The 288,358-nt window shown below is 39.9% G+C and overlaps 9 protein-coding genes, 1 long non-coding RNA gene and 1 other non-coding gene across 24 annotated transcripts; 5 read left to right on the top strand and 6 right to left on the bottom strand.

Moving 5' to 3' along the window:
- Positions 1 to 19,506: 19,506 nt before the first annotated feature.
- Positions 19,507 to 26,251, top strand: ostm1 (osteoclastogenesis associated transmembrane protein 1). The gene is made up of 6 exons (XM_004568800.3): positions 19,507 to 19,964; positions 20,236 to 20,350; positions 21,616 to 21,713; positions 21,796 to 21,906; positions 22,305 to 22,470; positions 25,225 to 26,251. The coding sequence occupies exons 1-6, from the start codon at positions 19,587 to 19,589 to the stop codon at positions 25,278 to 25,280; spliced, it is 924 nt and encodes a 307-aa protein (XP_004568857.1). The 5' UTR covers positions 19,507 to 19,586; the 3' UTR covers positions 25,281 to 26,251.
- A 5,808-nt stretch (positions 26,252 to 32,059) lies between these two features.
- drc1 (dynein regulatory complex subunit 1 homolog (Chlamydomonas)) lies at positions 32,060 to 39,500 on the top strand. Of its 2 annotated transcripts, XM_004568799.4 has the most exons (16): positions 32,060 to 32,225; positions 32,702 to 32,795; positions 34,603 to 34,715; positions 34,825 to 35,008; positions 35,115 to 35,252; positions 35,836 to 35,922; positions 36,024 to 36,146; positions 36,315 to 36,442; positions 36,521 to 36,655; positions 36,767 to 37,136; positions 37,721 to 37,810; positions 37,891 to 37,974; positions 38,077 to 38,198; positions 38,291 to 38,434; positions 38,511 to 38,608; positions 39,378 to 39,500. In XM_004568799.4, exons 1-16 carry the CDS (start codon positions 32,149 to 32,151, stop codon positions 39,395 to 39,397), a joined length of 2,007 nt encoding a protein of 668 aa, XP_004568856.1. In that variant the 5' UTR covers positions 32,060 to 32,148; the 3' UTR covers positions 39,398 to 39,500. The 2 variants fall into 2 exon arrangements, with proteins under 2 accessions (XP_004568856.1, XP_076730049.1); XM_076873934.1 differs by lacking the exons at positions 32,060 to 32,225; positions 32,702 to 32,795 and adding an exon at positions 33,341 to 33,378.
- A 3-nt stretch (positions 39,501 to 39,503) lies between these two features.
- otofa (otoferlin a) lies at positions 39,504 to 127,933 on the bottom strand. Of its 7 annotated transcripts, XM_023152086.2 has the most exons (48): positions 127,579 to 127,933; positions 122,720 to 122,778; positions 103,500 to 103,588; positions 94,263 to 94,362; positions 89,468 to 89,667; positions 72,625 to 72,695; positions 72,248 to 72,374; positions 70,619 to 70,673; positions 69,320 to 69,451; positions 67,919 to 67,981; positions 67,491 to 67,575; positions 67,168 to 67,327; positions 66,772 to 66,958; positions 65,094 to 65,280; positions 64,361 to 64,584; positions 63,685 to 63,793; positions 63,405 to 63,588; positions 63,078 to 63,198; positions 62,422 to 62,522; positions 60,328 to 60,418; positions 59,137 to 59,253; positions 58,875 to 59,027; positions 58,569 to 58,761; positions 58,000 to 58,124; positions 57,768 to 57,902; positions 57,050 to 57,211; positions 56,665 to 56,736; positions 56,283 to 56,402; positions 56,035 to 56,196; positions 55,751 to 55,913; positions 55,143 to 55,309; positions 54,913 to 54,942; positions 54,656 to 54,793; positions 54,466 to 54,541; positions 53,360 to 53,505; positions 53,132 to 53,266; positions 52,905 to 53,042; positions 52,677 to 52,804; positions 52,224 to 52,394; positions 51,233 to 51,393; positions 50,872 to 51,014; positions 50,702 to 50,790; positions 50,366 to 50,464; positions 47,631 to 47,872; positions 46,533 to 46,711; positions 46,009 to 46,109; positions 45,347 to 45,534; positions 43,760 to 43,847 (listed from the first exon to the last, which is right to left on the bottom strand). In XM_023152086.2, exons 1-47 carry the CDS (start codon positions 127,658 to 127,660, stop codon positions 45,354 to 45,356), a joined length of 6,153 nt encoding a protein of 2,050 aa, XP_023007854.1. In that variant the 5' UTR covers positions 127,661 to 127,933; the 3' UTR covers positions 43,760 to 43,847; positions 45,347 to 45,353. The 7 variants fall into 7 exon arrangements, with proteins under 7 accessions (XP_076730045.1, XP_076730046.1, XP_076730044.1 ...); XM_076873930.1 differs by lacking the exons at positions 43,760 to 43,847; positions 45,347 to 45,534 and adding an exon at positions 39,504 to 39,813 and having other exon boundaries at positions 57,771 to 57,902; XM_076873931.1 differs by lacking the exons at positions 43,760 to 43,847; positions 45,347 to 45,534 and adding an exon at positions 39,504 to 39,813 and having other exon boundaries at positions 53,360 to 53,475.
- A 3,749-nt stretch (positions 127,934 to 131,682) lies between these two features.
- Positions 131,683 to 176,756, top strand: fndc1 (fibronectin type III domain containing 1). Of its 5 annotated transcripts, none has more exons than XM_012923989.5 (22): positions 131,683 to 131,818; positions 138,467 to 138,661; positions 139,890 to 139,958; positions 149,992 to 150,237; positions 151,593 to 151,691; positions 151,881 to 151,998; positions 152,138 to 152,325; positions 152,914 to 153,021; positions 153,352 to 153,540; positions 154,260 to 156,923; positions 157,037 to 157,152; positions 159,875 to 159,986; positions 161,089 to 161,433; positions 162,161 to 162,235; positions 163,187 to 163,348; positions 167,008 to 167,244; positions 170,138 to 170,246; positions 173,427 to 173,506; positions 173,801 to 173,830; positions 174,327 to 174,488; positions 175,062 to 175,184; positions 176,499 to 176,756. In XM_012923989.5, the coding sequence occupies exons 1-22, from the start codon at positions 131,746 to 131,748 to the stop codon at positions 176,612 to 176,614; spliced, it is 5,616 nt and encodes a 1,871-aa protein (XP_012779443.3). In that variant the 5' UTR covers positions 131,683 to 131,745; the 3' UTR covers positions 176,615 to 176,756. The 5 variants fall into 5 exon arrangements, with proteins under 5 accessions (XP_012779443.3, XP_004568850.3, XP_012779444.3 ...); XM_004568793.6 differs by having other exon boundaries at positions 149,995 to 150,237; XM_004568794.6 differs by having other exon boundaries at positions 131,721 to 131,818; positions 138,470 to 138,661.
- A 6,850-nt stretch (positions 176,757 to 183,606) lies between these two features.
- Positions 183,607 to 184,482, bottom strand: LOC143412772 (uncharacterized). The gene is made up of 3 exons (XR_013093312.1): positions 184,361 to 184,482; positions 183,820 to 183,903; positions 183,607 to 183,735 (listed from the first exon to the last, which is right to left on the bottom strand). It is a non-coding gene; the product is annotated as an uncharacterized LOC143412772 (long non-coding RNA).
- Positions 184,483 to 203,855: 19,373 nt separating this feature from the next.
- sod2 (superoxide dismutase 2, mitochondrial) lies at positions 203,856 to 206,710 on the bottom strand. Its single transcript, XM_004568790.5, has 5 exons — positions 206,556 to 206,710; positions 205,709 to 205,914; positions 205,386 to 205,502; positions 204,587 to 204,766; positions 203,856 to 204,444 (listed from the first exon to the last, which is right to left on the bottom strand). Exons 1-5 carry the CDS (start codon positions 206,582 to 206,584, stop codon positions 204,299 to 204,301), a joined length of 678 nt encoding a protein of 225 aa, XP_004568847.1. The 5' UTR covers positions 206,585 to 206,710; the 3' UTR covers positions 203,856 to 204,298.
- Positions 206,711 to 207,781: 1,071 nt separating this feature from the next.
- On the top strand, positions 207,782 to 214,236 carry wtap (WT1 associated protein). Its single transcript, XM_004568791.3, has 8 exons — positions 207,782 to 207,979; positions 208,556 to 208,593; positions 208,721 to 208,776; positions 208,876 to 208,934; positions 209,088 to 209,215; positions 210,217 to 210,395; positions 212,720 to 212,874; positions 213,007 to 214,236. Exons 2-8 carry the CDS (start codon positions 208,564 to 208,566, stop codon positions 213,663 to 213,665), a joined length of 1,266 nt encoding a protein of 421 aa, XP_004568848.1. The 5' UTR covers positions 207,782 to 207,979; positions 208,556 to 208,563; the 3' UTR covers positions 213,666 to 214,236.
- A 536-nt stretch (positions 214,237 to 214,772) lies between these two features.
- Positions 214,773 to 218,872, top strand: acat2 (acetyl-CoA acetyltransferase 2). The gene is made up of 9 exons (XM_004568788.3): positions 214,773 to 214,932; positions 215,745 to 215,879; positions 216,022 to 216,203; positions 216,573 to 216,690; positions 216,783 to 216,926; positions 217,003 to 217,125; positions 217,229 to 217,383; positions 217,469 to 217,579; positions 217,964 to 218,872. The coding sequence occupies exons 1-9, from the start codon at positions 214,884 to 214,886 to the stop codon at positions 218,132 to 218,134; spliced, it is 1,188 nt and encodes a 395-aa protein (XP_004568845.1). The 5' UTR covers positions 214,773 to 214,883; the 3' UTR covers positions 218,135 to 218,872.
- Positions 218,873 to 218,941: 69 nt separating this feature from the next.
- Positions 218,942 to 224,750, bottom strand: tcp1 (t-complex 1). Its single transcript, XM_004568789.5, has 12 exons — positions 224,596 to 224,750; positions 224,030 to 224,115; positions 223,445 to 223,573; positions 223,019 to 223,116; positions 222,817 to 222,927; positions 222,523 to 222,704; positions 222,078 to 222,204; positions 221,586 to 221,761; positions 221,309 to 221,432; positions 219,913 to 220,105; positions 219,650 to 219,813; positions 218,942 to 219,339 (listed from the first exon to the last, which is right to left on the bottom strand). Exons 1-12 carry the CDS (start codon positions 224,666 to 224,668, stop codon positions 219,126 to 219,128), a joined length of 1,677 nt encoding a protein of 558 aa, XP_004568846.1. The 5' UTR covers positions 224,669 to 224,750; the 3' UTR covers positions 218,942 to 219,125.
- Positions 224,217 to 224,354, bottom strand: LOC111500362 (small nucleolar RNA SNORA29). Its single transcript, XR_002721064.1, has one exon. It is a non-coding gene; the product is annotated as a small nucleolar RNA SNORA29 (small nucleolar RNA).
- Positions 224,751 to 226,339: 1,589 nt separating the features above from the next.
- On the bottom strand, positions 226,340 to 286,888 carry LOC101464762 (pleckstrin homology domain-containing family G member 1). Of its 3 annotated transcripts, none has more exons than XM_014414603.3 (17): positions 286,658 to 286,888; positions 249,924 to 250,489; positions 245,512 to 245,612; positions 243,278 to 243,347; positions 238,295 to 238,341; positions 235,993 to 236,143; positions 235,192 to 235,323; positions 234,295 to 234,477; positions 234,097 to 234,192; positions 233,614 to 233,700; positions 232,793 to 232,826; positions 232,547 to 232,639; positions 232,351 to 232,412; positions 232,069 to 232,260; positions 231,798 to 231,917; positions 229,879 to 231,685; positions 226,340 to 229,210 (listed from the first exon to the last, which is right to left on the bottom strand). In XM_014414603.3, the coding sequence occupies exons 1-17, from the start codon at positions 286,830 to 286,832 to the stop codon at positions 228,231 to 228,233; spliced, it is 4,896 nt and encodes a 1,631-aa protein (XP_014270089.2). In that variant the 5' UTR covers positions 286,833 to 286,888; the 3' UTR covers positions 226,340 to 228,230. The 3 variants fall into 3 exon arrangements, with proteins under 3 accessions (XP_014270089.2, XP_014270091.2, XP_014270090.2); XM_014414605.4 differs by lacking the exon at positions 286,658 to 286,888 and adding an exon at positions 267,072 to 267,386; XM_014414604.3 differs by lacking the exon at positions 286,658 to 286,888 and adding an exon at positions 259,580 to 260,019.
- Positions 286,889 to 288,358: the final 1,470 nt, after the last annotated feature.

The raw sequence follows: 288,358 nt of genomic DNA on the forward strand, positions 1-288,358 counted from the left end.
TAAGAAAGCGTTCTAGACTAGTTGTGATGTCACAAAATCATGTTTATCTACAGTATCTAAACCTCTATTTTTCAGTGAATGAATTTGAAAACAGAAATCCTCAACATACAATCGAGGAAACAATCAATCTAACAAACATGCCAATTAGCAACACACATTTTCGAGTTGAGAGGGACTTTAACAGTTTGCTGCATCAGTGGCACTTTGCAAAAAATGATTTATATATATATATCTATCTATATCTATATCTATATACACACACACTTTCTCCCACTCTTAGTCCCTCACGGTGTCTAAATGACTTTGTTTAAGAGGCAGCAGCAGTGAAAGTACTGGTCGCGGTCGTCGCACAGATTAAGCAGAGACTAGTCTTCGTCTACTCCTTCCACAGCTGCCATTCACCTGGAGTCACTCTGATAGTCATTCTGCTGTTTGTCCAGCTCTGTTCAGCAGTCAGTCTTGCTTCGCAGCCCTGCTTCTCCTGATGTTATCCTGCAGACTCCACAGGTCAGGTTCAGTGATCACGGTCTGAGGTCACAGCTTCCACCCGTCAGTAACCCTCAGGGCAGCACAGGAGCTGTCATCATGAGCCTCACACTCACCTCATGGGTCTTAATACACATCCAGACACCCAGACGCTAGGAGGACTGATGACCCATTGATAGAATCGGGGCATGTGACTTTGTCTATGGTCAGACCAGGGTACAGTGCATGCATATGGGATGCAGCTCCTTGGAGAACTTCTTAAGTAAATTATATTAAGTAAAGTAAATTATATAAATTTTTGTACATCACAGAATTTTCAGTCCAAAATTTCATATTTATTATAAGCATGAAGGAGTATTTCATCACCCTCAAGCATAAAGTTTAGCTCATGTGTGCTAACAGGCGTATAACGTCACCTGTGACTGCAGTGGAAGCTGTCTTCAGTGTGTGGCTGCTCAAATTAAACTTGGCCAAAGTCCCAAATAATGCAGTCAGTATATGTTTAAGTAATCTCAATGAGCTAAAGCTCAGCCTTCAGACTGCTCTAAACGCGGTTTCAGATATTTTCTTTCTGCTCTTGACTCTCTATGATGTCAGTTAGGAGGGATCTCCTTAATATGGTAATCTCAGGGATGCAGCTCTTTTTATTTGGTCCACTTTGAATACTGAAAGTCAGAACATTACGAGCACCAATATAGCTCCCCCGTTTGAGCAGGTGGTCCAGATGTCATAAGCCTGGGTTTGAATCTGAGGCTGTTTAACATGTGTCTTCTCAGGGTCTATACTCCCATTCTCACCAATAATGACAGAACTGCAGTTATAAATGAATGAACTAGATCTTTAAGTATGTGTGGAGACATAATCTGCCTAAAGGAGGATTTAAATGATTAGAGGTATTTTCCACTGTGTACATTCATTAGTGCTTCTGCAACCCTTAGTATTAGTAGGGTTCTGTCCATGACAATAAAAGTTGATGATCTCATAAAGTTAACACAGCTTCACTTCACAGTTTTGGGGCTCTTTCCCCCATTTTTAATTTTTTTTTTAACCATGCAGTTAATACGAAATGTAAAATATTATAAATGTTTGACAAGATAGGATACTGTCATCTGTTTGCTTCAGCCTATATACGGAACGATCTTTCTAAAATGTTAAACAATCACAATACTGGGTGATAATTTGTTATATGATGACGATTTAGTTGTTTTGTCTCCAGAATGCCAGAATGCTGCCAAATTGCAGCCGCTGCTCAGGCTCTGCTCAAGTTATATTTTACAGTATCGAATTCAAGCCTAGAAAGAATGCAATAATGACCATTTCAGCTTTAAAGGACCAGAAGCAAAATTTCCCCTTATTTTGTAACGTTTAAATGCAGCAACTAAAGTTAAGTACTTGGGTCATGCCATCAAGAATGAACTCTGTCATGATGATGTGTAGTGCCAGTGTTGTAAACTGTATGCAAAGCAATTAGCCCTTAAATTCTACGTGAACAGGTTATGTTAAAAACACTCTTTTTAGAGCATGTTGTACCTCATACGCATATTTGTGGTGCACTTACGGTGTATTGAAAATGAAAATACTTCAGGTGGAATGCATTCATGCATTCAGCTCCTAACATGGACAAGTGCAAGCCAGATGTTTGTGACTAGTATTGTTCCTATCTCTCATGCGTTACTGAGAAATTTCATAGATAAATTTATGCGTTGATGAACTGATTCGAAATTGTGGTTATAATGGTTTCAGCTGTACCAAATTTATGTGACACAAGATATTTATCCTGCTTCTGGAAGCACTGGAACGGCTATTTATTAATTTTGCAATTACAGATGATTACATTTGTGTGTGTGTGTTGTTCTTGCATTCTCTTTCTTTACTTTTCTGTTCTTTTATATTCAAATGGACTGCATGGAGCCTTCATAACTGGAGGTTCTTTCAGTGTATGTTATGATTACAGTGTCATAACCAACATCCTCTTTGAGTTGAGCAAGCTTTACTACCTAGGCTAACCACTTGGATATCTGCAAAATCCATCATCACAAAGCTTGAAAGCTGTTCCTCATGAAAACATGTCATACTGGAGTTACAAGTTTTGTGTATTTAAGGCGTGAAAATCGTGATGCAAACTAGCTAACCTACACAGTTGATGACATAAAGGAAGAAACATTTTCAATATGTAGATGTTGTTTTACCTATTCTATTTGAGTAAGCAAGTATTTATTCACAAAGTGCTTTTTCACAAACATAAAGTCACTTAGTCGTTGTACAACAAAATAAATACAAACTAGGAAGAAACACAATAAAATATAGAAAATTAAAAACAGTTAATAGCATGTAAACAGAATAAAACCACAGATATTTAAGCAATAATAACAAAAGCGTCTCAAAAGAGGGCCTGACTAAACAGACAAGTTTTCAACTGCTTTTTGAAGGAGTCCATAGAAGTGGTAAATTGAAGACTAGACCCCCTTACAGTCCTCAATCTGCAAGCAGGAGTGCGTCTAACAAGAAGTTGAGATAAATGTGCAGCTGGTCGAATTAGTGCTCAACATGTAAGCAGGAGAATTTTAAAAAGAATTTAAAATCAACTGGGAGTCAATGAGAAGAAATCTCAGCACTCTGGAAAAACTCAATTTCCTCCTCACCTGCTTTGTATATTTGAGTATTAAAAACGTACCAATTTTTTCTATACAAACTCTCCCCTGTTTATCAGTGAAGTTTTGAACTGTAGCAAAACCCCCCAAAACAAAACATCCTACGTCTTAAAAAGAGGCTGGGTAACTTTTTCTAACAGTCACTCTCGCAGCTCTGTGGCTTTGTGATGTTTTATTACAATAGTTGTAATGATCTCCCATAAGCCACTGGTCAGCTGCACACCAGATAAGTGAGTGAGAGCACTTAGTGATTGCTTAAGAGTGAAACACAGTTGCTATTTATGTAATACTGGCAAAGTCTCACTTGAAAACAACGTATTAGGTGAAATATGTTGAAAGGTGCATTAAGAGTTGGCAGTAAGTACATTATATTATTGTTCATTACGATATATGTATACTTTTTAAAAATTATACCATAACATCACTATGACTGGGCTCATAGCTGCACCTGTATTTTCACACTGATATCTACTCATAATAAACAGAAAGTTTATTATGAATAAACAATCATCAGTGAAGTGTTGGGTGTGTTAGTAAGAGATTGTAAATTATTAGAAGTGCTTTCATATGTCTTTCTTTTTGGACTTTTTTTTTTTTTTTTTTTGCAGAATAAATGGTAGAAGTGATGAAAGCAGCTGTGGGACACGGGGGTCCTTTAGAAACACCCAAACAATGATGAGGGCAAAGAGGCACTTATTTTTTTCTCATATTCACTACATTTTCTCAATCACCCACCCCACCACCCAGCAGCTCAGTGCTTTCCCATCCTCAAATTCCCTCAAAGTTTCAGATGCTCACAATTCCACAATGCCCAGATGCTGTCCTTTGGCCCTTTACCCCCCCTCAACCCAGAGCTATCATTCATAACCTTTCTGTGGAGCTGAGAGTGAAAGAGGTGGGATAAGGGGGAAAAAAGAGGGGGAGCGGAGAGCAACATGGCAGCTTATTTAGAAGACTTCCTTTATTGGAACATGTGCAAGCAGTTCACTCACAAAGGACTTAAATAGGATATTTTCTGTTCCCTATAGTTGCTTTCCCCTTTTAAGTGCCGAGGCAAAAAAAGTAAGTTTACAACTCCCTCCTCAATGGGGGCTCTTCACTCTCAGGTTGCGGGGACCTGAGTGACCTAGGAAAGTTAATTAGGAGGCGAACAAAGAGCGGGCTGGAGCAGAATGCCTCGCCTCTCCTCCAGCCAAAGATGTCATCCATTAATTAGGAAAATCTTTAAGGTGGCCTTATTGAATTTACAGAAAGCCCTGTGGTTGGCGGGCAACAGTTTTTTGATCAAGCCCTGACTCAAACAATGCCTTTCTGGAGGTTAAAAAAGAAGAAGAAGGGAGGAGATTGGTGGTAGAAGAAGTGAGGAAGAAAAAGAAACGTATGGGTTTGCGGCGCAGTACAGTTTAATGGTGGGGAAGGGGGGGCGGCTGCTGATTGTGACAGCTCAGATTCACATGGGTATGGGGGACATAGTTTGGGAATGATGTCATGCAAAGGCAACCTGGGGGCTTGGGAAGTAAGAAGGAGGGGGTGCTGAGCTTGAGCCACAGGGGCCACTCAAAGTTAACATCTCTGCCTGCATCTGGGCCAAATCCTTTTCTTCTGGCCCAGGAGAGGCTTTCCTGCACGCCAGGCCCTCCACCACTCCTCCCACCGACTCGTTCACAAATCAGGACTTTTCTTTAAAGCTAACCCTTTGCTAACTGACTAGCTAACTGCCTATTCAACCTGAGCTCACTCTGAATAATATAGCTGGATAACATGGGACTACAGAGTAGCACCTGTACTTTTACAAAAGAGTAGTTTTAAGTATACACCTTTGTTACTCTGTCTCCATAATTTTCTGTATTTGAACCAGGGATGAAATTTAAAGCATCTGAGGCAGGCATCAAATTGTAAATACTTGGAATGTGACTTTTAAAAATATTTCGCAGCAGGACCATGCCTAAGGTTTAGAAATCATATTTATGGAGTGGTACCTGTGCCTTTGAAGAGACTAGTTCCTTTAGTTACAGTACAATCAAAACCAGAAGATTTGAAATATGTATATGAAATCAAAAAATATTGAATTTCTATACTTAAAATTAAACTAACACATGGCGAAAGCTACTTACTTAGGCTAACGTCTCTGGTATTACTGATCCACTCCTCATGAGTCACTTATTAACCAAATCCCCCAAACACAACCCATTCAGATAGAATGTCACAGTCTTTTCAAAATAAAAATCATCTAGAGTATGATGCATTGATTTGTATCAATATTTACCGTCTTGGTGTGAAAAATATATATATATAATACATATACTGTATATACACTCTCACATTCACGTGAATGAATAGTGGAATTGTAAAGCGCTCTGAGGGTCTTGAAAAGTGCTATATAAATGCAATCCATTATATCTATCTATCTCTACATATATATAGATAGATAGATATATTTTTTTTCTTTTACAAATGTTATGTGTATATATATATATATATATATATATATATATATATATATATATATAGAGAGAGAGAGAGAGAGAGAGAGAGAGAGAGAGAGAGAGAGAGAGAGAGAGATGTAAAGTCTGTCAATAAATTAATTTATTTATTTATTTTTTTCTGTACAAATGAATTGTTGACATTAGGTGTCTAATGGACTTGTTTTACACTTTTTTGACCACCAGTGGTAGCATAAAGCAACACTTCTTATTCTGCATATTGAAGAGAAGAGGGTTGAAATAATCAACATTTGTTAGCAGTGACTTCCCATAAAGTGTAGAAAACAAACAATAAATGAGCAGGAAAAAGTCCACCAAGCGCTATATAAATACAGGCCATTTTACCTTAGGAGTTTGATATGTAAGCATGTGCATTTGATGTACTTACAATGGAAATCCTAGTTTATTTATTTGATGTCTTTTCCTTTTAAATCAAAGTAAAGAGACTATCATGCATACATATAATCAGAATCTGAATAAATCAATTGGTTAAATGTGTGCCCATCTAAAAATATATATTTCAGGTTATAAGTAAAGAGATACTACTCACTTCCTTGACTGAAGACACTGTAATGAGTAACTCATCAATTCTCAGTGTTTGAAATAATTTCACCAAATGGGGGAGAGATAATCTTGGATTAGGTTCAAGGGGGTAACAAGCTCACCCACTGGCTTTCCCCTCTTAAGTGACTTAAAACCAGTAATAGATTTGGATCAAGGCATGTTAACATAAGCCAAACTGAACAGAGAACTTTTGTTTTTGTTTATTGACAATTTATTTTTCTTTAGCAAGAAAGATAATCCAATTGGTAATTCATCCCCAGAACGAGCTAAAAGGTAAGAAAATAAGCCACTACAAATGACAGTCACGCCGATGCTCATGCTATATACTGGCATGCTATCGTGTCCATGTGTCTCTTGGGACCCCCTCACCCCACCCCCTCCTGGGCGACTAATTTGAGGGGAGGGACGGTGTGTTTTGTTGCTTGTCAGAAACAATCACCCATGGCCCATTACATTAACAGCACTTTACGCTTTCATTGCTGTAACACATTGAGCGCTGAGAGGGGGGAAAGGCGGCCGTGAGGAGAAATCATACATCATGAACAACAGGGAGATAAAAAGTTGGCAAACATTTGCGGATGCAGTTCAAAGGATCTAGATTTCACTGTTTAGATGCCAACGTTGGAACTGGAGTAATCAGTTTAAAGTGAAGATCCTTTGTTTTGTTTTTTTGCCTCTAAAATGTACGATTAAAGTGAATAACAACTTTATTTAGTGCTCCCTGTGCCGCCCCCACCTCTCTCTTGTCCTCGCTCCCGGCCCACCCGTCCTCTCTCTGTTCTCTTTGGGCACTGGAGGTTGTCAGTCGGGGTTTATGTCCAGTTCACTGGAGCTGAAAGAAGTCAGTTTCGCATCTTGTTATGGAACAAGTCGTCCTGCCTCTCAGGAGTGATGAGAAGAGGGTCTGGGTGAGCAGGGTGAGCAGGGAGCGGGACCATCCCCTGGAGGCGACCAGCAGTGAGGAAGTCAATGCAGCTTTTGTGCCTCTGCTGTCGGCTGCGTGTTTGGTAATTATCCGCCTCTATGTGAAGACAGACTGGACTTTCCAGAAGAGATCCCAACCAGCCAGTCCACGGAAGAGTGCACAACACACCATCAACAAAGATGAACTTCTCACAGTGCCGCCAAGGTGCCAGATTGGGAGAGAATCAGCAAATATCAGCAAATACATGAAGCTCTCTCTTGTGTGACATGACGAGCAAAGCTCCGCTGTCTTGTTTGTCATTGTAGCATGTTTAGATCGTGACACTGGTAAAGCTGAGATAATGAAATGCCACCACTATTTGCCTTCTTTTTAACTTAACTGCACATCAAATGTGTTTTGCACAGAAACATCCACATTACTATTGTCTGTTGATAAAATCATTACTGATAAGCTATATCAGTCAAAATGTTATTGTTGTGGTTGGTAAATATTGAGTGACCTTTACTGTGTATGAAGTTGATAATGAGAATTTCTCATTTTAGGAATCAGGGGACTCCTTTTAAAGGGTCGGTATAGCATTTTGGGCCAATTCGACTAAAACCATTTCATTTTGTGAAATTGGTTTACCTCCAATGTTTAAACTAAACAATATAAGAAGAGAGGAGAAATTTGTCATCGATGGTGAAACTTAGAACTTACAGATAACTGGAAGATGTCATCCCGGTCTAACTAAACAATATGGGTTTTATGAAAAAAGTTTGGAAAACGATGGTTTAACTGTAATGCATAAAAATTCCTAAAACTAGCACAAAGATATAAAGTAAAACAATTGCTAAAATACAAGTAGCTCAAGCATAGACTTAAATATAATTCCTAATATAAAAGAATTTGTTACTCATGTCCATCCTTTAAAAAAAAGCATTGCAATTTATGCATATAACCTTATACAATATGTATATACTTTACACAGTCGCTTTTAGCTATTATTCTATTCTCACGTGTACTTTTGATACACACTGGATATACGAAGAAATTTATTACGTTATCCAGTCATAGGTTTTTCAACGTGTGTAGCTTGTGTGTGAGTCACTTACTGTAACAGAGCAGAGTTTTCTAAAAACCTCACAACTAACAGTTGACACCTTGCAATTACAAAACTTTCAAACCTCTACATTTAGCTCAAAATAAAGTTTGAAGATGGGTTGGGTTCATCAGAGCAGAGCTAAAAAATGAAGCCAATTGAAACCAATGAGGAAGTGACAAAAACTTTAGTTCTAGTGGCCACTTGAGGCTGTCTCCAAAAGCATGTTAATCTCTTCTAACTCCTATTCTTGAGTGCCAAACTTTACTGCATTAAAAAAGTACATTTATAGCCTGGAATGAAAAAAAAAAGATATTGGCCTCTGTGGATAGATTAGTATAGGCAATGTGAAAAGTGTGTGCTTCATTTCTACTGACTGAAATTCTATTTGTTTTTAGAAACAGACTGCAGCATGTGAGGTTGGGCAGTGGCGATCGTGGCTCAAGAGTTGGGAGTTCGCCTTGTAATCGGAAGGTTGCCGATTCGAGCCCCGGCTTGGACAGTCTCGGTCGTTGTGTCCTTGGGCAAGACACTTCACCCGTTGCCTACTGGTGGTGGTCAGAGGGCCCGGTGGCACCAGTGTCCGGCAGCCTCGCCTCTGTCAGTGCGCCCCAGGGTGCTACAATGTAGCTTGCCATCACCAGTGTATGAATGTGTGTGTGCGAATGGGTGGATGACTGGTTGTGTAAAGCGCTTTGGGGTCCTTAGGGACTAGAAAAGCGCTATACAAATTAGAGATGGCACGATACCACTTTTTTATGTCCAATACCGATACCGATATCATAAATTTGGATATCTGCCGATACCGATATGAATCCGATATAGTGTTTTTTAATCAACAAAACTGCTTTTTTAAATATCTTGCTGCATTTTGTATAAGTTCATACTCAAGTTTAAAACAACAACTACACTAAAGCTATTCTGTTATACCTGTATGCAAAAAAAATATTTCATAGTTCAGCAATACTGATCAATCTAATAAACTTAAACCTACACCATCCTCCCTATTCTGGTATTTTAAAGAGTACTTAGCATAAATATTAAGCAACCTAACTAATAGGGTTCCAACTCCCAGCAACAACAAAAATAAATAAATAAAAAATAGGGAACCACCCCTCACGCTCCACCTCATGATGCTTAATCGACGTAATCAACCTTAATTTGATGCAGTGTGAAAAAAAATGCACAGAAATCAATTATTTTTCAAGAAATATTAAATAGATTCAACATCTTTCTTCAACAAAATTGCAGACTGCACAGATGGTACCTTCCCAAAGGAAAAAGTACTATAGCTTACTAGGGTATATATATTAGACCTAATAGTCACTATGTACAGTAATTGACTTCTATTCATTTTACATCAAATTAAAACTTTGGGTGTCAGATAATTATTTATTAAAAGCTAGACATTTTAAATGAGAATAAGAAAGAAAAGTATGTCTTTGTGCCCCCTTTTCCCTGTTAATGCCCTATCGGCCCCCCTGGCTAAACTTTGCTAGATCCGCCCCTGCACAGTTACCAGCCGTCAGCTATGTAGAAAAAGATCCTGGAGTAGAAAGTGATATTAAATACATTCTAACAACAGATTATCAAGCTTAAACGTGCTGCTGTTGTTCATCCGCTGGTTTCCTCTTTCTGGTGCAAAGTGGGCCAAAAGCAAACTAGAGACACGGACTCACAACAGAAAAGCCGATCAGCTGATCGTTAAGCAGTTTCATGATTGAAGTAGCAGCAGGAGAGGCAGTCGCTCGTTAAGCTTAACACAGGAATGCTTTACAAACATTGAGAGATGGACTTACACACTTGCTTTACTTCTCTCGGGATAACTTTGTCGGAGATGAAATGCCGGGTTGCTAGCGAAGCTCCACATGCTATCCAGACCACCGACAGGTCCGCATGCCACCGCCGCTCTATCACGTGATGCATACTGCTCCGACGTGCTAACGTTCTGAGGTGAGTTACGGCATGTTGCAAGTTTTGTGAGGTGCTTTCGTGATATTTAATGGATCGGATTACATTTTTTATTTTTCTCCGATATCCGATCCAGTAATTTAGGTCAGTATCGGACCGATACCGATACGTAATATCGGATCGGTCCATCTCTAATACAAATACAGGCCATTTACCAGTGCTCTCTCTGATTTGGTGATGTGCAGCACAGAAGCTCCACAGGGCACGGTGCTTTCTTCAGTCCTGTTTCCCTCAGACTTTCAGTACAACTCTTGGTCACGCCACCTACAGAAATACTGCAACAATTCTGCAGTGGTTTGATGCATATTTGGAGTGGTCATCTGCATCTGAAGGTGAATAAGACCAGAGAGATGGCGACCGACTTCAGAAGCGGCAGGACAGCCGACCTGTGTCTATCCTGGGACAGGGCGATAATGTTGTGGAAGGGAAGTAGCTTGGATTCTTCACCAACAACAGCTTGAGCTGGAAAATCAACACAGAGGTTCTGTGCTGGAGGATAGGATACTGAACAAAAAGTTATCCATTATGAATAATCCTGACCATCCTCTGAACCGCTTACCAGACAGGCAGCGGCAGACCTTCTCACACTGACTCAGCTCCATTGGCACAAGGACTGATAAAGAACACTTTTCATACCATAAGCTGTCACCATCTATACAAGCATAAAATAATTTCACAAACATGGGATAAATAAAGTAGTTCTCATCCCTCATCGCATCATTAGCACTATGATTAACCAACCAAATGTGACTATGAGGCGTAAACATCAAAAATGATATATTTTACAGATGTTTTACTACTCTTTTATTGAACCTGTGCTCTCCTTCTTTCTAATTGAATGGTTTGGAACTTTCTGAAATTTATACCATTCAAGGTTTATGATACTTCTACACTGGCTTTGTTTTTCTGAACTGGAAGCTATCTCCATGTTTTGTTTGACTGTCTATTGTCTGTGCATTGCACCCTCACATTTTATGATTGCAGCATGCTAGCCAAGTTATCATCATTATAAAAAAACACTCCATCTCCACTTTTCGGTCTTTGTGATGGCATCAGCCACACATAGATAAAACAAGTAAATTTATTCACTTATTAGTTTGGTGTGCAGTTTCTTCATTAATATAATTCATTAACCATTTTAACGTAACACTGATATTATGAAGTGCGAGCATAAAACATTGTGTGGTTTTTCTAAAAATATTTTCTTTTATATTAATTATGTTTCTCTTTCTTTGAGTTACCGGGTTTGGGGTGGTGGGTGTTTACTGTCTGAGCAAAAGGTGACTGAGGAGGACTTCTGCCTGCTCAGCAGGACCAACCATGTGTTAATCAGAAACAGGGGTGTTTTAGATTTACTTATGTTATTCTGTGCTTAGTTAGTATTAGTGTTTGCTTTCGTTTCTCCCTACTGTGTCTAAATGGTTTGGCCAAACCACTATAAAAGCTAACCTCTTGTGTCTTTGTAATTGGGTTAGTTTGTGAGTTGTGTCCACTTTGTTGTTTTAAGTTTCTGGAAATTACTTTTTGTAGAGTTATATTTAGTTGATCTCTTTTGTGTGCCCGCTAATTATATTTTTGAATTTTGTCTTTTTGAACTTTTTTTTGAGGGTTAAAATAAAGAAAACCCATTTTGAAGATATTTTTTTCCTGTGTCCTCTATGACTTGGCTGCTTGGTCCCTCACAGTCTTGCTCTAAACCCACATTTATTCTCTGGGTTTTCTGTCCCACATCTCCCATTTGCTGTTACATTTATAACTGTGTTGTCAGTGTGTGTCTGCTTGCTGGAGAAGGTCTCTTAATCTATGTTTTATGTGTACACTTCTAATTTTTCTATTTATATATATATAATAATGTGTGTGTCTGTTAGGTATACATGTTATAGCAGGTTTGTCAGTAAACGCTATGTTTAAATGTGGTTTATAAATACATTTTACTCGATAAGAATGTGACAAAGTTATTTGCTTGCTCTAGTTTGATCTAACCACCTCTTCCCCCTGATTTATTTCTGTTTGCTCCTTTGAGATTGGAAACAGAATTGTATGCTGTCATTGCAGATATAACTTTTAAATCACTGATTTTCCTATGTAACATAAAAAAACAACAGCACTAAAGATTTCCTCGTATTTGCAGCTTTATTAAGGTCAACATACCTTATATCCTTTATTTTCTGCTGACCCTCTGAGAAGAGCCGTAATCAAATTTATCTAGAATTACTTACTTAATCTTCAAAGTCCATCAATGGAGTTGCCAAAATCTTCATTATTACATTGTTATTACAGCAGAGCAATGTAACAACATACCACTCAATAACTATAGCAACTTTTGTTTTTGTCCATCTTTTTTTTTGGTTCCTCCGTTTAGGTGTGGTCACATCCGCTCATCTTCCCTCATCTCTTCCTATTCCTAGCATCCTCTTCTGTCACACCAACCTCTCTGCATATCTTCCTTCACTACATCCATGAACCTCCTCTGTGTTCTTCCTCTTTTCCTCCTCTCTGGCAGCTCCATCTTCAAAATCCTTTGTCCAACATATCCACTACGCCTCCTGTGGCCTCCAAACCATCTGCACCCTCCTTTATCTCCAAAGCACTCCACCTGAGCTATCCCTCTGACATACTAATGTCTAATCTTGCCCATTCTGGTCACTCCCAATTAGCATCAGTGCCACAGTCTCCAGACCATACACCATAACATCTCAGTACCATCTTGTAAATCTTCCTTTTTACGCTTGCTGCTATCCTTCTATTCAAGAGTGAGTTTCCCAAATGGTGTGGATGAGTTGACGCTTTCCAACCGATCCTTCTGAGTAGTTCAATGACCTGGTAAGGAGCAGTGGTGAAAGCCAGGCTTAAATAGTGCGCTTGATTGTAGATGAGTGACAGGTGTGTCTGTCCGAGGTCTCCAAAGGCCACGCCCACGAATGAAAGCAACTGTTAATCAACTTTCATGCCCACAACACTCACACAGACACGGGTGAGAAAGATGGAGCAGGTAGGACAGCAACTTGGACGACCATGACATTGTTCTCTGTTAAACATAAAAACCTGGTCACATTTATTATTGTATCCCCATCATCATCATCGTCAGGTTTAGTGGTGCTAATAGATCTGCTTCTATTAGCCTAGATTTTTTGGGGGGTCAACAACACAAAAAGTCATTTAACAGAAAATATGAGATAATTGTGTACGATGCAAACTCAAGCACGTCTGCTTTTTTCCATTATAACTCCTTCATTTAAACTCGGCTCAGATCAGTCCCTTTCAAAGACACAGAATAAGCCTGCCTTGATCTGCATCAATTGTCATCCCGGGGCTCTGGGGCTCTTCGTCGACCAGTGCGCGGGCGAAGTCAGGGCTAATCCCTGGAAAAGGGGAAAATCACGGGAGAGGAGAAAAGCAACAAAAACCAAGTCAAGCGTGTAAAATGAAAGCGAAATCTCTATTATCACTCCCCGCAATTCCCAGCAAAGTGGTGAAAATCAGGGTTAGTTTGTGATTCGAGTCAGACGCGAAGGAAAGAATATAGGGGTCCCTGCGGGTTGGGAGACTCACACGACGAAAAGGGCAATATTCTGGAGAAAGGGGCAAGAAGAAAGCCCCTCTCCCATCCCGACATAACCATTAAATGCAGTCTGACTTTATGTTGTATAGAGAAGGGGGGACAAGAAAGGAGGCACAGTTCTCCGATGAAAGAATGAGGTTTTTGGCGGATTAGGGACGGCCCGAGGGATGAAGAATAACTTCTGCATAACTTTACAGCTATTTTCTCTCCCCACGCCAAGAGCCAAGTTTAAGGCTGAACTGGTTTGAGTTAACCCCTTTGAGATTGTCCAGTTTCCCAAGATCATATCACACTCAGCTAACAGGGCAGTAATCTGCACCAGCATTCAAATTAATTTTTTTGGCCTCTCAGCCTACAGCTGTCACTATGAAGTGACTGAGAAGCCTGTTTTCATTGTATTCCCCTTCTTGATTGTTTTATACGGCATTTGAAAACTTCCATGAAGTTAATAAAATGTAAGCTTATGCTAAACATTTCATACTAGTAACAGTTTCCCAGTAACAACACTTTTGATTTAAGGAAATGATTTTTGACAAAGTCTGAAGATGGAAACTGAGTTTTTATATACAAATCATGTCTAAATGCACACAAGCTGCATAGTTTAATACTTGAAGTTTACTCACTTAAACTGAGCTTTCTGTACTTTTTAAATACTTGATGGAACAGATCGGCACCAGCCAATAACTTCAGTTATTTTGTGTTCAGCCCGTGCATTATGGTTTCAGGTGTTTGCATGGCCAATTATAATATAAAGGCTTAGCAAACAATTAGGAAACGACATGACAAAGCATCAGTAATAGTTTTTGACCTCACTCAGGTTTGTCGTTCAAATGTAAATTAAATCTGCTGTTTGTCTCATGACACAAAATGTTAAAAATACATGAGTGCATTCAACACAGAATTAAGTCATGCTTAAGGTGGCACACAGTCTGAATAAAAAGCTCTTCTATCTACCCATCTTAAGGTTGTTGGACTTCTTTTTTTGAGTAAATGAGTTAGCATATTTTTAAAGTGAAGCTAATTTATTATATTTACTGAGTAGAGGGGCCCCAAGCACAAGGGATTATCTATCCAGCTGTACATAAAGGGGTTGAAATTTATTCCACTTGATCTGCCACAACAGCATGTCCCAGTAGTAACAGGGGTAAGTTAATGCATAATGACTACTGCTGAATACTTACTGGTAACTGTTCTTTAGCATTAATAGTTACAGTGGTGTGAAAGAGTATTTGCCCCCTTCCTGATTTCTTTTTTTTTGTATATTTGTCACACTTAAATGGTTTAGGTCATCAAATAAAGGTTAATATTCGACAAAGATAACACAAGTAAACAGAAAATGCAGTTTCTAAATGAAGGTGCTTATTATTAAGTGGAAAATAATTCAAACCTGCATGGCCCTGTGTGAAAAAGCGCATGGTCCCTTGTTATAACATAAATTCACTGTGGTGTATCACATCTTTGGAAAGCTGAGTTCAATTTCTCTGGCCACACCCAGGCCTGATTACTGCCACACTGTTCTCAGTCATAAAATCACTTAAATAGGGCCTGCCTGACAAAGTGGAGTAGACCAAAAGATCCTCAAAAACCAGATGTCATGCTGACATCCAAGGAAATTCAGGGAGAAATAAGAAACGGAGTAACTGTGATCTCGAAAAGGTTATAAAGCATTTTCTAAAGAGGTGGGATTCCAGCAAACCACAGTGAGAGTCATTATCCACAAATGAAAACATGCAACAGTGGTGAATCCTCCCAGGACTGGCCGGTTGACCAAAATTGCCCTAAGAGCACAGCGACGACTCATCCAAGAGATCGCAAAAAACCCAGAGAATAATATTCAAAGAACTGAAGGCTTCACTTGCCTCAGTTAAGGTCAGTGTTCATGCCTTCACTGCGCACGAGTGGCAGAGTTCCAAGATGAACACCACTGCTGAGCAAAATGAACATGAAGTCTCATCTCGGTTTTGCCAGAAAACATCTTGAACATCATGATCTCTAAGACTTTTCGGAAGATACTCTGTGGACTGACAAGACAAAAGTTGAACTTTTTGGAAGGTGTGTGTCCTGTTACATTTGGCGTAAAAGTAACACATCATTTCAGAAAAGGAACACTGTACCAACAGTAAATATGGTGGTGGTAGTGTGATGGTCTGGGGCTGTGTTATTGCCTCAGGACCTGGAAGACTTGGTGCGGTAAATTGAACCATGAATTCTGCAGTCTACTAAAGCATCCTGAAGAAGAATATCCAGCCATCTGCTTATGACTTCAAGTTGAAGCACACTCAGGTTCTGCAGCAGGACAATGATCCAAAACACACCAGCATGTCCACCTCTGAATGGCTTAAAATAAAATGAAGACTTTGGAGTCCTGACCTGAATCCAATGCAGATGCTGCGGCATGACCTTAAAAAGGGGTTTCATGATTGAAAACCCTCCAATGTGGCTGAATTATAACAATTCTGCAAAGATGAGTGGGCCAAAATTCCTCAGCATATGCTGTAAAAGATTCATTGCCAGTTATCGCAATTGCTTTATTGCAGTTGTTGCAGCTAAGGGTGGCCCAACCAGTTAGTATTTTTAAGGGGCAATTACCTTTGTCTCATATTTACATTTTTTTAATCAAATCTTTAAGTGTGACAAACATACAAAAAAAAGGAAAAAAAAGAAAGAAATCAGGAAGGTGGCAAATACTCTTTCACACCACTATATATGCATCTAGTTACAGCCCCCTTTAAAAATGTGTGGTGGGCTCTTCTCAAGTTGTTAAGACAATCAAGATTTTTTTCTTTCTTCAGTAATTTGACGTATCATATAGAAATATACAGATACTTGTACACAAAATAGCTCCGTGTCTTACTGGAAAAATAGAACCATCACAAAGCAGCATCACTGGAAATTTTAACGTATCTGTCATCAAATGACTAATGAAGCAGCCAGAACATTTTCACGTTAGGATGACACACACACACACACACACACACACACACACACACACACACACACACACACACACACACACACACACACACACACACACTGTCTGCTTCCTCTCTCATTCTCTCTGTCACTCTGTGCGTCTCCCTGACGATCTCCTCTTTTTCCTCCTTTCAGCATCACTTGCCATTACCTCTTTCAGTTGCACTTGTTCACAGTATAGAGCTCAGAGAGAAAAAAGCATACTATCTAGGATGTGTCCACTTAGAAAAAGGAATAAACACATTTTTCAAGTAAAGCAGAAATATTACCTGGATACTAACACTCAGTCTGTGGTTGTGACATGCAGGAAGCCTCATTTTAATGAAAGCAGAATGAACATTACTTACTCAGTTATTATATTTATATACATTATAAGGTTTTGATTAGATTAAATATATGTCTATGATTTGCCAATATATGGTTTTAACATTTCAAGGGTTTTTTTCCTTTCTTTTTTTGTCTTTTTGGTAAGCTCCTAATGTGCATGGGCCCCTGGTACCAAGAATGTCCATTGGATAGTCACATGTACTCTATATGTGTTTATACATAACATATATTGAAAGTCTATATATAGATATAAGATATGGGTTTATATCTCACTGTTTGGTCATAGCTTCTTGTTGACTATACTGCTCTCCAGCAAGGAGCTTCTTTAGACTGAGTCTTGCTATCCCTCCCGAGGGGCTCTCATCATTCTCATCGCCATCTAATTTATGGACCTAATTAGTAATTTTTGTCCACTCGGTTGCTCTATTACATGCTAATGAAGGCATTTCTTCCCCCATCTGACAGTAACGGTCATCTGAAACAGTGATGATATGCCTGTTTTACTTGGTAGGCCACTCTGTTGATTAGCATCCAAAGAAAAGACATCCAAGCTTGGAGACTAATGTGACTAATGTGACCAATGTGACAAGAACACCTATAGCTCATTCATTTTAGAGCGTTTTAGTGACCAACAACAATAAAGATATGATGAATATATACATTTTTTTAAGTTATTTGTGAGGAAAAAATGCTACAAGATGAGGTCTACAAATAAGCAGGATCAGAGTTTAAGTTGTAATCACTTCTTTCTGAGAGCTGCACTAGAAAATAATAAAGGAATGGGGAACATCTGAACAATTAGGTGAACTCCGGTCAGGAGAAGAAGAGTTAATGAGCTGCCGGTGCCATGTGCAGTTAGAGGAGCATCAGGGGCCAGAATCCATATTTATCAGCGGAGTTGTGCGCAGGCATTAGAATAGGCCGCTAATGCCGCTTGCATTCTCTCCCCCCTTATTTTCATTAGGCTCTGATGACTGCGGAATTGATGCGGCCTGCAAGTTATCAAGAGCCACTAATTTCACATTAACGACCATTGACTGCGCTTGCTTGATTCGAGGGGGTTTTTGACAATTATCACAATCAGGACTGGAGCCCAGATCGTTTACCTTGACTCCGTGATTATTTGCCTCGCGCCAAGCGCACATTGCAAAATTGTATGGTGTCAAAAACCCCGTAAATAATGAGGAGACCATGAGGATGGGCTATCTCTTTCCAGCAGGGACGCTCACTCACACCTCCCCATTACTCAAAGCGTCGAGAGCAACCCAGGTTAGAGTGCAGTGGAAATGCCAGCTCTTTTCATTTTGCGAAAAAAACAAAACAAAACTGTAATGGTGTCCATGATGTATGGGGAAGTTGACTTAAAGAATTCCAGTGTACAGTCATGGGATAAACCAGATCACTTTTCCAGTAAACCTTGCTTCTAAGTAAGTGGACCCACTTATTTCAAAGCGGGTCCCTTTAATTCTTAATCTATTTGTAGATTTACAAAAAAAGTTTATACTCAATAACAGATGTAAGAACTCTGTGATAGGCAATTTGCTAGACCCTTGAGCCTCATTGTACCAAAGCAAACACAGTATCTCACATTCCCACTAAACACAATTTAAAATATATGCTTACTTACTGCCCTGTAACTAATTTTATGAAAAAAAATTAATGCATAGATGATGTCAATAGGTTCATGGGCACTTTTCAGAAATGATAGGGAACAAGGTCAGGGAGTACAAGTAACATTTTTACAGTTTTCAAAAGCCTTTCAGAAAAGGTGTCTATTTTAACCATTGGAGGGCAAAATTACCCAGTACATATTTACAGAGGTACAATACAGTTCAGAAAAAAAAAATATATAGTGGATGAAAAAAATTTGGCTTTCTTTCATAAAAAAATGGCTTGAAAATGTCATGGAAGTCTTGTAAAATGCCTACTTTACCTTAAAGATGCAAATACGAGCATCTTATATGACGTAGAGGAGGGGCCCCATTGAGAAGTCATTTAGATTAAGCCCCTCCTATCTCCAGGGCCCCTGAAGACAGTCCTGTCCTACATTACAACTCATTATGTGCTGACTGCATGCAGTATGCACCTCTGAGGATACATCTTGTAATAAACTAACCATTTTCTTCTACAATGATTGTTGTTATTTTATACGCACTTAAAGTCTTTTTAATCAGGAATTTACTAATGAAACTAGTTCAGATATTACTTTTCCTTGCTTTAAGTTCGACTTGAAAACATTTGCATACACTTCTAGGGGTTTACTGAAAGCTTACCGCAAGCAGACAAGAAGTGAGCATGCGTGAAATGACAGCCTCGTGGAAGAATTGAGCTTTAAGAAGATATGTAACTTCAGTATTATATATAGGGTATAGGTCTAAAAAAACCCAGACTGCAGCATAGCATCAAACGGTATGTACAGTACTCTTGTGTGCTCTGAAGTACTGTACATCCCACAGACTGCGACGTGCTCTCGCGAGATTTCACAGTCACATGATTAACGAGGAAGTCATAGGATCTCCAGAGTGAAAGCCAGCCAGAGATAAATCAGCTGTGTTTTTCAGCCATGTTGCCGTATAATCTCTACTTGTTTTTTGTTTTCGTAGCGATAGATGTTCCCTCTCTCAAGTGTGGAGACGTGGTACATCTTAGCGCCTCAGAGTCAGCGGACAAACTGGAAGCAGTCCCGTCTTTAAGCACCGCTGCGGTCAGTTCTCCCGTGCCCGCCGTGGACACTGGTTTCTCGTTCAGTCTGCTGTCTTCCTTCCCAGAGGACCTGGAGGTCAGCGACTACTGCAGCGACCTGCTCCACATATTCGGTCAGCGGTATGTGGCCTATGTGAACTGCTTGGTGCCCGCTGCTCGACCCGTCAAAGTATGCCAGAGCTGTTACTCTACTTATGGCAGCGTCGTGGAAATCTACAAAAACATCTCGTCAGATCAGGTATGGGCTAAAGCCATTTTCTGTGTTTTTCTTTGCTATGGAAAAATGTCTCCAGTGTTTGTGTGAAGACAGGCCTCCTCACGCGCATCTGTCGTCAGACACCAGTCTTGTGATGTGATGAGTGTTTGCTGGTGACACATTTGAGGAAACAAGCTTAATCCTCGCAACATCTTTTGCTGACCTGTTGAGATGGAATGGAAACACACATGCAGTACCTGTGCAGGCAGAAGGTAACTCGTGAGGTCCTTTTCAAATGCCCCTGTCTCCTCAGATGGGTCCTGGGAATGTGACCTGCAGGGACAGCCTTCTGCGCAGTGATCGGCTGATGCTGGTTTACCAGCTGTACAGCAATCTGGAAAGTCTGTGGGAAGACTCCAACTGTGCCCGTAAGTCTTCTTCAGAAGTATAAAACACAGGATCTCTGCATTTCTGTGAACTTCTAACGCACACAGAGGATTACATCTGGCCTAAAAGTGTGTTTGCTTTGTGGATGCTTTAGTGAAAGTAAACAGCAGATATGTAGAGCTGAGAATCATGTGATTTTCTTTTTAGTTTTTAGAGCCATGTTTGGTTGTGACTACATGATATAATCAGATATAATCAGACAGTTATTTGGGTTGCTTACAAAATATAGTTGCGAGGCTACTTGTAGATCCTCTAAGTAGTCTCGTGTGACACACATTTTGTGTATTTCTGCTGACGTCAGTTTGTGATCTTGGTGATCACTTTTAGAGCTCTGCATGAATAAATGCCTGCTTACATTACACCCATTTATAACGTGCAGTGTTCTGACAAATACCAGTCTGAAAACTAAAGGAAACTGCACTAACATTACACTTGTGATCTGTGGACTCTTAAAGAAACTTTTCAAGAGCAGCTCAAGACTTATTTGTATAGACACACTAGTGGATATTATTGCTGTGTTTTAATAGTTGTATTTATTTGTTGAGTGTTGTTATGAAGCACTTTGTAATCCTTATCTAGAAAGATGCTAAATAAATACAACTTACTTACTTGCACGGTAGACTTTAACATTAATTTCTTCTACTGGCTCAATGCAAAGGCATGTTAGCTCATCCAAGGATCTGACCAATGAACATTCTCAGTGGAACTGGTAGTTATTTCCTCTATTAAAACTTCATGGAAAACGTATCATAAATTCTGCGTTATGACAACCTTAAGTATCTTCAAAAGACAATTCAACACCAAAGCACCAAAATATATTTAACTGAAAAAATTAAATCAGAAAGTCTTGCTTTGTGTTAAATTGTGCAGGCAACAATGAGTGGAGAAAAACAAGACACTCTACCTTTAGCTGAAGTCTGCACACAAAGTCTGCACACGAGTTCCTGTATTTGGTTTGGCACGGCACCTTAGCCATCAGCTATGAAGTGTTTCCTCTTTCCTTTTCTAAAAAGACACTTAAACAAACTTAAACAACTTCAGCAAAAACAAAAGAAAAGCAGCAAGTCTCTACAAACAAGATGTTGGATTAATATATTTATTTATTGTTTTGTCTGAATCGTGTTTTTCTGACATTTTGCGTCAGACGTTGACTGCAAACTAACAAAAACTTGGTTCCAAGTGGAGGAAAATAGCTGATGTTACTATAATGCATCTAATGTTTCTGTTTCTATTCCCTGATTTGCAGAATGTGTCACTGGAGACTTGGAGAGCCTGACCAATGACACACTGTACTTCATGTCTACTCTCAATCAAACTCTCACCTGCTTTGAGAAGTATCAACAGGTATTTAGTGAACTGGACGACGATGTCTGTCTGTCTCCACTGAGTTCATGTTCTGACGTTAGACTGTTGCACTTTTCTTTAGGGGAACCACACAGAGCTGTGCAAAAACTGCAAGAGCGCCTATGGGACACTGAATGTGCTGTACAGCCAAATGGAAAAAAACAGTACTCTGTGTATTGACATAGAGGATGCGGTATGTATGCTGGGAACGGAGATAAGCAGACCTTTTCAAAATGGGAAAAGAGAAAGCTGCACCCTCTAGAGGAATCTGTAGACATCAATAGAGTGTTAGCCCAAAAACTCTCACTTCACCTTTAGCTGGTGACAAAATGAAAGTGTTACCAAGAACTTTTTTGTGTCACTTCCCAAAAGTCTTACCAAACGATATGTTACATGTCAATGTTGAAGATTCATTTTCGACTTTGGACGCAGAGCCCTAAATTAGTTTTTGTTTCAGAAGCTTTCAACCTAATTTTTGGCAGATGAACGCGGATGAATGGCATACAGAACTGGAAACCTAAGAGGGTTGAATTCATAGTAATGTTGTTCTGTTGCTGTAGTCAGCTGAATATTGTTATTGCCCTGTTTCAGATGAATATGACCCGCAGACTGTGGAGTAAGAATTTCAATTGTTCCTTCCCCCGGGAAGAGAATGTGCCCGTCATCGCTGTGTCCAGCTTCATGCTCTTTCTGCCCATCATCTTCTACTTGAGCAGCTTCCTTCACTCTGAACAAAAGAAACGCAAGCTCATACACCGTGAGTAACCAGCTTAATTCGCCCATTGTCAAACACAGAGATTTTTTTAGGGAGGGCTTGGGGTCTTTGTAGAGGGGAAAGACTTCACTATCTCTGATACTGGGGGTTTGGCTCTAGATCATACACAATGTTTGAGGATTTCTTTTTTTTGTGTGGAAGGGAGGATTCTGGTAGCCTTGAAGTGTTTAAGGGAATTTCTCAAGACTCAAACATATTTAAGGCAGTGGCTGTGGGATGGATCTGTAGAAGAAGAATAACATAAAAACAAAGGGGTAAATTTAAAAGATGATGAGATGCAAGAATTATCCTGTGCTCAATAATAGCAGCTTGCTTAAGTTAGATTGATAAATAAGTAAAATTGCCTTTATCTTTTTTTATTATTTTAATTAAATAATCATACATATCGCAGATTCTTGATATGAAACAATTGGTTTTTATTCCAGACTCATGCGCAATAAAAACAAGAGAAACAGATAAAACACAATGAATAAAATAAAGATAAAGTAAAAGTAAAACCAAAAAAACTTTCCCACAGAGAAACCAGTCTCTTCACAGCAGATACTGGTAAGGTGGAAACATTAAGCCCCCACTGATCTCATTCTTAGAAGTACTGATATAGATTAGGTTTCATTTAATGCAGATTTAAATGAACAGACTCTTGCAGCTACAAAAACTTAATTTTATGCAACACCGCCTTGGTCTCTTAAGTAATAATCTCAGTCTCTCATTGCCTTATAAGCAACATGAAGTTTGTATAAACTTGCTTTCTTGTAGTTTGTCCACACGTCTGCACATAGAGCGAAGTTTGCAGAGTGTTTCACTCCTAAACCTGAAGAGTAGGATGCATTTAAATACATCATTAGTTATTACCTATAAATATTTTCGTCATCTGTCATTTGAGTTGTAATAAAAATTTAAATTCAATTTAAATTTATGAAATCTCACATTTTTGTCCTCCTTGGAGACTTTGTACCTCACATGTTCCACACCATGAGCTGCTTGAGACCACCACTAATAGGACTAAAGACCACACAATCATCTGCATACATAATAGAGTTCACTACTATAAATCATGCACCCAGTTTTACAGGCTTGCAACTTCTTCAAAAGCTCATCAGCATGAAGATTAAAATAAGTGGGGGAGGTGACAAAATTCCTCACTCTTGACTTTCCTAACTCCAAACGAGGTTTGTGTAGATCACAGGATCAGTAGTTGGTTCTCTAGCCGGTAACTGAAGATTGCCTGATCATCGGGTTGAATAGGAAAGTGTCGTTCCAGTCATCCTCAGATTGTTGGATCTACTCCACATTTTATAATACTGACTCATCTACATCACAATTGCCTCCTGTCATTAACGAACCTAAGCCACTAATCTTAAATCAAAGCATTTTTTGTGTTTAATACCGTTTCCTAATACTCAGAATTAAATCTCTGCAGTGTGAAATTATTTTAGTGCTTGGGTAACATTTTTGCAAATTATGTCCTTAACAGTTGACCTGTTAGACACTATATTACAATTTTTTTTTTAATCAGTGCTGTTTGTGTGCATGGCATTGTCTCTCAAACATAGCTCCTGCTCCATGACAAGTTTTGAACCTGAGATCTTTGGTGAACACTTGTATAAACAAACCTAATAGGGAAAAGTGAAAAAAGCTGACCATTTCTGGGATATACTGTGAACAAGATTCATCACAGTCAGGCTTTCTTTCTTTTAGCTTGCTTGACAAAATCTAAAACCACCAGGTAGAGATAACAGGTATAACAATGCTGGTTATAAACTTTCTCTGCTTCAGGCTTTATGCACACTCACAAAAAAGAAGCATTTCATGGATCACATGATTCTTTTTCCACCTACTTATATCAGAGGGTGGTAAAATGGTGATTAAAAATTTCTAAATGTAAAATATGAGTGAAATGTAACACCACTGCAAATAATATGAGGCTAATGCTACATAAAGTAGTGAATCTTAGGATTTATCACAACGAGCTGTAAAATAAACATTTTAATTCATGTTAGTTAGTTTGCTGTTCTTGTACTGCTGTTCTTTTTGAACTGAATACGCCTCCCTAATCGAATGCATGTAAAAATTGCTTTAGTTTGAGGGCATATAAACATGAAATTAATTGTATTCATTGATCAGATATTTTTGGTGTGTTTCCTGTGTTCTAGTAGCTGCAGTTTCAGTAGTGTAAACAGCAGATTAGAACCATGTGTCACAACATTTATAGATTAGTATTATTTTTTTTGTATCACCAAATTAATATGTGAACATTTGTGTTAAAATGCAACATACAGTTTGTGCTTTATTTGGTGGTTTTAGTGGTTTCAGTCAGGTCGGATTAAAAACCTGCACATATAAATATCACCATATTCCTCTTGCAGAGAATCTACCTTTGCACTTCAAACAGCAATAGTAACAAAAAGAATAATTTAAAACGTGATGCTTCCAGCTGATTTTAAACTGAAATTTGGAGCTAACCCGCTCCTGACCAGGATATAGGCTCAGCAAAAGTTACCATGGTGATTTAGCCAGTGTAAAAGAGCCAATTTACCTGACACAGAAAACTCTTATTTTAAGATCAACATAGCTCGCTCTCACTTCCTAGTACACCCCTGTCTACTTCTGTGACAATGACCGATGCACAAATATTGTAAGCGACTTCCATGAATAGCAGTTGCAGCACAGCTTAGAGCTGAAGTAGCCAGTGCTTCTGATTCTTTCTGCAAAGTAATGTCCGTTTTCTCTTCACAGCCAGGAGAGCCAAATCAAACACGAGTCTGATGAACATTCAGGACAAACTGAGCTGAAGAGGCTGCGCCTGCCTGGAATGGAGTATTGATTTTTGGGAGTAACTTTATCATCTCACTGCCTTGTGCCTGAAATTTGACCAAATCTGAAGAACTTAAGTGCAGCCTGCTCCACTGTTTTCAACAGGCTGTGATATCAAACAGTATTAAGAGGACTTGTTCAGATCTTTCAATTGCAATATTTTTTTTTATTGCACTAAAAGGACTTTGGAAAGGTGATAGCTTTTATATCTTTCCAGTTAATTTTGTTGGGATACCTGGAGAAAAATCCACAGTTACACCACATTTACATTCTGCTTTATTTTGTAAACTTTAACATTAGGGATTTCCATAAAACAGAAATAAGTAAATCATGTAAGTCTTTGAACTTGTAATCACGTGGTCGCTCGTGTTGCACAGTACGCTCTTAATCCACAGGCAGCACTGGCCTCTCCTTCCTTTTTAACTCGTTAACAATCTTCAGGTTGTTCACCGTATCCTGCTGTCACGGGAGTGAGTGGTTGAATGCAATACGAGTGTGTGCGCGTGTCTGTGTGTGCGCGCGCCTGCATGCGCTCTATTTATGGATTGAGAAATGGGTTTTCTGTCTCTAATGTATGTCCAGAAGAGAGATACAAAAAAGAAGCACTTGATGTCCATTACTGGTGATGTATCTGCTGTAAGAAGAAGAGGGGTGCACATCAGCGGGAGGGGGAGTAAATAAAGACATAACACACATAATGGAAGAGCACTCCACAGGACCACACTGTGATGTTACCTGTTTTCTAGTTGGTGTTTTTTTTTTTTGTTGTTTTTTTTTCGTGGTTGCATAAAGCTTTTAATGCACTTTGTTGTCATTTTTCCACTGATGTTTAACTTAATTTGTTAACGGGTTTCTGACTGCTCATGAAAGCGGGTTGATGAAGTTGCTGTGAAGTAATGTACACCTTAATTTTGAATGCAAGAGCTCAAATAAAGAAATTCCCATCACAGACACAGCACAGGTGGTTGTATAGCAATTTAACTACAAATCCTTAGGTATCAATGGCTGTTTAGTTTCATTTAAAGTTTTTTAATCAGGTATTTAAATGCATTTACAGTTTTCCATCATGTGTGCATTTCATTAACATTTTTTTTTTCTTCTCATTGACTACTTTTATTTTTGCTGCATGTGTACTTTCATTGGCACTGTGACACAAGTTACATTACGCCTAATGAGTACAATGTCATGCTGTTGTTAGAGCAGTTTCTTTACACAGCAGTGGCCCTTGTTCTCAGGTTACGTGGCCTTGTGTTTCTTGCAACGCAGCTTTTCCCTCCGTCATTAGCAGCTAATCTAAACGTGGGATAAGGATACTTGGCCGAATAATCGCAGCAACACATCCGTTAAACTCCTTTGGCTTTTTGGTATTATGGAGTGGAGCCACTGCTGGCTATCAGTGGCTCAAGAGCATTATGGAGATTCTGAGTCATGTGGTCCGGTTGCGGCCAGCGGAGCAGCTAAAAAGCACGGGGAGGGCGGTATGGGTTTTGTCATTCGTGCCCCGGAGTTTAAGAATGACAGCTTTGACTGCCGTTAAGCCTCGTAGCTTTTCGGAGGCGTACTGAGGCTGAAAGTCAAGAAATGGGCCGGAGGTTGCCACGTGAAGGAGAAGACCGATGGAAAAGCTGAACTTGTTGTGAAGTTTAGCTGAAAGATCTTGTGCTTACTACTGAAAGTGGAGAAATGCAAAACAATCTCCACTTAGAAGAAGTTAATAGCCAGCTGCAGTTTGGATGCAAATGCTGGAGAATGTGGAGAACGCCACCAGATACCTCCTAATATTTTTGGAGTGTTACTATCATAGATGTCTCCAAAGGAAGTGCATTAAACCATGGCCCTACATAACCTTTAACTGTAACTTTAATAATTCTGTTCTCCGTTACGTTAAAATATATGCAATATGTATGCACCAAGCACTATGATAAAAGTACATTTCACACCCAAAGCGAGGTTTAGAGGAGTAATACTAACCTATCCAGCAATTACATTTTTTACACTTTTAAATATTCAAATATGATAATATAAGTTTCACTTGTTCAAATGTCATCTTTATTAACATATTAATAGATTTAGATTTTTGAATTAAAAAAAAAAAAAACTATACATACGCATATAATTTTTTATAAATATTATACTTTAGAAAAAATATTTGGTATGCTCATGTTTAAATTTTGAATTTTTAAAACTTATTTACCAAATTGTCTTTGGTTCACAATAGTCATAAATCAATTCATAAAAAATAACTGATAATAATCAACACACATTTATAAAAATAAATACATAAAACTTACATAATCAACAACATATTAGTGTACTAAGCATAGTTTAAATGAAGTCTGCAGATAAGTGTACCTGTAAACTTTAGTGCTTAAGTAAATGTACTGAATTCCCACCACATCCCAATCCTACATTTTATCTTGGATTATAAAATTACTTGCAATCACTGTGTCACTGTAAATAAGGCTGACAAGCAAATGGCTTTCAACACTGGAAATGGAAAGTAAGTGTGCAACAATAATAAAGATCAATATAACTACAATGAATAAGTAATAACTACTTGCATTACTTCACATTTACACCTTGGCTCTGCATGCTGAATTGGATTAGGATCAAAGCAGATCTACCATGAGGCACTAGGTGTTATGAAGTGCCCTGCTCAGTGCCTGTATTTCGAGAAGGAGCCATACCAGGGTTTAAAAAAAAATCTACTGCCTTATTTTGCTGGCTCTGCATCTCAACAACATTGTGTTTTTTTTCAATGCATGAGTGTTAACAAGCTGAATTTCCTCATCTTTGGTGCCCCGCACTTCACCTTGAGAGACAGAAGTGGTTTAGGTTAGCAGTTTGCTTTGGAGTCTTTATTGTTACTTTGTAAAAGATGGAAGGTTTTTTTTTTTTTGTTTTTTTTTTTAGCTGCAAAAAGAACATTTTCATTTTGTGACGTGCGTCAGAATTTTATTTTTTATTTTTTTTATTTTCTAAACTCATTTACATTAAACTGCAACAATGGAAGCAACTCATTCACTCTCTTGTTGAGCTGACTGCAGTACAGAAAAAAAATCCAGAATTATTCTCAGAGTAATTATGGTCTAATGCCATGCAAAATTATTGTTCACCTAATCCACTCACAAAGGGCTTTGATTTTAAAAATGACTGTGAGAATAATTCTATTGTAAACGTGATGGTTTATGAGGAGGAAATTAAAATGATTTTGTGAAATGACTCATATTCTGATTTTGACTGCTTGGTCCAGTTCTTTTCTGGATTAAAGTCCAAAAAACGAACTGAGGTATGAAAAACTTACATTAATGCCAGCAGTGACTTTACACAGAAATAAACAATTGTGCATTATGAGAAGTTGTATGTTTTTATGGTTTATCTTTTTTTTTAATTAATTTTTATTTATTTATTTTTCCAACAGTCCTAAATGTAAACAGTCATTAGCATTGTTCAAGGAATATCTAATCAACCTGTAATCACTGTTATTTCAGAGTAAAACCATAGAGGTGTGATCTTATAGCTGTGTAATGGAAACCATGAATTTTTATTCTGAAATAGAGTTAAAATTTTTAAATAACTGTAACATTTTATAAATTTTGCTAATATCAACATGTTCACAATAATCTGATACCATAAAGTGACTGACTTTTTTTAATGGACTCTCATTATTACTGTATTTCTTTATCTTGCGTTTTTAGCTTGAATCGACAAGTGTTGATGCGTAAAAATTATGACATAAAGCTAAAAAAAAAGCCAAATTAGCTAAAGAGCAAGATAGTAAGTAGCATTTATTACACAAACTATAATACAATAAACATGTAACATGTTAAAAGAAATTGCACTTGTTTACCTGCAGTAGCCCCGTTACCTCCCTGCGTGCCTTCTTTTGTGTTTCCCACTGCTCTCCCGTCTTTTAATGTTCAAAGACTGAAATTGTGCAGTTAAAGAAGTAGAGACAAAAGATTTGTTGGGGGAAAATTACTGGGCACTTGTTTGCAGTGCATGCTGCACACATGGCAAAAACATACTTCCTTTTGCACAAGTTACCTTGAGACAAGGACAGTACATTTCATGTTTCAACAGTAAGGGGATGCTCTTCATGTTGTTTGTGAATCTGGCCTTCTGTTTTCATTCATTAAATCTCATTTTTGTCCAATTTTTTTGACTAGTTTGCTGTTCTTTGACAAGGTCATGGCCTTTCTGGAGCTAAGCATTGTTGTATTTCTTTTTTTTTTCTAATTTTTTTGCTGTATTCTACAATCATCCTCCTCTCTTTTGTATTCTGTCCCATGCTGCAGTACAGTGAATGTCTCCATCGTTATGGCAATATTAAGAAACTCTTAGTTAGGACTTAAAATGTTATGCAACCCCCACCACACCAACACTCTAAGCTGTCAGTTAGTTAACTGGCTGAAGGTCAGGCTTAGATTATGCCCCTGGGTAATGAATATGACGCTTTGTTGAACAAGAAGTAAACATATGCCCCTGGGGGTAGGAATTAACGGACACACACACACACACTCTCTCTCTCTCTCTTTTACCAAGCATATGTAGAGTGAATGGGGCTTATTATACACCTGCAAGTGGGGTCAAAGTCTGTCAATCCCTAGCTTATGGTATTATGATAGATTTTAGAATCACTCTCTAATGGCAGTCATTCAGTTTGTAATCTCAGCAGCTTGATGCAAAAGCACTCAACGTTCCAGCTAAGGGTCTGTTGAAAATAAGGCCTTCTCCTCATTCATTCCTCACTTCCCTCTTTCCCAAAGGTCTTATGACAAGTCAGCTGTTAGTGACATCACAGATGCAGGATCATATGTCAGAAACCTTTGCTGCCTGACTTATATCCCTTGCAACCATGGCCACTTGAGGCCAAAAGAGCGGCGAGAGGCCCCGGGGGGTGGAGGCAGGGGCACTCTTCAGAGCAAGAACATCTGACCCGTGTGTGAGTTTGTTTGTGTGGGCAACCAGACTGTGCGCATCTTGTCATCAGCTTGAGAAGACATCTATCATGTGCATGTGTGCATGTGTGTGTGAATTAAAAGTCCAGGTTCTGTGTATGTGAGTATCTGGGTTATGGTGATCGGGGGGCATGACAATTAGTGAGCATGGCCCTTGTGAAAAAATATTCAGAAATACTTGTTTGTGGAATTTCAAGTCAAGTTTTGATCACAAGGTAGTAGCTCCACCTAAAGTCAGCTTTGCAAATTACACTAAAGTTCATTATGTGATAATATTTAAATTCTTCTTCTTCTTTTTTTTTTAGAAAATAAATTAATCCTAAAAAAATTAAGACACCACTTAATACACACACAAAAACCTTGCTAGGTCTCATGTTGATTACAAATTTCACTTTTACAATTGTCTGCTCGTTGTGTCTCTAGCACTGTTCTGATGAGCATGTGCCACGACTGCACAGTTTTTTGACTGCCTGTAACGCTTCACTGGGGAAAATAATCTCATGTCATAATCCGTTTTATGAACCTACAATGAAACTTGGAAGATTATGATGTTACATTTCTTAGAAATGACCCTGTTAGGGAGAGATCATTGCTAATATCTGCACACTGTCCTATAGTATGGAAGTTCTCATCCCCAAAATGATCTGGACCAAGTGTGTATAACATAAGGCCAATCAAAGACTCCAATCTGGCCCACTGGAAAATGAAAAATGATGCAGATTGTGAAGTTCTTACTATAAGTTAAAATTTTGTTTTTACAGCTTTTCCTACTAAAGACTTTCCCTGTGGTCTTTCGTACTACACCATAGTAAATAAGTAATATATAAATATTTTAATGACAGAAATGCTCCTGTTTTTCCCTATCTGGTGTAGAATCTCTATTTTTTATAGAGGAAAAAGGGACATTTTCTTAGTTTCTAAATTAACAAAAAGTTAGTTCTGTTATTTCAGGACAGTCTGGGCAATGAGCTGTCTAAACCTTTTCTGTTTTTAAGTATGCCTGTTTCTTACATTTTAAGACCAAAATCATGCTGACAGATTTCCTCAATTTCTTTATCACATAGAAAAAGGGGAATGCACTTTATTTAAATTCTTTTTTCTTAATTGAACATATCTGAGGGATTCAATAATTAGTTAAACTACTTTACACTGACAGAAAGGCAAGTTTCGCTTGAGGTCAAAGTGAGCTGTTAAATGAGTTGACATTCCTGATCTAGGGCGGTTGAAACCCGATGATGCCGCTAGATGGCAGCACCGAGCCATGTAAAATTTAACAGCATCATAAAAGCTACTCCCCCGGTAGAGTCGCATTTTAAAAGCCCTAAACACAAGGAAAGGGAGTAAGAGAGCTTACTAAATAGAAGCAATCTCTAAACATGATCAGTCATTAGTAGCAGATAGCAGCACAGAATGAAAACAAGAACAAAGCCGGCAGACTGCGCTTTATTAACAAATGAAGGGATTATATTAGAGACACTTGAAACTGTTAACGTCATTATTAGTCTTTCAATGATGAAGGAAGGAATATTCTGATAGGAAATATAAGTGTAATAAGTTGTGAATAGAAAATGAAACAAGTTGTCACAGGCCTCTGTACAAACTAAGTGCAACCAATTATTCAGTAGCTTGTATAACAGTCCTCAGCAATGACACTTAAAAAGACACTGAAATAACGACTGTCGCTGTTTTATTTTTGAGTAAAACATATGCACGTTTCCTCTTTAAAAAAACAAACAAAAAATAGGACTTCAAATTAACGAGGGAACCTGAAAGCAGCTCCGTCGCCAAAGCAACGCTTACCAAACACTCTACAGGACTGCTGCGGACGACTTTAACTGTACAACGTTTAATGACTTTTTAGTAATTTTTACAACATCGTCAAACAATGGAAGAAGCTGGCAAAGTGCATGAAGAGGCGCCCGAACCTCCTGTGTTGTCCGACAATCAAGTGGATAAGAAGGGGTAACCTGCAGCTTACTGTGGCTAAACACTGCGATAGACGGGACAACGACAACTACCTTGAAAGCGCCGTTGCACGTTGTTTGTGTGTGTGTGTGTGTGTGTGTGTGTGTGTGTGTGTGTGTGTGTGTGTGTGTGTGTGTGTGTGTGTGTTTTAAATCTGACCGTTTAATAAATACGATGAACTCTGTCACTTTGCAGTTTGGCCCATTTTTGTTGATACTTTGCTCATTTGAGTTGAACGCTGCTCATGTAAAAAAAAAAAAAAGTGGAACAACGAATGTTTTAAAAGCTGTAAAAGCCTCACAGTTATATTTTATTACATCAGTTGAACACAGATATATAAAAAATAACCTCTAATAATCAAAAGACCACAGTTACATGTCGTAAATCTTTTCTTAGTGTCCCAGGTGATTAAGTAAAGCGTAAAGTTAACCTGATATCACTCTACAGATGGTAACTATATTGTATGTTTATAGGGCCTCCAGTTTTAAGGGAAAGAAAGACCCCACTGAGGAGGGGAATGAGGAGCTGAAGAGCAAAATGGAAGAAGAAAAGACGGACGTTAAAAAGGTGGTTTTTTCATGTTTCCCTGTCCCCTACCTCTGCAGGATTAGTGAAACAATTGAAATGTGTATGTCTGGACTTCTTTTGGGTTTGTGAAGAGATTTCAGATTTCACCTTCATCAGATTTCATCCACGAGATCTCTTTAGTTCCAAAAACCTGATGGAGAGTGACAGACAATTAAACCCTTTTCTGTTGTCCCCCTGGAGTGTAATCATGTGAGTTCTTAAGAGTCACATGATGAACCTAGGTGTGAACATGGTGTGAATCCTGTCACATGATGTCCAGTTCAATTCAATGAAATTCAAGATGTGAATCTTTTGTAAGACATTAGCTCATCCTGCTTTAAGATATTGATATTGCAGCCTTGAGAGACCTTCCCAGGCACTTTAACCTTCACTAACACCTCATCCTCTATAATGAGATCCATGCCTTGTTCACACCTTGGCTTGTGTGACTCTTAATGACTTGCATGATTGCAAGGTGGTTCGAGGACTCTCAGGACACCAACAGGAGGACAATGTCATTAGGGGTTAAATACCGGCAGCTTGACACCAGTTTTTAGAACTGAAGAGACTTCATGGATGAGAGGTGAGTTGTCACAAAACAAAAAAGTTGCCTTCATTTTAAGGCAGGGCAGCTTAGGATCAATTTACATTTCACTCCAAATAAGCTTTGCGAGGCAAAAGTACTAACAGGACTAGAAAGAGGAATCAAATTTCTCTCATATCAAGTTCTCTTCATTGGTTCCCTGAATTTAAATAATTCTTTCTTGTCAGTTTTGAATAGCGATATCTTACCCATCATATCTTAAAGACCCTATAGTACCATAATATATAACCTGTGGCTTCTAGAGCTTCTAAAACTAGAATCAGAGCCACAGCCTTCAACTATCAGGACACTGTACTGTGGATCTTGCTCACAGTTCGGATTCAGGACATAAACATCTGTTGATGAAACTAGGCTACGAAGAGAGGTGATGATCAGTCAGCAGCAGAGAAAGATCTCTACAGATCATGACAGTGTCGGTGGAAAAATATAGAGAAGGTCAGAAAGATCTTCAGTGTGTCTTCGTGGATCTAGAGAAAGCATCTGATGGGGTGCCAAGAGGGGAACTGTGCCACTGCATGAGGAAGTCAGGAGTGGCAGAGAAGTATGTGAGGGAGGTGGAAGACATGTACAGCGAGACAGTGGAGAGATGTGGAGTACGAGTGACACATGGGTTCAAAGCGGATCAGCTCTAAGCCCCATCTTATTAGCAGTGATGATGGACAGGTTGACTAATGAGGTTAGGCAGGAGCTTCTGTGAACCATGATGTTTGCAGACGATATTCTGATCTGTAGTGAGAGTAGGAAAAGGTGAAAGAGAGGAACGATGGAAGTATGCAGTGAAAACAAGAGGAGTGAAGGTCAGTAGAAACAAACCAGAATACAAGCGTCTGAATGAAAGGGACACCGGTGGAAAGGTGAAGAATAGAGATAGTGAAGGTATATGAGTTTAAATACCTGGGGTCATCCATCCAAAGGAACAAACATTATATCAGAGGGTTAGGTCATGATTTTGTGTTCTTGACTCTTATTGTGATTGCTATGTTGGAATGAAATAATTAAATCCATTAAAGCGAGTGGCCAAAGGAGAGGCAGCATTATAATATCCACTAAAATAGATCTTTATAACTGAAACTGAAAACAAAACTGAAGTTATTGCAAAAGATGAAGTCCAATCACTAAATGGACACTACCACAATCAGATGTAGCTTTCTTAAATTCTTATGAGATGTATTTATTTTGATTTGTCCCACTTTCACTGCTCAGAGGATAATGAGCCTGCAGAAACGTCTGACCACATTAGTGACCAACATTCAAACTGCAGCGGACGCCAAAGAGATGGAGCGAAGGTCAGGGATGGAGGACAACTGCAGAATTAGGTACGTCTTTTAAATTGTTCTCAGTGTTCAAATCACGCTTTCTCCCATGCAGAAAACCCAGTGCTAAAGTGGCTGATGTTAAATTATGATATTCTTTCCCATCAAACAGAGAGGAGCGACTGAAAGATGATGCTAAGGCCTGTCAGGAAAAGGTTGAGGAGATCAGAAAAGGGTGGTCGATAGTTAATCAAAAGGTGGTTCATTCAGAACTGCAGAGTGTCCTGGACAGCCAGCAGCAGCTGTGTGCTGCAGTGATAGAAGACAAGAAAAAACTCATAAGGGAGCTCCAATGGGTAAATTATACACAAATGAGTAAAAGCATGATTTCATGGAGTTTGCATTTGTACCTCAAAGCCATTGTTTATAACTTGGTTCCCTTTTCTGCACTGTGCTGAACAGGAGCGCCGGGTCAAAGAGGATGAGTATTTGAAGAACTTGAGAAGGCTCGATGAGGAGATCAAACTGATGCTCGACAGGATGCAGCAACAGTTTCAAAACCTGTCCAAGGCCTACAGAGAGGAGCTCACACAACTTCAGGTAGAACCAGATCTGAGTCACAAAGGAGCTTTAAATGATTTTTAGTGCATCTGAATCAGTGAGCTGATCACATCTTTGCCTTATTTCAGTTTGACTTTTTGTTTTTAACTCCGCTTAGTTACGGTTAGTTTCTATTGTGGGTTTGTGTGTTTCAGTTTAGATTTTACTTGTTTGAAAATGTTTAGTTTTTCTTTTAGTTGAGTTTTTATTAGTTTCAGTTTAGGAAAATCACTGCAGGTATTACGATAAAAACAAATCCAGTGTCTGCATAAATACATCAAGACATCACGTCTTGTGTCATGCACTTATGCATACTGCATATATCTACTACTTACTTTGCTTGTAAAAAGCGGTTATTTGAGGTACTGCTCCCTTCTTATCAGCTCAAAGCAGTCTGGCTGTTTTCCTGTAACTTCTATCATCAACGAGGCATTTTCACCCAGGGAACTACCACTCACCAATTATTTTCTCTATTTCAAAGCATTCTCTGTAAACCTTAGAGATGGTTGTGCAGCAATATCCCATTATATCTATGTTATCTAGATTCTTATTAATAATCTAATGATTGTCCTGTTTTTGGCAGGCAGTTTATCAGCAGGAAATTGAAGTCTTACTTGCTAAAGACAAGGCTAAGCTGAAAGAACATATGAAGGAACATTGGGACACAGAGGTTAGGATTATTTAAATTAATTCACATACACTTAACTTCTCATTGATGCTAATATGTTACATATATCAGCTCTGTATGTAATGAATGTAACCTATTTCTAGCTGGAGAGTCTGATGGAGAGGAGGAGGATGGTAGAGGAGTCTGAAAAGACAGTTCATGATGTTATGTTGGAGAATACCACCAAAATCAAACTCATGCAGCTGGAAGAAAATGCAAAGTCTCAGGTTTGTTTTACCCCAGTGCTTTATTACAATATGATGAAGCCTGGATGTTCTTTGGTGCTGAACATGCCATAGAGTGGTAGTGGTTGTGCTGCAAAAAATAAGATCAGTGTTTTACCACTCGATGTAAATGAACGCTCAGTCTTGAGATTGCTTTTCTTGCTTTTACAGGCTCGGCTGAGAGAACAACAACAGATGAAAGGCAAATCTGTAATTTTAAATTTTAAACAACTTGAACATGGCAACAAGAATGCAGCATATAATGCCAAGCTGGGAGAAATGAAGGGCAAAATATTAGGGTATTACAGTTTTTGCAGATAGAAATACACATAAATACACATACATGTCCAAGTTATGATGGTATCTTTTTGTTTCAGCTCTTCGAAAGAGGTGAAAAACTTAAAAACCAAGTATGCCAAACAAAAGGACAAGTTTATGAAGCAGAGACAGTATTTGTGTGAGGTCCAAAAACGTTCCCGCCAGCACTATGAACGCATACAGAAGGAAGTCAGGTAAGTAAGTGTTAATAATAATAATAATAATAATGATAATAATATTAAAAATAATAACCTAATTTTTTTTTTTTTTTCTGTTCAACTTCAACCCTTCCTTGCTTCATGTAGGTACACCACAGCCGCTGATGCCCGAAAGTTTGAGGAGATGTGGGTAATGATGGAGGAAGAGGTGACACAGCTAGCGGAGAAGGCTTTGGCCATTGACTCTCTGATCTGCAAGCACCTTGGTTTAGCCTGGGAATGTCCTTCAGCTGCCTTCATGGAGTCACCTGGTCCCCGCAGATCTCAGGAGCATGACACTAACCCCACCAGTCACCCCTTGCAAACCAGGCATCTTTCACACTGCAGCCAGAGGATGATGGATGCATCAGTCGGGCCCAGCCTGGAGAGGGACTCAGAGCACGGCACAGGGGTGGAGGAAGGGGAGCTATCCTCAGAGATGCTGATGAAAGCGATGGAGCTGCTTTGTGATGAAACGGTTAGAAACAAGTCCACAGGTTGTGTTTATGAATGATGACAGTATGGAGGCGGTTGTTGTAGAACGGGGCATGAATTGCACATGTTCCTTAGACATCCACAGATGTGCAGTATTTATATCATACTAGACACGTCAGTAACATGTCAGTAATTACATGAGAAATTTTTGTCAAGCTAAGCTTTTCTAATTAAGCTTTGGTACAGATTAAACAAGAACAAAGTTAAATGATGAGCTTTAGCAGGGCTGATACATTTTGGGATGTTATTTAATTTGGAAATTTGAGAATAAGCTCAGGAAGCTAGAGCAATAAAACCATTTAATAACATTTCATAACTACACAATACAAATTATGCCTTTTATTGCAGGGTAAAAAACAAAGTACAATTATATATGGAAAATATTCACATTTGACAAAGCAGATGACTTAAGTAGGGTGTTAGCAGTATATCTCAGTTTTTGCATAGTCAGTCAGGTATTATTATAGAGAAACACTACTTTTGTAAAACCAAAGAAAAAAACAGATAAAAAAATGCAAAATTGCAGTTACAAGAGCCTTTAAGATAAATATCTTCCTCCCAACTTAGGGATTCCTGGTGGAAGATAAACTGCGGAAGCTGCTGGCCCCCATGGAGAAAAATGAACAGACCACTGTGAAGCTGCATTCTCTCTTTGCTGTGAGTTCACATTTAGTGCTCCTTTTCATGTTTTTCATGTAGTTACTATTGAAAATCACACATGCTGTTTTCTCTTTTAGGTTCTGGGTCTTGAAGAAAAGGATTTAGCCAAGTTGGCTGAGTTTTTACTCATGTACAAACGTCAACAAGGAGAGCAGACTGTGGTGAGGAATCGAATGAGCAGTGGGCTTGTACTGAATATGGCCTTTGTGATTAGACAACTACTGTTCTTGTATCTTCTGTCAGTGTTTTTGTTCTGGCTGCAGGGTCATTTTGTTGAGGAGGCAGAGGCCATGGAGAACAGCGCCACAGCTGATTCAACCTCCAGACTCATCAACCCTAACAACATCTTGCCTGCTTTACGATGTTTCCTTGAGCAGCACAGGAAGTAAGACTACATATTGAATCATCAGTCCCGTGTCTCTTCCTCTGTGTGAGTGTTTTATACTAATTTTTTCCTGTTGCGCTTTGAAAACGGAGGTCTGTCCACGAGCGTTCCAGTTTAAGCCATCCAGCTAGAGATACCTCAGTGGAAGAAGCCTACTGGGATAGGCTTGGCAACATTATCACTGAGGACAAACTCAAGCTGTGGGATGCAGCAGAAAGGGAATTAAAGCAGTATGAGTGAGTAACACCTACACTGAAAGCAGGAATACCTCTGAATCAGATCAGTCATTTTTGTGTGTGTGTGTCTTTCCAGAGAGGTCCTGATGGATATCTCTGAGCTTGTCCCTGAAACTGAGCTCCTGAGGCAGCAGAACACTAAGCTGCGGATGCAGCTGCAACAGATACTCAGCAGTACGTGCACTTATGTTTAAGTTTACAGCACTGTAATCTAGTGCGAATAAGAATAATGATAAAACATAGGGCCTTTACCATCATAGCACAGGGTGTATCAAAAAGAATCACCAAATTTCAAAGTGCTTTAACTGTTCACCGGCATCGAGCGACACACGTACTGTTAGAAAGAGTGAGTTTGATGTGGTGACATTATTACAGCAATGACTCCAGATACTCGCAAAAGTGTGGGATGAGTTTGACAATCACATGGACGTATGCTGGGAGGACACATTGAGCAAACTGGAAGTTTTGTATGTAAAACTTTATATTCAGCCACGTATTTTAAAATTACTGTCTATTACTATTAAAATATAGGCTTTTGAAATCAGACAATTCTTTTTTGATACACCCTGTATATTAAAACAGGAAGCTTTGATCATTTATAATAATAATTAGTGGTTAATGCTACAAATGATTAACTATCCAGCTTTTTCAATGCAAACATTTTCAGATTTCAGATTTGACTGAATTTTAGAGTGTTTTTGACTGAATGAACAGGTCATTTAATCTGAATACCTCTTATACCTCTGGCCAATTCTGGGTATTATTATTATTATTGTTATTAATTTCAAGTACTTACTTCCAATACAATGAATAATTAAATGATAAAATAAGAAACATTTATCAAATTAAACTATAATCATAGCAATCAGTAAAACAAAAGGGCTTTAAAATCCCAACTGAGCAGAACATCATGGATCTAACATCTTCTCTGCCTCTCTGACAGGTACCCGGAGCTCTAATTAATGAATAATCACTGTGGAGTCCGAGAGCACTGGAAGCGCCTTTGTGTTCATTTAAAAAACAAACAAAAAAAAAAAAAACACCATTAAATGATAATGTAGTGTGAGATTTTTTATTTATTTATTTTTTACAAATGTAAAAGAAAAATAGTCTTACAGTGTAGTTAATCAAACACATACAGTGTGGTTCAGTGTAAACAACAGTACACAGAGGATGTGTGTGTGGTTCGTCTCTACCCAGCAATGTTAAACAGCTTGTGGCTGAGCGCTGAGGGCAGAGAGAAGAAGAGCAGAACCAGAAAGAGCAGACCCAGTACAGCAACCAGCAGCATCACACAGTGCAGCTTGTAGTGCCTCCAGGCCAGGATACACATCGTCCTCACTGGAGCCAGCAGCCACGACATGCTGGCATTGGGGCGACTGCAAAGACAGATTCATAAATCAAACAGCAGTCACTGAAATTCAAAAAAAGCATGTTAGATTGTTAGTAAGTTTAATTTTGATTTTGGAGCTAATTGAGAAAATTTGTCTGTAATTAGTTGAATTAACATCCAATAAAATCCAAATAAAATTAAAGCCCAATATCTTTTTGGCTCTGTTTTTGATGCTGCTGAAGGAAATTCTTCAGGCCAATGTGAACTAGTCACTAACTTGATTTGCCTTTTCTGCTGAGCAAGTTGTCTGCAGTAGTCTACAAGCCTTTAGCTCAGGGGTCCCCAATCCCAGTCCACGAGGGCCGGTGTCCCTGCAGGTTTTAGATGTGTCTTTGATCCATCACAGCTGATTTAAATAAATAAATTACCATCTCAACATGTCTTGAAGTTCTCCAGAGGCCTGGTAATGAACTAATCATTTGATTCAGGTGTGTGAGATCTAAAACCTGCAGGGACACCGACCCTCGCAGACTGGGATTGGGGACCAATGCTTTAGCTGCTCTCTTTAGGGGTTGTCATACTGGATCATCTGCCTTCATCTCACCTTATCACCTCGTGATAGGTATGGCACACCAACCCTGTGCATTGTCCATCCTGGTCTTTCCCAGTGAAAATCTTAATCACATCAGGTCTCACTGCCGTCTTGTAAAGCTTGTAAAACGATCTGTGTTCACTACCTCTGCTCCTTGCAGTTTCACTGTTACACCCATCTCTCTCGCTCACACACGTATTCTGTTTCACTTATACCGACTTTCATTCCTTTTTTCTCCAGAGAATACTTCTGTACCAAAAACATAAAAATACATTTTAGTGTACTGGTTGAGGGTTTTGTGTGCAACAAAATAATAATGTTAGTCAAGCATGTCAATCTATATAGCTATATATATATATGTCTATATCGCTGCAGGCCTTTAAGCCATTCTTATTTCCCAGTCTGGAACTTAGTAAAAACAAATGCGACACTCCTGTCTAAAATAAATAGTAAGTGGGACAGTTGGATGAAAACGTCTAAGTTAGTGTGTTAGATACCAGCTTAGTCATTCATTTTTTTCTCACTTTTAATATTCTATTAATTTATTTATTTTAACCCAAATCAGATCTTTAAATCTAAATGAATCCTTTAGTGAGGATTTAGTGCTCAGGGTTTTGGCTAAACAATGAAACTGAACTTAATGCTCATCACAGCACGACAGGATGTAAACATTAATGGCATCCTTGTCAGCTGTTTGAGAGCTGTAAACTTCTTTTTGTCCTTTGAGCCCCACAGGGGCAAGAATCATCAGCATACTTTTAAGGATAACTAGCACTATGGGTGTCACGGCTGGCGGAGGGAGCCGTGTGGTGTGGAGGAAAAGGAGGACCCAAAATGCAGCAAACTGATGATACGAGTGACGTTTTATTTACAGGGTGGTAGTGGCAAAAACAGGCAATGAAGCACGAGTAATTACAAACGGAAACCTAAACTGGGAGAAACTAAGTGACAAACCTGGGACCATACAAAGGGGTGCGGGGCAGAGAGACGCAGAGACAGGAACACCATAGAACGCAGATGAATGTAGATTAACGCAGTGATACATGGATGAACGCAGACGAGCCGACAACAAACACAGACCGACACCCACTAAATATACACACACAAGGTAATCAGGTAATCGCACACAGGAGGGAAGAACAGCTGATCTGAATACACATGATGACTGGAGGACACAAGCTGAACACAATGACAACAGACACAGACTTTCAGAACAAAACAGGAAATCTAGAACCCGAACCGGACACAAGGGGGGAGGACACAGAATAACTAGACAGAGGGAAATAATCACAAAACACAAAACGCTGGGTCAACGACCCAGGACCATGACAGTGGGGGTGTTATGTTATCAGTGTAATTCAGTCTATTTCAAATTGTCAAAACAAACAATGTATATGAATACACAAACCCATTGTAAAAACAGGCAAGTTTATTGCAAACAGTGAAACACAGTATCACAAGCAAAGGTTCCAACCACAGGCAAACTAAACGTAAAGGACACCACACACTTTTGTCTGGAGACAAAAACAGAGTTTTCAGAAGTAACCCCGACATATTTGACTAATATTCCCATAAAAATCATCTTTTACATTTTCGTTAACGTTAAAGACAACAGGGTTGGTGATTTGGTTTGCGTCGAGCTGGAAAGACAAGTCATGCTAACACACATGACCACTTTGGTCAGTTATCACAGTGATGCATGCATATTAACATATACTGTAGCCAACAGTGATCACCTTTACATGTCTGTAACTTTGGAGGATTATTAAACAGACCCTGGTCAAAATGATAATCACAAATTATTTATTTTAATTTTCTCTGGGATTTTTATGAGTGACGTTTATGAGTCAGAAGACGAGGCTGGAGAGCATTTACATAATTACACACACACATAAAACTCAGGACATCCAGAGGGAAGCTGCTGTGAACACCCATGCTTGCACAATAACACAATTATAAAAATGAGGGGGAGATTTGAATCATTTGCAAAATCAGTTTTTGTTTTTATTCTTAAGGAGAAATCTTTAAAACTGCAGATAAACTAAACACCACAAAATGCTCATTAATTAAACAATTAATAACTAAGTCATCTTGTTCTATGTCTCACTGAAATTTACTAGGAAAATAGAATTATTTTTGTTTCCTTATTATTATTACTATATAAGTGTGCAAAAACTGCAATACCAATAACAGTTAAAAAGGTAACACTTTAACCTCATTTAGTATTTATAAGCACTGAATCGAAATTTCATATACAGTTTATAACAAACTCTAATGAAAATATAACTTCTCGTGAGAGCAGTGACTAGAGAAAGCTGGGTTATAAACAGATAAAGAATTATTATATCATTACGTAATAAGTTATAGCTGTTGACAAGTACTCCACATCAATAATGACTTCAAAGGTCCTTAAATTTCAGAGATATTTCCATCTGCAGTAATTTATATTTACTCTGTTCTGAGACATGATGCAACACTCATTATGTCTCGGAACATAATGAGCAAACAGCATTAGAAGGAGGAACTGGAATGAATGTGGTTTGCAAAGCAGCTTGCCACATGGAGCAACTGTAGGCTGGCTAAAACATCCTAAATAGAATCTAATAGATAAATATAATCTGAGCCATTAGCTGTGGGCTAATTGATATCAGTTGATCTGTGGGGACTTTGAGGCCTGCCTGAACTAACACTATGTTCAATTTCTCCACATTATAACACCACACCACAAACCATTTATTCAATATAGTGCTTATAAATAAAATGGTGGCAGGGTTAAAGTGTTACCCAAAGTTTTGTCCATTCCCTCTTAAGCTAAAACAGTAACAAGAGCTCATATAGTATGACTTGAAAGTGCAATCGCCTGACCACTAACCCTGGAACATATAAAATAAACTGAAGGCTGAAACAAATACAGAACCACCCACTTTCATGTAGCATTGCTTCAGAGGATTTTCAGGTTCGATCGGGGGTTACTTTGTGCCATGTAATTTCTGTGTAATCGTTTAAAAGGATTGAGTCCAAATATTGTGCATTAGATTTGTTAGCTGTTTTGCAGAGTTGTTAGTTGGATCTTCATTACTTGGGAGCCAGGGGGGCAAGGAAGGGGCAGTGGGGCAGTCACTTTCGATGGTGTTCCCTTCTCCTTTCAGTGCTAAGAGGGGAAGGTGTGAGCTGATTATGAAGCTCAGATTGGATTAGAGAGGAGAAAACATAGCAGTCTTGTCTCCCATCAGTGTTGCTCCCTTTCACTTATCCATCCATCTATCCATGTAGCCACCCTTCCCCTCCCCATCCCCCTAGCAGTGACTTAGGCCCCCAGCAGCTTCTTGACAAGGTAGCCTGGCATGCTGTAGAGGAAGAGGCCCACCATGATGAGCAGCAGCAGGGCCAGCACTATCTTGATGATCAGCCACTTGTAGCGGTTGCACACCAGGTAGCGGATTGCTTTCAGCGGGCTCAGGAACCAGAGGAAGGTGGTGTCTGGGCGACTGGATGGTTCAGGTGGAGTTTTTAAGAGGATGAAAATAAAGAAATGGTGAGGAAAACATGGAAGTGGAAGGAGTGTTGAGTTAAAGGAGGGTGAGAAGGGGTGAGTAATGGTGGACAATGAAAGGGAGCAAATAAAGAGGAGTAGGACAGAAAGAGAAAGCTGGTGTTAGTAAGCCATGTTGCAATAATATGCATGCTCACGGTTCACATTTCTATCAGTATTATGTTTCACAGGAGCAAAAAAACACATCACAGAGTGGAAGCTTTCTATTATGCAGAATGAGTATGTTGACACATGTAAATGAGTGGATGATGATTGACCAACAGCTCAAAAGACTGACATTTCTGGCAAATGTTTGCAACAGATGCTTATTGCCCCCCACCGCTCCCCACCCTGGAAACCAGAATCCAGAAATATCCTGGATGTAGGCACTCATACAGCTTATAGTGCATTACAATTCACAGGTTTTTTCTCATAAAATGGGATGAGATTTTTTCATATTGTAGATGGCCGATGGACTCGTTTGCCTAGATACGATGTTGAAATGCCCACAAAGTATGCAAAAATACTTAGCACAACATTACTAAAAAATACAGGAACTCTTTTTATATTTTGTTGCTTGTAAGCAAACAACTACGGTTTAATATGCTTAAATACAGGTTTTATTAATATAATCAATGATATAATTTTCAGGTTTCAGGGTTTTGTCTTTTTCTTTCCTGTGTTTGGTATTTCCCTGTTTTTCTCCATTTTATTTTGATACTCTTGATACTTTTGAAACTCTGTCATTTCTTGTGACTTTCATTTAATTTTACTGCCTATGTCTTCTTTGAACTTCCTTCAGCTGTGATTTGTTACCCCTGATGTTTCAACTTCTCTTGATTACCTTATGTGTGTACTGTATATATAGCTCCATGTCTCCCTATGTCCTTTGTCTGTTTCTCATCATAGTGTAATCCTTGCATTTGTTGATGTTTCTTTGTAGTTTTGCCTCATGGGCTTTGCATTCTTGGAGCCACTATTCAACTACCATTAAACGTTTTGACTTCATTTTGTCATTTTTGGATTAAAAAATATATATATATATATATATATATATACATTTTAACCCTCACATCTTTAGAATTATGTAATTTTTAATTTGTCTATACATTTCCCTTCTCTACCAATCATCCCACTTGATAAGAACATGGATATTTCAACCACCTTGTTCACCTTAAGTCAAAGCATCCCTACATGTGTCCACACTAAACAGTTGGTCACAATATGGGTGGTAACAAGATTTATAATGACGCTTGGTGGCAAATGACACTGACTTGCACACAGGGCTAAGACAAGATACAATAAAGGACACAGACGACTAGTCTACTTCTAAGACAACAGAGAAGACTAAGAAACTGAGCTTGGCTGGAAAAAAAGGAGAGGAGCTAAAGTTAAGAGAGAAGAATCCAGGGGCAAAAAGAGAAGCAGACAAAGTGAAGAGGGGGCGGAGGCTACCAGCGCATCAGGCCCCCAGCATCTTCTTGACCAGGTAACCAGGGATTGAGTAGAGGAAGAGGCCCAGCATGAGCAGCAGCAGAATCAGCCCCAAGACCTTGAGGATCAGCCAGCGGTAGTTGTGCCAGATGAAGTAACGAATGGACTTCAGAGGGGTCAGAAACCACATAAGACTGGTGTCCGGGCGACTTTGCGGGAGAAGGAAGAGAAAGAGGGAGGGAAGGAATGCAGTTGAGGCAAATAGGGGGGAGGGTGGGGGGAGGGTAAGGAGAAGAATAACGCGCACATGAAAGGGGAGGGATGAGGGGAAAGACAGGGAGACAGTTGAAGAGATGATAGGAGGAGTAACGAGTGTGTAACAGTGGCCTTTTGACAGTGCAGAAAGCAATGCTAGAGGCTAACTGGAAAATGTTTTACATCTTTAAAAAAAATATCGATTTTAAGTGGCAGCACCTTATGATGTTTTAGAAACACTGCTTTTTGCACTGATAGAATGATTTTCCTAAAGACAAAGTTAAACACTTGCTCATGTCTGTCTTTTTCTGTTCCAGACAAGCGTTAAAATTTTTTAACTCTGAAACCAGTGTGTGTGTGTGTGTGTGTGTTTGCAAAACACAAGTTCTTGTATATATTTTTTTAAACATAACCCGTTAATATCTTACTTTGGTTTTTCCAGTGGATCTGGCTCATTTCGTCCCAGTCCTACAGGGCTTTTCTCTGCTTCCTCTGCTGTCACTAGGTGAAGCTCAGCTTCAACTTTCCCCTGTAATGACATTGAAAACAGAACTCAAAATAAAGAAGTCCTACCACATACAAAATGCTGACTATAAAATATCTGTTTTGGGGTAAAGAGGATATTCATGTAGTATAAGAATCTAAATGAAAAAACATTTTCTTTTCCTCTACTTTTTTAATCTGAAGGACTTTTAGAAGATATCATATATTGTGAACACAGGTGGATTAATGCACACACACACACACACACACACACACACACACACGGTTTGCTTTGAACTGAACTCACAATTTTATGTATGTTCACTTATCCCCCCCCCCCCCTTATACCGCTAATTCTACACCAAGCTTTACTACCTTGAAAATGTCTTTCTAAGTATTATAAGTATTATCATAAGAATCATAATAAACCAGTCATGATTTTGCTCATTTTCACTCTTGACTGTCTTACCGTGAGCTCCATTTCATCATTCTCATTACGGGCTACGAATGGCCACCATCCTTTAACCCTCTTTTGTTTAAAGATCGAAATGGTTGGCAGATCCTGCTCATTTCGAATCATGTCAAGAGTGCACTGCTTGGCTGTCTTTGCGCCCCGAGGAAAACGGTTTAGGTCCAGCTCGATTGCACCTGGGAATGGTGAAAGCAAAATAAGTCAATTTGGAATAGCCAGTACTCTTTTTTTATACACTGAGGATGTTAAGAAAAGGATGACTTAGCTGAAAACAAACAGCTACAAAGAAAGTCATCCATAAAATGCATTTATATCAAACTAACTGCTCCTTTGTTCCTCCTGTGCCTGCATGAGTTCTCTCTGGGTACCCTGGCTTTCTCTCCAAGTCCAGAGACATGCATGTTAGGTTCATTGGTGATTTTAAATTAATCGTAGGTGTCAGTGTGAGTGTGGACAGTTCTTTCTCTCTCTCTCTCTGTATCGGGCCTGTGATGGATTGTTGACCTGTCCTCCTCCTCTTGCCCTCTGACAACTGGGATATGCTCTCCAAGACACTGAACTGGATAAGCAGCTAAGAGTATGGCTGGCTGAAACTACAGCAGAACTACATGAGCATTTGTGAGATTGTAGTTACTGTCAGTGCTCCTTCTATTAGAAGTCTATTAGACGTAATTTAGTAACCCTGATAAAAGCAAATGCCTACCTGTAGTCTATCTGTACAAACATTTGTTATTCTAAAGAGCTCAGTGACTGCAAGTATGGTACTAGACTGGCATACCAACAGTGCAACAAGTCAGTTTGTGCAATTTCTTCCCTCCTGGATGTTCCACAGGCAACTGTAAGCAGTATTATTGCAAATTGGCAGCGGAGAGCTGAAGCACATAAAAGTTGCCAATGCTCTGCTGGCTCAAAGGCTACAGAGCTCCAAACCTCATCTGGCATTAACATCAGCACAAAAACTGTGTGCCAAGAGCTTCATGCCATGGGTATCCTTGGCTGAGTAGCTCCTGTAAGTTAAATGTGTAAGTGGCCCAGTACTTTTGTCCCTGTAGTCCATGTCAGATGAAAGGATTGCAAAAAAAAAATCATCCTCACCCAGGAAATCATCAGCAGAGAAGTGGTCTGCATCCCAGACCTGCAGCGTGAGACGAGGAGGGATTTTGTATTCGGTCTCATCCCAGGAAAACATGGACTCCTTCTTAGAGATGACAATCTTCTCCTCAGCCATGAGATAATCAAAAGGGAAGACGAAGCGCCAGTTAAAGTTCCCCTCACCGGTCAGTGAGTGATAGTGCACATCTGTGTCCTGTTTGTCCTCCTGCTGCCCTTTCAGCCATCTATGTAAATGGTCATAAGGGTGAGAGTTAGTCTGATCTCCAGGATCATGGTTTGGTGTCATAAGTAGATGTTTTTGGATTTGTCAGCCATGCACTTCTAAAGTCCAACATGTACAAATTTACGTGATGTCAATTTAGTGATTTAAACAAGAGCAAAGGGCCTGTTAAATGTATTATTTAGCTAACAAGAGAGATGATGCTAGAAGGTCAGAATCAATGCACATAATGCGGCTCCCCAAAAGCAAATCAGCTTCATACATGTGATAACTTTAAAATCATTATTGAGTAATCCATAAAAATCTGATTTGATGTTGGAGTTTCGCACTATTTAGAAAGCCATGCATCCATAAAACTTGCAGATTTATGAAATCTCCATGTTTTATGGACACAGAAAACTTGCAGATTTATGAAAAAAGCTTCATATTTAAAACTGCAAATTGCCAATGGAGGACTGATGCCTGGCATTGATGGTCAGCTGCAGCTGTTTCATTAACAGTTAAGTGAGGTTGACTTTAAGTCAGAAGGAGCAAGAGGGAAGGTGCACTCTCAGTTCTCAAAATACACCCCTCGAAAAAAGAAAAAGAAAATTCTAAAAGGAATAAAAAGGAAATAATAAATAAAAAAAGATCTGACAAAAGGTATTTGTCAGTTTAAAACAGGTAAATAATGAATATCACAAAGTGCTGATATGGTAATCGAGATGCATAAATTAGACTGAGATAAAGGCTCCAGGGAGAGGGCAAATTTTAAAGTGGTTACAAAGGGAAGAAAACACGCCAAATTCACGTGACCCAAAAAGTGATTCATTATTACTGTATCACAACACTGGATCCATCTGAAACAACCACAGTTCTCCAGTCTGTCCTGAAACGTTTGCTACTGAAATCTAGAGTGCAAACTGAAGGTTAACCTAATCCTTTACTGTTAGGGTTGTTTAAGAATGACACCCTGTTTGCTACAGTCCTGAGGGGACACATAAAGTGTAAAGAAAGAGGAGTCACTAAAACATAATAACATAAATGAAATGAAAAAAAAATCTAATCTAGGCTGCAAAAGACAATGTCACTTTTAAAGACAAGAGTTCGATCGTACAAGCATGCAGACAGTCACCAAGCAGTTTATCAGGAACACCTGTATACTTGTGTCTGTGCAGTACACTTCCATGCTGGAGTTTTTTTTCCATGACCGTAAATATCTTTTAAATTAATATTTGTAATTTACTGCAGGACCAAACCACACAGAGAAAACCTCAAATGCCTCGTTGTAAAAAAACAAAAGCAAAAAGACAACAACAGCAAAAAAAAAAAGGCCAGTCTTATTTGCCATATGCGTTGGTTGCATTAAATAAAAAATTGAACAAAACTATACTGTTATTATTATTATTATTATTATTTTTACCTGGAAACTAATATCAATTCTTTAGCATTTTGAAAAAAAGTTATTTCACCAGAGACCAATAACTGTACGTAGGGTAAAACAACTTTATTAGCAAGCCTTGACTTGTCAATAGGATGTGAGTCTTGTGAGTTGGCATTATAGGAATTGTTGCTCAGTGTTACCTTAACTGAAGGTTCATGAACAACATAAGTTAGTCCTAGTTATTCATGATTAAAGCATTTTGAATTTTGTACCACAGTTTTTTATGTCAACACATGACATATCTTTGCAGTCGGTCGAAATTGTCTAAAAGTAGTGGTTATACTGGTTCAATTCAATTCAATTTTATCTTCTTTATATAGCACCAAATCACAACAACATTTGCCTCAATGTGCCTTTGTAAGGTAAAGATCCTACAATAATACAGAAAAAACAGAGAAAACCCCAACAATCACATAACCCCCCCATTAGGAAGTGCTTTGGTGACAGTGGAGAGGAAAACCCCCTTTCAACAGTAAGAAACATCTGATTGAAGCAAGTTCAGGGAGGGGTCTGTTGGGATTGGCTGGGGGTGAGTGCATTGGCACATTAATTTGTTTGTATTATATGCTGTTACGTGTTGTTCATGTGGTTTGGTCCTTTCTGTGCAAGTTTTTCCATATGCATTTATTTTCGTGCTGACAGGGGTGTTTGAGACAAGCGAGGTTGCGTGCTATGCAGAGTTAGAGAAACAGGAGGGTCATAAAAAAAAAGGATTCAAGGGCTTCAGAAGGAGTAAATCAGGGTATTTTGTTGTTACGAGCCATGCAATGGATTCGTGTGTTTACCCCCTGACATAGATGTCAGACATCTTCTCTCCTGTCATGAATGCATCGTCCTCTAGAATTACGTCATCAGTGTTCCAAATTATAACACGAAGCTCAAAGCTAGACATCAGCAGAGTATTGACCAGAGAAAGAGAGAGAGGACGACAGACAGGAGACACGCCACGAACACGCACACAGAAAAATGGAAACAAAACAAAACAAAAAAAAGGTAATGGTTAACTGCAAAACAAATCACACACAGCTCACACCCACGGGATGAGGGTTGGCTGCCCCATCCCGCTGTACCTACCCCCTGACAAATATGTCACTGGACTTTTCCCCAGTGAAGTAATCATCGTCCTCCAGTATTACTTCGTCTGTATTCCAAATAATCACCCTGAGCTCATATCTGGTAAGCGAGGGGGAGGAAGGAACACACATAGTTGGACTTATATTTGACATTTTTAGAGCTAACTAGTCAAACCATAATTTAACCAGGGGATAAAACTACATTTTGTTCTTGAAAAAAAAAAAGCTTTCTGTTGAGAAGAGCAATGAATAAATATTTATATTCAGTTTATAGCTTTGTATTAACATAGAATATTTTCAAAGTGACAGTCATCTTATTGCTCCAGTCAGGATGTACCTCTTTGGTTTTCTTGGAGAAATGTCAATTGCAGGTCCAGGAGCAGGCATATCCATAGGGAACATGTCCACCCACATCTCAATGCGGCCCTTTGAGGAAATAAAAAAGAATCTGCTCTAATTTCCAATCAGATACATTTTGGGTGTCTTAGCAACGCAGTCCTTTCCTACCTGTTCAATACCGGGTTTGTCTGGGTTCAGCAAGGGTCGGGTCTCCACATGCTCAGGGACGAGCTTGCAGCCAACTCTTGGGATTTCCTCCCAGTGATTCAGCACCGTGAGGGCCAAATGCTCCTCAGTCTGCTTCTTTAGACCTAATAGAATAATAGTAAGCAACGAGGAAAGCAAGAAAAGCTTAAGTCGGAATAAATCGTATTTCACCTCACCTTAATCTTAATGTAAACAAATCTGAAAATGTGAAAATCTCTGTAAAACCAACTTAGTGTAAATGGATATGTAAGGAATATAAATGAGATATAGAAAAATGACAAAAGAAGATTAATCAGGATCACGAGGAAAAATATAACAATACCGTTTTCATCCTCAATCTCTGTCGGTGCTGTAAAGATTCGATTAGCCACCTTGACTTTGCCTCCTGGCCCATAATGAGGTCCATCGATCTTGCCATCCTTACAGAGTTTAGCCAGGATCTGGCTGGGCTTCATAGGGTCCCGCCAAGAATTATATCCATGGCTAACATCAAGAAATACCACAGAGAGAGCATGTAAGTCATTGAAAGGTTTTGCATATGTATTTTCCTGGTCCTTGGTTTTTGTAGGAAATATTATTGGCTGCAATATAGAGAAATTGCTTAGAAAAGATGGCTGATTCATGGTTATTACACAGAAACTTTTTTTCCCCAGATAATTATTATACCTCTGGGCATTTTGGTTGACTTTATTCTTACTATGAAATTACATAGAAACAGGTAGTATTATATTTTGGAGACCAGATTCATGGTTATTAAACTACAGCAAAGGTTTTCCAGGTAACAAGCGACAGCATCAAATTTTATAATTATGTTACCTTGGAGAATTTTAGGACATACAACAGAACTAATTTCACCATTATAATTTTGAAATGGTGTCCTAATATATGAAAACATCAACCTATATTACTTTACAAGGTTATCCTATTTTTTCACCATAATTTTATATTATATAACTGAATTTTTTCATTTGTTTCAACATTATTACCCCATAATTTTATTTACAGTCTAATATTACCCAGTTAAAAATATCAAGCAATAGCTCGATATTAACCATTAACCAACAAAGAGGCAGTGACTGTTGTTACCCCTCTATAATCATGTTCTTACTGAGCCATATTATAAGTGCTACTTAACTGCAAACCAAATGCAGTCAAACCAAGGAAACTTTTAATAATTCAGTTGTTTGTTTATACTATTATTAAGCTAAGAATTCCACATTTCAAAAAAGTACTTAAAACAAATGTTAAGTTTCATATTGTGGCAATACAACTTAAACAACAACTCAAGCAGGATAAAATAGATTTACACTCACACAGAGTAGCTGGAGGAAATGCCACAGGTGACTCTGAATTTACTGTAGAAACGGTTCTCCAAGTCAATCTTTGTCTCACCAATCAGGTCATCTGTGCCGACCAGATCCCAGTCATACACAGACACCGTCAGCATCGACTCCATGGGAAAGGTGGCCTCGATGTCAAATGATCTGAGGACAGGAAGTGGAGGGTAATGTGAATAGTTCAAAAGGTGCAATAGATCCTGACACATAAAGTTGGGTCACTGTCTAAACAATGGAATGGAAATAAATGCACAATACAAGGACATGAAAATAATTTACAGCCATTGTTTAGTTAAAAAAGTACAAGTAAAACTTTTTGAAAAATATATGCTCATCAAGAATTTGATGAGCAGCAACAACTTTTTTTTTTTTTGTTATTACACCTCCATCATTCAACGACAAAGTGATTCAAAATTTCTCTCGACTTACTTTCCAAATACTGGATTGAGCTGTTTGGAGATATAGTTCTCTTTGTCCTTGACCTCTGATTTGCCCAGTTTAATGACAACGTATGGGTCAGCTTTCCCATTTATATCAGCAGGATGGAGGTCTGTAGCCTGGAAAACAAAGAGAAGAGAGAAAAAGTATTCATTTTATTTTCATACACTTAGTTTTTATGACTGTGGCACAGATTTAGACATAAAGAAGGCCACCTACCCTGACCACATAGACACGAACGAGGACGTTGACAGGATCGTTGTGCGGGATGCTCTGGAACATCCCCATGTTGGGATCAAATCCTGCTTCTCTTGTGATCTCTTCAGATACAGGTAACTTATATATACACAAGGATCCCTGATTGATGAAAAAAAATGATATTTATATGTTGTATTTTCTGTTAGTGTAGTCTGACAAGTAACAGTTCTTAGACAGTGTTTTCCCACCTTGAATCTACCAACAATCCTGTCATCATCCAGAGCGTGTTCGTCGTCTTCCCCAGCCTTTCCTCTGTACAGGTTGAACGTGTGAAGCCAGTCTTCAAAGTTGCCATATTCACTCTCAAGCTCCTTGTTGTACACCTGAAATAAACCGGCAAACACAAAAACTTTAAGTGTGCAGGGACATTAACGTGTGCTGGCTAGCTTTTGTATGACTGTTAATGGCATATTCACCACTAGCTCATCCACTTTTGCTTTCACTGGTCGCCTCTCGGAGCCATCTGCAGCCTGACCCTTCCTCTTGTCCTTAGAGTTCTTCTTCTCTTTGCCCCTTTCCTTCGTCTTGGAGCCTTTCAGAAGAAGTTCATCGGGTTTGACATCTGATTGAAACCATGAATGGAGGTGAAGACAGACATACGGGATGAAGACATGAAGACATAGGTGGCCGGGTTGCATGCACCACTACACATTATATAACATGAAAGCTGATAGGTCTTTATCAGGGGACTAAATTTCCCAGTTTGTGGAGATTTTATTTATTATCCTTTGACATTCTCTGAAAAAAGAATGTTGATCGAGAAGAGTGACAGTCACATATTGACAAACTTTATTTTGAGAACAGATTACAACAAGAACTGCATTTTACTTGTACAAAGAATAGTAAAATTGTAACTGTGAACTTAAAAATGATCTTTCTTCATACGACTCGCCTAGCGCCTGATTTTTATTGCAGTTTCAGTAAATCATTTTATGCAATAAAAAGTATTTAATAATTTTATTTCTGATGATTAATAAAGCAGACCTTTCTCCTCCAGCTTTCATCTGTACTGCATAGCTGGGAGGTCATGCTAATGTGAAAAATGATTATGATGTTCAGCTCTGCACAAATGAATGATGGATTCATGGGACGAAAGAGAGGAAGAGCAACAAACACATATGATGCCTCTCATGCTACTACATAATAGTTCAAGGAACCGAAAACAGTCAGGGATATAGTAGGTCCATGTTTGCAAAACCACAGCCTAACATTCAATATTAGCGACATTGTGGTGATGTAAATGTTGACAACCCTGTGAAAATTAACACTTCATTACCAAAAGTGTAAATGAAATTAAAAAAAGATAAAGTGACGCTACCAGTTACAAAAGTGGACTGAAATTTGAATTCTGTGAGATAAACTACATGACGACATCTTCTTCTGTTTCATTTAGCATGGCCCTATTCCAAGGGAGATAAAAAAGGAAAGCATCAAAGCACCTTTTCCTAGCATTCAGACTCTTCGACTTCAGCCACAGCTGCATGCTGGCAGGCAGCATTGCTGATTTGATAGAGTTCAATACCTGCCGTTTCAGCTGCTATCTCGATGTCCTCTCTCTCCTCGGCCTCTGCCTGAGCTGCCTCCTGGGCTCTGAGGATCTGAAAAACCAACCGAGAAGTATTTGTCAGTCTAATAGGATTGTGCTTGTGAAAAAAAGTCCCGTAGGACACATGTAGAAGCAAACAGAATTGACTGTATTCAAAGGGACAAACCTCCTTTAGTGTCTCTATGGAAGCAAAATATTTAGACCACCAGTCCAGAACACTCTCATCTGGCTCATCCTCTTCCTCCATTCCTCCCTTCTTTTTCTTCTTTTTCTTCTTTTTGTCTTTGTCACTTTCTTCCACAATCTTAAAAGAAGGGCAGACATAAACTGACCCTCAGTAGATTGACTTCTTATTTATAATGACACACCAGCGGACTGTGGCACGTATTTTTATTGCTCAGTTTCTGCAAGAGGACTACTCACCATGTCAACTTTTACAACAGCATCAGACGTCTACAGTAGGGGGCGTCACATAAAACAACACAAGGATTAATACACACGGCGGATGGCGCAGGTATGACTGGCACATGTACAGAGGCAGGTAAAGAGGACTGAACATAAAGCAGGACTTCTACTACCACCAGCTACAAATACACCATATAAACATACAGTTTATAGAAATCCACTGTGCACAAGCTTAATGAAAAGCTTACTGCGTCTAACTTGACGACGGTGTCCATCTTTCGGACTGGAGGATCTCCATCCATGTTGACAACGATGTCACCTGCGGGGCGAGAGAAGGAGCGGGGGGAAAGGCTGGGTGAGGAGCGGGGCTGGGGTCCGCCATTGGTCAGGACCATGTAGCCATTCATTAGCTTAGCTGGTGTGCAGGCGAAAGTTAAAGGCAGCAGAGGGTGGAAGGAAAGGACATGCGAGAGAGGAGCGAGGAGAGAAGGGATAAAGGGAGGATGTGACAGGAAAAAGGTGGTCAGAGCAGAAAGCAAGTGAGGAAATCAGTAAAGTTATTACAGAACAGACTATATTAAGAGGATTTACAAACATTATCTCAAATGTTTGATCACATTCTTCAAGTCTTTTTTTTTAGAAAAAAGGAAACAAAAAACGGAGAAAAGACATTTCTGAAAGACTGCATTTCATGTGTTTCACTTAAAACCTTTATTACCAACTGCTACTGCAGATATTACACTGTTATTTAGTACTCAGTGTTGCACAGTGTTGACAAAAAGAGCTGGTGGCTCACACACTCATGTTACAGCTAATAGAGCCCTTATTAACTAATTCATCACATGATGGTCAGCACCTGCGGTCGCCCAGTTGTTGGAAGTCTTGTCTGGAGCGCTGTAAATGAAACGTCTCAGGCTGCTCACAGCATGTGACCCAACCAGGATGTAGCGGCCAAATGCTCGGCAGTCCACCACCCGAATATTGAGAGGGGGATGGAGAAGCTCATTTTCTGGAAGGTCCTATGATCAAAATCGAGAAAAAAAATTCTAGTCAAGAGTAATGTTTTCTTCAAGGATGTCGATTTAACATCTAAGCAACCATTTTCAATGGGTCTAAATATCAAATGATCGATGCACTTACCACTTCAAACCATTTGACCAGGGTGCTGAAATTGGGATTCTTCTTGTAGTTCTGGATGAGCGCAGATTGAATGCCTCTGCCTGCACACTCTATGTCCACACGGGGCCTATCCACCTGAGCTAAGTTGATTCTCTTCAGGTCCCTTAATCCCCAGAACAAAACCTGAGCCAGAGAACAACTGGGATGTGATAAGGAAGGGGGGTTTAAAAAGCTCAGAACACACAGCCAGAGTAGTAGTTCAAATTCACCTCTATGCGGTAGCGACTCAGTACTGGCCGGATGCCCAGCGGCACAGGGAGGATGGGTCCACGCTCTGAATCTGTCGGCCCCTCAAGGGGGGGGAGGTCAGCCCTGCCTCCTTGACCAATCTAATTAGGGGGAGAGAAGGGAACTAAACCAAGTTGGAAGCCTTCTGAGAGCACTTTATCAGCTTTACGACCCACAGCCCTCAAAGTTCTTCAGTTAACGCAGTTTTTCTCTTTAAAGAACAACTTTAAGAAGAAAGTTTAAAAAAGGGAATTATTAATGTCTTGTTGGCAGAGAAAAAAACACAATCTATTGTCCACATTGAAAACACTGTTGCCAGACAGTAAGATAAATCTGGCTGAAAAGAGAGAAGGAAAAGAAAACCTTTATCTGAGGAACAGCAAAATTATGGACAGCAATCAGAGCTCGCCTGATCTCCTCTGCATCAAAGGGTATCTGTAGGCAGCAGGAGAAGAAAGACATAGAAAATCGATATTTTAAAGAAAAAGAAGGGTGATTCAAAGGGGAAGTGGAGGGATAAGTTGGAAAAGAAACATAAAAGGAGAAAATGGGATTGGTTGTATTGGGAGGAGAGACGGGTAAATAGAAAAGGTTTGTCAGTGTCAAATACAAGAAATAGTGATAATGTAGAGAGTTTACAGGCCTATTTAAGAAAGGAAAAGTAGGAAAAGAATTAAAGAGTGAGACATAATTTTTTACACGGAGAGAGATATTTACGAGTGTATTCAGACATTGTTCCATGTGTTACCTGCAGCAGCTCAAAAGCGGCCAGAAGCTCCCCGGCAGTGCAGTTCCCCCTGTAAATCTGGAAGTACTCCAGCTGTGGCGGGAACCTCGGGGGTGCATAATGCTCATCACACATCTTGATGGTGGGCTTTGCAAAGGTCCGACCTATGAATTCTGCCTTACCCTGTACACCACAATGTGTAACAGCAGACGGCCAAGGCAATAAGGGGATACAGGGTTAGACATGGGTGTGGGAAGTGCAGTCTGTGTGGCACCAAATGGCTCAAGGTTCAAAGTAAAAATCTCAATCTTCTTATTAAACAAATATGTGTCTCAAATGATTATTACAGTACAATCTGAACAAATAAGAGAGGTCTAGGTCTTAGGATGCCACTGAAGTAGAAATGCACATTTTGCAAAGATTTTTTAAATCTAGTTGGAGAAAAAAGAGATCAAATTTTAAGAAAGTTATTTTAGAAAAATTAGAATACATTGACACATTACAGTAGCAATGCTCTGTCACTCTATTTAGCCAGCACAACATAATTGAGGTCAGAGTTTAGTTGAAGGACAGAGTGGAGTGAGACAAGGGTGGACAGACATTAAGAACATAAGGGATGGAGAAGCAAAGCACATTTAGAGCTTTATTAGCACACACTAACTCATTTAAAACATTTTAGCATGCAGTTTGAGTATGTAGCATCCTTCCATTCTCTCATTCTTGCAGAATAGTATCCTACCACAGTGTCCTGATCGTAGATTTCAACCACAATGATTGGAGGATCGTCTCTCAGCTCACTGGCCTCACCAAACAGCTCCACATCATCAAACACCAGCAGCTGATCCCAAGTAGGGCAAAGAGTCTCACTCAGAACCTGCAGCACACACACACACACACAAATACTAAGTTTAGTTATGCATAATCAGCATAAACACAAACACAGTCTCTGCATGTGCGGGCACTCATTTTACCTCAGTAACCTGGCTGTGTGTGGAAAAGAAGACCCGCGCAAAGGGGTCTGAAAGGCCACTGCTATCAGCAGCAAACAGACTGCGAGCCTGGTACATGTGTGCTCTCAGCTGGAACACCTGCTTCACTATTGGATGCACACAAAGACAAATATCACATCACATTAACTGACATGCAATCCCCTTTGTGAGCAATGTTAGACCGAGGTTAGAAAATTGAGCCACAAAGTAAAGGCGATCAATTGAAATCAATGTCTGTTTCTGACTGACTTTTTTGTTTGTGTGCGTTTTGCCTAGAATTGATTTTAGAGTTAAACGTTAACGGCAAATCAGGCGATATGAAATTAAGCAAATTATGGGGAGTGAAAATTTAAAAAAAGAGGACTTTACTATAATACAAAAGACAAAGTATTCAAAAGATAAAATATCCATGTTAGAGTTACAGGTACTTTCTATGATGGGAGTATTTCCTGCCTAATTATTTGGCACTAACAAAAATGATGAGTCCATATCTGCTTCTCAGATGTGTAAAAGTTCCAGAGTTTGTCATGTTTTGTGTGTATAGTGCTTACTGTCATAGACGAGGCCGACGGGGGGCATCGAGTGAAGACCAGGGCCAGTTTTAGTGGCTTTAATCTCTTCAAAACCATTTGGCAATCCACAGAGAAAATCTTTCCTCTGCTTGTTGAGGCCCAGCCATAGATATAACTCCAGCTTAGCCTGAACTGTCCAGCCTGCAGGACCAAAACCCTTCTTACCAGGAAGCTGCGGAGACAGATAAGAGAAACAAGAAACCAAGTAATCAAAAAAATGTAACTACGAAAAATGAAAACATGCTGGTTTTCTTAGTCACTTGTATAGCTTAGAGATTACTGCACCTTAAGGAATACAGCTTTGACTTTTCCACAGTCTTTGCCAGTTTCCTCATCCACTATGGAGTACAGGATGTCTTTGGAAGGTATTCGTGCATAAGCAATGCGCTTGTTGTTGTTCATCATCCAAATGAAAACATCTGGGATGCTGTGCTGAGGCTGGACAGTGAAGACAGAGGACCATTCTCATTATTTCTAGTTCCATACCCGATGATGTCTTAACACTTTAAATGTCCAAGGGTCACACAACGAGGGATTGCATCTCTACCTCATCAGCAAGGAAGCGAAGCTTCTGCAGGAAGTTCTGCACCAGCTTGAGTTTGTCTCTGACTGTGTTTTTCTTCACCTGAGTCCGAATCTGCTTAGCCTGTTGGCCCATGCTGTCCTGCAGGAGGAGAGATAATTAGTGGTAATGAGGCATACGGTGCTTTATTGGTGCAGTACAGTAAAGAGTTACAGCACCTTAGAGACATACATATGTGGAAGCAGCTACCAGTTTGGGCTATAGTTTAACTATAGTTTAGGGTGGATCAGGTGATGCTTATTATGCTGCTTTAAGTTCAGGCTAGTGGGGGACATCCCATGAGCACTTCTCCACTCCCCTCTTTTCACACCTGATGCATTTAAATGTCACGATTGCAACTTTTTTCTTCTCTCCCCCATAGTTTGTTTTATCATTTTTGCTATTCATGGTCTCTGTATGCGCTCATTTATCTATTCTCTTTTCTTTCCCCTTCACTCCCAAGCAAGTTGCAGCACATGGCTGCCCCTCATGGAGGTCTCTTCCTGTCAAAACAGAGTTCTTCCTTCCCACCATCGCCATTTCTTGCTAAAAGCCGTAGTCTAATTGTTGTTGGTTTTTTTTAAACTGTAGTATCTCTACTTCACACTATAAAGCACCTTGTGGGGAATATTGTTGTAAAATGGCACTATACAAATAAAACTGAACTGAGTTGAACATAAAGTGTATGAATTGCCATCAGTTTTTTTTCCACAAACAATTTAAGTTTGTATTCATCTTTGGTATTTTTAAAATATGATAAATAAAAGTAAATATATATATAAGTGCACAGTGTTCAGAAGCATCGGATATGAGAAACTATTTGCGCTACAACCCTCTCCTCTCCTTCCACCTCTAAACCACTGTTTACGGCTCTGTTTTCTTTCTGAACACTTTGCATTCTTGTTGCATTTCCTCTTGAAACTAATTAAAAGATGCGTCACAGCCAAATACGAACACTGAACCAGAGAGACTGTGATGGTGTTGGTAATGTTGCAAATGCACAAAGATGTGTTGCACTCAATTATCATGAGGCAGTGATAATGTATTTCAGAAATTAATTTACTTGTTTGGCCTTAATATCAAGTCCATAATGTTTACAAAGAGATTAGCAATTAATTAGCTACAACTTCAACTTCCCCTCTATCATTCGTGGCATCACAGAAACATGGATCATACCATTTCTCTCATGCAGGACTTGAGTCTCTCTCGATCGAGTTTGGTTCTGCCTGCTTGGTTCACATCCTTGTTAGCCAGACACACAAACCGACTGGAAACAAAAGAAAAAACACACACACACACACTTTACAGGCTTAACACTGTATATAAAATTATATTCTGCAGTATTCTGTGATTCTACAGTCGTTATATGTGCAAGTGGTGAGCTATTAAACTATTAATGTTTTATTAATCAGGGTCCATACGCCTTTTTCACGGTAAAATTGAAACACCTTTTAAGCACTTTCAAGGTCCCTTTTTAAGCTTTTCCAGCACATTTACTACCCCGCCCCCCAAAAAAGAATGCATGTTTCAATTCACATCACCTCAGTAAGATCATGTGAAAATTAAAACAAATCATAGGTGAACTTCAACACCTTTGTTCTCCTTTTGTTAAGACATAGAAAAACGCACCACACAAAAATACTGCAAATGGTCACCTTATGTGCATACATTTCACTTAAAAATTAAGATGTGAAATGTGAACAAGTCAACTTTTTAAAGATATTCATTTCCTGTTGAAAAAACAAAACAAAAAAGAAATGTCTTCTCATCAGATATTGATGCTTCTTTCCTGTATGACACAAAAAATAGGAGAGACATCTGTTTGATTATTTGTTTTTTAAGTTAATTCCCAATAAAACTAACTGTAAGATGTTTAACTACATTGCTGTCTGTATTATTGTTGAAGTCCTAAATGATCAGCTTTAAAGTGTTTGTGCTAATAACATCATGTACAGTCAGACAGGCATGGAGAACAGCACTGACTTTGAAAAGATCACATAGTTCAATTCAACATATAAGACTTTAAAAATGCAGAAGCATCTACTTAAAATCTATTTATTCAATCTGTCATCTATAATATTATTATGTACAATTCTAATGTATTTTGTTCATCTCCCTTAAATAAACAGGCAGCCTTAAAGTATGAAATATTCATATACACATAAATGTGTCTACTGTCTCAGTGGCTGATAGTGTCCCACAGGTCTCAGTGTGAGCTTGAAGCCATTTATAACGTTTAAGTAGTTTATGTGTAGGTGCTGATGATAAACACATTTTGAATGAAAGCCGGGGAACTTTGGTAGCACAGAAACAAGTTATTTTCTCATTTTGACAAACTGTATAAGCGCAATTTATCTAATCAGACAAAATTTAAAATACGAGTAGAAAAAAGTTATATTTTTGACTGTAAAAACCACAAACATGTTTAATGAATCATTTTCATAACTTGAAATGCAAATAGAAATTGTACATTTTTAAAAAATATCCACGAGTTTTGCAAACAACAAAGTTATAAGGTACTATTTACCTAAAAATGCAGCCAAGGCTCAGAGGTTTTTTATATAACCATTTAAAACTATTTACAGAACAATCAGGTGTTCTGCATCAAATAAGAAGGCGCACAAATTATTTATGCAACTCCAAAAAATAGTTTGGACTGGAAAATTATTTGCTAGGACTCACCTATTATGCGTCTGGAGAGCGCAAACTCCGCTATTGTCATTTTCCATCAAACACTCATTAAAACAGCAACCTCAGGTATGTTAGCGCACTCATCCCTGACTGTCAGGGGGAGGGGCGGGGTCACACATTGAAACAGACAGAGGTGCAAGGCAGCCCAGGCGGAGAAATTTTGCTTTTACATTTTGCGACTCGTTTTATTTCTCTGATACGAAAACTATTCAATCAGATAGTTATTTGTGGTGAATGAAATACAATTACGCTTTCAATCACTTTTAAGCAGCACATCTGAAATTCAAGCACTTCTCAAACCTTGAAAATACAATATTAAAATTCAAGCATTTTCAAGGATTTCAAGCACCCGTACGAACTCTGATTAATTCAAATAGTTTCGAAATCTACTGAAAGAACATAAAGAAAAAAACCAATGCTGGTTCCTTTTACCATGACATGTTTAATAACTATTTACTTTAAAGCTGAGTGATCATGAAGGTAGCAGAGGTAGCTTTTTGTCTTTCTTGCTGTTTGAATGCTAATTGTATGTAGCTTTGATATGCAACCATGAGAAATGATCATTATTATGCAGCTCACCTGCAGCCGACGCTGAGCTCCTCCAGCACTCCCCTGAGTCTACGCTCTGGAAATGCCTTCTCAGTCTTAATAATCTCCTGAACATCATTCAAACCCTCTTCCTGTCCAAACACAAACAGTTCCAAAACTTAGGACAAGTCAAATTGTTATTACTTATACATCTATAACAAATAATATCTTAAACCAGCGGACCACAACTGGTCACCCTAGGGTCACATCTGACTCAATCAACGGCTTCACAAAGTGTGAAAATTGCAGACAAAGAGAGCATTTTTTGGAAATTTTGCAAATTTGGAGATAGTTTTGTTCTATCTTATGTTCTATCTACAAATAAGGGTCGCAGGGGAGTCTAACCCTAAGACAGACAGACAATCATTTACCCTCACATTCACACCTACAGAAGTTTAGAAACACTAATTAACACGACCCCGTGGATGTCTTTGGCCTCTTTGGACTGTCTTTGGGAGGAAGAGAAGATCACACAGACACAGGGAGAACATACAAACTCCACACAGAAAGGTTCCAGACTGGATTCAAACCCGGGATCTTCTTGGTGTGAAGCGAAGGTGCTAACCACCACTAAACATCATAATAGTGTTTAGCTTGGCTGCTACAGATTATTAGAATGATTTTGTGCCATAAAGATGTACACTAACCAGTTTGTCTGCAATTTTATCCATCATATTGGAATTGTAAAGTCGTCTTCTCTGGTCCTGCCACCAGCTCTTGATGTAGATACATGGCTTCTTTTCAAAGTAGGGAAGATGGAAGTAGTTCCTGTAATGATTGAACAGGACTGTTAACTAACTTGTAATTATTACAGGCAATACTTGTTGGTTACATTTCATTATATTACTAAAAAGGATACAGTCTATAACAGTTTGCTACTGAGCAAGGCATACATTTTTTTGGCTAACTGAAACAAATCTAATAACAGCAAAATAATTAAATTGTTTTCTGATCTGTGACCTTTCACCCCTAACCTGTCAGTGATGACAGGCTTCATGGGAGGAGTTGAGGACACTGATACGAGGTCTCCATCCTCATCCGCCTCATCCTCACTGGAGTTCTGGATCAGCTCACTTTCCTCTTCTTCATTTTCTCCGTCTTTCTTTTTCTTCTTTGATGACGGTTTGCTCACGCCATCTATCTGGTTACCATAGTTACCTGTTAAATGATTTATCCAGGTAGTTACAGCAGCTATTGACTTTTCAGGTCAATATTAACACAACAAATCAGTACATTTTTCAATTTATTTTTTACCTATTGTGATTTCAAAACTGATCGGTTTGTCGCCAGTCTTCCTGTCGATCATGGTGGCCTCCAGGAAGGAACCAAAGACGAAGAACTCTTCTATTTTTCCTGTAGCACTCTGATGGGGGTAAAAAAGACAGTAAACATTTTACTAGAGCAAAGTGCATCCTATTCAGATAATCAGCTGCAATTTACAACAGACATAAAAACTGCATGTCTCCCTTCTGACTTGCTGAGGCACTTTGATTTTATGTTCCAATTTTCTGCCCTTTGCTTGTTATCCATTCATGTGGTTCTTATTAAAAAATATAAAAAAATATTAATCATTACTCTTAAAAAAACAGTATTATTTGCAGCTGTTCATCACTATGCTTTTTAGGTAGCTCTGCAAGGCCAGTCCAGTCCAATTTATCTCGCTAATGTAGTCCTGGAAGACTCAAGTTGATATTCTTATGCCATTAAACTTCAGTGTTAGTTATTAGCATCCTGTTCAGAACCCCAAACCAGAACATTTTCTCACGATGTTTGAAGTTGGGTTAAACGATTTTCTCAGCAGAGGGAAATATGAACAACACAGCTTAAAGCAACAAATCTAGTGCCTTTGTTTCCTCTGCTGAGCAGTTACGCGTGGCTTCATAAATACACCATAAAGCTACACAGCACCACCATCTCGGGTCTATCTCACCTCTGAGATGTTGGAAACAGACTCCACGTGAACCTCAGTGGAGCTGAAGATCTCAGGTGAAGTGGTGTCCAGGATCTCCACAGCTACAGAAAGCAGGAGACGGGCTCTGAAGGACACCCCTTCTCCGAGTCCGTCGTTCAGGTCCTGATGCTCATCCATTAAAGTGTACTGACGAGTGGAACCATACATATTGACCCAGGCTGGACCCATGGTAGGCAAGAAACCTGAACAAAGTAAAGGAAAAATATCTTTTATTATGGGCTCAAACAGAATGATGGTGCGGAAGCCCTAACTTTATTATCAATTAAGTATTGTCTTTTTAATTAAATCTGGGGGAAAAAAACAAAAACAAATTCAGTTTAGATCTGTTTGCTGGATTTTTGCATTCACAGGATGTTTTTTTTGTTTTGCTTTACTGTTGCAGCATTTGTGGTTTTTGCACTTGTGCCTTGGCTATGCAGTTCTGTGCAGTTCCTGTCTTGGGCTGCAACATGCTCTCCAGTCCACTGCACCTCCCCTTTGGTTCAGCATGTGCAGCAAGTTAATTTGAATGTCAGACAAGTCATTTCTTACAGACATTAGCAGAAGGTCAGGCACGTCATATGGCTCAATACACAATCTACCACACTAATTAGTACATTTAGTAAAATACAGATAGACACTAGCATGGCAGAATAATTAAAGTACTTGGCAGATAATCAATGTTGGTAAGAAAAACTACGTTTTGACCCACCTTTATCACCATCATTTGATATCTTGCGTAGGTCAATGAAATGGGTTCCTATGGCAACATCATTGACTTTATCTGAGTCCCTTATTTGGACCTTTATCCTTTTGCAGAGAGGCGGGAACAGCTCGGTGAAGATGATCTGCTCATTCCATATTGGTTCATAACTGCTTTTCTGGACTGAAGTCTTTCCCTGGAGAAAGGAAAAGGAATTATAAGGAATTATAACAGAATCACAGAGAAAAAAAACACCTTTGGTCAGTTATAGCATTATATAGTTATAGCTGTGCCAGTTTAATAATGTAGACTTTAAAGAAGACATTATAGAGTCGTCATTCTGCAACAGCAAATATTGTTAAATGTTTAAATGCTAAATAAAGTGCTCACATTTTTTTCATTTGATTAAATGTGACTTACTGAGGCATATAGCATTTATATATAGTATATAGTAGTTTGGTTTTCTCTTCAATTGGTTCCTTGAGATTTCTTAAGAGCATGTTCAATATAAACCACAGTGCACAAAATACAGTAGGTGTCTTTGCAGTTGGAATAAATGCTGTGGGTTTTAATCTCCGTGACTTACACTGAAATCGTTTTAGGGAGCCTTTTTGTCAGTGAATGATTGGCACTACAGAAGTAATGAATTCAGCAACTAATACCCAGTTGGCAATTTCCAAGTCTCAAAATTGAAGCAGAATGTCAGGTAGCTGGCAGTTTTGGAGCCAGCTACCTGACATTTTGTTTTAAATTTATGCATATGAAGCTCATACATGTGTAGTCCAAGGCAATTTTTTGAACCACTGCAAGTAAATGCTGACAACCTGCTTCAACCTGCTTCAGTAGCTCAAAAATATTTTGAAAATATCGCTTTACAGAAACTGCAAAATGTTTTTATTTTCATGCTAAAGCTAAATTGGAAAAATGTTATAATTAAAACATTATCACAGTTCAGTTTCTCACACCTTATAATTAATTGCATATCTCACAATTGCATATCTCACAAAGAGAAAACAATGTGTTCCAGTGATAGTGAGCAGATAATAATAATAATATCTTGTATGTTTGCCATTGTGAGGTTTTATAAATCATTTTAATTTTTTATGTTTTTGTCATCGTATGTTTTTTTTTTGCCATCAGCTTGCTAGGAACTGAAGATGAAAATTAGCCTGTCTGTTTAAATCTCCCATATTTACATAGTTTAATAGTTTAATTATTTATATAGCACATTTAATTACAACAGGAGCGTTGACCAAAGTGCTGTACAAGAATACAACATACATAATAAAACAACTTAGAGTATTAAAAGCAAACACCAAATATGAATTGGTGATGATGATAATATGATGATACATGATGATAATATGCATTGTCCCTTTTAAAATAAACATTGATTTGAACATAAACTCATTCATGCTCACTTTTAGGCCAAAATGTACTTACTTACGGCTTAAACTACTATGAACATGGTTTAAATCTGATTTATTTTATATTCTAGAGATTCAATGAACAATATTTCTACAAAAGGAGCTAATCTAAACCTCTGGGTACCACACGGTCCAGAAATATTAAAATTAACCACAAACTCTTCCTGGGTGCTTAACTAAACTATGGCTAAAGCGCCTACATAAATATAAATGCAGTAATTAATAATCTAACTACTTCAAGCCTTCAAGCCTCATATTACCTTCTGCCCAGCAAAGTGCACTTGAACATAGGGGTCCACCAAATCTCGGTTCTCTCCTATGAAGGCCTTTTTCACATTAGCCATGATGCTTGTGTTCATTTTAGGAAGTCCCTCTGCACGGAAGATCTTTACATAAAACCTCGCCCATTGCCTCTCTGCTGGGATGCCCTCTGGCAGCAGGAGATTTCTAGAGGACAGGGTAATAGCAAAACAACATCCAGAGGCAAGCCTGTGGAGTTACTGTCTGCATTTGAGATAATTTCATGTAACAAGCATATGAAATACTTGGGATTAATTCAGAACATGTGTTAGTAAATCTGAGATATTTAACAGATTTTCATGTATGCTGCAGATTTCGCTTGACGACAGTATTCCTAATCAGTGACAGCTTATTACCCCTCTATGTCATCTTCGTCAGTCTCATTGGCTTTGTGTGGAGTCTTGATGTTGTCACCCTTTCCGACCACAGCGATGTCACACTTTATATATCCTTTAGATCCTGCTGTGATGTCATCAGGATCAGACAGGATGGCCCATTTATGGTAGAACTGGTGTTCTGAGACAGATGTCAATCAGTTAGTCACTAACAGCATTTATCAGCTCATTTTCACTTTACAACATCAAAATTTTAAAAAATCATTTAGTAAATTGATATTTGAAAATGAAAAGTATTACATGAATGCAAATAAAAGCATGAAAGCAGAAAGCTTGGAGTTTACCAGGCTGAAAGTAAACAGTCCCAACATCCATTTTGAAGGTTCCTACCAAGGTCCCACTCCGTAAAAGGTTCTTGGAATGAATAACCTAATTAGACAAAAAGGTAAAAAATAATATTGTATATAAGGCAATAAGCTATGAGACTATAATAATCTATAAAAATCTATAAAGAAACTGATGTCTGTTAACGTGATTTCCTACTAAGGGGGCTGGGGGTGCATAGTTTTACATATTTTACACCTTATAAAGCATGAACAGTTTCAGCCTTGGCTTATACAACCTTCTGTCCAATGGGGCTATTACATTTTCTCTTGTGAACTAACAATGTAATATTTACAGCTCATATACCATAACCTGTAAGAAAGAGGGTATGGTAACAGTCTATTCAGACGCACTCAAGTGTGGACACATTGTGGTATAAATTACTTACTGAAAGCTTGATGATCTTGTCAAACATGACGTGAGGAGGGACGTGGAAATCAAAGACAAAATACTGCAGAGTAAAAAAAAGCTTTCTCATTAACACGCAGTTACTCATGCCCTCGTTTTTCTAGTAATGATTGTAGGAAAACACATCATTCTTTCAGATTTGGTCTTGGAGTAAAATGTGTCAGGCAGTTGTTTCTAGATAACTTTGAAGTCAAGAAAACATCAGTTCAGAAATTAACTAAGGAAGTGTGGGAAAGAGAGAAGATCCTCTCATTATCAGGCCACTTTGGTGGGAGATCTGCTGCTTTCTGCTGCTGTTTTATTTCAGGATGGATAATTAACTAGTAATCAGCACATACACACCAATGACTATTTGTGAGATTTATTTCTTGTTCTAGCATGTGTGATTTTACATCTGCAGTTAGTGTTTGTTTGCCCACACTAATGTGGGGCAGTTATTCTCTCCCTGTAAAGACAATTATGCTGTGCTGGACTGTAGCCCACTGACTCTGCTGCAGGCATGCATGGGTGGATTAAAATACAGTGGTTGCCTCTCCTAACAAAGCAACATAGGCTTACATCACCCACAGTTTGCAGTCTTTTTCATTCTTATTCTCTTGTCTCTCAAATCACCTGAACTAACTTCTTTAACAGAAAGTGAGTTCATTGCACTCAAATGGCCTCCACGTTCACCAGATCTCAATCTAACAGAGCAACGAGTGGTTTGACAGGAGATTTGTTTCATGGATATGCAACTAATTTTCCCTCTACAACCAGTTTAGGAATCTTACTGCAGAGAAATGTACCGCTACCTGAAATAGCACAGATGCAGAACAAGCTGGGACTGAAGCGGTTTTGACACAAAGACAGAACGCTTAAAGCACTATTGATCATGATTACTCTGCTTTACAGTTTGTCTCTTGATAGGGGATCCTCAGACAATCGATAACAGACTGTCACTTTCACCCCCTGCAGGGCACAACTAAGAGGCTGAGCTCTGCACAGTCCTTACCACCTTACAATTGCTACTAACACTCTCCAATTTAGCGCATTGTACACTAGTCAATAAATCATTGCAGCATTACACTATCAAAGAGAACACTACTCCTATCCTCTACTGTTCTTTGCATATTAATGAAGTTCAGGGTTGTAGCTGACTGATGACTTCATTTTGAGAAACAACTGTTCTCACTAGCTTTGCCTAGCTTTACCCACATGTCCAATTGTTGTTGTTTTTTTTGCATTGGAAAATTAGAATTGTTGCCTGAAAACCAAAACAGTGAACTGAAAGACACAAAAGTGGTCCACAGAGCTGATAGAAGTCAGACGATAAACATGCACAGATTTGTTACTTTAAGGACAAAGCTCGCAAATTACATTTTAAAAGCTTAAATTGTCTCACCTCGTTGTAGTATGGACAGTTGGTGGACTCCTTCATAGATGTGTACTTCTTGTCATCTCCAATCTCCACACACACCACAGGGTCCATGTTAAGGCCTATTAGCTGTCTGGCCTCGATCACCGTGATGCTGATCTGATGAGAGACAGATCAGCATCTGTTTCAGATCTGACTCTGAAACTTTAAACAAGCTGCTCTTCTTCCAATAGTGAGTCAAAAAACAGCAACGGTCTCATTATAAATAATTCAACCATTCAGTAATTATCATGAGAACAATTCATAAAAAAACAATCCAGACCCATCTTTCAGAAACTAATGATGAAAAGCTGTGAGGGCTTTTGTCAGAGCGCAGTAGTTTAGACTGTTTTTACTCAAACATTTCCCCAGGCTGAGGTAATGTAGTTGCTTATGGACAGACTAGATCCCAGCTGAAGGTTTCCACATTCAAGTATCCCTCTGGTTTAATTATTCTTTGCTTGATGAAGAGAAACCAAGCGAAACAAAAAAAAAAGGGAGAGACAGTCTGCTGCTCACGATTGCACGAGGATTACAAGCTGGTGTACAAAAGTATTCTGTTTTTTACATTTAAATAGGTCATGAAAATGGGCCATGTGCTATCATTGCGGCGTAGTTACACTGTTCTGTTTAGGTGTTTGTTGATGTAATGATGAATAAATTCAGAACTGTTAGTCCCAGTAGGCAAACAGTTGTGACGGTAAAGTACACAAATATACATATCAGTACATCTACAATATCAGTGGACATATTAATAGTGCACATGCAACTGGGCACAATCCCTGTGTATGACAGTAAACTATAATTTTTAAATTTTGCAACAAATGAGATACAACGTGTTATTTTGTCTACAGCCTTTTTAAAGATAGAAAGCAGCCAGCTAGGCTGGTCTGCTTTCACCTTTTGTGTTAAAAGCTAACTGCCTGCAGTGAGATGACCTGATATTAAAAGGAGGAAATGAGAGTGGACGTGTTAATTAGCTGCCTTGTAGCCCACAGTTGCTCCAAGGTCTTTTAAACTTTGAAGAAAAGTTAAGGTAGCTGTTAGGTAAGCCATCTCCTTCCTCTTTATATACGGGTAATTTAATGACCCCCAGATCCCATTTAGATCTGATGCACACAAATGTAGGAGTTGCTTTGAGTTTAACCAGCCTGAGAAAAAGAAAGTACGCTTAATCAAAAAAAGACAAAACAAAACAAACTTGAGGCCAAACATGCAGGAAATCAAGTCGATAGAGTTGGTTACAAAGACCGGCTTTCAACCCCACATCTACATGCAAAAACTCACCTGATAATCCACTGGTCGTCCGGAGCTTGGTTCCATTTTGATGTCTGGCTTTGACCTGAAGAAATCAACATAATCATGATTTTTCTTCAACAAACTGACAGTGAAAAAGCATGAAACAAATTTAATTTGAAGTTTGAATCTTAAACATAGTATGTTTGTGTATGTATATTTAAAACTGTGCAACTAACTTTAGCTTATTTAACTGCAAATTGCTCAGTCACAGCAAAAAAAGAAAAAAAGAAAAAAAAAGGAAAAACTGGTGGTTGCATTCAATTTTTTTGCATTCCACAACCAATTGCATACAGTTGTGGCAATTAAATGGCCACCGAGAAGTTGAGGAAAACAAAACCTTCAACTGTTTGGCGACACCTTCAAAGTGGTTGCCAAGGGGGGAGGCAACCTGTCTCCAAACAGTTGCAGTCACTTTCAGACATATGGCGTTGGGTTTGCAAACAATTGCCACCTAATTTATAAATACAGGCATATTGCCAACACTCTGCGTCATTGTGTGCTGATAAGTGCAACTTGTCTGTGATTCATCTCTTTGCAACAAGGGACTTGACTCAGCTAGTTGCTAATTGGCAGCCAACTGGTTGTAACATGGTTATATTCTTGCATAAGTAAGGTTCATGTTGCTATGCCATTTTGCAGTCACTGTCCTGCAGTACCAATATCACTTTTTGTGGAGAAATATCTGAATTTCTGTTTCATATTACTGAGGTTGTGGCTTGTAATTGGAATTTCTGTGCATGATTTTGACTGATTTATCACAGTTAATCACTGTATTATCACAAATAGATTTCATACAAGTGCTAACATGGCAGCATTTAATCACAAACTGATAGCAGACTAACTCTGTCTTATTCCTGTTTTTTGCCATCTTGATGCACTAAAGTTAACTTAAAAATGCCAGATGACTGTAGATCGATTTTTGTAGCAACAATTTCAAAGACAGCAAGGCTGCAATAATTTTGGTCGAACTGCAGTCTCCAACCACTGTTTTCTCTAGAGCAGGGGTGGGCAACTCCAGGCTGGTGTCCTGCAGATTTTGGATGTATCCTTGATCTAACACAGCTGATTTAAATGGTTAAATTACCTCCTCAACATGTCTTGAAGTTCTCCAGAGGGCTGGCAATGAGCTAATCATTTGATTCATGTGTGTTGTCCCAGGGTGGTATTTTTAAAGCCTTTAGGACACCGGCCCTTGAGGCCTGGAGTTCCCCACTCTTCCTTTGAGTGCCTGTACATTAGCGGTTTCAGACCTCCATATATTTTCTTTTCTAATCAGACTGCAAAACAGATTAACATTACATCAGCTGAAGACGTTTTGGTAGATCTAGGTAGCTCTCTCTGAAAATACAGACTGAACTTCTTCATTTTACACAAGCCTGCCTTCATAAAAGTTTAAATTCAAGCATTTTTAATAGCTTTTAGTAGTTTGTGGGTGTGCCTTTGAAAGAACAGATTCCAGCAGTTTCTGCTTGTTTCAGGATTCCACACTACATTACACCACACAGATAACCTAGTTTTATGAGATACTGTAACTTTCAGGTTGTGAAATCTGCCTCTAGGTCTGCTTGTATTTTAATGCTGTGCCTTGTGATGTGTGCATGCGTTACTGTATAAGACCTTTTATTGGAGACGTCTGTGGTGACAGCCGTGACAGAGGCCAAAGAGATGGTGTCTGGTTCCAGCATACCAGCAAGACGCATTGCTTTCTTGTCCAAGTCCTCCATGTCCAGGACGGCTGGCTCATCTGCAAGAATAATTGAAAAAAAAAACAAAAAAACAAAGCAAAAAAACCACACAATTACCAAATAAAACTTGATGGGTACTTTAGATCTCCATTATTTTCAATTACATACACCAATTTTAAGCCTATAGACAACTATCAAAGGTTTCTATTGTTAAATAATTATAAATAATAAGTAATTTCAGATCAGAAAATAATCTTCAGTTTCTAATTTCAGTAACTTAAACAGGTCTTGTTTTGTGGAGTGTTTTACCTTTCTTGTGGTCATCTCTAGAGCTCTTGATCTTTCCGAGCTTCATGGCTGAGAAAACTCCCTTCCCTGCTCTAGTGAAGGTGAACAAAACAATGAAAAAGAGAAGCGATAAGACGGAAGTGATATCATGGTAATGAAGTGTCTGATTCACTGCCGATCCATCCTGAACTTCAAACTTGTCACTTTGAGTTGTAACATAAGGAGAGTTGGGTTAACATTAAAACCTGAACTTAACTCCAGCAAAAACTCCACTGCTGGCTTGTGTGCACCCTCAAAATGCAATTCAACACCATAAAGTTGACCATACCTCACAGACATCTTTGAAACTGGCTGGACATTCAATTCCTGTTGCTCCCCCTGATCACCACCAAACAATTCTCCAGACCCTCAATCACAAAACAAGAGTATCGAGTGTCTCCACATCGATATTATCTGGATCACATATCACCGCAACAACAAAGAGCTTGTGATGTCATCAGCAGATCGACAAATGAGGGGCCTTAATAATTAAGAATGAGTGTGGCTGTCTAATTTGCTGCGGATATGGATACATGTCAGAAAATTAATGAATAGGAGGGTTTTCCTTTTGTTGCCTCAAGCAGTGAGAGCCGGGTGTATCAGAGTTCAACTTTTGCTTTGATCTTTACCTCGTAATTTTAAAACAGTTCAGCCTCATTTCATGGAATATGGAAAAGTTGAAGTTTAAGACATCTCATATGATAGGTTCATAACCCATGGTGGTTTAAAAGTCTATGAATTCCTGATAAAAGTCAGAATATACTAAGAAATACCCACTAAAAATGCAAAAAAGAGCCTCCAATTACAGTGAAAATGGCCATTTATGCTTAAGATTTTACTTTTAGGTTTCTCAATCTGCGTCATGTCCCTGAGGCAAAGTTTAACCATATTTTTCCTACTTGATAAGTTACTTTAAATTAAAAGTGCTGGATGGTAAATCGTGAACTGTATATGAATGATGAAAAAGTGCCAATTAATCAAGAAGCTAGACCCAGCTTCTCCAGCTCTCTTTCAGTGCTACAAGATTGCAAGCAGTCAGGTGTCGGCTGTGTGGCAGGCAGGTTTGTGGACCCAAATGCAGGACTCAGGAAACAGGTATAACTGAAAATATCAGCTTTAATGCTGCCATTCACAGAAATACTGGAAAACTGAAACATGCCTAAGGCTGAAAATGCTGGGAACCCAGAGGAAGCAAACACATAACCATGCAGGATGACAAGAAGCAGGATTGCACAGGAACTCAAGGAGTTAAATATAAACCAAACTATAACCATGGACAGAACTATGTGAGAATATGAAACTAGCAAATATAAAGAAACCAACCAGAAAAACATACATTAAAGGGAAAAAAAGAAAGAAAACAAATGATCTTTACAAACAAAAGAATAAAATTTTTCCAAGACCCACGGACCCTGACAAAAATTAAATATGTTTACGTTTTGGGCTGAATTTGAAGCCTCATCAGCTAAATGAAATACCACTTTAATAACGCAGTTAACATCGAACATTAGTTGCATTCACAGTTATTCTTCAAAAAAAAGAGTAGTCTAACCTATTTCTCTTATAGCCCTTATTCTCCTTATAGTCTGAGGACACATCACTGCAATGTAATAATGTGACAAAAGTATTTCTTATACATACCACATGAAAAACACTGATGCTACTCAGCTCCAAGGAGGTCAAATCAATCCACCTGAAGATTCTTTCTATTATAAACTATATTTCCATATACTATATCTGTCAGCTGCAGAAAAAACAGACCAGCCTGGCAAATGGTAGCTGGACAGATGAGAGGATGAGGGAAAGGGAGAGAGAGAGAGAGAGAGAGGTGGAGGGACATGTTCAGATGTACAAAGACAGGAGGTAGAGGAGAGAAAGGATGATGGGTTTTGTAGATATTTGTAGACGGGAAAATCCTTCTACAAATCAAACGAGAGTCTCCAGAGCTCATAACAAACTCTTATGAAATTAATGTGATATTGTAGCTTTTCAACTGCCTAATAACACAAATATCTGAACAGCCAATCACATGACAGCAAGTCAATGCATTTAGGTATGTAAGCATGGCCAAGATGGCCTGCTGAGGTTCAAACTGAGCAACATAATGGGGAAGAAAGGTGATTTAAGTGACTTTGAACATGGCATAATTGTTGGTGCCAGAAGGAGTAGCTGCTGATTTACTGGGGTTTTCAGAGAATAATAGAAAATATATAGTGAATGGCAGTGGGTAAAAATGCCTTGTTGATATCAGAGGTCAGAGAAGCATGGCCAGACTGCTTTAAGCTAAATGGAAGGCAACAGTAACTCAAATAACCACTCTTTACAACAGAGGTACACAGAAGAGCATTTCTGAAAGCACAACACTTTGAACTTTGAAGCAGATGGGCTGCAGGAGCAGACGCCCTCTCCGGGTGCCACTTCAGGCAGCTAATAACAGGAAACCGAGGCTAGAATTCACACGGGCTCATCAGAATGGGACAATATTAGATTGGAGAGACATTGCCTGCTCTGATGACTCTCAATTTCTGCTGCAATATTTGGATGGTAGTGTCAAAACTAGGCAAAAACAACATAAAAGCACAGATTGAGCCTGCCTTATATGAATGTTGCAAGAGGACACTGTGCACAGGTTAGATTATTAAACTAATGGCCAGTGCTGGCATTGATGATAAAGCTAAAGTCACTGTGATGTAATACGGGGAAGAGAGAATAGAAATGGACACTTCATACATTTGACGTCACACCCGTCACTCTTTTTCATTTCCTTTTATGAGTCAAAGAAAAAAGAAAAAAATCATCAGAGACAAGTATTTTCAGCAAGAGGCTCTAAGTTTAAAATAAGACCAACGGATGTTGTTTTTTCCACCTTTTTTTAATGAGTAGTCCTTTTTTATTGAATTAGTTATGAAATGTAACCTTCAAAGATTTAAGTAGGTGGCAGGGAAACTTTACAACCAAGTGTTTCCAATTACAGAAATAAAAATATGCAAATTCACTCGTAGCTTTGAAAGTAAAAAGTCACAACACATCAAACTTGAAAAGAAAACAGAGAGAAGGGGGGTCGAGAAGCTGAAGATTATGTTGCACGTCTCTCCTTGTTTCCTTTGATCTGCAAAAAACCTATTGCTCTAGTTACACTGCAGTCAAACCCAACACACAAGTAAACACCCAGAATGCGGAGCGATGTGTATTCAAGATTAGTAGATATAACGAGAACAAGCCCACTAATGCATGAAGAGCACAGCTTTTGCATACTTTAAAGGCAAAGGCGCATAAAGACATGTGTACATGCATGCTTAAACTGTGCTGTATATCTCAGGAGAGTGAGTAGAACTCGTTGATACATACACAACCATAAACCCTCTACTTAAATTGCAGTAAAGATCAATGAACAAACTGAAGTTATTCACTAACAGCTTGATTTAAACATTATCTGTAAGCAAAGCATTTCAAGCTATCTAACTTATACAATGTTTGTTCTGATAAAATGAATAACAGTTATATGGTTATATAAACTATTTGTCAGTCAGGATTTAGGTCACTGAATAGTATACCCTCAGCCATTAGTGAACAAATTACACTGGCTTGGTTTGGATGATTATGCTCTGGGCTTGTGCGTATTTTTCTCACTGAACTAATCTGCTCTCACATCAGTGTCCCCTGCTTGGTATTCATAAGTGACAAACAATGGTATTACTCTAAAACACAAGAATAATATACTGACTTTGATTATAGTCAGCTTTCTGTCTGCGTTTGTTTTTCAGAACTGCAACTTCAGAGCGCTCCCGAAAGATAGACTGTATAAAATGGACTTGTTTCTTGCTATGGCCGTCTGGCTTGGAGCCTTTCTGTGTGGAGTTTGCATGTTCTCCTCAGGCTTACCCTCGAGGTAATCCAGCTTCATATTTCAAAGACATGCATGTTGTTAGGTTAATTGGGGATCTAAATTTTTACTAGGCATAAAAGTAGCACGAGTGGCAATCTGTCACTATGTGTTAGCCCTGTTGTTAGTCTGGTGATCTGTCCAGGGTGTAGCGCATCCACGTCTATGACAGCTGCCACACGCTCAAGTGTCCCCTGTGACCCACAAATGGATAAGTGGAAGAAAATAAATGGTTGGATGGATGATCACAAAGTAAAACATTCACTAGAGCAGGACTGATAACGTTAGGCATGATTAGAGTTCTTACATTCTCTGTCAGATCCACTTCTTGTGCCTCTCTAGCATCTTATCCAAGTATAGTATTTTCTATGTAAAAAAAAACAAAAACAAGTTTGTGATGGTAAAATGCCAAACCTGAAGCTCAAGACAGGTGACACCAAGGTGGCTATTTCCACTTTCTTTAAATAGTCTTTCTACTAAGCGCTTCTAATATTACAAGCCAAAAAATTGTATGTTATGAGTTGGTACCACTCCTGTAATTAGGGATGGGTATCGAAACCTGGTTCTTGTTGAGAACCGGTTCCCACTGTTTCAATTCCTTGGAATTGTTTGCCATCCATCCATCCATCCATCTTCATCCGCTTATCCGAGGTCGGGTCGCGGGGGTAGCAGCCTAAGCAAAGAGGTCCAGACCTCCCTCTCCCCAGCCACCTCCTCCAGCTTGTCCGGGGGAATACCAAGGCGTTCCCAGCCCAGCCGAGAGATATAATCTCTCCAGCGTGTCCTGGGTCTGCCCCGGGGCCTCCTCCCGGTGGGACATGCCTGGAACACCTCGCCCAGGAGGCGCCCAGGGGGCATCCTTGCCAGATGCCCGAACCACCTCAGCTGGCTCCTTTCGATGTGGAGCAGCAGCTGCTCTACTCTAAGCCCCTCCCGGATGGCCGAACTTCTCACCCTATCTCTAAGGGAGAGGCCAGCCACCCTTCGGAGGAAGCTCATTTCCGCCGCTTGTATCCGCGATCTCGTTCTTTCGGTCACTACCCACAGCTCGTGGCCATAGGTGAGGGTAGGGACGTAGATCGACCGGTAAATTGTTTGCCATTTTTTGCAAATGACTCCCTTATCGATTCCAGTCGCCCCGAATGACGTCACCACGTTGCGGAGCGTTGCTTACCTGACAGGAAACATGGTGGCTCAAATGCTCAAAAATTTGATTATACTTTACGAGAACGGATGACAACAGGGCAACTTGCAATACTTCATTTAAGGGAGGAAACACTACGAATATGCAAAAGCTCACAAAACACGCGATGACCTTAAATGAATGTCATGTTTTTAATTCCGCTCCGGATTCGTGAATCTCAACCCAGCACGTCCTCTCCCGTTAATGCGGCAGGTATATAATCAACTAACAGTGCATATTATGTTAGCGCGATCTGCCTTATTACAAAACCTGCCATTACTGTGCATTTAGGTGACCATGATGAGAGAGACAGACAGAGTCTGGCTGGCTCAGATGCTGGCAGTTCTCGCTGTAGTCTACCGGTCGCGTCTCCTTTCAGGCCAGGATAGACGAATGTCACCGAGCAGTGACTAAGTTTGTGGTCAAAGGCTTGCACAGCAGATGCTCCGATTTTCGGTAAGTGAATGTGTTTAATTGTAGGCAGGGACATTACTGGATATTCTTGTGTAATTGTTACAGAATAATTTATGTTATACTTTGTTATTGCTACAGAAGAATATTTATGTTATTATTTTACATTTACAATTTTTTTTCCTGAGGACCCTGTGACACCCCATTGAAGAGCCGTAGGCTGGATCTCTTAAGAGCTCACTGTTGGGTTTGTAAGACCATGTTACTCCTAAATTTCTATCTTGTTCAAAGAGAAGATATAAAACAAAGTTCTAAGCTAATCGACCTTAGTGTTCTCCTTTTTTAAAAAGAATCGATAAGAGAATAGATAAAGAATCGAATCGTTAAACAGAATCGAAAATGGAATCGGAATCGTGAAAATCTTATCAATACCCATCCCTACCTGTAATGTTAGCTGGTGGAAAAGTGCAGGTGGTTAGGCGTTTGCAGAGAAGAGAAAAAAAGACAAAATAGTGCATGGTGGTTCTCTGGACAAAACCACAGCGAATGCCATTTCTGTCAGCTTAAAGCAGGAAACTGAGACTACACTTCACTACACTACACAAAAGTATTGCTTGATCTAATGAGTCTTATCTTCTGGTGTCACGTTCAGGATATTAGGGTGAAAATTTGTTGTAAACAACATGGAAGCATAGTGTATATAACAACATAGCTCTGTGAGTGTGTATTTATGAATCATTTAATACCGTTCAGTTAAATCATGAGTATTACATTTGTTAGATTTCTGAGTTTGCTGAGGTTAATCCAATATTCTCTCACAGTTTCCTCCAGACAGTAATAGCTGAACCGTTAGTTAGCATCTATCCATCTGTATGTTTTCTCATGTGTTTTAATTTCAGTTCAGATGAAAACAAATAAATAAAGTGAAGACTGAAAATATCCCAGGAGCAATTAATATTTAACTAACATATATACTGTCAGTTCTGCTCTGGGAGTTCTGCTGAAAGGGGCTCACAAAGATTCCCTCCATATATATCTCTTCTTTCTTTTTCACATGAATTGGATTGGATGCACATTGAGCCAGACAAAGATCAGCACTACCTGATAACACTGCAAGGGAATGAAACTGAGATAATAAGAACTCTATCCTGAAACCTTATTGAACAGTGCTCCCTTTTCGCTTTCACTCTCTAGTTCTCTACACTTGATTTCTTTCCTTGGCTATTAAGCACTGTTTTGTTTTTTAGCTTTCTAATTGATAACGTTTGTGTTCCTATCATCCCCATGATTTAGATAGATCTTGTCAAGTGCATTGTGTTCTCACTTCATTTGCTTAAATGATATTCTTTGCATGCATGATCTAGTAAATGTTTGCTTATAACTTCATCCCCATTAGAGTCACATAGTTAAATTCTCATGCAAGTTTAAAGCCTGCCTACACAACAAAGTCCTCTGAGTCTTGGTGGCCTATTTACAGCAAACAAAACTTAAAAAAAAAAAAAATCACAGGTCTATTATTTAACACGGCGTCTGCATCAGGAAGGAAGATGTTACCCATAACACAAACTGAAAACTCAAACAAAAAGAAGAAAATAAAAGTGCTGGGGAAACTGAAATTAAGGGCAGGGGTATTAGAATGTATAGTACACAATGGCATTTTTTGTAGGAACATTCATCATATTTAAAATTTTAATATTTTAATATCCACTCCAAAAATAGCATTTTATTTAATTATTTGTTCATATTTTTTATTGCACCAGCTGGGCTGGAAAAGAAAATCTCTGGATAGTAAAGTTTAATTCAGGCTGTGCTGAGGAGTTTACAATTGTGGTGGTCTGCCACATTGTTCTTTAGTTCTCTTCTTGTGTTTCTTAGTTTAATTTTCCTGGTCACTTCCTGTATCGGCTAGCTGAATGAGGAGAATTGTCCCTTTATCTCTTTGTCATTACGTGAGTTTTGCTGGACCACTGCTGGACAACCTCCCATAACACTGAATACACTTTGCGCCATCTTTCAGTTTGACTTAAGTTTGACTTTTGTCTGCCTTACCTGCTGATTCTAGAGTGGATTTTGGTTCTTTTTATGTCTAAAGTAATTTAAAAAATAATAATGGCAACCTTAGCTTCTTTATGGCGTACAACGTTACAACTCCTGTCTGGATTAAACACATGCAATAAAAAAAAACAACAACAAAAAACTGGGATGTCTTTATGTCATCATTGTAATCTGCTCCTTCATCAGGGCTTTGAACAAAAAAAGAAAACAAAAAGACAGCATCGGGAGACAAAAAAAGTTCAAATTTACACACCAGCGCTATCACAGAGGCTGAAGATAAGAGCCAGTGCAAAGCACAGCAAAACAAAACAGCAGAGATGAGAGCTGCAATCCCTCGAGAGGATATCAGTGCATGAAAAGAAACAAGTAATGCCAAAGATTTAAATTACAACGGCTGCAATTTAGGGACACACAAGTGAAAGGGTGAAGAGAAAAAAAACATAATTCAGTTAAAACATTGCATTAAAGTTACTCTTTGACTTGAAAATGCAATATTTGAACCCCAGACTGATACAGGAGAATATTACAAGATGTTTTCCTTAATATTTCTCATTTTTATGTGGTAACTTTCTTTGCAAGGTTCCTCAACTGATAAGTTACAGTTTACATTTAATTTGATAGATAAGACAAACCAGCCTCTGGATTTTTATATCGCTCGTCACCAGTGTTGGGACTAACGCGTTATTAAGTAACGCGTTACAGTAACTACGTTATTATTGTGGTAACGAGCACGGTAACTAGTTATTATGCCAAAATCAGGAACGCGTTACTCGTTACTGGGATTTAGATAGGGTCGTTACTCGTTACTTCGTGTGGTGGCATCGCGGAGTTTCCACAGATTCAGTAACATTAGCAAGTGGTGGAGGCAGCAGGTGGATGAAGGAAAAGGGACGCAGAAGGAAAAGAGACCCGAGGCGGCCGCCGGTCCAAGTGTGAACTGAACTTCAGGTAAGAAGTTATGACCTGCAGTCTCTCTGGGTCAGATATGAACCAAGTTTAGGTGGAGTTTATTTTCGTTATTCTGACTTTTTCCGTACTGCGTGCTAGCTAGCATGACGGAGTTTCTATACAGCTGGGTGGGTGCTATGAAGTTAATGATGTTGAACCTTATTTTGTTCATAAGTTATTAGAGTTGCCAACCGTCCCGCCTGGTATTCAGAGAAAATATTACGCGTTTCTTATTGAGGTGAAAAGGAACAGTTTGTCCCGTAATTCAGCTACAATGAAAAAGACACAAAGCTGGAGTTATTCTGTGTCTTTGCTGCACAGCTGCCTCTTCTTCTCTCATTCTCCCCCCTCCCTCTCCTGTTTCTACTTCAATCATGAAACTGATCAATGATCAGCTGATCGGCTCTCTTGTTTGTTTATCGCTCACTTTGCGCCGAAAGAGGAAACCAGCGGATGTCGCGCTAAACAACAGCAGCGCGTTTAAGCTTGATCAGCTGTTGTTAGAATTTATTTAATATTAATTTCTAGTATCAGCTGATGTTTGCTGGAGCCACAGCTGTAAAAAAAAAGCTGCTGGTCATGATATGGTTTGGTTATCTGGTGAGAGGGAAACATGAAGATGAAACCAGGAGATGTCCTTACTGGATCATCAGAGCTGAGCAGGTGATGGAGAAACAGGTTTACCTTTTAGGTGACATGAATGAGTTGAAGGGAAGTTATGAACTGTTTCTGAGAGACAAATAACCCCACAATCCTTTTTTAGGTAGCTGACAGCTGGTAACTGTGCAGGTGCGGATCTAGCAAAGTGTGGCCAAGGGGGCATGTAGGGCATTAACAGGGAATGGGGGGCACAAAGAAATACTTTTCTTTCTTATTCTCATTTAAAATGTCTAGCTTTTAAAAAATAATTATCTGAATCTTACAACAAACGATTGATAGATTGATGCATATATACCATCAAAACAGTGTACATCACTGTCACAACAGTGTTTGTTTTCATTCAAAGGCTTTATGATTTTTCCTATAATGGTGGGCCAGTTTCTAGTCAAAATGCCCGGGCCAATTTTCTTTCCCAGTCCAGCCCTGTATGCAGCTCATCTGCAGTCTGGTGTTACCTACATCTTCCTATTCAGAAGGCAGAATTTCTGAGTTCTGAGTACAATCGAAAGCACCACGACTGCAGTTTTTGTGTTGGATGTAAAAGGCGCACATGACTCTGTGACGTAGGCTAGAATCATGGCAGCAGTCAATGACGGTCCAGGCGTGGGATTTCTCTCGTGGAAATATGCACGTTATCATATCCTTTCTATTGGTAGGTGGCACAGTGCACTTGTGGCAAGTAAGCAAGCTAGAAGACTGGCAAAGTTATGGAAGCAACACATTAACAAGAGAATTCTGAGTAAAACCAAAGTTACTTTCCCTAGTAACTAGTTACTTTGAAAGTAACGAGTAACTTGAAGTAACTGAGTTACTTTTGAGAGAGGTAACTAGTAATGTAACTAAGTTACTATTTTAAAGTAACTTACCCAACACTGCTCGTCACTAATCTTTTAACAAAGTGGGACTTTGGCAACTTTATCTGTGATTGCAGTGTGGCGGCAGTGTTCTCATTCATTGATCTGAAGGTTTTTGCTGACAACAGTGTACAATCGCAAGTTTACAGTGTGTGTGTGCCAGAACAGTGCATCTGGCAGTATCTAACACCTAAAATAAGTCAGAAATGCCATGTTAGTTTGAGGTAAAAATACAGTAAAGTTGCTGTAACCAACACGTGTGTTTTAAATGGCTGGGATCACAAGAAAAATGTTTTACACTTTATTTTTAGCAGCACAGACCACATAATAATTAACAGAAATGACTGTGAGTCTAGAACATAAATCTCTAAATATACACTTTTCTGCTATCGCTCATTTTGAAATACATTGTCAGAATAAAGGGTTGTTTGTGAGGGCTGACTGTGAGGTAGAGGCAGAATAAATTGTTCAGGAGGCTGACAGTCCAGTCCTTTCTTCACATCTGTGATCTAATGTGTCATATATAGAGTGCAGCCAACTAAAGAAAAAAATCAAACTAGAAAGACTTTATAAATAAACAAAAGAATAATAACACCTCTAGCTGTTTAAAATCAACAGATTCTTTAACCCCCCTCCCCCCCCACCCCCTCATGCTACACTTTGCAAATTCCCTCCCAGGGACTTTACTAAAGAAGGAGGCCAAAAAGACCCAAACTCGTTTGTCAGTTTTAAAAACAATCTGGTATCAATAACACTAAGATTAAAGACACTGCAGCATGCTTAGAGGCCGCGGGCAACAATATATCAATAGCATTTTTATTCCTTTTATGCTGTCATCATCTTGGAGCTCAAATCTTATTTGATGCTGTATGAAACATTGTGTTTAAAGCAAGATTGTGAAATTGCACTTGTTGGGGAAATGCTTTTACAAAAACAACCACAGGGATTTCACTCTGTCTGCCTTGTTACTTGGTCAAAGACTGATATTATAAATGTACTTAAAAAAAAGTGCTAAATCATGAAGCGTCATTTTCCCCCTTGTAATAATTCCCTTGTTCATTCACTTTCCCATTTAAATTTCCATTTCATTAATAGAGGTAGTCGCTTCAAATGACTGAAAACAAAAGGGGCACTCTCTGTGTCCGTGTGTGCCTAATTGAAACAATAAAAGAAGTAAATAGCCCTGACAGTGTTGCATGCAGTTAGATTAGCTAAGTGCCTCAGTTCTCCAGGGATGTCCTGACTGATGCCAGCCATTTGTGTTGTGATGGAGCACAGCCACAGAGAAAATAACTTCATCTATTTGTAGGTGTTGCCTAAATTTATTTTGTGCTCTTATTAAATCATGCTCTTTGTTTCATAGCTTTTAGATTTTTTTTATAATTGACCAGGATACAACAGGAAGGTTATGTAAGTAAAACTTATCCTGAAATTGATAAAGATTAAGACCTATAAGTAGACTTAATAATTCACCTTGTTATTAATAGAGCATTCATCGATTATTGTGCAACACAAGAGCGGAAAGTGCAGTTGGGTATGCTGTACTAGTGTAACTACAATCAGGTGAGAATTAGGGAGATGGCAGTTAGTTATACATCTAATCACGACTTAGAAAAAGCCTGATCAATCAACAGGACCAATGCAAGCACTCCTTTTAGGTTCCTACACAAATAAAGAAGGCAGAATACGATGATTATATGCATACTGAAGACCAGATTTTTGTATTAGCAGACATGTCTGCTCTAATGAATGTTTCCTCAGGGAGTCAGTGATGTTGTGAGCAGACCTAAAGACACAGCGACCAGTGAGATAGGAGATCACACAACACTGGCACACAGTATGAGGATAGATCACAGCTGTGTGACAACACGGCTGTCTTTAAGGATGCTGCAATTTACACTGGTGAAAATAAACCAAGTAGACCAGATAATAATAATAAAACACAAGTAAATTAACGCTTGCTTGAACAAATTACCTTTTGCTGCAGTGGGAATGAAGACAGGAGGGTGATGTTGTGCAAATGGTGCATGCATATTCAAACTACCAGGATAAACACAATGAAAATTTACAGCTATTTGCTTCTGTGGGGCAATACCAATAAATCTATGAATTTCAACATTATTTCAACAGAAAGAAAACACTCTGTTAGCCCTATGCACTAGGGTTCTGGTCTTTTATTTCCAGGTTTTGATGTCTGTAGATGTAGATCTCATTTTATTTTAGTTTATTTTCTCATGGTATTTTTTGTGATCTGTGCCTCATGCACTGCGTTGAGGCAGCAGTGACACTGGTCACTTATTCCATAACTTTCACATGGATGCATTTCAAGGATTCCTACTCTCACATGCACTGGGTCAGTTTTACTTTTTTAATATTCAGACTTATAAGGCACATTTTAACCAAAATCACAATCTTTTCCTTACCTTAACTAAACAACATGTAGTACATATATTTATCTAAATACCACAACGTAGTTTCTGGCGCCCGAAGAAAAAGTATAAAACAAGTCAAAACAAAGCAGAGGGAAAAAAAAGTTATTCACAATCTCTTAATAAAGTTACTCCACTGATCAAGCCAACCAGCATGCAATTTGTAGTTCTTTTACTAATCACAAGGTGTTTGGTCAAGTTACAGATAACAAAGTAAACCTCATGTGTATTGTGGAGACAGCTGGAGAATCAAATCTATCCTAAAATCTGCTCTGCTCCTTACTCGTGCTCTAAACAACACATTTGCTTAAATGAAACTCAGAGAACTTGATTTACTTTTAGAAATAACAAAACCCCTAAAAAGCTGGCTTATTGTTGTGTTGCAGATAGCATGCAGTGCTTTATGGGTGCTGCCATAAATCACCCTGCAGGCCCAGAGACTTTGCAGAGAGATAGGAAGAGGTGGCAGCAGTACTGTACCAACTTAAGGGGACGAAGAGGAAGTCATATACCTTCACTATCCAATTTGTCATTTACAGAAGTGCTGGAAAGATGTAAAGATGAAATTCCATCCCCACTGAACACCAACCCCCGTGTACGAGGCACACATGACCTTTAGGCTACAGCTGATATAACAGAAATAGGCACCAGTGGGTTGAGCGCTGTGCAGGATCATGTTTGTTCTTCCACAATTAAGCTCAGAACAGGAAACTGAATTCCTGCTTTTTAAATGTAACTCACATTAGAATGTGCTGCATTTAAAGTCTCAATCTAGCAGCAGCTAATAAAAATCCTTTTAAGTTCGGAAATGCTAATAATTAATACCTGGGAAGGACAACTAACAATTACTGAGGTGTGTGAGATGTGAAATATTTGCCCTAAAATGGGTTAAAGTTACTATGGTCCACTCTCCACCATGACCTGGTCCACGCTAGTCCTCAACAGGAGTTGCAACCCCTGATTAAAAATGACAAACATAGAGCTATAAACTTAAAAACTTAAAAAAATAAAAATAAAAATCGAGGATCATTGTTAAAGCTTAACTGCTAATGACATTCTCCATCTCCTCCTCCTAATCCCCCTCCACTCTCCAGGAATGAGAGGCTCATTCCAGGTTATCATCTCCTGCACATCCACACTTCATTACCACAGTAAGGACAATTAACAGCGGCTTTGGAGCATCAGAATTCAAGACACAGTGAAATATCTTTGGGAATTTTAATTCTGAAAACATCTCAACCATAGAGAAACTTAGCAGCCGGTAACTCAGGAACTAATAGGATTGGATGAGAAGTGGCACGGCTATTAAAAATCCTCCTACAATCCTGCCACACTATTTTGCAGCAGTTTAGAGCTGAACTTTTTGTCTGGGCTTTCTCAGGAACTCATTCACCTTTTCTCCCCCCAAGACAAAATGCCTTTCGACACCTCGTTACAAGGTCTGACTTAGGGCTGCTCGATTATGGCAAAAATGATAATCACGATTATTTTCACTGAAATTGAGATCACGATTATTTGACGATATTTATTTAACCCTTTAAGACCTACTATAGAACCAAGTCCACCAGAGCTTATATTATTTTTATTTATTTTTTTTACATGCTGTAGTGCCATTTGTGGGAGCATTTCAAGTTGCTATACATCAATACAACTGTTATAGCCCATATTTTAATAATATGTATGCATTAAGTGCATAGTAATTACATAAATTGCAAAAAAGTGCAATAAACTACAAAAAAAATTGAAAATCGTTTTTGTTTTGTTTACATATATTTCTACTTGGAGAAATTTAAGAGGTTTATCCCTCAAAACTTTAAATACAATAAAGTTGCAAAAAATAGTTTACAACAACAGGAAATTTATTTTGAGTGTCTTCATAGTTTTATTTTGGAGATACAGCAATTTTTATATACTGCAGGAAAAACAAAAAACAATCCTATGATGCAAATTTGCAAAGAAAACAGCATGTGCATCATTTTACTGTGGGAAGTGTTACGAACAGCTGATAGGAACGGCAAAGCCTGTTTCTGGAATATTATGCTTTTGTTCCTGCAAGCGCTTTTTATGCAGTTTTTGCAAAGCTATATGTGGAACGAAACCGTGACTGAGGACAAGCTGATGGCATCAGATGTAAGTACAACTCCTCCGGTTTCATATGCAAAACAAATTATTGCGCTAGCTTACACGGTTCAGGTTCTACAGGGATTTAAAAATAGTTACGCAAAACGGAGCGTGCTGCTCTGACCGGCTTTAAAGGGTTAACAATGACTTTAAAAAAATAATATAAAATAGTGTGCAACACCACTGAAGTTTTTTTTTTTTTTTAACTCTTTTCAACCAACGGCAGTCACTCTCCAAATAACTTCTGCTTAGCTTTCTGAGCTTCCCTCGGGTCCTCTTAATCAGCGGTCTCCACCCTTTTTTGCGCCACGGACCGGTTTATGCCCAACAATATTTTCACGGACCGGCCTTTAAGGTGTCGCGGATAAATGAGGGAGGGGCTAATAATCGGCTCAGTCATTTTTAATGATCGTTGAAAGCCCAGATCGTAATCGTGATTAAAATTCGATTAATTGAGCAGCCCTAGTCTGACTGACAGCTTGTAGCAACCTCAGCAACGAAACAAGAAGGCCGGTTCACCTGAAGCGTGTGTAGCAAAAAAACAATTTGATCACAAATTTCTTCCCGCTTCTACTAAATTCTTTTACACTATTTTTCTACAGCAGTATTTTCATTTCTGTTTTCTGAGCAATATCCAAAGTCTTCCTTTCTTATGTAACACTCATGGGATGCTCTATAACTTCTATCTAACTCTTCTCATTGTCCTCAGGCTGGAAACCCTGTTTCCAAGGAATTTGATACTGTAACACAATGTAAACGTAGGTGTTCAGTATTAACAGACAAATACTTGAGCACAACAGCAAGCTACACACAAACTTTTTATACATGCCCATTCAATACACAGCACAAAGATGGGTTTAGGGGTTTGGCTGTGTTGATAGTTTCAGTGGAAATCAATACAACCCACAGATTATTTCACATGCTATTCAGCGAAAACGCAACAGTAGAACTGCAGAGGAAGAGGATGACAAAAGAGAAAAAGCCTTGGCAGAACATGCTCTTAGAGCTTTCTATGCTAAATATATCTGATGTTGTATGGCTTGCGTTTACTTGTCTATAGGAATTGATTATATTGTTAGGAATGACATTATTGATTCTGCTTATACAGTAGATGAGGATCTTTATATTTTTTCTTAAAACAGGCATACATACATTTTCAGTGTGTGTGTGTGTGTGTCAGGTAAGCAAACGGTTTTCAGAAAAAAGATGCCAGCATGGATTAAAAAAATGGAAACGTTTGTATACACATGGATCCTGTGACCCAACATAACTATTACTATTATACAACAGCAATATGTGGAGATTCAACTTCATGATACTCATACATTTTCCCATATAGTGGACGCTGCACTCTACTCTTGTGTAATCAATGAAATTAAACACTTCTTGCCTGGTGTCTTAAGATTACTTTTGTCTGTTATCAGACAGTGAAGAGGAAGACAGGAAATGGGGCATGACATATAACACCAGTAGAAGATGGTAATTTAACAAGAGATATTGCAGTTATGTAGGAGGAACTATAACAATTCAACTAAAACACTCAATAAAAGATACTTCTAGCTTCCATGTTGGCTTCTCGTTCATAACCTACTGCATTTTTACCGCATTACCGTTTATCCGACACTGCAAACTTCTTATAGAGCTACAAAGCTTTACTCTGTGCCAAATATGCAAAACAACTTCTAACGTCTTTCAGTCTGGAGTCTCTGGACAGCAATTAGGTCATTTATGTTAAAAAGAGCTGCCTAGCACTACTGAGAATCTAAAGAATCCAGCAACTGTTGTTCTTCACTGCTCTGGTATTAAATTGAGTAAATTTATGTCTTTTCTACACGGGACCAAAGGTTGTTCCTTTTGGCTTTACAGTTATGTAACTGTCCCGAGGGGTTAAGCTGCTAGTTCTGCCTCGAATACTTTGCTTATTTCATTGAAACTTTGCAAAAACAATAACAATAGTCAAGTCTACACCATAGACTGATGATCAACTGATCACTTATAACAGCTCGTTTGTGGAACAATAAAGTCTTTATTAAAAAACAGACTTCCTGTTTATTTCTCTCTGTAATCATAACAGATGTTGCATGAACTAGTCAGTAATTCTCACCCACGTGTGAGTCAGTAGTGCTGTTACTGGAACTGACTTCTTAAAAAGTGAATCATGTAATTAAAACAATATATCTTGTTTGGGAAGCCAACACATTAATCTTGAAAGGCAAATTAAGAGTAGTTGATTTGTAATGTGCTATGTTCTAATGTAGAGATGGTTTTATGTTTGACTTACTTTCTGAAGGTTGGTATGGATCCATGTAAAGATCGTCCAGGGGACGTCCCTGACCCGTGGCTTTGTCCTGACAGCAAGCTATCTGTTTCAAAGGAAAACGTCCCATCACGGTCGTCAGGAACATCCAAGAAGTCCCCGTCACTCCACACTCCAACCATGCCATCCATCGGCTGGTACCTGATCTCTATGGTAACATTGGTCTGGAAATGAAATAGTGAATGAATGAAAATGAGCTTACTTGAAACGGCGTTACGAAGCTTCAAAGTATTTGGATAAAATCATAGTAAATCTTTCAGAAGCAAAGACGTACAGCTTATCTTTAAATGACTTCAAGTACTTAATCTGGTCATTTAATTTGAAGCATTATCTAATATCTAAAATCTCTCTTCAGTTTTAATGGTTAGAAGTTAGGTCTGAAAAACACTTTTTTTTAACTTTTCCCCAAAATAAAGTTTAAAACATCTTTAAACAGTGTCCTCTCCAGAAACTTATACTTCTACTATAAACTCTACTGTTCTCCACAGATTGACATTTTTATAGTATCTTTTAAATGCGTCTTTGTTTCCTCTGATATGAGACTTCATTTGCTAAGGAAATCTCAGTCTTCTCTCAGCTGTTGTAGGGACTTAATTATGCCTTTGTCAAAATCAGATATAATCACTTGTGATACCTCTAACTGAGAAACAGTCAAAAGACATTTTGCCCTTGCTACATATATAATTTTTATTTGCTAGAATGGCAGTGTATCCAGCCATCAATATCATATCACTGTATGCTGTTAAAGCTTGAGAAACAGCAAGTTACCTGCAGATGCTGTAAAGTTATTTTAATCTAACATATTCTTCGGCACAGGAAGAATGCCTACAGCGTCAACTACCACATGAATTAAAAAACTTAAGCTGGGATTGTACAGTTTTCCAAGACCAACATGTTAGCTTAAGATGTGTGCTAAAGTGTCAGAAGACTGCATTTATGCCAACTTGAGAATGTCAATAAACGGAGTGAGTCCCTTTCAACTCCTGTATTTAAATCCACAACTCTGAAGCAGAAACTGTCTTTAAAACAAACAAACAAACAGATTTTGGACCCATTAGCAAATTTAACACACTCATTTATATATGTCATTATTAGTTGTGAGGCAGCTTTGACTGACAGGGTGCACCAACCACTGAGCCATGAGTGAGTCTTTATATGTTACAACCAACACACAAGTCAAACTGAGCTTGTAGTTCACTGAAATAAACAACAACAACAACAACAAAACAATAGACAACACAGTAATACATAGTCTTGGCATGTCTATATCAGTTTAATTGTGTAGAAAAAGCTCTTGATAGTAGAAACAAACTTGACAGGACAATAAATGATGTCTTCTGCTTGGTATTTGTTGGGGGAAGTCAGACTGACACTAACTGCTTGTTTAATCCAGGTCAGAAACATGGGTGACACTTTAGTGTGTCTTTAGTGCCTTCTTGGGAGTCTTGCTTGGACAAGTTTTAGCCTCCTGACAACGACCTGATCTTTTTTACAGAGCAGCCAATTTATTCCACTGACAAAGATGGATGAGGAAAAAAATGTACATGGGGCTCTCGGCTCCTTTCTCCTCCATTTCTCTCTGTGTCGCCAGCTCTTCCTTATATCCTCACAAGGCGATAGCTGTGGTCCGCGAGGAGTTCGATTTGTTTCTATGGCAACCACACCAGTGCAGGATTGTAAGTAAAAGTGTTGCTCTCAGGTTATGTCTGGCTTAGTTTTACCAGTTTTTTGGTACAGGGATGCACAGTGATACAATTCTCCTGTTTTCATGGGAAGCGACTTGCACATATGTCTGTGGATATGTGCATCAATGTGTGCAATGTGTGTAAACCCTGAAGCTCTCCCATGCTGCGTGTCATCATCTCAGAAGCATCACATCAGTGCTCCCGGTTCCAGGAACACCATTCTGCACACTGGGGTGGTTTGAAAGCTCATATGGTTGGCTTCTCTCTCACACACTCAATTGTGCTGCCCTCATTTCCATATACATATTCACTCTTACATTATGCATTCGCTGCTAAATCAGCCTCACTCTCAACCTCACCACTGAACTGCTCTCGGTTGAGCAGTTTTAAATAAAATTTCCAATCAATAGTAAATATCTGGATTCATGTTAAATGCAAATGTGCTGATGTTGCTACGACACGCTTGTATTTCCATCAGATCCTCGTTGATGTGAGGGTCCTTAATGCTTGTGCCTTTATAGGCCAAGTGATGACTGTTACATTGCTTATTGTCAGCAGTGCAGGTGGAATTCAAGATTGATTTCTCCATTTAATGGTCCCCTATTTGCTTGTGAATGCATTTTGGAAGCTAATACAATCCCTTTCAATTCTAATGCCGTATGGTAAGTTGTATAATTTACAAAACTAGAAGTTCGATTTAGGCTCAGTTTTAACCTCTGCTGTGTTCATCAGGTTCTTTCAACTACCTAACTAAAGGTAATGTAACCATGGAGTAAAGGCATGTTTTCATGACTCTGATATTCAATAAGTCTATTTTAGATTAGACTCATTTTGACACATTTTGGGCACTTTGGAGTCTCTGCTTGAATTTAAAATAAAGATATTTGAAAGTTCGCAGCAAATGTTGCTGATCTTTTCAGTGAGGCTAAACATGGAGCCTATCCTAGTTAGTTACTGCCTGTGTTACTTTCTGGTGACCAGAGATGGGCAGTAACGCGTTACTTGTAACGCATTACTGTAATCTGATTACTTTTTTCAAGTAACGAGTAAAGTAAGGGATTACTATTGCAAAAACGGTAATTAGATTACGCTACTTTCCCGTAGTAACTCTGCGTTACTGCGTTACTAAAACCGTGATTTTTTTGCAAGAATGTCTCATGACAGTGACGTAAGCGAGTGCGCCCTTAGTGACAACAGCTGTGTGCAGATCAACAATGGATCACATATCGATTGTGGGAGAGAGTATGAGCGTGCAGCGTTTAAAGCAGGGGTGTCAAACTCAAATACACAGTGGGCCAAAATTCAAAACTGGAACAAAGTTACGGGCTAACGTTAATATTTATTGAAAAAAGAAATCTTCCTCCAGATATAAGAATGAATCTTTTCTTATGGACTCAAATAAGTTTTGCTGAAAAACTGAATATGGAACAAGCAAAGCTTAATACTAAACTATATATATATATTAGCTGTATAATACCAGTAGGCCAGCTCTAATAGTAATTTGGTGTGGCTTTGCGGGCCAAATGTAATTAGGCTGCGGGCCAAATTTGGCCCGCGGGCCAGAGTTTGACACCTATGGTTTAAAGCGTGGAAGTACTGACCTTACTTTGAGTTTGATTCCATAAAAAGTGACAAAAACATTAGCGTCCATCGTGCGTGGGAAGAAAACTTCTTTTTACAGCGAAAAAAACCCCTAAACTTCCAAGCAAGCACCGAGTGCGCAACGACGTAATGGGAAACTCACAGAGAAAAGGATTCTTCCACTGACCGCTGCCGCACACCTGCACCAGGGTAAACCTCCGCCTACTCCACTCCTGCTTTGCAGGTGAAAATAGAGCAACAGGACCGCTAGTCTTTGACTTTATTTATTTTCTGCTGTGTTTTACTTGCATCTATTTGAAAGACTGAGTGTAAACACAAAAAATATTTTATTTTATGTGCTGGAATGTGCAGAAAATAGGTTTAAATGTTAAACTAATTTATTCAAGTCAGAGAATGTTGCATATAATTAAATTTTTTGCTTGATGCATAAAGTTAAAAGATTAAAACTGATAAAACAAGTTAAAAAAGGGACTTTTCCATTTGATTACATTTTGTATGATGGATTATGTAGAAAAAGTAGAATTGGGCTGAAAGATCTATCGCTTTATCACCTCTTCAGGTTGTAAATCGTGTTTTTAAAAAGTAACTAAGTAACTAAGTAATTAATTACTTTTGAAAATAAGTAATCAGTAAAGTAACGGGATTATTTTTGGGGGGAAGTATTCAGTAATTAGTTACTGATTACTTTTTTCAAGTAACTTGACCAACACTGCTGGTGACTAGGAAAAATCTAAACAATATGTAAACTCAACAGTGGCATGTGATCAGTTCATAAAGCAAAGACATCTATAACATCTTTGTGGGAATAATATTTACCTATTTTATGGCAAAATGCTATACTTTCAGCAACAAATTGCTAATTTTGCCATTTGTTGCTTGTTGGGTAACATGTTGTACGTTTATCCAAGCCCTTTTTTTTATTTTCTCAAAACTGTCCTTGTTACCACTGAAAAAGATGTCACTGGTTTAGTAGGATCATTAGAGAGCAAGCCGACTTCTATCCACAATTTTTTTCAATCCAAATTAAGAAAAAATAACCAGATTTTAATGTTTCCTGGTGATTGATGGACCTCTGTTCATCTTTACTTCTGAGATACTCTCCAAGATGCTTTTCTTATACTTAAACATGCCACTGACCTGTTGTCTAATTAGCTGCAAAATGTTCCTCGAGCTGAACTTACTTTTCCTTTTGTTGCCCTGTTACTCAATGTTTTGCTGCCGATCACTTCAAAACAGCTTTGATTTTTTTCTGTTATTTTCTTATTTTAAACATTTGATATGTTATCTGTGTTGTCTTGTCGATAAAATATGGGTTTATGAATGAATCCCAACATAAACTGAAATAAAGCTACAGAAGGCCCAACATTAAAGGTTTCAAATTAGATGGTGCAGTCACATGAAAATGCTGTCTAAATATTTTGATTGGCTCACATTGATTTATGTCTGTAGATTGTTCTAATGTGAGAGTTTACCTTTATTGACGTGTTGTTATCATCAGTGAGTGTGTCAGTCAGCTCTAGATGTCCCTCTTCAGCCACTTTCTGAAGCACCATACAGAAAGTCCCAATGAGTCTGTAGGAAAAGAGCAACAAAGAGCCATGCATTGTAAACAGAAATCAATAGAATCAATAATGGCATTGTGTCACTTGTCTTTTGTTCCTCCTCTGCTGCCCATCTGTTTATCTTTGTTTTACATGCTGCAATAGAGCGCTCGCATCACTGCATTTGGAAAAAAAAACACATGCAAACATACATGTCCTAGTTTAAACCTTTAAAGTTTGCACCCCCCCCCCCCCCCCTTTTTAAGGCTTTGCTTGTTTAAGCAATGCAATGACCAAGCCAAATTTATTGTGTACAACATAATTTCTTTCTTATAAAAGTGTGCTAAACTACCTCACCAGGAGTGTAGAGCTGTGAACTCCCATTATGAAAACAAAAATATGACAAAAGAAGCTGTGAATTGCTGAATGGAAAAAAAAAACCCCTACATATATATTTATAATATGTTAACATGTCTCTGTCTTTGTTATTAAAAAAACATTTCGCAGTTTAAAATTTGATTTGTCATCTTGTTCCATATTTCATTAAATACATGGGATTTTAATAATTAACAAATCCCTTAGCGGTTTCATTAAATTTTACACAACATCTCCTCTTTTTTTGGATGTACGCAGCAGTGAACTGAGCTGTTTTGGCCACTGCAGGTGTCTAATTTGATCCATATCACTTTGGCACTCTTTCTACTTCTGTTGGACATTTGCGGTGACAGACAGTGAAAAAGTACTTCACTACCTTTGTCACCAGCTCACTCTGCCATATGCTGCATCTCAAACGAAGTAATTAGTGCCCCAACCCCCCGGTTAGTTTGGAAGTGCATCTTGTGAAATGATTTTTGCTTCTGCTGTGATAACTAATTTTCCTAGCAGATAAGCAATAGGAATTAAGTTTTACTGCCTATTTTAAAATACTTAGACATTTTTCATGCTTAATATCAAACAGTTAACACAAAAATGTTCCACACTGGTCAAAACTACTCTGTAAATTAAACATCTATCCATCTACTATTTATTCTACCTACAAATTATGTCCAAACGAGCTACAGCTAAAAGATATTGCTGTAGCCATGATTGCATTAAATGTGGATTTTTACTATAAAGGCACTACAAAAAAAAGTGGAGGCTGCACATGCATCTTCAACCTAGCCACAAATCAGATTTACAGTCAGCACATTTTCAGAATAGGCAACAAAGTGAAAAAACAAAATGTGAAATATGGTCACATTTCCTCTTCTGTTCCTAAGTTATGGCATTTAATAATGTCCATGAAAGTGTGACATCACGGTGAAGTCTACCGTTGGTATTTTGGGCTTAAAATGTCATTTTATATTCTATCACGTCAGACATTGGTGTAGTAACTTGTGCTTTGAAGCTTAAATATTCATATTTGTGCAAACTGTGGAGAAACTACCTCGAGGCTTTCCTGAGATACTGTGTTCATAAAAATGGGATTGACAGACAGACTGATGATCCATCAACATAATGCTTTCAGGAGAGAATTTCATTTTATGTTATGGAACGTTTAGTAAACATACACCATACATTTTTTAATATAATGCGTTGCCTCCATCCAGAACCCCCTGAAGAATTACCAACATAATGGTACCTCCCTATTGCAAACTTTAGATCATAAGATGGATTTCTCCACTGCCCAAGGACACCTCATGAAATGTTACAGTGGGTAGAAACTCAGTACAGTGCCCATTCAGGTGGTCAATTAGAGCTGCTGAATAATTTAAAAAGTTTCCCTCATAAAAGTGTGTTGTTTGCAGAGCAGTCAGCCACACATGAAGAACGTGTGCTGAAGTCCACATTGAGCCCAACCATATGGCATTTCTGCCATATACAGTGGTGACAAACAATGTTTACAGCTACACAAACACGTACCTCGGATAACTCACGGACCGAAAATAAAGCTGCATCTTATATTTCTACTGCATATGTGACATACAGGGTGATAAATATTCAAAGAGAGCATCAAAAGGAAGGAAAGGCATACACACAAACAGCAGCCTGGATATGAGCCCGTAGGGAGATACAATATCATAAAACGAAAGCGTGGAAACAATAGTTAACCAGCTGCCATGCACACACTTGCAAATACACATGCACACACAGAGGAAATCTGTAGGGATCGCAGCCAACAATGTGATCTTCCCAACAGGACTACTGAACCTGACAAGTCAGAATAGAGTGAAGGACTGCAGTACGCACAAACACACACATGTACACAAGGACACCTCCAATTCAACATACCCCCCCCCCCCCCCACCCCACCCCTCCCCCCGAATGCTATCTCAATAAATGAATGAGCTGCAACAAAAGCAGCAATCTGTCTGCTATTATTTTTTCCCCCCTTTCCTTAGATTAATCTCTCGCTCTTTCTATACCTTCTGTTTTCACTTTGTCTTTCCTCTGGAGTCAGTGGTGATGAATTCAAACTACAGTAGAAAGTGAGGCTACATTTGTCAGCAGAGCTTCGAAACTTAATAATGAGGTAAATTTAGACTTCCAGAACTTGACTTCTCTTTGAATTGCAGGTTAAAAAAAAAACCCAAAAACAGTATGTGCTTCCCCCGAGGCGCTGGCAGGTTCTGCCTTTGTGAAAGTGAGTATCTGCCAGGCTCCCCAATGCATAACTCCATGCACAACTCTACAGGCCTGACATGACTAAAGAAAAACGTCTGTGTGGATATAGATGGCTTTGTGCAGAAAACTTTTTTTCTTTTGAAGATGAATAGAAACTTCTGAGACTCTGAGCAATATTACTAATAACCCACTGCACTGTTTCCTTTACCAGACAGGGGTGATCAGTATATCCAGTGCTACTTAAATGGTCTGTCATTTCCTTTCAACCCTTGTAGCACGTGTTGCAAGTGCTGAATAATTGAACTGAGCAAGGCCTATCATGTTCTGGCTCGCTTTTTTTTAGCACTTCAAAGGTGGCATTCATTATTGATTGAAGTCCTGCAAACAATTTACTTTCATCTGCTTCATGATTCAGCTCCCTTCCCTTTCAATTTGCATTAATTCTTCTTCTCTTTCTCAATTTAAGGTGTGACTATGGCAAAATGTCTGGCTCAGGTGTATTTGTGAAGAGGTGAGCTCAGCTTTGAAATGTAAAATATTTTTTCCAAGGCAGACAGAGGGTTCGCAAAGATGCTCTAATCCACTGCAGCGGCAGGTAGTGCAGCTGGAGGATAGTGTGAAATGGAAATGTTACAGCTGACAGGAGTGTGTGATTTGGCCCCCGTGATCTGCCAGAAAGTCTCTGCCAAGCACTCTGCTGCCACTAATACAAATATGAGCAGATTCACTGAATGCATCACTGAATTGCTCAAAGATGATCTATTGATTCATGGGGATGCAATCAATACACCCTGTCTCCTTTTCACACACGCAGATGAGCTTAATAGAATTTTTAACCGCAAATGATAGAAAAAGCTATTATGTCTTGCTTTATTGCCCATCAGCATGCCATGGCAATCTGAGTGTGGTCCTGCGGTTTAGCTCCTTTTACTGCTGTGATGCATATACATAAAGCACTCTTACAGCTTTGTAACAGACACATTCCATTGCAGGACAAAACAAAGAATTATATGTAAATGTGTTTGTTTTGACTGATTGTTTTATTTCAAACTATGCCAAAGGATAGAGAGGCGAAGTGGAAGAAAGAGAGAACATAAGGTTTGTAAAGATGCGTGTGGGGGTGCGGAGCATAGACAAAATCTGCCTATTATTGACACAATTTTCATTTTGCACTGAAACAAAAGCAAAAATGAAACCAGGTTTATCTGTTTAGCTGAAGACTCCTCAGTCACACAGGCTGATCAGCAACCCCTCGGTACAGTTGGCCACTAGGGAAATTGTATATTAGCCAACTGGTTTAAGAGTGGTTGCTGGAGATAACTGGCTATCACTGAGTGAAACTGGTCACAAGGAAAGTGTTGCACAAAATTCCTCCATCTGATTTTTTTGGTAGCTGGCAGATTGATACAATTGTGTGAAAAACAGCAGCTAGTCTACATTTAATTGCTAGCTAACTACCATGGAGCAAACTCAACAATGTGTGATGCAAACTGCAAATGGAGAATGTTTGTCTTCAAAATAAAAGTTGTCCCTTAATGCTGAAGTAGACGCCTTTCAAAATGCACAAGTTTTACTTTGAAGGTGAATTGCTTCTGTTTCCATTTTTCAGCTTTAGCATTCCATTTCACAGCAGCTGCCAGTAACTTCTTGCAACCACTCTCAATTGATCAGTGAATACTATTTTACATACCCTGAGGTACCCTTGAGCAAGGTACCGTCCCTACACACTGCTCCCCGGGCGCTGCACTGGTGGCTGCCCACTGCTTCACTGGGTGAATGGGTTAAATGCAGAAGAGTAATTTCCCTATGGGGACTAACACATACACATTATTATATATGTTGCTGGACAGGAAGGATCAATTGAAAGCACCTAAAAAATTACTTTTTTTGTCTTGCTTTTGGCTTTGTTTCCTCCTTGTTTGTCCTCCCCTATGTCCGTATACATAGTCCCTTTTCCTTTGTTTAGGTGTCTGTTATGTTCCTGAGCTTGGTCGCTTAGGTTATTCCTCGTGCATCTGGACCTTTTAGAATTCTGTTTATGAGTTCTCGCTTGCTTACTGTTAAGTCTGCCACAGACATCCTGCCTGTGGCTTCTATCTCAGTCTTACAATCTACGCGCTGAGACACCACCGACCTCAGGTTTAGAACACTGAATATGCTATCATATAACCTGTCACTGTTCAGTGCTCAATAACTCCCACACAGTATACCCCATGATGGGCCGAATATGAAAGCAAATCTCTCAGCCACATGAGAAAACAAATAAAACACAGTCTATATGTCACTACAGCAAAGAGGCCACTACACATCACTGCCCTTTCTTTGTGTTTTTGTAATGTGATCACATTTGTGGTGGCAGGGTGTATCACACTGGCCCTAAAGTGTGTTGGTACAAACAGTGATGAAGTAGATCAAATACCCTGGTAATTAAGTAGCCTGTGGACATGTGGAACAGGTGCAAGAACCACAAAAGCTGTGACTCACACTGAATTATTTACCTGTTTAAATGTGTGTCAGGTTATGCTTATGTACTCAGTTTTTACATTTAAGAACTGCCTACTTATGGCAAAGTATACATTTTGCTTGGACTCAACCATCTCCAAATGTGCTTGAGCTGTTATGAAAAAGTAAGTCGATGAAAAAGTTTCATTAAAATAGAACAGTGTTTTTTTCCCACCCAAGAGAAACTCTGGCTCACATCAATTCTGCTTTTAAATTGAATTTAATGTATGTTTTTTAAAATGGATCTAGCAGTTGCTTTGTGTACAACTGTAAAAATTGCCTTCATTGCTTAAGGATCAATGATGCAGAATTAATATCCATCTGAAGTTATGAAAAAGCTTTCCATAGTTGGAAAAAACATCTGAAAAAATTATAACTCTATATGCAGTGTTAAGAATGAGAATCTTGCTGTGTCAGAGCAATGGCATGCTTGCACCTATATGAATTTGTTATATTTCTTTTTTGTAAACAAGACTCTCTATATACACAGCCAATACATTATATATTCAATATATAATATGCAGTCAATATACAGTCGTGCCTTGTTAATTGCTTAGATTCCTAACAAGTTGCCTGTAGTTGGCAAACATTTGCTAACTACTTGCCAGGTGGTAGTAAAACCGTAAAAATTGCAATGCAAACCAGAACCAGGAAATGTTCACTTTCAGTGTAAAAAGCCATACCTTACCACTGCAATTGAGAGATTTCCTTTACTTTGAAGGCAAACTGTCACAGTTTATGTTTTTTTGTCACGCTTTTCTTTTTTCACTGTGGCTTGATGAGTAGCTGGGGAGTATTCGTAGGCAAGCCGAACCTTTGCCCACCAACAATGGGCAACCACAACAATCTGCTAGCAACCAAAGCAATCATGCGGTTTCTGCCAGCTGGTTAAGGAGTGCACATTTTTCCCCTATGATGGGTGATTGCTAGCTGGTTGAGAACCAGTATCTAGGCCTGTGTGACTAACAAAGATTAAAGTTAGATAGCAACAATTGGAATTGCATTCCGGCACCTTTAGTTAATGAGTAATTACATCTGATAGGCAGGTTATTGCATAATGTTGCTGAATGCGTGAATTTTTCATGCACTGCAACCTGGCATTCTTCCAGTGATGACATGGAGATAGTTGCTCATTAATACAAACATAATGGCATCCCACAGCCTGCTTACACCTTCAACGCATCCCTTTCTTCCCTGTGATGCATTTATGGTGCTGACCTAAAGTTATGTATGCTATACTTCAGCATTTAGCTATGAGGAGTGAGCATAAATTGAGTAGTGTTTTTTTTTAATTGCAAGATAATTTTAAATGAAACATTTTAAACAGTTCAACAAGCATCAGGAAACACACAAAATGTTTCTGTGTAGTTTATTACAAAATGTATCCATGAGCTAAATGTACAGTTGCTGAATTTCCTTAGGAGAGGGAAAAATGTTAATGTGTGACACTGATAGATGAAGCAGTATGTGACATTTTATAAACTGGAAGTTTAAATCTTACATTTAAAGTTGTCATGAATTTTGAATAAGTTATTAGACCTTTAAATAACGTGTTGCTAAATTATATTTTTGTGAAGCATTTTGCAAAAACAAATTTAAGTATGCTCATTTTGTGTTTTTCAAAGGTTGCATGAAAATATCAGTTTAGTATAGGCTACACTGATAGGTTTGCAGTGTTTAACTTAGTTGGCTAAATCAAAAAGTAGCAAAAGTAGCATCACAGGTCAGCTAATCTCTAAAGAGAGAAAATCTACTAGAGTTCACAAGCAAATTATCATCAAACTTATTTCTAAGTAATTTTTCCCCACTCTGCACTGCCACGCTTACAGCTTACAGCTCTTACAGCTCTTACAGCTCCCCAACCCAATAAATCATACTTTAATCCTGCTGACTAGGGCCTTATTCACCTGACTCCACATTCACAATAGTCACACATCCAGAATGGTGAAGTTATATCACATGGTCAGTAGTCATGTGTCTGCAAAACTATGCTACTTTGGTGCAGTGTTGCTTTTAGCAAAATGCTAATGTAGACATTGTTCTACTCACACTGGTGTTACTGCCCAGCCTAATACTGTTTTTCCTGTAAATTCTTAATCTGTTAGATTTTACATCTTTGCTAGGGAGCATATAATTACAGACCATTTTGAATAGGTGGCTTTGCGTAAGTAGCTAGCTTGATTAGCACGTTATGTATATCAGTTTTTCACTCTGAATTGGTAAGGCTAATTTTTGACAGAAAAATGACCAGAAAGATTAAAAAATATCAGCTGCTTCCCTATGGTGTCTTTTCGTACAACTAGCGTTAAAGGTGACTGAGAAGCCAAGGTGACTGCATTCTTAAGCTGTAGTGACTTGCTAATTGTAGGACAGTCACACTAAAGCAGGATTAGGCAAATAAAGTTCCCAAGGGGCCGCATACAGAAACAAACTGGGACTGTTGTGGATTTAATACTGAGGTGAACTGATATCAGCTTTTTGGTGCGGCCCTCCACAAACGTTTCAGATTCTCATGTTGCCATTTGGGAAAATTAACCGTCCACCCCTGCCCAAACCCTCCTAAACTCACTGACCCCTAATTGTCATGCATGCCTGTAAAAATGTATTTGTCTTTGTTTCAACTTCAGTCTTCCACACAATGGCATAAAGAAATCTTGCTGACAGTTCAAATCTGCCTTGATGTAGACTTGATCTAGCATGTGTCTGCACACCTGTCACCAGCATTTAGCTCTTTATTACACACATTTACATGCAGCTAAATTTGCACACTGCAGACATGATTAGGTTACATAGACTAACTATTGAGCTGGTGCTACACACATGTATTGATGCTTATGGGCACACACAGAAGGAAGTTAACATTACTGTGCTTTATTAACTCGGAGGGTGGTGCAATGTTTTCTCTAGTCTGAACCATATTAGACACATCAATCAGTCCATTGTGAGAAGTTGGGCAGCTGGTATAATTTGACTGGATTTGTTATGGACACAGTAGGTGGACTGGCTTCCTGGTACAACCAGTCCATCACTTTTTCAAGCAGGACACAAAAAGTGCACAGCGCCATCCAAATGAACCAAAATAAAGGAAAAATTAACAAGAAATTGAAGAAGTGAGGAGAAAAGGGATATTACTTAACTAGCCAATTTACACAAACAGCCTTGCACAAATGATTTCTACACCTTGTCTATGTGGGAAGCGTAATAGAAACATCACATTAGGAGAGCAGTAGTACATTCTGCTCCATTTCTGTTCATACAGGATGTATTCGGGTGACATGCATTTTGGCAGCTCTCAAAAGGCATCACACAGGTATGAGCATCAAGAGGTCGAATACATATCTGAAATGTAAGAAATACTAATGTGCAAGGAGTACAAGAGCAGTTACATGGCCTAGTTGGACGGCTGGATTGATGAAATAGGAATGTGTTCTTTCAGACATGCGAGAAATGGTGACAGAAAAATAAGGCTCTTCTCTGTAGACAAAGCATTATAAGTTATTAGTGTCATGCTGCACCCATGATTCAGGTCAGATGAACCTCACAGTAATATTTTTAGTTGGTTCTCACATGATTACACCTCGTGAGGTTGGGATGTGTCAGTAAAAACATATTAGCTATGACACAATTAAAAAAAAATGAAACATTTGTCTGACTTGTCTTTAAACCTACGGATATTGTAAAAGCAATGATACTCAACTTTCAGTTGTATCATCAGCTACAGGACCGGATGGGTTTTTTCTAAAATGATCTGACTGTTTGGAGTGTGTGAAATGATAAATATGCCTGTTACCAAGACTTTAATACTGTTTCATTACCTCTGCCCACTTTCTGGCGTGATGCTTACTCAGCCCTGGCTGCTGTTTGCAGTCTGTTGCATACAGGTGAGTCAATTTAGAGCAAACCCCTAGGGGAATTTAAGCGTTTCCTTCATTAGGTTAGCTACATGCATCATGTGTCAGTCTGGGGTGGTCACAGGTTGCAACAGAAAGGCAGGAAGGCAAACATAGACAATTTACTCTGAAGCGCTGTCTGGGGGGCTTGAATTAGTAAACAGCACCATACCTGTTGGAGAAGACCTTGCTGTAATTGTACACTTGGATCTCTAGCATTTCATTTCCATCCAGCTTGCTGGCAATGGGCCATCGAAATGTCTGAAAAAGAGAAAAAAAACATGGTCAGGTTGCAGCTAACATGCAGCATTGATTATTCGGATTATATGCAAATGCAATCAATTATATGCACGGAAAAAAGTGACAAGTTCTGTTATGTTCAGAGTGACACCATTAAATTGCTTGTTTTCTCCAAGCAGTAACCTCACAGATGGAGCCTTTGCATAAATGGCAAAAACAGTTCATCTAATTGCCACTTGAGGTTGCAAAAAAGTTCCTGCAGACTCAGATTTTAAAACTGGAGAGCATTAAAGATAAATGCATGTTAACAGCATGGCATAGGGTTTTGACCTCAAGAGATAATATGTGACATGCAGTCTAAAGTGCTTTGCGTTGCCTGTAAAACTAAACAAGTGCTATGTTAATGTCAGGCTATTCCACTTCATCATGGTGGCCACATTCTATCTTTTATATGCAGCCTATGATTTTGCACATTAGTTCAACTATACTATAACTATAACTTCCAATTTATCTGATTTGTGTACTTATTATTATTGTTATTTTTATATTGAAATGGCAATTATCAACACTTTTCCAAAATCAATTTTTCTCAACTGATTAATTTATCCACCATCTAACTGTTTACTAGATAAAATTCCTTTAAGTTCAAGGTAAAATACACAGTACTATCTATCTTCTCACTTAAGTATAGGCAAAAATAAAAAAGTCAACCAAAGTCCCGGACTATATTCAAGGCCCTATGTCAGCATGCGTCTGTTACTTTGCAGTATCCTTGATTTTCTTTTTCTAAAAATCACCAGCAGCTACAGAGACACTGTTCAGGAGGGATTTTTTTATTGATGTTTTATTCATCACGCTGAACATCTCCAGGTTATATTGCACCAACCAAGCTTACTGATAACTTTTGCATCAGTGAAAACAAGAAAAAGCAGGAGCTAAGCAAAAATCCAATGAAAATGTATTTATTATCCTCCTGTTTGTGAGTCTGAGGATAGCTTTGAGGGATAACTGTTAATTAGCATTTTAAAAGGAATTAGCTCTGAATAACAGTTTTACTATATTTCCAAAGACTGAAGTTCATTTGAAATCATTTTTCTTTACTCGATGACAAATAATCATCGAAACGATATCTCTCTTGAAGGTCCTGTTGAGTGAAAATTATATTGCTGTCTATATGGAGACTTAAATTGAATCATCTAAACAGATGAGTTGTTATCATTTTATATGAATCAGAAAAGAGAGTCTGATACATCTAGACAATATTTACTATCTAATGAGATTAAATTTTTCTTCTACACTCATCTAGGTGGCTGATTCTTTAAAATGTAGTTGTATTATTTTATAAATGAAAGCTTTAAAAACAACATATATTGTTGCGTTGCCTGTAAACGCAGGCAACGCGTGCGTTTACAGGGTAAAACATATTACTGCCAACAGATATCCAAAGCTTGTTTAAAGTGAGTTGGACTGCTATGATATGACTTGAGAGCATCAATCTTAATAAAATGCAGAGTCAAGACTGGCTGCAGACATCGGTAAAAGAATTTTGTCACAGGAATTTATTCAGTCCTGTAAAAAATCAAGTGCACCTTATGATTCAGTAGCTTGTAGAACCACTTTTAGCATTTGACTGTGGACAACTTTGGTAAACAGAGGAATTTATCGCCAAGTCAGCAACTGCAAGACGGCTGAGTAAGCAAAACAAGTGCAAAATCTTCATGAAAATTGACCACTGAAACAATGTCCTTTGGACAAATGAGAGTTTAGTCACATCTGTCCAAAACACATTTTTCCTGAAGTCTTCTGGTTTGTTTAGAAACTAAGCCGCGCTGCTATGTTCTTTTAAAAAATAGGCCATCTCCTGGCAACCTGTGCAAATTTCCAAACTTCTTCAATCTTTTTCTAATTATACTGTCATGAACTTTCACCTTTAACATTCTAATTGAGCCCTGTAGTGTCTGAGATATAGCTCTTGGGTTTTGCAGTGTCTCTGAGCTTTGCATGGACATTGGTGTAGATTTGTTGGAACATCCATACCTGGGAAGATTATAGCATTGTCTTAACACACACCTAAATGCTTCATTCCAACAAAATGCTAAAGCTTCTGCTTTTATACAGGCGAGCCCACCTGCTGGTTATCATTTATATAACAAAATCACAGTTTATTCTGAAAACATTCCACTGGTTTTTTATATGAAAATAAGCTTGAACAATCTTTCTTTCTCAAACCTCTAATCACAGCTGACTTCAGCAAAGTAATATATCCAAACTCTCTTCAGGTTTGTTGCTACCAGCTTTACATCGGAAGAGTGAATTACTTGGATTCATTAATCCCCACACTAAAGGGACTCGAGAATTATAAAACACTTAGCAGTTAGCCTTTTAAGGAAAGTATGATAGATGTGGTAAAAGCAATTAATTGGCTTTTACTGCTTCCATTAATAAAGTATGACATCCAATTGTGATGCATTACTCACTCCACCTGTGTTGATTAACTATGACAGGGCGAGACCAGAAGATAAAAGAAACAAATGTAAGTTATAAATTTAGCCCCATCATACATACAGGTGTTGATTCACATTCAGTAAATCACCTCTAAGCCTCTTGCTGTACAATATGACGGGAAAGAGTCTTCACAAGGGCACAGGGATAAATGTTGCACAGGTGATTTAAAAGTAATTCGCCCCTTGCTGATATGGGCCTCTGACTTAGGAGAACACTGCAGGCTGTCAGACAAGAGATCCATCAAGACCGTCCCATTAGCGAATCCCGTGGTTTCCACCTGCTACTGTTAGACCTTCAAGGATCTGTGGCCAGGCCTGTAAGTGTGCATTAACATCAGTCCATGCATACTCAACCTTCAGGATCTGCAGCCTGTGTTCCCAGGTTTCAGTCAGAAGAAGCTAGTACTGCCCCTTCTTTCCCACCACCCTCAAAGCCTGAAAACATCCTGAAGTGACAGTCGTTGTCTGAGGTAGTGGCTAATACAGCCGCGCCACATCTCATTTAATACCGAATCTCCTCCGGCATGTTTGAACAGCCGAGAGTGCGAAAAGGAGGCCCCAGCATGGTGTTAATGGTGCACAAATGACAGCGCACACAGCTAATGCCCTATACACACACACCACTGCATAACACACACACTTCAAGTCAAATGATACACACCACTGTGTGATTAGGAATTGTTTATACAACACCAGGGAGATTGGGCAGCCATATTAATTTCCCAAGAGTCAGAGAAGCACAAATTTTAATCAGTGAATGTAAACTCAATACAAACATGCGTGTTATATGTCTAAGTGCTTGTAAACATTTCCTGTTTTCCTACTATTTTTTTGACACGCACCACCTTTAAACATCTGTTTATAGCATTGTCATGTCTGTTATGTTGCTTTGGTATACTATTCAGAACAACTTATTGCTAAAATAACACAGACAGGAATCCACAACAAGAAAGCTTAAGCTGCTTATGCTGCCTGAGGCTTTTGTAGCCACCGTGACAGACAAAATGCTTACAGTGGTTTAAATACCTGCACAGGACAGATAAACAAAATGAGAGGTGGGAAAGTGGAAAAGCTTGGTGGGCTTCAGTTGTAAACAAGTGTCTGCAAACAGAGCAATTTCTGGTTATGCTATGCAAAATTAAACTCAAAATTAAGCCTTAAAGGAGCACCAGTTTTTCAATTTTCAATCTATGCTTTTTATTTAATGAAAAAACGTTGATATTATATACAAGACAAAGAAGATTCCCTTTTTGTGCTTCACCCTGCTAGGTAGATTGCATGCACTGCAATTTTCTTTACTTAGCTCTATTTATTTAAAATGTAAAAGAGGCATGAATAAATAATGTGATTATGTGACAATTGTGATTTAGCCAAATGTTTAATTTTACTTTTTCAGGCTCAGGGCAATAAAATATTAAAATTAAACATACTTAAAAGAAAACAACCTACTGAAGATTTGCAGGTATTAGACTCCCTGCTCATGTTCACCCCCAACAAAAGCTGCCGGTAAATTTGTTGTTACAAGGTTTCATGTTACTTATGGCAAATTTTGGTACCACTATCCCAGCGTCACAACAGAATTCAAGACTCATCAGACCAGGCAATGTTTTACTAATCTTCTATTGCCCAATATCTGTAGCCTTCCTGTCAGAACAAAGCAGTCTGGCCATTCTTCTCCGACCTCTGGCATCAACAAGGCATTTTCACCCAGAGAACTACCCCTCACTACATATTTTCTCTTTTTAAGACCTTTTTCTCTGAACTCTGGGGAGCTCAGACCAGCCCATTTGGCACCAACAACATGTCATAGTCAAAGTCACTTAAATCACCTTTGTCTGCTTGCCTAAATGCCCTGAGTTGCTGCTTTGTGATCAGCTAATAGATCAGCTGTACTCAATGAAGTGCATGGTGAGTGTACAAGACCACTCTGAAAAAGTGAAGACTTTCTGACCGAGAAAGAAGAGGCAACAAAGTTACAATAAAATGAACATCCTGGCAAAGATCCCACAGATGTTAACACATCTGGCCGTGGAAAAAACTGACACACAGTGGTGACAAAATCAAAACTTTAGTCAACAGAATAATGCACACTTTGTTTAGCAAAGCTTTCTTCTCTAAAAAACATTCCGTTTCCTTAGCTACAGTAGATGTTTCATGTTTTTAAAAAAGTTCTTGTTAATTATTAATGGTAAATGGTAACTGGCTTTTCATGAACCAGTAAAAAAGCTTCAGGGATCAGTTGATATGATCACAGTTGATTTTTACTCTTTGCTGAATCTTCAGCATAGGTACGTAACCGCAAATCCCCGTGAAACCCTACAACATAAACCTACTCTGTAACCTGATGTGCACCGGTGTAACACTAGTTATTCTGTGAGTTTCCTGCTATTTTTTCAATGCAGTTCTTGAATGAATCAGTGAGTATAACAGTCATAGCTTCGACATAAAGAATTAGCCTCAGTATAACAGATGTCAAATTCCTGAAGGGGAATTGCGAAGCATGTCAGAATGGATGCGAAGAGATGAGGGACAAATATATTTGCCTCTGGTCTCTCATCAAAGAGACGACCAGAAGAAAAAAAAGTGCCAGGATTTTATTTGTTTTGCCTGGCACTGCATGTAAATCACCAGGACATCAGCACAAGGTAATTAATGCTACACAGAAGAAGGCTGGCCTGCAGCGCCAGACACTTATATAGGTTACGTCATAGGCTCTACAACGATTCATCGCAACTCTGTCACACTGTCATGGCTTTAAGGAAATTTGAATAGAGTGTAGCCATCATTCATTTTATTCTTAACACTTATTTTCCTTCTCCGATGGGCTAAAAAGAGCCTTTTCACAGAATTTCCAGAAGACATTTGGACTTCTCAAAGTGGAAAAATAACACTCACATCTCTGTGAGCTACAATAATGTATTGGTATGCACAAAACACCACAACCCTTGGTTTGCCTTACTTTCAGGGAATGCAGCCATGATAGATACTATTATTTAACCCTTGTGTGGTGTTCATATTTTTGTTACTCAGCCAGTGTTCATGGGTCTGGTGGACCCGCTAGAGTTTTGGCTTTCCAAATTAACACTATCAAACAATTTTATGTTAAATTACTGAACAGATGTTTACTTCATCCCAATTACAAGCCATATGAACAGCAAACATGGTTAATTTTTTCTCTTTACCTTTGTTAGATCACATTTATGAATTAAAGTGCTTCTCGATTCTTTTTTTTTTATATAAAATGTTATAAAAAAATAAATCAGTTATAATCAAGTGGAGTGAGTGGAAAGACACAACACATTTACACGTGAAGCACTATGTTTCACAACTAAATGGGATCAGCTGCTCATCAATGGTGACATTAGGCCCAGGGTTGTAAAACAGGGGAGGTGGTGCACCCACTTATCCCACACTGTCCTGATGGCAGCTAGCTTGTCTCTCTGCCGTCGAGCTGGTCTGTCGTCTCGGTTATCAAAATGGATAATCCTGGAAATTTTGTGGAAGTTTTCCAGAGACATTGATGCACGGAAAGGTTCTTGCCGGTTTCTGCACCCCACAGGGATTCTTTGGATTCCCCTTTGGACCTGAAAACTCCTGCAAGGATAAGAACCCCAAAGTAGGCCTTTGGGGTTCTTAGATGAATTTGGTCAATCTCCTTCCACCTTCTAGATTACTGCAATCCAGAAAAAATTTCTGGATGGAATCTGGGATGAAAAGCTCAAATGAAGACTTGATGTCCTGCACATGAGTAACTGTCAGCCGTGTTGGCCCTGGCTTATCACAGTAACAGCTCTGCAGGGTGGCTCATTTCTTGGGCAAGAACACCATTCGATTTCACCAGTTATTGACATCCATATTTCTTCACTTGCTGTCTGGTGGGCTTGTTCTGGTCCTGGAGCTGGCTGCAGATGGGGTACTCGTCTTCGTTTTGTTACTAAATGGTGCTCAACTTCATCCTCTTCTTCAAAGTCACTGTCAGACTCTGAATTTTCAGAAATGTGAAATATTCTGAAACCTCTTTGTCAACATCATCATCCGAAGCCCCTCTCTCTTCCAAAATCAACTGGATGGCCCTCGCAGCAGATAATCTTTTGCCATCTTGATCAGTTGTGATAAAGAACCACACTGGCAAAGTCTTATTTATAGTATTATGCCCCTAATTTGCAGGTGGGACAGGGTATGAGAAAATAAAATTTGGATCCCTCAAGAAAGAGGGCAAAATGTGTGGGAATGTAAGAGCAGACGGTGTTGATAGTTGAATTTTCAACAATGCTGCAACTTTGTGCAGGAGGGGAAGAAAACACTATCAGCAGCACCAGAAAGGAGGAAGACAGAGTGTGGGAACACATGACCTACACTTTCAACACTTTTATTAGACCTGGGTCCAGTGGACCCGAACACCTTGTATGTAATGTAAATGCGTGGGGGGAGGTACAGTATGAGGTCATTGAAAATTAGTTCGGATTTATGTTCTTCACAGAAAATAAGCCAAAGCCAATGAATTTCAGGTTGAAAAAATAATTAATTGTTTCATTTTTCTTTTGAAAAAAACTGAAAACGGGTCTCACAGACCCGAACACCATACAAGGGTTAAACCTGTGCTAATATGTATTCTGTATTAATGTTTTGATGTCAATTAAGCCCCTGTACAGTCAGCCAGAATTAGCCAAAAAGTTATATTAGTAAAAAAGAACACTAACAATGTGTAGTCAGACAGTGTTATGGATTGTAAAGTTTTCCAGTTATACAAACTCGACCTTCAAGTGTCAGTAGTCACTGTGCTTCAAACACTGACTGATGTAACTGCTGCAATGCGCCTACTCTACCATTCAGGCTGGCTTGCTTTATCAAAATGCATCACTGATTATGTGAATCTAGGAATATGTGAGAGTAACTGGAGAAGCAACCGCTGCAATGATGCTTTTAAAAAGGCAAACGAACACTAATCTTATTTTAGATCTGCTCCATTCTTTTCTGAGCTTGCCTGAATACTACACTACTACTATTCCCAGACTCCCACGCCCAACCCCCTGCATTGTACAACGCCTAATTGCCAGAGTGAGGCCGCTCATTAAAAGTGACAGAACTGATGTCACTAACCACAAGCCTTGAGACCACAGCGCCCTATCAGAGCGGCTAAATGCGAAGCTGAGGAAAAGCCATTACTGCTGTGAACCCACGCTCTAGCATCATGGTGAACAAATGGATGACCTCAGTTTTCCCTCCACTCACCATCCTTTTATATCTCATGACTGTTGCCACAGACACAGAAAATGAAAACACCTCCATTATTAATTACGAACAAAATATTTTTTTAAAGACGTGCACTGCACTGACAGTAGGAAAATTCTTCTTACAGCTTGTAAAGTCAGGTCAAACTCGCAGGCTTCTTACAACCTTATGATGTTGTAGTCGTCAAAACTTTGATTCTTCAGGCTTTATCCTTAAAGGGTAAAGGAGATAAAGGGAGACTGCAAAAAGATTGCAGCTCCATTACCAGCAGGCTACATATGCACCAGCTGCATCCACATGCTATAGCATTGAAGTTTTTCTGATGTGCCAGTGTGAGTCCACCTCTGCATGAGTTCATCCCTCAATGCTAGAACTTCACTTCACCAACATACAGAAACTTAACAATAAATTTCACTGCTCAGCTTTTTCTATTATCATCTTTCTTTCTTTACTGTCCAGCGTGATTTTAATTCATTTTTATCAAATAAATGTGTTATCATTGTGGAACACATGGTTATCTTCACAACCATGCTGAGTAAAACTAAACCACCAACTGATGATTCTGATTAGTACACGACCCGGTCTAGCTCCTGAGCTACAGTCACCACAGTTGACTATAAATTAGAAAATTGGGCAGGTCATCTACTAAATGGAACATTTGTGGTTTGATCCCTGATACTGAACCACAAATTGTGCATGTTAAATAGGAAGAATTTAGTCAGAAAAAGCATAGAAAAGCGCTTGTATGAATGGTCCAATGGGTAAATGAGGCATATTGTATAAAAAGCTTTGACTGCTCCAGAGGAACAGAAAATCATTATATACAAATCAGTACATTTACCATTTAAATGTTAGCATATACTTAAAAATTAGTTTCTTATTATTAGGATTTTTTTTTTCAACAAGTAATGCAGCAGATTACTCTTTAATGGCAGTGATGAGAACAAAAAGACTTTCATTTGCTGTTTTTAATTATTTGCTGTAGGCATCTATTTGCAATCACTGTCTGGTTCGGTTTATTCACCAAATTAGAGCTCAAAGCTGCCTTAGAGGTTGCTTAGTTATGCTTAGGCTCAGAAACATTTTACTTTTCTGTAGAACATCTTTCTGCGGACTTCACCTGGAGCCATAACACTCCCTTCCCAGTTAAGAAGGTACATCAGCATCACTACTTTCTCAGGAGGCTGAGGCGTGTTGGACTTGGGGGCTTAGTTCTGAACCTATTTTTGCACCACCACACATCTATACAAGCAGATGCAAGAGGCTTGACATGAGGCTGCAGTGCAGAACCACCAGACTCAGGAACAGCCTCTGCTGTCAGATTGTTGAACTCTGGTGGTGCTCTGTAGTCTGCTGCTGCCAGATAAAGGTCAAAAACATGAGAAACATCTTGCATTTGCACTATCCACTGTACCTTAAATTTTCTTATTACCTCTGACAAAGAGCTTCTGTATTTGGTAGCATTTGTGTGGGTGCGTGGCATTCTGTCTGTAAACACAATAGCTCGAGAAGTTTTGAATGAACTCTGATAAAACTTTGTAGGAGTGTAGAGGTCATGGGGTCGTGTTAGCAATCCATTAAAATCTGGCTTGCACCCACCACAGGTCTTTAAGGTCAACTTAATGATTGACCTTAATATATAGGTCAAAAACTGAAAAAAGCCTAATTACGTAGACACTGTCTACGTAATTAGTAATTATGTTGTTAACATGTAAAAAGCACTTTATAAAGATTTAAAATATCATATTAGACTTGACCTCTGACCTCTCCTAAAGGTGAGTAGATTGATCTGATGGTCAAAGTGATAATAATGCTAGACAGAGCTATTTAAAAATGTTTTTACTGTGTTGTTTGTATTGACAAGATATTGGTATTTATTGAGTGATATACAGGAATTCTTAACATCACATGACTTTTAACCTCTGGTCTCGTCCTCAAGGTAAAATAAATTTACACAAGTGCTTAAAATTAAGCTGCCTTTGTTCGTTATAGCAACATGATTTTTACTGCACTACAAACTTCTTAAAGTAAAAAGAACAAAGAAATGATATATTTTTATAATTGAGAGTATATAAAATGAATGAAGGTGTACAAAATACGTAACTGCCCCATTAAAATTAAATGTTGCCCAGAGAGTGAGCTGCTTTGGCAGAGGTTTGAGCTTCTGGAGTGCTTCTTGTTTATTCTTCATATTTTCTTATTTATTCTAAATGACAGTGTGAATGAGCTCAAGCTGTCTGTTCCTAGTTTGTGTACATGTTGCTCTTTCATGTTCTCATTCTTGTTGCCTTTTAATTGCACCCAATTACAATTTTGCTTCGACTCGTGCAAATATATGTGTTGGAATGACAATAAAAATCATACTTCCAGCTGAAGTACACTGGTAGTCATTACTAATTGCACTGACTCCCACTACAAAAGGGCAGTTTGTGTCCACGCACATGAACATAATACACATTGTCTAATTTTTTGTTGCTTTGCCATGATACTGAGCTGGTAATGTGTGTGTTTGTGTGCGTATGTGTGTGTACAGATGAAACAGCATCTCTGATAAGCCGGTTCTGCTTAGAAACTCGATCTTGTTGAAATCACTGACAGCACTCTGCTTACATGCCCTCCTCATCACCACAAACCTGGGCTCAATTTACTTTTTCCAATTCAACTGTCCATCCCAGTTTTCACTTCCTCTTCAGCTCGTATGTCACTTTCTCTGCATGCTTCAGTGTTTCTACATTGATCTCAGTCTAATTTATAGCATGTGTCAAATACAATGCCATGGCTGAAGACATGGTGACATTAATTCAGTCAGAACAGTTCATTCAACCAGGATTTGTGCATATTTATCAGTGATTGTGGTAGGCTGAAAACATGCTGCAGGAATTCCTGTTAATGCTGTTTTCTGTCTTAAATATTACTGAGCTGACTGTCTTCATTAGTAACACTGAATTGAAAACTGTTACTGAAAATATTACTAGCCCTGCGAGAGACAAGTGGATTGCTCAGTCATGAATTCAAGCCTTCCTTTTCTCTTGAAATTGAATAGCTTTGAAGCCACCTAAGAGAATGTTATCTAGTTAATTCACTAAAGTCTTATTTTGTTGTCAAGCTGGACTCTGATAAAACTGCTCTCCGTTCTCTAGCTTCTGCTGCTGGAAACCAGATGGTGCAGAAATAATTGACCACATACTTGTCAAGTAAAGGGCTTCACAACACTTTAAAAATAGATGCTCTTGTGCTAAGAGATAGCACTCACGCCTCAAGTAAAAACTTTCTTTTCGCTGAAGTGCAGTTTTTTTGTTCTCCTTCTTTGCAACAACAGAAATCCTTCTCTGTGTTCATTCAGTGCACATTTATCCGATATTTATCTAGATATGTTATATAAAAAATGACAGGTCAGCATCTCAAATCTGAGAAAGAAATCATCTTCTTTGATAATTAACATAAATGTGTTGTGTTATTGCTACAGCGAAGCCATCATAACATACCATAGTATAGTAAATATAAACTGAATCACATGTTTCTGCTTTATGCATTTGCTTAACAAGGAAAAGATCCCTGATTGAGTTCTGGGTACATGAACCCCAGCGGAGATGTAAAAACTCTGCTAAATCAAATATGCAGAGCTACCCCCTATATGTCTGACTTGTGGAGGGTAGCTCTGCAAATCAAACTCCTTCTGCATAGGCTCCCTTGTGGATATAAGAGCAGCTTCTCTTCTAGGTATTCTCTAAGTAAGATACTGGGAGAAAGTTATCACTCAGACATATAGTGAGTGCAATATAAATCAGTTTTTTTACAAGGTTAACATTTTAGAAAGTACATGGCGGATGACCGCCATGAGTCTGGTCTGCTGGAGGTTTCTTCCTGTCTATTTTTTCCATCCCACTGTTGCCAAGTACTTGCTCATAGCGGATAAAGTGATTGTTGGGGTTTTCTCTGTATTACTGTAGGGTCTTGACCTTACAACATAAAGTTCCTTGAGGTAGGGCTGCTCACTTAATCGAATTTTAATCACGATTACGATCTGGGCTTTCAACGATCATTAAAAATGACTGAGCCGATTATTAGCCCCTCCCTCGTGCTTTACTCTCGCGCTGCTCCGTGTGGCAAATCGAGCGCACCTCTCTGCATTTCGAACACGCATCACAACAATTAAGAGGACCCGAGGGAAGCTCGGAAATCTCGGAAAGCTAAGCAGAAGTTATTTGGAGAGGAGAGTGACTGCCGTTGGTTGAAAAGAGAGGTAAAAAAAACTTCAGTGGTGTGGAAACATTATGGATTCGCGGAGTCAGACGTGGATCAAGTAGACATAGTGTGTAAACTTTGCTACGGTGTCATAGCTGCACCACAGAGCAACACTGCAAAGTTCACTAAACATAGATGTTTACATTTTTCATTTATTTTTTTATATTGCAAACATTTGCACACTATTTTATATTATTTTTTAAAGTCATTATTCAATACATTGTTATTGTTAACCCTTTAAATCCCTGTAGAACCGGAACCGCGTAAGCTAGCGCAATAATTTGTTTTGCATATGAAACCGGAGGAGTTGTACTTACATCTTATGCCATCAGCTTGTCCTCGGTCACGGTTTCCTTCCACATATAGCTTTGCAAAAATCTCCAAAATAAAACTATGAAGACACTCAAAATAAATTTCCTGTGGTGGGAAACTATTTTTTGCAACTTTTTTGTATTTAAAGTTTTGAGGGATAAGCCTCTTAAATTTCCCCAAGTAGAAATATATGTAACAAAAAACCAAAAACGATTTTAAATTTTTTTGTAGTTTATTGCACTTTTTTGCAATTAATGTAGTTACTATGGACTTAATGCATACATATTATTAAAATATGGGCTATAACAGTTGTATTGATGTATAGCAACTTGAAATGCTCCCACAAATGGCACTACAGCATGTAAAAAAATATATATATATAAGCTCTGGCGGACTTGGTTCTATGGTAGGTCTTAAAGGGTTAAATAAATATCGTCAAATAATCGAGATCTCAATTTCAGTGAAAATAATCGTGATTATCATTTTTGCCATAATCGAGCAGCCCTAGCTTGAGGCAACTTTTCTTGGTATTTGCTGCTATATGAATAAAATTGAACTGAATTTAATTGAATTTCTCAAGGCAAACCTTGCAAACAACCCATATTTGTTCATTAACTTCATTATTCAACATGCTAACTGAGACTAGAGTCGCGCTTGGGTTTCTTGCCAATTCTCTGACCATTGCTGGGTCTGAACTTGTTGTTAATTTGCTGAAACAACCACTCCTGGGAACATAGTGGCATTGTGTTGACACACAGCTGATGAACTCACATTTGTTGATTATCTGTTAATCAAGTGCATTTGATCAGCAGCATCTGAAAGCTACTAACCCTCCTAAATTCTGTGAAAACAGTAAAAGTATCCAAACTGTCCTATAAAAACTCTCTTTTTTACACAGCTGTTACTATACAGTTGTTATTAAAGAAAATTATGTTTCTGTGTTGACCTACACTTCTTTAAACCGGTAGTTTTATAATTCATTCATAGAAAACCAGTATGAATAAATAATGTAATGCATAAATCACACTCAAAACAAAATCTTGGGATTATCTTCTACACAATAATTTGCACCTATGCATTTTATTTCCTTTATTTTCATTGCTCAAATTTCCACTTTACCTTCCCTCCAGCTCTATACCAGCAAAGAAAATATTCTGCTAAGGTCATCATTTATTCAGTATACCGAGAGTTGGGAAAGCTCCTCCCTGGAGCAACGCTGAATCTTAAAACCCGGTGAAGTTTATTATCTATTTTTAGCATCAGCAGTATTCCAGCTTGTGTCTGCTCCTCTGGAAACTGCTTCTACTCAATACTGGTGGTCAAGTGTTCAAGTGAAGCAGCACTGAAATGTGATCTCCAGAGGTGGATCACAGTGAATCCTTCAACTTATGTTTTAAGAGTCTTTTATGCTCAGGTGACTTACAGTATATGAACGTAGTATAGCGTATATTAGTTTAAAAACCTCACCCTGACAGTGATACGTTCCACTCTCATATAACAAATAGGCCTTACTTGAATACTGGCTTCCCAAACATGATTATCTATGAGCAGTAGGAAGTAGCTTGGACGTAAACTCACTGAGGTCTCTTCCTGCTCACTTTGATGAACCACAATATGCCAGCAAATTCATAGGACTGGTCAGGCTGACCAGAATTTTAGCTGAGACTGAATACAGCTGCCATTTCAGCAAACTATGAATCATATTTGTCATGGTCCTGCGACCATGACTCAGTGACTTTATGTTTATGTTCTTTATTGTTATTACTTTCATTATTATTCATGGCTGTTTTGGGATGGTTTGTGTTTGGGATTTTAGACACTGGGTTCTGGGTTTGTGCTCCCTCTGTTGGTCCCTGGTGTTAGTGTTCCCCTGTCTCGTCAGGTTAATCAGGTCCAGCTGTTTCCCCCACCTGTGTGTGATTTCCCAGTGTCTCTTTGTACTTATAGTGTGTGATTTCCTCTGCTCCTCGTCGTGTCGTCTGTGTTCATACCTGGTGTAATCCCCTGCGTGCTCTCCCTGCTGTTCTCCCTTCATGCTCAGGTTTGCTATTTCTTTGTGTAGTTTCTCCCAGTTAGTTCATCCTTAGTTCTGTTTTACCATCCCCACTTTATATTGGATATTATCAATAAATCACCCTCACACCTGAATAAGTGCTGCGTTTTGAGTCCTCCTTCCGCTCTCCACACGGCCGCTGCCCCGGACCGTGACAATATTAACTGACAGGAAAGATGAGAATAGTGTGATTTTATTTATAAAAGCAAATGCTCACAAACTGAGGAGGCTAGTAGATAAATATATCAGAATTTAAGGAAGATGTTGGAGTTTGTTCACCTGCACTTCTGCTAATAACCAGCATGAACTCCTCTGACTGCAAGGAAAAGTCAGAATGCCTATAAAAGTGGATGGCCCGATTGGTTTATATCCTCAGTCACAAGTTTCACGTCTTCTTCAATAAACCATGATGTTCCCTTTGAAAACTATGGTGTGAACAGAACACTTTATAGCCTGGTTCCCATGTGGTTGACAAGTTGCCGCTGTCTGAGCTTGCAGTGTCCTCACATTCTCACTCTGACCTCCTCTAGCTTGTGATGTCTATAAAACATGTCGACAGCCAAACTGTCACGGCTGGCGGAGGGAGCCGTGTGGTGTGGAGGAAAAGGAGGACCCAAAATGCAGCAAACTGATGATACGAGTGACGTTTATTTTCAAAGGTGGCAGTGGCAAAAAACAGGCAACGAAGCATGAGTAATGACAAACCTAAACTGGGAGAAACTAAAGATCAAACCTGAAATCTTACAAAACGGAGAGCGGAGCAGAGAGACGCAGACCAATGACCAGGATACCAAGAAACACAGATGAATGCAGAGATACACGGAGGAACGCAGACGAGCCGACAACGAACACAGACCGACACCCACTAAATATACACACACAAGGTAATCAGGTAATCACACGCAGGAGGGAAGAACAGCTGAACCTAATACACATGAGGACCGGAGGAGACAAGCTGAACACAATAACAACAGACACAGACCTTCAGAACAGAACAGGAAATCCAGAACACGAGCCTTCAAAATAAAACAGGAACAGACTGATGTACAACACAACACGGGGACATGAACAGAGCACCAAGGACAGACACAGGTAGGGCTGACAATACACCAAACTTCAGGTTAACCCCTAAACTAATACAAATCAGAATAAACACAAAACGCTGGGTCAACGACCCAGGACCATGACACAAACTGCCAAACTCGAGGCTTCAACACAGTCATCCGCAAGAACGGCGTCAGCGGTTGCTGCCATTCTTTAAGTGTAGTTTGTAGAAAGTGTGAATAATATGGGGTCATTCTGGGATTTTATCAGTAAGGAAAATACAGAAAAAACACAGACAGTAAGTACAAATTCTGAAAAAACACTTAGAATCATAGGAAATTACTGGAAGCTGTTGCAAAATGAATCTTCTAATGCCCTTCTGTTATTTGTATGCTATCTATAGTGCATGGTTCAAATCTCTTGACATCTTGTTTGAAAACTTAAAATTGTTATATCTGCAGGGCCAAAACTGAACTCTGTGGCGATGTGCAGTGCATGCAGGACTCTCTGTTCTTTGCTCTGCTTGTGTCTAACTAGTCAGGGGGAAGCCCTGGTGTTCTGCAGCTAAAAGCCCCACCATATAATGAATAATGAATTCCCCATCCAGTCTATCCGAATACTAGTTCAAAGGCATCTATCGTTATGCATGGACCGGCATCAAGCCACACAGCTCTATGCTAATGGCCCTTAACTCCAGGGGCTGGGCAGAGCCTACTGAGCCATGCAAATGTTTTACTGCTAAGGTTGAAGAAGACAACGATGGGGATGTGATGAGGACCCAGGGGCTGGGGGAAAAATGTACGCCTGGCCACCAGCAGCACACAACACTGCAACATTTTCACACAGGCACACATTCACACAGGCTCGGAAACTACTGTAAGCGCAATTCATCCCATAGAAAGCTTGATCGTGTTATTGATGCTGAGTGACACTAACTACCTCCCCAGTACTCCGAGACTGAGATGTGAGAATTGGGAGAGGTTGTCATAAGAAATCACATTTCAGCCTCACCACTTAGTTGATACCAGTTATATGCAGAGTCAAAGATATTTTGGGATTCATTTGTCTGGTTTTCTTCTTTTTAATCTTACATCATGATACAAAAAACAATGCTGCCTCTGCAGGGACTGTACACATAAAGCGCGTGTCTGTGATTGTGTGTGTGTGAGTCTGTGTGTGTTTGTGGGTGTGCCTGTGTGACTAGGCTAAGTTTGTACAGTCATTTCAGCATTTTCCTGATTAGACTGAAAACAAAAGCCCCTGTTATCAGGGAAGGAAGCAGCACTCTGCTTGTGAGCCATCAAACGAAGAACATTTTTCTCTGTTAAAACCAGCAGCTTAAAATGAGAAAAAAACAGAAAGCCTGATGTAAAACCTCCTCTGGGAAGGTACTGTATATATTTGAGAGTGCTTTCCTGTTTGTTTTGCATTTTTCATTCCTTATCCCCTACCTCTGTTCTGTCTCTTTGGCTTCTGCTCTGTGTGGATTTCCTACTGCACTTCGCTCTTGATCCCTTGGCCTTCATTTCTTTCTTATTTCCCCTCTCTGCTCCTTTACACGAGTCTACATTTGAATTCATCATAATGCTGGTTTCACAGTGTGATGGAAGCTTGCAGAAATAGTATTGGGAATATTTCCCAGAATTTCAAAGCAACCAAAATCAGAGACTTACCAACCACCACCCGAGGGATGCAGGTAAATCCTTTGGGTTTTCAAAGAGACGCTCAGAGCAATGCAGCTGCTCAGAATAATGCAATTTACTAGATTTAAAGTAAAACAGTGAAACCTTCTTTTACAAATGAAAGAAACCTCTAAGTCGGAAAGAAGGGCTTTTTAAGGAACCACCTTTTTCCTAACTAAAGCAGTGGAGCATGAAATGCCCAGTTTAATTGCAACACTGTTCAACACTGCCTCGCCTCTCTAACCTTGATAGACCATAAGCGAACAGAAGAGGATGATTAAAAGCCACTTGGTGAGATGTCAGCCATGTGCAGGGAAGAGCCACTCACGAATGGTTGCTAATTTTTGAATCAGAACAGTAATGAGGTGTTAAAGCAAGATCCTTCAGCCTAGAGCTTAGCATTGGCATGCTGGGAGTTATCTAAGTGTCTGCATGAGCATTAAGAAATTACAACAGTGGGGTCTTGGTGGCCCATTTCTATATAAGCCTTACGGATACCGACTACAGAATGGAGGGAGCAGTTGTCAGCCACCGCCTGTGCATGAATGACATCAAGCTGTATGTCAAGAGTGAACGAGACATCGATTCACTGATCCACACCACCAGGATATTCAGTAATGGTCTTGGAATGTCATTCGGACTGGAGAAATGTTGTCGGATGATAACAAAAAGAGGGAATTTAGTCAGAACTGAGGGGATTGAACTACCAGAAGGCAACATTGCAGACATAGAGGACAGCTACAAGTACCTGGGGTTCCCACAGGCAAATGGGAACCATGAAGAGGTCGCTAGAAAAGCTGCAACCACCAAGTACCTGCAGAGCCCTCTAGTAGAGGACCCGAGCTTGAAGGACAGACCATAGTAGTGTATTTTGTGTGTTTGCTCAATAAATCGCTGCACCCTTTTGCCATTGTCCTAGCAAAATATAAACAAGCGAAGGGTGGCTCAAGACTTTTGCACAGTATTCAGTATTTACAGAGTGAATGAAATTTCCCCTCCAGCAGCTGAGTGGCTATTAATAAATATGCTTGAACTCTTTAACTGGATACTTTTGAATATGCAATTATTCAGCTTTTGGATGAAACTGATTCACTAAATGTTGGGCTTGATGTTCAACCATATGTGCAGCCACCTTTCCTGTGACTCTGCTATTCCTTCATATCTGTTTACTTCAACACACTCATGGTAGAGGATCACAAAGGAAATTCCTATTCAGGTCATGGACTGTATTGGGTATAGATACAGAAACACACAAAATATCCCCTACCTCTGTTCTGTCTCTTTGGATTTTTCTCTGTGTGGATTTCCTACTGCACTTCGCTCTTGATCCCTTGGCCTTCATTTCTTTCTTATAACTGTACTTTTTGATGTACATTTGTATTGCTAACAGTTTTCCTCTGAGGCATCTCCATTTACAGTATTCAACTGCATTCTTAAAGGAAGTGGTATTACTGAACAATAGATCCTCTATTTTTAGAGCAGTTTCTTACACTCTGTGCATGTACATTGCTTCACGTTGTATTCACCTTTTATTTGCACTCTGTATGCTGGTATAGAGTCAAGCACTTTGTCCATCTTTTCTCTACACCAGGATTTTCAAAGTACAAAAAAGGGCAAAATTTCTATCTATGTCACCCGACATTCATTTGGCATCTTTTGGGGGATAACGTTCTTACTCACGAACACAGCAGGCTTGTACACTTGTACTGAATACAGTGAGAATAACTCAGCTGAATCACTTAATTCAAGTAAAGGCTAGCATCCTTAAAGTGTGCCAGAATTTATTTGAATTAAATAAAGATTTTGTTAAACAGCTGTCAATGTTTTGGATAAAACTGTTTTTAAAGATATTAACATCAAATGACTAATAAACAACACAGAGCCTTATTCCTGTAAATGTAAAATCTTACAGTGATCATTTCAGTGATTACCAGCAATGTGTCTTTTTTCACCTTTTCCACCTCAATTCAATAACAGAACCTGCAGCCAGTGAAATCAGCCAATTCTGGATTCTTAATAATTGCTGATTGGTCACCATTGACACAGGTTATTGTATGACAAATCAAATAAAGATACTGACCTCATTAAAGTGTGCCACCTCCTCACAGTTCTCTGCTACACGACTGTAGAAGGACAGACCTGAAAAATAAGGAGGAATTTAGTCATTAAAACCTGGTTCAGTAACACCATTGTGCCTGCTGTCATCCCACTTTGAGTGGGTGGGCTCACTGCATGGGGGACGTACAAAGCACGAGAAAGAGCAGTCAGTTGGTGTTTACTTAGAGCTGCATTAATTATGAAACAATTTAGTTTTAAGACTTTATCCAAAGTAGCAAGCAGGTAAGTGATTATTGAAGCTCTGTGCACTGTGATGTGGTTTTTTTTTTTTTTTTTGTAGCCACAGGACTTGGCGTTGACCATAAACTCCCCTGTATACCAAAGTATTCTAGAGTGAAATGTTTTAAATATGTTTCCTGTGTTGGAGATGCAACAGGACAATGATCCAGCAGCAAATCTACAGCAGAATGGCTGAAAAAGAAAATAATCAAGATATAATCTAAACCTGGACCTTAGGAGACCTCTGCATAAACAAATCCAAACTGAAGCAGCATTGTAAAGAAAAGTGGGAAAACATTCCTTCTCAACAATGTAAAAGACTGATAGTCATACAGAAAAAAATAATTTCAAGTTATAATTGCTTAAGGTGGTTCTACAAGTGACTTAATTCAATAAGGGTGCACTTGGCCTTGTCCGATGCAGGTTAGCAACCTGAATCCATCAGTTCACTGAGACGTTTATTAAAGTGAAAATGGGGTGACATAAAATCAGCCTACTCATCTCATAAAGAGCTGCGAAAAGACAAATGATACTTTAAGTACCTGACAAATGTAAATATGAAACAGCTGTGTGGAGTCGCCAGAGGCAGAAAAGAAATGCAGACAATTAAATGACTACGGTGTGACTCACTGTGCGACACAGAGAGACTGCAGAAGAATGTAAAAAATATAAATTAAAATCATATTTTTCCATTATTAGAGCTAAAAGTATGTGTGTCAGCCAATGAAAGCTGTTGTCTACTCAAGAGTTTATATTGGGAAAGGAACCTTTCATTGAACAGTAACCTGACTCACTCATGCGTCCTGGTTGTTGTGCTCACCTGGTTGCTTTGTGATGCTTATGAATGGTCCTGCACCACAGTGTGCATTCTGCTTTGTTCTGATAGTTTGCTTTGTGCATCTGAGCCTTTATGAAGCTCTGTTGATGTCTATTTGTGTGCTTGTGGGCACATCAGCTGCAATACACAGGGAGACACACAAACGCATACAGACACCTACAATGTTAATTACAGTCCCTGTCAGTTTGGCTGTAATAATGAGGGTAAATGGAGTAAATACATTGTGCCAGGCTCAGATATTTTAGATATTATAAGTGCAGAAAGTATCTTTTCACACATTCAAAAGCACAAAACCTTCAGGTTTTAAAGATGTCATGCTTGACGTAAGCTTATCGTTATAATTTTACCAATGCACAAATATGACTCTAGTTTATAATCCCACTTCCAAGTGTTCCTGTCTCTCTTTGCCTTCACTCCTACACTCTCTTGAACCTTATAAATCCCCCAAACCTTTGAATTTTATTTCAGAAAATAAACACCACTTCAGTGTCAGAGAGGGAGAGAGACAATATTCCTCCTACATTATTGAAAAGAGCGGCACTGCTGTCATACCAGTGTTTTCATCCAACTAGATGTGGGCTTAGAAAAGCAGACCATGTGACACTTATGTAAGGTGCTCCACACCAAACTAAAACAACATTCTGCTAATCGGTGTGGCTTTTGGCCTTGATGAAACAGTCAAAGATAAAGAGTTAAAGACCTGAGGTGAAAGAAAGAAAAGGAACAGAGAGTCATTTTTTGTTATCTCAAGCAGATAGATGAAAATTAAAAGAGAGAAAGATGGAGAACACTGTGTAAGTCTGAAACCCACATGAATGAAGAGGGTGCAGAGGTGCATTTAAGGCTTTCTTAAGTTTTTGCAAGAATGTGGTTAAAGCAGAAAACTAGAGTGTTGAGTAGAAACATGGAAACATTTGTTTATTTTTATGTATTTTAATCTCTGCAGTTAATTTTACCTTATTTCCTGGTGCATTAGGGGGCAGTAAGTGGTATTACAAGCTGAATAGGTGCCCTAATTTAAAAAGTAAACATACCAAGTGTCTGTTTGCAGAATAAAGTGCTACACAGAGAAAAGGAATTTTAAAAATATCCGCAGGATACAAGAAATTGCCCCAAGCTCTGTTCCTGTCCTGTGAATCAGGAAGACTCTGAGTAATAAAAAGAACAAACAAACTGTCTAAGCAGCTGTGTTAAGTGCCTAGAGGTTAAAGAGAAGTTTGATAAGTGCCAACGTAGAGGAAGACAGCCTGGGTGAATGAACTGAAAATTAATATTGTAAAGCACAGAGATAAGGTTTCATTAATTCTTGCATAGAGTATGGCTCTGTCGCTGCAGGCTACTCAGAAGAGGAGCAACAACAGCCGAAGTGCAGCTCTCTGATAAAGCCAAGAGCTGCCGATCACACAACCAGAATTCATCAACGACTTGTCGGGAAATCAATTACATTTTGAAGACCCTCCTTTGAAGGGACTTGACTTGATTTATTGTTTCTGACAGCAAATAATAACAACCAGATAAAGTTAGATCAGAGATAGAACATCACGTCGCATTTAATCCATTTTTATTAGCTGTCTTTATTGCACTGGCTTGAAGCTTTTTTATTACACCTTTCCCCCCTTCCAGAGATATCATGTTGATTCAGCTTCGGGGTGGTTATAGGACTCTTCTGACTTACAAAAATTAAGCATCTGATGATAACAAAATACCTCAAAAATAGAGACATTAAAAGACCTTTGGTCAGTAATTGCTGATTTCTGTAAGCAGCAAAGGGTTGACAAAAATGCATCTGATATTTTACATATTCATACTTATACACTTATAGATGCTAGATAACAAGGCAGAAAGCTGGGGTACAAAGAAATGCCAGAATAATGACTGAATGAGTTTCTTACACCAGACACCCTAAAAAGAGAGATAAACTGAAGCTGTTCTGTAATTAAAAATGGCCCCAAACTCCTCCTGAACTTAGTGCAGGTCTGATACACAGCTACACAAAGCACCAAAGCACTTATTTCCCTGGCAGACCGCTTCCTCTCCAGACAGGAAACGTTTTAAACTCTAAGTGCTCAGGAAACTCCACTGACAGCCTAAACCAAAAACCCACGGCGCCGGAGGATATGTGGGGATACAAGGCTGATTAAGACACTGTGATTAACACACAAATTTGGGAAGTATTTAAAAGATTATTATTTAGCTCAAATAAATGAATAATTAAACTTAAATGCGCTGGAAGAATGGAGAAGAAATTGTGAGTCTGAGATAAAATGACAAGATTTAAAAATGGAAATGAAATTTCCCCTCCAGCAGCTGAGTGGCTATTAATAAATATGCTTGAACTCTTTTACTGGATAATTTTGAATATGCAATTATTCAGCTTTTGGATGAAACTGATTCACTAAATGTTGGGCTTGATGTTCAACCATACGTGCAGCCACCTTTCCTGTGACTCTGCTATTCCTTCATATCTGTTTACTTCAACAAACTCATGGTAGAGGATCACAAAGGAAATTCCTATTCAGGTCATGGACTGTATTGGGTATAGATACAGAAACACACAAAATTTTCTTGAAATTTTTAAAACATTATACATGAATGAAGTGGAGCTACTCTGCTGACAGATGGACTTTTGAGGAAAGAGCGGACGATCCAGTCACTGACTGTGAAGGCACGGTTCATAGAATATCCAGACCCTGGTGCAATCACTGCAGCACAGACCACTGCACTAGAAGTTATCCTTTTTTTCCCCCAACATACACACACACACACACACACACACACACACACACACACACACACACACACACACACACACACACACACACACCAAGAGGAAAGGAGGCAGCAGTGCACTTGTAACATCTTCTCCAATTGTGACGCTGCATTGATTTCAACAGGGACTGAGCACCTGTCAGTGGACTGATCACTGTCCAGGGTGCTGAAAAACACACCGCTCCTCCTTCCTGTCTCAGTTTCTTTCACATTATTTTGCTCACACACACAGCACACGGAAAGCAAACGATAAGAACGTGAAACACATGAATAAATCAACTAAACCCTTTTTTCCACAACTCACTTCGTCTTCTCATCTCCTCTGAGAGAGAGTGCAAGGTCGTGGCTACAATTCTGACTCTTAGATTTGAGTGAATTGGTTAGTACTCCAAAGATCTTACACAGAACATTCCCAAAGCTCCATCTTTAGCCACATCTTTAGCAATCGATGCCATCAGCTTAGTCTAAACTGGCCTCTTAAACACATTGTTCTAGTAAGTTGAAAGAAAGTAAATAAAATAACTGAAAATCAGTGATGGGAAATCGATGTTTCAGGGATGCCAAGATTGGTGTTTTTTCCTCTTTTATGATACACTTAAAAATAGAAGAGATAAAAGCTTTGAATTTACATTCACCATTCTTGGCAGAAATGGTATTAATTTTTGTAGTACTTTACATGATGTATATAACATATAAAGGAAAAAAGACAGAATTTAATTTATCAGGGTTTTTTTTTACCATATTAACGAACATAATGAAATAAAACGTAAGACTTGGATACTCGATCTCTCTTTGTGATATAGACCAGTTATTCTGTTTTGCCTGCAACTAAACTCTTTTTCTCGCTCTTCCAACTTTTTTATGCAGCGGCTGACTGGCTCTCATCACATTGTGTAACGAAACGCAAATCAGGGCACAGCACACAGCGCGATCAGGTTTCCAAACACACACGGCTTCAAAGAATAATTAAAAAATATATACATATATATCCTTACCCCTGAATGTAACTTTGGCGATCTTGTCACCTTTCCCTCGCAGGTGAGCGACCGTCTTCAGGTGAACCATTAAAGCCATCATTAGTCCAGTCTGGTGGGGGCGGGAGTAATTTTACTCCACACAGATAAAACTTGAATCGATTTGGTGCAATCTGCGTTTAATGATGTCTTGGTGAGCCTTTCTTTGCGGGCTGGTGGACCCAAAAATCGCTTTCTATCCGGGCAACATGAATACTTTACGTGCGTTTCTTTAAACGAAAGAAAGAAAACAAACAAAAAATCCAAAACCCAAAAATGAATTAATCACAGGCTCCAGTTAACATTTCCTCCTACTCCGTGGCTGCTGGGTCTATCGCACATCTCTGAGCTGGCTCTTGGTTTTACTCTGCTCGTTGCGCAGGAAGGGCGGGGGTGGGCTTCAACTACAGAGAGATGATGCTCTAATTGCGGGGGGACAAAACAAAACAAAAAAACACAGACCAGGCTTGGGATTCAGATGAAAATCCTACCGCTGTTTGAGAGACATTTTTAATAAAAACGCTTAGCCATGAATCTAGACCTACTGTACTTCATGCATTTTACTTTGAAATAAAAAGATGATCTTGTTACAATAAACTTTGCACGCTACAAACGGTTTGCTGCCACGCCCACATTATACTGCAACTCCCCGATCCCTTTAGTATAGCTGTGGGTCAACATGACGAACAGGTGAGGTGAACATTGTCCTTTTCTGACCTTTGGCCAACAGTTCCTGCTGAAGAGGCGTCAGGATAGCCGCAAACAACAGAAACATGTTGACTTACCTACCACCAGCTTCAAATCTACTCCAGTATGCACACTCACCTGCCACTTTATTAGGTGCTGCTCCTTTGACGTAAACGCGATAAAAGCATGGCTCTGTCCTGCCCTCTATCAGAGGTTCAGGTGATGGTGTAATGTCTCTGTGATATTTAGCTTTTTGGGCCATTGAGTACCGCAAGAGCATTGCTTAATCTCCACAGCCTACCTGAGTATTGCTGCTGACCATGTCCATCTCTTTATGGCCACAGTGTACCCACCATCTGATGGCTGCTTCCAGTACGACAATAGACCACATTACAAAGCTCAACTCACCTTAAACTTGTTTCTTGAGCATGACAGTGATTTCACTATACTTAAGTGACCTCCACAGTGACAAGATCTCAATCCAATAGCACGTTTTTGAGAGGTGGTAGATTGGGGCATGGAGCCGACAAATCTGTAACTGTGTGATGCTAGCATGCCAATATGGACCTAAATCTTAGAGGAATGTTTTTAGCAGCTTGTTGGATCTATGTCAGGAAGAATTACGGCAAAAAAGAGGGTCCAAGCCAGTACTAACAAGGTGTACCTAATAAAGTGGAATATGAGTATATATGTATTTGGTATGAGAAAAGATAAGGCGGTAGGTTTCTTTGGGCTCCTCTTTTTAGATTTGAAAACTAGTTATCATTCAGTAGTAATGGGTATCACTGTAAAGATACCAAGAGCGCAACTGTGTGAAAACCTTTGTTTTGATGCAGTGTTCAGATGTGTCTGCAAACAACTGCAGAGAAGCTCTACATCTGCTCGCTCATATAGTGTTCCTCACAGCATGAAACCAAAACTTCAGAGCTGTGAGTTTCTTCAGGAATGCCACTGTTTTCTGGTTGCAAAGGCAGCAGCAGGAGTTCCTGTCACAGCATTGTGATGCTTCAGGTCCTTAACATCCCAGGAGCAGTGCTCAGCACTCAATATTCTGTCAAATATTCTGCTAAGAATGGATTCCAAACAAATACACATATGCTGTGTTATAAACTGAGAAAACAGCATCATAGTCTAAACTGGTTTACACAGGGTATAAAAGATGACTACAACACCCAGTTTTAGGGAGTATCTATGAGCACCTTCAAAAAAAATGATGGAAAACACAGACAACAGCAGACTGAAATGAACAATCCCTGAATTTATCATCTTTGTACAAAGAAAAATAAAGATTCCAAAAGAAGACACACCAGCCAACATGCCATCCTTTATTCTGTAATAAAACACAAATCAATTGTGTTTTAAATAAAGTTAGATATGAAAGAATTCAGTTTAGAGCATAATGCAACAAACTTGACAAATGACAAAAATGATCAACAAAGTAAAGACACAATAATGACAGAACTGGGACACACACTATACTTTAACACCTACTGATATAACTACTAGACAGTGAGTCTCTGTGGATACAATAAATCTGGTGAGATGGCCCAGTATTGTATCATAAACAAACAAAAACTTGCCTCTTCACCGATTACGGGAGTTCCTGGCATAAACAGCCTCAGGCGTGTGTATAACAAGAGAGAACACATTTCTACCACAGTCTCTCTCTCTCTGGTGTGAATGAGTGACAGTCTGTAAGTATCTTTTGTTTAAATTATGTATTGCGGTTTGCACTGACTCATGTATGAGAGAGATAGAGAGATGAGTAATAAAGTAACTAATACTGAAAAAAAAACCAATTTAATCTGTGCAAATGATCCAAAGCCAGCAGCGCTGCAGACATCAAAGCTGCTTCTTGTTATTATTCAATTTTCAATCTTATTTTTTTTAATCTGAATTTTTGTGCCACTGCTTCCTATTATCAAAGTGTGGTTAAAAACCGCGCCCCTGGCTTAAACCCTTTAGTTCTCTTGTGTTTTCCTCGGGGGAGGGGGTCCAACCCCGTGTTAGAAAGGTTCTGGATGAATAACTTTGATGTAAAAGACATCAAAGTCATTCATAAATTAAGTCACATGCAAATGATTGACATTGTTTTCCAGTAGTGATATGAGCTTTAGCCAGCAGAGGGAACTGTTGGAAAACTGTTGGCTGGGCCCACACTGGTACAGATGGACATAGAGATGTTTTCATGACAATACCAATGGAGACACTCATTAAAATAACTGTCAGTTCAGTCAGTTTTACTACCATATTGTCGCAGGCCGTGCGGGACATTTGCTGTTATAACATTAAAGGTCGAGGGAATCTACAGCAGAACCCAGAAGATTTCTAAGAAATCAGAGAAGCTCTCTGATTAAAAAATGAGTAGAAAATCTTCCTGACTTCAGTGTGGTGGGCACATTGGAAAAGAAATAAACAATATATATTAATAGTTCAGTTATAGAGAAAAATGGATATAAATCAGTTTACTGTAACATGACATCACACCTTTTTTTTTTTTTTTTTTGAAAGGCAAACGGTTCAGATTATATCCAAAACAACAGTGGATAAAAGCCATAGTATTGCTAGGTCAGTGTTTACAATACTCAACAATTAGTTCCAGTTTTCTCCTCAATGCCTCCTTTTATTGACAACAACAGTCTGCTCCATCTAGTGGTTAAATTAATTCTTCGGAAAATTGATGTAATTATGAACTTTGTCTCCACTGATTAGATCATCATGTGATGGAATTTTACTTGGCCCACGATTCTGTTCTCTCACACCTGGTGCACGGATGGTGTCATGGAAAGGTTTAATCCTGGGGTGGATCAGGTGGGCTGGAAGAATAATACCGATAGTCGTATAGACGAAACTTGAGAATATCATAGAGGTTTAAAAGGTAGATATTGGCTTTATTTTTTTAATTTTATTTCTTTTAATAGATTACTGATCCGTAGGTCTGTTATAATCTAGTACTTCTCAAGTCCTCCCATTTGTTTCATCTTTATACCTGCTTCCAGCCTTAAAGCTTTGGATGCAATCATCCTGGTTACCTCCAGAGGGAGACATTTTCTCATTTTCTCTCTTTCATATTAGTATTTTATCCAGAAATTAATGATTAGCTTAACTTCATGGAATTTAGAAAAAAAATATCTAAGTCTCCATGTTTGTAATCAGCACTCTGGCCTCAGTCTGTATGTTTTGTTTTGTTTTTTTGTTAGTTAGTTAGTTAGTTAGTTAGTTTTCCTCTTCATAACATTTTATGATTTGAAAAGCAGCCTCGAAATACTTGTTTCAAATCACAAACGACTAATGAGGCATTAATAGTGTGTTTGTGTGCAGGTTTACCGATGTAAACGAGAGGCAGTTCACGGCGAAGTGCAGCATTCCCATCGGCAGATGGGAGGGAAGAGGGCTGATGTGTCCCAGCCCTCTGCATCCAGCTGGTGCGTCGCACCACAGCAGTAGTTCGCCACACTCACCATGGCTTTAGCCACAGGCAGGACGCTCGTGGCACTATTTCTTACGCTTTGTGGGCCAGGATGCAGCTGGGCAGGTAAATCGTTGATTTACTATTTCATAAGCAGGTGCAAGTAGAGCACTTACGTGTATCTGATTATCCAGGTACTGTTGCTTTCTTGTCCACTCGTGAAGAGAAAGTTGAACTTATCAAAGAGGTCACGTGCCTTGTGATTGGATATTTAAAATGCATTCAAAAGAAGCTGTCATATTAACAAGTTTAAACAAAAGGAATCCTAGAATGTGCAGGTATTTGCATGTGTGCACGTCAGTGTCCACGTTTCCATTTGCAGAAAACAAAGTAGATTAAGTGCATCATATTTAACTCACTGGGACGTTTCATTTCAAGCGTGCAGTTTGAGTCATTATCAGATGTGAACGATTTCGTTTAAATGAGAGCTATTAGAGAAAATATGAAGTGACAGCATTTTTCACCCATGAAACTTTGTGGGGGGAAACTATGATGCAGGAGAGTTATGGAACAAGTCCTTTCCTTAGTGGCCACATCCGAAAGTAACTGTGATGCATGGTTAGGAGATGATGACAAATTTCTGGCGACATCATGAAATACTGTGAGTGGTGGCATATTAAATATGGAACTAATTCAGCTGAATGTGAAGATAAATGGCTTTAAAGTGGACTTTGATTAGTGACTAGAAGTGAAGGAGTTGATTTGAGTCACATCATCCATCAGCTATAATCAGGAATGGCTGGACAGTGAAGCAGATTTTGAACCCAGGAGACTGAAGGAAAAAAATGTCCATCCCGGTTTTCCCTCCAAGGCACGAGCGATAAGCAGAGTTCTGTCCTTTCCTTCTAAGATTCCTAATTATTTAAAGTAACACTCAGGTATGCCATTCAGCGTGTTAGTACGAGCTCGGGAGCAGCTTGGGAGAACAAGAAAACAGAGACTGCTTTAGGTTGCCTTCCCAATCGACTCAGAGGTTTATTTATCATACAACAGCTTATATAGAGGAAAAAGGTTCATGTGTCAGCAGATTCTCAGTTCAAACCGGTACAGACCAAATAAGGAAACGTCTTCCTGCCTTGTGAGCAGAGAAGTATCCTTTGTGTAGTTTATCAGTTCAGCTACAATTTATGATCATCCCAGCAAAATACACTCCTAGACATAGAATACAGAGTTCTTTCATTAGTGAATTCTGAAACAAACCACCTGGCCTTTAACGAGCCTTTTTCTAAGAGATAAAGAAGGGAGGATGGGAGTAAGGAAGTGGTCTCGTCTCTGTGGTGTTTTCGACCTTGGGGTACCAGCCTGTGATTCTTACACATCAATTCTTGGGTCAGAGAGAAAGAGAAAAACAACTAGTAAATGGGCCTTATTGAGTAACAGTTTCATGTATGATATCACTATAAAACAATATCCTGTAAATGCTATCATGGTATCAAAATATCACAACAGAGACTATGCAGGTTTTTTGTTGATTCATAGGCTGGCAGGATTTTACTAGAAAGGCGCAGTGATATATCAGATGTGCAGCGAATTTTTGACAAGCACAGAGAGTGCAAACCACAGCTGCACATATGTTTTTGAAGTTTCTTAAGTGCTGTTTGTAAAATCAATTTTCAGGGAAAGTATTCCACATCCTCCAGACAGTGAAAACATTCAAAATATCAAACGTGCCACAAAGCCCAAGGAGTTTCACAGAGGACAAAGGTAATCTTTTTGGCTTGGGCTTAAAGGCCAGACTTTCCTTCACCCTCCCTTCCTCCTCGATTTTATTCAGTTCACTTATTTTGTCAGTTGATCTGTAGACTTCTATATGCCTCCTTCTCAAATGTAAGCGCTGAGCCCATGAGATCACTGCTTTCACTGAATATAGGCAGCTGCCATTTATTGTGGTCCTTTCTCTGAGTCACTTTCTTTTCCATCGTTTTGGAATTCTTTTCAGAGCGTCACATTTATTCACTTCCACACATTTACACCTGGGAGCCCCTGCAGCTACAGCTCACTGTAGATTGGACCAGTTTTGAGTTAAATGGCTTCCTCTCGGGCCTCTCGACAGTAGTTGTTAAGAGAGAGGATAGTGTTACTCATTAGCTTTCTCTGCTCACATATCATCAGCCCGTCACTCTGAAATTATTCACAAAAGAGGACGAGTAAGCTCGTGGGGATATCTGAATACCTCTACAGGGGCAGTGCAGGAAAAACGAAATCTGCCTATCAATTTCTGGAATTTACACAAACTGTGTGAAGAGCACGAGGGACAGGGAGTGAGGAGAAGGAATCATGTCCTTGCAGGTCACTGGAATTTCATTATTCTGCTCCAGTTCACATGTCAGGATTCTTCAAGGGAGACTACATGCAAGAGTTTTAGGATGAGGAGTTTCATAACTTCAACTTTTTTACTTCAGGAAAATAGAGACTTGCTGAGAGGCTTTTTCCCCCCTGCATATTTCTAATATTGCTAATGCTTTCCGTAATCTTAAATCACCTGACCCTATGCCCCTGCTCACCTGCACCTCGGCTGCATATCAAACCTGCCAGCAACAGCATGTCTCGTGTCATGATGTCATCTCTGGGCACTGTTCCACTTGCTTTAACAAGTACCACCTGGCCTACGAGCACCCTGTCAAAGCTTGATTTGAGCATATTAGATGTGCAGCGAGAAGATAGACAATAAACCAACACTATGAGGCGTCAGACCTCATCACTAACTGCTTTGAATAATTCCTTAGAATAACTTTGGAAAGGTTTTTTATAAAAGCAAAGTCACATGTGAGCACCAGCACAGAAAAGCTAAATATGCTGTTAGATCCCAAATGTTCTGGCCTGCTTCTGATTGTAGATGTCATGTGCCATAAACGTTTTGGATATGGATGCGTGTAACCTGCCCAAAGCTAAGCGCTTACTCACTTGAGGCTGTCGCTTCAAATAAAATCTGTCCTCAGTCACAATTCAGTGGCAAATTAAGCTCAAGTCAACACAATAAACTGGTTGCAGAAAGTCAGGCAATTCAGCGATTGGTGTGACTGACTGCAGTCAGAAAGCAGTGATAAACTTTGGGCACAGTCTCAGTCTGGTGTGTTGGCTTTATCACAGAGTCGATTGCAGGAGAGAGTTTACTGGTCGTTAGAGGTGAGGCAGTGGTGAACTGGTAAAAAGAGAAATGTAGCACTGGGCAAGATTTCACACCTCCCACATAGATGAATGTATGTTCACACAGGCATCTGAATTCTTTTAAACGTGCAAATTCCACTTATTTTCTTAAGACTAACTATCAAAGAAAACGATATTTAGAGTAATCTTGTGGCTTTCTGGGAAAAGCCGGCAGTGACTTGGATAAGAAAACTGATATTACACACGTTTCTAAACACCATGTGGAAACACTTGCGATACGAGCTCTATCCAATGGTTGAAACATCTAAAGACAAGAGAAGCAAGAAAATATTGTGTTATTTAACTCCCTCGGGTCCCTGAACACATAAACACGAAAATAGGTTTCTTAGTCTTAATCTGCAGATTTTTGTCGATTCGTGTATTCTTTCAAGCAGAGCACAAATGCAAAAGACACGTCTTCCAACTTCCCACAAGCTCCAACAATTGGGTGGTTTTCTCCACAATTTTACACCATTTACAGCAATTTTTCGCCTCCAGCCAAGTACAGTTTAGATAATTTGTTTGTGGTGCTCTCTCAGTATTTAAAACTTACATTCAACAGCATCTTTTCAGAATACGTTTTTCATTTATTCTGTATAAAACACAGAACCCACTGTGAACAGAAAAGCCTTTCAGTAAAAACTGCTCACAGCATGCTCTGTTTATTATCAAAAGTTAATGGGACATTGTTTCTGAAAAGGCACGCTGTTGTTAACTCTTTTTTTTCTAATGCAATATTTCTGCTTATAAAAATGGTGTTTATATAAGTGGTATCAGAAACTTCAGAAAAAAGCTAAAAAAAAAAATATGGACAAACAAACCCAAAACATGTGCAAAATGTTCTTTTCTTTCTTTTTTGTGTTATTTGAGTGGTTCAAGCACATCTATTTTAATCAACTTAAACAAAATACAGTTGAGCAACTGGACTTCACCTCAATCTTGAGTTTTAACTGTTTTTACTGCTATATAAGGCTCATATACCCACAACACACATGTGCAAAACTTGTGCTAAAATGATTAAAACCCTATAGCAAAGCAGATATGTCTATGCCACCTTTATCTGGCAATTCACTAGCAACTCTTATTGTTGATGGGAGTTTGTGGAAAGTGACATTTATTAGACATTATTAGCGAATTGTTATGGGGTGAATGAGAGGTCACGACCTGTGATTTTGATGCAAGGTAAGGTAAAAAAAAAAAAGTGTTCTTGTAAAAGCAGAGCAGACTGCAGGTGCTCCAGCACAAGTATTTTATAGAACAGTTTTGCAGCAGTCATTTGACCTCAGGGCTTACCTCCATGTGCTTCTACACATGCTCATACATGTCTGTGCGTACCTGTGTGTGACTCTTCAAGGGTGCATGTGTACCTCACGTCCTGTATCCATCTAACACAAGGGCCCATGCTTTTCTAGACACACAAGCATAAAAATGAAAAAGGCAGTGACATAATGACCTCAGGCCCTGCCCTCATTCTTAACATAGTTAATACTTTCCACTGTCTAACTCAATCATACTCTATCCATCTTTCCATTTCACATTCACAAACACAGCACAGACAATGCTATTATATTACTGCACCAGTCTCCCATGGCAACTCCCTGAAAGCAAGCCTTGCTCTGTATGATTAGGATTGGTACAGCCACTATTGCTCAGCTTCTTCCCAACGTGTTTATTCTTGGATATCATTTGTGCATCTGCTGTCTCTGAAGACGTCTTGATTTAATCTGGTTTGCCCTTGGATCAAAAATTTCCTGAGAGGCCAAATGAAGGCTGTCTGGACAGAGGAAAGGATCCCATCCTATGTAACACACAGCCTTATTAGAAGCAGCCTGCGTCAGTGGGGATTGTCATGCACAACTGATGAAGCTTAGTCCACTGTAAGACTGAATTAATGAGGAAATAATGAGTCGACTGTGTGTGTGTGTGTGTGTGTGTGTGTGTGTGTGTGTGTGTGTGTGTGTGTGTGTGTGTGTGTGTGTGTGTGTGTGTGTGGGTTTTTTTTAAACTTAGATCACAAAATGATATAAGCCATTATCTCAGGAGTTGGTGATGGCTGAACTCAGCAAAAACAAATAGGAGACGATCTTTCAGCACAGGCTAAAGTCCTGAAACAACGCTAAAGGGCTATGAACAGCTGTGACCATCTGGATAACAGAGCTCAGGAGGCCTAAGTAGCAATTATATCTAAATGTTAAAAAGTGAAGATCCAGCTGGGAGAGGTGAATTTGTGATGATACTAAACCAAAAGTGCTCATGTAAACCTCTGCAGGGGAAAGCCAAGGACATCATGACTGTAGCATATCATCTGTTTAGCAAATGTTCCAATGTTATTAGGATCTTTCGATTTAAAGCTGCTATATTTTTAAAGAAAGAGTGCATTAATGGCCGTGCATCTTTGAAAGGAGAATCTGTTTGTGGTGTTTTATGATACAGTTTTGGTTTGTTCTTGCTGCTCTCAAATTTATAGCAGCAGCTACAGACAACTGATTTGATTTCACTAAAAACTGAGTGGATGCCACCTGCTCTGGATCAAACAGCAGACAGATAACACAGCGTACGCAGTGAATTTTAGAGCTAAAATTTCCCTGAGAACTTGGTGGACAGCAGACCTGAGTTGAAATAGGCCCATTAGATCAGCGTTTATTGGGTGGATAAAAAAAATACACGAAATAATAGAAATTGTTTGTTACCATTGATCCATGAAAATATAATAATTGGTCAGTTCTGTACTTCTCCCAATAAAGTTTTTTGTATATTTTTGTTTTTTAGTCATCAGAATTTAGATTTTATGAAGTACTAATTGTGATGTCACATTTGATGATCTGAGTGAGATCTGAAATCTGACCGAGAAACGGAGGACACTGGGCAATTAGAGCCAGTTACCCAGCTTTTGTATCTTTTCCGTCTGTAGGCCACACGAATGCAACCAGTGGTTTGCACCTTGTTGTTAACCCTCTGTATTTCCAGTCATGACAGTGTCTCTTGGTTGTAGACTTTGACGATGGTATGCCTACCCCCTCGAGTGTTTTTGACTGAATTAGATGGTATGAAATTGTTCTTATGAAGTTGTACTTAAAGTGAAAAGGCATAAAATACAAATTCAAAACTTTGTATTTTCAACTTCAGATACGATGTCCTCTTCATTTGTCCCGAGATAACAAGGGAACAGATCTGGTCTGGCCATTAAACTGGCTGTCAGTCATGTGTACAGTTATTTTTGGTGAGCTGTGTATAAAAGCTATTGTAATTTTTATGCAGTTATTGCAAAGTCTGCAGCGAAGTCTGTTTCTTTGTGTATTTGATTATAGATGTGATGCTAAATATACATAAAATAGAAACAATATTGTATTAAATAATACTTGAAACCTGCAAGAAAGACTTTGGAAAATGTTTCCTGAGTTTGTAAATTCGGTTATAGAGAGGACTATTTTCTTAGGGAGATTTATTTTTGCCAAATTCATGTTTAATGCACTTCCACATTTCTTGCATGCTAAATGCTAAATAAAAAACTCTTTTAAAAAAATGTATGCCCCTGAAATGTATCTTAATGTGGTTTTTGTGTTGCAGCAGAGAAACTCCCACGACCACAAAATGTGAAACCAACATCTGTGGAGAAGGGCCTTAGGGAAAGCTGGGAGCCGTCTATCCATCTGGATGGAAGACCTGTGGACCGCTTCATGATCAGCTCCAGTAAACCCACGAGATCCCATCGATTCACTAAAGCGAGCAAGGACAGTCGCGCTCCTATGTTGGAGGATGTAGGTAAGAAAGAGTCAATAAAAGTTCAAAAAGAGGAGGATGAGAATGTGAGATGTTAAAATCAGATGGTCACGATTCCATAACCATGTTGAAGTTATGCCTGTAAGTGAACTGGAACTAATGGTAAGTGCTGGTAGAGCTGCTAGACAAAAAAAAAAGTAATCCAGGAGAATATAAATGGACACAGAGCATACAAATAAGGTTTGCCTTAAACCGTGAAGTGAGCTCTGAAATCTCACAGTTCTGCATTTTCTCAAGATAAATGCCAAGAATGAGACAAGGAACAAGAAGCAAAGTAGACACTCAAGACAGTGAGGTGTGTAAAAGTGCATGCGTATGCTAACTTGATTAATGATGATTAATCTCTATATGTGGATTAGTTCATAATTGGATGCACTGTCCTAAAAGTTTGCCAGAGGGAAAGCACACCAGGCCATCGTCATCCTAGCTCAGTAGACAGTGGTTGTTTGAGGCTTTAGAGAAGGGGCTTATTTTTAGGTTTTAATAGCTTCTTTTGGTATTTTCTAATCCCACATTGTAAAACTTAAGGTCTTTATCCTTCCATATACATACATACATACATACACTTTGTGTTACTGACTGAGTCCAGCCTGCTTTTGTCATTATTTCATTTTCCTCCATCCTTGGCACCATGCTTCATCAAAGTCTGCAGCCAACCCAGCCCTGCTCCTATAATCCTGTGTTGTGGCCACTTACTCTGTGCATGTGTGTGCGCGCAGCTTATGTGTGTCTGGTGGTCGTTGTGGTGAAGGACTGGGTGGTGCCAACTGATGAAGTCATGCATTGTCTGTGTTTTCAAAAAAAGTGTCTACAGATGCCTGTGTGTTTGTGTTCTTGTGTGTTGCCCAGTACAACTTCTGGTGGCCGCTGTGGTCTCTCCAGCTCCAGCACTGTTCACCGTAAATCTCAAAAATCTGGCAGCCGAGCTCAGTCTCAGCTTCGCCTTTCCAGAAATTCCTTGCAGATCATGTGTTGTTCCCTCAGCAGCATGAGAGCAGCATCAGCTGTCATAAATAACCCCATACTGTTTGCTTCAACATCATTAATGTGTCTGGAGCAACAAAGACAAAACGTCGACCTGATATGATATAATATGATATAGACTATGTAAACAATATTTTAAAAATCAGTTTGTTTTTCTTTTTATCTACAGAATGAACTGCTTCCTTACTAGTTGATATATCCAGATATCCTGTGTTTTTGTTTCTAGACCCTGAATGGGTTAACCTGGATGGCTTTGCTGTGTTGGGCGGTGCACCTGTCAGCAATTTATCAGCAGGTAAACCTAATCAGAGGGCATCATTACCAACATTACATGACAATGGGTTAAAAGCACGAAGAATTGTCTTGAATTCTCTTTCTTCAGGCAATAATCACCTTTTCTTTATCCCTTTACTTGGTTCTTCCCCACGGGATGAATAAAGGGAAACACTCATTTGTCTCTGACGCCCACATTTCTGTCTATTTAGATAGATGTGTTTTTCTTGTAGGTGAACCATATTTTAAATCTGTTTTAGAGAGTGTTACCTTTAATGACATATGCCACAGTTATTTTTTTTTAAAAATTACCTGTCAGAGATTTCAGTAGACTGTGAAATCACAAGAAATCAGGAACAGACACATTGCTGGAAGCCAATATTGGCAGACTATTTAGAAAGTGAACACTTTGAGTTGCGGGTATGAGTGCCCTGTCAAGCAGGCCTTACTGATTTATCAGGTAAGTGAAAACTAACTGCAAACAATTTTGGTAATTAATTATAAGAGTAATTTATCAAGGAAATGTATTAATAATTGGTGTTATAACATTCTCAAAGGCTGTTAATGTCATTGTGTGGTCAGTCCAAAACGATGTAAGCAGTAGTGATAGCAATGCAAACATATGGCCCTCTAGGACTTATTTGTACAGTTCTGTGCAAAAGTCTTGAACCACCCCATATTTTTTTGCATTTTCCTTCCAAGGAGTCAGACTTTTTCTTTTCTTTAAGTGTCTTGAGTTTAGCTCTCCAAATTTTTGATGATCATTCAAATTTCTTTGTTTGGACATTGGCTCCTTCACTTGTTTTTCAAATCTCGTACCTAACCCTTTTCACACTGAGGAGCAACTTAGCAAAAAGACCTGAGTGATACATCTGGCCCTGCTGTATGCCAAGCCTCATCAGACGTAGTCTCAGTGGAAAGGTGGCTGTCAAAAAACTATTGTTAAGGAAGGGAAACAGGGAGAAAAGGCTGGGGTGTGCCAAATTACACAAGAATTGGACTAAAAGTCGATGGCAACAGATCTTATTGAGCGATCAATTGAAATTTGAAATTTGTAGTTTAAATTATCGGCAGTACGTATGGAGGAGGTCAGGAAAGAGGTACAATAGACAGCGTCTACAGTCATCTGTAAAACATGGTGGAGCTTCTGTTGTGGTTTGAAGCTGCATTTCAGTCAGTGGTGTTGGAAATCGTGTCAAAATTGCAGAAAAATGTAGAAAAGTATGATCAGATATTGATCAACCATACAATATTATCTGGAAAGCATCTAATTGGCAACAGCTTCATTTTTCAGATTGACAATGATCTCAAACACACTGCTAATGGGGTAAAAGACAGAAAAACACCAGTGGAACACATTCAGTCATGGATTGGCCTCCCCAGAGCTTTCCTAAGAGCCGTTGTGGTCATTCCAATATTAATTTTCAAGCTTGGTGGAATTCTCCAAACTTTACATGTATTGTGCATGCATGTGCATATTTGCACGTTTCGCTGAATCTCTGTATGCTGTCACTATTTTCCATTTCCAAAGTATAAAAAAAATTAGTGGTGGCTCAAGACTTTTGCATAGTGCTGTACTTTTTTTGTGTGCAGCCCAATGTGATATTTGAGCTTATGTCATGTAAATGCTCATTGGTCTAATCAAACGTAGACATGCATCATACTGTTCCAGTGGACAGTTTAGTCTCTCTAAACCTGTCATGGTCCTGGGCCATGTGGGCCCAGTATTCTTAGTTTCTTGTATTTTTGTATTTCGTTCCTTATTTAGACCATGTTTTCTGAGTTGCCCTGTTGTGTTGTTCCCTAAGTGTTTTCCCTTCATGGCTTTTACCCCCTGTGTGCCCCTCTGTGTATCTGTGAGCCCTCGTCTCTCCTTATGTTTTATTCCATGTTTCCCCAGCCCGTTATGTCTAAATTCTCCCCGTGCTCTCTCTCCCCCCTGTGTGCCCTCTATGTATTTATGAGCCCTCGTCTCCCTTTGTGGTTGTTTCATGTTTCCCCAGCCCGTTATGTCTGTGTTTTCCCCGTGCTCTCTCTCCTCCTGTCTGAACCTCTGTGCCTGTACCCGTCAGTGTTATGTCACCCCGCCCTGTCTCGTTATGGTTATCTGTGTCAGCTGTGTTCCCCGTGTGTTCCCACTTTCCTCATTAACCCTCTGTGTATTTCTGTCTGCGTCTTCCTCTGTTCGGCGTCGCGTTCTCCCTCATGTTGTGTGTGCTCCTCCCTGTGTTTCTTGGCGAGCTTTGTATTTAGTTATCCCAGTTTAGTTTTGTATGTCCTACGTTCTGCCGTGCCAGCATTAAAGCTGTGTTCTTTAAGTTTATCCCCGTGTCTGTGAGTCTGCATCTTGGGTCCTTCTCCTGCCTGCCACACAGCGATCATGACAGAAGAACGCGACCACGATATGGACCCAGCAATTCACAACCCCTCCGCTGACCTCCGGGAGGATCTGATTTATACAGTGGAGTACCACTGTCAGGAGTGGGTGCTGCTGCCCGAGGGTGAGTACCGGGAGACCGTAGCCGTCCGCCTACAGCGGATGGTGTCCGGACTCCCGTGGCTATTCGGCGCGCTCCACCCCCACATCCAGGACTTCCTCGTCTCCACTGTAGGCGTCCTCCCGGAGCGGTCGCTCCTGTACGAAGAGCCGGAGGATGTTCAGCCCGGCCCGCTGACGGATTCGCGGCCCGGCTCGTCTCCTCCCCCTTCCCGGAGAAAACGGCGTTCACGTCGTCGCCGTTCCCGAGCAGCGGAGCAGTTTTCACCCCTGGGAGAGAGTGACCGTGTGTCACACTCTCAGCCCGAGCCTTCGGATCCCGGACTTCTTAACCCGTGCACAACTGTGAGTGGCTCTGTTTTTTTAACACCGGGCTCGGATAATTCAGTCCCCTTTTGTTTGGACTCCGGAGACACTGTACAACGACGCACCACCCCACAGCCGGACACTCGGACTTCCAATTCACCTGCTGTGGTGAGTGAGGACTCTGTGTCTTTTCCAGACATAGTGACTGTTCGCTCAGGGGCTGTGTTTTGTGTGGCGGATGTCGACGCGAGCTGCTTATCGCCGGTGCAGCTACCAGCAGTTCAGTTAGCTCCCTCGCGGCCACCCTCAGTTCAGTCAGCTACCCTCCTGGAAGCCCCCGCTGCCTGGTATTCTCAGCATCGGCATCTTTTCCCGTCTAGGTTTATCGCTAAATCATTCGATCCTCCCTTAAGAGAGAGACTGCGTCCTCGCTGCCTTCACCCCAGTACACCAGTGTCACCTGGGTCTCCAGTAGCTCAGCTCCCAGTGTCACCTACCCCGCAACCACTTTCAGCTCAGTTTCCAGAGCCACCTGTTTCAGTTCAGGCCCCAGTAGCTCCAGTGCCGCCTGTTTCAGTTCAGGCCCCAGTAGCTCCAGTGCCGCCTGTTTCAGTTCAGGCCCCAGTAGCTCCAGTGCCGCCTGTTTCAGTTCAGGCCCCAGTAGCTCCAGTGCCGCCTGTTTCAGTTCAGGCCCCAGTAGCTCCAGTGCCGCCTGTTTCAGTTCAGGCCCCAGTAGCTCCAGTGCCGCCTGTTTCAGTTCAGGCCCCAGTAGCTCCAGTGCCGCCTGTTTCAGTTCAGGCCCCAGTAGCTCCAGAGCCGCCTGTTTCAGTTCAGGCCCCAGTAGCTCCAGAGCCGCCTGTTTCAGTTCAGGCCCCAGTAGCTCCAGAGCCGCCTGTTTCAGTTCAGGCCCCAGTAGCTCCAGAGCCGCCTGTTTCAGTTCAGGCCCCAGTAGCTCCAGAGCCGCCTATTTCAGTTCAGGCCCCAGTAGCTCCAGTGCCGCCTGTAGCGCAGGCTCCAGTAGCTCCTGTAGCCCAGTCCCCGATAGCAGTACGGTCCGCTGGTCAGCTCAACATTCAGCCAGGGGTCTCAGGTCTCTCTGGCTCTACTTCAGCTCCTGCTGGAAGCTCGGATGAGCTCATCCGGGACTCCGCGGCTCCCACGCCGCCATCTACCTCGTCCGCTGGGGGTTCCAGTGAGCCCGGCCAGCACCTCCCTGTCTCCGCTGGAGGGTCCGAGAGGCCCGTTCAGCGTCCTGTCTCCGCTGGAGGGTCCGAGAGGCCCGTTCAGCGTCCTGTCTCCGCTGGAGGGTCCGAGGGGCCCGTTCAGCCTCCTGTCTCCGCTGGAGGGTCCGAGGGGCCCGTTCAGCCTCCTGTCTCCGCTGGAGGGTCCGAGGGGCCCGTTCAGCCTCCTGTCTCCGCTGGAGGGTCCGAGGGGCCCGTTCAGCCTCCTGTCTCCGCTGGAGGGTCCGAGGGGCCCGTTCAGCCTCCTGTCTCCGCTGGAGGGTCCGAGGGGCCCGTTCAGCCTCCTGTCTCCGCTGGAGGGTCCGAGGGGCCCGTTCAGCCTCACGCCGCATCAGCTGGAGGGCCCGAGGGGCCCGTTCAGCCTCACGCCGCATCAGCTGGAGGGCCCGAGGAGCCTGTCCAGCCGCCATCTGCGACCGCCTCGTCATCACCTGGCCCGGCTACATCCGCCTGTGCTTCTGCTACGCCTGGCCCGGCCTCAGCCTCTGCAACCTCGCCTGGCCCGGCCTCCGAGCCTTCGTCTGCTCCAGCATCCTCAGAGCCTTCGTCCGAGCCTTCGTCAGCTGCAGCAGCCTCCGAGCCTTCGTCAGCTGCAGCAGCCTCCGAGCCTTCGTCAGCTGCAGCAGCCTCCGAGCCTTCGTCAGCTGCAGCAGCCTCCGAGCCTTCGTCAGCTGCAGCAGCCTCCGAGCCTTCGTCAGCTGCAGCAGCCTCCGAGCCTTCGTCAGCTGCAGCAGCCTCCGAGCCTTCGTCAGCTGCAGCAGCCTCCGAGCCTTCGTCAGCTGCAGCAGCCTCCGAGCCTTCGTCAGCTGCAGCAGCCTCCGAGCCTTCGTCAGCTGCAGCAGCCTCCGAGCCTTCGTCAGCTGCAGCAGCCTCCGAGCCTTCGTCAGCTGCAGCAGCCTCCGAGCCTTCGTCAGCTGCAGCAGCCTCCGAGCCTTCGTCAGCTGCAGCAGCCTCCGAGCCTTCGTCAGCTGCAGCAGCCTCCGAGCCTTCGTCAGCTGCAGCAGCCTCCGAGCCTTCGTCAGCTGCAGCAGCCTCCGAGCCTTCGTCAGCTGCAGCAGCCTCCGAGCCTTCGTCAGCTGCAGCAGCCTCCGAGCCTTCGTCAGCTGCAGCAGCCTCCGAGCCTTCGTCAGCTGCAGCAGCCTCCGAGCCTTCGTCAGCTGCAGCAGCCTCCGAGCCTTCGTCAGCTGCAGCAGCCTCCGAGCCTTCGTCAGCTGCAGCAGCCTCCGAGCCTTCGTCAGCTGCAGCAGCCTCCGAGCCTTCGTCAGCTGCAGCAGCCTCCGAGCCTTCAGCCTCGTCTGTCGCGGCTTCGGCCTGTGCTTCGTCTGGTCCTGTGCCCACCGGGCCATGGCCAGCACGCCTGACACTGGAGAGCCGCCGCTGCCTTCCGCGCGGCCGGCCCCCTGAACTGCTCCGCCGTCTCCTTCGCCGCTGCCTTCCGCGCGGCCGGCCCCCGGAACTGCTCCGTCGTCTCCTTCGCCGCCGCCGCTGCCTTCCGCGCGGCCGGCCTCCTGAACTGCTCCGTCTCCTTCGCCGCCGCCGCTGCCTTCCGCACGGCCGGCCTCCGGACCAGCTCTGCCACCTGTGCCACCCGCCTGGTCGGCCCCCCGACCGTGTGACCCGTGAACTCTTGTGCCTGTGGGCTCTGGGTCGGCCCCCTGAACTTTATTTTGACTGCGGTCATGTGCTCCTGTGTTTTCTGTTGTTTGTTTTGTTTCCCGTTCTGGTCCCTCCGTCCTGGTCCCCCGCCTCCCGCCCTGGGTGGGTTGTTTTCTGTTTTTGTTTTTGTTTCTCGGGTTTGGGCTGTCAGGTGCCAGCCCTTTAGGGGGGGGTGATGTCATGGTCCTGGGCCATGTGGGCCCAGTATTCTTAGTTTCTTGTATTTTTGTATTTCGTTCCTTATTTAGACCATGTTTTCTGAGTTGCCCTGTTGTGTTGTTCCCTAAGTGTTTTCCCTTCATGGCTTTTACCCCCTGTGTGCCCCTCTGTGTATCTGTGAGCCCTCGTCTCTCCTTATGTTTTATTCCATGTTTCCCCAGCCCGTTATGTCTAAATTCTCCCCGTGCTCTCTCTCCCCCCTGTGTGCCCTCTATGTATTTATGAGCCCTCGTCTCCCTTTGTGGTTGTTTCATGTTTCCCCAGCCCGTTATGTCTGTGTTTTCCCCGTGCTCTCTCTCCTCCTGTCTGAACCTCTGTGCCTGTACCCGTCAGTGTTATGTCACCCCGCCCTGTCTCGTTATGGTTATCTGTGTCAGCTGTGTTCCCCGTGTGTTCCCACTTTCCTCATTAACCCTCTGTGTATTTCTGTCTGCGTCTTCCTCTGTTCGGCGTCGCGTTCTCCCTCATGTTGTGTGTGCTCCTCCCTGTGTTTCTTGGCGAGCTTTGTATTTAGTTATCCCAGTTTAGTTTTGTATGTCCTACGTTCTGCCGTGCCAGCATTAAAGCTGTGTTCTTTAAGTTTATCCCCGTGTCTGTGAGTCTGCATCTTGGGTCCTTCTCCTGCCTGCCACACAGCGATCATGACAAAACCACTTAATCGTGGCAGGGAACGTGGAGAAACTCTTTAAAATTCCCTATTGAAAGGATGGGAAGCAGAAAGGAAACCCAGGGCCTTCTTGTTGCAAGGCAGCAGTGGTAACCGCAATGCTAGTCTGGAGTTTCAGTTTTATGTGTTTGAGGCAGAGCTGCTCCAGGAACATGAATAATCATATTTGTTGATTTACTTTTGGGAATGGAGACGCCTGGAAAGGCAGAACAAAGCCAAATGAAAAGTAAGAGCCAAAAGGAGAAGTAGCTAATGTTATAAATCTTCATTTACTATCAGATGAGAGCTTATTAATAATCTAATAATCTAATTATTAATGATAATTGATAACTCGTTCCATGCCATTTACCAAGCATAGCACTAGAGCTAGCACACTTCCTGCACACTGACATTGTTATATAATGGCAGTGTATACCATCCTGAAGTTTTTTTTAATGCTTTAAATTTACTTTATATATGAAAATAACTGAAATGAGATCGCATGTGTGCAAACTGAATGTTCCTCTTTGTTTGATGAAACAGTTCAATTGTATAAAAAAAAAAAAAAAAAAAAAAATCAGCATGTTAACATTTATTGAGCTTCAGTAATGAAAACAAATAACAATAGCATGATTAGAACATGACTATTAATCAGTCACAGGCGCTTATCAAATGTTAAAGTGCTGCCAGGCAATTTCTGGTAATTTACAACTGCAATTTGATATGCGTCTTTTGGGATGATACTAATTTGCTCATCTAATTTATAAGTCATCTAAGGTACACAATGACTTAGCAGTCTGGTATGCTAATACATAAACTATGGCGACAACATTGGCATTAGCACTGTATATTTTCACTACAGGCTAAACTGATTAGCTCTGCTGGAAGGAACACTTTGCCATTGACTGGGAATTGTTTGTATAAATTAAACTGTGGGTAAAGTGAGTAAGTATGAGACCAATTTGTTTGCAACATTTAGACTTCTTTTTTTAAGGTTGCAAAACGTCAAAGTTTTTGAGGAGCGTCCAAGGACATAACGGAGACATTCTTGGGGACCTCAGTCTGAACACTGAGGTGTGCCTCGCTCTGTTTTTGCCATGATATGCCTGTCTGTCAGCAGGCAAGCCTCATAGCACCTCGGTCCACTGAGCTTCCAGGAAAAGACATAAGGGATCTGGCATTACCAGCACTGTCAAGTCAGTGGTTTAGTGGTTCGTGGCATTGTGACCTGGGCCAAATTATGTATTGTGACAGTTTTCCAGACAGAAAAAAGGGAAGACTGATTAAAACCAAATGGGGATATTTCTGTTTTAAGCTACTCTTGGTATCAGAAGAAACAAATGGAAAGTGCTTGGGATGAAAATTAATTGTCAAAGGGTCATGGCTAGTTGCCATATGGTGAACAATGTTTACAAAAAATACAAAAGCTATGAATGAGACACTTTAAAGTATTATTTTTGGGGTATTTTACGCTTATAGGATTAGTGCAGGTATAGGTAGAAGAACACAATTTTTGTTAGCACTTAAACCAATAGACCTGTTAAAAATAGCTAATTGTGTGTTGTAAAACTATGCATACCCTTACTGCTTTCACTTCAATTATAGGGTAGGCAGCAGCAATGTGCTGCAAATCGAAGGCACTTGATTAATTGATCATCGGCAAGTGTGAGCACTGTAAGCGTGAGCACAGAAAGCAAAGCATAAGAACAGAAATATTGGCAGCTTGATAGTCTGGAGAGTTCAGGCATCACCCATGATATTAAACAACCAGTTGTGGCTGTCGATTATAAGGCCATTTCCAGACAATTTGAAATCCATCATTCTGCAGCGAGAAAGATTATTCACAAGTGGATATCATTCAAGACAGCTGCCAGTCTTTGCAGGAATGGACATCCCAGCCAATTAACCCCAAGGTCGGAGAAAATGCAAAAAACCCAAGAGCTACATCTTAGACTCTACAGAACAAAAACACTGAACATGTATGACTTGTTTGGAAGGTTGCCAGGAGAAAGCTGTTGCATCTGAACAAACCACAAGACTTCTGTAGCAATGTACTTTGAACAAACCACACCAAAGTGGAGATGTTTGACCACAATACATAGCACCACTAGTCTAAAGCATATCTGTACAACCACCTCATGCAAACTGTCAAATTACGGGGGTGGAGGTGATGATTTGAGCTTGTTTTGCAGCCACAGGATTTGGTCCCCTTGCATTCACTGAATGGACCAGGAACTCCCCTGTATAGTATAGCTGCTGAATCATGGGATGTACTTCATTTTTAACAGGATGTCTATACTGTTATGAAAACTCTCTTGTTCACATTTTTGTATGCTTTTATTTGTTTACAGTTTTTTTAAAGCCTTGTTAAACTGAAAAGTGTAGTGGGAAAGACCAACACAACATTTGTCCACATTAAATCTGTGATTTGAATCACACATGACACAAATTCTTATTCTGATTTCACAGTTCACTTACTGGAAATGTGTGAAAACACGCAAAGCTGACAGGAAAAGCAAGAGAAGGATTCAGAATGGGGTTAGGGCATTATTAAACAAATAGCCAGTACTGTCTGAATCCAAAGGGAAGACATTCATTCAGCTGTGCTGGCAGTACAGACAGGAGATACAGACATTAAGTAATAAACAGAGTGATCCAAGTTGATCCAAGTTGAACCAGAAAAAACCCCAAACACATGTATTTTCTTCATGGTCTTCTATACATTGTGTTCCTCATCACATCTTCTTTGTCCCCTAACTACAAAACTCCTTCTTTTTAAGTCACTTTTAGATATGGTGGCCTCATGTAGACACCTATAATCTAATTTGGCTCACTCTACATGTTTAATAGAAAATAAAGTCTTACATTAAAGTATTGATTAAACCTTTTTGAAATGCATCATGTTCACCTTTTTACATCAGCTGACTTATCAGTACTCCCCCAGCTGTGCACGCAGCTGTCCTGATGGGAAACAGAGTGGACCTTTTCCATCTGAAAGTGATTATGGTAAACAGAAAAGGGAGGAACAGATGGAGAGAATGGAAGAACAAAAAAGAGGGAGGGGCAGATGTTTTTTGTTTTTGTATTGGAAATGCTATCGCTAAGCACTGCAGCCAGATGAGAGGGATTGTCTGACTGTCTGAGTCAGTGTCTGAGATGTTGTCCAAGATGGTTTGGATTGAAGCGGGAAGCAGAGCACCAGAAGTTATAGCAGATGACAGGGTACATGATGCAGTTCTTCAGCATTTCCCTTCTGTGACAACTGGCCAGGCTGACAGGCGGTGTTGGATGAGTGTGACAAGTAATTATGTGTTTATCAATAAGCGGATGTGTCTTGAGTGGAAAAGTTATGTGGAAACATTTTCCATGGAGGATAGTTTCAAAAAGGCCCCAAAGGCAAACTGAGCACAAAAACCAGATTATGTACATTGGGATTTTAAAGTTAAAATGAACAGTGCAGTCTGAATTTTAAATTTATTATATCCATCAGCAGGTCCAGTAAGATCTTCACAAACAGTGGTGCCCCGAAATCACTCCTCCGTAAAACGGGCAACCAGGATGGACAGGAAGGCTCAGCTGTCGCCTAATGTCAGAACACACAGGAGGGCACCTCAGTCTTCCTCTGGTCCCAGGCAGCCCGAGAGAGTTTTGGCAGGAGTTCCTCTGCTGGAAAGGAGACGCCAACACTACGCCAAGCCTCAGTCTGATCAGAGAAACCGACTCGCACGCAAACTAAGTAAGAGGGCCAATATTTTATACTACTGATCACTAAATGAAATGATGAAATGAACAAAGCTTTAGGTTTTAGTCAAATATGATGCTGAGTAAGAAATGTCAACATGTCCTTATAGTATTGGAAGATACGTTGTGGTCAAACGTTTACATAGTCATGAATTTCATGCTCATTTTGGACTTTTAATTTCCTTGAACTTTTCTTTTTCCAAGGGTAGAATGATTTTAAACCAGACCTCTTAAAAAAACAAGCATTGGGTAGAGAAACTTGAATTGATTTTGGATTTTCTCTAAGCCACACAGTGCCAAAATTACAGATGCAGGCTCAAATACATACATACACACAACTAATATTTGGTTAAATGCCACTTAGCAAGTTGCACCTTGACCGGACATTTTTGGTAGCCATCAACAAGCTTGTGGCATTATTCTGGCTGGAGATTTGATCACGCCTGTTAGGAGAGTTGATAGAGTTTAATTAAATAGATTGGTTTCATAGCACAGAGTGTAATTTACAAATTTTCCTCATTATTTCATTCACTTTGTGTAGTGCACCAGCACCACTGGCAGCAAAACAGCTGCAGACCATGATACTACCACCACCATGCTTGACATTTTGTACAGTGTTTAGGTTTAAGAGCTCTTGTTATTGTGACCAAATAGCTCAATCTTTATCTAATGTGACTATAAAACCTTTCTGCAGGAGGCATTTTGGCTTATACGTGTGGGCAGCTGCAAATTTTATTCGAGCCTGAAGGTGTCAGTTTTGGAGAAGGGGTTTCTTTCTTGGTTATGACCCTCTCAGTCCATTGGAGAAGCGGTTTCTGTCTCCATGGTGATGGAAACTGATGATCTAGGTGTTTGCAGTTGTTAAGAAATGGTTCCAAGAGACCTTCCCAACTTGTGGAAATCTACATATTGGAGCCTGTACATAAACTTTTAATCCTGTGTGGATTAGAGAAAATCCAAAATCCAATTAAAGTTGTGCACTTACTGCTTGTTTTTAAAGTATGTAATAGATGCTTTTGAGTCATTCTACCCTGGAAAAAGAACAGTTCAAATAAATGATTAAAAGCCCTAAATTGCTATGAAATTCATGCCCATGATTACTGTATGTATGTATCTTTGACTGTGACTTTAGGTGGCACACAATAATTTCCTGTGGCAAAGATTACTGAAATAAACCAGCAATAAAAAGGTTAACAACATCTAGAAGGCATTTGGATTTGTCCTAGTTTCTTATTTATTTGTTTGTTTCCTATTGAAAATAATTTAGCTAAGAGGATACATTTTTTGTACTATCTTTAGTTTCCAGAGTGTAAACCCTGGCCGTGCCTGGTATCCCTTTTTTATTCATAGCGTCTGAGTCCGTTCATGTGGTGTCACTGCAGGCACAGAAGGCCCAGGGTCAGAGCAAACCTGCCAACAGACCAGTCACAACCAAAACAACCACACCAGGTACCTGCAGGTTTCTAGAGAATCATTCTGTATGTCTTTTTTTCATAGTAGATATAGAAAATCTGCAAAAATTCTGCAAAACTACCTTGCCAAAGTTTAGAAGAAGTCAGGGGATGATGTATATCCAGTGACTTTAATATTCGTTTGGATCCAGACATTTGGGTTTTTATCTCTTTGTGTGTTGTCTAGCTCCACCTGAACATGAGGCCCAGGACATCAGTGTCAGGGTCATGTCTCCTAAATCAGTTCTCATTTCGTGGGTTGACCCTGCTGTCGAGATGGAGAAAGTTGCCCCTGGGGCATCCAGGTGGGCCCTGTTAAAGTGTCAGTTAACAAGGGGGGGAAAAAAGAAAAATGATGACAAGTAGAGAAAAAATAAAACTGAAGTCTAATCTTTCTCAATGGAATAAGGCATTTTCTTCATTTTCTTTTTATTCTTAACTCAGATCATACACAGTTAGGTACAGGGAGAAGGGTGAGTCAGCACGCTGGGAGTACAAGGAGAGCACGCAAAGGAGAATTTTGATAGACACCCTGTCTGCTGACAGCATGTATGAGTTCTCTGTCAGAATCTCTCAGGAAGAAAATCACAGCAAGTGGAGCGACTCAGTCTTTCAGAGGACTCCAGAGTCAGGTATGTGTTGACTCTGTTTGCTGAGAATTACTTACATGATATCTCATAGTGTATGATGCAGTAGGAGTCTGTAACTGTGTGAAAGAAGTGAAGGGTTATAAAGAGCCAAAACCACTGACTTTTTTTTAATAAAATGAAAACAGAAATGATTTTTTTTTTTTTTTTTTTTAAAAATACAAAAGGCAATTCATTCTTGCACAACCCTTTTAAGCTTCTTTCCTCATACCACATCTCTTCACATTCGCTGCCTATTATTCCTTTTTGATATATCAGCCTAGGTTTGGCTGCTGCGCTCCCATTATTGAAGCTTTTATACCACGTTTCAGCTCCTGAGCTGCAGTTCATTGGAATGTCAACATTTACTGCCTGGCTCACAGTTTAGGTCTCCGTCATACACAATCTCAGGGGGCACGATCTGACAGTGTATGGCAGCAATATTTTCCTCAGTTGTAGCCTTCTGGCACAAATATCCTTACTGTTTTTACATGCTTTAAGCAGCAATTTCCTCACCCTTTATACTTTCTGTTGCCTATGCTACTTGTTTTCCATCCTGTCTTTCCATTCACTTTTACTCTTCACTTTCACAAGCACCATCTGGGCCACCTGAGAACTTTGAGGTCAAGCCATTAAGAGGAAAAGGGACTGCTGTTGTAGCAACATGGGATCCACCTGAAGAGCCCAATGGGAGAATAAAAGGTCAGACCATTATAATGAAACTATTGTTATTATCATGATGGCAAAACATAACAATTATTCATTTTCGTGCCATGATTACTCCACCTACGTTGGTGTTCTATGTTGGCCACGGATCTTTCACCCAGTGACAATATTTGCATTGTTTATGGATGTGTCCTACAAAACAAAGTGCAGCATGCTGATGTCACAGGGCTAATCTTTGCTGTGAGTTTACTGTCACTGTTGGAACAAATAAAGAAAGCCAGCTAATGCTTTCCAGACATGTTGAAATAGCATCAGTATTTTCTCTTGAATGATCTCACTACCTTTCCAAACTTCTCTTTCAAACAGAGTTCATCTTGACTTATGTCCCTGCCATGAAGCCTTTTGAAACAAAAAGCGTGAAGTACCATGGAAGCACCACGACAGCCACCATAGATAACCTCACACCTGGAGACCGTTATATTTTCACCATTAAGGCCACCAATAGGAAGGGACAAGGACCACAGAGCAAGACCTTCAGTGTCGCCATGCCAGGAAGTAAGCATATTTGATAATGTAATTATATAGTCACTGGGGAAAACAGTCCTTGGAGACTATGCCACATGTGGCACAGCAACTTTGGAGTTGTTGCTTCAAAGATGGGGACCAGGTCTGTGACCACTTACAGTCAGTTGCTGTCTTCAAAACAACCTTGTCTACCCTTTTGCCATCTGTTGCAAATCTGTTGCTGTCTGAATACACAGAATTTCACAATAATCAGAAATTTACATAACTACTTATGGCCATAGTCCAGCCAGAACCTTATAGATTTAAAACATAAATACCAAAAAATTTCCACAAATAGTAATATAGTTGCTGCAGGACTCTCAATTTAACTGATTTAAATTAAAATTTTGTAGGCACTTGATAACCAGGCTTTTGTTATAGGGATATAACCAGAATGCAACCAGTTTTCAGCAGTTATTTCCAAACATTTGCCAATCTGTCTTCCAACTGGTCCAAGTCAGATTGTGCTTTTTGGGTAACAGGTTGCCTTCCACTAGGCAGTTGAATATGGTTGACCTCTGGGTATCTTGCAATTTCATGCAATCATTTGCTGAAAGCAAAAAAAGATGTACCGCCTAGTTCCTAGTTGCAAGGACGTTGCTGTCCTTTTTCCTCCTGTTGTGATTGAGCTATTAGGCATATGTGTGCATTTGAGCTTGAGACTTGCACATTCTAAATTTTCATTGTCATTGTTATTTTTTGTCTCCTAGCAGGCAGCAGTGCTGCCTCAGCATTTTCAAAAAGCAAGGACAGCCGCAGGACTGGCCACACGCCTTCCAAACAAGATACCGACCATGATGACATCCAGTCAACAGAAGTGCCAGAAATACCAACCATACAAAAGCAGCCACTCCCTGCTGCACCTGTCAACAGGCGTTTTCGTCCACTTTCCCAGACACGCTCCTATCACAGCATCTTCTCTTCCGTCAGGGGGTCAATCAGGAGAGCAGGAAACAGAGGCTCTAACAGAAGAAGGGCTAAGAATGATGAGGAACAGGAAGAGGAAGAGGAAAAGGAAAACAAAGTACCCACAACACCACCTCCAGTAGAAGAGACTACAACAATGGAATTTGTACCAGAGCCTAAAGATAATGATGTTTCCCCTGAAACTGAGGATGAAGATGAATATGATGAAGAGCCTCTGACTACTAAAACCCCCTCCCTCAAAGTTTTAACACCTTCTCCAACTAAACCTGCATTTAATCGACTTAATCCACCAAGAAGAAGGCCATTTAAGATTAGGGTCCATCAAAAAGCAGGATCCAAGGATGCATCCACTGATTCATCTTCATCCTCATCTTCCGCATCATCTTCTTCTTCTTCTGCTTCATCATCATCATCATCCTCTTCTGCTTCATCATCTTCTTCTTCTAATTCTAATTCCCCCACCTCCACTTCTTCTTCTACCTCTTTGGATTCCTCCTCATCTTCCTCATCATCCCCTTCTACAACCTCACTGTCCTCTCCCTCACAAGAATCTGCAGCAAGCAGAAAGGACTATGTAGCTCTCACATATCCAGAGTCGAAAAACACCTTTGAAAAGTCCAGCATAACACATGCAAAACCCTCCACATCACTTGCAAAAGTGAACAGTTCACAGCAGACACACGTTACACCTGTAGGTAGAGGTTCCACTTCAGCAGGACGCGCCAGTGGCACTGGTTTTGGTTCTAGATATGGTTTAGGCCGAAGATACCCTGGGAGCTTGTTAAGAGGGAATTCTACCCGAATGTTGAATGGTTACAAACCTGCTGTCATCTCACAGTCGAGTTCTCCAAGAAGAACTCAGAGTCAAGTAACTTCAAGCATACATAGTTCAGCAACGTCACAGGCCACTTTACCGGAAAACACTCAAAACCACGAAAAGTCAAGCACTCTCAATCCATCAACATCAAAGTCAAAATCAGGAGGGACTTCCAATGGTGAAGATGTCTTGGAGTCCCATAATTCTGACAAGTCACGTTCTACTTTAGAATCTAGGTCTCATGGCTCGACATCTTTGCAAGTGACAAATCCATCCACTTCACAAAGAAATGCGAACCACCCTTCCACTGCAAATACATCAGGATTATCTCAAAGAACTTCACAAAGAGAATCTCACAGTTCTGCAAGATCACATGACACACACAACTCACAGAGTTCTCACACATCATCTGAGGGAGACACATCAAATGTGGAAGGAAATGATGACACTAACTACAAAAACACAGAAAGAGAATTAACTAAAGTTGAGGACTCTGCTTTAACTACTAGAACACAACCGACAGAGAAGCCAATGAAGAAGGACAAGGAAAAAGATGAAGGAACTAAAGAAAAACCCCCAGTTTCCGCAGGTACCAGAGTCAGGCCTTCATTTGCTGAAAGATACCCTTGGCTAGCTAGTCGTTACCCAGGAAAAGTCATTTCAAGTGCAAGGATAGCATCTCCAAGACAGGATAGTAGAGTTCCTTTGACCAGGATGTCATCTTCTGTTGGGGCTGGCAGACCGGTTTTGAGGGGGACAACTACCAGGGTCTCAGGGGCTACAGGTGCTGCTGGAGTGCCCTCAGTACAGGAAACCAGTGAAGATCCAAGTGCTTCTTCTACTCGTGACTCACTAAAGAATGGTTTTGGAGCCAGTTCGGTTAAGCCATCACTGATCAATCAAAATGTAGGCTCTGGCGGCACTAGAAACCCAGCTACCTCATCTTCATCATCTTCCTCTTCACCATCCATCTCTTCAAGTCCTGATCATCATCATCACTCCTTAAGTGGGCACAGAGACTCCGGTGAGCCAAGCCATAGAGAACTTACAAATGACAAACATAGCAATGAGGATTATCTCAGTGAGAAGAATGGGGAAAATGATAAAGTTGCCGATCCTATAGAAGCTCAAGAGAAGCCAGCAGAGTCTGATAAAAATGCAGAAGACAATGCAAGTGTGGATACAGGAGAAAGTTCATCCAGGACCAGACCTGGCACTTCCTCTGGAGTCCCTCTAACTAATCGTCGACCTGGTGTAGGGGTGAATGGAAGGGTACGCTCTCCTCTCTTACCAAACAGGCAGTTTGGTGGGTCTAGGCTTCCCCTAAGAGTACAACCAGCACAAAACTCTAGACTGGGCTCTTCAACATCTGACTCTACCTCATCATCATCTGATTCAGCTTCTTCCTCAAATTTACCCCAACCAGTACTGACCTCAGAGAGTGACATTAGCAGTGACACTACGGTGACAAGGACAGGGGGATTGATTGGAGGCAACTCCCACTCTACATTAACCTCATCATCCTCATCTTCATCTCGAGATAGCTTTAGGAACAATGGGAGTAGGCCTCGCTATTCCATCAGAGGGAAACAAAATAATGGCAGAGGAATCAAACCTAGCAATGGAAATGGTAACGTTAATTCCTATATGCAATTATGTGAAGTTTTTGACGTCAGTTTAACTCACAAATGTTTTAAATAATTTTATAACATCATGCCTCTGCTTATGTTCTGTACCTGTCAGGTAAAAATGGACGACCCAATCTGACAGCAACAGATGATAAAGAGTCCTCTTCCTCTCACGGAGCCAGCAAGGCCACTGGTCAAAGGTTTATCACTGGACCAGATGGAACAAAATGGGTAACTATATTTAATACACTAACCTTAGTTTTACCTGTTCCTGACTCTTTGTCCAATATGATACTTATTGTTACAGTTTAGAGACCAGGACAGATCATCAGAAGGAACTGAACATAATTTATTGATATACAGAATTCACTTATGCTATTTGGTGATTAGACTCTGAGTCTGCAAGGTAGAATGAAAGATGATCATGGTATTAAGAATGGAGGCTGATTGGTTTGAAGGAGGCAGGATGAAAGATGATTGGACTACAGCAATGAAGTCAGCATGTAATGAATAGAATAGCAGCCAAACACTTGGGGAAACCAGACAACTGAGTGAATACAAATCCTCCTTATTAAACTTACACAAAAGCTTAATTTATAACAGTCAACAAATAAAAATGTAAAAAGTAAAGAGTTAAGAAGAAACACATTTTACCTATGAAGGTTTTAAGTAGTGATGTTCCTAGAGGCTAATTTGATAGCCATTTGATGGAGGGGAAAAAATCAGACTAGTCAACTAGTCTAAAAGACACAAAAAAGGCCTCAGATAACATTTGAAACTGAGCATACTTTAAATAGACAACTATTACGTTCCTTGCTAATCAAATAATGTTATACAATAAGTACTGTTGAAATGTTCAGCACTTTATATTGGGTAGCACATGCACACAGTGTCAGATTAGTATGACTAATGTTAGTGCTGCTTGTAGCAGAAGCTCTGGTTTCTTAAGTGGGAGCATCCACATGTTGGTGCAGCCTGTGGTTACACATTGGTTGGTTATATTTATTTTTTTACATCAAAATATAGGAGATCTACATCTCAATGTCAATCATTAACAACTTCTGTTTATGGAGAGAGTGGGAGGGTGGGGTGTAGCCATCAGTTAGTGCTGTAAATTCTTTCAGCCAGTAACTGCCATTACCGAAATTAATAAAATAAGAATATTGCATGCAACCGACTAGTATTTCTGGTGCTGACTAGCAAGGGCAGCGACTTTCAAACATTTAATCGATTAGTCATCAATAGCCTTAGTAATGAGTCTTGACTTGTTTGTCCACCAGAGGCCATTCTGCAACTTCCCTGTGGCCCGATCAAAAGTTTAAGATCACTTGAAAAATGGCAAAAAATCACATTTTGCATGGTTTGATCTTAACAAGATTCCAAGTAGAGCTCTGACCTGCAACAAGAAGAAATGGGAGTGAGACTAAACATTTTTTGTGCGTGCAATTTATTGAGAACAATAAAATTAAACTGAAACCAACTGTTTTAGAGCTGATCAAAAGTTTAAGACCACACCTCCACAAAACACGTAACCCCCCCCCCCCCCAAAACAGAAATCCAAGTTCCATACATGAACTCAGGAATGAGTAGCTCCACCGTTATTGTTGATCACTTCAAAAATTTGTTGCAGCATGCTTGATGCAAGGGTTTCCATGAGGTGAGTGGGAACATTTCTCAAAGTGGTAAAGACGGATGCACGAAAGGCATCTACTGTCTGGAACGGTTGTCCTTTTTTGTAAACTTCCCTTGCCATCCATCCCTAAAGGTTCTTAATTGGATTTAGATCAGGGGGACATGCAGGATGGTCCAAAAGAGTGAATTCTCCTGGAAGAATTCCCTTGTCCTGCGGGCATTGTGTACTGTAGCGTTGTCCTGTTGAAAAACCCAGTCATTACCACACAGACGAGGGCCCTCAGTCATGAGGAGTGCTCTCTGCAACATCTGGACATAGTCAGCAGCTGTTTGACGCCCCTGCACCTTCTGAAGCTCTGTTGTTCCACTGAAGGAAAAAGCACCCCAGACCATTATGGCACCCCCTCCACTGTGGCGTATAGAAAACATCTCAGGTGGGATCTGCTTGTTGTGCCAGTAATGTTGGAAACCAACAGGACCATCAAGGTTACATTTTTTCTCATCAGAGGTTAAAACTTTCTTTGACCTTTCAATGTCCTATGTTTGGTGCTCTCTTGCAAAGTTCAAATGATCAGTTCTGTGGCGTTCAAGAAGACAAGGCCTTTGAAGACATCCCACCTCAGCAGTGAGGATGCGCTCCGAGAGACCCTACCTGACAGAAAATGTGTCAGTTTTAGTTTATTGTTTTCAATAAATTGCATGCTTTAAAAAAATGTTTTGTCTCACTCCCATTTCTTCTTGTTGCATCTTGAAGCTCTACTTGAAACCTTGTTAAGATCCAACCATGCAAAATATGATTTTTTTTGCCATTTTTCTTTTGACTGGGACTATATTTTTGTTAAAAATAAAAAATAAAGCTATTAATTTAGACTAAAAACTGGAAACAGAGTGGTGGTTAGACTCGAGGAGTTTACCCACCCATTTACGCAAAATGTTCTGGGACTGAACAATGAAAGTACAATATGTTTGTTGTTCAGAAGTGAGATGAGATGTAACATAAGCTGTGTCTGTGGTTAGAATTCGTCACCTTTGTACTTTGTACTTCGGCTGATATTAGTTTTACTCTCAGAAAAAAAGTAACAGAGCTAATTGTTCAAAAAGCTGTCTTTCAAAGTAACAAATGTGGAAAGTTATTCACCTCTTTAAAAAGTCTTCAAAATTCCACAAGTCAGATGTTCCCACTTAAACTGTTTACTGTATGTCTATGTTTATGAGAACCCGTTTTGAATAGGACTATGACTTTCCTAAGCATCACAGTCAGGATGAAGCGTACTCCTCACATGAGGCTCCATCAATTTTGCAAACATGTTTCTTTCTTTAGGTGGTAGATTTGGAGCAGGGGATACTTATGAACGGGGATGGAAGAGTTCTCCAGGACTCCCAGGGCAAACCCAAAAGAGTGGTCCTCGGAGAGGATGGACGCACTATTTTTGGTGAAATACTTCAGCCATTTTTATCTTAACATCTACAGCTTGGACAATGTATTTAAAAAGTGCAGTGAGTCCATTATTGGCTAGATACAGACACAACTTTTGTATGTTTGCCTCTGTACACTGCCACAGTGAATTTTAAATCAAACAATCAAGATGCGATTGCATTACAGTCTTCCAGGTTTAATCCTTTGGGCTTCATAAATATTTTGCAATAATAAAATCATAAAATCTTTATGTACTGAACTAGAGTTTGCAGCCAAAAGCTTCATGGTTTCCATTTTTAGTGACCATTCTGCTGGATCAGTCTCAGAATCATTAGTGAACATCTGTTGATCAGTCTACATTACACCTTAGGAGCAAAACAGGATGTTTTGGTGCAGATTTCAGGAATTATAGCCAGTTTTATACACAGGCCCCTATTTTATCAGCTCAACTGACTGACAAGAAGTTTCATAACCAGATGAGGCCTGTCATGTACAGTATGACATGACAAATGAAGCAAACATAATGTCTGAAGTTCATCCAAAGTTGATTTTGTATTTTAGAGTTTTTCTCTGTAATTTTAAATATAAAGCCACAAGAGACAACAGTTATAAGCAATAGAGTATAGGGTTATAGGAGTATCCAAATAAAGGAGAGTACTTAACGGATCATAAATTATTTGGCATGTAACTATGTCAAAAACACTTTTAATCAGGCAGGCGTACCAATGTTGAGGTCTACAGTCAGAGATGCATCTGTCAGATTATTATTTATTTGTTTGTTTATTTATTGGTATTATTATTGCAGAGGCAGAACTACAAGAGCTGTATTGTTGTGGACTTGACTGCTTAATGAAATATCAGCTGAAAGTGCTTTAGAAACTTTGACCATTGTCAGCTGTCTGGATGCAGGTTAAAAACAAAACAGCTGTAGAAAAGCATTCTTTCACACCTGCTATTTTTTAATATTTCACAGTTATCACAAGCTTAATCTTTTTTTTTGCGTTACAAAAGAAACTCTGGTATTTTGCACCTTTATGCATTTTAGTGCAAATCTGGTTTGTATTGAAGACACAGGCATTAATATTCAGCTTCATTTCTACCCAATCACACATCGCCAGATCACATGGGTAGTCCTCTGGTAAGCCAGGACGGTATTGCGCTGTTTGGCCATGGGAGAGATAGTCAACCTGTGATCAATCCAAAAGACAAGGTCCTCATGGTTGGAGGGAAACGTGTACTTGGATTGGATCGGCCTCGCCCCAGGACCTCCACCACCACCACCACCACTACTACCACCATGGCTCCTACTACCACACCTGAACCCACCACCACTGACTGGACCACAGAGGAGTTTACCACTGGATTTCCATACCCAACCTGTCCACCTGGGACCTTTTCCAAAACAGATGAATATGGTTATCCCATTCTGGACTCAGATGGAATCTTGGACTGCTATCCAGAAGGTATGTTTTTAACTGAAAATTCATATGCTGCAGACATTGTCATAAAATGCTCATCAAAACAGAAATATGTACAGCAGGAATAGTAGAATATACTCCAGTTCACCTACGTACACTATTGTTTACTTAATAGCTTTTCCACAGAGCTGAAGTCAAGTTCAGAGCCAGAATGTTCACATAAAAAACTATGACTTCACTAAATCTCTCAGTTGTATTATTTGTCATGACCATCTAGCCCAAGGCCAACAGTGCTTCCCGTTTGCAGCCACAGATCCCACTATAACCCTTTAAATGTGTATATAAACGTGTGATCGGGTCAGTTTGTGTGTCTGGATGTATAAGTGCCTGTGAGTGTCTATATGTGAGACTACAGAAACCACATGGACATCTGGAGGCTAACTATAGCCAGAGTCCTGCTGGTTTAAACACACTATGAAACCATCAGTTGTGCATTGCATTAATGTTATTACACAAACAAAATCAAAGAAACAGACTTAGACAAATGCATAAACACAAAAAAGTAAATTATATAGATGCATACAGAGTAATTTGAAAATATTCAAGCTATACCAACAACACTATACTAGACGATCAAATTTGCAGATACAATGTTACAGCAATAATAATAATACGTATTTGTCTTACATTATAAGCTAAAATAAAATGCACTTCGAAATGTGTCTGCAGTCATGTGATATTGATGCTATAGCTTGTTCTACTTCTCTGACAGAGGACTCCTCAGGAATGGAAATGGACTTCATGCTTACAATGACCAGGGTGCCTGATGCTTTAGTTCTTAAGAAAGGTATTGGCTGAGTTTGGCTTCGGACCATCATAGCGCCACTGGGCTGGGACCAACTAAACTGCACTGTATGCTCACTGTTTGTTGTCTGTTACGCTGCACTGTTTGTTTATTGTCTGTTTATTTGTCAGTGCATCTGTTTGCAGGCTATTCCCATCTCTTCCCTTTTCCTTGCTGTGTCCTTCTTTGTTTCTCATTTTGCTTGTTTTGGTCACGGTTCATTGCTTGGATTTAGGATATTTTCCATTACACGCTGTATTTAATCACTTTTCTTCCTGGATACACACTGCATGTAAACTGACTTGCTGAAGAGAATGCAATGCACTTGCATTGCATTCAATGTTTTAACATTCTTTTGTAATGTAATAGCTGAACTCAAGCTTGAGCTGCAGAGGTTGGTTGCTGTTAGCAGTTGCACTTTCTTATTTTATTACAGTAAATTTTGAGATCTAAAGGAATCTGTTGCATGTGACATTCTTAGGTTTGCTAGAAAGGTCACAGTAAGTGTTGCAGTATTTTCTTAGCATTTCCCTGCCGTGCCTCATAGCTGGTTACATGTGTGTGGACCATGATGTAATGCTAAGGTCCACTGGTGCAGCGCAGGAAAAAAATATGTGATGAAAGAAGAAGAAGCCCACTGAATCCCGCCACATTGGTTTGCTTTGGAGACTTTTGAAACAGTTGTTGTCTTCAAGTCTCTCCCCCCCAAGCCCCCCACCACCCCCCATCCCCCTCCTCTACTTCCCACATGGAAAATATGGGTAGCAAAAGTACAGCTTTGGGTGTTGGGTCACACATCTGCCCTCAATTAATTAAATCTGACATTCTCATTACACAGATCATGGCAACTCTTACAAAGGATTAATGAAACACAGCAGCAGATTATTAAACTAGGATATAAATAACATAAATCTATTTGGATCAAAACCTCACTGACACATGTGCTTTTGCTAGATGAGTTTGTTGTCCAGACCACCCCGCCACCAACCACCACCACCACTACTACCACCACCACCACCACCACCACAGAGATCACGATGCCAAAGGTGCACATCAGACCCGTCAACAAAGGCCCTTCAAACGAGTTTGACCTGAGTGGGAAGAAGAGGTTCACAGGTACTTAAAGTCTTTTTTGTATATCTTCTTACAAATCCATGCTTGTACATACTCGTGCCTTAATGCGATCTATGCAGTTTCACAACATGCCACTCTTCAATGGCAAATATTACTACAATGTAAAAAGAAAAAAGTGAGTGATATGACTGCTTTTATGAGGAAGGATCACACAGTGTGATGAGACTGAAACTGGACACTTCATAGTGTCGTTCAGGTCATGTTTTTCAGGTCATTGTTGGAATTTGCAGAGCCACAGCTATAACAGTTCTTATCATCAAAAAGAAAAAAAAACCTCCACAGACCTGCTCATTACTAAAGAACAGAGATAAAGTAGATAATTAGATAACATAAGGAGGCATTTGGAAGCCTGTATTTCTATTTTAAAACCAGGTGTTTTAGGAGTTAGCATAGACTCAAAACAGCGCTATAATGAGACTGAATATTTGACTGATATTTCTCCAGAAACATGAGATGTTTAAGTAGGTAATGGTTTGTCAGCACCATGTTTACAACTGTTTTCTGGTGCTCCAAGTGGCCACAGAAAATATATAAAAATACAATATATAGGCAAAAGTATTGTCTTAATCTTTGAATTTGTGTGTTGCCAGTCCTGTTACAACAGATGTGTAAAGTACAGGGTCATGCAGTCTCCCTTTACAAACATTTGTGAAAAAATAGGTTGTTCTAACAAACTCAAATCAAGTGATGTGCTGTAATAGGATGCCACTATAGGCTCCTATAGGTGGCAGTACTTTTGTCCAATAGTATAAATCTACATATAACAAAAAATCTTTATGTACTGAACTAGAGTTTGCAGCCAAAAGCTTCATGGTTTCCATTTTTAGTGACCATTCTGCTGGATCAGTCTCAGAATCATTAGTGAACATCTGTTGATCAGTCTACATTACACCTTAGGAGCAAAACAGGATGTTTTGGCGCAGATTTCCACTCACTACACTAAAATATAGACATAATATGTTAGTTCAAAGACTTAAATTACTTTAGCTTCTCCCATATTTTAAGTTTAATATTACAGATTTCTATATGCATGATATACCCTTTAGTTAAACAAGCATTTACACTGCACTCTCTTTTTCTCCCACTTCCTCCAATTAGCTGTGAGTATATCTTTATTTGGGTTACTGTGAGTTTAGTCAAGAGACAGCTCAATTTCTTATTCATATGGATGGAGGTCTTACCCTGCTGTAAATAATAACCGGAGCTCTGTTTTATTTTGTAGAGGAGTAATACATTTTGGACCTTGATTTTGGTTTTCGTATCAATAAATAAATGCACGACCTTCTCAGGTTGCACGTTGACAACGTGCCACAAAAAAGAAAATATACAACCACACCTTAATTGGATCATAATAACTACGTTCAGGAAGGACATTTTATTCAGGGTCTTTAGACTTCATCCTTAACTATGGCCCCTACTGTCTTTTAACTGTTCTTGCGTGCTTTCTTTGGCCTCTCATACCCCGTCACCTCATATGGTTTCACAAACAGACTGAAATGTTCTCTCAACAGAAATAAAAGCAACATCTATGTTACTATTCCAAACACTACGTAATGTTAAAGGTCCTTTTAATAGGTGCCTTTTTGTAATAGCATGTAGACTCTAGCCACAGGCTTTAAAAATAAATTACAGCATTTCAAGAACATGATCAATAACTTCTTTTAACTGTGGATGTTTTCATGGTGAACATACGGAGAGTTTGAAAACAGACTGTTCTGTAATTAGTGCAAGACAGACTTCATAAAGTGAGAGCTATTAAGTAGGATGACTAATGATAGTCAAAATTATTGCAATATTCAAACTACAAAAGCATCAGTTCCTTCGTGTCAATAAGGATTTCTGCTTCGCTGTGGACTCCAGATACGCCTAAACATCTGCAGAGCAACAGAAGATGTTGTACAAGAGTTTGTAAAGACTGAGTTTGTAGTTTTCCTCATGGCGCGTCTATTGACTTTGTGGAAAAAATACTGGGAGTGCACCTTTAAAGTAGAGTTGTGGCAGCATGAAGCTGTTGTAAAAGTTTTGTAGTCACTGTGGCCAATGAGAGTCAAGGTTTATCTATTCTGCTTGTGAATGAGCTCAGAGCACAATTAGCTTCTATATAAGACATAAATAAAAGCTTTACTTTAACTTACTGACAGATTTAATGCAACATGTCATTATCATTTAGAATGATCTTTTCAAGAAGCATTGTGAAGGGAGAGATTTATTGCTGTGTTTTTATCAGTCATGTCAAGCCACAGTGAAACGATAGCACAGCTTCTCTCTCGGTACACGACGACTGTCCTGCGACTACACACCTCACATAGCCATCTGAAAGCTATTACTTTCCTGAGTCCAAAATGGAAATCATAAAAGTTAAGGCTGCTGACCTCAGCAGAGAAGGAAGAGTCTTTTGGCTCAATGTGGAGACTTCCTCTTTCCTATTTATTAGTTTAATATATCTTAGGTCCTCTTTAGCAGCCTGCCAGTTTACTGATATGCGTTTCATCAACCATCCAACATTGACTTCCCCTTCCTGTCCTTGCCCATGCTTGGTTTGTTTTGCATTAATCTGGCAAAAGCAGACATGGGACAAAAAGTATTAACTAATCATTTTCAGCAGTTGTGTGAATATGCGTTGGACTTACTTCCAGATGGATGGAATTTGCCGCATTGGGCAAGAAAATGAGCATCAGGATATTTGGACTATTAGAATGCAAATTTATGCCTTACTAGACTAATATTACAGCTGACATTATATGAACTTTCCTCATACTGTTTCCCAGTGACTTTTGATACACATCAGACTTACACACGCCAGTTTTTGCCTGTGTGATTTTGGATTTGTTTGGGGGGTTTTTTTGGTTTTTTAACAAGCAGAAGAAGATAGTGTGTCTCTGTAGGGAAGTGCTTTAAGCAGTGAAAAATGAACACATGAGGAAAGTAAAACATTTGGATCATCCACAAGCACGGGCCTCCACAGATCCTAGACATGTTGACACAGCCTTACAAGCACCCTATAGGCACATAAATCTGCTCACTGCGGTGGCAGATGATGTATTTCAGCGTATGAATGCAGAGAACAAAAGCCATATGACCACATATCGAAGGCTTTACCAGCCGAAACCCACGCAGTTTAACTGTCTGAGGGTTGATGAGTTGATACTGACATGTGCTAGACTTTCGGCATTCAAAGAGGGCCAGTCATCTGGGGAGGTGGGAGCGAGGCCAGACTTCAGTGGTTCCCTCCAAATCCCAGTTTGACTAGGAATTTTGTGATACTTGCAGTATTCACAGCTGTAGGTTCAGCTCTCCTTTCCAGAATCACTGAAAACAAGTAAAATTTTAAATGGAAAGGACAGGGAAGGGACAGTCAGATGAGCATGTGGCTAGAATCTGACTTCCTTATTACAACTCAGAAAAGAGAATTATAGTTTTCACCGCATTTGTAGAGGGAAAATAATAAATCAAAATTGGGTAACCAGAAAAAGTACTAGAATCTTGTCATGTCTTTTATTGTGTGCATTTACAATAAATATTTTAAAAATTACCAACGTTATATGTTTTTTTTTCCAAATTTTCTATATTAAGAAGATATCTTCCTCAAATTTATGTTATTAAAATAAGTAACCTAATCCTACATTTATTCTTTCCATCAGCTCCATACGTAAACTACATCCAGAAGGACCCGGGAGCACCTTGCTCTTTAACAGAGGCTCTGGAGTACCTTCAGGTTGACATCCTGGAAAACTTAATGAAAAATGACAGCCTGGCAACCAATCACAACCAGCCTCCCAAAAACAAGCCTCATAACTTCACTGTGGTCGCTATGGAAGGCTGCCACTCCTTTATCATCCTAGACTGGGCCCGCCCTCTCAAGGATGATATGGTGTCAGGTAAGAAATGTCATTAATCAAGATGGTTCTGTTATTTTACAGTGACTATGCATCGGTAGTTTTGTTTTGTTGGCTTTTATACATATTTTATCAGAGACATTTCCACGTTTTTTTTTTTTTAAATTAAACGTGGTGGAGCAGAGGGGACCCCCGTGGGGGCCACATGGGAAAAACCTAACTATGAGATATTTGTTTGAAAATTCAGCAAGTTCTAAAATTTTTATTGTGAACAAATCTCCCAACTTACTACTAACGAACTAACAAAATGCAGTGTTAATGACAGTCATAAATATGTTTAAATGTATTGAATGACAAAAGTAAAGACCAGTGTCTGTGTTTTAAATTCACCTTTGCACTGCATGTGATTACATTATTTGAGCGTTATTATAAAATGTTACTAAAGAAATGAAATGAAACTAAAGCTTTGAAAACAGGAAAGCTGTAGCTGATTTAAATTTGGTCAATGTTACCCTAAAGGTCGTCACGTCTCAATAGGTTTCAGTGCAGTTGAAACATTTTCCGGCAGATCGTTCAATGTGTGCAGAAATCACACATAAGCTCTTCACTTTTAAACTGACCTCAGTTTTGTGCGCAAGATCATCGCCCGTGACGACCAAGTACTTTTAAGCAGTTGAAAAGTCAGCTGAAGAGACAGACCAGGAGCTTGCTGTTGATTTTGTTTGACAGTTTGTCCCCCAAAGTGAGAATTTTAGTGAGGACTTCTACTGTTCAGTATTGAGGCATCTGATGGGAGAACTTTCAACAACAACAACCGGAGCTGTGGTGCACTCCAGAGTTTGATTGTGTGGCAGATTAGAGCGCACTGTGAATACAGCTGTTTTTGGCAACAAAAACTACCCGGACCACTAATTAGATCAATCAAATCAGTCAAATTCCAGCAAAGTATTGCTGTGTTTACATTTTTCTGTGACATCCACACCTGTTTAATACATAGTCTGTTTCATCATATTCTCATCTGTTGTGGTTCACCAGATACCTTGAACATGTTATCAGCCTCCCTCCAGACTCACATTTTAGAACTCAGTCCAGCAGCTTATTGGGAATAAATTGTGAAAGCGCAGACGGCGTAGAACACTTGGAATAGTGTTCCTAAACTCCCACCGCTTCTCAGAGAAAACCAGAATTCATCTGACCTTGAAATTGACACATGGAAAAAGGGAAAAGAGAGGAGAGTGGAGATAACGGCCTTCTGTATGCGCTATCAGAGGTAGCAATCTGGCCAGCAAGAGAAGCAGTATGTTTTCTTTGGCAGGCAACCACAGACTCATGGTCATGCAGTGCACAGGTTCATCATCTGATGTGTATAACAGATAGGTCTGTGCTGTCACTAGTCTTTTCTTTCCTTGGATTCTTACCCACTGTTCTTGGTTACTTAAAGTTTTATTAGACTTTTGTGCCTTATCTGTCTGTGCTTTTTTGGCATCAGTGATTACTATTTCTCCCATTTAAACTGTCCTAAATAATAACTTCAGATATCTACTTTTTTCTTGCCCACAAATCTTATTATAGAAATGAAAAAAAGGAAGAATCGATCGCAATAAGAAGGATTTTCCATGTGCACAAAATCTGATGTAGTTTCTTCTTTAGTATTTTGTTGACCTCCATTGTTGTCACAATTTCCTGTGTTTCCTTTCCTTTCCTTTCCTAATGGTCTAGGCTACTATATATTACTCTAGATATACAATATACATTAACTGGCATATATATATGCGGGATTAGTTCACACATCCAGAGCTAATCACAAAGGACTGTTTTTGTAATTAGGGGGTGTTTGCACAACCATGCATTACGACTTGCGGGTCATGGCTTTTTTTAATAACTATTGCATGGAAACAGCTGTTAGCATCTGGTTTTGTGAGTTTTCACCTGTACCCAACTTCTGGTTCCATTTACTCTGATGCATTGAGGGCATTTTCTTTGAAGGCTTTAGACAAAACATACACTTTATTCACTGAATACTTTAATTGTTGCTTTTGGCTTAAAGAACTACCTTCAAGAGACACAATTTATACCCATAGTAGGAGAAATTGCCCTCTATAGATTACACAGACAGACAGCAAAAGCAAGGATACTACTCTATCAAACCTTGATTTAACTATGCAAAAGGAATGAGGAATAAAAACTCAACAGAAGAAAAACAAAGTAGCTAGTATTTCCCTTCTCATCTGTCAGCAGCCAGCTGTGTTGGTCCAGCGCCAGTAAAAACAGAAAGTCCTGCTCAAAAGTCCAATAGAAACAGTCGGTAGTTTGACGTGCAGCTGAACTGGTCTCCATAGTTTTAAAGTGAGCGATCGAGGGCTGTGTGACCTCAGGTATTCACCGGATTCTGAGGATTTGTCTGTGTGTCTGAGAAGAAGAAGAAAGCAGACAGAGAGGAAGGCAGGCTGGAAGACAGTCGGTATGAGCAACAGAAAATGCAGAACTGCAGATTTTCTTTATAGTGTTTGAGACCACCTACTCCCACAAAGGAATAGTTTGACATGAACTGTAAATATGAAGCTGCCACCAGCCACTAGGAGGCTTAACCTCATCACCGCAAGGTTGGCTGGGCTGCCAGTGGAGACTTGAGGAACTTATTGCACGCTGCCAAGAACTTCTGGTATATGGCCCTTATTTTTACACCTTGGTTTTGAACTGTGTCAGGTTGGCTCTTTCCATATGTTTCAGTCTTTGTGCTGTGCTATGGTAACCAAATTCTGGTGGCCAAAAAAAGAAAACAAAAAGGATGTAGGTCTATTTCTCAAGATATCAAACGTTTCCTGTTATGCTGACCCTCAAATTGATATAAACATAAAAATTCTACATCTGCTTTAGAGATTTTCATTTTAATGACTAAGGAGACCTGCAATTAATTTTGTGTTATTCTCTGCAGGCTACATGGTCCAGAGTGCCTCATACGATGACATCCTCAACAATAGGTGGTCCTCTAAAGCTGCCACTGGGACACACCTGGCTGTGGAAAATCTCAAGCCCAACTCTAGGTAACATATTTTATTGTGTATGTTTACAGTATGTTAATGTTCTCTAGATGCATTTGCACGTACAATGTGTGAACATCCAAAATACTTTCCAGCTGGAGCAGTGTACAAGATCATCTCCCATGTGGGAGTCATAAAAACAAAAGAAGCTTATTTTACAAACAAAGACTTGCTTAGCTGCATGAATCTTTTACCTTGACCTCTGCGTGACCAAATATGCATGTTGCCTGTGTGTTCTGTGTGATTGCATGTAGATGTTTTTGTTTTGTTTTGTTTGGAACATGGCTGACTGTGATCAAATTAGTTTTATATTATTCAAAGCATGTACATTTTATGCAGTAGTGGCAGGAAAAGTCTTTAAAGTGGAAAACCAGCAGTTTGGTTAAGAAACAGATATGAATCTTTTTTTGTGACGTGCAGTAAAACTCAGATGAGACCCGAGAAAATTCAGCGGAACATAAATACAGCACATATTATCTGACACTTGCACAGAGATACAGCCATCTCAGTCTGTTTCAGTTATTAGAGCATGTTTCCACAGCCGTGTGTTACGAGACATGGGTCATGGCTGTCAAAATAAATGCATGGAAACATGAACCCAAGACAGAAAGAGAGTCTTGGATTCCTTTGTTGTTCACCTGTGCTTTTAGGGGTTTCTGCTAAAAGAATTTACGATACTCTAAATGGTGCAGTAACTTATACCTAGTTGCAGTAATTTAAAAATAGATTAATTTTTTCGAAATCGATACACAAAGTTTATGTGTTATTTAGTCAGTTGGTGCATTTAGGCCATCCAGATAATCTTCAGCAGTTCTCAATAAATATAGTGATTAAGTACTGGCAAGTGCAAGAAGACACAAAAGTGAAACTACTTTATATCCTTTAGCAAAAACAACATGTGTGAACCATGCATAGTTCAAATGAATGCTATTAATGGACACTAAAGGCTTTTATATAGTATATTGCACAGTCTAAAGCAAGAGTCTTTTTAGGTTTGTGAACTGTCAAAAAAACAGATGAACACAAAAAGCTTTCCAAAAGTATGCAAAGGGTTTTTATTCCCGCCAACCAGTTTATATCCAGGATCACGGAATGGTTTATGGGATAGTGTTGGCATTTCCCATGCTGGAGGCTCCTTCATGGTTTCCAGAACTACTGAGCAAATTTGTATTGCATTGACTAACAGCATAACTGCATATAAGTGAAACTTATCCTTTTTTTTGCATCCACAAGTTTCCCTCTTTCTATCAGTGAGTCATGTGGTGGGTAATACTTTATAATAACTACACAAGCATTAATAAGTTATTAGTGAAGACCTCAGATGGGTTATGCATGAATTTTACAATAAATATTTCTATGTTGCGTATTGCTTTGTGCTCTTCCTGTTGTGTCATTTATAACAGCTTTGTAAGGCATAAATAGGTTCACTTTAGAAAAACTCGTAACTCCTTTAATAGACCATGAATTACAATATTAGATAAGTATTTATAAAACCTCAATTAACATTCTCACAAATAACTGATATCTTAATCATTACATGTATAAATGTATATCTATGTACTCTGTTAATTACTAAGACTTTTTAAATTATTTCATAAACCATTACAGCTCCTAAAAAGCTATTTTTTACTTGATGTAATACTTAAAAGTGGTGAATCCATCATTTGTAAAGTATAAAATGCTGACATTAGTCCCTTTATATGAGCTTATTTAGCAAGAACCTTTTATGTCTGTGTTTATAAATGACATATTACAGAGAAGTAATGCTTTATAAAGGATGACTTGAGTATTTCCTAATACCTTACTAACCCTTAATAGTGTGCTTTGTTTTAAAGTATTGCCATATAGTGCATACATAACATATATATTCTACTTCCATTGTATATAAGGTTTTTTTAAATGTAAAACTGGCTTTCGTCAAACAAAAGTCTAGCAGTTTTCACTCTAAATAGCTAATGAATACCTGAACTTGTAAAAATGGAAATCTGCAACCATTTAACAACATGTAGTAATTCATTTAAAGCCTTTTTATGCATAGAAATTGACAATTTTCTAATTTCCCTACTTCTGGTTTTCTAAGCATCTATTTCTCCTGCTGTATGTAAGAGAAGTTTACAGAATACAAATTGGTTGTGAATTTCTTACATATGTGAATATTTTTGAAACAGTTTAAAATTGGCTTTTGTGGGTTCATTTTGTGGTTCAGCTGTCATTTATTATGAAAAGCATATTATGAGGCCAGGCCAGATTTGGCTTGAAAAGGTACAACATGTGCAGTTGCCACACAGAATTTCTTTTTGAATGAAGATCTCTGCATTAAAAGTTTCAAATAGCAAGCAACTTTGGTCCTTGATACTGTATTTATTTTCACAATGTCCTTTTTTTCCTACCCACTCAGATTTCTTCTCGTCTTTCTTCTTCCATGACGTCATCTCTCTATAGCTGCATTGCTTTCTTCTCTCCCTCTCCCGTGACATAATTTGGTGAGCCTCTTCATATGGCCGTGGTGATTGGATCCAGGCTTCATGGCTGTATGTGTTGAAAGTTTTTAGACTTGAAATTGACAGATGATGAACTTACTGTGTGTGACCTTGCACAGTATACGAAAGCTCACGCGCACACATCATGCACAGTGGAAAAATTTGCAGTCTCTCAGTGTTGTCACTGCTGTTTTTTTTCAAATGTGACAGGACTTTATAATTCCTCAACCACCTGGAGATGAAATGAGATCACTGTTTGGCTTTGTTTTGCACTCTGGCAAGAAAGCTCGTGACATCTAGTAACGCTTTTGGGTGACAAATTTCTCTTTTGATTAGAGTCTCTCTCGCTTTCTTTACTTTTCCACATCCTTCCTTTTTGTTGTCATTCATTCTTCTACTTTCCTCTCAGCTGTTAACCTTTGCTTTTATAGATGTGTCTTTTTCCTCTCAACAGTCCCTTTTGCCTCACCTCAGTCCTGCTCTCCTTTTTCCTTGAACGTGAGAGCCTTTTTATTGTGCTGCGCTCACTTTGGATTCATACAAGCATAAATCGGGCTACTCTTAAATCTTAAAGAATGTCAAGTGATCTGCTGCGATCGTTATCATTTTCCTATTTTTAACCAGTAACAACAAACAGGTGGAGTGGCACGTTAAATGCTAAAACTTTTATTAAAGCTATACTTTGTGCTCTGTTGTCATTCAGGTACTACTTCAGGGTGCAAGCGAAGAATGTGTTTGGTGTGGGACCATTCAGCGAAACGCTCTCCTATGTTACTGAATCAGGTTGTATTCTGTCATCACCTGCAACTGTAAACTTTGAGATACCCTAATGATTAAAGTTCAGACTGACTCTACATTTTCTTTCCTTACTGTACAAAAATAGAAGAATAATTCTCGCGGTTATATTCAGCGCACAATATTCACACAGAGAGTCGCCCTTGAAGAGAAGCCGACTTGCACATGTACACTGCATTACACGGTCTATTGGTTTTTCTTTCCCATCATCAGGTGAATGCATTAAACTTGATATGCAGTCTTTTTCGCCCCTGGTGTTTACTTTCTTTTTTGTTTTTTCAGATGACCCTCTCCTCATTGAAAGACCACCTGGTAGGTCTGCACACTAACAACACATTTCCAACTTAGAGACAAGTTATACTGAAAAATAATGAAAAGTTACAGTAATTTAGGATGGATTTTCTCTTCCAAAGCTTTCCTTATAATAGTAACATAGCTAATGTTGAACTTCTGTGATAATTAACTGGATATTGTGTTCACTATTTTCTAGTGTGTGACAGTTGCGTTTGTCTATTGTTATCCTTTGTATTTATGTTTATAACAATATGACCCCAGGAGTGATCTGGCCACAAGTGATTTTTCATAACAATGATATTTTGACTTGGTTAAAAGGCAATAATGATGATAAGTAAAACATTTAAATGCTTCTGTGTGTAGGCAAAACATATATTCATCACTTGATGAATTCCTGAATAATATAACACTTGACATATAAAAAAAAAGAAACCAAAAGGTAAAAATATCAAAGAACATTTTAGGTAGAAATGCAACTTAATGCTCTTCTTCCTCTATTCCTTAATGCAATCAGGAGGCGAGCCAATCTGGATTCCCTTTTCTTTCAAGTTCAACCCAGTCCACAGCAGCTGTAAGGGCAGCCAATATGTCAAGCGGACATGGTACAGGAAGTTTGTGGGTGTGGTTCTGTGCAATTCCCTACGATACAAGATCTTCATGGGAGACAGTCTAAGAGGTAAATATATTTCTGATGCTTAAAAATCTGAAATAAAGACTGTTTCTATGGAGGAAGAGGTTTGGCAGTCACCACCGACTAAAGTGTGATCACACAACCAATGATAAAGGCTATTAGGATGCAAAGCACATAGCCACAGACCTGGAGTTATAATTGGTAATTACTGTTCTTTGCTAAACCTTTTCTTTTTGGCTACCTGCTTACCTGCTATAAGAAAGATGACAGTGGGAAGGAAAACCTCCCTTTTAACAGAAGAAAGAAACCTGCCAGGCCCTTCATGAGCCTGGTCCAAAAGGAAAGTTTAAACCTAATCTCAAAAGTAGAGAATGTTTCTTTCTCCCAAACTGGGACCTGGTTCCAAAAAAGAGGAGCCTTAAAGCTGAGGGCTCTGCCTCTCATTCTGTTTTCAGAAACAGGTCTGAAAGAAAAGTGCTCTATTCAGGTAAAACGCTTCTATAGTTTGCCTGGCTCTGCCATTATTATTACACCATTTGGCAAGATTTATTATGAATTGCCTCCCACCATAGCAATGGGAAATGTTATAATAAAGATACCTCTCCCTTTTACCCACAGACCCATTTTACAGTATAGGAGATACATTTGGCCAGGGAGAGGACCACTGCCAGTTTGTGGACTCCTACAGGGATGGAAGGACAGGCCCAGCCTACTTGTCAAATAATCTGCCCACAGCACAAGGTAAATAAAAACAGACTGTGCATATTGTTTTAAATTTGCAGCCTGCACTGTTAGCCCTTACTTATCATTTGTTTCTATGCCGTCTGCCTTTCTGGCTCTGTAAAGGGCCAGCTGGTTGATTTATACCCATGCAACATATAAAGATGCAGAATGTTGTTTGCATGAATGCTCGTTAAAGTGATTTTTGTGTTGTGTTTTAGCCCAAATTTCACATGCTTTTCATTACCCCAATTTTTCTAATTAAACCATAAGTTCTTAGATTAAAGTCATGAATTGCTGGTAGTTATTAGTTTCGGGTCATTTTGGTACACCATGAAAATGCTTAAAACTTGCTCCATATAAGCAGTTGACTATATTTATGGTAAGTATGCAATCTTCTAAGGGTATTTTCTTATATGCCAGGCATTTTAGCATTGTGGCATCAGGCGAATGTACGATTAGGAGTGTGTGTGTGTGTGTGTGTGTGTGTGTGTGTGTGTGTGTGTGTGTGTGTGTGTGTGTGTGTGTGTGTGTGTGTGTGTGAGAAAGAGAGAGAGAGAAAGAGAGAGAGAGAGATGTGGTGCTGAGCAACCACACAGATGTGTATCAAACCCACCCCGTATTATATATACAGCTGTGATTGACCTGGCAAGGGAAAGACCAGTTGGGAATATGTATGAATGGGAGGGAGGCCAGTCACATTGTGCTGGAGCAAATGAAACAGGTCTCAGATTTGTCTAATTCCCACATTAATGGCAGTTATCTCTGAAAGTTTTACAATGTAAGAAATGATCAAATTCACAACCTCTGGGGTAGCAGCTTCTCTGTGCTGCGGTGCTGTCCTTTTCTATCAAACATTACTGAAACAAGAGTAAATAGTGCATTTGTTGTGGACTATTTCTATTACTATTGTGGAAGCAGTACCTTTGCATCAGAACAGGGTATGTAGGATTGCCTAAAACACCATATCTATTATGCTCAAAGAATATGCCACTCTGCGCCACAATGAGAGTGTCTCTGATGCGTTCACAAAACTGCAGTTCCATAAAAATAGATGCATTTGATAAATTCTCAAATAGTGTTATTGTTTTCAAATTCCATTAGAAACCAACTTACATGTCATTTGCCATAAACTCATGTCCACTGATGTGCCAGTGGAGAAATGCCATTCATACCTGTATAGGTTTTGACCAGCGCTTTTTTACTACTCACACATTGAATTGTTGCACATTATCTCATTTTGTTGTGCAGTTTAATGGATGGGGATGCTTCTATTTATTTACCTGTCTAAATGAGGATGGCTTTTAGCTATAAATAACTTTTTCTCTATTGCAGGATACTATCGTTCCTACAGACAAGAGCCAGTTACATTTGGGGTTATTGGCCGACGCACGCCCCATCCGTTTGTGGGCTGGTATGAATGCGGGGTGCCCATTCCTGGAAAATGGTAACACAGTGAGAAGAAAAGACATTGTTGGGCAACTGTTCTGCATCCTGCTGCAGGCCTTTTCCGGTCCTGCCCTAAAAATGGACTTTTGCCTGCCACTACAAAAAGACACCACTTCGAATTTGTTACAGCTTCACACAAAAGGAGAATATAGTACTTTTAAACAATTCAGTGTATATCTTTACAATGCACTTTTTATATAAAGCAGTCTGTATATGAGGGGGAAAAAGAAGCATGTGTGCTCTTGCTTAGTTTAACTCTTGTCTCAGAGTGCCCTATTTCCAACCATTCCAGTGACAGGTCCCCACCCAGTGTTATTTATTTGACCAGTAATGCAGTGACATTGGACCAAAGAAGAAGCTGCAAAGCAAACTGTAAGAATGGGCACTTGAGGTGTGTGTATAGGTCATTTTTAATCATGACATTTGTATTTCATAATGTAATAGCTTTATTGTGTTCATAAACAATCATACTGTTTTTACAACTTTTGGTATTCACCAGAATCCATTAAAAGTTACTGTGTAAGTTTTGTATGTGTACGGAGAAAGAATAAAAGACCAAATATTTGCTCAGGAACTGTGGGAGATTTAATAAAGGTGGTATGGGAAACATAGCAATCCAAAAACATGAATCATATTGGACTTTCCTCTCCTGACACATTCTTCTCTAGCAAAAGCTTTTACACATGATCCAGAGCTACTTAATCAACTTAATGGAAGATCAGAGTATCAGATACGGTTTAGCTGAGCCAGTTGGAACACCACCTATTATAATCTCAAAAACAACACATTGTGGAGAGCAGCAGGTGCACAAAGAAAAACTGAAAAGCAATCATAGTCAGTGAAAACTAGTCAGCTTCGACATGTACCTCTGTGTATTGCAGAGTTCTGATAATGTCATTTTACTTGGAATTTAACATTTAATCCAAAATAGAATTTCTGCGTGTTAGCACTACATAGTTAGCATTATATAGTTAGTATTATGTGTTTAAATATTGCACATTTTCGCATTTACACTCACCAGTCTTTGCCTTCAGAATTGCCTTAAATATTCATCTTCATGGTATAGATTCAAAAAGATTCTAGAAAAATTCCTCGGGGGTTTTGCTTCATACTGACAAGACAGTAACAAAGAGATCCTTCAGATATTTTTGTTTTGCACGTCCTCAAAGGAAATTTCCTACAGGCGCTCTTTTGAACTGAAATCTGGTGACTGTACAATGAAATCATTGCCATGTTCAAAAAGCCTGTTTGAGTTGATCTGAGCTTTTGACATGGTGTGTTATCCTGCCGGAAACAGCCATCAGAAGATGTGTACCCAGTAGCTATGTAGAGGTGGACATGGTAGGATGGAGCCATGCTTTCATGTTGTTTCTGCCTAAAATTAGAATTATGCAAAAGTAATCAAGACTTTAACATCAGGCAAAATATTTTAAATCTTTTGTTACCCAATTTTGGTGCAAATTGTAGCCTCGGGTTCTTGTTCTTAGCTGACAGTAGTGCCACTTGACTTGGTCTTTTGGCGCTGTATCTTACCTGCATCAAGGTTTGACTTGTTGTGTGTTCAGATGCTCTTCTGCATCTTACAGCTGAAAGCAGTTTTACCTTTCTCCTCTGACCTCTGGCATCAATGAGGTAATTTTACTCAGAGAACTGCTGTTCAGTGGAAATTTTCTCTTTTTGGTCCATCCTCTATAAACCCTAGAGGTGGTTATGTGAGAAAATCCCAGTGGATCAGCAGCTTCTGCACATCTGACACCAACACCTTAAATCACCTTTATCCCTGCCTGCACACACACACACAAACACACACCAACACACACCACCCACACACACACACACACACACACACACACACACACACACACACACACACACACATATATATATATATATATATATATATATATATATATATATATATATATATATATATACATATATATATATATATATATACATATATAAATGAAATAGCATAATTTCATTATGATTACATTATTCATGTAATAAAGAGGAAGAAAAAAGGAATCGCTGATGTATCTGAAATGTATACTTTGTTACTTTGTTAAATGTTGTTTGTTTGTTACCAGCCCCTGACTTAACTTTTGATAAACTACTACAATGTATAATTTCTTCTTCTAAACCATTGTATAAAAATGGGTGATTGAACACAGTTGTATTTATATTTAAAGCATCAGAATACCTATTTTTTTAACCACAGCAGCTTGATGTACGAATCACATCTCCAGGGTCGGATTTGGAAAGACTTTCAGTAAGATTTTGTTGAGCCAATTACCACTGGTATACTTTGGATAATGTAAAAATAAATATTAATCTAATTATCTGCCTATCTTATTGTTACAAAATTCAGAGAAAGTTTTTTCAAGGAATCAACTTTATTTCCATACTCAAAACCATCTGCGGTGCTCATATTTTTCTGTGTTATTTGAGTGGAAATGATTCTGCTTCTTGGTGAAATAACTGACAGAAGAAAACTTAATCCTAAGTGGGTCTGTGCCACAATAAACCTGGTGGAAAGTATTTAACCAATTAAGCTGAATGAATAGAAAGCTTTCTTTGTATTGATTGCCGATTATTCAGTGCTGCGTTTTTTTTTAGATTTTGAGGTGAATCTTTTGTGGTTAGATTTATTTTCCAACAGCAGAACCACAGCTACTCTTTTGAGAGCTTGCCTAAAAGTCATTGCAAACATTTTTCAGTCATTTGTGACTGTAAGGAAAATGATGATATTAACCATCTCTGTGTCAGAGGAAAACCAAGTACTACTCTTACAAATCCCCATCGTTCTTATGAGAATGGAAAACACTTTTTCTATCCCTGCAAGATGAAAAAGATTGAAATCAATCTTTACTACTCATAATACTACTTTGGCCATCCATCCATCCATCCGACCAAAAGCCCAGACCTGCTTCTCCCCAGTCACCTCCTCCAGCTTATCTGGGGAGATACCAAGTCATTTCCAATTCACCTGAGATATAAGGGTGTCCTGGGTCTGCCCTGGGGTTTCTCCCAGTAGGACATCCCCGTAACACCTCAGATGGAGTAGGAGCTATACTCTGCTTAACTGCCTTACCCTTTACTTGTCGACAAATCAGCATTCAGTCAAAGCATAGTGTCATCAATGTCGAGCACTGTACAGTTGGGATTTTGGAAGACTGCATGGAAGCACGTCTGCATTGATTAAAAACCCCTCTCTAGGCTCACTGTAGGCAAACGCATCACTTATTTTCTTGAGGCAGTCATTTTGCTTCCTTTTCAAATATATCAAAGGTCCAAACATAGTCTCTTATCTGAGGAGCACAGGCGGTCAATTGTTGAGCTTGGCTCAGATTTGTTATGGCAGTCAGATTTAAAACACAATAAATGCATCGTGAGATCTGGGAGGGCAAAAATATTTCCCCTGGCCAATGACTAAAAGATAATGGATAATGGTTTTGTTTTGGAGTCAGCAGACCAATTTGTCAACGCTTTAGTGGGTGGTTGTCAGATTTCGAACATAGTTTCCAGGTACACTGTGTGGATGAATGCTTTTGCTACCATGTGTTTTCAGTGAGTGATGAGAGTCTCTTTGCCCCAAAATATTTTCATTGGCTGCAGCTTGTATTGCCATTTGGCCTGAATGGAGAATATTGCAATATTTAATTCTAAGCACATTGGGGAACTCCAGCCTACTCTGAGACCTGAGATGGCCATTGAGACAAGACATTTCAATATCAGTCTTTATCTACAAAAGACGTTTTTGATCAAGGAAAAGATCAGAGGTTTACAGAGACAGATGAATATATTGCTTTCAGGGATACAGTGTTAGAGAAAGATTTAAATAACTGAGGCCTGTCATAAAACATCGGGCTATTGTCCACACATTAGCTCACTAAATGCAGCCAGTTTGGAAAACTGATTCCATATGCAATACCAGTGTGTAAAGTTACTTTTTGATGTTAGAGTGTATACAGATTTATAATGATTTTATAGAGATGATAGGGTATATTTCAAGTCACAGCTACCTTGGATTCTTTAAGATAAAGTTGTTGTGATGGATGTCCTTGGCAGCAAGCAAATTTACAGTCGTGTGAAGAGAAAGAACACCCTTACTGCTTCCACAGAAATTAAGAGGGTAAGTAGCAGCAAGAATATGTTAATCAAATACACTGGTAACAGCAAGCATGAGCACCCCCATAAGAGGAGAGGTTTGGGCCGGTTGATGTTCTGAGGTTTACCCATTTCCTTAATCTTCCCAGCAGTACGCATCTCAGTAACGTAACACAAAGGTCAGTCTGTGCAATGCTCAAAGAAACTGCATAAAGAAGAAAAGCTACATCTTAGATGCTAAAGACCTCAGTAAGCGTGACAGTCCTATTAGCTTATGTCAATACAGCTATTGAAGTCTGAAGAAATATTGTTTTTCTGGAAAAGTTGCCAAGAGAAAGCCACTTCTCTCTAAAAAGAACATGGTAGCCCAGTTCAGGCTTGCACATTTGTATCTGAACAAACCAGAAGCCTTCTGGAACAATGTCGTAGGGCAAAGGAGATCAACGTAGAGACATTCGTCCATAATGCTCAGTGTCAAAAGCCTAACAAAATATATCAGCCCCTCATACCAACTGTTTTAGTGCTAGCTTAAAAGCATCAAATGCAAATCTTTAACACAACATAACACTTTCAAATAAATTATGGTTTTACCTCACTAACCTAGCTAACCTATCAGCCAGCTAGCTAGGGCTAGCTAATATCTTAGCATATGCCCTGCTGGACTACTAACCTCTGTTACCCATATAGGCAGTCCACAAACTTTTGTTAAAGAAATAAGACGGTAAAAATAAAAATGTATAGAGCTATATATTTTGAATCTCAATGAGTAATAAAAAGCAGTACAAAAAGATTGGCAGATGACATACTGACACACATACACATCATACTGGGGTAGTTAGCAGCACTTGACTTTAATTTAATGTCATTACAACAAAGGGTGTAAGGAATGGAAGTGGCAGAGGCATGAAGTAGTATTAAAATCCAAACAGTGAAATACATTCATACAAAAATCTCCAAGCTAATCTATTGTGCCAAAGGAATTTAATTTATCTCATATTAATAAATATTCTTTTGATCACAAGACTATTTGACTGTTGATGGTTGCAGCCTGGTGTCATTGAGTGAAGTTAATACTGACAAATGTCTGTTTAAGACCACATTTACGTCACGTATACAGTTGTTTTCATCAGTGCAGGGTGGCCTTGTTTGTTACTTGGGGCAAAAAATGTGCCATGCATACCAATGGCCTTGACTAAGTTTGGCTAACCAAGTTCTGCTGTTACTTTGTCTCCTGATTAAGAATTTACTTTCTCACTCTGCAGCATTAGACTTTGGACTTAGAATTGAAATGTAATTTACTGCATCTGGTTCGTTCAGGACATGCAGCCAAAAGCTGACATCAGAAGATAAAGAAGGGATGAAGTGGTGGTCGGTATCACCCATGCACACATAGACAAAAAAAGGCACGCACACACACACACCCATACACAAATGCAGCCTTTTAATTTTGCTCAAAGATGTTGAAATTTTGCTTTTTTCAGCCAAGTAAACACTGCGACACCAATCCATTATGACACGCCACTGAAACATCATATGTCAGCTATTTTACAGTGTTTGGCACAAACTCTGTAAGAGTTTTCAGTTAAGGTCTCTGCACAGAGCAAACTGCTGATCCTTTTTTATAAAAAAGGGGCAAAAGGCCATGCTAGCTTGATTGAGTCCAGACCCAGCTGACTTTCCACACGTGGCTCTTGCATTATAAATTTAGCTACTTCTTAAACCAGCTTCTCAGTAACAGTAAGTTACCCCTCCCCTGCCATTGCTGTAGTGATTTAGAAAGAGCTCATTTCAATATATTTGGATGTAACACTTAATAGTTTAATTGCAGAAACATTAAGAATGTATAAAGAAACAAAATGTGGTTTCAAAAGAATGCAGGTCTTCTGACTGTTTTCCACATGCAGCTTTTTTTGTTTCTCTTTGATAGAAGTGGGTCACATGCTACTTGGACTGGAAAAAGTTAGACTTCATTCTAGAGAGCTGAAATCATCGCAAGAAGAACGAGTTGAAGGCTGAGGAAAGAAAAGCAAAAAGAGCAGAGAAGGGTGTGAAACATACTCAGAAAAAAAAGTTTACAGGCAATGTCATGTTTTATTTCTTTTATTTGTGTATGGAAATATTTAGGCAAGGAGCATTTAATAAGTTGATTTTTGTATGATATGATTGCAAGAACTTTGTTTCTCCTTTGTAATATACACCTTGTAATCAGCCAGCAAATCACAGCATGTTTTAAGTTACATTAATTTCACACAGTAATAAAGTAGTAGCTGCATTGCACTGAGGGGAAACTGCCATCTGCCTTTTGCTTGAAGTTTTCTCTACCTTTAACACAACTGCACATCACTGCCAAATGGTGACACCTGAGAGAAGCACATGTTCTTTGATTCAAAGTGTCACCAAAAAGTTTTCAAATTAATATTTTAGAGTGTAAAACCTGCATTTATTCAGTTGACTTTGGGACTGATAAGCTGACCACCACTCCATAGAGTTTTGGTCTAAACTGTATATGATGTCCTAATCTATCCTCCAAACTTCCACACGTAGGCAGAATGAAGCACTTTACCTCTTTGTTCTGGGAGTGGCTCCTTGTAACACCTTCTTAGCAACTGCCTATAAGCTCTTTTAGACTATTGTTTGGACCATGACCAGGTCCTCAACATATTTGCTGGCAGTGTAGTCATGTGCGAGAAAACACCACCATCTGCCAAACACTAATACCTTTGTAGAAACAAATCCTGGCATCTCTTCACTGACATATGGAAGAAGACCTTAGCAAACAACTGAAGTACCCAACCCAGATACCAACATGGCTGTAACCAGACATAATCATTGTATTGAATCCATGCTGGGACCCCAATGGGCAAAGAAAATTAAAGAAAGCATGCCAGGTACCATGAACTAGCAGATGCACGCTAAAGGAAAGGCCGGTAATCCCACTGTGAGCCAGTGCAGGTTGGCTGCCAAGGATTTGCAGGGCGTTCACTCTGCAAAGCACTTCTATTGCTAGGCATCACTGGAAGGATAAAAATAGGGCCATAGATCAAATACTGAAACTGCAGAGAAAACCAAAAGGTGGATTAGGATCAAGAGTGCGTACTTGTGGATAGCTTGGTGCTGGGATCCATCCTGGTTGGTTGGGTCTCCTGGAAAAGCCCGCCTGATGGTGAAGGACCTGAAACCCCTGATGAGTCCAAGTTACGAGGTTACCCCACCAAATCTGTGAGATGTATCTTTCATCAGTGCAACAAGGTGTACCACCGTCACAGTCAAATGATATTGCCTATTTATTTTAAGTCATTATCAAGCTGATAGCATATTATTAATTTGTAATCATGTTTTTTGACTCATTTTTTAATTTAAGTCCAACATAAACTTTCAATTGTAGTTCTTTGTCTTTACTAACTCCTGAAGGTTATGCATCTACCTATTAAATGCCCTACTCTGTTCAAATGTCCACAATGTGCTGTTTGGAATGTAACCTTAGTTTCATGGTAAATCTACAAGCAACAAAATACTTGGGGTTTCTTTCTCTGATATATTTATTGCTGTAATTGTTTTCACCCTACGATGGAATATTAAGTTCTTTATAGATTTAAAAAGTTCAAGGTAGCTTTAAGCAACTCAATAAAAAATGTTACCTGCATCAGAAAGGAGGCCATGCTGGCAAGGATGAGGACATGCAATGAATCATGGTACTGGAGATCACAAACAAGAGCCATAAACAACAGAAAAACAGAGGAAATGCCCTTCCCCTTTGAACAAGGTCCCTAAAGCTCTCAACGAAATAAAAGATCTGGGAATTTTTCAATTGCTCACAGACATAATATTTACCAAACTCCAAGATGACATAATATCCAGGACACACTGACAGAGACTTGGTTGTTTTGCTCTCAGCTCACTGTTCTTTTAATTGGGCTTGGATTAAAGTTGCGGCTCTGTTTTATTCACTGCTCTGAGCTTGTTGTAAAAGTGAGTTGGGCCTATGAACCCAGCCTGTTTAGCCTTGAGCTTTGAGCCTTGTGATTGTATCATTCTCTTGGCACATAATTCGGCCATACATAATCCTGGGAAAGCTCTGCAGGAGGGACGAGCAAGGTCAGTGCAAAGGAGCGAAAAATCATTCTTATCCTATGAAATGATTGGCACTTGGTCTTTTGTTATCTCCATTTAACAGACTGGGTTACACAGAACACATTAAAATCCAAAATGTGAAATATGAACCTCAGTGTCTCATTTACTATAAGAAGAGGTATCTTTATTTTCCTATTTTTTGCCAGATGCTTGCTGTAAAAGGTTTGCTTTTGGTTTGTCTCTATAATGTACAATCTTAAGCGAGATAAGATGAGTAACTGCAGTAAATATTTTTTTTCTAAATTAAAAAATCAACTCAATCTGGGGGCAGAAATCAATGGAAACTGGAGACTGTGGAAATCTTTAAGCTTAGTTCCTGTTGCCAACATTCATCCAATCCACTTTTAAACAGTTACCACACTCGTAAAGGAATAGTGTATCGTTTTATGTGTGCAGCACGAGCGTGCACACACCCAGACACAGTGTATCCATAACTTCAGAGGACATCATGCAGTCCCCACTCTAACAATTTTCATCATATCCCCAGCCTTAATACCTAACTTTACATTACAATAACCTCAAAATGTGCATTGACCTTAAAATCCAAGTATTTATACTATGGGAACTTGCTTGTTGTCCTCATAAGAAAGCCATGTTCCCATCATGTGATTGTGTGGACAACACAATCACATAAGAACCACAATCTAAAGCGGTAAAATTCTGATACTTTTTTTAAGGGAAACTAATATCCAAGATAATCAGGTCATGCAGAGAGAAAGTGCTCTATATCCCGATTCTGTCAACGGGTAAACTCATTTTATGACGTGGATGTCTAAAATTACTTTGCGCGATGGAAATAAAGCTGGAAAAGTAGGGAAGATTTTAGACATCATTAACTCAAGGACAGCAGGGTATTTTCTTACACTTAAGCTTTGACATTCATTGTTTCTGACTGTCCTGTGTGCCTGTGTGTGAGGTCTGATGTGCTTTTATGTTGCTTGTGAGTCGTAATATTCACCGACAATGACACATACCAAAACACGTATGCTGCTCGTAAACAAGTGCTGATGCATTAATGCATGCAAAAGCACACCATTATGACTCCACAGGTCAAGGCAAATATGCGAACAAATCCTCCCTAATCCAACGGCTTCTGGATAATATTCACTTTTTTGGCTATTAAACCACAACAGATGGATTTAATTTAGGGTTGCTGGGTAATTATTATAATTATTTGCGAGCTACCTAAAGCATTACATCATGTTATGTTACACATGTTGGTTATATAGATCTACAGTAATAAAGCAACAGTGAAAGGCCTGACTGTTTGTTTTTACATCCAAAGTCCATTTTAGACACTGTGATTGACTAATGAGGCTCCTAACATCTTGACTGCCAGGACTGAGAGGCATTTTAGCTGCTCCAGCTTAGTTTAATCTTTGTACAGTGTTAGCTATTAGAAAATCCATTTCAAGGAAACAAGGAAACAGCACTGAAGCTCGAGTGAAAAGAAATAAAGCTACTAATATCCCATTTCATTGAGAAACGCTCCAGACAGACAAAAGATGTCACATCTAAATCATACAATTAGACCACTCTAATACTAGCAAAGAATACTAGACAGTAATAAAAGGCAAGCTTCAGTTTTGTCAAACTTGGGTCTTGGCTTTGTAGTCATGCCAATTCTTCTAATTAGTTTTAATGCAAAACTCTGAAAAAGGGAGAAACAGAGTGGTCACACACGCCCAGCTCAACCAAACTATGCAGATGAGAAAATAAATGCAAAAGTCTTACTCAAACTCTGCATTGTAAATATGTAAATATTTAAAGACAAGCATCCTCTTGCACTGTTGACCCGCTGTACTTTCCACAATTGTGTACACACGAGTTTGGGTGTGTTCACGAGCCAGTGTTCAGATTATCTGTCTGCCTAGCTAAATTAGACCCACATTTTAATAAACCAGAATTTGTCATTAGGAAGAATGATCTCAGCATCATTTGATCTATTGGCAGAAATGTAACGTAAAATTTAAAATTACATTTTTATTCATGCACAATCACCTCAAAATATCACTGTTGTGTTTTTGTCATTTAAAATGAGCCTTTTCTACCAAAACAGGCAGATAGCCGTGTTGCACGGTCATGTTGTTACAAAAGCCCAGAACAGGAAAACTAAAGAATGACTACAGAGAGGATCTTTCACCTTTTTAGCAGAGGTATTTATGTGGTTGCAACCCAGTTATTTTGATTCACTGTATCAAGGGTACTGTTGTTTCACACAACAGAAAATCTCTACTTTAGTGACTTTTTCATATTCAGAATGAAGTTCCTTAATGTTAAATATTACTATTTATCTATCCTATTTATCCCAGAAAATACAGTAAGCTTTAGATAACTGTCCCTTGCCTATAGTTTCATATATAACACATCTAAAATTGGTATCAATTTTCTGATCTTAATTTAACAGGAGTAAGTGGGTTTCTCAAAATGTTCACCTACAGTAGTGTGGAAAAGAAAAAATAACTTATTCCGGGGATATAAGTCTTGAAATGCTGTATTTCAGATATCTGATGCAACATTCTATTAATTTAACCAATGTTAAAAAATGTTGTATTCCAAACAGCTAAGCATAGAGTACATATACAGTTTTGAGGAGAAGTTTTTAAACGACTCTGTGCAGTCCTGTGAAAAAAAAAGGATCCCCTTATTGAATTAGTAGGGCAAGTAGCAGCCATAAGCTGCTAATCAAAGCACTTCATTGGCTGATCATCAGCAAGTTTAACCGTCTCTATGAAAGCAGAGGTTTCGGCAGTTTGTTGGTCTGGAGCATTCAGGTGTTAACACAATGTGTCCATTCCTCACAGAAATGATAAAAAACCCAAGAGCTACATCAAAGTTCATGACAGCATAATTAGAAAATATAAATTGCTTGTTTGGAAGGGAGGCAAGGAGAAATCCTTTGTTCCTCTAAAGAGAACATGGCAACATGGCTTAGGTTTGCAAACTTGCATCTGAACAAATCACCAGACTTCTGGCAGATGACATGACAGATGACACCAAGGTGGAGAGGTCTGGTTAGAATTCACAGCACCATGTTTGGCTGAAACCAAGCACAGTGTATTGGCACAAACACTTCATACCAACTGTCAAAAATGATGGTGGAGAGGTTGTGATATGGGTGTGTTTTAAGGCAGCCATGGGACCTGGATAACTTGCAGTCAGTGAATTCTCCCTAAACTCTCTATATTAAATTATTTTAAAGTCAGCCTGCCACAAATTAGGACAATAGTCCAGAGCACAGCAATAAATCTACAACAGAATAGCTGGAAATGATCAGATTCAAGGTGTTGCAATGGTCCAGCCAAAGTCCAGACCTCAACCTTATTAAAATGCTGTGGCAGGACCTTAAGAGAGATGTGCATAAATCAATATCTGCCAACCCTAATGAATGTTTTCTGTCACACCATTCCTCCACAATGATGTGAGAGACAGATAAAGTCATACAGAAAAAAATTACTGCTAAAACGAATTGTGGGGTGTATTTAGTTTTTTTGCAGGACTGCATAGAGTCGTGGGACTCTGTAATGTGAGCTGTGAAGCGTGATTAAACAAATATTTATAAAGTTTAATCCAAGTGAGACTGCTTAGTGCCAAAAAACCAAAGGTGTATTTAGTAAGAACTTCATAATATATCTAGCTAGCTGATACTGAGATCATCGGGCACCGTTTTCCAGCTCACAGGCACCTACGGCTTATTAAAACACCTAAAATGCTTTTGTCAAATGCCAAATTGCTCATATTTTCTGTTACTCCATTATTATCCTCCTCCTCACAGCAGATACAAATACATCATCGGAAAAGTCTGTATCAGTGAACGCCAAGGCCAGGAGCGGCTTTCCTTGATAATCAAAACAAAAACTTGGCAGGGGTATCTTACCTTCGACAAGTTTATTGTTTTTGGAAGGCATCTCCCTCTGCGTTAACTTTTCAGCATGTAACCCCCCCATTGATTAGTTCTAAGATAATGATTGCATCAATTACAGTTTTTAATTGCTCTTGTGTTATTTTTTTCACTTATCACTCAAAAGACATTTTAAAAATAGTCTCATAACGATTGTTTGCAAAAATTCCCACAGAGGCAAGAACAAAGTGAGAGGTCAGCATTTGATAAACAGTCCATTTGCTTTTGTTGGCAAGTGTGGTATCTATCTTAGTGATCTTTTTGAAGGATGAGAATATATCTCAAAATAAAATATAACAGAACATAATATAATATATTTTATTATAATGCAATGAGCGTGCAGCATTTTCTCTTGTTGTCCTTGGAAACATACCGATAACAACTGCGTCTAAGCAAATTCTTCAGTGCATTAATCTTAATTTTGTAGAATAAATCTGGAATTAGACAAATGGTCTATTGTTTCCTTCAAATAAGAAAGAGGAAAAGTGATTTGCTTTCCTATATTTGTTCAGGAAATTCTCTGAAAGAGCCAGTTCTTCTAATTGTTAGGCTGTAATCAGACTGAAAATTTGAAAAATTACATTAAAAAAGAAAAGAAAGACACATGGAGGCTGTCTTGGTACCAGTGATAAAAGATAAAGATAAGATAAAGTACAAACCAGGAAATTCAGTTTGAAGGCTTATCAGATGCCAAGACTCTCCACTGTAGTTGAGACAAGCCTTTAAAGCCAGATATGACTGTTATGGAAAGTTATCAGGGCATCTTATACTCCAGCAGACACCTAGATAAATGGTAAAACAGCTTTAAACTGTTCCATAGAAGCACCCCAGCCCCCTTTTTCCTATGTCAGAAATGCCTTAAACTATCACTCAGATATTTGCACCTTCTTCGAGCACTAATCACTTTGGTGTGCAGATAAGAGTTTTTTCTTTTACACCTGTCATGTGTAAAGACTTGGTCCAACACGAATGCCTTTCAGATGAGAAGGTCTGAAAGTCTGTGACTGTATATACTTCTCTGACAGCCAGGGTTCAGCTTTATTAGTAGTATGACAAACTGCATGAACTAGTTCCTTTAAACTGTGCACTGACCATAAAGTTCAATGCTTCACCATAAGAGCTAGTAGCATGCCATTTTTCACCTGGAATGCAGTCGTGTGAAAAATTGTTATGTATTCCTTCGAACATCCCATGAGTCGGTAGCTTGTAGAATAACCTTTAGCAGCAATAGCTTGAAGTAATTATTTTCTATATGACTTTAATCAATTTCTTATTGTGGAGGAATTTTGGCTCACTACAGCATTGCTTCAGTTCATTGAAGTTTCGGGGCATTGATTTATGCACGGCTCTCCTCAGGTAATTCTTCGGCCATTCTGTTGTTTCTGCTGTTCTTGGGATTACTGTCCTGTTGCATGACCCAATTTCAGCCAAGCTTTAGCTTTCAGACATTTGAATCTAGAATGCTTTGGTATACAAAGGAGTTCATGGTGGACAGCCACTGGTTGTGTGACAAAGCCCCCAGTTTCAGACGCTATAAAAAGTAACGCCTCTACCACCATGCTTGAAAGATGACATTAGGTTTTTGTGTTGATACACAGTGTTTCGTTTTGGCAGTGAATTATGGTCAAACATCTCTACTTTGGTTCTCTGTGTCCAAAAGGCATTTTTCCAGAAGTCTGGTGATTTGTTCAGATGCAACTTTGCAAACGTGATCCATGCTGCCATCTTCTTTTCAGAGGGAAGAGATCCAGAGGATTACATAGAGCGCTATGAAAGCATTTTTTTTTTTCATATGACTGACCCTATGCTTAGCTGTTTGGTTCGAAAAAACATATTTAGCATTAAATTAATAGAATGTTACATCAGATTTTGGGAATACAGTGAGGAGGAATGGCATCATCAGAACAGATCAAACTGTAAACACACTGTAAAGTAGGGCATGGATAATTCTTTAATAGCATGAGGCAGATACGGCTCTCTGTTTAGTGCAGGATAGAAAGTGTTTTGGCTTATGGTAACTCTCTCTCTCTGTCGCTCTCAGCTCATTTGTACACCTGAAAAAATCTGATTTATTCCTCTCTGTTAGGTGCTGGATGAAGGTGGAATATGTGTGTTATTGTGTTGGAATTTATCCCCATATGCCTTTGAGTTATTGGGTTGTGCTTCTCAGCTGCTGTGATCCTTCAAAATCAATCAACCTTGGCTGCGCAGGATCAGCACGCACACTTGTTGCCAATAATTATTAGCATTCGTTTTAACCCACTAGAGTGTCACACAGCTCAAATAGACTTGCTCAGCTAAGGCTAATTCAAGTCTCTATGTGTCAAACACAGCTCCATACATTTTTAAATCCAAAGAACTGTTTTAAAATGCAGTTTTATCCAGACTGGGGAGCCCCAACCTTTGATTTAGTGCATTTAAAAAATATAAAACTTGAAATTACTTCTATATATCTTCTACACTTGGTACCATCTTTCCTTATTTCTCAAGGTTTTGAATGTTTCACTCTCCTGCCAGAGGTTAAAGAAACAGACTGACAACACAAATTGGGATTTGCAGGGGGTAGTTCTGAGCGAAGACATAATAAATTTAGTCCTTGTGTGCACAATAGATGTTGTTACTTACCATTTAACAACCTTGAAAAACAAGTCAAAAACACTCCAGGGACAAGATTTATTTATACACAGAGGGATAATGACAGATGTGGACTAAACAGAAAGAAGTACTTCCGTGTGTGGAAGCCTGCGCCATCCTGCAGAGATCACACACGAACAATATCAACACAAATATGCGTAAAGACATAAAGTATGACTCATCATCTCAAGGATTTGAAGTGATGCTCGACCCACATGTTGTCTAATGTCTTATAGCCCTCAAAGTGGGAAATAAAAATATGCATTGCTCTCCTCCCCTCTTGGCAAATTCATGACACCAGTAAATCTTGATTCAAAAAAAGAAAAGAAAAGAAAAGCCCCGCATCTTGAAAAGCAATCTCACAGCAAAGAGAAGTCATACATGGAAAATTTAGAATGCTGTTTCCTGAAGAGGTTTCCAGGGGAGTATTTTTATTTTAACTCTTATTAATCATTCAGTGCAACAACAAAAAAACATCCTAAATCGCAGAGCCAGGAGTTGTTGTGAAAGAACAAACTGAGCTCTTCTCAGACTGATTGGCCACAGGTCTGCATGGAAAAGTCACATCACAACGGGAGATGCCTGCATTCGCTGGCTAAGATAAGACAATGGCCAAAAAACAGAAGCACATGGGAGGAACAAAGGCAACACAACACAAGCTGTTTATGGATAGGTGCAACATCTCCGTGATGTTTAAATACATGGAATGTCTTAAGCGAAGGAAACGTTGACTGTGTAACTGCTAATGAAATCCACCAATCCATGCTTTTGTAAATAACTGGGAAACAAGATAAGACACTGACAGAGCTCACAACACACTTAATTACAGAGTTACAAGAACAAATTAGCTTTAATTTAATACTAATATATCTGGTGGGCCTGTTACATAAAAGTCCATTGTTGTCAACATGTTCACCGAGACTTTACAGGGTGATAATTTGGCAATGTTGTATTTACATGCTCACTTGTTGTCTCATAGCTAAAAATAGCCACGATAAATCAGTTAAAGGAGCTTTGAAGTTGACCAGTAAAGCTCAGGAGTGAAAAATGTATTACAAACACGCAACTTTTAATGCGATACCTGTATTAAATTATGATATGACTTTAGCACATTTTATCCATAGTAGTAACATCAGGTTTTTATTTTGCAATATGTAGCACCTCAATCACAAAAACAGTTATTTCACAATTGCTATTTTTAATCTCACACACAAGCACTCTTTATGAGGTTGAGAAATTTCTGTTATGAGGCTGTGAAAGCAATTAATTGTGTGTCTGTGTGCAGCATTGCATGCAGTACGCATTTTGAAATGTGTTATGTTTATATATCTGAAAGGACACATGTGCGCTGTGTTAATTCATTCATCGGGACTTGTGCGGCTGTGCACTCGTGTGTTGATCGTAACCCCTGCAAAGTGTCGAAGCCCTCTGCGGTGCTCGGGTTAGTAAAACACTGCAGCAGATGTGTGAGGATGAGGTCACTCACATGCTGCCTTAAAGACTTATGCTGATGCTGAATCACCTCACATGGACAGAGAGCTCACAGGAGAGGCCACAGCAATACTTCTGTTCTACCTTGATAAAAAAAAAAAAAGCTTTTGAAAAATTACAAGATTTAAGTCTGCAAGAAACAAACACTAGCTATGACATTCATCTCTCAGATATTAAATGAGTGGCATTGGCTGCATGCTTGGCTGCACAGAAGACACTTAAATCACAAACCTTAAAGAACAGTGGAAAAAAACGAGTAAAGAAATAGAAGTATAAAATAGTGCACGTTCCCGAAATGAACATAACTAAGGCGATTGTATTAAAAAAGGAATAGCAGTATGAAGTTGACTGAGTGTGAAATTAGATGGGACAGTCAGAAGAATGCTTTGAGGGCTTAAATTTCTACGTCCGTCTACCCGACTACTGGTCACACTGCCAATATTGCATCTGTTTCTGAACACAGCAGTGACTATGGAAAATCCCCTGGCAGGAATAATCTCCAAACACACACACACACATACATGCAGGAAAACATAGACATTAAACCTGTATCTCTATGTTCTGCATATCTGTTATATAAGAAGTTTTCTCTTCCTCACATGTCCCTTCCTGTGACATGAAGTGGTCACGTTCCAGGGTTTTAACTTGACTTTCAGGGGGCTTGTTCACAGAAAAGAACTGCTGTTTAGACTTTTTGTCTTATTTAGTCAACATTTCAAATAAAATTCAGACTTGTGAGGCCTGAGAGCAGGAGAATCAAGTACACGAGGAAACTAGTTAAACAGTCCTCCAGCCCTAGTTCTTTCCTATACTGAAAACTGCTCTAAACTACTCCGATGAAAAATGAGCTTTTCTCTTCTTTATCAAACTCGCTGGACAAGAGATGAAAAATATTCTGTTGTGATATCGTAAGTAGCTTTGACCACTTTTTTTCTTCTCTTTTCAAAATACCTTCTGATGTGACCCAGTCATTTTTTCCATGCTGGTTTGTGCTCTTAGTTTTCCATTTGGAGATGTGTTTAGACAGACAATGAAATATGACAGAGCAGAATGATAAATAGATTCTCATGTATTCCTGCAAAAATACAGACAACCATCTCTTCTGTCCAGCATGATCTCATTATGTATGACATATGAAGTCAGCTTAGAACTGCTTTCACAGATTAAAATAACTTGCTATGATTGCTGGATCACACTCTAGAACAGGTAATGAGCTGATAATCGAATGCTTTCTAGGGTGATTTTCTGTTGTGGTCGGTGATCTTAGCTAAGTGGAACTGTTGTTTGACCCTAAAAACTCTTCACATGTTGTCAGTAACTAGGTTTTTGGACCCTTAAAATACCTACTTGGCATCACTTTCTTCACGGTTTCAAACACAAGTTTAAAATAGGCGTGTGAAGAATTGAAAACAGCTCCGAGACATTTAAATCCTCACTTCAGTGCATCTGGCCACTGATCACTGGGAATGTTTATTTTTATTATTCTTAGTGCACGAAAACCCCAAAACAGGAGAAAGAGATACCAAAATAGTGCAAGCAAACAAATTATGAAATACTGAAGTTTCTACAAAGATTTTCCATTGTTTGTTCTGCATGTGTTTCCAAGCTTCTAAGTTTTCCGGGGTGCCTGCATGGGGATTCTCCAGGTACTCCAGCTTCAAGAGGTGCATGCTAACTCGATATCCTAAATTACATGGTTGTCTGTGTCTCTCCACTAGTCATATGATAGACTGGACTCTTGTCCAGAGTCAGCTGGAATAATCTCTAGTCCCCAATGAGCCTAAAATAAATTAAGAAAATGGGCAGATTTGATTCAACCAGTGCCATTTACTATTTGTCATCAAAATAAAACATCTTCTTTAATGGGTCATCAGATTTTCTTTGGTTAAAAGGTTTCAGCACATCTGGATGGAAATCTGACCATTGTTCATAGAAAATATTCCCACTGAGCTCACATGTTGCCTCATAAACTGCCATGTGACATCAACATCAGTTTAAAAACACATTCAATGAAATGTTGCTGACTGGAAGCACACATGTATCAAAAAGACAGTGTTGTAATGTGGTGTGGAGAGAACCCAAGAGCAGGATCAAATGAACTAATACTAAGCCTTTATTCAGCTTGAAACACAAAGTCCAAAGCTTAACACAAACCAAATAAATACATAAAAATACACAAACTAGGAGCACAGGGAATACCAGGGAATACCAGGAACAGGATTATGTATACACTGAGGATTTGGGAAATGGAAAGGGGGAACTGAGACACAGGTGAAAGTAATCAAAATAGTCAGCCAGACAGAAAGTAAAAGCCAAAACAAATCAAATTGAAACAGGAAACAAGCTAAAGATTCACATATTAAGCATGGAGGCAAGACTGACTAAATAAGAAGACACAGACAATGGGACAGGAAAGAAAGACATGATAGAGAGAGAAACAGGGAAACACTGAGGGAACAAAACACTTGGAAAAATCCAAAACAGGAAGTGAAGCTAAAGACCAAGAGCTCAAAATAAAACACTCCGACAATAAAGCCAACTTAAAAGGCATCCAAAGCTCGAGGAAAACAGGAACCAGAACTCAAATATTACATTAATACTAAGGCTGGTATAAGGCACTAAAATTAGAATCGAAAATCAACTTAAGAAACATAAAAATGAAATCTTCAAACAGAAAAGCAGTAACATGTATACAGAAACCCAAACTCAAACCTATGGACTAACAATTCAAAGCTCAAAATGGCATAAAGCCCCTCAGACTGTGACAAGCAGAGGTCTATATGGCTATGGTTTCAGTCAGGAGACATGTGCTTAGCTACAATAAGCCACAGCTTACGTTACATTCTTATTTGTCTGGATGTGTATTTTTCAAATGACCTGCTTTCCAGATGGTGTGTGTTATGCAGAGATTCTCTCCTATGATACCTCCAGGAAAATATATGTCTGCTGCTGCTAACACAGCCAGCTTTCCACGGTGAATTGGTAAGGGTTAAGAGGAAAAAATGCACAGGGACAGCATATATCAGAGTACTAGAATAGAATATACCGTGTTCCACCTCAAGTGAACCTCTGATTTTATCAGAGTGTCGCTGATAGATAGTGGATCAAAGCTTGTGGTATCAGCTGATAAATAACAAAATTTTTTACTACAAAAATTACAGATCTCATTAAGTAATGCAATTAACCTTTAACATAGACAAGACTAATGTGAGCTTGCCAGACATTTCTTAAAAGTATTATTTGCATTTAAAATCCTGCATTTGTATGTGAATGTACAAAACTGGTAGTGTATAGATTTTAAACTCATTGCAGCACAGCATAGGTAACGACAACAGCAGAGATTAAGTGTCATAATTAAGTCATCAATCATATAACAAGCATCTGAATAAAGTTTTACATAGCATTGTTACTGCAAAGGAGGTTTTATCAATATTGCAGTCAGTATAGCACGTTGTGTAAAAGTGTTATATTTTTCAGGCTTTGGTTTTCTTATTTTTGTCCATCTGACCTTTCAGTTATCACTTATTACTTTTTGTTGAAGCTCAGCAGAATTTTTTTTTTCTTTTTTTTTTTTGGCCTGTCCCGTTTGGCTCTTTTGCCATCAGAATTGTTGTCTAAAGGCAAAGAAAGATGCCCAACGGATTTACTTTACCAAATTGACCATCCCAGCCTTGCCGTAATGGTCCATTTGATTCACCTTTTATTGTTTATTTTATTTTCACTTACTGAATACGGGACAGACTTGACTGGGGGAAAGAAGGGGAGAAAGAAAGAGGGAAAGAGAAACAGCTGAGAATAGGGACGGGGGAGAAGGGCAAAAGACAAAAACCAACAGAACGGGCAGAGAAAAAAAAATGCATATATCAATCACCTGGATCACCTGCTGAGAAAGAAAAAAGAAAGCAAGCAGAAGAGAACAAGAGTAATAGAATAAACAACATCACAATGATATATGGGAATATGACAGTAAATACTAAATATTAAACATTATTGTGCAGCACATAAGATCAACAGAACACAGTGTGCTTTGAGGTAGGAGCCAAAAAGGGTGTAGTTTGTGGGTGTGATCACCCGTGTGTACACCTGTGAGCATGGACGCGCTTGTTTTTTTTTAAAAAAATGTTCCTTCATGTAATGATCTGCTAGAGGGTGTGGGGGGCCACAGCCCCGTCCTCCAGGGCATGAAGCAGGTATGGAGGAGATCAAAACTCCAGACATCCAGAGGCCCCCAGAACACAAGAGACCAAGGAAGACCAACAGAGGGGCAGCTGCGCCACTGTCCCAGAAAGAGCTAAGGAGAGTCCCAGATGAGGGCTCACTCAGCAGCCGCGGAGCAGAAGCCAGGGGGGGTTGCAGTGACGCGCCCGTGAGCTCCGCCGGCAGCCAGCCGTGCCTGAGTGACCGAGCCCCAGGCCGAGAGGCCGGGGGCACCCCACCTCCGAAGTGGCCCGAGCGAGCCCCAGGCTCCAGGCCCCGATAAACGGCCGCCAAGGAGTGAGCCGGTGTGTACCTGGACGCCCATCCCCAGACACAAAGAACCACCAACGCACCGATGTCTGAGGGAGTCCGCCACTGGCAGGGGAAGTGGTGGTGGGGGGAGATAGACCTCCAAACCTTGGAGGGCCTGAGATGTCCTGAGATGAGAGGTGGCGCCTGACACCCAACCTGACATATAGACACAGAAATACAGGCACACACATATACAAACATCCATTCCCACCCTCATGCTCTCATATGCACTTACTCCACACAACCAACGTGGAGACAGACATAGAGAGACGCTGTACACACGATCACACTCCCCAAGTGTACTCTACAAACCGGGTCTAGGTACCCTTGCCCCTGGAGAGGGGAACTGCACCCAGACCCAGGTGGTGTTACCCTTTTCCCTGCGGTGGGGGGAGGCAGACCGCCCCGACTCCGCAGCAGCAGGGAGGCCCCACACTCCAGACCGCAGTCGGACGGCCAACTCCTCCTCCTAGCCCCCCCGCTCCAGCAGGTCGCAGAGAATGGGGGTGAGAGAAGACTCCAAACCTCCCTCCACCCGCTCATTGTAGTGTTGATGCATGTGTGTTCTAAGGTGCATTTATTAAGCAGAAATTAAGCTTATGCGTAAGTTTAAGATGGAAGGTCTGTAAGATCTTTCTTCACACGTCTGTCTGCTTCCCGGGTGTTTGGTGGCTAATTGATCGTTTACATCACTTCCAATCTCCTATGCTGTCAACCTCATTTCTGACATAGCTGGTCTAGTCCAATCATCTATCTGCCCAAAATCTCATCTGTCATTCTCCCTTGCAGACACTTTTGTCCAACTGAACTCTTTGCCTCTCCCATGTTACTCAAGCTCCATGGAAGCCTCCACCTTTTTCTCCACCACCAGTGTCTAGACTCCGGGGGTTCCTTCCCCAGTTCCTATCACCGCTGGGATCCATTCTGCTGTGATGGGCCATTGTAGTCTAATCACCAAACAGCTTGATTGAATTCTGTAAATAAATCATGTTCAGTTCCCTCTAATGATCTCTCCTCATCGAAATGGTTTCAGTGGAAGTGTGCCTCTCACTAAACCATTTTTAATGAAGGAAAACAGGGAGAATAGCCCAAATTACACAAAAGCTGGAATGAAATTCAGTGGCAACAAGTCTTATAGAGTGGTGAATCAAAACTTTACATTTTTGGCTCAAATCATCATCAATCTTCACAGGTACAACAGCAAGTGTCCGTAGTCATCTGTAAAACGCAATGATTTGGCGGCTGCATTTCAGCCAGTGGTGTTGGGGATCTTGCAGTAAAAGCATACCTGGATAAAATAAAATGCACAATGGAACACAATCAATCATGGATTGGCCTCCCCAGAGTCCAGACCGCAGCATTATTGAAGCAGTGTGGAATCATCTTCACAGAAAACAGAACAAAAGGAGGCCAACATGCAAAGAAAATCTTTGACTGTCCTTCAAGAAGCCCGGAGAACTTTTCCTGAAGACTATTTAAAGAAAATACAAGGAAGCTTCCCTGGGAGAGTTAAGACTGTGTTGAAGAATAAAGGTGGGCAGACCAAATATTGACTTTCAAGCTCATTGCAATTGTACAAACTCTATTTTTTTTTTAAGTTATATACTGTATTTCAAGTATGTTTGCACACAATTTAATAAATCTTTGCTCTTATTTCCCATTTTCCTAGCAAAGTCTAAAGAAATTAGGGGTGTTTAGTATTATTAATTGTTTAGAATCAATAAAATGATTTCGATCTTTATTAAATTTTGCAATTTTGTCCCACTGTGACATTGAACTTTGAATCTTTTAATCGTGTACACTTCTTTCTATCAAGATGTTGACCTGGTACTAAAAATTCCTTCCCTGTTTTTAAAGCCAGTACACTGTTGTACAGCTGATCCTTGGAGATAATATAGAAGGACACAAGAATTTCTCTGTTCTGTCTAAACACAACTGTCTTTCACAGACAAAGTTGTTACAACCTAGTAGGGTGGCACCATAAACTGTATAAAAAACATGCAGGTAGTTCTGTTACCAACTGGTTTGTGGATTATTATTGAAAAATATCAGCATAATATTTCTTCTTTAATTTTTCCCGATTTTTTTTGTTTTGTTTTGTTTTCAAAATGTATGTCATGAACAAGGGGTGTGCTTGATTGAGAAAACCATAAGGTAAAAATTTCTTCCTTATTCTTTATTCTATATTCTGTATTTTACTCTAAATGTGACCATAAAAAGTAAATATAGTGTACTGCAGAAAAGTAGAAACCATCAACTAAGACTAAGACCCATTAAGAAAAAGTGTGCTGAGTAAGAAGCAGTGTAATTTTTGTCAGACAATTTTATACATTCAGAGAAAACTAAACCCATTTTCTGCTTATAGTCTATAAGAAGCACTTAACGAGTATTTACTCTACTCACAGTTTGACTTATATTTAGAAACTCAGCACGAAGCTCACAGGGTTGTATGTAGTGTGATGAATGCTAATCTTTTAAGAAAGAGAAAGAAAAAACAAGTTGCCCATCACGTTACTGTCTGTTTGCTCTTTTAAAACATTGAAACAATATTTATGTGTTTACGGATTTTCTTCTACAAGACCACCAGGAGCTACATAATTTTGGGCATGGTCATTTTAGACCGGGAATAGCTCCATCCCATAAGGAAGTCAAGTCTGCTGCAGATGAAGGCACCTTATTGTATTTTAATACTCCAGTGTTTGGGTGTCCTCCAGTTTCTCTGTTTCTTTTCAGTTTCTTTCCTCTGACATCCTGAGTACCCAGCCAAAAAGGATCTGCCGAGTGCTGACTCTGTAAAGGAGAAGAGAAGACAGCCAATTTTTGACAGAAAAACTTATCCGCTCTCTTGATTAAATCCAAAGAAATGATTGAATCTCATTCAAGCTTAATTGCCAAGACGAATACTAGAGAAACAGAGGAAGCAGCTTAAAAAAATGATGGATATGGAAAAGGAAAATACATACAAAGAAAATGTCTGAGTTCAAAACTTCTCACTTTTAAGATTAAAAGAACACACTACGGGTGTTATATATCCACAAATATGAAAAGTTATCCACGAACTATTGTTCACTTTATAGAGAGAAGGGATCTTAGGTCTACAGTTAGCATCCTTTCATGAGCTACAGTTGGCAGTGTGGTGAACTTTTCATTTTTTAAATGAAAAGTCAGTGAGCTCGTGTGGATTTGTCAAGCTTGGATCAGTCCCACATAAACCCAAATGACCCCAGGCCTGCAGTGATTTATCACACTCTGCTGCCTAAACGATGTCCACAAGCCTTTGGACTCACTGGTGCGAGTGACTATTACATAACTGCAAAGAATTAACCAGACACCGTCACACCCTCTCGCTAAAACAGTCTTTTCCTTTCTTTTCTTTGCAGCACAGACTTTTCACAGTGTTTCACTTGTAGAAATGTCAACGATCACACGAAGCGCTACCAGAGGAAGAAGCACATTGCGTGCCTTTCTACTATGTTCAAGTTCTGTTTGTGTGTCTGGTCTTTTTTTTTTTTTTTTTAACAAAAATGACATGGACAAAGTTTCCCACAAAACCCTGCTGCCTGGTTCCTGGCTCGCGGTGCCTGCTGAAGAGCTCCCTCTCTAAAGTACTCAGTTTCAGGCTCAGACCCAAACGGGTGCCCTGAATTTTAGCTCCGTCGCCCTTTCTGCCAGGAACAACGGACGACGAATCCTGGAAAGTTTTACCTCCTTAGTGTTGACACCTCGCTTTTCCAGTCCAAATGGGACAATGACAGCTTGTGTAGGGCAGTTCACACAGAGAAACACCACGGGTCAGCTTTGCTGGTTGGAGGACAGGATGGCGGATCATAGAAATGTGATGACAAAGCTGAAAAATGATTTAGGAGGCAGACAAGAGATTGAAGATGCTGACATTTATTCAGGAAGACGTCATATGAAGAGCAGATCAGGTTTTAGAAGCACACAGATCATTTTTCAGTTAAAGTACAAAATAAACATTTGTTATGAAAATAAAAGAGTTAAGAAATGAGCACATGTGCTACAAGAGTACAGAGGTTTAGTCTTTATCTACTCTTCCCTGAAAGCAGACAGTCCCTGAGGCCTTCAGAGAAGCAAAACAGAAGACACAAGGTCAGGTCATCTAGCTCCAACTCCACCTTCCCTGACCTTTAAAGATCTGAGCAAAAACTGAGAGAGCTCAGCGAACAAAAACGACCCACTTTAAGAACTCTGGACGTTCCCTTGCATGCATCTGTCAGCACTTTGTGTTTGAAAACACAATAAAAGGCTTGAAAAGGGAAGAAAGGAGCAAAGTCTGACTGAATATTATGTTCTTATTTTTGAAGGCTTCTTTGTTTTTCTTCTTTCTTGCCCACCCAACATTTGTGGTTCAAATTTGTGACAACCTTAAACAGCACTGTGGAAGAAAATGTAAAGTGTGTGGAAGTAGAGGCCACAGTTTTAATCAGTAAAGACCAAAGTATTTGTTGGGCACGCATTTCCACCCCAAAGGCCCTGACAATAAAAATCAGGATGCGAGACTCAGCCGCATGCGAGTCTCGCTGCATGCCTGTGTGCGAGAAACCACAACGACAGCAGAACTTGTGTTTCCTATGAAACGTGTGTATAAAAATGTGAAAGTTCATGTCGTTTCTGAAGAAAAGGGGATAGGCAACAAAGCTAAATATATATGCATGTTTGTCTACGTATTACTTGAGTCTTGGATGCACTTTTTTAGGAAAAAGCAGTACAAAGAGAAGAGGGTAGAGGGGTAAGGAACAAAGGTGGTTTTTGAAAAAGGAGTTAAACTCAGCGACTGAGACGTTTGCTCAAGATTTTCCTCTCTTCCCTTCCAGAAGCTAAAGAAACTATCCTGTGTGAGTTCCATCTTTTTTTACAACTCGTAGATGAGGGAAATACTTTTTGGCATACTCAAACTTTTACAGAGCAAAAGTAGGCCACATTTAGAGTCATCCTCTCATAAATTTGGAGACTTCTGTTTTTAAAGGCTGGCAATGTCAACGTCACAAATGAGACCAATCCTGTTTGCGTGCTTATACTTTTTGCTCTGACGAATCCAAATCCTCCTTGCTTTAGTACATAATCTGTTACAAAACCCTGTAAGTCTGCTGTTGAAGTTATAGTCCATGCAACGGTACGTTAAACTCATGCTACACCAGTGGGTAATAATAATAATAACAGTATTTTTCTTTAAATTTTGTTTGTGAAATAGGAAATGAGTGCGATTTTATTGTATATAAAGCAAGAACAGAGTTTCAATTCTATTAAAAGTTCATATTTGGTGTGTTCACCTTTAGTCTTTAAAGTGGTCTGAACTCTCTTCACCATGTTTTCTTGTCATTTCTTTTTCCTTCTCCAGACTTTTGAAGGAAAAGCTCTTCTTTGGATGCTGGCTGCCTTTTGTTCTGTTAGTGTCAATAATGTTGAGGTCTGTGCTCTGGGGAGGCCAATGCATGACTGATAGTGATTCATTGTGTGTTTTCCTATCCAGCTATGCTTTTACTTTATTGGTAGTGCGTTTGGGATCATTGTCATCCTGAACAATGAAGCCATTGCCAATCAGATGCCTTCCAGGTAGTAGTGTATGGTGGATCAAAATCTGTTGGCACTTTTCTGCATTTATAATTCTGTGAGTCTTGATAAGATCTCCAACATCATTGGCTGAATTGAAGCGCCAACCATGATAGAGTCTCCACTGTGTTTTACAGATGGCTGTAGACACTTACTGTTGTACAGGTCTTGATTCTTGTGTAATTTGGTTTACCTCAGTCTTTTCTCCCCATGAAAAGCCACCCTTCCACTGAGATCATTTCTGATGAAATTTCCATCAACAGCAGGTGGCTTTGTTTTTGTTTGCCCCCTACACACATGAATTTCAGGTAGTCGTCATCTTGTCCAGTTTCATTGAACCAAAACACACAAAGATTTGGCTCTTTGTAAATTAGTTTGCACAGTCCTGTATACACAGCAGGAGCCTAAGCACAAATGTTAAGGGAACACTGCCCTCTTCTGGCAACATTGTAAATAGTAGCACTATGACCAGATGTAGGCATAAAACCTAAAGTTTTTCAGCTTGACAGAATCGTGAGGTTTATAGGACCTTTGTTAAGAAATCAAGGTACTTAATGCCTCCCCATTCTTGTGCTTATTATACATTTCCTGCCTGGATTTAAATCTTGATTGGACTGAACTCATCTTGGGTGAAACTCTAAAGTGCTAGACGACGACAACAACAACAACAACCCAATGTTGACATCCATCTTTTAACACCAATTGAGCTAAAATGCATTTGAAAACATGAGCTTCAGTGACCAGTATTCAACACTGCCCTATAATGGGGCCATGAGGATTTAAACTAAATAAAGTTTAAAACTGCATTTTTAACTCCAGCTTCTCTTATAGCTTAGAGGGGGAAAAAGTGAAATTTTAGAATCTTACAAGTAATGAAAAAAGGAAAGAAAGAAGAATCAAGCTTTTACAACCGTTTTATTACAATTTCTGCTTTTTATTATCATACAGCAAATACAAGGACTGCAATAACATTGTCCGATTTTAGTGTGGCTTAACTTGACTGAGACAGCTATAAGAATATGCACTCATGTTATCTTACACCTAGTATGCCACTCATAAGATGTGAGAATGGCAAAAGCCAGCTTTGATGTTAAAGTTGTCCATTATTGTGCGCTTTCAAAATTACTGGCAGTTGAGAACAGACCAGAGATAAACAGTACTTGCCCGCTAGCTTCAGCTTTTCCACGTACAATATATGTACCAAAAAAAAAAAAAAAAAAAAAATTTAAAGACAGTTTAAATGCCAGTTACCTTCTGAAGATTTGAACTGTCATAAGTCTGATTTAATGCAGGCAACTACCCTTTGATCCAAGTCTTAGTGGTTGCTGTGCATCAGCTTCTACTTTCTGGCCATCTGAAGACGCTCACTCACGTTCTCCCAGTTGACTACACTCCAGATAGCTTTCACATAGTCAGGTCGCACATTCTTGTATTGAAGGTAGTAAGCATGCTCCCATACATCAATACCAAGCAGGGGAATGAGACCTAAGCGCCAAAAAAAAAAAAAAAAAAAAAAAAAAAGGAAAAAATTAATATAAATAGGCCATGTTGCAGTTAGAAGGTCAAGTCGCATTCATTCAATTTAGTTTTATTTATATAGCACCAAATCACAGAAAGTCCAACTGACCTGTTGTCCCCTGCAAAGGATCCTGGTTAGCACAGGCAGCAATGCGAAGTCTTCCACTGTCCTTGTCAAAGCCAAGCCACCCCCAGCCTGAGCCCTGCACAGCCACCGTAACAGCAGACATCTTCTCTTTCATCTTCTGAAAGGAGCCAAAGTCCCGTTTGATTGCCTCCATTAGCTCTCCTACAAAGTTGTCAAACAGATGTGTATGCTTCTGTGAAATGGCACAACACAAATGTCTTGGCTGGAGTGTTTTCAGTGAAAGAAACGTTGCATCATCCAAGTGATGATGCAACCATTCCCCCAACTGTCATGAAATTTGACCAGTGGCCATGAGTACTATTCAATTTCCATATTAACAAAACTGAGCTTTAAGCCAATTAGGAAATGGTGCAATTTTCAGTCATTATGCAACAATAAAAAACAAACAAACTCTGCAACCATATTAATCAACTTTAACACGTCATAAAATGAAGTTGCACATTCAATAAGAGTCATGTCTCAGAGAAGTGATCTGATTAAAGACAGACAAGATGATATGTTAACTGGCTATGAATAGTTTTAGTCTGGTCATATACAGTTTCATACCACTAGGGGGAAGGAAACTATAATCCTTGACAGACAAGCAAGTTACCAAGTTGCTCAGGCAACTCTGCTAGTTAACAGTTACATAAATACTCATGTATCTAACAGAGACATTTTGTGGTCTCCTGTTGGTTTTAAGTTCAATATCCACTCCCGAGTAGAAAAACAAACAAAATACAAAACCCTGTTTCAATTTTTGTAAATTTCTCTGTCTTACCTTGTGGTTCGCCTCCACCATTTGGAGAGAGATTTGTCCAGAAGATGGTGTGGTTAATGTGGCCGCCTCCATTAAACTTGAGAGCAGGCTGGAGAGCAACCTGTGTTGTCACGTCTCCTAAAAATGTAAGTCAAAAATACACAACATACAGCTTCTGTCAAACTCTTACACATTTATGTTTTGGGGAAAAATCTTTAAGGAAAAAAAAAACTAATGTATGTATCAGAATCTTAATTACAACTTCATATAGACAACTACTTTTAAAGTCTTCATTTTCAAATCGAGTTCAAGCGAAGTGAAATATCATGCGACTCTGCCCATACCCTTTGCAAGTGCCTCCTGATACTTCTCTTCTGTAACATTTAGGTTGTTGACATATGTAGCATGGTGCTTGCTGTGGTGCAGCTGCATGATCTCTGCACTGACGTAGGGCTCCAGGGCACCATAGTCGTATGTCAGGTCAGGGAGAGTATGCTTCTGCCTCGATGCAGCTACCTTGCTAATAGTGTGGCTGAGGCTGGCTGCACACCTGAAAACAAATAATGAATAAATACAGCATGAAATAAGGCATGACATCATGAAAATGTCATGACATCAGCAAGAAAACTGTTATTCAGTTATTTAGGGATACATTCCAACAGAAATTGAGATATACCAAACAGAACTACTTTTAAAACTTTAGTTTCCTAATCAACTAGTAATTTGCTAAGGAGCAATTGACAAGGCTGTGCAACTAAGCCGTACCAAATTACTTCCCTGCAGGGTATCAGAGGTAGGATTTTCAGTTAGTTTTAGCTTACTTAAGCAACTGACCTAAATGACTGTTGTTGATACTAGATTTACGCAGCTCTTGAAGCACAGCCATCTACATATTAGTTCATTGAACATATGATACTGGCTCAATATTAAGACATTCGGTTCATAACTTCATGCACGAGTTCATAACAGCATGATTACGCGTTTAATAAACAAAAACCTGTATTTAGTGCGCCATAAGCTAACCTAGCTGAGCTGCCAGTTAGCATTTCGGTTAGCTAAGTGCTAGCTCTCAATAAGCAACTGTCACGTTCAAGAACAACTGCTGCTAGCAGAAGTCAAGAGCCCCCATTCCGTATGCACTTTGAGCGCAGTACACGCACCAAATGCTCAACAATGTGACAACAATCTTACCTACGTATTTGTCCAGCTCTGCAAAGCATGTTCCTAATGCTGTTCAATAGACAGAATGAAGGAATACACACGCTGATTACAACTGCCCTTGAAATGTGCAATTTCAAGTTGACAGAGGAGGCGACCGTACCATTACATCTATGCTGTGGGGGTGTCCGGGAATTAGATAAACACAGAGTCAACGGCTACATGTGACAACGATACACATTATTAGAGACACTTGGCAGATGAGAGAGACTGTATTAAAAACGCATCCCGATACTCTGAAATAATAATAATAAAAAAGCTCCTTACCTTCTGTATTATTTTGCAACTCCTCCCTTTAGATATTTTTTATTCTAATCCGTTTAATTTATTGTAAATCTGTTCACTCTGTTTATTTATTGCAAAACAAAGCATATATTTAAAGGAGTAGTTCTTATTACTGTCTACAAGCATAATTAAAAAAATAAAAAAATAACAGCAGAGAGTCACGTGAACGTTCCCCCGCAACAGTGGAGGCAATGGCGGAGATCGTCTATATTAAGACAAATGGCGCACTAAGAAGCAAACAACGCTTGCTTAAAAGGGAAAACCCTCAGGTTTGAATTCGGAACACATAATCACTTGTGGTGGACACTAAACTGAGAACAATTCTAGCATCCACCAGAAGTGTCAACTTCATGGAACAACAGGAAGTTATTTCTGCAACTGAAATAAAAAAGAAAATATGGCTTATTATCTCACAATTTCGAGTTATTTTTGATTAAGTCTACATTTCAAGATCCTAAAAAGAACCACTTCTTTCTTCAGTAGCCTAAACAAGTTTCGGTACAACTCACAGTCGATGATGCACCAAAGACTAATGTCAAGGTACACTAAGGCTTTCTCTACTCTAGATTTATTTAATGAATTAATTCAAATAATTAGGTTTATGAAGACTCATAATAATTAAAAATATTTCTTCAAACTACTCCTACCAATAGTACAAAAGGGAGAGCTTTGTGCTGTGTATATATTTAAATACATTTGTTAACATAAATACATTAGTTAATGACTTAAAAACATGCATTCATACAAACTAAGGCTAAAAATAATACAATAAAAATAGTAATGCGGGCATGAATTCATCAAAATCATATAAAAAATATCTACTGTTTACTGTTATTTGAGGGGTACATTTTTTGATCTTAAAATCGCTGCGGAGTGAGAGTTCTCGCTCTTTCCCTCCATCTGTGCTAGAACTCTGCAGTAAGGCAAGTGCGGCGCAGCGCCCAGCTACAGCCATTCTGTTTAGTCGACCGCGAGGAAGATGCTGTTGACCACGCCGAAGCGAGACGACTACAAATAACTTCCCCATAAATTTTAACCAAGTCGCAGGTTCTCGTTTCATAAAGAACCCCTGACGCCAAGAGGACCGAGAAACATCGAAAGAAACTGATCTGGTAAGTGCTTTTTTTTTGATGGCTGAAGGCCCGATATCTGCAACCCAGAACCCGCTAGTTTCAGGAAAAGGAGTGCTAGGGAGGGAGTCATTTCCTTCACCGCCATTTTGTGATAACAAGGAGCGGAAAATAGAGCCAAGACTTGTATGCTGCCAGGCTGGACATAGGGAAATAGTGAAGCTCGGTACTGCTGTTTCGTTACGTGTAGTTAGTTTGCTAACGGAAACAGCTAAACCTTATTAGCAGCCTGGTGTTAACCTTGGTTAGCATATTTTCCATTTCTCGCGGTCCGTTGCTGCTGCTGCTTGTCACACGAGCTAACACAAGGCTCGGCTGCGCTTATAAACTGCTATTATATTAACTTTGATTTAGTTTTGCGGGATAGTTAATGTGTTCCTCACACGCCATCAGGGTCATCTATTAGCTGAAAGGCACCGCTTTTGTACCGAGTTAGCAGAGTTGCTGTACATTGTACTGCGTGTTGATAGCCATCGCGTTAAAACATGATGCAGTCCTTCAAGCACACGAGCCCAAGCTGTAATTACTGCTGATCTCCTGTCGCCTTTTTACTTACAGCGTTCACAATGACCAACGAGGAGCCTCTACCCAAGAAAGTGAGTTTCTTTTCTTATTCTAATGTACCCCTTGTAATTTGTTATGTGTCACGACCCTGCCCACCACCCTCCAAATATTCTAATGGGTTTCTTTATGTAACCAGTGCTTGGGTTTTCGTTCACACAGGTTCGCCTTAGTGAATCGGACATGAAGACTCTGACCAGAGAAGAGTTGTGTGCAAGGTAGGTAACAGCTCTGCTATTGGTGATTAATAATGTGGTAGGGGGAATTTGGTGTTTTTGTTTTGGATGAGCAGCTAAAACATGCTCTGCCCATCACAGGTGGAAACAGCATGAAGCCTATGTCCAGGTCTTGGAGGCAAAATATGCGGAGCTATGTTGTAAGTACACCTGCTATAAGACATGGTTATGATTTAACCTTGTCAGCATCTCAACAATCACCATGTTTTTGCCTGGTGCTGCTGTCTGTGGCAGTCAGTGAAAGGAATTAATCTGATATGTTTTGCATTTCTGCACCGCTTTTATCGTCTCAGCCAATGACGTTCCAGGGCTGAAGGAGTCGGAGGAAAAGCTCAAGCAGCAGCAGCAGGAGTCCGCGCGGAGGGAAAACATCTTGGTCATGCGACTTGCCACCAAGGAGCAGGAAATGCAAGAGTGCACAGTATGTATTTATTCCTCTCATTTTGATTACGCTTGACATGACTGAATAGAATTCAGTTTCTATTTGTCCCACAGTTTGAGTTCTTATTTCTTATAGGAATATTGAGCCCTTCTAACATAACGTTTAAGTGATCTTTTTTTCATTAAGATTTCACGGATAAGAACATGGGTAACTTTGTGAATAAGTAATGATGTTACAGTTTGCTATTAAACAAGTCAAAACTGAGTAATTATTATCCTATATTCTAAATTTGATAATACAAGTTTTCAAAGTGCAAAATAATTTAACTTTTTTACTAAATTTCAATGAATTGAATAATTTGCAACACTCCAGCAGAGAGCGTTCCTTAGTAAACTGTCATGATCATGGAAAAGAGGCTAAAAGTAAATTATTTCAAGCCAAGGCATCCTTTGCTCTTGCCAGATTGACAGCTCAGTGGATCAAACAGCTGCTTTATGGTAGCACATGCCATTCTTAAAGTGCAGCTGAGGTGAGCTCAACGCACAGGCTTTAAACTTGGAAACCCTGCAGTCACATTGAAATGGAAAGCATGGGGACACAGTTTTGAACAGAAATGCCAGAATTTTAAGCTAAATGTGTTTGAGACACACACACAAAAAAAACCCCAACAAAAAATGGTTGATGTCTTCATAACTTTGGCAGGTGAGTTTTTTTATTTTTTTTGGGTTTTTTTTGGACCAGTCTGATCTCCCCGGGCCTGGAAAGGCAGCTGTCAAATAATTGGAAGTAATTGTTCACTTAGAGATTTTGTCTTGAAAACTTTGTAGATGGAAGGCAATATGCTTAAATTGTTTGAGTCCACATCAAAAGTTTCCATCAGAAGATTGCGATTTCCAATTTTATACATTTTGTTTATTTTTTAAGAGGGAAAAACACGGCTACTGGAGATCGGAGCCAAACTCAAGAATGTTCTCTTGAACCATGATAAAACACTTGTTTATCTGTTCCTGCCACTGACATGTGTTTGTTGTATCCTGCAGACGCAGATCCAGTACCTCAAGCAAGTCCAGCAGCCGAGCGTGGCCCAACTGCGGTCGTCCATGGTGGACCCGTCCATCAACTTGTTTTTCCTCAAAATGAAGGCTGAACTGGAACAGACTAAAGACAAACTGGAGCAGGCCCAAAATGAACTGAGTGCCTGGAAATTTACACCTGATAGGTAAAGACAATCAAAATAATCCCCCTCAAAAAACAAAACAAAACAGAAAAGTCAAGACTTCCTCACGCCCCCCACCCTCACTCTCACTGCAGACATGCAGGAACAATGGTGGGGGGGAAGGCTGACAAAGTGCTGTACTCACCACGAGATTCAGACTTTACAGAAAGCCAGTCACTCCCAAAAAAACCAAACAAACCCCAAACTGTTTTTGTACTCTTGCACTGTGCCAGCTACATATCACATAACCTAAAGAGAAAAGACAGTATGGTCAGGTGACACTTGTGTTTCAGCTCTCTCCCCTCGAGTTCCCCTCACCGTCCAAGGGCCTGAAGGAGTCCGGACTGTTCCTGAAGAGGTGGTCACTCGCTTCCCGACGTGGATATGGCCTCCCTGCCCCCGCCGCTCAAACCAGACAGTTCGCTTATTAAATAGGGGGGTTATGGTGGAGGTAATATGGAGGTTGAGTCAGGCAGGGAGGATCCCTAGCCTAAAACGGCAATTGAACATTTTAAAGACGATTCCCATACTTGGGTTAAAAAGACATTAACAGTGGAATAGACCACACAAAGACCTGCTGAGAAATGCAGAGACTGTTTGGACAGTCTAGATACATTCCAGTAATATGAGGAAAGTTTCTAGGATTTAAAAGTAAGACTTTGGGGGAAGAGCCACTAGAAATGACATTAAGACTGTGAGCGGAGCCAGATCCTCGGTCCATCAAGGACTATGGTTCAGGCATGAGGGTCCATTCGCCTGTGTCTTTGAGCATGGGCCTGCACACGGTAGAGTGTATTTACTTGTTTTATTTTGTGACTTGTTTATTTTTATTGGTATTTAATTTGATTTTGTTTCTCTGAAACAAGCACTTACTGCAGTGTGTGTGAGCTAAGAAGCATGATTGGCCTTCCCTGAATACTTGTGTAAAAATATTCACATGGGATTTAATGCCGAATTAAGCTTTGCTTAATTTCTCCTACCAAAACACACTGCTGTAGGTGCACGAAGTCCTGTTTTCAATTTGTGACTAAAGATGTCTTCAAGAAGTCCTGTTATGAGTTTATGAGATTGTATTGATTGTATTTCTGTGTATTTTTGTGATTGACCAAACAATCTTTCCCTCAGCCATTTACACAAATAGATGATTATATTTTCCTTTCTCACCTGTGTAGCACAGCTCTTAGCACTGTTCACGCTGTGAATCCCTCATGGGGTCTGTTTTACTTTTTGTCTTTAAAAAAACAAAACAAATAACAACAACAATTTTTACTCTGCTCTCACACTAAATGATGAAATCTGAACATCTTAAAACACATTTCCTCCTGCAGAGGCAGTAATGGTTATGAGTAAGAATGGAGGAGGGTTCCAGTAAATGATACTGATGTAAATACATAATCATATATTATAATTATAAATAACATTTGTTCTTGATCAGGGTTGTGAGGTACTTTGAAGCTACCATCATCACTTTGCTTACTTTAATATTATGTTACTATTTTAGTGTCTTCTGACTATATAACGTCTTTATTTATAGACCAAATGCATGGTGGGAAAAATGGTTTAAAGCATTACATGAAGTCAGTTATCTTTGGCTTCTTGATTAAGACCTTTTTAAAAGAACAACCACAATACCTACTAATGTAAAATGGTGTGCTGGACTGTTGCCCTGTTTCTTGACCTTTTGTAATGTTGAGAAAGCAGCACCTGAAGCTATTTGAGTTTACTGTTGAAGCACTTACTTTCTGTGTATTTCAAGTGGTTACAGAAAACCTGTGCCTGGTTTTGCAGTGCACATTTGCTTTTTGCTACTCATAGCTAAAGGTTGGTATTTAAAATGTCCTGGGTCACCCTAATATCACACTGCTATGTTACATTTTTTTCATTGTGCTTGTTCCTCACACCCAGTGATGTAGCAAGATTATTTAAAATTGAAAGTTTGCTAGTGACCGAATCGATACCAAAATGCCCACCTTTCTTCAACATACAGTTAAAGTGTAACACTGTTTTTGAGTTTCAGGAAAGTGGGGACCATTTTCAATACACATCATTCAACTTTTAATTTCACTTGCAGAAAAAAGTGTTTTTTCCATGGATTTTGATATGTGTTTGTACAGGACAGATTTGTGTCAGTGGGTTCCTGATGTTGTTTTGAAGTCTGAAAGATTTAATGACATTTGTGTTTTGGTTAGATCAATTTACGGACAACCAGGTTGAAGAGTTTCTTTTGACCCTTGGCAAATCGCAAAGTGGGTCAGATCAATGGGACCTCTTTGCCTGTTGTTTGTCTCCTGGTTCACCGTGTGATGTGAGACTTGTTTCCCTTACAGCCAAACAGGGAAGAAACTGATGGCCAAGTGTCGAATGCTGATTCAGGAAAACCAGGAGCTGGGTCGGCAGCTGTCCCAGGGACGCATTGCCCAATTGGAGGCTGAGTTGGCCCTCCAGAAGAAGTACAGCGAGGAGCTTAAGAGCAGCCAAGACGGTGAGAACATTGCATCTATACCCTACAGCCTGGCCAACTGTGACCGTATCTCATATTTGCGCCATTAATCCTGTGACATTTGTGTTCATTTCTGACTTTGTTCTTTGTCTGTTCCTGAATTGTCGATCCCAGAGTTGAATGACTTTATCATCCAGCTAGATGAGGAGGTGGAAGGCATGCAGAGCACCATCCTCGTCCTGCAGCAGCAGCTGAAAGAGACCCGTCAGCAGCTCTCCCAGTCTCAGGGGTCCTCAGCTGGAGCAGGACCCAGTAGGACTTCACCCACTGCCTCCAGCTCATGTGCGGAACAATCCGCTCAGCCCGGGCAGGCCGGCGCACCCTCTGAAACAATGGGCAAAGACTACGGAAGGGTCTTCAATGGTCCAAGCAATGGCAGCTCATCCCAGAGGAGCGAGACCACTACACCCAGCCTGTACCGAGAGGTCAGCAGCACAGAGGAAGACTTTCCCATGTCCCCCATGGTTTCAAGCCCTGGCGAAGCTGAGACCAAACTCTCCAACCACTCAGAGGAAGTGACAGGGAGTCAGACTGCTGCTGGCAGAGTTGGAGGACCTGTGGGTTTCGGTAGCCAGCTGAGTGCGGGGTACGAGAGCGTGGACTCTCCGACAGGCAGCGAGACATCATTGACTCAGCACTCGAATGACACAGACTCCACCACCGACCCCCATGAGGACAAGGCTGCCCTGGTGACCAAGGGCAGCAGGACTGCTGGGTCACGGCACGCTCAGAACGGCCTGGACACCGGGACAAGCGATGGTGCAGTTTTGTAGTGTACTTTGACATGTATTATCTGTTTGTTTGTTTTTCTTTCTTTTTTTTATACCGTATACAGACATAGCAACAAATGCATAGTCTTTAACACAGCACTGCTGTCCAAGATGTTTTGTTTTCACTCTTCTCTCCCTGCCCATCGTGATGCCTCTGTCACATTTGTGTTGCTACACGGGGATATAACAGGAATGGTTTAATGTTAGATTTAAATTGCGTGGATGTTTGATTCTGATGTTTATTTGAGCACGTCTAGGCTGTTCTTCTTTTAGCTCTTGACACTGAAATCAGGCATCTGGTGTAAGTCATTGTCAAAAGTCAGTAAAATCACTGAATTACAGTAGCTTCGCTATATTCAAGGTCATTTTTAGATGTTGACCTGTGTTTTCTTTCTTTTTTTTTTTCTTTTTTTTTTTAGTGCAATTTTAATTTTTCATTGGCAAAAAAAGACCCATTCGGTTAAAAAAAAAAATTTCTGTTGAAATGTGAGTAGTTCATATGCGATGTTCATATTATTCTGACTTCAGTCCTTTTCATGTACTGACCAAATACCAATAAAGATTTTTAATACTATGGTGTGAAACCTATTATTAACTAAATTAAATGTGGAAACTCATTATTTCATGTAGCCTTATAATCGGATGAGTCAGAGGAGACATAAACATGTAAAAGGACTTGTGTAATTTATCTTACAACCTGTGACAAAGCAGCATTTTCCCATGACTTGTCTTATTACCACAAAACAAAGGTTTTTGAGCTTGAAAAAATTTAAGCAGCTCTTTTTAAAAATGTTTAAGAACCAATAAAACTCATTATGTGCCTTATGAAAATAAGATTAAAAACTCTGTTATACAATGTAAATGTCAGGCATCAATTGGTTAAAATTGGGTCATGCTAAGAAGTAGAAAAAGGTAAAACATGGGGTGTTAAAGTGCTTATAAATTTAAGTGCAAGCTTAACATGGCAATAATCCAATGGACTGTAAATATAAATAAAATATTAAATAGACTCCACAAAACATCCAAGGTGGATAAAGGTATTTTTTATGAATAAACATTTATCCTCCCAACCATATGGTGGCGCTGTGGCTCCCCGCCCCCTTCTCAGTTACATTTGTAGAAAAACAGACGTCCACGCACTGTCAACAGCGCAGAGCGAGTGTGCAGACAGGAACCAGAACTCTGAGCGAGGACTCCAGCTTCAAACACCTGCTTGTCAACATGAGCACCGACAGTGTCGTCATCGTTTCTGCCGCCCGGACGCCGATTGGTAAAGCCTAAACCACAATAAGTAAAAATATTCATTAAGCGGAGCTCGCCCAACGTTGCTGTAATGCGGCTTACTGATGCAGACAGATAGCTGTACTGATTTCTGTTGTTAATACGTTTTTCGTTGCTAGCTTGTTTTGTGTATAGCATACTGCGTATATCCTGTACTATTTATATTAGCACTAGCAGCTTTTGCTTGACATTTTTTTTAATTTCCTTAATTGGATCGTGTCCTTCAGTTCACGCCAAGTCATGCAGACCTGCTATTGGCTCGCTCTTATGTCTAGTGTTTTGCTGTCACTGATTGGTTCACTGGTCATAGTGCCACGGAGCACGAGACTGCTACCATTGGCTACCTACAACGTGCACGCTGTGTGGAGCAAGATGGGCGTGATTTCTTACCAGGATGTGATTATTTTTAAATTTGGCATTAAATTCAGTCATTTACCAAATTTTACTATGTGTATTATTTTATTCTCTGCAGATATAAACTAAATAAAAAGTCTTGATTTTGCAACTCTAACTTTGATATAGAATTGAATTGGAATTAATAACTGGTAGTTTTTTCATCTGCATTGTCTTGATCTGGTTTTAAGCGTTTAAATTAAATATGTTTTGACTTTTGGAAAGCTGGCTGGACTTTTCAGGGGCTGAAATTGTCAGATTGTCTGAAAACATTCCTATATTCTATTTTGAATAGACTTAAATATACCTTACTGGCCTAAAACTGTTACCAGAATGACTCACCGTGTAAATAAAAACATTTTGGAGTTCTTTACTTCTTCGTAAAACGAACTTTCCATTTTTATGAAGGGTCCTTGAACGGTGCTTTGTCTACGGTGCCTCTACATGACCTGTGTTCAGCAGTGATCAAGGATGTCCTGAAGCGGGCTGGGGTGAAACCAGATGAGGTTTCTGAGGTTATCATGGGACATGTCCTAACAGCAGGTAGAAACTGTTGAACAAACTAAGATAAAAGGAAGGCAGATTTGGGAATATCTACTGAACATCAAAGATTTGACATGTTTGGCAATACTTCCAGCCAGTCATGAGCCTTCTATAATTACATTTTTGCTTCTCTCTCTTTGAGGTCATGGGCAGAATCCAACACGTAAAGCCAGTGTTGGAGCAGGTATCCCCTACCCTGTCCCGGCCTGGAGCTGCCAGATGGTGTGTGGCTCTGGGCTAAAGGCTGTGTGCCTGGGAGCTCAGTCCATCCTGACTGGAGAGTCCACTGTGGTGGTGGCAGGAGGCATGGAGAGTATGAGCAGGGTAGGTAATGAATGAGGAAGAAAGATATGAAAATGGAAACCGATCAGATTGTTTAGAGATTTTTAAAGTTTATTGTGAAAGTATGACAGTATGTATACTTGTACAGTATGACAAATTGTTCAATTTGAACTTGTGATATCTACTTGACTGGTATATACCGCTTTTTTACTCAAAGCACTTTTCTAAAATGAAGCTGAATGTACTCCCATGTTATAGGTTGATTATTTGTGCTAAAAGCAGTTGAGTAGGTGTACCTAACAAAGTGGCCAGTCAAGCTTACCAATTCACTATTTCACCTGTGAACCTGTGTAAACAGGTAGAATCTCAGCATAAGAAACAATCTGCTTGTTTTCTTCTTTGTATACTCAGGCTCCTCATACAGTGCATATGAGAGCAGGAGTGAAGATGGGCGATGCCTCCCTGCAGGATTCCATGGTGGCAGACGGCCTGACGGACATCTTCCACTGCTACCACATGGGAATCACGGGTTAGGATGTGGATCTGTTTTCACACAGCAGCCGGTGGTTGTATGCTGCATTGTATCACTCATTACTTCTTGTTTGATTCTTCTTTTATCAGCTGAGAATGTTGCAAAGCAGTGGGGTGTCAGTCGGGAGGAACAGGACAGGTTTGCTGTCAAGTCTCAGAGCAGAACAGAAGCTGCACAGAAGGCGAGGTACTTTGATCAGGAGATTGTCCCCATCATGGTGCCATCCAGAAAAGGTAGGTTTCTAATCCACAGTTCTATACGATAGTTATGATGATGCATAAAGTGCAAACATGTTTCTCTGACCTTCAGGTCCAGTGGAGGTGAAGGTTGATGAGTTTCCTCGGCATGGTAGCAACATGGACAGCATGTCAAAACTCAAACCCTGCTTCGTCAAGGACAGCAGCGGCACTGTCACCGCAGGAAATGCTTCAGGTTCCAGGGTTATTCGTGAACCACCACTTACACTGAGATATCTGCCAGCAGGTTGGAGCAGAATTACACTGATATTTTGAAACCTGCTTTTATCTCTTCATAGGTATAAATGATGGAGCAGCAGCAACTGTCCTGATGAGCCAATCAGAGGCTGCGCGGCGTGGCATAAAACCAATGGCCAGAATTGTATCCTGGGCTCAAGCTGGTCTCGACCCTTCTATCATGGGAACGGGACCAATACCAGCCATTAGGAAAGCGGTGAGAATTTTACAGCGATTAAAATATGATAATAGGAATTTTATTTATATATCTTTTACTACTTACAACTTTCATTTCCTCCCAGGTTGAGAAAGCAGGCTGGCAGCTGGACCAGGTCGACTTATTTGAGATCAATGAAGCATTTGCTGCACAGTCAGTTGCTGTGGTCAAAGAGCTTGGCCTGAATGAAGAAAAGGTGATTCTTAACAGTATTACTGTTTTTTGTATGTTTTGGGGGGTTTTTTTGTATGTTTTTTTGTAAGAAAAGACCATATGAATTGGAAATTGATTTTGACTCAAGCCTGCTGTGCTGTGATCCCTCAAAAAAGTTTCTGCAGTGGTTTCAGCTCATGGCAAGAAAAGATATATTAATCATCCATGGGATCGGTATGCTGCGCTACAGATACAAACACATAATTATACAAAAAACATTAAAAAGTAAGTTTACTTACTTTTTAATGTTTTTAATGGTATACTGTAATTGTGCAATAGCTGCAATTACAGTATACCATCTTTCATCTGGTTAGAATCAGCCTTAAAGAGTAAGTGATGTTAATCATCCCTGTCCCTTTCTCTTCAGGTAAATGTGAGCGGTGGTGCCATTTCTCTGGGCCATCCTATTGGCATGTCTGGCTGCAGAGTGCTGGTGACCTTGCTGCATGCTCTCCAGAGGACCGGAGGGCGTAAGGGAATCGCATCTCTCTGCATTGGTGGAGGAATGGGTATCGCCATGTGTGTAGAAAGAGTCTGAGACATGTACCTCTGTGCTGTTTAATATATTGCACTTGATCTCATCTTATTTTTTTTAATGGCTACTGAAAATTATTGTTTACACAACAGGGTTAATACGCAATAGAAAGTTTACTTATCATCTTTACATCACAACACTTGAGGCAAAACTGAGTGTGTGCTGTAATTTTCACTGTGATCTTCATTTTAAACTCAACTGTCCTCAGGTTTTAGCTTTTGAATTTTGTGAATTAATGATAGAAGTCTTGTCAGTACAAATATGTAACTCTAGCATATACTGATGGCTAATGTGTAATACCAGTAGCAGCTTAAATATAACAATGCTGGTAATATGACAGAGCCCATATTACATTCAATAGTTGTCAAGCAGACAACTAATACTGTTCCATTTAAAAACCAGCTGCTATCAGTTACTTATACAGGCAAATAAGGTTTAACACTAACTCTGTAAAAGATAGTTTTTAGTACCAAGTATGGACAAACATGTTACTGTCTCTGAAGAATGTAATTTATTCCTAATCTTATAGGATTTTAAATACGCTTGCTCTAAAAACCTGAACATTCCAGTATCTTCCCATGTGGAATTAAAGGGACCTTCTCAAATTGCGTAGGCATTAGCCTTCAAACAGAAAAGTGCCATAAGTATGCTTGCCTTCTTAAACCTCATGCTTCCTGTACTTGGGCATGTCTGCAGATATTTTTCCTGTAATCTGAGAAATTAAAGATTTATAAACTTGAATGTGTTTGAAAGTTATTATGAAGGGACTACTCCAGCACTCATTTACAACCATCTGAGCTTTATTAAGTGTCCAAAAAAAAAAAAAAAAAAAAGCAATCGCTTACAGTTCTTCTAGAAGACAGAGCTCCAAGGCAGAGGGAGTGGGAGAACAGTAAACAGGCAACGTGCACAGCCTACACTAGAGCAACAGCCACGGAGAGCTTCTCGAGTATAAATACAGAAGTTGAATCTATTGGGACCAATTTGGAGCCTCTTAACCCTGCAGTGATCCAGACTCCACAGCTTCCTGGTACGAATGCCCGCCCTCCTTCGGCTCTGGGAACAGTTTGATAAGGTCATCGATGCGGAGGATTGTGATGGCAGCTTCAGTGGCAAACTTGAGGCTCTTTGTCTTAACCATTGTGGGTTCGTACACACCGGCCTGACGGTTATCTCTGGGTTTGCCATTCACCAAGTCCAGACCAATCCTAAAGGACAAGGAATCCAAAATATGCAAATTCACTTAGCGTCCAAGACAGATTAACTTCAAAATAAAATCTTACTTTCATACAGTTCTGTCTAAAAAAAAAAAATAATCTAAAAAATCTGGCATATTTAAACAGTTTAAAGACAAAATAGGAAAATCTAACAGCAGATTAACTTTAGGATCAAAACTGACTGAGAAGGAACCAGAGACAAACCACTGACAGTGTAATTACATGTTAGTAGTGTGCTCGTTTAAGGACTAACTGAATGGAAATGCCTAATAAACAAACTTGCAGCTGAGGTAAGACTCACCACTTGAGATTCTTGCGTTCAGGGTTAACCTGAGCCTCATTGTGGAAGGCCCGCAGCTTGGCCACCAGGTCAGTTGAGTCCTGTGCTGCGTTCACAGCCAGCGTCTTGGGGATGACGAGGAGAGATCGAGCAAACTCTGCAATAGCCAGCTGCTCTCTGGACCCCTAAAGAGATTGAAGCAAATTGATGAGCACAATTTACTTTAATTAAAAAAAAATAAATAAAAAGCATCAACCGCAGATTCCCAGCAGCTGCTAGCTCACCATGCTGGTAGCATAGTTCTCCAGATAAATTGACAGGGCTGCCTCCACAGCACCTCCTCCGGGCACTACAGACTTTGACTCCAGCACCCTCTTGACCACACAGAGAGCATCATGCAGTGAACGTTCCATCTCGTCACACATGAAGTCATTAGCTCCACGCAAAATGATGGAGGCTGATGTGCGTGCTTTGGTACTGAGGGGAAAGAAAGTCAGGAAATATAGTGATCAGAATGAGAATCAACTCTAGGTGTAGAAACAAAAAAAGGACTTTAAAATCAAATACAAAATTATCAAATCCAAAACTAGAACTTGATCCCCTACAACAAACTTTGTTTTTAGAGACAAGAAGACGAGCCAAACCCGTCCTTTAGGTCTGTAAACTTTCCCTGGGTATTCAAGGAAATTCAAGGAAAATGTAGTCCTCACTGAATCCTCACATTTCATGTTAATGTAACATGAAGTAGGTTACAAAATCTTGCATAAGGCATCTGACATCAGTTACAGACTCATTCTGGAAGTCACTATCTCTGAAATAACTTCTGAGGCTCTCAACTCATCTCTTAGCCATATTTCTTGGCATTTGACTGATATTTTTTTTTTTTGTTTGTTTGTTTGTTTTTTGGTCCACGTCCACCATATGCTGTGCTATGAATGCAATCAATTTGTTTCCAGTTGTCATACAATGGTTTACAAACCTACAGCAACTCATTCAAGTTAAACTGGGCCAACACGCAGTGTCAGAATAAACGGAGAAACCCAATACCCTAGCAGTATTGAGGCTCTAAACCAATTAATGCTAAACTTGAAAATATATGGCTCATTCAAACTGACCATGCCATTCAATTACTTCCAATTTTTATCAGAAAAATGTGAGCCTATTCCAAATGGCTTTGTATTATTCATAATCACTCAAAAACAATGCATGCAAACACATAGTTGTCTCATCTGTAAACATCACACAGTCCTGACTTTTTCAAAGCTAACTGCCGGGATAAAAAAAACAAAAACGAAAAACTGGAAGCTGCCAGTGCTGCTCCTCAGCCTCCCAGCAAAATCTAAGCTATTTTTAGAAAAGTCACTGAGACAAACTCAGATTTTGAGTAGATACACCAATGGAATCAATTTCAAAATCCTGCATCACTGTTTTACTCAAATTACTGCATTTACTAATTTGGGTGACTATGCCACGCACCTGGCAGGGTGACGACAATACGACATCAGCCTTTAATTAACAAAAACAAAAAAAAAGGAGGGGTCTTATGTGGACAATTATTGTACAAGGGAAAACCCTCAACTTTTGCCAAAGCTGTAGAAGAAGTGCACTTAATTAAATCCTTTATACTCATGCAACTGCAACTCACCACTACTCAAGCAGCTGCTAGTTCTTATTTCTTACTTTTTGACAAGGATGAGCTCGTCATCACAGACGCGCTCCTGCACAACCTCCTCAGCTTGGCCAAGCATAGTGGCCTCAAACGTCTCCTCTCCTTCCAGATTGGTCAGAGAAGGGCAGATGGTGGCTATGAATGGACAAACACACACAAGGTCAAACATGAATATTTGCTGGTGGAAACTCTAAATTTAAGTGTGTGACAGACGCATCTAAATGCATACGTGAATATTAAAAGCAGTAAATGCCAATCGACACAAACTGCAGCTTACTTCTTTCTTACCTCCTGTTGCCTTTGCGATGCGTTTGAGGTCCCTCTTCAAAACTCGTCTAACAGCCATGGCTCCTACATCCACAAAATACTTCAAACACATGTCATCAATGCCACCAGTCGTCAGTATAACATTTGCGCCTGATGCCAAAATCTTCTGGATCCTCTCCTTGGTAATATCAGATTCCCTGCAACCAACCAAAAATACATATTTAGTTTTACCTCCACATTTCCTTTGTTTTGAGCTTTGTTATCAGTTTCACAATAAGCTGCAACACTTTAAACAGTATATTTATAAAGGCATGCTATGCACAAAGTGTCCAGCCAACATTAGTAGTCATGCATCTCAGGGAAGAGCTGCTGCCTTCACATGTGGCTGCTTATGATATCTCCCACGCGTATCACTGTGTCAGCTAATGATGAAGCAACACAGTAAATTTAATGGGATGATTCTTAAAAATGTGTCTGTTTAAAGAAAAAGAAAAAAAAATGTTCAAAAATCACCTTTGTCTGATCTGGTCGAGCTTCTCTGGGTCATTAATAATAACTTGCACACCCATCTTCATTTTGGTCTTCTGCAGGCTGAAGTCCAGGCAAGCGATCTTGGCATTAACGACACGCTTCACCATGCCTGTGACACAATATATCATTTTAAAAATCCAAAGGACAATAAAAATTAATTATAAAAACAGTTACAAAACTGTTTGAAGGGAAAAACGGTCCCTGAACTATTCTACTGTCAGGCCAAAAGAGGCTTTGCCACAGTTCACAAACTGCTGTGACTACCTTTCTCTTAGCCATGGTTACTGTCTCCCACGCGTATCACTGCATACACCATCAGGAAAGACATAGCAGCAAATTTAAATGGGAGTCTAATCAAAAGAAATCACCAACATCCTCACTTTTTACACTTAAAATCCATGAATTTCAGGCTTTGTGACAGACTTACCTTGTGAACCGACTGTGCAGTTCACTGCATACCCGTTGACCAAGAAACTCTCCTTCTGACTGCGGCCATGGGCTTTCAGCACATTAACTGAGTTGATAGGATATTTAGCTACCCCCTTGCTGTCCACAAACTTCACAGCCATGGCAGCATCCACCACCATGTTAGCAAAGAAGTCTGCATCACTGAAGGCTTGGGTCAAGGCAATTACTTTAGAGAGTGAGAAAAGCTTTCTGCACATGCAAAATATAAACACTGGTAAATTTTGCTGATTTCCTGCAAACAAATAAAGGATACACGCCGATGATTTTGGAAGACATGGAGGTCTTAGCGGCGTTGATTAAGCATTCTCTTCCCAGGTCGTCTGTTCCAATAGTGAGATTCTCATTAATGTAGCGGACTGCTTCTCTAAAAGATAACGACAAGTTTGAGCATCACAAAACTGCAACAGATCCTAAATGATCTTATTTGGATGATTTTACATTTAACATCATCTCACTTGCAAGCCAGACGGTATCCACTGATGACTGATGTGGGATGAATCTTCTGCTTCACCAGCTCATCGGCACTCTTGAGCAACTCTGCAGCAAGAATTACCTGAGAAAAAGCAACGCAAACAATGCGAGCTAAAATATGGGAACAAGCTTAATTTTCTATCAACAATAAAACTCAAAAGATACGGATCATGCACTGTACCATCATTTCTTTAAGAGTGGCAGAAATGAGGCTGCTCGACCCTTTCAGATCATGATGGACAGTTTCTCTTTCCTGTTAGCATAGCCACACACCCGTAATAAGAAGCAGGTGCATAGTACTAAAACAGGATGCTGCAATTCAGTTTCTGAAGCTCTGTATTATGTAAAATCCAACAAATTAGCTGCTAAAACATTCACAAACACCAGTGGAGCTAGTGGTAGCTACTCACCACAGATGTTGTCCCATCGCCGACCTCCTTGTCCTGCAGATCAGCCAGTTCACACAGGACCTTTGCAGCTGGGTGCTCCACTTCCAGCAGCTTCAGGATGGTTGCTCCATCATTGGTGATGGTCACGTCCTGTCGAAACAACCACAAAACACGACTGATAAGCAACTATGGCTTTTACGTGGTTATTATAGTTTCTGCCTCGTGATCTAAACCTATGCACTGGTTAATGTGGGAACAGCAATTTGAGTATATATTCTCCAGGCCATGAAAGGCTTTCAATATGTAAAGTCTAAACATCAATTATTAAAGCACTGGGTAGCAAGTGTAAAGCTCCTGAGACTGGTGTAATATGTTCAGTTTTATTGGTTTTTGTAAGAAGTCTGGCTGTTGCATTTTGCACAATCTGAAGTTGATTTAATACTTTCTAAGCAACACCTGTTGGAAGTCCAACAAGATAGTATAACGAAGAAGAAACAGCAGCATGAATGATAGTTTAAGTGTCAATAAAACTCGTGCATGTATTCCATCTTGTTTCTGGAGACGTTCATTCCTCTTTTCTCCAGTGAACACAAACGTGATACTGACCCCGATATCGTCCACCAACATCTTGTCGAGGCCAACGGGTCCGAGCGAGCTCTTGACGATGTTGGCAATGGATGCAGCGGCCATAACTGCAGAAGCAAAAAGGAAACTGTAACTAGCGAGCGTGAAGCAAAAAGTTCAATGCATCTAAAGATACTAGGCACATCCTTTGACCTTTCGGACCTCAGTCAGAGGGATATGCTGTCATTTCATTCAGAGAGGCGCACATTCAGCTCGCCACACCTTCAGACCATGACAGAGTTTTTCTATCCCATTAGCATAACCCTCCATTCATTGTAGTACGAGTGGACGGTACTAAAATGGGATTAGACAATTGCAACACGTGCTGCAGTTGAGAAAGAATAGATTTGCAGTGTTGTAGTATAATGATAATACTACTAATAATATTAGTAATAGACAGGAAGCACAATCTCTAAGTTAACATTAGCTAGCATTAGCGTGATCCACACGTGTGTTGCATAAAACCGTTCTCTTGCCCGTTATAATAAACACATAGCAGAAACGCTAATTTTATCTGACCTACAAAGTCAAGCAGCGCATAAACTCACCATTTTGAGTGCGAACAGATTGGCCAGTTGTCCTCTGGCCGAGCACATTTAACGGACCATCTAATAGCGACATTTTTGGACCACCGCACAACCAAGAAGAAAGGAAGCGGCGCAGTGCACTATGGGTAAACCGGTACTGGAAAGAAGGTTCGAGAAGAAAATATCTTAAAAATCTCGATCTTTTCAGTATGAGAGCTTTTAATTGTGTGGTAGAACTCGCTATTAAATGTTTTACATTTTTTTTCCACGTGATGTCGTTCCCTTTTTAAATTACAAATCAACGTTTTTGTTGAGTCATTTCTTATAAACGTCATTTCCCAGCATGCCCTAAAACAGCCGCGCCGCGCCCTAGTTCTTCTTCTTGGTTTTTCCGAAGCTCTAAAGCTGTTTGTGCGCACGCTACGGTTGATACTGTTGTTATGCGGATGAATATCCTATTTCTTTTTCGTTTGTTTCATGCGGTATTTTCTTTATTTTTGTATTGAAAGATGAATATTTGTTTGTATTTATTTTTGGTCAGTACATCAACAGAAAGTCCAAACTATTTGAATTAATTTTATATTTGCTTTCACTCACAAATTCCATATACTCAACAATTTCAGAATATGCTTAGCGACGAGACAAATTAGTTGCTTGGAAATAATATATTAGAGATGATATTTCCATTTCAAGCACATTTATTTTCGAATGAATTAAATATTTTTATTTACAAAGTCATGATGAAACGAAAGTACACCCTCTTTAAATTCTGTTTTACATATCAGGATAATCTAGTCCTTAGCAGATCTTAAAATTAGGTAACTACAACCTCAGATTAATTGTAAAACATGACATATGCCGTTATTTTTATTTATCAAAAACTAAGCCAAAATGAAGAGTGAAAGCAGTGAGTGGAAATCTAAGTACACCCTTACTTTAAGAAATAAGAGGGAACAAGTATGACATGTTTGGAAGAAAAAGAAAAGCCTCTACTTTATATAAAATAAATAAATAAATAAAAAACCAGGATGGCAGCATGGTTTATATTTGCAAAGCTGCATTTGAACATACCTCAAACCAAAAGTCAAGTATGCGGTGGAAGGGTGATGATTTGGGCTTGTTTTGCAGTCACAGGGCCTTGACATCTTGCAGTCACTGAGTTGACCATGAACTCCTCTATGTAACAAAGCATTCTAGAGTCAAATGTGAGGCCATCTGTCTGACAGCTAAAGCTTTGCCAACTTGAATTATGCAGGACACAGGTCCCTACACAACAGCAACTCTACAATACAATGGCTGAAAAAGAAAAGAAGCAAGTTGCTGAGATGAGGCAGTCAAAGTCCAGAGCTCAGCTGAAAGGTTCATGGGGTGTAGTTTTTATTATTATTATTAAATTGTTTTAAACACACTTTAGAATTTTGGCTTAGTTTTGACTGCTCAGCTATAAAAGGCTGACTGGGGTATTGTCGTCAACTAGCCAGGAAGAGCGGACACATAAGTTTGTGAATGGAATAACTTAAGAATGAGGTGATGTAGGATTTTGAAAGTCATACCATTAGTGCCGGGAAGTGCCTTTCAGTGCTGGGAAGTGTTCTGCCATTGCAAACAGTTTTACTTAAGTAAATGACATGCATGCTCTTCTGCTAATAAGAACTATAGTACACAACGAAAAGCTTCCTGACTGCTGTGAGTCCTATTATTCAGTGTGGTGAGATAACAAGAGGGGAAAAAAAAAAACCAAAAAAAAAAACCACACACGCAAAGGTGAGTTCAATCTGTATTTATTACCTCAAACATAGTTTGTTGAGCCACGACATCTAGCCAGTTAAAAAAATACAGTAGACTTAACTTAAACAAAGCATTAAAAAGCATACCTATGGCATAGAAGAATAACATTCCTAAAATGTACATCTTTACAAAGTGTTTACGAATTCAACGTAAAAAAAAAAAGGACAAAAAAAAGTGCAAAAAAAGAAAAAAAAAGTAAATGAAAACTGACAATCCCCACCAGTGAAACAGGACAAAAATGTACAATGGAACAAAAATACTTCATATTCCTAACTTGTGTTTGACGCAGTTCTCCTGACATGAACAACAGGCCACGATCTTGTGCTTTTTAAATGTTTGTGTGGTTTTCATTTTCGTGAGTATTTATCAAGCAGTGCGTGATAGAAACATTTTCGGATAATATTCACAGTATTTGATACAAATTTTGTGAGCTCCTAAATAATAATAAAACTCTTTCAATAAATATATTCTTTCATTTACAACCAGTCGGTGGCTCGCAGTAATAGTGACACGGGGCAGTAACAGAGGGATGCTTTCAAATAAATAGGACATTCAGAAATTAAACAAGTGTGGCATAAATCTTGGGTTTGCTTTGATGGGAAAGAAAAAACTTGACGAATTGTCGAGGTGACTTTCTGGGAGTGAGGATGTAATATCAGTAGTGTGACAGTTGGGAGTGCCCCAAGACGTAAACTAGGTAAACAGATGATGATCAATTAAAAAAAACAAAACAAAAAAAAAAAAAAAAACTACACCATATACAGTACTGTAGTAAATCTCCTTAATCCTTTCCTTTGTGGTCCCTCTTAAAAGCAAAGGTTAAATTATAATATATAAAAAAAAAAAAAATCCACACACACGCACAATTTATTTATTGAGATGAACATTTAAGCTGTGCACGATGGATGGCCCCAGACATTAACACGTAAAAAACATTTCCGATTTGCTCACAGATTCAAAATAAATATTTAATCCTATATTTCTTATTGATCATCTAAAATATCAGCATCTTCTCAATTTTTAAAGCACGATACCCTAGAAAGGTGGTAGGCAGAGTGACGTACAATAACTTCAAATAGACTTACAAGTCTATGTTTAGTCATACTTAACCTATTGGGTCTTGTATTAGCCACCTAAAGGTGAAAAACTAGCCTGAGTAGCACATGTGAAGACTGCGAATCTGAACTGTATATTTGTAAAGCTGCTTGTTTGGAACGGTTTGATAGTGTAAGCAAATTTTTTTTTAAAACTAGCCACGAATCTGGGCCACCTCTCCTATATAGGTAAATATTAACTAGAGATGAAAGTGCAGTTAAAATTAACCTTAAGAACACCACTGAAGAGGTACTACTGACACAATCTGTCAAAGTCCACTAGATGTTTGAGTCTAAGTCTAAGACCTTGAGCACAGAAGAGAGTACATTTCAGTCAGTATCCTGAACTACTGTACAACAGTTCATATGACACCAGTTATGTCTATAAGGTTCAACACAAAAAGCAATCAAAGAGTTTGAATATTAAAATCTTTTCAGTCACACTGGACTCCTTTTACAGACAACTGAGAACTTTGCTTTGTTCTAGCGACCCCTCACCCACCCACCCCGATCTCCGGAAGTGCTAAGGCAGCTTACATGCAAGCTTTGATGTGGCGTTTTGACCGTTAATGGTCACCTGTTATGTTAAACTTCAAAGCACTGTAACAGAAGGCGAAGGCATTAACATGTCATTACAAATATGGCTGATCTACACTGAGAGTTGTGTTATATTTGCTTTACATTTCTTTGTGTTTTAAGATGTAGGGCAGTCAAGGCCAAGCAGCATTGTTCCCTTTGTTGATATAGATTTGGCTTTTTAGTTGACACACAGCCTCAGGCAAAGCTGCTGGAGCTCAGACACTGAAACTTCTCCCTCAGAGACTGGACGATGTTGGGCTGGCTCTGCTGCGGCTCGTTCCACAGGTATTTTTCCAAATGCTCGTGGTCCAAAGGTCTCAGCGGGTCGCAGGAGCGGATTGGGGTGCACGGTAGACTCTGAGACTGGATAACGCCCCGATTCTGACCGGCAAGAGCGGCTGAGCTGCCGTTCTTCTGCGACAACCTGTCACGCTGTTGTTCACTCTCATCCTCTGAGCGGATTTCGACATAGTCATCGTCATCTTCCCCATTGTCCTTGAAGTTGGCCAAGTAGTTCTGGGTAGCGGTGAGTATGCTCAGTGCAGAAGCCCGATTCAGGACCACCACCTTTTGGCCATCGTGTAAAGTGAGGTCTGAAAGCCCCTGGGTAGACCGCTCTGGGAGGCTACTTTGCCGGCCAGCTCGGCCTAGACTTGGACCATGAAGTCTGTTTGTGGATCGATCTACATCGAGTCCGTTACATTTAAGTCCAGACTTCTCCTGCTGTTGGCTGCCAGTAGAACTGACTGACTGAGCAGAAGGGGAGGACTTTGCGGGCAAAGATGGTGCATTAAAGGAAGGATGTCTCTTAATGGAGCTGTACACGTGCTCTTCTTTCTCAATAGGCGCGGAAATGCACGAGCTCCATCTCTGTGCCGGTGGACTGGTCGGAGATGGAGGGAAGAAAGAAGGGGTGGAGCAGGCTGAAGTAAGCCTGCGCTGAGGGGTAGAAGATGCTCGAGCCTCTCCCACCTCGCTAGACGAGGAGACAAAGCTGGCCAGCTCTCCGTTGCTGTAGGTGGAGTGTAGCCAGTCCTCTTCCAGAGAGGTCTCAGGCATGGACGGAGAAGATGACAGACCTGGATGGGAGTGATGTGGGGTAGCAGAGGTTGGACTGGAGGAATCTTTAAACATCACCTGGTCATACAGATGGGAGTACTCTGCTATCCTTGCACCTTAAGATGGGAGAAAAAAAATGATGCAAAAGAAGTGTGAGTGAGGCATGTTTGCATTTTTGCTCATAAACTAACAGCACTGGTATACAATAAAGGCACCATTTTTTGCTCAAACCATATTTTGAGCATCTTAAAACTCAGATTTTTGGCTCTCACTGGACAAATATTCAATAATAACTTCAACAAAATATAATTTAAGTGGTCTCAATAGGAAACGAGACATCTATAGCTCACCTTTGGCCAATCATTGGCATTTCATTAAAAAAAAAAAAAATCCTATTGGTTGTTTTAAAAGTGAATCCATTGAGACAATGAAAAACTTGAATCAACTGCTATTCCAGCTTTGCCAACAACTGGATATGTTAAAAGAGGGCCTGCTGGCAAAATATGTCAGATGGTGACACTGTAACTGTTTTGGCCTCGAGCTGAATTCTGAGCTCGCATTTCTTCTCCTGCACAGGGAAGCTACTACCCTCATTCACATATGAAGTGACTGCATTTGTTTGTGCTGGTCTGGTTGGAGAGGAGAGCTGCCAGAGAAGGGCTGTATTGTCAAATTATGGCTATTTGAATAGGTGATCTACAGATTTCTACCCACTGAAACACAAAATGGAAACAAATTTAAACCTATACTCTAGCATCTGAGAATTATTATTATTATTTTTTACCTATGGCTGCACCTCCTTGTTTCTTCTCCTCTAAGATGGCTGCGAGATCTTTCTGTTTCTTCTCTGCTCTGGCACGACTGCAAGAGTCTCCAGGGTCCATGCTCCTCATGCGAAGCAGCTGGTTTGCTTTCTTAATCTTCTGGCTATACTGGCGTGCCATGAGGAACACACGGCTCTTAGTTTTGTCCATCAGTTCCAGGGGAAAGTCCACAGACTCACCCAGCAGGAGAGAGGAGGATGCCAGGGGTGAGTCCAGACCTGCCAGCTCCCCTGGGAACAAACTGTGAAGGTCCTTGAGGGAATTTTCTCTCTGAGAGATGTTTCGCTGGGGAAGCTCCACCAGATCGTCATCCTCCAGGCGAAAGCTGCCGCTGCTTAGACGAGCCAGTCGGTTGCGGATGCTCTTCACGGTTCCTGGGACGGGCTCTGGGGTGACAGGAAGGGGGCGTGATGCAGGAGAAGGGCTGTGGGTTTCTTCTTCAGTGGTACCTTCACTTTGTTCAGGAAGGTTGATAAGTGGGATGGTGAATGAGAGTGTGGCAGTGACAGGTGGGGGCTTAGGTTGATGTGTTGGGGAACTGGTGGGTGCACAGGCTGCATGAGTATTTACAGGAGTGCTCTTCACAGGGCTTTTTTTGACAGACGAGGTCTTCTTCGGCGACTCGCTGGCACTCACTGGGAATGCAGCAGGAAGTCGATCAGCTTTCTTCTCGTTTTTCTTGATGTAGTTTTCCAAGTCGTTCCAGAGTTCATCGACCTGCTCGGACATCTTATCTCCTTTCTGAGAAAAGGTCTCAGAGGTGGAAGAAGACGAAAGATCGGGCTCAGAAGAACATGGGGCAAGGCAGGGGGCTGGTCCTTCATCCTCTCTAAAGTGGGAGCTCTGCTCAGAAACAAATGCTCTAAGCAGCACACTGTTCCTCTCTTCTTTTAATTTATCACCTTCATTTTTTTCCATGACCTCGGTTGATGGCGGATCCCTAAAACAGATTGTGTCATAGATATTCTCCTCCTCCACTATTTTGAGTTCACATGTCCCAAATGACTTCCCCTCTTGTGTTAGTGACTTATGGTCCTCTGGCAAACTGTCTGGTTTGGACATAGACTCTTTGACCTCTGGAACATTGACTGCTTTCTCTGCCTCACTCCGGGAACGCTGTGCATCTGTAGAAGCATCTTTCTGCGACTGGCTTTCTTCAGGGTCTCTTCTGATGAGTCCCATGCTCTTTAGGTCCTCATAGCTGATATTGTCATAAACATTTTCAATATCATCCATTGTCAGCTGCTCAGCTGAAGATGATCCAGATATATCATTGCTGGATGATTCAGTGTGGATCACTTCCATTTTGCTGTGACCGGCCTGGTCATCTTCGGGGCTCTCTCGAGGCTCTGTAGCCTTCTCCCCGGCACTGCTTGCCCTCCGCAGGACTCTGCTACCGCTGGGTGGAGGTTCAACCTGCACCGTGGGCACCTGTTCAACATGCCAGCTGCAGGGCCGAGCGGTCCTTGGCGATGAGGGAGCTTCTGATCTCTCTGAAGGCACCTCTGGCTCTTGTCCGTTTGGCTCTGTGGGAACAAACATCTGGTAGATGTCCTCGTCTTCATCGTCAGGCTGCATTGTTCTCTGGCGGGTGGGGAACATTGCCCTGCGAGCCTGATGGTCTGCCCAAATGTTCCTCACTGACGGGTCACTTTCTGTTACTATTACAGAGGGAATGGGGGAGTCTGGAGGCTCCTCTGTCACGTGTGGTGTCCTGAGGAGTGGTGGGTGGTGACTTCCGTCCCGTACAAGGGATTCTCTGGCTCTCTGAAGGACAGCAGAGATCATTTGTATTGCACGTGACTGAAGCAGCTGAAAAATCTGAGATCCAGTACAATTTTATATTGCATCTCTCATTAGCTCCAAATTGATACTGTACCTGTAGGTCTGCTGAACTCATGTTGAAAGTTTTCCACTGTTCAATGCTATCAACAGAAGCCTGAGGGTTCAGCCTCTTTCTACTGCCTTTGCCAGGCACCCGCAGCCTCTTTCCGCCTCCCTGAATGCAGAATTTAGAGTATTACCAATATGTTTGAAAGACTGGATTAACATGGAAACAAACTGGGGGATTTTCATGTAACCCCGAATTTCACAGGGATATTTTTGGCAAATTTAAATATAGTGCACAATTATAGGTAGCCAAAACCCACCAGACCACTGTCATCCTCATCGTCAGCGTCCTGCTGATGTGACTCCTCCCCTTCCTCCCGGTCACTGTGGTCATAGTGATCGCCAGGATCTAAGGACTCCTGTGATTGGTTGATGAGGCTACGGCTGCGGCCAATTGTGCCCAGAGCCAGCTGGGACACTGGAGAAAGCAGTGTGGCACCTAGACTTGTTCGCTGCATGGAGAAGGAACACATTTTGGGTTAAGTAAAATTTGTTCACGAGTGTGTGTACACCGACTCCTGGTTTGTGTTTGCATGACTCACTTTTTCACCGTCTGCATTGGCTGCATTCTGCTTAGCATTCTTCAGTAATTTGGACAGAGGTTCTGGGAAGACAGAAAAATAAATATATGATAAATTTTAGATGTGTGTTCAATTCCTTTAATTTGTATTTATTTTACACACTAAGCTATGAAACATAATTTTTGCTCAACACAATATTGACTGAGACTTTTCTCACCTTTCCTGCGCCCTCTGCGAGGAGTGGGGCCTTCCTTGGTTTGAGGGGAATCCTTCTTTTCACCGTCGGGGGTATAGTGAAACCCGGGATGATCTGGGGAAAAAAATGTCAGTAGAGGAAAACAAATAAGTGATAAATGAATATTTAATTTTTTTTTTTATACCTGCAGCAAAAAGAACATTAGACTAAAATATACCAAAGGTACAATTTTAATAAATGATCACTAATTTAGAAATTGGTACTTACGTGTCGCATCCATTTCCAAAATAGCTTGTTTGGCCTGGAATTCGGAAACAACAACAAAAAAAATTAGGATGAAGTCTTTTGAATAACTTAAACACTTTGTTGCAATTGAGTCTTTTTTGATAAGCTGCGTTAAAAATTTAGTGCTTTGGTGAGGATCTTTGTCATTCTCAATAATTTTCCCTTTTTTTTGCTTTGAATGCAAGAATATTGAATTATTGATAATAATTATTAAATTAATTACAATTCAACTACTTTAGTAGAACTGCAAGAAGACAAGTTTGGATTAGAAAAAAATGCATGCATTTTTTTTTAAATGCATTTTGACACTAGGTGGCACCATATTACTGTATTCACGTTACAGTTCAAGTTGAAACTTATCAAAGGAGCCTCTTCATGGACACTCTTTACTTTCTCTGAAAAGTCTTAGTTTTTGCTGCACGTGTCAAAAGCCAGATGAAGAGATAGTAAAGTTTATGTTCAAAGTGCTTTTCACAGATGTGTAGCCACAAAGTGCTTCATAAATATACTTTACTTACAACTTAAAATTAAATACAAAAATTTAGGAATAACCCCAATAAAACATTACAAAAAAAGCCAAAACAGAATAACATAGAATAAAAAGAATTCATTAAAAACTGATGATGAATGCTGATAGGAAGACGCTAGAAAGTGTAAAAGCAGGATAGGTGGATAAGGGAATATGAGAAAGTAAGAGAGATGGAGTGAGTAGGAGGGAGTGACATTTTCAGCACATCCCGCTCAGAGCAGTTACAAAATCTTTGAATAAAGATGGGGCCTGTCAGGAGATAAGCTCCTCTTACCTTGGCAGGGATTTTGGCAGGATGGTTTTCAAGTATGAGTCTCTTGAGGTGTAAGATCCACATGCGTTTGTCTTGCTGGGATTTAGCCTGCGGGCAGATAGCACAACATCACAGAAGAGATAATCTCATACATGTATTTTAAATACAGTTCAAAAGGTTTGGGTTAAATCCTTAAGAACTGGAGAGCAGCTTTGTGGCATAACACATATTAGCTTTCTTTTTCAGCGCTCGTCGAAAAACAGTTATTAGGAAACAACAATGGCTACCGTTAGCCTTTAACAGTCTACGTGTCTGAACAGCTCCGTGACGTGAGCCTGGACTAAATACAAAACAATAAGACAGCTGCAAATCACGAAGCGACAACCATCACAACTTCTGACTTTCACGATGTCGCTCGTAGCTACATTTTCAAACGTGTAATTAAATTCAAAGGGTGTTTGGTGTCTGGTTTGACATGTCTTCTCTTATGTAATGTTGCTATACCTGAACTGTATGTTGTAGTTTGGGGTTCTTGTAGTGAAACACACTGAAACTCAGTGGTTCTTTAGGGATGACTTCCACCAGCATCAGATTACAGCACTACAAGAGACAGGCAGGAAGTAGTGTTAGAATACGGAGCACAAGCATTGAAATCCTTAGCATTTCTTCAGGGCATGAAGTTCTCCAAGCTGCGTCACTGACCAGGATGTGAGCCTTGTACGTGTAGGTTTCTTCTCGTTTCTTAGTTATTAATAGAAGTTTGTCAAAGAGGAAGAGTGTTCGTTCATTTTTGGCACGCTGCAGACGAAATGTTCCTTCAAGGACCAGCTCTCCGTAGCCAATCAGATCAGGGCCCTTCCAGTTGGTAAGAAGGCTCTGGATTTCCTGCAGCAATCACAGGGTTACAGAGTAACGAGAGTTAAACATGGTAACAGCAAGAAGGGGGACACACAATCATGCCCTTGTGACGAAATTGAGGAAAAAAACAAAGAAAAAACTAAGCATATTTGTGTTGCCAAACTGGAGCACAAAAAATAAATACGATGAGACAACTCAACTTATCAAAAAAAACAAGAAATACAGACGAAAACAGAGTGTTAAATGACCTGAACAAGGTTACTGGGTGGAAGGACAAACACACTGAAGCCTAAATAAATGTTTAGAAAATTAAAAGGGAAGAAAATTACAAAACAAGCATAAACTGACCATTTTTATGAAGCAAATACTTCCTTCAGACTCTTACGGAAATTGTTCCCCCACATTCCTGCATTCATCAGACCATTCTGTCCCCCGAGCAGATAAAAGAAACAAGCTTCCCTTTTATGTGTCCTCCTTATGCAAGGCCATCATTAGCCCAGTGGAAAATGCACTGACTTGTGTAAGATGCGGGGAGCATCGGGGCCTTGGCCGATTCAAACCTGGAGTTCACATAACTGTTGCGCAGAACGCTAAAACAATTTGTTCCTTGAAAGGTTTTCAAAGTATTGTAGCTGTTTACTTGTGGAACGCACGCAGGAGACGCCATCACACGTCATCCATGTAATGATTTATGGAAAGGTTCAGTCGCAATTTTAATGTATGTGAGAGAGCTCGCTGTACCTGCAACCTCACAGCGTGCTCGTGCTTCCTCTTCATGTCATTGATGTGCCACGCCACTCTCTGCATGGTGTCTATGGCTTCCTGTACGACCTCATAGGTCTCTGTGTCCTTCTCCATGTGGTTGGCTATCTCCTGCACAGGTGGCACAAATAAAAAAAAAAAAAAAAATAATAATAATAATGATAATAATAATAATAATAATAATAATAATATATATATATATTTTTTTAAATGCTGCCAATTGGAATTTGCACACAATGAAAGCAAAACATTCATGAGCATGTTCATACTACTATGTTTTGTTTTGTGTTCATAACAACAATGCATGCAGTGTAATGCAGTGAATGAGAGGTAAAACTTGAGGGGGTAGGGACAAATAAGTAAATACTTCAGCCTACTCCTTTTCAAACAAATAATGGAATGATATTTTGTAATGATTGTGAAGGCACATGTTTGAAATGTTTGAAATAAAAATGAACTGAACTGAACTGAACTAATGCAACCACACAGACACACAGGAACATGCATACTGAGCACCATATGTCTAAACATTTGGCTTCTCCATCAGAGGTGGGCTGGAATCTCAGCTCAGTTACTTAACCGTAGACATGCATTCGCACTGGAATAGGTTAAAATAATAATAATAATTATGGCTGCTCTCACATTTTTGTGGGTAAAGACTAACTGTTTGGATGACATTATGTGTGTGTGTGTGTGTGTGTGTGTGTGTGTGTGTGTGTGTGTGTGTGTGTGTGTGTGTGTGTGTGCGCGTGCGCTTTGGGCTAGACAAAAAAGACGTACATGCAATAGTAGATGGTACTTGAGGATTCTCTGCACTGGCTTGAGCAGGTAGGAGCCCAGGGGCAAGGAGTGCCTCAGAGATTCTTGGCGCTCGCGGAAAAACTTGGCCAACGCCTTGTTTCTCATGCATTCTGTGAGCACAGCAACAGACCTGTGGAGACAAAAAGCAGCAAATAAGATGAGAATTGCAGGAAACTGTAATTTGACAGCGATGACGAGTGAGAGCTGTAAAGTAAAACTGAAGGAGGCGGAAAAAAAAAAATTATATATCACCCAAACACAAAGGGATTATTAACCAAGAGTGAGAGACATAACAGGGATCGGTATGTGCCCTGATAAAAACATTTAAGGAGGACTGAGAGATTCTCTTTCAGTTTTTCGCTTGAACAATGTGGTTAAATTAATATTATGCTAATTCTGAATAACACAGTGAGGTATGTAAATTAATACACAATATGATATCTGAGCTGTTATGTGTACTTTTTCCATGAGGTTTATTATTCTTGAAGCTCTGGCAGCCATACACTGTGTGCACGTACATTTGCAAATGCATACAAAAATAAGCCAAATTTGTGTCCCGCTATCATGCTACAGTCATTGGGCATTTTATTAGGTACACTTGTTCAACTGCTCATTAACACCATCTAATCAGTCAATGACAAGGCAGCAACTTAATGCATTTAGGCAAGTAGACATGGTCAAGATAGCCTGCTGATCTTCAAATCGAGCATCAGAATGAGGATTTTGAACATGGCATAGTTGTTTGGATTGAGCTGAGTATTTCAGCAATACTAGATCTACTGATCAACCATCTCTAGGCTTTACAGGCAACAGTCAGAACAAAAGAGAAAATACAAAGTGAGTGGCAGTTTTTGGAGTGGAAAGACTGCTTCAAGGCGATTACCACTCCCTACAGCCATGGCATGCAGAAGAGCATCTCTGAATGCACAACGTTGAAGCAGATGAGCCAAATCAGCAGAAGGCCACGCTGGCTGCCACTTGTTTAAGATAAGAACAGAAACCCGAGCCTACAACTCGCACAGCCTTGCCAAAACTGTTCAACAGAAGATTGGAAAAATGCTGCCTGGTCTGCTGAGTCTTTTATTCAAAAATAGGGCCAGAATCTCAAATATCAGTTTCTATTTGCGTATTTGATGCTTTTATTGTTAGCTTGGCCTGTATCAACTAATTTTTGCAACATATTGTACCACTCTACAGCCTCGTAAAACCACATTTACTGCTCGGTGGAGCTCATTTGCTGTCTGACCTACTGAAGAATAAAGAACTTTTTCACTACCCAATGGAGGCTGTATGTGTTTGAGTTTATGTGTACACACACGCACAGTGGAAAAAGACAGAGGAAGACAGTTGTGAACTTGTCTCTTTCTTCTGTGTCTTGTGTAAGTGTGTGTGCACTCATGTGCATGTCTGCATGTCTAAATTCCAGCGCAGCTCCACACAGGCCTCACATTGTTCTGGAGGAAACCTGACCTCTGAGCTCAGTATGACCATGATACATCTACAGCTCGTGTGTGTGTGTCTGTGCATATGTAAGTGTCTCCCAGTCTGTGTATGAGTCTGTGTGTGTCGTGTGTGACCTTGATAGGGGTCACCAGCTGTGGTGTGGATGTAGGAGAAAGTCTATCTTAAACAGCTGACAACAGACCCCCCCCCCCCCACACACACACACACACACACACACACACACAGAACATTCAATTAGTCATCATTAGATTATATGCATTTCCTCCTTCTTATGCCTTTTTATCAGTGTTTTAAAGGTGCTCTGTGTCATGGCAGGAAGAACTGCATCATATTTCAGTTCCTTTAATTACACACAATATAGAAATTGACACAAAAAGCCCCGTACATTGTAACACACAGGTGCACCATGGAACTGAGGCACTCAGACAAAGCAGGATAAAACATTAACAGCATTAGCTATGATAAGGTGACAACTTTAATACCCTGTCTGTCAGTATGTGGGCTGTAACTCTGTCAATAGGACACCAATAAAGGAAAAGAAGAAAAAACTGAAAGAAGAAGGGAGGGATTTAGAGAGACCTTGAGGCACAACTGACAGTAGACACTCCGACTCCTGCTGAGGAGGCTTCTATAGAGAGTGTCAGCTCATCAGAAAAGGGGGGATAAGGTAATGCATTGAACAACATACACAATAGAGCTATGTGAGATGCTGGGAAGATGGCATGTGAAGGTGAGATCAGGATGACTTAACAATTCTACAGTGGGCCCCATTAGTGAATAAGCATGGTTGGTCACACACAGGGCGTAGCTTTCTCACCGTGGGTAGTTGGTGCAGTACTGGGTATAAATGTGGAACTCCTGACTCTGTAAAACACAACAACAAAAAGAGCAAATGAGTCGATGCAGCTTTGTAACATGAAACGAGACAGACTGAGGAGTGTAGAGGAGAAACGTGTCAGACGGTATGATGTCATGTCACACTTGTTGGCACTGTATCTTAGTGGATGCATGAAGGTGCATAGCAAAGCGAAAGCACAAACCTGTACTTTGAGTTAAATGCTGGTGTTGATAATGGTAAGAAGCCAACAATAAAAATGCTAACACAGAGCAACTTAGCAGGTGTAAAGTCCACCATGTCATCAACAGCCGATGGGAAAGTATATAATTTTAGAGGTATTAACCAAAGCTGACCTGATGATTATACCAGATGAAAGGGGAGGGGAATTAATGCCCGGATTTTATGGCACTGGCAACTGCATAGTTGTTGAGATAGTGTGGAGTTTGCTTTGACTGTTTTTTTGACACTTTATTATGTGGTAGCGAAATATCTTGTAAGTCTGTGAGGAGAACAATCACACCTCTGAGCATTTGGTCTGGATTTGTGCAATTTACTAATAATATCATGTCTGTCTGCCCAATTTTAGGTCTTTGAAAAAAGAATTAGCTGGCTCACAACAGTCACACGAGGTCGGCATTTGTTTTTGTCAGTGTTGCACAACTCCTTGGTGCTATTATAGTTTTATTTGCAGACTGTGCTGCTCTGTTTTCTCAGAGCAATAATTTCTCTGTGAAAATACAGATTTTAAAGCAAGATAGTGATTAAAACAAAAATCTTGTTTATGCAGGGCAGAAAGTCAAAAAGCAAAGCTTGTTGAGGAAGACAAGGAAGATGGCTCTAATGGGTTTTCATATCATGCAGATTGATATGATTTGAAAACACACGACGCAAGAGCGAATACATTCAAATTAAACCCAGCAGCACTACTAGCCAAATTATTAGCAGCAACTTAAAGTATGTGCGGCTGTGATTAAATGGGCTCAGACAGGAAAGCTGTGGTACTGCATAATCCCTTACAGGTCAATATGTATCCACATGCTTTTTCGCCTGTTTAATCAGTGGTTATAATACATCTGCAGTGGATTGTGTCCACTTTGATGAATTGGGTTATTTCATGTTTACTTAAAGCCCACAGACAAGGCTTCCACTCTTCCTTCGTTCACTGATCCTAATTTAACCTCATCCCTGTAGCTTATGATTAGCTTCCATCCTGGCCTTTAATTCTCTGTTTATCCCAACAGCCCTGAGCACTCAGATTAAATATCCCCTCGTACCTTACCCACCTCCCTTTTAACTGAGACTTTTCCCACCTCGCATACCTCCCTGAACATCAAAGACATCAAAGACAGCATGAGTTATCAAAGCTAGTCTAAACCTCTTTGCTCTCATCCTCCCATCATCCCTGCCTGCTCCCGACGATTATTTCTACAACACATTTTGATATCTTCTCTTCACCAATCTCTTATGGATATTCTCTTCTCCTCGATCCCTCCTTTCTCCCTGCAAGCGCTTCCTCTTCATCGCTCCCCTTTATCATATTCTCTTGGAGGCCTTGTGATAAACTCGTTTCTCTTGCGTAACGTGAGAATGTAACTGAACTCCATTTGTGTCCGTAATCACTAGTAGGGTGCAGGATGTGTACAGCTTTCAGGAAGTGTTAGCATAAACATGCAGAAGAAGTTTGCTCTGCATGTGTGTGAAAGAGTGCACATTATGAACCAGGACAATGTGATCGCTGGATTCTTAATAAACTTCGAGCACGTACCCACTTTGGATGTGTGCGTGTTTTGATTTGAACTAAATACGACGTCCAATCAGCTGGAAGCAAAGAGTCAATCTACCTCATGCACACAGTATATCCCACCAAAATATACTGAACAGAAGAACACGTACATAAAGACACAGACATCCTCCCATGATTTGTTAGCCCGAGGTGCTTCGTGGGAACCTTTCTTAATTGAAGAGCAGAGCTCTTCTCCACGTCTCCAGCAGTCTGCCGCCACAGACCAGGCCTAAACACAACCAGATGTGCCACCATCGATTTCTGATGACACAAACCAACACACTCCTAATACACACTCCTAATATCCTCCTGCACTGTGAACACAAGACCACAAAGTGCATAACGTCTGCTATATAATATAAATTTTAGAGCGCACGCATGAGCGCAGACATGCCAAAAAACACCCGTCCGTGCACACTCTTTGAACCTAACCAGGAAACCAGAAGGCCTTGAAATAACTCATGCCTATAATACACTATCCTTTAAAATACATATAAGCTATCTTAAAATCATATACTCATCATGTCAAAATATCCAAAAGTTATTAACTTTAAGCTGCTTCACATCACGAAAAATAAACACACCTCTCTGAGAGATCAAGATTCAAATTACACAGAAAAGACTTGTACTTATTTGAACTGCGGCCACTAATCGGTATGCAGGGAGACAGAAAAAGTTTAAGTTTGATAGATGGCTACGCGCCCACTCATCACTTTAATAGCAAGGTAATAAAGCTGCAGGTTTTATTGTTACGAGACCGGACTGGTCACAGTGAGTCATCAGGTATGCGCTGAACTCAGAGGATCATTAGGACCAAAAAAAAATTCAGCGTAATTGTTCTCTCTTTGCTTCAGTCAGCATGTAGCAACCCATAAAATGCTTTAAAGGCTTACTCAACACATAGCACAGCGAAGGTTTAGTCAAACAGAAAAGAACATGAGGATAGATAGCCAATTATCCAGAAGGGAGAGACGGAGATTTACAGCTAGATCTGTCTCCTCTTCAAACATTGTGCTTGCATGTGATCCTTGGCTGCTGAGACTAGAAAGGTATTAGCAGTGTTTGTGTGCGTCTCCGAGTGTGTGCATTTCACTGTAGATAGCGAAAGAGAGGTTTAGGAGTTTTCCAGGGTTTTTGAAACCTTGACTAACCTTTTTTTTTAGCAATAAAGTGGAATTTGAGCTACAACCCGTTTACCAGAAGCCTGTGATATCATTAAGGACACATGCACAAACACAGAGCTCTAACTGTGGCTTCTTAATGTTAGAGTAGTGGGTTGGTCAGTGGAGACTAAACATTTCCAGGTGCTGGTCCAACTCTTGACCACCCCCCTATACAACTGTATTAAAGCTACTTGATGACAAATCTACACTAAATTAAATCCTTTAAAAACAAACACACACTGAAATCCAGACATGAATAAATATCGGTAACAAGCGTTTTGAGCCACTCTCAATACAAATATCACTAAACAGAAGAGCCTAATGTGAGACTGTTAGCGCCCGGGTTTAACTCTAACATCAGGTGTGCAAGTTCATTGCTAGTTTTAGTCCCTTCAAGGTGAAAATATAGTGCTTTCAACCTTTAAGGCTTAGTAACAGGGTGTGAAACTATAACGCACATACACATTTTAAGAGAAACCAGTTGAATCAATCAACCAGTTAGATATGAGCTGGAAATTTCTGGCGTTTTGTGAGAAGAAGAGGAAGCTTTACATATTGCCGTACAACTATAATTAAACCGTGTTCAGAAATGCTGACAGCAAGACGGGGCAGGAACCTGCTACCACTTCCAGTAAAAACAGAATATTTTAAATGGTTTTAATGGGTATCTGCGAGTCTTACAAGAGCAGTACGTCAGCAGTACGGATGTGTTTTCAGAAGCCCGAGGCTTGCTCTCAAGCTGGCTGTCTCCCAATTTATCCACTGCACAAACAACCAATAAATATCGCACGATTTTTTGCACATTGCAAGCGGTACAATCGTCTGACACCAAGACATCAACAAAAAGCTTCTTTTCCCTACATGAATGCCATTTTATTTTGAGACCTCTTTTTGCTAACTGTAAGATTAATCAGCTGGTTTCAAGATGTCATGAGGCTGGTTTGTTTATAGCTCTCAGTTAATTATGCAGCCATAAAACCAGCTTGTCTCAACAACAGTTGCTGCATTTAGAGAGTCTGTGACACTAACTGTGACTTTTTTTGTGTGTACATGGTCAGACAGTTGCTCTGCGGTTTTGGGTGTAATTGCAGAAGGAAAGGGAGGGAACGCAAAGTGTTTTACACAAAGTGCTGGTATGCAGCACTTTATAATGGGACATAATCGTGCCACCAGTTTGTAGGGCACCGAGAGACAGAGCAGGAGCTGAATCATACAGAAAAGAGGACCTCTGACACCGTGAGCAGAGTCTGAGTCCATTTTCCTTGATGAAAACTACAATTATCCCTCTTAAGCAAAAAGGTGATTAGGTGCTGTCATTCCTCCCCGCCCTGCTGTTCCTTTTAAAACTGACATTCGCACCGGCACAATAATGCTTCTTACCTCAATGCACTTTCTAGGAAGTTCATTTTAGCAATGTCATCACCTGATTTGAGGAAGGTATCGATAATTTCACATTTCTAGTTTCTCATTTTCTGTCTCGTTGATGTTGTTCTGTGTGCGTGTGCATGTGTCCAAAGCAGCTGTATGGACAGGTTTCAACAAGCAGAGGAGGAGAGCCCATGCAAGCAAAGAAACAGACAGTACAGGGTAGTACTTAGGACCTTTACTTAAACCTATAAAACTAAGCAAAAGTACTCCACTGCAAGTAAAAGTTCATTCAAAATCTTTAGTTTTTCCACAATATTCTCTAATATTAGATATTCTGTTAAATAAACAACAGTTAAGCTTGGCTCTCAATGGCTATATAAATGAAAGCATCTGAGATATTCAGAGGACAACTTCTAAAGATCTGAATTGTGACATTGTTTCTTTGTATAAGCCTAAAAAGCATTAAACTATTACAATATGTTGCATTTGCTGGAAACTAGCAAGTATAGCTGTTAAATAAATACAGTGGGGGGTAAAAAAGCTAAATATAAAGTATTATAAAATGTATGTACTCAAGTACCTGAAAGTGCAGCACTTGACTAAATGTATTCAGTTACTTCCAGTACTGTGAACAGTGAAACTGATTACCTTGGATACAAAGCACTCTGCGATGGCCACGGGGTCTGCGTTGCACTTCTCAAGATCATGAAGAAGATCCCTAAAGCAAAAAAGTTCACAGCAGTTAACACTGTATTCCCGGGATTTACATTTTATACCTTCTTTTGTTTCTTCCTTGAATACACACACATATAAATGACTCTCCCGTGGTTCATTGTTCCAACAGTTGTGCTGAATTTCACGAGTAAAATCTCGGTGTTCAAAATGAGGTGATAGGCCACTGAACAAATTCAGAACTTCCATGAATTCAAACAGGGAGCAGCTCCTGTTGTGCAGCTGTAAATTCAGTGTAGGGACAAAAAGAACGAAAGAAACAGCCACTCCTGAAGTTATTGTTTCATGGCTAAAGCATGAGGTCATTGTGACCTCTTAACTGCTTTTATGTTTCCGTTTACTGGCCAGTTTGACTGTGTGGGGCAGCTGAGAAATGAATAGGTGGGAGTGAATGTTTGTGTCTCCAGACCACCATGACTGATGCTGGACCTGCCATCTCATCTGAATACAAAACTCACACACTGAAACACACAGTCTGGAGCGGTACTAGAGGTGACAAGCATGCAGACTGGGACTGATTATACACACACACACACACACACACACACACACACACACACACACTAGAGGCCTGGCTGCTGCAACAATGCCTTTCATAGAACAACAACAGTTGGTACAGTCCATTTTCAGTGTTGGGGAGGCTGCTGGCACATTATGCTCACCATCCACTTTATTAGGTACACCTGTTCAGTTGGTCTTTAAGGCAAAGAGGTCATAAAAAGAGCCAATCACATGGCAGCAGCTTGGATCATTTACATATGTGGACAAATGCAAATAGACAGTGGAAGATCGGAAAATTGTTGGATGGTAGGGTCAGAATATAATGTGATCCGCATGAAAGCCTGGATCCATCCCGTCTTGTATCAACAATTCAGACGGACAGTGATGTAACAGTTTAGGGGGTCCCTTAAACCTATTTGACTTCTTGTTTTAAAACCACCACAGCCTACCTAAGTACTGCTGGTTTCATGACCATGACAATGAGTTCACTGTATACAGTCCACAGTCGCCACATCTCAGTGCAGTAGAGCACCTTTGCTCTATAAGATGTAGTGAAACGGGAGAGTCACATTATAGACGTGCAGCTGACAAATGTGCAACAGCTGCGTGACGACATCATGGACCAAAATTAAGGCAGTTCAGAAGGGGGTTCAACCAGGTACTAGCAAGGTGTACCCAATAAAGTGACTGGTGAGTGGAGAGACAAAGCAGTTTAGAGAAGCTTTGCGGCAAATCCAGGTTGATTTTAATGTCTAATGTCATTCTATCCCAACAGATACTGCAACATTTTGCAGCTGATGGATGATCTTACAGCTGAGTGAGAAGCTGGTTATCATTTTTAGACCACGATGATGCTTATGATATTTCATTAGCCCTTCGGAGAGGCACCAATTAAACGTAATTTTCCATTAAGACCATAGCGATGCCATAACAAAAAGAGTAGATTTATTAATAGAGATATTTTATAATATTCTCGATATTAGAATAACATCTGTGGCACAAACAGATCTGTAACTCAGAACTCAGTAACAGAGTGAAACTGAATTTCAGTCAGGCAACTCACATTTTAAATGGTTTATTGCAGTAGCAGCAAATAGTTAGAGTCACAAATCTATTGTGGATGGAAAATTGGAGTGTTGTGTATTTAACCCCTGAATATGCTGTCAAACATGTTCAGGAATAGTTGAAATTACACCAGCATATCCTGGGAATTATGAGAGACACAATTAATAAAGTAATATACACCTCTCATAAAAGTACAAACATGAAGCGAAAATTTAAATGAGCAGAGCTGCTAATGGATGCATTAAAATAACACAGACGGTTATACCTGTGAGGAAATAATATATTTTAATGTAATTTAAAATGATTTTTTTTTTGCAATATTTGGCTAATGAGTCATTTTAGTAAAGATTCCCGATGATATGAGAAGAAATTAGAGCCATTTAACCAAGACTGGGTGTTATGTGAAATAAGGAAACACAATAATTTAATATCCAAATTATTTAGCGACACATGATCTCCGTTTCTGATCTCCAAAAATTCAGAAACCAACAAATATAGGAAATCTGAGTGTCTTTGCTTTATGCCACACAGTCTTATTCATTATATTATATTTTCCTGATTATGTCTGTCGCTCTGTGTTGTACCTGTTAAAGTGGTAGATGTCCTGGATGTTGCCAAATAGTGACTTTTTGTCCTCAGAGCTCAAGGCCAGTCGAGACTGGTTACTTATGCACTCCAAGTAGTCCTGCAGAGAGAAAGAAGCAACAGTCTGTTAGGAGGTTGGCGTCTTGATTGGGACCAGCCTCGGCACACATACAGCAGCCCACCCACATAAACTCTTGCAGACACCGGAAGCTTTCAACCTCCCCTGGACGGCTGACTCTGGAAACAGAATCATACTGACAACATCCAGACACACTCAGACTCTCTGATCTTTATCTTTAGAGTGGATCTTATAAGTTATAGGTTTTGTTTCATCATTTTAAGAAGCCTTTCCAAAAAAATAAATAAATAAAAAGGGTTGTTGGGGAACAACTACACCTGCTAGGAAAACCAATATTAAATCCATGACTGAAACGAATCTGATTTGTTTTTAAATATCATTCTTAGGTTATCAAAAAATATGTTTAGGAAAGATTTTATGAACTATGTTACTTTTGCAGAATAAAGGCACACCGTTATGAGCCAATGAGTGATGGGTAAACTGGGGGTTCTTCATAATCAGTTTTTTTAATGCCATAATCCAAAAAACAAGAAAACAAAACAGAAAACTTACTTTTAAACGATTTAAACTGCAGTAATATAGTAAAAACACTTAACCCTGGTGTACTATGTTCAACTAAAAGCCAATTTCCTCTGTTGCTGATTCGTGTCAACACTTTGATAAGAGGATAAAGCAGGTCAACAGCTTGTAGCCCTGAAACTGTCTGGCTGTTGCTGGGAAGAACAGTTTTAAAACATTAAAAAAAAAAATTAAAAAAAAATGTCGCCTCAGGAAGCTTTAACTCTGTGGCGCTTATCACCGCCTCCATCAGTGACATTAGTGATGAGTGCTCATATGACTGCTATTAAACAACAGCACTGCCAGATATCCATCTGGCCTGAAGAAAGAAAGAGAAAGGTGAGCGGCGACCGGTAGCTGGGAGCAGCAGCATTGAATGGAGCTGTGTGTTTTGCACGGGGACTTTTCACTGCTTTTTATACATTTCAAAAGAACAGAACAAATAGATCAACTGATCTTGCCCGTTCTGCAGGCAACTAAAAACCAACACAACACTGCTGCAGTTACTGAGAAGTGCAGTGCAAATAAACACAAAAGATTTCATCTAGAAAAGCGACAGTTCAACCCCAAATCAAATTTATGCATTTTCCTTTTGACCTGCCCAGCTTTGGCAAGGTGTCTTCTTTTGTATACAGTGAAATGACATCTCCAAATTCGAGAAAAAAATGTATTTGAAAAACACAAAATGAATCTAAAAGAGCCTCTTGCTTGTGACTGAGTTACAGGATTTAATCTTTAATGGTGCTCCATGTTTCCTTTGGCTGTTGGGCAAAAGACACGCATTTCATTTTATTTATTTTCTTTGGTGCTTTGAGTAACAGTTTAATCCGTCTCCATTAAATCCAGGAGATGGCAGACATTTCTACAAACAACATCTCAAAGAAGGCCGCTAAAACAATATAGATTGAATTGAAGGGGAAAAATATATTAACTTGTTTTTGGGGTGAACTGTCCCTTCAAGCTACGAGCACATAGAAATAGAAAAAGTGCTTTTAAACCACATTACTGTCTGAAACTGGGAAAATCTTACAACACTGAGAAAAGCGCCAGGCTGCCTTCGACATGCACAAACACAACTCGCCATTTCAGTGCAGACAATACTTGTGTGTTTTTAAGAGACCAAAGACAGGGAGGGAGAGGTTGGTTTTTTGTTTTTTTAATGTTCTCTCCCGTCGGCCTAATTTGCAGTCGGTTGCTAAGAGTTTCTGTTCCAAGTATTGTTTTATGCATTTATTCATTATTAGTTTAACTAGCTCAAGTCTGAGCTGCAATCCATTAAACTGTGTTTGGTTAGGCAAAGGCATAGAAAAACAGAAACAACTGGAAAAATGATCTGGATGTAAAGAGTGTACGAGTTTTTGCAAGAGCTTTAAGGCAACGTTTTAGGGCAAGGATTTGAGTTACAGAAAGAAATCGTGCTTAAAAGGGAAGGCGGTGATTATGTCTAAGGTCACATAAAGAGGTCATGTTAAGATTTTGTTGATGTTGGCAGTAATGTGTAAACTGATAGTTTATTAGCCACAGGGTCAAAGATCTGACCTGGCCTGACCCGCTCACTCATCACACTCAGCCAAAGCCTCTGCAGGCTCAACAACGGGAAGCGTTCACAGACACACACCTGAGGGTTCACTTCCTGCTAAGCATCAGGCTTCACATGTGCAAGCTTAATAACTTTATTGTGTTAACCATTAATCTCCTCAAGCACACACTCCTTTTCCACAATCACACGCAAAAAAAAAAACAAAGTTGTCCTTCTGCCCTTCAGTGGGAAACCGTTTCTCCAGACACTGATGAGGGCAAACGACAGAAAAGGGATGTTCCCGGATCATTTCCGGATCGTGACATTGTTGGCTAATGAGGATTTAGGCTCATGCAAACAAACATCATATTCACCAATTTAACAACACTTAAGGAGCATTTAAAAAAAGAAAAAAGAAGCCTGCAAAGTTGCAGAAAGATGAAACACAGTTGAGCCCAGAGGAGTCTGGGTAAATATTTGTGTTAAGGCCGTCACACCCTCCTACAGCAGCATTGGATTATTGAAATGCAAGATGGCTAATGATGCAGGACAGTGCTGAATACTGATGAGCTGTTGCTGTGCTTGTGGTGGCTGCTAGCTGTGCTTTTCTCTTCACTGTAGGTTAACTGTGATGTTAAAAGCCCTTTTCACACATATACAATCAGTGCAATCCAGCCCCGATGCACTCATTGAAACAGTCATTAAAAAAGTAAAGTAAGGCTGAATGCATGTGTCTTTTCCAAAGTGCTAGTGACAAATTAGCTTTCTTGAAATGCAAGTGTGGTTGAGTGCTGGGTGGTCTGATCCACTGATGGCAATCGGCGGGCTGCAGTAGTAGAAGCAGTAGAGGGTTATTAAGTGCAGCTTCTAAGCCCTGTTCAGTGTTTTCTTAACCTACTTAGGATACTGTTATCTTGGAGCTAAATCCCTTTTCCTATTTTCACCCTCTATCCCATTTCCTCACCTCTGATAGGAGGAGTCGGAGAGGGTGGAATATCAGGAGTGAAACACCAAAAACACATATCACAAAAAAAAAAAAAAAAAAAAAAATATGTGTGATGATGGATCCATTGTGCACTCCAAAGCCAAAATAACACAACCTAGACATACAAACACATGCACAGACACTTTGGCCTATGAATCGACAGCTCGCCAAGGGCGGACAATGTGGGAAAAAGTGGATGAAGATTTCAAGCCACCACTTTATAATAAAGCTGCAGGATACAACATGCACCACATACATTCAACACAGTGAATTTTTTAGTTTTACATAGAGCTGAATACAGAAACCAAAAGGCAGGAGAGGCCAAAGAGAGCAACCTTTGATAAAAAGCTCTACACCCAATCCTTAACAAAGCCACTCAGATACTGACTACAGGCAAGGTGTATCCTTGCAGTTCAAAGCCAGCCAAACACACAGACACACACACAAACGAGTGCATTAGCTCGAGTGTGTGTGCATACAGTATGTGTGTGCCTCTGTGTGCAGCACAAAAGGCGCTGGTGTCATGTAACTCGCCCAAACTCTGGCTGGTGACCTTATTGCATTAAAGTTTTCCAGAAGGCACCAAGCAGTATGCGTCACGTGCATTAAATATGTATTATCTGGCAATTTAAAGCCTTCCTGAAGAGATCAGGGTCAGGCAGTCACTGGACTGACATCCATTTAATGATTGCCTGTGTCAGGAGGCACTTCTTTCACTCAATTCCCTATTCTCTGCTTTGCTGTTATTCTCTCTCTACTCTCCTATCAAAAATAAGTCTAACAACGCCAAAAATACATCTTAAAAATGTGTTTTTTTAAGTAAAACTACATAAAATTTGTCCTTTATTTGGCTTTATTCATTTCAGGACCCCTGAGATCGTCTTTATAATCCATTAAGGTGGCTGGATCCCTTGGTTTGAGACCAGAGACATAAATTACCTCGCCACCTTGAGCAACAGTAAGCTTGAACATGTCTGAAAAGGGAGAAATCGGTAAAAACTATCTAATAATAATCATTTTATATATAATTGATATATATTTTAGTAAGACACACCAATAACTTGCCACCCCCCCCCCCCCCAAAAAAAATAGTTGTAGTCTTTCTAACTTTTTTCCACATCTCTCTCTTTGTTTGATGTTCTGCCAAATATGCTAATACTCTGAAGCTTTGAAGTTTCTGTGCATGTGCAGGATCCTTCTGTTTCCAATTTCCTTCACATGTCATGTTGTGTAGCCAAGTTATATATTATTTGGAATTCTAGTCCCTTACCTCTACAATGCTACGTAGGTCCTGTACGTAGGTTCTCTCTGTGTCCAGTATTTCCTGCACCACCCGGTCCACATATGTTCTTGGTCCCTGTTTCGCCCGCTCCCCTCCTTCTGGGCTCAGCTCAGGCTCTGAATTTTCAGTTGGAGTCTGTCCACTGCTGTATCTTCCTTGCCCTGTCCCTGTGTCCGTTGCTCCATCATTTCTGTCATCTTCCTCTCTGCATTCCAGTTGCCTCGCAGGGACCAGCTCCAACCGAATCGCCCCAGAGTCCCGGTCTGCGGTCATGGGGTTACAGTGCGGGGCAGCGACAAGAGTTGTGCGGCTGCCCAACGAGCAGTGACTGTCCCTGGAGGAGGCAGAGGAGGATGTGGAGCTGTAGCTGATGGGCCTTTCGGCGCTGTCGGGAGAGGAGTCCATGCTGAGGGCGGAGCAGTAGCGAGAAGAAGCGTGGCGGAAGGCTGGGTTGCGGAGGCAGCGAGCTGGGATGTCAACGGAGCTCAGGACTGACCCGGTGTCCGGGACCTCAGGAACAGGAGGCAATGCATCAGGTAGGTAGCTGTAATCGTCTGGAAGGAAAATCAAGCAAAGGAAGAGATTCTCATTAATTCACCAGTGCTAAGATTACATTCATATTGCTCTGTGTTCATGTCCTAGATATTGGCTTTGCCATAATACTACTACTACTACTACTACTACTACTACTACTACTACTACTACTACTAATAATAATAATAATAATACTAATAATAATAATAATAATAATAATAATAATAATGATGATGCCCCCAAAAGAAAAAGAAAAAAAAGAGTGAAATACAACAAGGACAACAACAGTAGATCGTACACACACTCACACACTCACACACTTCCTCATTTATTACAATCAAGCCCCTGACTTGGAAGACTGCTGAGGGCTCCATGGAGTCTGGTTAGAAAAAAATACTGAAAATGCCATGGTTTAAGTTTTATGGCATTGCATTGTCAGTGAGTTGGCCAAAGATTGTGGTGCAAATGGGTTGAATGCCTGATTGAAATTACATTTTGGGTGACTTTCTATTTACCCTGGACAGAAGAGAACCAGAGATGTAAAAGCTAGACATACATTACATAAACCACTGTACTTTGTCTTGGTGTTTAATAATACAGTTCAAAACTGCACGTCCTCATTTGTGTATCATCATCCGTCTTAAGTAATCTATGGTAACACAGCCACAGCATTGAACAGGTCGTACAACATGCCCCAGCATAAGTCACACAAAATAATCAGATTTTATTTTCATAAACCAAGATAGCACACTCTGTGGTCTTCACTTCTTTCCAGCATACAACGTCCTCTTTTCGGACAAAGATTTTAAAAGAAGAATCTCAATCGGAAACTTTAAGCCGCAAGGATGGACATAATAGACACTATACAGAAGAAGTTCAAAAAAACTGTCTAAATTAATATTCATGGGGAAAAAAACTCAATCGCTGACCTACACTAAAATTCTGATTATATTCACTCAGTTGAAAGGCTGTGCTGCCCTCTTTAAACACTTAACACTACGACTTTTATACTCTTCACAGTCTCCGTTTAGCATCCCGATTCCTTACATTCCTACTGACCACGGGCAAACTGACCACCCATCACCAACCTTCACAGATTTGCCCCCACTTGTATCCAAAGAAATGATTTGACTCACAAGGAGCTGACAGTAATTCCAATTCCAGATGAGAAAACATACACAACCACAGGAAACACAACCCTTTGAATTCTTATTTATTTGCATAGACGAGGATTTTATGTTTGTGTGAGTAGACATTTTTGCAAGAATACAAAAAGATTACCAGTATAATGCTGAAAGCACGCCACTTACAGTTATGAATGAAACCCCTATTTCCAAGGCAGACAAGTTTGTGTGTTTGCGTGTACCTACAGGAGTCTACTTGGCATCCAGCACATGCCAAACTGGCTCAAGACCTTGTGTTTGCGTTAAAGATATGATTACCAGCTCCCAAGGCCCCACAGTCAGGGCAGCTGAAGTGAAACCACAAATGCAGCGTATCAGACAGAAGCCTTCCAAGTTTCCAAGGTCTTGCTTCACAGAAAGGCTTTGATGGCAACAACCGAGAACAAATGTGATGAAGCAAAGGGAAGAACAACGTGCAAGAGCCTTATAACAGCTCTGTGGGGGTTTGACACCATCAAAGCTAGAAGCACCAGTGAACCGGCAGCTGCCATGTTGTGGCAACAATGATATCCAGCGCCGTTCAGGACAGCGTAGCTCGCTTGCTGCCAGTAGCACCTACTCACCCCTAAGCCCATCTCACTTCAAAGGCTCAGAGATCACAGGTTCAGGTTCAAAAACATGAAACGTGAACCTGAGAACAAGCTCAAAGAATCCTGGTAAAAACCCGCTCTCTCACCTTTCACACAGGTACCTCGGACGCTTTTAGTTACAGCGACAGCTTTTTTTCCCCCCTTTGGTGGCTGCACACTAGTCAGACTGGTCCCGTGATAAGAAGATCACACTGGAGCAGCTTTTATAACATCAATACTGAACCTGTATGTAACTTTACTGGATCAAGGTTCAGATTTTTTGGACACATTTTCCATTTGCAAGATAAATGTCTGTACGCACTTCTGAAAGCCATCCAGTTCTGTGGGGACTTTTAGCTCTAAAATTTAGAGCTAAAAGTCAGTTTCATTTAGCAAGAATTAGATAACACACACTCTACAAGAAATACATTGGGCATGGATGGAAATAAAAGAGATAGCCTAGCTATGAGCCGCTTCAAAATATATCATCCGTCATCTCTTTATAATGATCTCTAATTGGGAGCAAATTAATGTTTCTGCCTTTCAGATTTTCAAACACACATCAAATGGGAAGTGTGATCATCTGTCACCGAAAGTTTCAGACGTCCAACATTGTGTACAGACCTTACCCCCCATACAGGTCTGAAGGAATCTTTCAGTTCCTTGAAAGGAAAAAAAAAGAAAAATTCCTGGGACTGAAAGTTCGTCAGAATTTACCTGGAAATGCAACTGAATAAGCACATTTGCTTACAGAGTCCTGTGAAGCTGTAGGGACTGCAAGGTCTGCTGATAATGTCTCATAATGCTTGCGACACACCTTTCCCGTGACACGTTTATCTGATCCTTTATTAACAGATACAAACAAGAGCTTTAAGTCAGAAAAATCACTTAAGCCGTGCGATATTATCAGCCATATGTTTCCTCACGCTGTCAAGCCAGTTTTCTAAATCCACCTCTCAAAAAAACCCAACAATGAGATCTAATGAGCTCCATCATATCTTTCTCTACTTTTAATTTTGCTCCGCTAGTGTGCCAAGAAAAACAGGAAGGATCTGGAGCGCCCAAAAACTGAAGGAGCATGAAACTGCACTTCCCTCAGACAAGTTTGGAACAGATTCCCTGTGCATGTGTGTCCATGCAAATTTCTGCAGTGCCAAACCTGACTCCCCCCCCCTAACGAAAACATCAGATAGTAGAAAAAGAATTTGCTGGGCAAAAACAATTCACAGAAAAACCAAAGGGCCTTGGCTTTTTTATAAACAGCGCCCTGCTTTCAAGTTACCATACACAATGGCCAAAGGGTTGTATAACACATCTCGCCATTAATAGGTAACAGACAGTTTTCTTTGCACTTTGACAAATCTGTGATACATCGTTTCTTATCACAGCTGCTAATGTATGTGTATCTATAATGTGTGTGCATGTTTCACACAAAATGCATTAGGTTTATCACTCCAAAGATAAGACTAACTAAGCTCATAACTTAATGGTCCTTACACCAGCCATTGCAGCTAGATATGGTCAGGCAGTGTGCGCACACGTGCAACCTACACCCATACACACAGACGCACGCTCATGCGCAAACATACAAAGAGAGCAAATACAGAGAAGCCAAGCTTGGAGTGAAACCCAAACATCACAGAGAAGATTGCCCCATCGTGTGTTTGCCCAACCCCTCCTTACCACCTCCCAGCTTCATGTTTGGGGCACACCCTGTCCGTTTCCTGGGTGAAATGACACACACACACACACACACACACACACACACACACACACACACACACACACACACACACACACACACACATATGATGGCCAGTCTTTAGTTACCTCCTGTCCAGATTATGTTCAACTTGATCCTTGTAAATGATCTCTAATTATGGTCCTAAGCATGCAGGTTGGGACTGTGTCTCCTCTGTGTGTGTGTCAAATGTCTGTGCATATGAGGATTAGGCTAGTGTGTGAGGGCCAAGTTTCCTGCCAGAGCAGAGGGAGAGAGAGTCAGTGAGTGCCGGAGCAACCTGGCTTCAATCTCTGGCTTTCATTTAAACTTTGTAAAGCACCCTGGCACAAGAAGCTGAGGGGTGCTTTACAATTCAGCTATTCTTAATATGTTGACCATCACACCCATCTGTAAGGCAGACAGCAACAACTAAAAGGAAGCAGACCGAAAACTGTGCAGACACAGTAAAAAGAAACAGTGGTAAAAAACAATGAGTCGCATTTTGTGTTTTACTGTTTAAAGAATGCAATGGTGGTATTATAAAATGATTAAAAACAATCCCGTTCATCTGGATTTTATTTACATTTTTTTCTTCACATGCAATTTAGTGGTGAATGAGCCCCATATAAACTATTAAACTTATCAGAAATTACTGACCATGAAAATAGTTTTTCATGGTCAATCTCCACCTCAACCCTGCAGAAACTTGGGAAATGGACCATCTCAGTCTCTCCGTTTCTTTTCAGTTTCTGCAGGACAGAATGAACTGAATTTGACATAATATGTCTGCGTGTAGCAGCGCATGCAAAAAGCAGCTTATGTTATGGATAAGTATGACTCTGTGAGACCAAAACAATGACAACAATGGAGAGGGAACCAAGTCAGTAACTTGGAAGTCAGAAGCGAAACAAAGAAGAGCCTTTCTTAATCGGTTCTGCTCTTGAAGATCAGGTAAACTTCACTAACTCATTGTTTCATAGAACATAAAATCTACTTTTACATATCTGTTAAATATTTTATGGCAAGCAACCATATAACTAACTAAACAGTCTCAATAATTATTTTTAACAAGCAATACTGAGGAAGATGTAAATCTGGATAGCATAACTGCCTGTTGTCTACTTTGTAAAATGCACTGAAGTGGTCAAAAACACTTTACTCCAAAGTATAAAGGAGTCAACACCACTTCTCCTCATTAACGTGCATTAAGACCATTTAAAATCCAAATTTGTGGAATCAATCACATTCACAAGACTGCCACTAGCACACATCAAAACACAGAGTGTATTCACATGCTCATGACAACCCGCCACAGCGCCAGTTTTGCTCCATTTACAAAGTTAGCCAGACAAGCCTCACTACCAGTCCAGCTAGGTTTAATGACTCATGCGGCACTCAACTTCAGTAACACACTTTATGGTCACCTGAAGTGTTCTTTGTTCTGGAGAGGTCAGTAAACAGCTGTTAGCAACCTTCTCTCTTTATGGCCCTCAGGATCCTTACAAGTAGCTCAGCAGGCACAAACAGCTATGTGAGTGCTTTGTAAAGGACATGTGAACCTCCAAGGGGTAAACAAGTTGAAAGTATTATGTCATCTTCAGATTCTGGAGTGAAAAACAATTCACATTGTTTATTTTAAGTTAAGTGGTATCCCTAATCACTGGGTTTGTACACGAGTAGTTAACTGAGCGCAGCAGTTTGGGGATTCCAGAAACAAAGCCGCCATGCTACTTCCAGGGAGGATCCCTCAGCAATAAAACACAGGCATGTGAATACGAAAGAGGGGATTTTTTTTTTTTTAAACAAAAAACTGGACATATGGAAAATACCCACTTGGTATGGCTAGCTTGGTTTGGTGTGAGTTAAAGCAATCTTACAGAGTGAGAGGGGGACTCACGTAGGAGGGGAAACAAAGTGCCAAACAAAAAAAAAAAAAAAAAAAAAAAAAGGCAGGTATGCTGTGAATTAGGCCACATGTGCACAAAGATCTGTTTATGCACACACACAGATGTTCACAAATTTATTTCTGCATGCAAGTCCGCAGCAATATTTCAACAAATGAGACCCTTATGGGAATGCAGAGGCAGAAAGTACAAACGGACTTCTTTAGAAAATGAACTAAACTTCTGAAAAGTCAAAAATAAATTCACCAAAAACAGAATACGGTTTTGAAAACAAATTAAGGTTTGTAGTAGCTTTGTAGCATTCATCCCTTTCCTCTTTCCTGACAAAAAGTATCCCGATCAAACCACCTTCCTTAGAGCCAACTTGAGCCAAAACTCATTACAAGCAAAGACAGCCACTTCACAACCCTCAAGAAAATGCTCCAAGCCACCTGCTTTATGAGGATGATTCAAAGGTTAAAGATTAACACAGATAAAAAGGCATCAACATGGTCATTTGCAGCATGACAGCATGGAGAGACTGGGCATATCAATAAGCTCAGGCTGCATCCCCCTCCCAACCCTCTGAATCATTCCTGCTTCCATTTGTTTGCTCACTCCTTTCCCCCCCAATTTAGGTCATTTTCACCAAATTCTCACAACTATCCTACCCCTCTCCTAATTCCGGCCCTTTTCTTTCTCCCTTCCTGTCATTCTTCTCTTCCCTCCTTCTATTATGCATTGAAGCTTTGAATGTGTTTGGCAGCTCATAAAATAAGTCGGCCAAGTTCGCTGTGTTTAAATATGAGCTGCACATTACATTCCTACAGGCTCAAACCATGCTTCTGCAAGTATATACTTTACTATGTAAAAATACACATTGACCAGCATGCATATAGCACATGGCTGCAGACCACCGGGGCTCATATTTGCTTTTGGAGCGCATGTGTTCATAACACTTGCCTTTCACGCTCAGAGCACTTATACTCCGATAAATGCAGCTTTCCTCTTGTATAGCCAAGACTATATTCCAACCATCGTACTGTTGGAGCTGTGGGAGGGTTTAAAATGAATCTGTACAAGTTCACCAGAAAAATATTTACCTGTAAAGAACCAGAATTTGAAGACAGGAGTGAGCGCACCAGACATGACTTGACCACACACTTTGCACATCTCAAAAAGCCTTCAATCAAAGCTGTTTGTTCGTGTGTGTTCTTGTTTATTCTTCACCAAGCCTACCAGATGGCAAATGAGTTCAATGCCATGCAGTCTGTTGCTGACGTTGCATTTTTCTGGTATCCAAGGACTTTAAAAACGTAACTAAATCCAGGATATGCTATGATGAGTGACGAGAATGTAAAAGGCAAGATGGAAGTAAAGCAGCCCAGTGGTCTTCACTTTGGCAGCATCTTTGTAAAGTCGTCAAGCAATCAGACTTGTGCGACTGCAACAGAGTGAGAAACGAGGAGGAGAGATCCCAGAGGAATGAAAGTAGGAAGAAAAGATGAGAAGAGAGGCCAAAGGTCGAAAAACACCCACTCCACTGCTTTTTCTCTTTTCCATTTCCCACTCTCGCTCCCATGTTGAATCCTGCCTTTTGTGGCACTTTAACCAACACATTTTATCTCCATTTTAAAACCAATCTACCAAATTCTTTCATCTTTTTTACAGGCTATGGAGAGGTTCCCGATCTTCCGCTGCGTCCACTTAAGGTCAACCTCTGTTTCTGATAGAGACGTAGACTTGATTTCAACTGACACTAAGGACCTTAAAGTGTCAGCCTGGATTTCACACCGCAGTCAAACAAATGTAGAGAGCAGAGGAAGAAAAGGGGTGGGGGATTGCAGAGGTGGGAGAGACAGAGTGAGGCGAAAGATGGGATTTGAGACATGGGGTGGGGTTTCCACTGAACAGCTTCCCAATGGACCAACAATGACCAGGACATGTGTTATAATGCAGACACTTTGGAGGATTGATGGAGGAAAATGAAGCCTTCTTTCTTCAATGTGTTTCTGTGCACATCCGCCAGCCAGATTTAAAACATCACTTTGCACGTTATCGCTGGTAAAGCCTGAAGCTTGAACTCGATCTGTGACTCGGCAGACCCCTGGGGTTTCATGGCCTCACGAAAATGGTTAAAGTCAAAGTCAACACACACAGCTGGCAGGATAATTACAAACAAATGCCTTCTTCTTTCACGTAATTACATAAAACCCTTTAAATGATTAAAACAGCCACCACACATAGGTTCATTTACACACATTATGTACACAGATTAACACATTGTATCTCCATGTTTACAAGATGCGAGTTAAAAGCCGAGACTCTCTGTTACCGACACTGCGGACTTGAGGAATGTGCAGTGTGCTTTTAGTTGACGGCACCGGTGTTTAGCTGTGGGAAAAGCATTCACCAACAACCCATCCCTATTTTCAGACACTCAGTGTCGCACCCACTCCTGGGACACTCACGCGACCCTTTGCCGCACACGCCCTTCAACTCCCTATGAGAGTGACACACTAGCCTCATTCTCTGACCTAGCTGGATTTCAGCCTGCTTTCTGCAAAGATTCATCAGTTCTCAATCTCTTTCTACATGAACCGTGAGATCTCATTTGTTTAAATTGCCCCGAACCTCCACCCGTCCAGCCGCTGTGTGCCTCTAGCGCCTTGTGCCAAGTGCTCATGATTGGATGGGGGCAGATGTCTGACCAGATGACTGGACAAGCAGGGTGCAAGGAGGACGACGGAGGGGTCCATTGTCTCCTGCACCTCTAAACCAAAGAGTTTGCTCTAAACAGTAATTATTCCCCCTCCTCTTCCTTTTGCCCATTTGTAGCCTCACCCCCAACTGCTGTCTTCAAGGCTCTAATTTGGGTCACAGGCTGTAGAATGGCATCTCAACACTCAGTCCAACCTACACCCGGGGTCAGAGGACACTGAGACATGTGTTGGCTTTCAGAGACATGAGGATATACAAGCAAAGTAGAAAATGATTTAAAAGGTAGTTTACATGTGGATTTGAACTGATGCTTTGAATGTAGCTACCGGTGAAAATCTACTTTGTTAAATAAACACACAAAGTTTTGTAATGTTCTGCAGCAGCAGATCTCTATTTGTAATTGCCAACAAGTAAATACAATTTCTAACCACTGTAAAAGAACACCAAAGGCTGTGTGTGTGTGTGCGCACCATCACCTCAGCATCACAAGAAGTTTAACTCAACACGTCTGCGAGAAAACAAACATGCTTCACTCAAAGCCAGAGGTGAGGACAACAAGCAGAAGACGGCGTTAACTGAACAGCGCTGACAAGAGACCAACGCTCCAAATACACTTCACGCAGCGCTGTCAGCTGTGGACAAATATTACACACACCCAGCAAAAGACCCAAGAGCATAAACAAGCAAGCCTTCAGAGGCCAGTAAGCATACCTTGTAATCATATCTCGCTGTCTGATGTTTGACCAGTTGCCACTTGAAAAGGGCTGCTGTTATACTTTTTGAGTTTGCTGACCAAACAAATGTTCACCACAGATTTCATTTCACCAAATGGAAACATAACCCAGATATTCTTCAACAAGAACGTGGTTTTAATTCCCGTCAAGAGATGTGCAGATGTGAAAATCCCATGCAAAATCCAGTCCCATCACTTCATAAATAAAATAATAAAATAGATAAACTCTTGGGAAATGTGTTTAAGTTGACTTAGAATAGATTAGACATGAATAATAAAAAAAGAGCTGCTGCTTACCAGTAGGCATTTTGATTTAGCGCTCCCTTTAACAAAATGCAAGTGAATGAGTTGACAAATGGGTTCAGAAATGAAAGAAGGATTTCCAACAAGAGTCACATATTCAGATTATTCCAACAGTATTCCCAGCACAGTCTGGATTTTTTTTTTTAATCTCCTAGTTTTCCAAATTTTTCCCAGTCATTGTGAATCTTTTTCCAGGGATCCAACATGCAGTCCGCTCCACTAAAACACACAGAGGTACAAACACTGAGGTTGGATTTTCTCCTGAACACACTCCTCAGGCTGATGTTCTTTCTTTTCTTTCTTTTAGTTCAGCTGGCCGAGGATCTCTGCCTGCCCTTCTGAATGCCTCTCTCCCTCCCTCTATTCTGTGGCAATGCATCTATTTTGTTCATGTGTGTGTCTATAAGAGTTCATGTGTGTGCCTGCATATGAGAGAGTCTGTGTGTGTGTGTCGGAGTGAATGGCCTCTGCTCTCCTGCTCCCTCCCCGCTGGGTATTCCCCTCCCCCTGACTCCTCCTCTCCCTTGCTTTCTCTCTCCTGCAGCAAATTATAAGGAGCTGGGAGTTCCACATTAAGTGCCTCCTCTCCCCTTTTCCTTCTTTTATCTTTTCCCCTACTTTATTTCTCCCCGTTCTTTTACAGTTGTACTGCAAAATAAAACTTTTAGCATGGTCCGCAATGCATTGTAGGCCAGGCGGCACCCTTTTTGTGTGTGTGCGCGCGTGTCCATCACGCTCAGCGGGCAGCTGAACTGCTGTTGTTAGTGCACAGCTCCACAGATCACACTCATATACGCACGTTACAAGGAGGGGGGAGGGGGTTACGACTGATCAATAGGCTGCGAGCCGGCTCAGACAAAAGCTCCTCGTCCACCGCACGGCTCATTGTGCCCAGATTAGAGAAAGGCTGGAGGGAACGAGAACACAAAATCTCAGAAGAGGAAGGATGTGGACAGTGGATGCCATGTTAAACTTGATTTTATACTTTTCCACTCTATCATGTCGTCTGCGGGCTGTGAAGCAGTCTAAAGTTTCTAAAAAGTTTCTAAAACTTTAAGATCGTTAGGATGAATATGTTTTGGGTATAACAGAAAGCCTTCATATCAAACTGCAGGTGTGTAGTAGTTAGTAGGTGGGAGGGTCTTCTTAAAAAAATAAAATAAAATCTTTTGGATCTTAGACTTTTTTTGGACTGAGTAATGATTAGGGGCTAAAGCAAATGATATCATTAATTTTAATCATTCACATTAAGTCTCCTCAACTGTATAGCATTGTCATTTTTAATGGCTGGAATATCCTTTTAATGTTGCTTTAACACAATGGCTGAAAAAGGATGTTTTTAATAAAAATCTATTTCAAAATGCTGGAATATTTGGTTAAGGATAAAAGCTGGAGTTGTGTTTCTGTGGACATACACAAATGTTTTTGTGAAGTGAAAATAACCCCCTTCCTTCCAGGAACTTAAACATTTATCATTCTCTCATCTAATTTAGAGGGACACTCCAAGAAACACACGTGAAAAATTGAGAGTAAATCCTGCTTCAGACTATTAAAACCTCATTAATCATTAGATGACAAGTGTTGAGGCTTAATACACAGCCGTATCTAAAAGGAACATAGTGTTAGTTTAGGCACACCACCAAGTCAGAGTCGGCTGCAAACTGAGAATCGGTTGATCTCCTTACTTATGGCTCTGTCGATATCCTTGTACACATCCAGTTGGTTAATCTCCAACAGCCTGCTCCATCCAGCGCACAGTTGGTGCACGACTGTGAACTGCTTTGCCGTTTCTGTCAGGGCTTCAAGCTGTTTTCCACATGGACACAATAGTTTCAGTTTGTTTGGTTAGCTTTTTCTCCCGTTTTCCTGCCTTACATTTTTGTAGCTTTCTCTCCTGCAACATTGTGACCACTTTCTCCACCTCGTCTGAACGGGAACATGTTTTCTTATGTGGGTAAGGAAATTGGGTTCAGCAGTATTCAGATAGTAGGTATTGTACACAGACTGCAAAGCCTGTTCGTTTGGAATGATTCTGATTTGTTAACATAGGCATGTTAAGAAGAGCTAAACAGGCTGCCGCACATGTTTCGTAAGTCTGACAATAATTTACAAACTTTGGTTTTTTTGCTCTGTGTAAGAATGTTTCCATACACATTTGTGTTAGAGGTTGTGACCAGCAGATTTAATGTCTTATGGGAACTGATTTGTTTTCCCCATCATCTACTTTTAAAAGATCTTTAATCTTAAATTTAATAAAGGCTTTGCATAACAAACAACTTTTTAAAAGCAGAATTTAGTCCTTTTTCTTGCCTCCTTAGGATCCCACAGATTCATCATGCAACTCTTGTGGATGTCACAACACTTAGCTTGGGAAGTTCACAGGACGCTTATAAATCAGGACATGCCGTGTGTCCCATCAGGATGGCACACGTGAGACAATGGACCATCAGTTTCACACACTAAAGCAAATATGTTGCCTATTTGTTGTCCCTCTTAAATGATAAGGACTGGTCCAAGCAGCATGGGGTCCTGCTAACGGCCAACCTCATCTCGTCACAAATACTAGAATAGAGACCCCCTTGGACTTTTCTCTCTCTCTGCTTCTCATTCTCACACGCAAACACAAACACACAAGGGCCAGACCTAAAGAAGCACGACCCCTCTCTCTAATGACTTGAGGGATCGTTGACCCACGAAGCCCCTGAAGCTCCACTCTAAATCCAAAACTATCCACCTGCCACTCCCCCTCTCTGCTACCTTTCACCCCTCACACACACAGTCCATGACGAGCACTTCCAGCTTGGCAAACATGCAGCAGGAACTTCGAAACTCCTCAGTTCAGCTAAGCACGACTTGCTGATGACAGAAACCTACAGCCGCATTGTTCCTTATCTGATGCCCCCCTTTATGCTCCTCCCTTGCGCAATGTTAACTAAAAAAATAACAGTATAACTTTTATAATAAGTGTGATTATCACTGGAATGTAGACATCGCTTTTAAGAGGAGATGTAAGTATTAAAGTTTTTGGGGTTGCCAAGATAATTCGAGCCATTGTGCTGTAGTGGTCACTATGGCAACCTCGAGGTATCCATCTCCATGGTTGAGCGGCATGTGGAAAGACAGTGAGAGAGCAAGAAAGGGGGAGGAAACGAGGGAAGAAAATGCTTATTGTCAATAAACCGTTCCATTCCTCATAACACTTGGGCAGTGCAAACACTGGAGGAGGGCACAAGGTTCGTACACACTCTTATCAGCTTTTACTGCCACACACACACACATACACACAAAATCATAACAGCACTGTAAACTCATGACTTAAAAGACCGGAGGCACTTGAAAATGTTTTACTGTGTGAGTGTGTAATCAGAAATTTAAAAAAAGCAAAAATTCCAAAACCTCTTTTGCATGTCCTGGAGGGAGGAGGAAGGACTGCAGGCGGAGAGAGGCGGACAACTAATTTGATGGCTGTTATTTCAGTGGGCAGTGGGTGACTGAATTTGTGCTTGCATGTGTGTGAAACCAGGTCCAATCTCCAACTCTGATAGCCTGACAGCTTCTTCATTTTCTCAGCTGTTCACATTTTAAAGTCGGGGAGGGGGGGGGGGGGGGGGGGGGGGGGGGAATGTTTCTGTGGTAACGAGGAAATGTAAAGTGAGAATACAGCGGGAAACAGATTCAGAGGACGGGAACGACCGTGATTAATGACAGGAGTTAGTGGGTGGAGAGGTCATTCATATACAGTTTCCCCCTCCCTGTGTGACCCTGTCTGTCTTTGTCATTACTGAGATGGATCATCAGCAGACACATATACACAGTCTTTTCTTCCACTCACAGACTCTGTCATAAACACTTAAAGCCTTTGTTCTTGCCGCCAGAGCTATTCATTAACCCTTTAAAAAGACAGCGTTGTCCCTTTTCACCCGAAAGGATGAAAAAAAAAAAATCTTCTGTCTCTCATCATCTATTTTGTATCCAACATATCTTCGAAATTAATATCCAACAGAAGCAGCATCACTATCACTTAAAACACGTCTTCATAGGAGACCTTTGTCATCACAGTTCGAATAACAAACCATGTGGTCAAAGTAAGGGAAACATCATTTCCATGGATTGAAAAATGTTTACTCACAGCTGGAAATAAAGGAAATGGGCAACGTGTGTCCAAAAGTTGGTTGAGCTCTCCTGACTTCCCTTTGCTGTTCGGGGGCTTTGTCACATGAATGTAAACAAAGGTAATTTGGAGGCATTTGCAAAACATCTGATGCCTTTGTTCGCTGTTTTAAGTTGTTCCAGATGTTATGTTAATGTTTATATTGATTCAAATCTTGTTTAACCTCTCCATGTAATAGCAGCTGTTCAATAGGTTCAATAAGCATAGAGTTGTGAAGCAAAAACTTGTTGGAAGTGGACCTAAGCAATCAGTAGCGAGGATAATTTAATGTTCACAGGGAAGTTAAAGTAATGGCTCCAAGAAGCGTCAGTATCTATCAAGGAGTAGATATGTAGGCAACAAATACTATATTGGGAAATTCTGTTTTAACAGACCTTAAGGGGGCAATCTTGGAAATCTAATGTAGCTCAGTAACAATAAGATCCCTTCCAATATAATCATGAAAAATAAAGCTGCACCCAGCAGATGATTAGTTTAGCTCAGCAAAGACACCAGAAACAGCAGAACCCGCCTTAAATCAAGATAACAAGCCAAATCCACCTACAGTGCCAGCTCCTCCACACTAGTGTATGCTTAATGTTAAGAAACAACAAACAGGAACTCAAAGTGGTTACATTACAGTTGAACTTAACAGTCAACGCATGATATCGCCGGTGTCGGTGTTGTTCCTGTTCCTACAGCATCAAAGTGATGTTGGTCCAGGATCACCATTGCAACAATCATATTAGCATTAGCCAAGAAGCTGGCTAATGATATTAAAAACTACCACCAGTGAGCCAAACTAAATTTAGGTTAAAGCAAACCTAACTTGAGAATATATTTATGAAGTTGCACAAATCACATAAAAAAGAAAAACACTCAAAATGCAGAGTATTTGTCCTTGAACAGCGTTTTATATAAACAAGAGCTTTTGTTTCTCGTTTCCCCGCATTGCAAAGCTATGACATCACAACAAGATGATTGGTCAGCTGCAATGTTGATCCTGGACCAACATTATGATGTTGCAGGTTGATGATGATGATGATGATGCAGGAACACCACTGACACAGGGATATCAAATTCATCTCAGTCAACATTCAGCAGCTTATACACAGCTGATCCATGTGTGTTGCCAGTTTTCTGTTGCTGCTTTTCTGGCAAATGCAGTAACTCTTTTGGTATCGACCTGGACTGTTTGCCTGCATGGTACCTACACGGTCAATATTACATACAAGTGGACTAAAAGCAGATAGAAGGCTTGATGTTGTCCCCTGCAACATCAACATGGGGAAGAGATTACTGAACGTTACTGAAAATTACTGAACGTTCTCACACATGTGAACTATAATTGAAAGGTATACAAAATAAAGTTGTGACAATTTGAACCAAGCTTAGCTGAACTGCATGATTTTGCAACAACTGACCCACATGCATCCCAGTTAAGTATTTTGAAGTGACACAGACTGACTGTTCTTAACACACCACCTGTGATGTGAGAAGTTGTTGTCCTGTTACTGCCTGCCTGTCTCACGCATCAACACGGTCTATAAATCATGAACAGATGTATGGAAATTCTAGCATTTGTTGTGTTAGGACTAATTTTGTGAAACAGGAAAGCAGAATCTGCGATCCCGATTATCTAAAGTGATGCGGTGATTTTCCCCCCACTTCCTGATTTATAAGTCTTTCTGATTCTCGGATGGTATTCCCTCAGGCTGCAGCAGTCCATTCTCGGTGCCAGAACAAGTTCAGGAATTTCTGCCTCATCCCAGCCAGAAATCTGACTTAAGCAGCAGATACAGCTTATATAAGAGTAGGAATCCCTCAAAGTTGGCCAGAGAAGGAGCGTCCAGGAAAGCAAAGGAGTGTCTTCGCCATTCCAGCAGACAAAACAACAACAACGGCGACACAGAAATAACTCAAGCATTTACGTCAAGAACAACAACGTCAACAGCAACAGCCGCAGCTAATGATAGAGCTGGGTGGCACCAGGGGCTTGAGCAAAACTCTGGAAAAGTATTTATGATAGGAGGGATTTTCAGTATGTTTGGATTTTCATCAAGAAAAGGCAGATAAATGAAAAGAAGCAAGATTTGTTGAGCGATCTTTCACAGGAAAATTATACTTAAAAATGTGACAAAGTATAAAGCTCTGAAACAGAAGAGAGAGTAATGTGCAGGGCCACAGTGCGTGTGTGTTACATGTATATACACAGAGTTATTGTGCGTTAAGCTAGTATGAGAGCATGTGTGGCGGATATCAGGAGGAAGCGGTGTTTGGCCTCAGATTAAAATGCAGGACCTGGGGGTCCTGCCTCAGGAAAGGAGACCAGACAGGGGGATTTTTCTCACATTAGGGAAACGCATGACACAAGCCTAATAATATACACATATATACAAGCGATCCACATATACAAATTTAAATAGAAATTAATGTATTATTGTTGAACTATCAAAAATGATCCTAGAGGTACTCTACTGCTAAACAGATTTAAACAATATGTAAAGTCATGCTACACATGCCAGAGATTTTAACTGTAACTTTATTGGGTCAGTTCACTTTCTTCTGGGGGAAAGCAAAAATATAAGTCTAAATCTGTGCCCATCAGAAGCTGGGTGCTCCAGTTAGGGCACCTCAAATGAGGACAAACCACAAAGGAGAACGCACGAGTATATGCTCAGATACACACGCACACTCACATACACCAAACACTGTGGCGTGTCTGTGTTATTGCATCGCAATATAAAGTAACAATGTTTCACTTACAAGCTGTAAAATGTGATTTATGTTGTATTTAAAGCTGACTGTCAAACACTCACTGTGTCCACATCTTTTTAAAAACTCATTTCTAATCAAACTGCTGTGAAAATGATGACAAATCTATTATAATTGGATCTAGTGGCATTTAGAAGATAGGGGAGAATAATACAGCAAATTCAGGATCGCAGATTTAAAAAACACAAAAATAATGGTCAGCATCCCTCAAGCTGAAACAGAAACTAACTACAGCGGGCTGCCATGCAGTCTAATTAGACAAGTTGGCAAAACGTGCTATTAGAGTCATGCTAAATTGAAACTTTGGGATGTATAATTGCCGGCCAGACTGGGTTTGGAGGAGTAACGTCTGCAATTATGATTAAATAAAGACCTGGGCTTTTAAAAAGGAGGAAACGACACAAAACGTGGTGTTCTGTAATGTCTGAGAGCAGACACACTGAGGCATAACCTTATTTACAGTAATTATCAAAGCAGTTCACGCAGCCAAAACCAGAGGCCAAACTCTATGCCTTGTCAGTTTACTGATCCACAAAGAGGCTATGATAACCTGTCACTCACCTCAGACAGACCATTACTACGATTAGCCTTTCCTGAGCTGCTGGTATCCCAGTATCCTTTCACAGGTTAGATCCATTTAGAAAGTTTCACACCTTCTTAGAAACGCTGACACGAGGTAGGTAAGGCTTCGCGTCAAGGCGGCCCAGTCCGTGGTCCACACTTCTACAGTATGAGGTCAGTTCAGAGAGAAAGATAGACACCGAGTGTGAAGAGGGAGAGCGAGGGCGGGTGTGGAGGGGGGGGGACAGATGGAAGCAAAACGCAACGGAACTGACTGCCCACTGGGAGGGGAGGGAGTCGGGAGGGAGTGGGGGGGGAGACTGGGAGAGAAGAGCTCGTAGATCCAAGCAGCCCACTTCCTGACCAATTACTGCTGCAAGACTGGTCGCTCTCCCTCTTTCCAGCCGGGCCCTCGCTCTGCCCCCTCTCTCACTTTGCGGTGTGGAATCGCCGCAAGAACTGGAGAGCTGCCAGCGCTGCAGGCGACACATGTGACAGAAATTGGAAAAAAGCGAGCGGTGCCGTCAGTGAAACTGTGACAACATGCCTAGAGACCGAACAGAAGCAATGGTGATGAGGTGACTGGGCAATGTGAAATAACAATCGGGAGTGTGGGTGGGCGACATGATCCGATGCTCAGGGAGAGAGGGAAGAAAAGAAAAGAGGGCAGCCCAAGGATGAGCTGCCTCATCTAACCCCAAAAAACACACCAACAAGTGGGTCACGTCGCATACAGCAGCACTCTGGAGCCTCGTGTTCTGCCCCCTTGTTGTTCTTTACTCCTTGGAGTTACTTTCAACGGTGCAGTTTATGGGATGCTCGAGGTCAAGGTCAGGGCACAAAAAAGGTAAAACTACTTAAAAAAAAAAAAAAAAAAAAAAAAAAAAAAAAAGGTCAAGAAAATATATTTCATGGTTTAGAGCTTGAAGTGCAACCTGCTGCGAACAGGTCTGTATGAGCACACACAACAAATATCCAAGCCAGTGGTCATGGTGTGTGCGTAAGTCATTTGGTTATTGTTCTGCATCCTAACAGAGCAGGATGGAGGAAAGTCCCTTTTCTGGAAGCCAGTGACTGTTGTTCCTGCCTCCTGGTAGCGAGGCTTCCTGGGATTGATAAAGCAGGTCCAACCAGCACACACACTTTCTTACTTCCACATTTTTCTTTTTTACTGCTCTGAGATTTTCCAGGAAAAACAAAACTGCACGTGGTGCTACGGCAGTCGCATATGGTGGTAAACACTGACCTTTGATAAGAAACCAACTAAAAACACAACTCTAATGACCTTAATCTTCTGAAAAATACATTTGAGTGAACACTGGAATGTGCAGAAACTACTAGCATACATCAAACAACCCAAGCAATTGTTTTAACCCTTATCTGTGACCTACTGTAGCAATGACCACACAAACAGGACTGATGTGAGTCACTTAACTGGCTGCCATTATTCCAACCAGGAAAACACACAGACACTGTGCTAAGCCCTTGCAACTGAACACCACACCTTGCACTTTAAAACCTGAAGAGACAATGACACGTTCGAGCTTTTAAAGCTTTTAATTCTACTTCGATGGCTGAAGTGTTGGGCAGCTTCTCAAACCCAGAAAAGTAGACTAAAATAACTGAAGTCAGTAAACTAATAATTAAAATCTGGGATTAATGGTCAAAACAGTACTTAATAGTTAAAGTAATGCTTGCTTATATGCATTTTACTTTGATACTATTAACAAAAAACATTAATAACAGACCAAATATACTTGGAGTATCTTAGTTTTCTTCTATGCAAATGTATAATGTCTCATTTACAAGAGAGACCTGTTCCAGACAAACATTAAAATTACAACAATAAAAGAAACAATAAAAAAAGCTAAATTTGTCTAACGCGATGCTAATATGCTAATAATGACGGACCAAAAAAAGTAGGTCCAGTTAAACTATGTATCCTGTGTGAAGTCGTGGGTGTTATTCAGCCGTGTGATTATTCAAAGGAAATAAGTCATATCCCACTCCCCAATACTGGGCGTGCCTGTCCATAAGCCAGGAACACTACATTAAATTTATGTTTCTTGTGGACAACGTTAAGAGGTCAATATATTTTGGTCTGGAGGGGCTAGTAAGAGATTATTAGGTGTTGTTGAGTGGATATTCTGAGATGCAGGGACAACTGCAACAGCAGGAATGTCCCTCCCCTCCTTTCCCGCTACCATTTCCTGCTTATCTTAAGCTTCTTGTTTACAAATGAACAAATTAAACAGGATGTGATGTCATTATGCAGGTGATTCACACTCATGCAGCTTTTCCAGGGATTTCCTCCGGTCATGTAAGTGAAGGAAAGTACATGTTAATGAGATCATCATCTTTTCATTTTGTTTGTTTGGTGGCCTTCCTATTCTGATCTCACTCTGAGTATGTCTCAATGTTACTTTCGAGACAGACACGTCATTTCAGACACGTCATTTCTTCTGTATTATTATTCTGTATTCACAAAACCGTGAAAACTACTCATACTAAGAATGAAAGTAACCAATTTGTTAAGTCATCACCACTTTACATGGGCAGCTGTAAAATACACAAAGTTAGAGTAAAGTTTTTTTGCGGGACTTTCACTACGAGAAACTGATACTAGGCCCCCTGCTATAAATATGAATGGGACATCTTAGCAAGTACATGTGTTTGGGATTAAGATTAAAAGCTTTAAATTACAGTTCGAAACCGAGCAGAGGCCACAAGTCAGCCGCTGGGCTGCTCTCGTCAGAAGTACGAGCCAAAACACGACTGCTCGGACGAAGATAAAGGAGGGGTGAGGAAAGCTGTCTGCATCTGACTACAGCTGATGGTGAAATGCTGATGTGTGTGCAGGCGCCACAATCTGTGCGTCTGCCTGCATCTGTTCAGGCATGCGGGTTTGTGAAGGATAAAGAGCCATGAGTGTGTATTGGCTGGATCGCTTTGACCTGTGGAGGCTTTATTTTCCCTCATATTCATATTGGGCTAATACGCAGTGCCAGTGAAAACCCTGGAAGCCGAGCCCTCTCCGGCCCTCTTCTCTCTTAGGGAACCTAAGATGTCACTGCACACAAAAGGAGCCATGAAAGCCGTCCAACTCAAGCAGGGGCTATTATTTACAGTACCAAAAGAAAAATCGCTTCTCTGTCAAACGCTACCCCCCCTCCGCCACAAGCGTCAGCCGTCTGTCTCCTTGTAATGCTTCCCTTTTTTTTGCCCTTTTCCAGTCCCTTCATTTCTCTTTAAGTCTTCTCTGTCTTCCTCCTCTTTTCCTTCAATCAGCCCTCTCTCTCTTTATAGCCCTCTGTCTCATAACATAATAAAGTAAATTGTGGGTTTTGCAGCCAGTAAGCCCAAAATTAGGCGTAAGCCCCAAACTGAAAGCTTTGCCAATCTTCACTGAGCCATTCAAAGCCAACAGAAAAATCCTTCCTGATCATATAAATCCCTCTAAAGAGAAGAAACTCCACTTGGTGAAGTTTGCTTAAAAAAAATAAATAAATAAGTAAAAGCTTTCCATAACAGCTTCACTTTTCTAAACTTCACAAATCATTTGAAACTAACAACAATTGCAGATTAGGCAAATTACAAATTTCAAAAGCAGCTGGGTCTTTTCATGCCACTGAATGCATTAAATTAGCCGTATCCCATCTAAACTAAACAAATGCTTCCTTTGAAGTGTGTAACAAATAAAAATGCTTTGATACTATTAAAAAAAACATTAATAACAGACCAAATATACTTGGAGTATCTTAGTTTTCTTCTATGCAAATGTATAATGTCTCATTTACAAGAGAGACCTGTTCCAGACAGGTCTCTCTTGTCTGGAACAGGAGACAATACAAATACAAAAAATTTTCCCCTAGCAACAGGCATTTGCTGAATGTGTGACTTTAGATGGATCTCATCCCACAACGCTTGCTTCATCTTCATCCCCCAAACACCCAAATGGGAAATCTCATATAAAGCATAGGCAATACATCTGCAAGCCACTTTGCAACCCTCCTATGTCTGATTCAATCTCTTTCATCAATCTGTTGTCATAAATGTTTGCTCTGTTCTGCACCGAGGGAGCTGCTCCCCCACTTTCTGTTTTATCATATAGGTAAATTTAAGAAAAAGACAACCCTGAACAGAACATACAATACGAGTTACCGCAGATTTAAACTACAGTCTTCAAATAATACTGGTAAACTGGCACTAGACCATCTTCACACTATCCCCATTTAACTTAAAGTTACACAGTACAGATGAGTAATACACATTGAGTGCGAGTCCTGCTCATGCGTGGGAGAAGAGATCAGAGAGATATTCATTTCTGTTATTTGCATGGCTGGTTTCTAATGTTGCTTAGCAGCATTATCCTCAAATCTGTTGTGGTATCGACTGGGCAGCCGACTCCTGTTTCAACTTGTTGATTGGAAGCTACTGTATGAAGAGTAAACTGTGGTCCAGTTACTGGCTCAGTGTTACTGCCGGTTGTGCTGACAGAAGAAAAAAAAAAAAAGTGCTGAGGTCACGTGCTACTTAATAACAGCTAGAGAACAAGACTAGAAATATGTGACAGTCTGACCAAAGAACATTTTCAAAAGGATGTGGAACAAGAAAAGTTTCTGCCCTTGTGTTTACTGTAAGCACAGATGTTACTGACAGGTCCTAACTTGACACAGATGTGACGGAGAGGGCCCCAAAAACATGGCAGCACCCAAAAATATCCTGACACAGCACTGAAGGAAAAAACAAAAATGAAGAAGCCAATGTGCAAAAACAGCTAAAGTCTCAACCTAACATTGTGCAAATAGTGAAGTGAATAACACTCATTATCCTTTCAGGTTTGGTAATTAAAGTTGCCATGGAGAAGTTTATTATTTGGGTTATCTGCAGAGAGTGCACACAGACTATCTGATAGAAGTGACTGCACAACAGAAAGATGTTAGCAGTTTACCGTCTACAGTATTCGTCTACATGTGCAATCATTCTACAGTCTCTACGGAGTTAGATTAAGAAAATCTTATCACAAGCTCCAAAATCAGCAGCTATTCTCTATATGCTGACAGAATGCATATTTGTGTTGCATTTAAAGTTATAAACTATCCAGCTCCCAACATATGGAAAGATAAGAGTGAAATTCAGGCACGAGCCAAAAGGCGTTAACCTGGAGATACTCCACTAGATTTTATTCTATTTTATCTCACATCGTCACTGTAATTCTACCTTTAATTATCTCCTACCCTCTTTCTCTTGTTATCTGCTGTGAGGCTCGCTGCAGTATTTGCCACCTGTATAATGTTTCAGCGAAGTGTGCTGTTAATATAGGCCAGGACTTCAATGACAACACCCAGCCGCCCGAGCCCGGGCCAGACCCTAAACCTGCAATGCAAATGCACACGCAAGCACGCGCACACACTTCCCCATGGAGCTGTAACAGAACTCAGGATCTAGGACATGACAGAGAGGAGAGTGAGAGAGATAACATTAGATAGAAAACAGCTTAAAACTGAAACCATCAAAAGGAGATTTACTATTTACATAATCATTTATGCAAGATAATACACTAATAGAGTCAATACAGTTAATCTTACTAATCGGTGACTCATCTTAAACAGCGCAGATTACAGTAGGTTGTTTGGAACCGTTTGTTTTTCTCTATTAACAAAGGGAACAAAGATGATTATTCTTGTATCCTTTTGTTCACTTCATAGATTAATGACTCAAGCCATAAAATAACAACAGTGCATCATAATAGGACGTAAGGTAATGTGTAACAATTCTGCTTCTAACTGCTCCAAATTTCAGATATTATACCCAACTATTCTACTGCCCTCTCATTCTCCACTTTATTAGGTATGGTTGTTTAATGCAAATATCTAATCAGCTAATTATATGACAGCAACTTAATGGATGTGGCAGCTAGACATGGTCAAACCAGCCTGTTGAAGCTGAAATGGAGTATTAGAATGGGAGAGCAAGGTGATTTAAATGCCTCTGAACGTGCCATGTTTGTTGGCAGCAGGTGAATATTTCTAAAATACCACTCCTGTCAGTTAAGAACAAGAAACTGAGGCTGCAATGTGCACAGGCTCAGCACATAACCACTTGTAAAAAACAAAGGTATGCAGAAGAGCATTTCTGCATTCAAAATAAATCAAACCTTGAAGAAGATGAGTTACAGCAGCAGAAGACTACACTCAAGACCCCCCTGCACTACATCCTTCATGAGGGCGTGGGTGCTGGCTGTGATAATCCTGACCAAAAAGGACAAATGAATGAGAATGAAAACAAACTCTGCATGAATGTGCTTGTGATGTGAAATGAACCACAGAAAGGTGCAAGTCTGTCTGTTGAGAGGCTACAAGAGAGACGAAGGGAAAGCTAGATAGAAGAGGGAGTAGGCTTGTTTATTTTTAGCACCGGTCCCCATGTGCACTTATCACCAGGATGTGATTTAGAGACGAGTTTCTGAGCTTCACAGCTCATTATGAGCTGTCTGTAGGGGCTTATAAGGACCTGCAAAGTTTTTACACAGCACTGATGAGCCTTTTAGTACTTACTGTGTGTTCTCAGGTGAGAATCACTCAAAAGAAGAGAAAAACTCTCCAAAAACAGACACACCGGGCATGAAATCAAAGCCATACAAAATACTGATGTTCTGGGAATGTATATAAAAGTCCACCAAACGGCACCTGTGGAGCGCTCGACAGTGCAACTTCCTATCGTACATTTCAGTCACATCAAACAGGATCTCACAAACACACGGAGTCCACTCATGCAGACGTAAGAGGCTATTTATACACCACTTCCTTTTATTCACCCAGCTCATTGTTCAGACCACATCTGCTGAGGACCAAGGGCACAATGGCCAATCCATATATGTAACACACACACACACACACACACACACACACACACACACACACACACGAAATATTGACAGGCCTTGTTCAGGATCCAAATAAGAAAAAAAAGCCGATGCCACCTGTTACACAGAATGACATTCTTGCACTAGCACTCTATACGCGTGCATAAAGCCGTACTCCCGGATACCAAACCCAAATTAATTCATATATGCCTGCATGCAAATCAGCACAGACTTGCTGTTCTGCTGACTTCTCCTGGCATAACTGGACACCGGGTTAAGTGCTGAAGATGTCATCTCGTGACACAATAGAGCCCTTCATTCTCCAGCAGCTGTGTTAGGCCCCACGTCTTTGTAGGGCCTAACACAGCTGCTCCTAAACAAAATAAACGAAATGCATGCGCAATAAACTCTGATTCCCCAAATACTATAATACCTCAGCCCTTTCAGCAAGTTACTTCCTATGAGCACAAGAACTGCTCAAAAAGGCCTCTCCAGTGTAAACAGCTTAGACCATTATCTTCCCAACCCTCCACCAGCAAGCCACAGGGCTACAGTGGTAGGACAGAGTAGGGGAACAGGAAACCGGTACGGCTTCATTTTCAAGCCACTAACCCACCATCCTCACCACAGAAACCCATAAATCAGATCCAGGTAGACAATAATATAAATTAAAGTAGTTAAAAATATGACTCATAAATTGACATCAGCCACATAAACACATGACCTATAATGTGATTTTCTAACCTGGCTTCCAAAATGTAGAAGAACACCAGTTGAAATCTAGAGATTTGCTAAATAAAATAGAATAATTCTGCATTTAAAAACAGAGTAAGACCTATGGGAAGAGACATCCAACTCGAGCTCAACAGTACCATCAAGTGCCAAAAAGAATCTGCCATAGCAAGAAACAAACATGCACGCATACACACCACAGGAAGGTGGTTAGAGGATAAACACACATCCTTAAGTTTTCATTTGGGGGCTGTACTTGTACTTTTTGGCTGGCACTGTTGGAATGAAAGCTGCTCCCGATTCCCCCTCCCTCTACATATTTTCTCCTCGGTACAGGAAACAGTCGTTTGTCAACACCACAAATAAATTGTTGTTTGTTTCCTGTCTTGGACGGGGGATTTCTTTTTCCTCCTTTTTTGGACCAGCTTTACAGATCTTGATCTGCTGTCTGTCTGTGTGTGCTGACATGTGATACATGTTTTTCCTAAGCCAAGCAAACCAGAAAAATATGGGACTGAGCCTTTTATTTACAGAGAAAGTAAAACATACAGAGTCAGCAACAAGGGTTGCAATTTAGGCTCAAGAGATGTTTTTCCTCACTCACATTAATCACAGGTTCATTTGACTCAGTTACAAAAAATAAATAGATAAAAAAAATGAGTGGACTACATTTTCACAACAAGTGCTAAGTGTTGAAAAATGTCCAAAACTAACCACTTAAACTCATCATAAAGCTCATTTAGAAACCAAATGCCCAACTGGCTCCACTAATCCTTTGCTTATTTGGGCATCCACAATGCTACACCCCAGTGCTCAGAGGGAGTCGGACCCCTGCCCCACTCCAGACGGGGGTTTCCCTGCCAAACGCTGCGCAACAATAAAACAAAGCCATCGCACTGGGGCCAGAGGAGGAGGAGGGGGAGCAGGGTGGGCATGCAGGGATGCGGGGTGGGGTGGAGGGAGGGCGGAAAGTGAGAGGAACAGCTGCTGAGTGGGAGAGCTGGATGAGGGGGGAGCATAGGAGAAAAAAAAAAGAAAGCTGGAGGAAGGGAGGGGGGGCTTCTCTCTTTTCTATGTCAGTGAAATAAATTACTTTTATATTTGCAGCCTGTTCAGGCTAAGCTATCGTTAGGAATAGACCCCCCTTGCTTCACTTTATGGGCCACCTCTGTTCTCTTTAAGCATTCGCAAATTTACAAAAGATGTAGCTCATAGCCACACTATTCTCTCCAGAATATTGGATTAGTGTGGAAAGTCCACATCTGCCATCTTGTCATGCACATACTCTTTTTTTTGCACTTTACAGATAGTCCTATACCTCTGTGTGAGGAATTTTCCATATTACAGTCAGTGTGTCACTCTGTGGTTGAAGTTGCTGAGTGCTGAAAGATCAGCTAAATACAGGAATGGAGATGAAAACTAGGAACTGCTGTTAAGTCAAGAGCTAGAGACCAACTGTGTCTGTGTGACAAGCTTTTACTCGCCAGGATTGAACCTTTGCCCTTCTCTTATATCAAGGTTTAATATCTGGAGCTAATAATTAAACATACACTACAGTTATTTGCAATAACCATGGTGTTTTTCCCCCAAAATTGTTTTGCCCATCTTCATTCTTCTCTTGTAGGCCAGACAACTCAGCTCCGTGACGCTCATCTGTTTTTGCTACTGCCACCTAAAGTGACCAATCACAAGATTAAAACAACTGACAGATGAAAAACATTGATTCTGCTGTTGAATTCAGGTGTTTTCGGACCTGTTTTATATAAGTGTATAAACTCATGCACCTAATCATGCAGAAATTAGAGACATTTATGAAAGAACAGGTCTATTAAAAAGTAATCAATTAATTTGACTGTGAAAATGCAAAAGGATGCCACAACTGCAACAACTCAGTTTGTGAAATTACTTCTTGTCCAGATAGTCCACCATCAACTGTATCATTAGAGTAACATCAGCATAAAAACTGTGCGCCAGGAGCTTCATTGCATGGGTTTCTATGTGCAATGTACTGGTACTTGGTACTTTTTGTCCAGTGTACCAGTTGTAATTTCTGACAACTAGTGGTGATCTGGAGGCAACGATGTGATAAGACTCATGAAACACTCACGCGTTGTTTGATACAATGCCCTGGGAAAAAAATGTAAAAGTCAGAAAAGTACAGTCAGCTGGACAGATAGTAATTCTTGGTTTTTTTTGTTTCTGTTTTTTTCCCCCCAACATTCTTTTGTTACTTTCATTTGCCATTGTAGGCCAGACAAGTAAACAGCATACTGAAACACCACGAAGCTCATCAAATTCAGCAGAAGCTGCACATTCACAAACCGAATTGTTTACAACTACACGTGACAATGTTGGCTTGAGGTACCCTGAACTCTCTTCCTGCACAATAAAGTGATCACTGACTACGTCAGGCCTGATTACGCTGTTAGAATGCAACAAGAGAAACCTTATATTCTGGTATTCATGTGGAAGACTGAGACACACCGCTAACTTAAACACTGCTCTCAAAAAAATAATAAATGTCTTTAATCCTTTTCCAACACTACATGGAAAGAGTTGTGTTGCTCTCAGAATAGTTGTCTTTATGACAGCAGACACATGTTGATGTCAAAGGGCAATTCTTAGAAATGTTCTCATAAATTTACAGCATAATGCACTCTGATTGTTTTAGTACTTTATATATATTCAGCAACACATCATAACCTCATTTTCAAAGTCCATTTGACAGCCTGCTGTTAGCTACTCGAATGTTTTGAAGACAAAACAATGAGGCACAAATATGTGAGTTGCACACTTTACACACCCTTCTGGATCACCTGGTTCGATCCATAGGTCACACACCTGATGTTCAAGTTAATACAGCCACTGGGAACATCCGAATATAACCATTCACTTCACTTAACCTCCCGTAAAAACACAAGTAAGCAAATGAAAACTTTCAGATTTGCAAGTGTAGCCCCAAAACAAAACGTATTTGGGATATTTTGGCCAAATAAAAGGAAGCTGGTTAGTCTATAATTTGGCCCATAAGCTTAAAAAAGGTTTGTTAGTTTCAATTTGCCAACTTCCTTTCCACAGCTTTCCATTTTTTTCCTCAGCATTTTTTAAACAGACGCACTCTTTTTCTTTTGCTCTCCGCCTTAGTCAGCTGGCAGTACTTTTCACATGTACATTAAAATGAATACGTGCCAGAAATAGCGCAGGGTATTTTTGGGGTGCGACTGAAGACAACAAAATCAGCAGGGAAAGAAGCCAGGCCACACAGAAGGGGACATGAGGAGAAGGGAGGGAGGCACTCAGCCCAACAATGGCACACATTCATTTTCTGCTTTAGCTGGGTGTCATTCTGTAGTTGTTAAGTGCGACACACCACACAGAATAAAATTCTGATAGGATGTTAATATAAAAAAGTGCTAAAGTCTAAAGCTAATGTGCAAAAGGATTTATTCTCTAAACAACAGAAGGCCGACTAATTGCTTGGATTGATAGCACACCGACTACTCAAACTCTGCCTTTATTTTCTAGTATAAAATTACACCAAGTAGAAAATAAGTAGTCATGTTATTTGCCTTATCCTTTCTCCCACTTCCTTAAAATAGCCTTATTATCACATTGTTGGGTATGTCTATAGACTCTGAGGTACCACATCTACTTATCACAGGGTTGGCGGTTGCTCTTCCAGCCCACACGACAGCGTTTGTGATGATCAAACAGAAATGAGTCAAATTACGTTTTTATTTAAATTCTGTCAATTTTATCATTTCAACTATTGATAATTAGTCTTTCTTGTTTGATTTTTTGAAATACAGACAAGCTTTCTTCTAAGATGGGAAGCAGAAAAATAAACGGGTAATCGTGAAAAACTTGATGAGAAATGCAACTAGTGCGGCACATGACACAACACAACCAAACATTCAAAATGTTTTATTCACTGAGCCATTGAAATAGAAAGTATAATCTCCCAACAAAACCACCCTTGTCACTTGCATAGCTTTAACCTCAGTCATCAGACTTTAATCTCTCTTATTCATACCTGATGAAATCTCAGGTTTTTTTTAGTAAAACATTGACAGACATAATGCCCAGGAAAATTAGGGGAATGCACCAATATTTTGAAAGGTGCCGTCACAATCACATTGATTAAGTGAGATATTGAATAAAGACCATTAATGTATTAAAAAAAAACCTCAAACACTTACAAACCATTTGAAATGTAAAATCGGGGTGACACGTTTTATTATAACACACCAAATCCTGGCAAAATCCTCGTACATGACCAGTTCAGAAAGTTGGCACACAGGTACACACACAGATACTGACCTTTGAATCATTCAAGCATAAAAAGGAACCCAACTCAATGGGATGAACCAGTGTTATTGTGTTACACATAATAAACAACTTGGCAAAGATACCTTTATGAACTTGTGTGGAGTGTGTCACAAAAACAATTTGTTCCCATTTCTTTAGCCGAATCTACAAAAAATGATGCCATTCTTAAGGATGGGAAACATTTCTAATGGGTATTTAAATGTAACCAGAGGAATTCATTTTCTACCACAGCATTTATCTCTGCATAGTTTCCCAATAAGAGTTCCAAACTGATAAACTTAGCAAGAATATGCCCGCCTTCTTTTTAAATACAGATGAACATGATAAAGTTTGAAGAAAACGCCTCATGGGGGTTTGTTCTCAGGGCTGAGTGTGGGAGCTTGGCTTAATCCTGCACTAAGACTTCACCAGTTAGAAAGCAAACAGCTACTCTAAAACTGCCTCACCCACTCAAAGGTTTGCTTTTACTGAACATCACCTCACATCCTACACTTATAATTTCAACTTGCAGGCCTTTCTTTCGTCACTCCGCTGAGCAGTATGGCATGGCCAAAACTGGATAAACTACACATGTGGCGAGACGATAAAAACATCAAAATACAAATATGTGTTAGGCAAATATGTATAAACACCTAGCTGTAGAATAAACCTTGCATTTTTAAAGATATCTTATGTAAATAATTATTGGTTGATTGGATGGGAGTGCTGTGATTGCTGTGTTTTTAATGGATGAATAAACTGAACCTTGAACCACCAATGGGGTGAAGTAGGCACACACACACACACACACTTGCACACACCACAAAGGACAAAGTGCCATAATTACCCACTTGATAAGCATGTATGTTTACATGCCCTTATTATAGTGAATTAGCTCTCTACTGCCACACACTGAGTGCAGACCAGGACACAGATGGGACTTGAGACGCACTTAGTAAGAAATGCAAACCAAAACAGTCAACCCCTGATAATGTATACACACCCTTAGCATGCAGTGATAGTGTCAATGTACAATAAGTGAGTATATGGATGGAGCTCCATTCCCATATATGGACTTCAATCAGGATTACTTTCTTACAACCTGTAATTAGACTCCTTCATTTGGAGCAGCATTTCAGCAAGTATTTCAGTCTCACCCTGGCCCTGACCTCCAACCTTTTAGCCTTTGGTTTACACGGTACAATCAGCAGGGAGCAATGGACTGGGACGTGCAAGTGCATAGGCGGATCCTTTGAAAAGCCGGCGCAGTGGACACAAGTGTACAGTTGCTGTCAGTAAATTCAAATAGTAATTCTTTCATATTTAAGATGTGGTGTAAGTGCATCCGGTGAGTTGTTTGTACTGAATATTTTAAGTACTACTCAAGCTTCAGAAAGCTCAAAGGTCTTTGGAAACCGGTGCATGAAAGTGTGTGTAGCTTTACACATATAATAACTTCATATTTTGCTTCCAAGGAGCCAGATTTTATTGTATTTTTATTTAAATTTTGGTCTTGAGCAACAGTACTGCAAGACTTTTTCACTTTCAATTTCAGTCTAGCTGTATATAGAAGACATTTTTCATGTTTGTGTGAAGTCACTTAACACTGACCTATAGATCATTCAAGCATGAAAAAGGAAAATAACCCAAGAAACAAACCAGTGATGTTTCTACATATAAGCAAAGCTGGCAAAAGTACAGACTTCCTTTACTTAAGTAGAAGTACAGATACCAGCGTGAAACTACACTCCAGTAAAAGTTGAAGTACCGAAGCAACTTTTGTACTCAAGTAAAAGTGAAAAAGTACAGGCTCAGAATTGTAATCAAAATAAGAAAGTAAAAAGTAGCTCCTTGAAATTCAGATTCAAGCTAACCTTTTTGACTGTGTGACTTTCCCTCCACACCTAAACAGTAATCAGGAGTCACAGTGGGATTTAGCAGGTGGGGAACCCAACAACAGATGTTTGACAAGCTGTCATTGCCGATGACCATTCCCTACACTGACACTATACTGTTTTTACACTACACAATATAAATTTGGAATTCAGTTAATTAAAATAAGCATATTCACCTTAAATGGAAATTCATCTCTGCTATGCTTGATATAACCTCTAACCTAAATCTAACCATGAGCATCACAGCCACTGTTCAGCAGTCCAATATATTGCTTTACTGTGTATTCACCACAGTACTGCAGACTAACCTGATTATCTCCTGTCTTATCTTTGTTTTCTTACTCCATCTCTCAGTGAAGTTAGCTCTCAGTCAGGCAGAACCCTTTGAAGTACAGCAGCTGGAGTTTTAGGTAGCATCACACTGTGTGACAAACTGCACACTGTATAAAAATGTAGGGAGTAAAAGTAAAAAGTTTTCAGACAAAAATACTCAAGTACAGATACCTGAAAATTCTACTTAAGTACAGTAACAAAGCATTTGTATCTGTAAACTTTGTTACTAGCAATGTGTCAGAAAAACAATTTGTTTCCATTTCTTTCATCAAATCTAAAAATCTGCAAAACATGACAGAGGCTCTTAGATGTGAGGCTGCATTTGAGCCAGTGGTGTTAGAGATCTTATGAAACTGATGACATTATAAATGCAGAAAAGTACCATGAAATGCAATCGGGAAAGCTGATTGGTCATTCTTCAGCATGACAAGGAACCCAAACCCAAAAAAGACGGTCAGACCAAATATCAACTTTCAATTTAATTAAATTGTGAAAACTTGCTTTCACTCACTATGAAACTGTGTTTGCTTATGTGCTGTATTTCCATGTATGTTTGCACATGTTTCAATAAATTGCTGCACACATGTCCCAAATTTCTAAATATAAAGAAATAAGGGTGGCACAACACTTTTGTACAGAACTTTATATACTATACTTCTGTTCTATACCAACCAATATGAATTTTTAAACATTTAAAATTAAATTACATATTGGGGTCATCGGCTATTTTACTATATGTCTACCTTCATTCATGGTAATCTTTCTCTTAACACTTCTTATTCAACTAGGTGGGTCTTAAAGTTGCTGTGAAGCCACACTTAAAGTATTTTCATACTTGCACCTCATGCCAAATACTAAAGTCAGTGGGCCAAACTTTCCCTCTCCCCGTCGCAAACCTTGTAATTAGGTAAAACATGTTTTTACAGCATATCTCTAAGTACTTTAAGTAGTGGTTAGTAGTATAGAAAAAGCTTGAGCAGACACACGCACTTAAATCACAGACTACAGGTATGTCTCCTGGAATGTCTTTGCCTGCTGAGCAAATACAGAAACCCATCTCTGTTATCAGATGCACAGAATGGTTTGTGACACACAGCGAATTTACACAAATAATCCCAGCCACGCTTCATTTAACATGTGAAGTAGATGCATGAAGTGTGCAAAGGGGGCATCATTTCTATATGTGCTCCTTAGACTGCTCAGGTAAAATGATGCAGTTTGTAATCCCAGTGTCTCTTTTCCTCTGTGTAACAAAGACGGACACACGCAGTCTCATAAACATCTAAACTAAAAGATCTAAATAATACTAAGCTATTTAGATGCCATACCAGTCTGTCTATATTGCACAGTCTGACAGTGAACACGACTGTTTTACTGTGTATACATCATTAATTTAATTCCTTTTTAATAGTTCAATATCCTTTAATTCAAAATTTAATGAAAAAAACAAAAACAAACTATCTCCATTAATGAGATCAATTGCATGATCAATTTTGGACAAGTTTTAGCTGTTGAACAAATGTCACACATGGTACTTATGGCCAAACAGCTCTTTGGTCTTGTCTGTTCAAACGACATTCACCATCATCAATCAATCAGCTCAAAGTTTTGCATGTCTGGTATTTAGCACTCAGATAAGGAGGTTAGCCCAGTTTTATAGCTAGAGAAAGTCCTGACAGCGGACAGTATCCTTTTTAACTTCAAGAGAATCTTTCATCCTCAAATCTCAAGAGTACAGTGAACTATTTTCCTGCAGGTGTTTCCATGAAACCACCTGGTCGCTTTTTCCACTGTCAGCACCTACTACAAAAACACTTTATGCAAAGCTCTACACTATGAATAGAAAGATGGAAGTCTGGTGGTAAACAGACAATCCAGTAACCCAGACCAGAGGAATAATAATAATAAAATAAAAAAAAGTATATTTTGGTTTTGAAAAGGAAGTTTAAAAGTTCTCTGTCTCGCAGTAACAACAGTCCAAAAATATCCCGGTTCAACACAAAGCAGGTCTCTGCATGTCCAACAGCTCTTGTCAGGGGTTGGACGTGGAGACACACACACACACCTTCCTATAAAATAGGAAGCACATGGTGATATCCATCAACCTTTTTGTGGACTGACATTCACGCACACAGACATACAGACAATCACAGGCATTTTGGAAATTATAACAGGAAGCTGCAGTCAGAGCAGCACAAGTTCATCCATCAAAGCAACGGGACGACATTTTTAAAAACACACAAACATGCGCGGGGGCGATCAGAACTTGTCCAAATAAACCAAACATTCATGTGCGCCCTTCTCCTTACGCAGCTTTGCATGTGAAAGGACATGCTTTGCATTTCAGACAAGGCCAACACCACTGTTTGCATCTCCACTCACGGCAGGAAGAGTAAAAATGACAGGCATTTGTTCTCGGTTGTTGTTATTAAACACTTCACAGATGAGCACCTTTTGATGGAAAAGTGGTGGTAAAGCTTTTCATGTTTTTTAGTAAAAGGTTGACAATACTGCCTATAATTTATGCTAAATTTAAAGATTTTAAGAGTGTGCACTTTGTATGTCTCTACAAAGAAGTTTAAATTAGAGCTGGATGTGCTGTTAGCAAAGCTCATTTCCTTTTCCTGTATGACAAGCAAGAAAGGTCATTCAGCTGTGCAGCTGAAGCCCACGTTGCCTGATTAAGACAAAGTCAGGTGATGATGGAAGCTGGAGGCCTTTTGTTGCTTATTTCACCAGTTTTCATCCGCTCACTGTTGTAGCAATCTTCATGCATACTATATACAGAAGCCATTGCTGCTTCGAGTTCGAGGGTAAAAATGATCTATAAACAACAGTGAAGAAAGTTATTGAAAGGTCAAACAGCTGACGGGTAAACTTTTTGCCTCATATTTTTCAACCTCTTCTCTTCACATCTTCCTTTGAATCCCCTTTGTCAACTCCTTCACGCCTCAGCTCCTACATGTGACCTCCCAGCAGGGAAGGTCGCCAGCAGCAGGTGAAAGATCACGACCCCCAACACAAAGACTCGCTGCCCTCTTCCTCGGCTTCAGCAGAGACTGGAAAAACAGCAGCCTATCACATCTCTCAACACTGACAATTTACCAGGAACAATTACAAAATACCAACAACAGTAGCCTTAAGCAGGGAATGGAGATTCAACAAGTCCTAAAATCGAACTGCTGTGAAATTGCATCTATACTTGAGGTTGTTTAAAATGAAACAAAAGGAGTGGAGATGAAAACAACAGTGGACAAAATAGGTCATTTCCTGTTCGTGTTTTTAATCAGCTCTGCTTCTGTATCGGTCTCCCAGAATGCACAGTAGCAGCTCTTCTCATCAAGAATACATCACATATGTGCCAAGGCTCCTATGGAAGCACAACTGAGTCCTTTCCGCCTGGAGCGCGTTTGAACTCCACATGCTATCTGGATCTGCTTCAGGCAGAACAGAGATAAAAGTGTTGGATTACAGTGGACATCAGGAAGGTATGAATATTATCCTTAAACGCAGCCATGTGTACGCACACAGTCGCCACACATTCAATCTTTCCTATAAACCATCATGCATATTTCGAGCGCACATCACCTGGACCTTAGTTTAAATGTGGGGTGATTTATGATCAACTTTGTGAGAAAGAAACTGGATACAGCGTGGGACCGAAGGCATTCTCTGGAGCCATCTGTCTGAAGGTACTTTGGTAAAAACATCACTCAGAGAGAAAGCTACTTGACAGGTGCAGCTCATCCTAAACTCAAAGATAAGATGAGCTACATAAGCCTACATATTTTACAGTCTGATTAGCATTTTCATCCTTCGGTCTACGCTAACATAGATCCCTATGGCGGCGTAATACGTAATCTTAGGGCCACAGTGTTATTAGACAAGCAGAAGACAGTAAATCAGCAGGACTAGATTACAGGATATGAGGTCCTGTCTTTCCTGGGTTTAACATTACACGGGGGGTGAAGGTGCTAAGGTCACTAAATCTCAGGTTACATTCTCACGAGATTTAGAATAGCACAGCACCTGCCGTCCTCCTCTGACTGTGACGAAAGAAGGCAACACGGACGGCTTAACTGAATATTTCCACGTGACTCAATTTTGCTGTTATGATATTAATAAGGGATGTGCATTTCTGTAAAAGATTATATCTGTGATCAAAATATCAGTTTTGCTGATACCTGATTTTTTTTGTTTATCTTGCGCTCGTTTTCATTTGTGCCTGAGAAACAAATGAAACAAATGGATAAATCGGGGATCGACCCACCGACCTTCCACTTGGTATACAACCCGCTCTATCACAGTCAAACATAGCAAGCTATGAACTTATTAGAAAAAACTGCAAGATTTGATAGCCACATTTTAAAGTACAAAATTATTACAGGTAAATAAACTAACATCATAAATGACTGATTCTCTGCAACGACGATTTAGTGTTACTTGGGTAAACACAACTGCTTTTCAGAGATGTGCAGATACCTGCTGCTTTCTTTGTAGACAAATACTAACGGGTGGCTGGTCCATCCCCTTCCCTCCCCCTCATACTGGAGGTGAGGGTACAGAACAACACCAGGGAGACAAAGACCATTAATTCAAACGCGCAGGTGCCATCTTTAAGTCCTGTATCCATTTTTCAATAATGCATCCATGGGGGCAACGTGTTGCATCAGTAACATGTTGGTTTCCTGGCAGCTGGAACAAAACTAGCCACTTCCCTCATTTCCCTCAACCCGCACATAAGCAGCAGCGGTATCAAACCTTTCATCTAACCCTCAACAAGTGAGCAAACATCCCCAAAACCTAAACTATCCCTTTAATCCAGCATACAACCGCAGGAACAGTCACAGTGATGACAACAGTGCCTTGTCAGTCAAAGCTGCAAAAGCTTAATATGTTATTTGTGGTGATGTTCTGCATTAATCATTATTTATAAAGATTAAAGTGATTCAGTGTGAAAGTCACCTGTGAGTGGCAAAAAGAGAGAAAAACACTGTGGTGAAATTTGACTTCCTTCAGCCATCTGCTGGCGTTTCATAAGAGCCTGGAGTGTGTCCAGAACTGTCAGCTCTTTCTTAGTACAGAGAGCATCAGTTTTTAGCAAAACCGATTCTTTGTAAGATGATTTTTTTTTTAAAGATCAAAGACCCAAACATTGTTAAAAGCAGAACTTCACCAGACACATAGCTTACCACTAGCTACATGTCATTACATAACCGGTGTTATTGATTCATAGTCATTCTCATGCAACCTGTTCCGCCAGCAGTCTCTTCCTTATCTCCTATCAGCGTTCATCTGCCAGTAATTATCTTCCAGTCCTGCGATCTGACCTGCAGGCTGTTCACACGCACAGTAACTCCTCTGCGCAGCACACCTGTTTCTGAAATCACTCCGCTGATAACAGCGCGGGATCCGTGTTTCAACTTCACCTTAGGGCAATTCGTTAGACTCACGGGAAGGGATTGATGGGGGACCTGCTCGAAAAGTGCACCGAGGCAGTTTCCGCTCGCTGTTTTCTGTTGCGGGTGTCTTTGCAGAGGGCACATGAGCAAATCCTCGTCCTCCTGCAGCCACCGGACACATGTAAACCTTGAATTGGAGCGCTGAAAACCCTCCTCGACACTTCATTAAATCGCAGCCACGCTGTCTCACCTGTTCACTTTGCCAGCGCCCTCGTTTACCTGGTCGTAAAACCTCAGTGACGTTACCTTTGCGTGGCGTCATTTTCCGGCTCACTTTATCAGCGTCGATACTCAACAGTTAAACTTTTTTGGACTTAATTAAAATAAATAATAAATAAAATGAGCTGTTTAGATGTAAAGGTGAAGAAATATATTTATAATTTTTAAAAAAATTATTTAAGATTTTTGTGAATTTTTTTTCATTAGTTATGTATTTGTTTGTGTAATTTTGTCTTTCTTATTCATATAACTCTACATCAATGAACATGTTCATTGCTTACCAACGTGATCGGATAATGTTTAAAGTCACAGCCCCCATTTGACAGTTTCTGCTATGAAATAGGATTTACTGTTAGTAAGAAGGAAAACAGGCCATCTATGTAGGTTTCAACTTCCTAGAAGTCGCATCGTTCTACTTCAGGAGAGGTCTCGGGTTTGACTTCTTGGGAGACAATCGTTTTATTTTTTAATCTGCACGTCAAATATTATAGAGACCTACAGTTGCTCTATTTCATTAAAATGAAAATACTGTTGGCATTTTTCTGTAGTTGTACAGTCATTTGAAAAATAAAATTTTTTACACTCCTATCAAAAACTAGGCACTAAGATGCATGTGCAACCACCTTCAGCAACAATAATTTGAAGCAATAATTTTCTCTATGTATTTATCAGTCTCTGACATCGTTGTGCAGGGATTCTGATACAGTCTTTTTATGATGTTGCTTCAGTTCATTGAGGCTTTGTGGGCGTTTGTTTATGCACAGCTCACTTATAGGTTCCACCACAGCATTTCAATCAGGGTGAGGTCTGGATTTTGACTGTGTCATTGCAACACTTGGATTATTTTCTTTTTCAACCATTCTGCTGTAGATCTGCTGCTGTTTGGGATCATTGTTATGTTGCGTGATCCTTTTTTATCTAAGGTTTAGCATTCAGACTTTAATCTAGACTCCTTTGGTTTACAGAGGAGTTTGTAGTTGAGTCAATAATTGCAAGATGCCCAAGTCCTGTGGTTGTAAAACAGGCCCAAACCATCACCCCTCCTCCACTGCTTGACAATGGATGTAAGGTGTTAATGGTGGCATGCTGCGCTTGGATTTCTCCAGTCACCGTGCTGTACATTATTTCTTCAGTCTTTCTCTAATTGTCCTTTTATTGGCCCTTTTAATGAAAAACATTAAGCAACCAGTAGTTTGATGACTTCAAAACACTTTATTTTAAATCTCTTATACATTATTTATAGTGACTGTCTTTGTATTTTGTACTGGGAAAACCAAAACTAACCTCTTATCTTCCTACTGTCTATTGTTGGGCATAAAACAGAATGCGGGATAGGACATATCTCTAACAGCGTTGTGGTTATTTCTCACATTCCTGCCTTTCCTTACTGCTTACCTTGCTGACAGACAGACGGTAGTTTTACATCTGTAGCTTTTATGTGACTCACTGAACAATATTCTTTTGTCTGTACAG

This window comes from Maylandia zebra, linkage group LG15 (genome assembly GCF_041146795.1).
Source record: "Maylandia zebra isolate NMK-2024a linkage group LG15, Mzebra_GT3a, whole genome shotgun sequence".
Classification (NCBI taxonomy): Eukaryota; Metazoa; Chordata; class Actinopteri; order Cichliformes; family Cichlidae; genus Maylandia; species Maylandia zebra.

Coding starts and splice junctions, on each gene's coding strand:
- ostm1 (XM_004568800.3), top strand. CDS start 19,587: ATGTTGCCGTATAATCTCTACTTGTTTTTTGTTTTCGTAGCGATAGAT. Junction 19,965..20,235: donor AAAACATCTCGTCAGATCAG/GTATGGGCTAAA, acceptor CTGTCTCCTCAG/ATGGGTCCTGGGAATGTGAC. Junction 21,907..22,304: donor GTATTGACATAGAGGATGCG/GTATGTATGCTG, acceptor GCCCTGTTTCAG/ATGAATATGACCCGCAGACT.
- drc1 (XM_004568799.4), top strand. CDS start 32,149: ATGGAAGAAGCTGGCAAAGTGCATGAAGAGGCGCCCGAACCTCCTGTG. Junction 37,975..38,076: donor AACAAGGAGAGCAGACTGTG/GTGAGGAATCGA, acceptor TTCTGGCTGCAG/GGTCATTTTGTTGAGGAGGC. Junction 38,199..38,290: donor TTCCTTGAGCAGCACAGGAA/GTAAGACTACAT, acceptor TTGAAAACGGAG/GTCTGTCCACGAGCGTTCCA.
- otofa (XM_076873929.1), bottom strand. CDS start 127,660: ATGATGGCTTTAATGGTTCACCTGAAGACGGTCGCTCACCTGCGAGGG. Junction 56,403..56,664: donor TTGCTGTTCCTCAGATAAAG/GTTTTCTTTTCC, acceptor CCCCCTAATTAG/ATTGGTCAAGGAGGCAGGGC. Junction 50,791..50,871: donor ACAAACCCGGTATTGAACAG/GTAGGAAAGGAC, acceptor ATTTCCTCAAAG/GGCCGCATTGAGATGTGGGT.
- fndc1 (XM_012923989.5), top strand. CDS start 131,746: ATGGCTTTAGCCACAGGCAGGACGCTCGTGGCACTATTTCTTACGCTT. Junction 157,153..159,874: donor GACCAGATGGAACAAAATGG/GTAACTATATTT, acceptor TTCTTTCTTTAG/GTGGTAGATTTGGAGCAGGG. Junction 167,245..170,137: donor CAAGGATGATATGGTGTCAG/GTAAGAAATGTC, acceptor TATTCTCTGCAG/GCTACATGGTCCAGAGTGCC.
- sod2 (XM_004568790.5), bottom strand. CDS start 206,584: ATGCTTTGCAGAGCTGGACAAATACGTAG. Junction 205,503..205,708: donor TCAGGAGGCACTTGCAAAGG/GTATGGGCAGAG, acceptor TTACATTTTTAG/GAGACGTGACAACACAGGTT. Junction 204,445..204,586: donor TCCTTTGCAGGGGACAACAG/GTCAGTTGGACT, acceptor TTTGGCGCTTAG/GTCTCATTCCCCTGCTTGGT.
- wtap (XM_004568791.3), top strand. CDS start 208,564: ATGACCAACGAGGAGCCTCTACCCAAGAAA. Junction 208,935..209,087: donor AAAATATGCGGAGCTATGTT/GTAAGTACACCT, acceptor TTATCGTCTCAG/CCAATGACGTTCCAGGGCTG. Junction 209,216..210,216: donor AGGAAATGCAAGAGTGCACA/GTATGTATTTAT, acceptor TGTATCCTGCAG/ACGCAGATCCAGTACCTCAA.
- acat2 (XM_004568788.3), top strand. CDS start 214,884: ATGAGCACCGACAGTGTCGTCATCGTTTCTGCCGCCCGGACGCCGATT. Junction 217,126..217,228: donor CACCGCAGGAAATGCTTCAG/GTTCCAGGGTTA, acceptor ATCTCTTCATAG/GTATAAATGATGGAGCAGCA. Junction 217,384..217,468: donor TACCAGCCATTAGGAAAGCG/GTGAGAATTTTA, acceptor ATTTCCTCCCAG/GTTGAGAAAGCAGGCTGGCA.
- tcp1 (XM_004568789.5), bottom strand. CDS start 224,668: ATGTCGCTATTAGATGGTCCGTTAAATGTGCTCGGCCAGAGGACAACT. Junction 223,117..223,444: donor GCGATGGGACAACATCTGTG/GTGAGTAGCTAC, acceptor GCTTTTTCTCAG/GTAATTCTTGCTGCAGAGTT. Junction 219,340..219,649: donor GAACGCAAGAATCTCAAGTG/GTGAGTCTTACC, acceptor CTTGTCCTTTAG/GATTGGTCTGGACTTGGTGA.
- LOC101464762 (XM_014414603.3), bottom strand. CDS start 286,832: ATGAAGTGTCGAGGAGGGTTTTCAGCGCTCCAATTCAAGGTTTACATG. Junction 243,348..245,511: donor GACATCTACCACTTTAACAG/GTACAACACAGA, acceptor TTTTTGCTTTAG/GGATCTTCTTCATGATCTTG. Junction 236,144..238,294: donor TACTGCACCAACTACCCACG/GTGAGAAAGCTA, acceptor TTGTCTCCACAG/GTCTGTTGCTGTGCTCACAG.